We start from the raw sequence: 288,358 nt of genomic DNA on the forward strand, positions 1-288,358 counted from the left end.
AAATCAGAGAATCACTCCCATTCACAATTGCATCAAAAAAAATAAAATACCTTGGAATAAACCTAACTAAGGAAGTAAAGAATCTATACAATGAGAACTTTAAGACACTCAAGCGAGAAATTGCAGAAGACACTAGAAAGTGGAGAAACATCCCTTGTTCCTGGCTTGGAAGAATCAATATCGTGAAAATGGCAATCTTACCTAAAGCAATCTACACATTTAATGCAATCCCTATCAAAATTCCAAAGGCTTTCTTCATGGAAATAGAAAAAACAATCCAAAAATTCATTTGGAATCATAAAAAACCTCAAATATCTAAAATAATACTGAGCAACAAAAAAGAGGCTGGTGGTATCACCATACCTGATTTTAACCTATACTACAGAGCCATAGTTACAAAAACAGCATGGTACTGGCACAAAAACAGACATGTAGATCAGTGGAACAGAATAGAGGACCCAGATGTAAGCCCAAGTAGCTATAGCCACCTGATATTCGATAAAAATGCCAAAAATACTCATTGGAGAAGAGACAGCCTCTTCAGCAAATGGTGTTTTGAAAACTGGATAAATATCTGCAGAAGGATGAAAATAGATTCTTCTCTCTCGCCATGCACAAGAATTAAGTCCAAATGGATTAAAGACCTTAACATCAGACCGGAAACTTTGAAACTGCTAGAGGAAAAAGTAGGGGAAACCCTCCAACATATTGGTCTTGGCAAAGACTTTCTAAATACAACCCCAATTGCTCAGGCAATAAAACCACAGATTAACCACTGGGACCTAATGAAATTACAAAGATTTTGCACCGCAAAGGACACAGTGAAAAAAGCAAAGAGGCAACCTACAGAATGGGAAAAAATCTTCGCCAGCTATATATCTGATAGAGGATTAATATCTAGGATATACAAAAACTCAAAAAGTTAACTAATAAGGAATCAAACAAGCCAATCAAAAAATGGGCTAAGGAGCTAAATAGAGAGTTCTCAAAGGAAGAAATACGAATGGCATATAAGCACCTAAAAAAATGTTCTACGTCACTAGTCATCAGGGAAATGCAGATTAATACTACATTGAGATTCCATCTCACTCCTGTCAGATTGGCCACCATCATGAAAACAAATGATCATAAATGTTGGCAGGGATGTGGAAAAAAAGGAACCCTTCTGCACTGCTGGTGGGAATGCAATCTGGTCCAGCCATTGTGGAAAACAGTGTGGAGGTTCCTAAAGCAGCTAGAGATTGATCTACCATATGACCCAGCTATAGCACTCCTAGGCATATATCCAAAGGACTCATCTCATTTCCTTAGAAGTACATGCTCAACCATGTTTATTGCTGCTCAATTTATAATAGCTGGGAAATGGAACCAGCCTAGATGTCCCTCAACAGATGAGTGGATAATGAAGATGTGGTACATTTATACAATGGAGTTCTACTCAGTGGTAAAGAAAAATGAAGTTATGAAATTTGCAGAAAAATGGATGGACCTGGAAAGTATTATACTAAGTCAGGTAACCCAGGCCCAGAAAGCCAAGTGCCACATGTTCTCCCTCATATGGGGATCCTAGCTACAGATGACTGGGCTTCTGTGTGAGAATGAAAATACTTAGTAGCAGAGGCCAGTAAGTTGAAAAGGAGACATAAAGGGTGGAGAAAGGAAGGGAGGAGGATACTTAATAGGTTGATATTGTATATATGTAATTACAATGATTGTAATGGGGAGGTAATATGATTGAGAATGGAATGTCAAACGGGAAAGTGTGGGGGTGGGGAGGGAGGGAATTACCATGGGATATATTTTATAATCATGGAAAATGTTAATAAAAATTTAAAAAAAAAAAAAAAGATCTTGAACTATGTGGATGTATGAACATCACTGGAATTGATAAAAACTATGGGGACTTTTAAAGTCAGACTGAATGCATTGTATTTTACATCATGTATGGATAGCAGTTTATGGGGGCCAGGAACAGAATGTGGTGGTTTGATTCAGGTGTGCCCCATAAACGTAGGTGTTCTGAATGCTAGGTTCCCAGCTGATGGATATTTGGGAATTAATGCCTCCTGGAGGGAGTGTATTGTTGGGGGTGGGCTTATGGGTTTTATAGCCAGTTTCTCCATGCCAGTGTTTGCACACCCTCCTGTTGCTGTGTCCACCTTATGTTGGCCAGAGGGTGATGTCCACCCTCTGCTCATGCCATCAATTTCCCCTGCCATCGTGGAGCTTCCCCTCAAGCCTGTAAGCCAAAATAAATCTCTTTTTCCCAGAAGCTGCTCTTGGTTGGGGGATTTCTACCAGCAATGCGACCCGGACTGTAACACCATCTTTCCAGTACAAAGAGTTATACCTTTCTATTAGCTAACCAAAGGTATGGTCTATGGCATCATGGATCAAAGGGGATAAACATAGACATTTAGTGAAAGTATCAATCTATAGTCTATAGACTGATTCATGAAATCTTTAGTTTCACAAAACAATTTAATTAGAATTCAATAGATAGTCGTGTGTGTGTGTGTGTGTGTGTGTGTGTGTGTGTGTCTGTGTATTCTTGCTCCTTCAGAAAAAAAAAACTTTTCCAATGTAAGAAAAAATTAAAATATAGGTATCTTTAAGTCTTCCATGCTCTAATGATTCTTAAAATACTGTATGTACAAAATGAACTAAAAATATGTTTTTAAAAATAAGGAGTCATCCTAGTGTCTGGTCACTAGGATGGATGGGGAGGGAGGGAAGGGCATTGAAGGGGTGGGAAACACAAATCTAGTCTCAAACGGCAATGGTACCATAAAATCCTACTTCCTAAAAGGCAGGCCAAAAGGCTTAACCTTCACCAGGCCATTATAGGGAACACCTGAACCACAAGACACTGGAGAGTGTAGGATCAAAGCTAACCTTAATCTTCTACATCTTCCCTCGCTCCCCCCCCCCTTTCTCTTTCTCTTCTCACTAACTCTTGCATATTAGTTATCTTTTTCCTCATTTTCTTAGTGGGCACAGGCCTGTAACTCCCAGTACCAGCATGGGGCTATCATCCACAATGAGCATTTGATCAGAGAGATCTACAAGTTTTCCTAAAAGATAGACAGAGTTCTATTAGAATACTTGATGACCCACCAAAGGCTATTGGTAAGACCCTACTGCTGAAGACACCATATGTATTTGACACATAAAATGGAATGGCATGGCTGGAAGTTGGAAGAGAGTCAGTCCCCAGACAGTCAGCACGTCTAGTGCCAAAAGGTGCTACATGGGTGACTGGGGGAAAATGGCCAATATCTGTCCAAGCAACTCATGGTCTAACCTAATTAGCAGCAAATAACCTGTTGTGCTGCCCACACAAGTGCAATAGTAGCACACAGCACTGGTGGGGAACAAACTGCTCTTGATTTGGCTAACTGATCTCCTCAGTGGTACAGGACCCATAGCTGGAACTGGGAAACAAATCAGAACCATATCCAAACATTAGCCTACTCTCCATTATCATTATCTTGTATCATGGGATACAAGAGGGCCTAGACCTATTAAATGCTCTATAAAAAAAGTAAGGGTTATCTCATTTGTCCTGGTGCTAACTTACTCTCCATTTCAGAATCTGCTTCTCTTTTGCAGATAGATGTAGATCCTAAGGAGAGAGCCACCCCAGAAGGTCCCAGGCTGAAACTAAGAAAAATTGGCAAAACAAGCAAGGGTGCTGTTTTTGTGATGAACTGGATACCAGCACAAGGGGGAAGGAGACCAGCACAGAGAAAAATCAACTCCTACCAAATCAGAGAGCCAGAGCCTCAGAGGCCCCCAACACCTCATCACTGAAGCATACCAAAAATAAAACCAACGTGGCTCAGGGAAATTTTGCAGAAGAGGGGGAGGAAAGAATATCAGAGCCATATGTTGGGTCATGATATGATGAGACATTTATCTTACCCATAACTGTGGGATAACTCCACAATGCACGAACCATATACCTCAACAAGGAGGGGCCAATGGGGAGGGGGTAGGTCATGGATGAGCCTAATAATTGTACCAAACTAACTGTATTTGCTAAATACAATACTAATTAATAAAAAAGTTAAAAAATAAGGAGTCATTATTTTACACACAAAAAAATCCAACCTTGAAAATTCAGTTCATGATGAAAACATTTTCCATTCCAAGTGTATCCCCAGCCACTGCAGTATACACTGTACACACTTGTCATTCCACTCAGCTGTTCTGATCTGGAAGTAAGGGTAACAGAATGCATGCAAGGTGTTTGGACCACCTCAGAAAAGACTTGGTTTATGCCACTGCCTTATAATTTTCTACAAAGTCTTAGATTTCTCAAAGCATATGTAAGTTTTGTTTATTCAAGATATACTCAAAATTTCCATGGAAATGCCCCATTTAACCATTTTTCTTTATAAAGTATTGATATAAGCTCATGGATATTTTGTGGAAGAGGAGGCAGAAAGAATGTCAGAGCCACATGCTGGGTCATGATATGCAGAGACATTTATCATACCAATAACTGTGGGCTAACTCCACAAGGCATGACCCATATGCCTCAACAAGGAGGGGCCAATGGGGAGGGGGTAGGTCATGGATTAGTCTAATAATGGTACCAAACTGCCTGTATTTGCTGAATAGGAAACTAATAAAAAATTAAAAATAAATAAAAAATAAAGTATTGATATAAAGCCAAATAGAAAATAGTACGTACAAAATATGCATTGTGATTCCTTCTGAATAACTGAATAAAATTGAAAATAATTGTTTCTTTTTAAAAACATTTATCATTTTGCAGGCTTAGGAAACTAATGTTTGAAATTATCTTCACTCAGATCAATCAGTGCCTTATGCTGCTCTTCTCTTGATGTCTGGTTTCAGTGGGGAACTGAGCTTACAAGAAAGGATTCTATTCTGATACATTATGGGCTTTATCAGTATATCATAATAATTAAGCTGCTAGGTCTTTGCTAGGCAAGTAAAGGAGCTACACTTTCTGAAAAAAGTTATAGCATCTTTTCAAATTTATTCTTTAAAAAAAAACATTTTTCATTTATTTATTTATTTAAGAGTGTCAGAGTGACAGACAGATAGAAAGAGGCAGAGAGAGAAAGAGACAGAGAGAGAAGAGAATGGGCACGCCAGGGCTTCCAGCCACTGGAACCGAACTCCAGACGCAAGCACCCTCTTGTGCATCTGGCTAACATGAGTCCTGGGGAATCAAGCCTTAAACCAGGGTCCTTAGGCTTCACAGACAAGCACTTAACTGCTAAGCCATCTCTCCAGCCCTCAAATTTATTCTTAAAGCCAGAGGTGGTGGCCCATGTCTGTAATTCTAACACTCAGGAGGCTGAGGCAGTATTATTCTCACGGGTTTTAATTTGGAGCATCGTGGGCTACATAGCAAGTTTGAGGACAGTGAACCATAGAGTGGAATTCTTTCTTCAAAACTTTATTTTTTTAATAAAGTTGAAACTAACTTCAATTGCATTCATTGCAACATTCATTGTCCATTCTGCAACAGTGATTAGGAGTAACAATCATAGTGACAAGACCCCACAGGCTTCTCCCAGACCAGGTTATTTGCTGGCGAGCATGTGGAGAAGCAGGGACACTCATTAACTGTTGGTGGGAATGCAGGATGGTGCAACCACTCTGGAAAGCAATATGGAGACTCCTAAAAAAGCTGACTATAGAAATACCAACAGACCCAGTTATACCATTACTGGGCATATACCCTAAAACCTTCAACCCACAGGCCAGAGAGATTTGCTCAACCATGTTTGTAGCGGCTCAATTCGTAATAGCTAAAAGCTGGAATCAACCCAGATGTCCGTCATTAGAAGAATGGATAACAAAGATGTGGTATATCTACACAATGGAATTCTGTACAGCAGTAAGAAAAAACGACACAAAGAAATTTGAGGAAAAATGGTTGAACCTGGAACAGATCATTCTCAGTGAACTTACCCAATCACAGAAAAAAAAAAAATCGACGCATAGTCTCACTCATCTACAACACCTAACCTGAATCTACCCAAGATACCTTACATACTCAGCAAGCACCTCATGGACTAGACAACAGGATGGAAGGGAGGGCGGGGAGGGCATCGAAGGGTGGAAAACAGTAATCTGGACCCAAACAGCATTGGTACCATAAAATTCTACTTCCTAAAAGTCAGACCAAATGGCTGAACCTTCACTAGACCCTTACAGGAAACACCTGAACCACAAAACACTGGAAAGGGTAGGATCAAGACTAACCTAAATCTTCTACATCTTCCCTCCCTCCCTCTCCCCCTCTCCCCTCTATCTCTCTCCTCTCTAACTCTTGTATATTAGTTATGTTTTTCCTCAATTTATTAGTGGGCACTGACCTGTAACCCCCACTTCCAGCTTGGGGCTACCATCCACAATGAGCCTACAAGGTTTCCCAAAACAATGACAGACTTCTGTCAGAGTACTTGATGACCCACCAAAGGCCAGTGGTAAGACCCTATTGCTGAAGACTCCATATGCAACTGATACGCAAAATCGAATGGCATGGCTGGAAGCCAGGAGTGAGTCAGTAACCAGACAGTCAGCGTGTCTAGTGCCAGAAGGCGCTACATGGGTGACTGGAGGAAACGACCAATATCTGTCCAAGCAACTCATTGTCTAATCTAATTAGCAACAAATAACCTGACGTGAAGCCCACACAAGTGCAATAGTGGCACACAGCCATGGTGAGGAACCAACTACTCTTGATTTGGCTAACTGATCCACTCAGTGGTACTAGACCCATAGCTGGAGCTGGGAAACAAGTCAGAACCATACCCAAACACAAGCCCACTCTACAATATCAAGCTATCATCAATAATGAGGTACAAGAGGGCCTACACCTATCAATCTGTCTATCAAAAAAGTAAGTGTTATTTCAATTTTCTGGGTGCTAACTTACTCTCCATTGGAGAATCTGCTTTTCTTTTCCAGACAGATGCAGATCCTATGGAGAGAGCTGGCCCAACATACCTCAACAGGGGCCCAACTGAAACTAAGGACAATTGGTGAAACAAGCAAGGGTGATGTTTTCCTGTGAACCAGATACCAGCACAAAGGGGAAGGAGAACAACACAGAGAAAATTCAACTCCTACCAAATCAGAGAGCCAGAGCCTCAGAGGCCCCCAACACCTCAGCAGACCAAAAATGAACCCAACATGGCTCAGGGAAATTTTGCGGAAGAGGGGGCAGAAAGAATGTCAGAGTCACATGTTGGGTCATGATTTGCAGAGACATTTAGCATACCAATTACTGGGGACTAACTCCACAATGCACGACCCATTTACATCAACAAGGAGGGTCTAATGGGAGGGGGTAGATCATAGATGAGCCTAAACAATGGTACCAAACTGCCTGTATTTGATGAAAAGAAAACTAATAAATCAAATTTAAAAAAAAAAAAAGAACAAACAAGTGCAGGGCTGGGAGATAGATGTGTGCTCAATTATGAGGACCTGAGTTTGGATATATAAACCAGGCATTGTGGCACACAATTATCATCCCAGTGCTGGGGAGGCAGAGATAGGAAGATCCCTGGGGCTTTCTGGCTTGGTACTCTACCTAAGTAGGTGGAATCTGCATCCAGTGAGAGACCATGTCTCCAAAAGTAAGGTGGAGAGTGACTGAGAAATGAACCTGTGTATTCATTTTTAACTTTTTGTTGACAATTTTCATACATATATAATGTATTTTGATCACAATCCCTTTCCCTTAACTTTTTTTGTTCCCTCTGCCCTGCCCTTCTTCATTTGAACCCCTTCTTCTTTCTAGGTCTTCCCTTATGTACTCTGATTGATGATTTCACCATCCATGACAGAATGTTGATGGGCTGTGTATCATGGAGCTCATGTGTAGGTAATGATAAGTGCTGTCAAGTCATGAATACAATGACCATGTCATGTCCAGATGACATTGTTCCACATCATTCCTCCCTGGGGCCACTACTGGGAAGACTCAAACTCATCAAGGCGCTGAGAGTATGTGACTGTGGAGTGCTTGGTGCTCAAGGGGACACCTCTATATTCTTAAATACTAAAAACACACATGGAAGGTCAGCCTTTCAAGCACTCACATTTAAGCAGTGTCCTCACTAACTCACTAAATTCAGCAATTCAATGTAATATAAATTATAAATATTCAATGGAAGAGATAAGGTTAGTATTTCTTTTGTTAGCATATGTGGTGATTATTACAGTCAACTTGAGAGGATCTAGAATAAATTAGGAGGCAAACCTCTGAGCATGTCTATAAAGGAGTTCCTAGACTAGGTTAATTAAAGTGAAATAACCAACCCTAAATGCAGGCAACAGCCCTCCATGGGCTGGAGTTCCAGACTGAATTGAAAAAGAGAAAGTTGAATACCAGCATTCATTGTTCTCTATTGACTGTGGGTGTAATGTTACCGCTGCATGCAGAAGCTGGTCCTACTGTTGTTCAAAGGTGATAGGTTATATCCCAAGTTGCTATCAGAACTTAGCAGCATTGTCCATGTAGTACTGACTTCGAAGACATGAAGGATATAAGATTGAGAGCATAATGAAATTTCATGTCATGGGTCAAGAGAGCCACATGGCCAAGCAATGTTATGGAGTTGAGTCCATGTAAGGAGGCTACTTCATGAAGTTGTGTTGGTGAAACATGTTTTGCCTAGGGTGTTAGAGATGGAAAACCTTGAGACAACTGTCATGAAAAGCTGTATACATGGGTGAAGCTGGCCCAAGGAAGAGGTTATGTGTGCCTTAGAAAGCAGGGCTGGAGAGATGGAGCCACCCAAAGTCTTTAGAGCCCATATAATACCAACAGTAGCCCAGATGTCAAACATGTAGCTACAGGGTTTGGTATTTGCCCTGCTGAGTTTCAGTCTCATCTTTCCTTATTGTGTACCCATTTCTCCCTTTTGGAATGAGGATGTTTGTTCTGTGCCATTGTATACTGGAAGTATGTAATTTGCCCATTAATGTTCTAGAACCTTACATTTAAGTACTGCATCTCAGAAGTTACAAGTTTTGATCAGTGTTTGCACTACTAAAGACTATAGGGGCTGGAAAGATGGATTAGCAGTGAAGATGCTTGCCTGCAAAGCCTAAGGACCCATGTTTGACTCTCCAAATTCCACATTTATCCAGATGCACAAAGATGAAACAAGCACAAGGTCTCACATGCTCACTAGGTGTGCAAGTGTCTGGAGTTCAATTTTAGTGGCTGAGGCCCTGGCATGCCAATTCTCTCTCTCTCTCTCTCATTCTCTGTCTCTCGCTGTTGTTCTCTCCCTCTCCCTCTCCCTCCCCCCCTCTCTAACAATAAAAAAGACTATAGGGACTTTGGAAGCTAGAATAAGTGCAGTTTGCATTATGATATGTTCATGTACCTATGAGGACAAGGAGTGAACAGTTATGGCTTAGAAGTGATATGATTTAGAATCAAGATAATGATGGGTAAATTTGTAATGATTAAAATTGTAAACTTAAGAGGATCTAAAATCACTTAGGCAAGCCACTGGGATTGTCTGTGAGTGATTGTGTAAATTAGGTTAAGGTAGGAATACTGATCCTAATTGTGAGCAACACTTTTCCATGGGCTAGGGTCTGACTAGTAAAAAGGAGAAATCAAACTGAGCACCAACATTCATCACTCTCTGCTTCCTGACTGTATGCAACTCATACTACTTCCATCACGCATTCCCCTCCATAAGGAGCTAAATTTCCCCAAACTGTAAGCCAAAATTAATCCTTCCTCTGTTAAGTTGCCTTTTGTCAGCTATTTGGTAGCAACACAGTAACTAATGCAACATATATTCATCATACATAGTGTTGGGTTTCATAAAGAAAATGTATTTTAATTGCATCAGGTACATTGACCATTGTTGTAGTTAGTTTCATGATGCTGGAACAAAATACCTGACCAGAAACAGCTAGTGAAAAGAAAGGACTCATTTCAACTTATAGTCTCAAGGGAAGTTCTCATCATGACATGGCAGAACAGAGGCTGGCTCACATCTCATCATTTATATCTGGATGGCATTAGTCTGTGTGAGTTGACCAGCACTGGCAATCTAGGCCAAGAATTCAAATTCCATCCTCAGTGAAACTCCTCTTCCATCAAGACTCCACCTTCCAGGGTGTGACCACTTGGAGACTGCATAAGAAGCTTAATCACAAAACCCTGAGGCTATGGGGGACATTCTACATTCAAGTTACCACAGCCTCATTCAAAATCCTAGTCTCATTTCCCTACCATTAGTCCATCCTTCCCTTTTCCCCTTCCAGCTATTCCTCTTCCTTCCCTGAATTTACCTTCTGCTTTCAAATCACTGGTGTGTTTTGTATAGTGCTAAGAAAAATTCTAATATCTACCTATTGGTATTGCTCCACAATGTATAATCTGAAAAAAATTAAGAAAACATATATAAAAGGAACAGCATAGACATACTATTCCTCTTTTAATCACGGATTGACAGTGAGGCATAAAGTGTAGTGTATAGGATGAGAAACGTAATTGCCAAAGTAAAAAAAAAAAAAAACACAGTCACTTTGAGCGACAATGCAGAATTCACATTCACAAGGGCATATGGTACATATTGTACTGAAGAACCTATATTGAACTGCAAATCAAACTCTACTTTTATTTGAAGGATTAACATCATGCAAACCATTACTTTGATAAAAATGTGATGAAATTTAGACCTCAGTAATAGAAATAAATTTGGGAAACATGGAAGCACAAGTATTAAAATTAAATGACACATTGTTAAATAACCAATGGACAAATAAAAGGAAATTAGATAACATTTGAGATATATATGAAGAGTATAACAGCATCAAAAGTAGAGATGTCCAGTACCCAGCCAGATGCACAAGGTGGCAAATGTATTTGGAGTTCATTTGCAGTGGTTAGAGGCCCTGGTGCTCCCATTATCTGTCTCTTTATCTGCTTCCTCTCTCACTCTCTCTTTCCTCTTAAATAAATAAAATGTATTTTAAAAAAAAGTACAGAGGTGCTGTCAAGACATTACTAGAAGTATATAACAGTTTCAAATAATTATTAGCTATAATATGTGTGAATATGTGTGCATTTATTATTAATTTCTGTGAATAAAACCATATATTGGGAGGACTAAATATACTGTCATATTTACTTATTTCACATACAAAAAACAGAATTCTAGGAGGCACAGATAAATCATGTGACATTTGCCTTTCTATATCTTCTGTGTCTATACATTGTTTCTCTTAATGTGAATTTCCAGTTGTGGCCAATTTTCAGCAAATGACATAATTTCATTCTCAACATTACAGTCATTAAAGAAATTAATATTAAAACCCCATTCAGATCCCATCACACCATCTCACCTGAGTCAGAATGGTTATTTGTAAGAAAACAAAAACAACAAATGTTGGTGAGGATATAAGGAACCCATATACACTGCTGGTAAAAATGCAAATTGGTCCAGTCATAATAGAAATCAGTACAGAAGTTCCTCACATAACAAAAATTAAAACTACTGTTTGACCCAGCTATTCCACTTCTAAATATATACCTAAAGGACTGAGTCAACTAAGACACAGAGATACATATCCATGTTTATTGCCACAACATATATTTGCAATAACCAGGAAAGAGAACTAGCCTAGGTTTATCTATCTATTCATCCACACATAGGTAATAGAGAAAATAGATAAAAGTGCAGCACATAAGCACAATGTAATTTAATTTAGTCATAAAATATAGCTTTAGTTTGGGGGCAAAATTGAATGAAAGATATAAAGGTATTTCAGTACCTGGCCAAGGGAAATGGAGATTCATTTCTAACTTCATACCACCAAAGAGGAGTACAGAAAAAGAGTTTGAACAAAGCAAACTTTCTGTCTTGTAAGGTGGTTATTCCTAAGGTAAAAGTGACACAATAAGAGCTCTCTTTTGTCCCAATGTTCAGTAAAAGTCAAATGTAAAATCTGACCTAAAATTCCAAAGAATGACTCATGATGAACTCATGAGAAAAATTTGCAACATTTTCTCCTTCATAAATATTTTGCCATGCTACTTCAAAAACAATACTGCAGATGAGCTCTCCTATATTTTAGTGGTCCATAATATCACCATGTAGGTTATCTAATAAGTAGGAGTTTTAGTAATGTAGTTTAGGGATTAGTTAAAGAACTTTTTTTCTGTTTTGTGCTTTGCCTTTTTAGAATGCAAAAACCAACTATGATTTACCTAAGGAAGGCACATTTAAAGCACAGAAATATACTTTTACTTCTGGCAGTAATATGGATCTTAACATTGTCACATTTTTCTTGCAGTTCAACATTCTTATCTAAAGCGAAAAGTACTTAGATCACTTGCTCACATTTTTCGGCATTTTGTGTGCTCAAGGTATCTCCACTATCCAGGTCTAAATGATGCAATGCACATTTGTCTAGGGAGCTAGGGAAAATTATACTTTTTCATCACAATCCACATTAACATAATGATAATTATATACCTGTAATGGATTTCTAATGAGCAATGTAGTAGATAATAACTGATAATGGTGTTTATAATTATTATTTGTGAATGAAAACTGAATGTATCCTTGTGGGGGTTCTTTATCCATGCCATTTATACTCAAAGTAATTAATGATTTTGCATGATCTTCCATAGTATGAACATGTGAATACTTTCAAATTATACAGCACGGTTATGTTTTCAAGAACAGCTTCCTTTTATCAAGATAAAATTTATTACTTCTTTGGAGAATACAAGTGTGGTTCTCGAAGCCTGGGAAGGAAAAAGGAGGGTATGTCTATTCATATGCAAGTACATCATATAGGAGGAATAACTTCTAATGTTCTTTAGCACAGTAAAACTGTGATTGACTACAATTAATTGAACTTCAAAATAGCCAGTGGAGAAGATTTTAAATGCTGGCAATAACAAAGGCATCCTGGGGAGATAGTTATGTCAATTACCTGATATGATCACTACACTGTTTACATGTACTAAAATATCCACTGTAGCTTGAGAAGAATTACAATCAATATGCGGTCATTAAAAATAAAAATATAGCCTTCTCGAGCTGGAGAGATGGTTTAGCAATTAAGCGCTTGCCTGTGAAGCCTAAGGACCCCTGTTTGAGACTCCATTCCCCAATACCCCCATTAGCCAGATGTGCAAGGGGGCGCATGTGTCTGGAGTTCGTTTGCAGTAGCTGGAGGGCCCTGGTGTGCCCATTCTCTACCCAACTCTTTCTCTCTCTGTCTGCTGCTCTCAAATAAATAAATAAAAATAAACAAAAATTAAAAATATATAACCTTCCGGCCAAGAGAAGGAAGAAGAAAGCTCCTGCCCCCCCAACCCCAACTGAAGCCAAAGCAAAGGCTCTGAAAGCCAAGAAGGCCACGCTGAAAGGCGTCCACAGCCACAAAAAGAACATCCACATGTCACCTGCTTCCAGTGACCCAAGACACTGCACCCCTGGACGCAGCCTGAATACCCTGCAAAAGGTGCCCCCAAAGAAAAACAAGCTTGACCACGATGCCATCATCAAGCAGCCCCCCACCCAGACCACCAACCACCAACTCAGCCATGAAGAAGACAGAAGACAAAACCACACTAGTGTTCACTGTGGACATCAAGGCTAATAAGCACCAGATCAAACAGGCTGTGAAGAAACTCTATGACACTAATGTGACAAAAATCAATACCCTGATCAGGCCTGATGGAGAGAGGAAGGCATACATTTGGCTGGCTCCCCATCAACAGAACTGAAATACCAGGTGGTTAATTCTAAATACATTTTTTCACTATGAAAACAAAATAAAAATATAAACTCTTAAAGACTAAAAACTTGGGCTGGATAAATAGTTAGCTTTTAAATTGATTGCCTGCAAAAGGACCTAGGTTCACTTCCCCAGGATCCACATGAGCCAGATGTGCTATATGAGTCTCCAGTTCCTTTGCAGTGGCTGAAGGCCCTGGTGCACCAATTCTCTTTCTCTCTCTACCTGTCTCTTTCACTCTCTCTCAAATAAATAAAATTAAATTAAAATAAAGATTCCAGAAGTTTTCCTTTTATTTATATCATTGATGAGAGTTCCCTAATTCTTACTGCAACATGTTGGCACTTCCTTTACCTATTTTGATGTCTATATTTATAAATGCATACAATTTTCTCTTATATAAGACAATTTTAGTAAAGACTAGAATAGGAAAATTTATCATGAAGTTATTTATACATAATTTTGGACACTGTGATATTATCAATTCTATATCACACACAAGTTATTTTAACTTATTGATGCCTTATTAATGCCCCTAACTCAAACCAGACAATTTCACTAAGAAATCTTTGACAAAAGGGTAAAATGTTTTAATCTCTTAGTCTAAATCATGTGACATGTCAAATCATCTGAGATTTAGATCCCAGAATCTGAACTATTATTTAGATATGCATTTCCAGTTTTCAGGATTCATTTTCTGATTGGTGAAGAAGTCTGCAGAGGGATAGCAATTCCAAAGTGAAACACAAGTTGTCTTTTGTATAGCAGGATAGGGAGGGATTCTGCAAACCCACTCTACCCTTGTAGGAGCACTGAATGAGTGACTAAGCAATGCAATTCAATGATGTGTCTCACAATTGTGCGTTTAAAAAAATTCCAAAGTTTTATTTCATTTTTAATGAAGTGACTATGCTGAAATGATGCCTTTTTCCACCCACTGTATTTTCTTTCATAACTAAGAGACAAGACATGATTAAGCAGAACAGTAAGGACCACAGTGTGGACTATTTTCTTAGCTCTTGACTGGGGAGCAGACGACTTCAGTGCGATCTGAGCTTAGCCTTCAATGTGTCAGGAAGTGAGAAGAGTCTGTTCAGCACATGTTGGTTGGAAAGGCATTCTCATAAGTGTGGAAAAGCATGAATTAACTGTATTCATAATTTCATAGGTCATGAAATGTGGTAGCCTGATTGGAATGGTTCAGATGATTGATGTTTTAATTCTCTTTCTTTCAGATGTTTACAGGATAAACCCATGTTATCAGCACATGCAAGCAAGGTACAGAAAAAACATATATTTGCAGTGGATATTTTGCAGCTTTCATACAGAAAAAAATGCATGTATTCATTCAGCATATAACAGATGATAAAGTTAATAGGGGAAACTGTTAAGTGCTTGTTTGTTTTTATCTCAGCTACAGGACAGTTGCTGTTCTGTGGGAAGGGAAATGCATCATAAAACTTTAGATTTAGTTTCCAAACCTATTCTACAGCAAGAAGAAATGTAATTTCTTGGAAATGGGAAAATTATAACTTTGACAATCTCAGAAGCAGAAATTTTCTATTTTATAGAAATTCTTCTTCCTGAGTATAGTTATTCTGGAGGCATCTGGCTAGGGCAGATAGATTCCTTGTCACCCAAAGGATATTATCATGAGTCTATATAAATCATGCCTCCTGTCACACAGACAAAATCCAAGTAGACCTACAGGTAACTTAGAAGAATGTGAAGTTATTCAGGCTCACATTATCTCACTTTAGGAAAGCCTAAGGGAAAGAAAACTTATTTTTGCCTAAGTATAAATTCCACCGGAGGAATTTTATGTTTGCCAGTGGAATCTTGTGGCCCACCCTGAGCCACACTCTAGAGATGATATTGACACCTTCTTCCTGGGACTCCATGGAGCAGAGGAAGACATTCCCCACAGGAAAGAGTAGTGCTAACGGAAGAGTAAAAAGACTCAGTTCACTCACACACACACACACACAAAAAGCAGCACTCAGGAGGCTAAGGCAGGAGGACAGCTGTGAGTTCAAGTCCACCCTGAGACAACATAGGAATTCTAGGTCAGCCTGGGCTAGGGTGAAACCCTACCTCAAAATAAATAAAGAAACAACAAAAAAAAAAGATGGTTAGAGCCACAAGTTGGGTCTTTATGCACAGAGACATTGTCTCTTACCCATAACTGATGGCTAACCCACAACCCATATTCCCCAACAAGGATGGTCCATGCAGAAGGGGAGGACAGGGAGGAGGATAAAGATGGTACCAACATGACTGCATATACACCGTGTACATAACTAATAAAAAAGCAAGATCCTTGGCAAGTGACAAGGTAACTATGATCCACATTGGAAAGAAGCAAATTTAAACACACTCTGACTGGTTTCTTCTTTCAAATTTTAGATATTTCAGAATTTTTCTGGTATTTATGTAAACAGAATCAAGTATGTTAAGTAATTTTTCAGAAAAATAGTGTTCTTCAACATGAGGAATTCAGACTTCCTTATCCTGAAAAGGAAGTTTTGAAGGCCCTCACTGGGCAATTGCTGCAGAGCCCAACCACTAGATCTATTCATCATTAATAGTAACTGTCCCCAAAGATTCTGAGTGGGATGGGCCATAGGGGAATAAAGTGTCGATCTGTTTGCATCGTGTGAAGAGAAGGGACAAGATTCAGGGCTATGCAGGAGATAATCAGACCCAAGGAAACTGCTCTTATGGAGCTTTGCATCCCATCTACAACATATGCCTTATTCAGGTCCCAAGGCAGAAATTTTAAAAACACTTTGTTGTAAGATCTATATTCATATTCTTTCAGGAAAATATTGCTCAGAATTTCAATGGATAAAGTAACTAAGGTGAAGCTCATTGGTTTGTGTGTGGCAGGGAAGACACACTTCCACTCACCCAGCTTTGTTTGGTCATGAGTCTTATTCTGAGACCCAAGGCTTCAGGGAAAAAAAATGAGAAATATGTGTGACAGCAAACAGAAAAACAAGGCATGTAGATGTCACAACTGATGTTCCATCTATGCCTACTTCTAAAACAACAATATGACCAGAGTAATTTAAATGTGGAAAATATTATTTGCCCAAAATTCCTTCCAAAACTAACAATACTATGGATGAAATAAGAAGAAGTCTATACAGTAAAACTCAGAGCAAAGCCAGACATTGTTAGAAAAGAAAATGTCTTTTGCTAATAATGTATATACTGCCATGGATGAGTCAAGACCTAGGCAATGAGTCTAGCCCTCTAAGGGAAGCCAAGGTGCCTATAACAGGTCCACATCACAAGGACATGACTAAGACACCTTCACAGAGGTCCATCAACAGTGTGTGAATGTCATTAAAAAATTAGAGAATAAATTTTTCATTAATAAGTTTGTCTTGTTTTTCTTTTCACAATTTTATTAGCATTTTCCATGATTATAAAAAATGTCCCATGGTAATACCCTCCCTCCCCACCTACTTTCCCCTTTGAAATTCCATTCTCTATCATATCCCCTCCCCATCTCAATCATTGTAGTTACATATATACAATACCAACCTATTAATTTCCCTCCTCCCTTTCCTTTCTCTTCCAATTAAATCTTCTTTTTAACTCACTGGCCTCTGCTACTAAGTATTTTCCTTTAAATACAGAAGACCAATAATCTGTAGCAAGGATCCACATATGAGGGAGAATATGTGGTGCTTGGCTTTCTGGGCCTGGGTTACCTCACTTAGTATAATCCTTACCGGGTCCATCCATTTTTTTGCAAATTTCATAACTTCATTTTTCTTTACCACTGAGTAGAACTCCATTGTATAAATGTGCCACATCTTCATTATCCACTCATCAGTTGGGGGACATCTAGGCTGGTTCCATTTCCCAGCTATTATAAATTGAGCAGCAATAAACATGGTTGAGCATGTACTTCTAAGGAAATGAGATGAGTCCTTAGGACATATGCCTAGGAGTGCAATAGCTGGGTCATATGTTAGATCAATCTTTAGCTGTTTTAGGAACCTCCACACTGATTTCCACAATGGCTGGACCAGATTGCATACCCACCAGCAGTGTAGAGAGGTTCCTCTTTTTCTACATCCCCACCAACATTTATGATCATTTGTTTTCATGATGGTGGCCAATCTGACAGGAGTGAGATGGAATCTCAATGTAGTTTTAATCTGCATTACCCTGATGACTAGTGACATAGAACATCTCTTTAGATGCTTATATGCCATTCATATTTCTTCCTTTGAGAATGCTCTATTTAGCTCCATAGCCCATTTTTTGATTGGCTTCTTTGATTCCTTATTATTTAACGTTTAGAGTTCTTTGTATATCTTAGATATTAACCCTCTATCAGATATATAGGTGGTGAAGATTTTTTTCCATTCTGTAGGTTGCCTATTTGCTTTTTTCACTGTGTCCTTTGCAGTGCAAAATCTTTGTAATTTCATGAGGTCCCAGTCATTAATCTGTGGTTTTATTGCCTGAGCAATTGGGGTTGTATTCAGAAAGTCTTTGCCATGACCAATATGTTGAAGGGTTTCCCCTAATTTTTCTTCTAGCAGATTCAGAGATTCAGGTCTGATGTTAAGGACTTTAATCCATTTGAACTAATACTTGTGCATGGAGAGAAGAATCTATTTTCATCCTTCTACAGATATATATCCAGTTTTCCCAACCCCATTTGCTGAAGAGGCTTTCTTTTCTCCAATGAGTATTTTTGGCATTTTTATCGAATATCAGGTGGATATAGCTACCTGCACTTAAATCTGGGGTGTCTATTCTGTTCCACTGATCTACATGTCTGCTTTTGTGCCAGTACCATACTGTTTTTGTTACTATGGCTCTGTACTATAGGTTAAAGTCAGTATGGCGATACCACCAACCTTATTTTTGTTGCTCAGTATTATTTTAGATATTCGAGTTTTTTGTGATTCCAAATGAATTTTTGGATTTTTTTTTTTTTTTTGTATTTCTATGAAGAATGTCTTTAGGAATTCTGATAGGGATTGCATTAAATGTGTGGATTGCTTTTGGTAAGATTGCCATTTTCACAATATTGATTCTTCCAATCCAGGAACAAGGGATGTTTCTCCACTTTCTAGTGTCTTCTGCAATTACTCGCTTGAGTGTTTTAAAGTTCTCATTGTAGAGATTCTTTACTTCCTTAGTTAGGTTTATTCCAAGGTACATTATTTTTTTTTTTTGATGCAATTGTGAATGGGAGTGATCCTCTGATTTCATCCTCTGTGTGTTTGTTGTTAGCATATATGAAGGCTACTGATTTCTGTGTATTGATTTTGTATCCTGCTACATGGATGTAGGTGTTTATCAGCTCTAACAGTTTGCTAGTGGAGTCTTTAGGTTCCTTTATTTATAGAACCATGTCATCTGCAAATAATGATAACTTGATCTCTTTCTTTCCAATTTGTATCCCTTTTATATGTGTCTCTTGCCTTATTGCTAAGCATAAGACTTCCAAAACTATATTAAATAAAAGTGGGGACAGTGGACATCCTTGTCTTGTTCTTGATTTTAGTAGAAAAGCTTCCAGCTTTTCCCCATTTAGTAATATGTTGACTGTAGGCTTGTCATAAATAGCTTTTATTATATTGAGATAGGTTCCTTCTATTCCCAGTCTCTGTAGGACTTTTTTCATGAAGGATGTTGGATTTTGTCAAATGCTTTCTCTGCATCTAATGAGATGATCTTGTGATTTTTGTCCTTCAACCCATTTATATAATGTATTACATTTATAGATTTCCATATATTGAACCATCCCTGCATCTCTGGGATAAAGCCTACTTGGTCAGGGTGAATGAACTTTTTGATATATTCTTGTATTCTGTTTGCCAAAATTTTGTTCAGAATTTTTGCATCTATGTTCATGAGAGAGATTGGTCTGTAATTTACTTTTTTTTGTTCTATCTTTGCCTTGTTTTGGTAACAGGGTGATGCTGGCTTCATAGAAGGAGTTTGGTAGAATTCCTATTTTCTCTATTTCCTGGAAAAGCTTAAGAAGCAATGGTGTTAGCTCTTCCTTAAAGTTCTGATAAAATTCAGCAGTGAATCCATCTGGGCCTGAACTTTTTTTAGTTGGGAGATTATTGATAACTGTTCATATCTCCATGCTTGTTATAATGATTAATATAAGTGATTAATCTCATCTTGATTAAATTTAGGTAGGTTATATAAATCAAGGAAATCATCCAATTCTTTCAGATTTTCATACTTTGTGGAGGATATGCTTTTATAGTATGTCTCTATGATTTTTTTCAATTTCTCTGGAATCTGTTGTGATGTTACGTTTTTCATCTCTGATTTTATTAATTTGTGTCTCTTCTCTTGTTCTTTTGGTCAGATCTGATAAGGGTTTATCAATCTTGTTTATCTTTTCAAAGAACCAACTCTTTGTTTCATTGATTCTTTGGATTTTTTTTTTGTTTCTATTTCATTAATTTCTGCCATAATCTTTATTATTTCTTACTGCCTACTGATTTTTGATTTGCCTTGTTCTTCTTTTGCCAAGGCTTTAAGGTGAAGCATTAGGTCGTTTACTTGCGATCTTTCTAATTTCATAATATAGGAACTTAATGCTATAAATTTACATCTTACAACTGCCTTAGTGTGTCCCAGAGAATTTGGTATGTTGTGTTCTCATTATCATTTTACTCTGTAAATATTTTTTGATTTCCTTCTTGATTTCTTCATTGACCCATTCATCATTTAGTAGTGTATTGTATAGTTTCCATGATTTTGTGTATGCTCTATAGCCTTTCTTGCTACTGATTTGTAGTTTAACTCCATTGTGGTCAGATAGAATGCAAGGAATTATTTCAATTTTCCTGAATTTGTTAAGATTTGATTTCTGCCCTAATATATGGTCTATTTTAGGAAATGTCCCATGTGCTTCTGAAAAGAATGTATATTCTGCAGCCTTTGGATGAAATGTCCTTTATATATCTGTTAAGTCCATTCCTTCTATGACCTCATTTAGTCCAGGTTCCTCTCTGTATATTTTTTCCTGGGATGACCTGTCAATTGATGAGAATGGGTTGTTAAAGTCACCCAACACCACTATGTTTGGTGTTATCTGTGACCTTAGTTCTAATAGTGTTTGTTTGATGAATTTGGGAGCCCCCAAGTTAGGTGCATATATGTTTAGGATTGTAATGTCCTCCTGTTGGACTGTGCCCTTAATCAATATAAAGTGAACTTCCTTATCTTTCTTAACTAACGTTGGACTGATGTCTACCTTGGCAGATATTAGGATAGCAACCCCTGCTTGTTTTTTAGGTACATTTGCTTGAAACACCATTTTCCAACCTTTCACCCTAAGATAATGTGTATCCTTTGTAGAAAGGTGAATTTCTTGGAGACAACAAATTTTAGGATCCTGCTTTTTAACCCACTCTGCAAACCTATGTCTTTTGGTTGGGGCTTTGAGGCCATTGATATTAAGAGATATTATTGAAAGGTGTGTATTTATGTTTGCCTTGTTTTTGTGTGGTTCCTGTTCTAACTTTGCTCTCTTGTGTTAACTAGTATTTGAGTATTGCTTGTTTTTTCCAGGTTCCTTATATGTGTGCTTTTCCTGTTCTTCAGCATGGAGGTTTCTATAAAGTATTATCTGTAGAGCTGGTTTTGTCTTCAAATACTCCTTTAACACTGCTTTTGTCATGGAATGTCCTTATTTCTCCATCTATTTGAATGGATTGCTTTGCAGGATAAAGTAACCTTGGTTGACAGTTGTTATCTTTCAGACCTTGGAATACATCACTCCACGCCCTTCTGGCTTTTAAAGTTTGTGTTGAATAATCTGCTGTAATCCTGATGGGCTTGCCTTTGTAGGGAGCTTGATATTTCTCTCTAACTACTTTCTGTATATATATATTTTTTTGGTTTGTGTGTTTTTTAGTTTGATTATGATATGGCGAGGAGAGGTTCTTTCCAGGTTTTGTCTGGCTGGCGTTCTAAAGGCTTCCTGTATCTGCATTGGCACCTCTTTCCCAATTTGGGGGAAGTTTTCTTCTATGATTTTGTTTAAGACACCTACTATGCCTTTGGAATGGAATTCTTCTCCTACTATGCCCTGAATTCTTATATTTCATCTTTCATAGTGTCCCAAATATCTTGAAATTCCCCCTCATACTTTTCTATAAGTTTGTCTTTGTCTTTGTTGGACTGTATTATATCTGCCATCTGGTCTTCTAGCTTAGATATTATGTCCTCTCCTTCATCCATTCTACTGGTGAGATTTTCTACAGAGCTTTTATTTCATCAAGTGTTTTCTTTATTGCTAGTAATTCTTACTGGTTTTTCTTTATTATTTCTATTTCCTTATTTATGTCTTGTATTGCCTTCTTTATTTCATTAAATTGGTGTCCTGTCTCTTCTTTGATTTCTTCTTTGATTCCTTTGATTTCCTATTTGATTTCTTCTTTGACTCATTTGATTTGTTCTTTGACTTCTTTGAACATATTTACAATAATTCTTTTGAAATCTTTCTCAGGCATTTCCTCTAACTCATTCTCCCTGGAGGTCATTTCTGATGCATTAGTACTTCTAGGTGGATTTATATTGTCTTGCTTTTTAGTGTTTCTTGTGTTATAATGTATTTAGTTTTGCATCTTGGATTAAGTTAATGTTTGGATTTTCTAGCTAGCTGGGTATTCTTAGCTGTATCAATTGATTTGATGTTATATATCTTCAGGTTTGTAGCTTAAGGTGTTAGGTGTGGCTCTTAAGACTCTCAGAGTATCTACAAATGTGTTCCTAGGGGTTGAGTTTCCCTGCTATGGGTGTATTCAAGTAGGCTGAGTGGAATAAAATACACGTAGATTCTAAAATTTAACTAAACACTGTACACTTTCTATCAAAAACAGCACTGAGTATTTATGCAAGAGTATTTATTATAACAACCAGATCCTCTATCAACAAAGAGATTACAATTTCTGTTCTGTTGAGGGATCCAAGTCAGCTTGTGACCAAGTGAGACACTTCCCTGGTGCAATCCCAGTTACCTTGGATGATTTTGGTTTCAGTCAAGTTGCTGGCTGGGTCGTTGGGGTGCTGTTCTGATTTCTGGAGCCGGCACTGGCTTTTCCTGCAGGGAAAACTGAGCCGGGCAAGTGTGGCCCTGCAGAACAGTATCCCCACTGCTGGAATTGCTACTGCTGCTGCTGAAGCTGCCGTTGCTGTATCTGTCACCACTGCTGCTGAAGCTGCTGCTGCTGGGTCTGTCACCACTACTGCTGAGGCTGTTGTTGCTGGAACCACCGCTGCTGTTGCTGCTGTAGCTGCCACTGCTGGAGCCACCACTGCTGCTGCTGAAGCTGCTGCTGCTGGATCTGCTGCTGCTGCCACTACTGGATCCACCACTACTGGACCCTCTGCTGCTGCAGCCGCTGTTTCGGAGCCAGAGCTGCTGACGTTACTGCCGGACTCTGCTCCTGCTTGGGTCCCACTGTTGGCTCAAGTTGGCATGGCTGGTTCCCAGTACCACTGCTCTGTTCGCTGGAGCTGGGCACAGGCAGTGGGGTCATGGAGGGAGCCTATTCTGCTATAGTTCTCTTGCTGTTCCACATGTTCTTCTACCTTGTGATTTGTTCCTCCATTGTTCACTGCTGCTCTTACTTCACGTTTCTTGAGTTGCGGAGAGCTCCAGTGTGAGTGGAAGCTCCCCTCACCTGGCTGTTCCTGTGTCTCGAGCCAAGCCTGGCAGCTTTCTGGTGCACCGTCGCTGCCACCACAGTCAGCAGACCTGCTGGGGCCACTTTTGCCAGCCTGTGCATGCTCTGGATGCTCTGGATCTCTCCTACTTCTCCACTGCTTTTTCAATTTCCTATATTCCTCACTTTTTAGCAAAAGTGTGTATTTTGCTGAGTTTTGTTTGGTCTTTTTTCCTCCTCGGCTGCTTTGGTGTGGTACCTATGCCACCATCTTAACTGGAAGTCCAAGTTTATATTTTTTAATAAGTGAATTGTAGGATAAGATTTGAAATATCTCTCTTATAATAAAAGAGTTGAATTTAAATTCAAAATTTGGAACATGTATGAGAATATCTTCAAAGGAAATTGATTATATTCTAAAATATGTAATAATTACCTTTCAAACTTTGACACAATTAGAAAATTAAAGCTATAATAAGGAAGCAGCTTTCTTAGCCACATGCATATTCCTATAAGCCTTGCAAAAGGTCTTGATATCAAAAGCAGATGTAAGGCTGGGTGTGGTGGTGCACGCCTTTAATCCCACACTTGAGAGGCAGAGGTAGGAGGATTGTCATGAGTTCTAGGATACTCTGAGGCCACATAGTGTACTCCATGTCAGCCTGGGATGGAGCAAGACCATACCTGGAAAAAACAACAACAAAAGCTGATATAAATTCACAAAGGCAATAATAAATTTATTATTATCAGAAACCAAGGAGCCACTCAAAAAGACATGTCATCGGTTTCATCAATTCCTCTTAAAGCATTATTTAATTTATATCATCCCATGAGGTAGTCATCTGTTCCATTGAAAGTGCTTTCACAGAATCAGGGAATCTATGAGCAAAGACTTGTCATCCATCCACTTAGTATATACATACCAGGTGTTATTGCCTTCTATAATTGGCACTAGGGACACACAGTGAATAAAATATCATCTCCATGAAGAATTTATAGGCCAATTGGTAAAACAGATAGCATAATTTTAGAATGCTCTATGTACTGTGGGAAGCATCAAGTCTTATATCTGGGAACATGAGGTTAGCAAGAACTGATTCTAAAATAAAGTACGTAAGGAAGAGTCTACCATATGAATAGAGGCATGGAAATGGGAAATGCAATTTGCCAGATAAAGAAAGTTTTGAAAGATGTTTTGATGAGAGAACATAGAGTTTGAAGAAATCAAAAATCTCTACAGGGTGTATCATATCAGTGGCTCAGGTACAGCTCTGTGTGACTAAAGTGGGAGAAGTATGAAGACACAGGGATGGTGAGATAAACAGAATCTAGACACAGAGAGGCCATAAATAACATGCTGGGGACTTGGGACATTATGAGACATACAATGAGAAAGAAATAACACTTTAAAAGTGTACTTACTTGAATATGAATATAAGAAAGTTTATTTTTACTGGAATTGGAGAAGGTTTGGAAAATGAGTTATACTGGAAGCACACAGAGAAGTTAAGAAGCAGCAATTTTAGGGTGCAGAGACAGCTTAGTCAGCAGAGGGCTTGCCCTGAAAACATAAGGACCCAAGTTTGATTTTCAATTCTATGAAAAACAGCAAGAATGGGTTATCAATGGGGAGGCAAATATGGGATTTTCATCAGGGCTCACTAGTAAACTAGTCTAGCCTAATTAGTGGGTCTTAGGCCAATGGAAGCCTTTGTCTCATAAAAAGGTGGATGGTCCCTGTGGAATAACACATGAGGTTGGCCTCTGGCCTTTATACCTGTATGCACAAGTTACAAGCACACATATGCACCCACACTCACTTGAACATGCACACACACACACACACACACACACACACACACACATACACACACACGAAAACAAAAGACAAAAAGAAAAGGTGAGGAGGAAGGAAGAAAGGAGATACAAAAGAAGAAGGCAAATGCAAAGAAGCAATTCCTTAGTAAAAGTTCAGAATTCAGTTCATTCAAACCAAGGAAGTGGTATCAAGGACAGAGAAAATATCCTTATCAAATTGCTCTTCCTGAGGCTCAACAGGCAAAGACTTCCTAGCAGAAAGAATACAGAACATAAAAGGAGCAAACCTGGAGCACATTTAGTAGTTTTGGCATTAGAATTGGATGTCCTTTTCTTAGTGAAGAATATGAAAAGAGATGGGCTAGATTTAAGATGATGAATTTAAATTTAAATATGTTGAGTTTGGTGTTCCTGTGACTCACCCAGGAAGAAGTCTTATTCCTGTAGTCATCCAGCTTTGCTGAACATAGCTGCAACATATGAAATGAGACAAGATAAAGAAAAGATTATGAAGACAAGTACTCATGGAGGGCAACTGGGAAGCAAAACACCAATCCAAGAACGGAGAAAAGACAATACTCAGTGGAATGTAATTAAAACATTCATAATGTTTTATTTCCTAAATTTACAAGAGTAAAGAAGTGAGCAACTCAAGAAACATGTGCTTGTTAAGCTTCACTGTGGGCATGAACCCAGATGCATATATAGAAGTCAGCTAAATGGAAAGCTAAGTGAACATCACCCCAGAGACCTATGAGATTAGTTCTCTTCACCTGGAAGGCTGGTTGGTTGTGGCCAGAGCTGAATGACATATGTATATGCTGTGAAGCTCTTAAATACAATTTATGCTGAATAATCTGAATAATCTGAGCCTTCTTTCCTGAAGTTTTTATGCAAAGAAGGGTATAGGTTCTGAAAGGCTGTAGTTATTGTATGCAGAATTTTATTTTGATCTAGTGTCTTATTTTTCTTAACAGTCAACTCATAGATGGAATGGAAGAAACATTACTCTCCAGTGTAAAAAATCTTTCACCTCCATGTAATATGTGGTAGATTATTGTCCAATCCTGACAGTATAAGGTACAAAATAAATATAACAGAAACTACAAAAAGGTAAGTTTCAAAGGAGAAGTAATAGTCTGTAGAATCATTGTATCATACTGCAGATAATTCTTAAATATAATTGGAGAAAAATACAAATCTATAAGAATTTTATATAGGAATTTAGGAACAATATTATATAACTAGATTAGAAAAAAATGGACATTGGCAAACTAAATCTTTATTTTTGTAAGTACTTAAAATTTCTAAACACTGATAATCAAGAAATTACACTGACCACATTATATTTGTCAGTAAGCTTCAAGAAGACTTGGAATGAGAGGATGAGGAAGAAGGGGAAGGCCACTCTTTCTTATAAACCTGGCTTTTTTTTTTTAATCCAAGGTAAATGTTACTTGGAGAAAGTGTAAAGTTTTTTCTTGAAAATACAGAAAGCATTTATGCCATATGTATACAGTCATCTGAAAGATTGCAAATAGCTTTCAGTTCAGTTTGGTATTGTGTGGTTTGACTGTAAAATGACCCCAGTGGTTCATGTGTTTGTTTAAACAAACACTTGGTCCCCTGCTGATGGTGCTCTTCAGGAAGGTTGCAGAACCCTTAGGAGGTGGAGCTTTATGGGGGTGGGGGAGGGTGTCCCTGGAGTGTGCCTTGAGACATTGTAGTCTAGTTCTCAGTTCTGTTTTTGTTTCTTGCTTCCAGGATGATGGTATGATGAGCCTCTTCTTGCCTTGTTTCTCCACCACTAAACTTACCATGGAAGCTATAAACTAAAAATAAACCACGTCCCTTGCCTACATTGATTCTGTTTAGATATCTTACCCAGAAGTGAGAGAGTAATAGATACAAAAATTAAGTACTAAGAAATGGGTATGCCATAATTCTGAACTTTGGTTCAAAGGGGTTTTGTTTGCAGAAAGGACATGGAAGAGTTTGAATGGTATTCTAAAGAAGTCTTACAATATTAGAAGCAGAGATTAACTTGCCATTGTGCTGAGAGTTTAAAAGACCAGAAGGCTGCAAGAAATGTGGACAACTGAGGCTCAGCTTATGAGGTTTCAGAAGGGAAGAAAGACTTTTATCAGCGCCTTAGCTAAAGGCAGTTCACATGATATTTTGGCAAAAAAAAAAAAAAAAAAATCTAAATGCATACTGTCTTGTGTCCTGAGAATTTGAGTGAGGGTGATTTAAAAAGTATTAGACTAATGCATTTGGAGGTGGAAACTACTAGGCAAAAGAACGTTGTGTATGTGACATGTCATCTCGACTGTAAACAATGTGGTTGCAGTTGTTAAAGAGATTAACACCATTAAAAAATAATTTACTGTTCCTGCTGGAATAATAGAAAAGATGCTTTGAGGGGAAGATATAAGATATTGAAAGTTTTAGTAGGTTAAAAATATAAATTCCTATTAAAGGAAAAGGCCATGGTAAGCATGAAGATGGTACTACAGAATTATTCCATGTGTCCCAGCCTTCATCACTAGCTGGTAGCATACTTTGGCAACATGGACCAGGTGGTATTAATTTTGGAAGCTTGAAAAACTCCAGGGGGATGGTGACAGAGGGCCTTGTGCAATAGCTTTGGAGCTAAAGCTAAGCAATGTGAGGCAGGGTTGAAGTCCCTGCAAGGAGACCTGGAGAGACCATTGAGTGGAATGTTGAACATGAACCTTAAATTTCAACAAAAAATACAGGGTGTTGTAAATGCCAAGATAATGATCCATCTGCCAAGGAAATCTGTAACCTCAGGGCAGATATGGCCCAAGAGAGGGAATCCGGGGAGAAAGCTTCTCAAACTTTTTGGAGCCTAAACAATTTCATCACAAATTGCAGATACTGGACATAGCTATAGGATTCACTATTTGCTATGATGGACTTTGGTTTTACTTTGATGCAATCTTTCTTGCTATACCTATGCCCTGCCTTACATGAATGGGAAAGTTCACTCTGTGTAATTATATTTTAAGAGTTTGAACATATGTTTTGATTTACAGGGCTCAAAATTAACAGACTATCTTAAGTCTCAGATGAGACTTTAGACTTTGGGATAGTGTTGAGACTGTTAAAAACTATTGAGACTTTTGAAGTTGAACCAAATGTATTTTGCAATGTAAGATGGCCATTCACCCTATGGGGCGGGGCCAGAGGTAAAGTGTTCTGGTTTGAATGTGAAATGCCCATCATAAACTCATGTGTCTGAACACTTCATACCCTGCTGGTGTGGTATTCAGAAAATTTGTGGAACCTTTAGGAGATGGAATATTAATGGAGGAAGTGTGTCACTGCAGGTAGGCATTGAGGTGGTAAAACCTGGCCGCTGCTTCCTGTCTGCTGTGGTGATCATATGACAAGCCTACTCCTGCTTTTTCATCCCTGCCTGGAAAATTCTCTGGAAAAGTATAAGCTTAAAATAAATCTCTTTCCTTCCCTAAGCTGCTTCTGCACAGGTATTTTGTCTCCACAATAAGAAAGTACCTGACACAGGTAGTTTAAGTCGCAATGACAGTCTATGAGTGAATGATGTGTGGATGCTCTGCTATGTGTGGGAAGCCATGCTGGCTTCGTCAGGCTTTGCCATGTCAGCTTGTTTACTGCTTTTGTATCCTAATTGTCTGCGCATGAGCACATGATGTTATTCTAATGTGGTTGCTCACCCATCCCGATTGGGTGATGCAAAATCATCTGATGAGACTTAAGCCAATCAGACGACGCTATACAATCACATGACCATAAGAATATAAGCTTGGCGCTCCATAGGGTTGGGGTCCTTCTCTCTTTCAGTTTGGAGCTCCCAATAAAGTGTGCTTGAGAAGAATCCTGTTGTTGTCGTTCTTCCTGCTGGCGGGAGGGGCACAACAGCTATGCATCTAGCAAAGGCAAGAAAAGAGCAAATCCTGGACAACAGACATAGCAAAGGATGTTTCCATACCTGCTGAGTGAGGAATGTTGTCCATGCTCCCAATTAATTCTCAACAGCAACATTACATTTGTAAATGTGCCTGCCATTTATGTTCGTCTATAGGAAGAGATGTCTTCTTACAGTAACCCAAGTGTTTTCTTTTACTATGCATTAATCATTAGACACACAGAGTTCTATGTCAGTCTATAAGGCACCTAGTTATTCTGTCATTTCTTCATTCATCCAACTCTATGAGACTAAGAACTATCTTCTCTACCTAAGAAACCAAGGTTCTGAGCAGCTTTTTACATACCATAGACCTCTTGTTGGAAAGCTAGTGCTTCTTCTAGAATTTCTGTGCTTTGCAACACTTGTCTTGCTTCCTTCAACAGTTTGAACAAGGTCTTCTTTATATTTTTCAGATCAGCATATATTCATCTATCATCATTTTTGCATCAATCTCTGAAATCCATATGATTTTTTAATAGTTAATACAGAATCAGTGCTCTAAGAAGCAGAGAACAGTGTTAGATGTCAACTATAAAGCCTTCAAAGATACTCAGAATCTCAGAAAAGGCAGAAGAAGGACACACATACACACAAAGTCCCAGGTGGCATAGCTGAGTTTTAAGGAAGTAGGTCCTCTTGGAAATGGTTTCATCTTAATCAGTGGGATTTTCCTTATAAGGCTGAGCTTAACTTGAGGACACCTCACCTAGACAGATCCTTCTGGTACTAGCCTCTTCCTTGTTATGTGTTTGTGCAATCACTGTTTTCTCTAAACTTTGCAAAACCTAAGTATTTTTATGTGAATTAGATAAGCTGCTATCTCTTTCACCTTGGGTGTTCTCTCTATCACAAGTCACCTGGAGTCAGGTAGCAATGGGATGGCCATGAACCTTTTAGTATCTGGCTACAAGAAAGTTGAGTGAAGATATTCTGCTTAGATGCATTTTTGTTTCACACTGTTTTACATACTTTTAAAGTGTTGCTGACAGCCTAGTCATCACTGAAATGAATGTGTATATCTACAGACCACAGTGTGATTGTAAATATGCACTATGGTTCCCATGCAAAAGAATCATAAGTAATAGAAAAGAAACAAGGCATGAAATGAGTAGCTGGTTCATGAAAAAATATTTTGGCTATCAGACATGTAAATTTATGAGTAGAGGGCCCTGTTTTCATTGATGCCAGTCAGAAATGGAAGCTCTATTTCTTCAGAAATACTTTTAGCAATACAATACATTATCAATACAACATAGTGTTTTACAAAAATCACTCAAAATAGAATTGAAAAGCAGTCTTGCATTTGTAGCACAGAAATCAAAAGTAGTACTACAAACAGTAAGCATATTTTCCTGAAAATCTTATATCAAATACTCTGTTACTAATAAATAACATACTGAATCATTATAATATAAAAATCATTTTTCTCTAACCTAAGTAGAGAGTAGCACAAAATATGAGTGTTCTACTGAGATAACTAAAGTGTATTGCAGAACTTTATGAGACAAATAATTACTGTGGAAAATGATTTTTCTAAATTAAATACTTATAGAATGTATGCTGCTTAAAAATTTAAATTCTACTTTTTCTTAGCCTACATAAAATTTTACATTTAAATCTAACTTTCTATTTTAAGTTTTATATTTTTACTAGATTTTTAAATAATAACTTTATAATCATATCAATTGTTAACCTGTAGGCAAGACAAAACAGGGCTCTCCTGCCACATGTGACATAGAGCATACTGTTTTAAGTAACAATGTGAAAAAGATGCATTACTCTGTGCCTATATTATTAGCTTCATATGACATGTATACCAAGACTACTTGCAGAGGATACCAAATGTACATATTTTCAAGGGAAGATGGTTAACAATTGATATTAACACAACTTTCAACCAATTGAACCTAATTTTCCCTAACTTTTCACTCAATGTTACCTTTAATTGAAATATTTGTTTAAGAAAAGACAAAAACTATTTAAATTTTCCCTAGAATTTTGGGTATTTTCACAAAGTAAAACATATTAGTCATTTGAAGGTTGTTGGTAGTATAACATCTGATGTCTCCTTTGGGGAAAAGCTGTCCTTAATCATTCCCCAAATTCATAAAAAATAAATGGAACCATCAAATTAGAAATGAATAATTAAAGTTGTGCTCCAATTCTGCAACTATGAATATTAGACAAGTACAAAAAAGGGATAGCTTTTAATGTTTATTCTCTATGGAAACTCCAATTATATAATGATCAGAAGTGTAAGATTTTTTTACAACCACATATTATAATACATACTGTTTTTCATATGTCTGAGGAAGAGGCTTCCAAATAAAATATGGTGGAGGAACATGTTGACTCCTGCTAGGAAATAGAGAAAGAAGGAGAGAAGAAAGAAGGGAAACAGATTACTCAATCATTCAGAGAAAATCGAGAAGTTATGGTCAGGAAAGAAGGGGACAATAGAAGGGAGACAGGCAGCATCGCTGACCACCCTTATGTTCTCCATCACATAGTAAGTTTTTATACCCATAAAATCATGTGGCTCGAATAGTACTTGGGTAGTACTATAACTGTTTTCACAAAATGAGAATTTAAATTACACAGAATTAAAATAACTTGTCAAAGGACATCCATCTGTAAGAGATGAAGCCAGGCATGGTGGCACATGCCTTTAATCTCAGCTCTTGGGAGGCAAAGGTAGGAGGATCTATGTGAGTTTGAGGCCACTCTGAGACTACATAGTGAATTCTAGGTCAGCTTGGGCTAGAGCGAGACCCTACCTCAAACCTCCTCCTCCAAAAAGAGAGATGAAACCCAGAGTCACAGCCAGATGTCTGCCTCCAGAGCCTGGCTCTCCTCTCCAGGCCTGGTAGGTCAAGGATGGCCTTTCAGGAAGCAATAATGGCAATAACATTAATAAGGCAACAAACATAAGAGATGTTCACTATGTGTGAGATAAGTTCTTAACCATTTCTAAATACCTTATTGGATGTAAGCATCCTAATATATGTGTATGAAAAGTGTTGTTTTCATTGTCTAAGGAGGACAATGGTGAATGAGTTTATTCTCTGGGTTCCCAGACAATGCGCCATTGGAAGATCTAAGCTAAATAAATGAAGGGCACCAAAGCAATTCTGTATCTCAGTGAAGACTGGGGTAGAAATGAATTTAAGATAATTCCCAATGGGGAAATAAATCTCCAAGGCAGACACCTCCTTTGCACGTTTCCTTTTATGTAGCATTGTAGCAGTGATATGATGTGATATTAGAGTATGAAGTGTGGAGAGAGTAATCTTCCCAAACACCACTGTAACCCACACTGATACAGTAAACAGACAGGCAGGTACATGAGAATCACACACACTGGACTGGGCTCACAAACATCTTTCTTTTTAAATAGGCTTCACAACACATGACACTACTGTATAAATTGTAGTCAGAAGAGTGGACATAACATAATTCATTTAAATAGAATTGTCAATTTTGATAGGCAAATAACAAGTATGCATAAACGTAAACCTTTGTAACTTTTAAAAGTACCCTAACTTCAGAAACAGAGTCCTTCCTGGTCACTGATCTCTCCCTCTTAGAAGAGGCACAGAGTTCAGCCACAACAAGAGATGTCTCCACAGACTTCTCTGTGCATGTACCTCATGAGACTGTCAATCACTTCATTTCCTCAGGAATATATAGTCAATGATGCCAAATCAGACTAAGTCCTCAAAAGGCTATTAAATTGTTTTCTGTTGGGTCTGTACTGCTCCTTCCAGCTTTGAAGTCAGTTGTGTTCTCACCCAAACAAGTTCATGCACATTTTATACATTGTTCTAACCCAAGTTTAAGAAATACAAACCTTAAAGATAGCTGTGCCTATGGAAACTAAATTGAATTCTTTAGAGAAGTTAATCAAGATGAACTACTAAAATATAAGTGTTATGAAATTAGATGCAGAAGAAAACTGAAAACATTCAGGAAAATCCACAGGAATCTACAAGGACTGTGTACTCTGATCAGAGTAAATACCCTTAAAACATGTTAGGTAAAGACATTTAAGTATATAGAGAAATAGACTGCCATGGAAAAGATGGACAGTATAGAAAAGTACTGGAGCTGTGTGAGGCTATCCGTCTTTTCCTAACAGAAATGTTAAAAAGGCACTGGATACTGTGACACACACTGATAACCCACAACCCACCACTGGGAAAGCTAAGGCAGGAGAATCACTGAAAGTTCAAGGGCAGCCTGGGCTAAAGAGTAGAAGCATGTCTAAATAAAATGAAAAATGAGAAAGGAGGAAAAGAAAGAAAGAAGGAAGGGATAGAGGGAGGAAAAGAAGAAGAGAGGCAGAGAAGAAAGGAGAGAGAGTGGGAAGGAGGAAAGAAGGAAAGAAAGAAAAAGAAGAAAGGAAATGCTTGAAATGTAAAAGTTATTTAAGATGAACAGTGAACAAATTTAAAAGGGATAAACATTGTATTACCTAACATGCACCACACCACTTCACTTCTTGGAAAACCTAAGAGTTTTAAGACTACAGCATGCCTATACTGAAGTCAGTTTAAAGGAGAAAGAAATCATTAATATTGAACTTCAAATGCAAGACGGAAAAAAAAAAAAACAATTAGAAATGAAGGTAAGTCAAAGTCCCATGCAAACAGAACACGAGGCTCAGAAAGGCAAACATGATATGGTCTCTCTAATAGGCAAGATTTGTTTTAAAATGTTTATAATGTGTGTGTTTACATGGGACTATGTGTGTACATACCAAGAAAAGGGTTAGAATAAGGGAAAAGAAGATTCAAGGGAGAAGTATGTAGAATAAAAGAAAACATGTGATGATGAGAAAGTGAAAGGGGGATATTGGGAGTCGAGGGTTTTCAGCAGTATAGGGGCAGGAAGATGGGGAAGAATAGAGGATGGGGAAGCAAATCCAAAAGTATTATGAAAATGCCATTAGAAAAGATAGGAGGGGCCTTAGAATGGCTCAGAGGTTACTAGCACTTACTGCACAAGCTCAAGGACCAGAGTTCAATGCTGAGCACCCATGTAAAAATCCAGGTGTGATTACACATACCTGTAACACTCCAGTGCTGAAGAGGCTAGAGGCAGGAAGAGTGCTAGGGATCCCTGATGAACAAGGAGCTCTAGGTTGCGTGAGAGGTTCTGTCTCAGGGAAATAAGATGGAAGAGCAAAAGAGGAACCTGGGATAGAGAGATGACTCAGTGATTAAGGTGCTTGCCTGCAAGGCCTAGAAACCTGGGATCAATTCCCCAGTATCCACGTAAAGCCAGATGTATAAGGTGACACATGCATCTGGAGTTTGTTGGAGATAGGGCTAGGGGGTCCTGGTGCACCCATCCATTATCTTTCTCTCTCTCTCTTGCTCTCCTGAGTGTATATATATATATATATATGCCTCTTTCAGAAACAAAAGAAAATATCTTTAAAATAAAAGTAAAAAAAGAGAAATTTGATAGCTTTTTCTGGTCTCAATATATGGCATATGTGTTCTTGGGGCACATGTGTGTCCTACACACACCACATACTACACATACACACACATAAAAAAGACAGGAAAATATCCCTAAATCAAACACTTTTATAGTAATAATATAATAATATAAATGTTCATGGTTAAAATGTTTTTTGTTTCATTTTTCTTTCTGTATTTGTTTGTTGTGGTGTTGCTGAAGGCTAAATCTTGAACTTTGCACATACTAGGTAACTGTTCTGCCCTGCACTATACTCTTATCATAAAATTTCTCCAAACATGTAAAGAAGTATGGATATACAGCATGGGAAAAGGCAAATTTAGTCTTATTAAAGTTAAATTTTAAAATTCGCTATTTTTGTTAGAATAAACCCATATGCATTCAAGAAAATAACTGTTTTTCTCCATGAAAAAAAAAAATAACATGGGGTTTAATTTTCTGATCAAGATTTTATAAATCTTGAAAAATAAAACCAAACATTTATATTCCTACATTCTGTCTTCTTCCATCAAAACAAAAAAACAATAAATGGAAATTCTGACTTTAAGGAAAATAATATATATATTTTTTTAATTCCAATTAACATATTTTATTTGACTTAAGGCTTATCTAGAATTGAACTATTATTTTCAAACTGAATTATCTATAATTTTAAGCATAATTTTTTTTTTTACTCTTTTTTTTTAAATTTAATTTATTAGTTTTCTTTTCAGTAAATACAGGCAGTTTGGTACCATTATTTAGGCTCATCTGTGATCTACCCCCTCCCATTAGACCCTCCTTATTATTGAAAATGGGTCGTGCATTGTGGAGTTAGCCCCCAGTTATTAGTATGATAAATGTCTCTGAAAATCATGACCCAACATGTAACTCTGACATTCTTTCCGCCCCCTCTTCCGCAAGATTTCCCTGAGCCATGTTGGGTTCATTTTTGGTCTGCTTCAGTGCTGAGGTGTTGGGGGCCTCTGAGGCTCTGGCTCTCTGAATTGGTAGGAGTTGATTTTTCTCTGCATTGATCTCCTTCCCCTTTGTGCTGGTATCCAGTTCACAGGAAAACATCATCCTTGCTTATTTCGCCAGTTGTCCTTAGTTTCAGTTGGGCTCCTTCTGAGGTATGTTGGGGCAGCTCTCTTCTTAGGATCTGCATCTATCTGGAAAAGAGAAGCAGATTCTCCAACGGAGAGTGAGTTAGCACCCAGAAAATTGAGATAACACTTACTTGTGTGATAGACAGTTTGATAGGTGTAGGCCCTCTTATACCCCGTGATTGATGGTAGCTTGATATTGTATAGTGGGCTTGTGTTTGGGTATGGTTCTGACTTGTTTCCCAGCTCCAGCTAAGGGTCTAGTACCACTGAGTGGATCAGTTAGCCAAATCAAGAGCAATTGAGTCCTCACCATGGCTGTGTACCACTATTGCACTTGTATGGGTATCACATCCGGTTAATTGTTGCTACTTAGGTTAGACAATGTGTTGCTTGGACAGATCTTGGTCACCTCCCCCAGTCGCCTATGTAGCGCCTTCTGGCACTAGACACGCTGACTGTCTGGGGACTGACTCTCTCCTGGCTTCCAGCCATGTCATTCCATTTTACGTGTCAGCTGCGTATGAAGTCTTCAGCAATAGGGTCTTACCACTGGCCTTTGGTGGGTCATCAATTACTCTGACAGAAGTCTGTCATTGTTTTGGGAAACCTTGTAGGTTTCTTTGATCAAAAGCTCATTGTGGATTGTAGGCCCAAGCTGGAAGTGGGGGTTACAGGTCAGTGTCCACTAAGAAATTGAGGAAAAAGATAACTAATATACAAGAGTTAGAGAGAAGAGAGATAGAGGGGAGAGGGGGAGAGGGAGGGAGGGAAGATGTAGGAGATTTAGGTCAGTCTTGATCCTACCCTCTCCAGTGTCTTGTGGTTCAGGTGTTTCCTGAAAATAATATATTAATATTAACTTCTATTATTTAATATATTTTAAAGATGTTTGTAAACTTTTAAAGTCAACACTTTATTTGCTTATTAATAAATATAAAATTATAATATTCTATTATTATTTGATGCCAATCTTATCATACATATTGTAATTAATATGCACATGAATTTTCATATTTTAGTGGCTTTGGGATAATTTCCCTACTTGAATATTTATGAAATATAGAAGCATCTCACTAACATAAATATTTATAGAATGTGCCTTTTCTTTATTTTGCTGAATAGAATTTTAATGGAGATGACATATATGTTACTTCTAATAAAATTCAACATTGAAGTCATCACTAAGGTATGCACTCATCCTAAAAAGTGGGATTCTTAAGGAGTGAAAAGTTACACTGAAAAAATCCTTTATAGAAAGCTATCAGGTGAAAGTTGATAAATCTGAGTTTTCTGCTAAGGTATAAACAGATACTCACTAGGTTATGCAAGCTTAATGTTAAAGACCATGAAAATTACTAAAGGTAAAAAAAAGGAAACAGAGTAATATACTCCTTTCTGCACACGAGCATATCTGGTTTTGCTGTTCCGCTGTGCCACTTGCCCTTTCTCTCTTGTATCATTTCAATCCAGAAACTGAAAGAATTCACTAAGCATTCTGGAACTTCCTAGTGCATCAGATACTTTCTCCTTGTTGAGACAAAAAACAGTTTAAAGAAGGAAGAAAGGAAAGAAGGAAGGAAGGGACGGAGGGAGAATGGGAGGGTTTATTTCAGTTTACAATTCCAAATTATAGTCCACCACGGTGGGGAACACATGGTGACAAGAGCTTGAAGCAGCTGATCACATTCAGTCCATAGGGAGGAAGCAGAATGAATGGTGCCGTTCAGCCAACTCTCTTCCTTTCACGTGCCCCAGGTCCATGAATGGTGCCACCCTCAGTTAAACTTGTTCTTCCCACCTCAACTAACCCAAAAAGGTAATGTCATCCCTCACAGGTATGGCAAGAACAGCTATAACCTAGGCAGTCACTCATAGGAGCTTCTAGGTCCTGTCAAGTTGACAAATATATAGCTGTCTGTTATCCAGGAAAGACTGCTTCTAAGGTTCATCATTATCATTGAAACTATAGGATTTAGTAGGTGTGTTTTGGTATCAGCAGTATGAATGAACCATACCTATCATTCTCACAGCATGAAGCACTTGGATGCTCTCTCTAATCCACTTCTCCACAGACACTGAAATTTTTCCTAGTTTTATTAACCAAAGCCTGAAGTCTTCCAGCATCCATGTAAAAGTTGGGCATGGTGGGTGCTCCTGTAATCTCAATGCTGGGTAAGGAGATGCAGGAGAGTCCCTAAGGGTTGCTTGTTAGCTGAGTGAAATCAATTCAGTGAGCTCCAGGCTCAAAAAGTAAGGTGGATAACAACTGTGGGAAATATCTGTTTCAGCCTCCAGCCTCCACACATATGCAATTACATGTACATTCATTTGCAGATGTATGTGTGACCACATGCATACAAATATGCATAGATACACACAGACACACACCACACATTGTACATACAAAAAAATTAAAAATCAAACTTCAGAAGCCTGTAAAGGCTTGAGAATTATGGCTATAAGGAATACAATTAATTACCTCCAAAACAGAAATGCTTTGTAATTTCAAAACACAAGGATTGGGCTGGAGAGATTGCTTAGCAGTTAAGGCGCTTGCCTGTGAAGCCTAAGGACACATTTTCGACTCTCCAGGTCCCACATAAGCCAGACACACAATGACGCAGGTGTGCAAGGTCACTCATGTGTAGAAGACAGTGCAGGCATCTGGAGGTTTTGTTTTTTTTTTTTTTTTTTGCATTTTAAAAAATTATCTTTATTTAGGTTTCTGATTCAGCACATGTGTCAAAGACTAATCAACATAAAGGAAATAAGACAGTAATCAGAAGTCTTACATCTCTCTAAACTCCGAGCACGAATGTCAAGATTGAACTCCAACCTAGTCATGTTGTAGACAAGCTACCATGACAACATACAGTGCGCACAGGTACGCAGCAGCAAAAGGCATGCTAGCATTTGGCTCTCCTCTCTTCCTTGTTGACGGTGTTCCGTTTGACAGGCCACTTTTTCCTTCCAGGCTAAGTTTGAAATAAAGTCCGTGAAGACGACTCAGGGTCCGTCTGGCCAGACATACTTCCTGAGGAACGCAGTCTTAACTCGTGCCTGCAACTTTGCGCATCTGGAGTTTAATTAAAGTGACTGGAGGCCCAGGAATGTCAATTCCCCCCCCCCCCTCTCTCTTACACACACACTCTCTCTCTTACTCTCACATAAAAAAGGGGAGGGACAGGCTGTTGGGTCTGCCTCAAAAAAAAACAAAAACAAAAACAAAAACAAGGATTGTCTTAACATGTTTATCATGTTCTGTTAGTCCCTTATCTCAAACTAGCCAAGCAATCATTTCTATTTCCCAGTGGAATTGTACTGAAAGTCTCCTGAATGGGGACATGAGAATGAACTAAGGAAGAGGTTCTTTGAAGCAAATGAGGAATGGAGCTAAAGAGGACATATGAGGTTTGAGAGCCCCTGAGGCTCCCAGAAGCTTGGATCTATCTCTAGGTGTGAGATTAATGATGTTATCTTAGAGGAACTAACAACAAAAAAGGTCAGTAGATGTTGACATCTGTGGATGTCATGATGAGATGGCCAGTCCTTGATCATCAGGGAATTCCTGATGCAACAAGCCTTGCTCTTACCAGACAGTGTGCAATTAGAATCTCAGTGTTTCACTGTACAGCATAAAACACATCCAGGAATCACCTAACTACTAAGAAATACCTGTAACATGAGCTCTACATATCAAAGCACATAGTCACCAGGGGTAATAGGGAGTGCAAGAATTAAAAGAAAACTAAATATACTGTGATCACACCACAGAACAAACATCTCATCTCAAAGTGAATTAGTTTAGTTTCTAGCCAAATATGAGTGACCATGACCCAGAAACAGAGATTAATGTTATACCAAATTCTATGTTTCAACATGATAACAACTTCAGGAAGTTGTTGTAGAAATAGAACAAAGAAAGCCATACATCACACATGGTTCAAATATATTGGTAGAAGCATCAGGCAGGTGAGTGACTAGACAAACAAGGAAATCTCTGCTGCAGGCCTCAGCTGCTGTCTGAGGACATTCTTAGCCTTTGGAAAACTAATAAATTAAATTAAAAAGAAAAGTTTAAATTTTGTGAGCTCAATGGGAGGCAATATGTTGTTATATATATGGAAGTTCTCAATAAAATCTTTAAAAAATAAAGCCTCATACACACCTTTTGTACATGCAAAAAAAAAAAAAAGGATTATCCCATTTGTCTGGTGCTAACTTAACTCTCTGTTGGAGAATCTGCTTCTCTTTTTCAGATAGATGCAGATCCTAAGGAGAGAAACACCCCATCATACCTTTAAAGGGCTCCAGCTCAAACAAAGAATAATTGGAGAAACAAGCAAGGGTGCTGTTTTCTTGGTGAACCAGGTCCCAGCACAAGAGTAAAGGAGATCGACACAGAAAACAATCAACTTCTACCAAATCAGATATCCAGAGACCCAGAGGCCCTCAACATCTCATCAAGGAAGCAGACCAAAAATGAACCCAACATGACTCAGGGAAATTTTTCAGAAGAGGGGCAGAAAGAATGTCGGAGCCACACGTTTGGTAATGATACACAGAGACATTTCTCCTACCCATAACAATGGGCTAACTCTACTATGCATAACCCATATACCTCAACAAAGGAGGGGCCAGGGGAGGGGGTAGGATATGGGTGAGCCTAACAGTGGTACTGACTTGACTGTATTCACTGAGTACAAAACTAATAAAAATAAAAAAGAAAAGTAATAAATATATAAAAATTAAATTAAAAAACAAAAAGAATAGAGGCAGAAGAAGGACAGAGAACTTTAGTGCACCAAAAGTAATCTGTTCCCAGGGAATAAATAAATAATAATCCAGAGCAAGCATTTTGCAGAATGTAAAAGCTTCTTGGCAAAAGTATGATAAAAACTCAGAAATAGCCAGGCATGGTGGCACATGCCTTTAATCCCAGTGCTTGGGAGGCAAAGGTAGGAGGATCTCTAAGAGTTTGAGGCCACCCTGATACTACATAATGAATTCCAGGTCAGCCTGAGCTAGAGTGAGATCCTACCTTGAAAAAAAAATCTCAGATTTGAATAAATGCTAAGCAAAGACACAGGCAATGACCAGACATCTTACACAAATCACAGTTGTGGCAAATCGTCCCGGAACAGGGTGACATGGAACTGAAATGTAGTGGCACGGGAACAGGATGGGCACAGAAGAAAGCCATGGGAACACAGAAAAGAAACACGAAAATGAAGCAGGAAGAGGCCTCTCCCCACCCACATTTTCTGATTTTCAACAATTTCACTCATTAAAAATAAAACAGTGCAAATGAATAACAGCACCCACCATTGAGATGGTGCACTGAAAAAACTTATTTTATTATTTTATAAAATGTGGATCTTATTTCAACAAAGGCCTGATTTTTAGAGGAGATGAGCAGGAAGTAAGTTTGGCTTTTAACAAGCAATATCACTTCGTAGACAACAAATCATCTTAAGTTAAAATGAAACAAAATTTTCATTTAAATGAGGGTTAGATACCCCTTAGTAGTAAAGTGCTTACCTGGCATGTGTGAGGTTTTAATCAATACCTCAAAAACTCACCCTAAAATGTATTTTTGTTTGATTAAATATATCCAGCATCAGACCCTGAAATTTTGAGTCAATTCAGTTAAAAAATAATTATTGGATAAAATGTATTATAAATTAAAAATACTAGAAAAGACAAATACTGGAAAAGATAAGGTTATTCGTAGAAAATGGCTGTTGGAAGGACTGAATAATGTAACATTTCAGGGCTGCAGTCTGGCAGCATGGTAGAAAAAAATTCACTTGAAATATGCTTTCTCTTTCATGTAGCAATTCAAATTCAAAATTATACGTGCACTAAGTAGAGATGTAACCAAAATTTTTTTTGTGTGACAGATGTTTATAATAGCTTTATTTTCCTGTTCAAAGCAACAGAAATACTATTTGTAGCTCAAACAACATAATAAGTCAAATAATTTATAATGAACTTTTAAATAAGATGCAAAGAATCACAATATAAGCAATCATGTGGATCAATTTATCTTACTGCAAGAAAGCCAGTCAGCCATGAGCCCGGAGCAGTTCTCTACCTCCCTGTCAGTGTGTTAAGTTAGGAAGTGCAGCCTCCTCTGCTGTTTCTGCAGCTGGACACATAAGGCTAACTAGGTCAAGGCCACTATCAGGTGACTATCATGTGAGTGCTCAAGCGAGGCTTGTTTACTGCTTCCCAAGAAAGGTGCTAAGCCTGATTCCAGGTCATTAAATTGCTCATGAGACTTAGGGTCAAGGCAATGAGCACTGCCATGCTGGTATTCCTGCCCTCTGCTGCTCAGTGGGCAATGAGTTGCTTGCTCTGACTCACTGCACAGAATCTCTGCACTCAGCACTCAGCTTCGCCCCTAACCAGCATCTTGCTGCCTCACCTCGCAGGCTTATGTGGCTTCACTTCTTTGAGCTCTTGCTTATTTTCTTTAACGAGGAGTAACAATAATGATTGCCTTTTAAGGGTATTTTGAGGACTGAGATTGCATGAAAGCTCTTAGAACAGTGCCTGACAACACTACTTACTAATATTATCATTTTTGCCAACATCCCTATCATCTTCATTAGAATGATGCAATGCAGTCCCATTTTGGAGATCTAAGAAAATACATTATCTGTTCTAGTAAAAGAGCAAATTATCAAACGATGTACACAAATGTGGAAAAGCAAGCAATAACCAACCCTGAGAAAAGGGTCTTTGTACCAATTTTGTAATTGGATTTAAGTTTTAAATTATATCAACATAAAATTGCCTAAAAGTGAATGTAAATACCAGTTTGAATTGATATGTCTATATATAATTATAGTATATCATTCTGGGTGGGAGCATGAATACAGTATAATGTGCACACCCTTAGACACACACACACAAGAGGAAAAAATGAGGCTATCCCCTTGTGATAATGAATTTTGATTACCAGCTTAATTGGGTAAGAGCCACCTAAGGCATTAGTCAAGCACTGAAGGGGGAAGAACTGCCTTGGGTGTAGATGGCATTATCCCAGGGGCTGGGGTCCTGGGCTGAACAGAAAGAGAAATCACAGAAAGCCCACTGAGCACCTGCATTCTTCTTTCTCTGCCTGCTGACACCTGGTCATGTGAGCTGCAGCCAGTGTTTCAGTCACTGTTTCCTCTCCCTGTTTCCACCTCTTGGCTTTCCACAAGTGTTGACTGTAACCCTTCTACGTGAGACAAACACCACTTCTTCAGTGGCTTCTTGTCACACATTTTCATTGTCACAGTGTGAATGAGCACATTATCATGATTTTGGATTACTTCCTTCCTTACAGTATCTTAACATGTCCACTATTTTAAATAAATAAGAACTATGTGAAAAACAGGAAAGCATAATATTACAAAAGATAATCAAGAATTCAGGGTTGTACATGGTGAGGGCTTCTCTATACTCCCAGCACTGGTGAGGCTAAAGAAAGTGGATTGCAAGTTGGAGACAAGTTTGCACTGCATGGTGAATTCCAGGCCATTCTGGTCTACAAAGCAAATCTCTATCAAAAAGATACAAATAAATAAATTAACAACCCAAAACATCCTCATTTAATGGGGTGTTTTACATTAATAATGGCTTCAAACTATAATTTAGCTCCTATGTCTTCATATCACATGAATACAATTATGATCATTATGAAAGGAAGATGGAAAAGTAAGTATTCAAAAAGTTGTAAGGTTGAGATTGAAATAAAATGCATTGTTGTGTACAGAGCTCGGGGTTCTAATCCTATTTGGATCCAGGCAGCCTTACCTTAGCCTTATCTAACCAAAAAGTTTGACATGAAAATTGGCCATCAGTCCACACTTGGTCAGATAGTTCAGTGAAATTAGTTACAGATCAACTCTAGTTATCAACTGACACTGCTCAGAGGAGATATTCACATAAGTGAAACTTCAGCAGTGTCTGTGAAAAACAAAGGGAGAATAAAGGAACTTTTAGGAATGAGGGGTAAGAACAAAGCCAGAGATGTTGGCAGAGTCTCCACAAGCAAATCTCATCCCCCAAAATTCTTGCCTCCTGCTTTGGTTTTCTGTTCCACAACACAGATCTTACTGGGTTCTCTGGAGTGAGAAAAATAATACCTTTCATGAAAACTTTGCAAAAAGTGTTTGTTTTTTTTCAAATGAGAAGACTAATAAAAATCACTATCATTCTCCCAAATAGCACACAAAGTACAGATATTCACATGTATCTGCAGAAAAATTCATATTCTCCAATAAACAGTGAAATTGCACTTTAGAATATGAACATATTTGAACACTTTTTACTCTTGGAGCATTTTTTTGCCCTCATGTGTTTAGTATAAAATTTGATACATATTTTGTTGTGCCAAGACCCCTGCCCAGGAGCCAAGTCCCCTGTCACCCAGGAGTCACCCAGAGAACCGCCACAGAAGCCGAGACATTAGAATGTAAAAACAACAGGTTTTTTTATTGCAAGCCTAGGCCTGGGCTCCATCCCCACAGTCCGGCACCGTGGTAGTGAGGGAGAGAGCCCCTTTCTTTTGGGGGAAGGGGTTCATATAGCAATTTGAACAAAGAAGTAGGGGATAGATACATGATTGGTTGATTTAAATAGTTCTGATTGGCTTGGGGTTTCAGCGGGCAAAGTTGGGGGCAGGAGCTAGGGGCACTCCAGGCAGATGAAGTCATCTCCATTGTCCTTGAAGTGGAGATTCCTCAGTTTCTTATCTAAGCAGGTGGTCGGAGACCCCCCCCCCCCCCCCCGCAGTGGAGTGTTTCTGCAATGTCCTTGAAGTGGAGATTCCTCAGAAACGTTAGTGGGAAAGGCAGCAATTAAGCAAGCAAAGTTTACAGAAGCAAAAGGTCAGCACATTGGCCAGCTAGTGCTCTATCTAAGTCAGGCCTGGGCCTTTTTTTTAAATGGTTATATTTGGTCCCACAATTTAACAGAATTTCTGAGAGTGAACTTGCTCTTAAAGGTAAAAGTATTCATTACAAAAGTAATACTGATTCACAAGAAAGCCCTTCCTGTGCAGTGATAGATGAGAAGACAAGCATTTTCTTTCATTCTGAATGTCGGAGGAGAATTCATATTGGGGCAGAGTAGAAGGGATCAATCTCTGACACATGTGTGAACACTTTCACTTCAAGTCAGAGAAAGTCAAGAGGGAAGGGCTATAAGGGAGAAGAAAACACAATGGGGTTTTCCCACAACAAACAAGCATCCAGGTAGATGGCTTTCTGTGAGCTATTCCTACAAGTCAGGACAGAGTCACCACCACATTGGCTTCACTGCTCACTCGAAGACATAGATTAATTTCTACTGGTTCAAGCAATTTTCTCTAGGATAATCTCCAAAGACTGGAAGGTCAACATGCTGTCTTGAATTTCTTTTCTGGACTGACCAGGATTTTAGCTGATCTCCATGTCTATACCAGACATTGCACAAGGGGGAGGAATTGCTTAGCTGGCTTAAACTAGCAGCCACTCAACCTAGGAGCTCACAGAATTGAATGAAATGCAGATTCTGATCACAAGTGGAAAGGGAGATGACAGTGTAGACAGCCAACAATGTCTGCCCCTAAGCCTTCCAGAAAGTGTAAGCCAAAAGCCATGTGGTAGTTTGATTAAAATGTTCCCCATCAATTAGTGTTTTGAGTATTTGGTCCCTAGCTGGTGGCAATTTGGGAAAGATGTAGGGCCTTTGGGAGGAGGTGTGTTACCAGTGCTGATATGGGGTAATAGCCTAGCTCCAAGCCCAGAACTCAAATTATTTCCTTCATGCTGCTGAGGGGATATGATGCCTGGCTGGCTATCTGCTCATGCCATGTTTTCCATAACATGATGAAACTCCTTCTGGAAACCCAGTACTTCTGCTGGGGCATCTTGTCCAGCAGCAAGAAGGTAACTGCTACAATCCAGATTCTCTGCCCTCCCATCTGAGTCCTATGACCTTCTAAGCTAAGGTCAGAATAAGCCCAGCACTTAACTTCATCTTGTTTTAAAAGATTCAGCCCCTTTATCCTACATTAACTTTCTCAGCACTTTCTCCCAACCACAGTTATTTTTATATTCCAAAACCTAATTCAAAAGCTTTCTCATCATCCCTTGTCTCTCAAGCTGCCCATGGGTACAAATTTCTCCATGTGATATTGCTGGCTTCCTACTTCAGATGACAGAAGGCCACCCACCACCCTGGAGTTAATATGTTGAAAACAGTGTCACACTCACTGTTGATGTGTGTTCTGGTGTTTTCAGGGTACAGAAACACCTGTGAACCTCATCTAGAATTTTTTTTAAAAATTCTACACACACACACACACACACACACACACACACAGAGAGAGAGAGAGAGAGAGAGAGAGAGAGAGAGAGAGGAAGAGAGAGGGAGATTATCTTGAAACTAATTCCAGAATAAATTTAAGATTAAATTGTTTCTTCAGGTTGTCTATATTTAGAGAAGTACATCTACATTTTTAAAACACCCAGTGGATCCACAATATTCATCTTTGGCATTGAATCTTTGGTATGCTTTTGCTAAGAAGCAAGACTCTTCCCTTTTCTATTTATCAAACTTTATTGTTTTTGTCTGTAATAATTTCTCTGCTTGATGAATCACTCTCAAAATAATAAGTATTAATTACATCAGTAGATAATTTGGAAAAACATTAAGATCTCTAAATTAAAACTTTATTTTAAAAGACCTTTAGAAAGAGGACATTAGAAATAGTTTGATAGTCCCTGTTTCATAGACACTCAAGAGTATAAGCCAAAACAGGTATCAGTAAGCCCTAACAGAGCCAATGAGCATCAAGATTTTATAATAAACTGTATATTTCTAATGATAAACCCAGAGAATAGAGTTTGGGAACTAAAATCCAAAACACTTCACTAATGTTGACTCACCAAGAGGTCAAAAAGTCCTGACTCGGGCTGGAGAGATGGCCTAGCAGTTAAGCGCTTGCCTATGAAGCCTAAGGACCCCGGTTCGAGGCTCAATTCCCCAGGACCCACGTTAGCCAGATGCACAAGGGGGCGCAGCATCTGGAGTTCGTTTGCAGTGGCTGGAAGCCCTGGCGTGCCCATTCTCTCTCTCTCTCTCATTTTCTCTCTGTCTCTCTCTCTCTGCCTCTTTCTCTGTCTGTCACTCTCAAATAAATAAATAAAAATAAACCAAAAAAATTAAAAAAAAAAAAAGTCCTGACTCATGCTAACTTAACAAGAAGTCAGTTGGCGGGTCATTTTCCCATGACTATCAGAAGCCCACACATAAAAAGTAATCAATTCATTGTCTTCTTTATCAATCAGGAGTCTAACACACACACACACACACACACACACACACACACACACACACAGAAAGAGAGAATAACTAATCCCATCTATTAATTTCCATTAATTTATATCTGCATACAAGTTGCTATTGAGTTCCCACTTGGAGCCCCTCCTAGCTCAGTAGTTTTCTACTTGACTTTCCCCTCTAAAATACAGTATTGCTTAACTTTTCCTTCTGTCGTGTCTGTCCTTGTCAGTCATCACTGGTCACAGGACAAGAGATCAAGCAAACCATAGCAGTTTCCAGAAGTATGTTTGTAAATTGATAATCCCATAACTTTTCTAAGTACTATATGCTACAGCCTGAACCGCTGTCAATTTTACTCTAAAACTTGACTCAGCACATCTGTACTTATTATTGTTGGGTCTTGTTTTACATTATTATATTATTAGTAGAGTTTTCTAGCATCTACATATGTTAGCTTGTTTGGTGGCATTCCCAATCATAAAAATGTTTATAAGAGGTAGGTGTCTTTCCCTATAGATGTCTTAAAAAAGCAAAATCCTCAAGATTAAACCCTTTCAGATAGGGCACAGGCATGCATATAGGTCAGCCAGTTGAATGTCCTGGGCTGCAGCTATGGTTTGGAGTAGGTGAGGAAGTGAAGATGTTGAAGTGTGGGGAGTGGTGGAGGATAGCTACTATCCAAAGGCAGGCTCAGGCTGGAGAGATTGCTTAGTGGTTAAGGAGCTTGCTTGAAAAGCCTAAGAACTCATGTTTGAATGTCCAGGTCCAGGTCCAATGTAAACCAGACACATGGTAACACAATCATACAAAGTCTCACATGCACATAAAGGGATTCACACATCTGGAGTTTGCTCACAGTAGCTGAAAGCCCTGGCATGCTTGCACTCTCTCTCTCTCAAAATAATTTTTTTAAAAGGCAGGCTCATAAGATGCCCTGCCCAGTGTGCAAACCTGTCAGCATCAGAGTCATGGCAACACTGGTCCTGGTGGCCTGGTTTCTCTCTAGTCCTGCTTGACTCCCAAGTCTGTTTCTTTGGGTTCTCTCAGAAATTCTCCATTTCCAGTATCCATTCAAATTCTAGACTATGGGGCTCACATAATAGCCAGTATTTTGAAAATGCTACAGATATAAACAATTTCTTTTATTTCATTGGTGCTGAAAACTACAGATGTTTTTGTTTGTTGATTTTTTTTCACTTTAACTAGGATGAAAAAGTTTTATGATGCACCATCTTTCCACCTTTCCACAGTTCCTTACAGGCAGAAATTCCTGCACACATTTCTATATGGACCAAGGAAGGCTAAGATATTTAAGTGCTTGAAAGACCAGCTATTCTGTTGACCAGCTTTGCAAAAAGACTTTGGTGCTACACTTCCTGAATAAAAATAAATTTCAATAATTGGCAAAGTACTTTATTTTGTTCTGAATTGTCTGCATGTCTTTATGTGTGAGGGTTTATGCTTTTGTACCAAATTCCGAGTGTTTAATCTCTACTTTTTGACCTTCTGTTTCAAACATCTCAAAGAACAGCAGATATTTGAGGAAATCAGTCTATTGTAAAATCATTCCAGCTGCTCCTCTTGGGAATGAGAAACTAAAAAAAAAAAAAAAAAAAAAAAACTAAAGCTAACACAACTCAGAACTTCATTTAGAACAATTGTACACAGAAAGACAAAACATTTCATTTTTCTTTTCAGAATTATGTAAGGTACATCACAAGGGTTACTGTAAAATGGCAAGCAAGGTCCATATACAGAAAAAGAGATCCACTGGGGCTACTACTCAAGTCCAGGTGGTCATTTCTGGTTGGCTGTGCTATCTACCCTCCCTTGCTCTGAGCCATCCTTCCTCCATTGCTCATTCTCGTCCAATAGGCTGGAAATGAGTTGCTGGCTTCTCTGGCTCTCTAGCTTCATTCAAGCAGGTGGAGTTCACAGGTAGGAAATACAAGAGTAGAGGGAGAGAACAGATGTGTTGCTTATACCTAGCTTCCCTCTGCTCTTAAAGTCAACTTCTTCAAACAAACCAGTTATTTCCACAACTGCAGTTCCCAGGAGCCAAACCCTTTTCAACAGTTTTCATTGTCTGCTGATAATGCCATTTCTTCTCTTTGTCCCTTTGGCCCAGGGGATAAGGAAGCTGCTTGCTTTTGCTCTGTGAGTCCCTCATTATTCTCTGATCATTCTATTAACCCTACACTTCATCTGGGGAGGTAGTCACCTAATTAAGTCAGTTGCCCTTCCTCTGAAACACCTGCAGTGTGGTTTGCTTTCTACCAAATCCCTCAGTGAGTCCAGGATGGAGCCACCTGATGCATTTCACATGAAACCAAGAGCTTGTTTTCATTCTTTCAGCTCCAGAACATCTCTTGTTAGCATACTTCAGAGGACTCCTGGAAGCAAAGCTCAGGGAGGCGTGATAAAGTCAAAATGATAATTAAACACACCATGAATACTGTTGTCAAGAGGACTGGAAACCTGTCTTCCAGCCAGTTTTCTTGTTCACTGTAGCACTTGTGGAAAAATTTAGAGCAAAAAACATTCAAAAGTGCTTGATAAATTTAGATTAAGACTGAGGGGAGTTAATTATATTATTCACATATTTTATAGCTTCAGGCATTGAGAGCTGGGAGCTTTTCCACTGCTTTTATGACTTGAGAGAGACAAAGGACAAGTCAATTCTCTGAAAAGTACCTCAATCTGAAATGGATTAGGAGCAAGGTAGCTTTTAAAAAAAAAAAAATCATAGGTAGTCAGCTAGCAACAGACCTAAAGAAACAGATGTCACTCTGCCCTTGTAGAACTAGAACTTAAGTCTGATTCAGGTTCATTGAAGACGGAGAAGCAATGACAGCATTAGCTTCCTGGTTGTTCTTCAACTTTTCCCTGGTTTAGCACCAATGGCCAGCCCTTCCTCAGGCAGAGTCCCCACGCCCCCTCCGCCCCCCCCCCCCCGCCCCCACCAGGCACGGGCAGGCACACAGTAACCAAACTCTGTCCTTCCTACACAACTGAACCTGTTAATGAGGCACGTTGTAATTGAATACCCGATTCACATACATAGTCTGGAGTCACTGGTGTGAGACAGATTCCCCAGCTCCCATAATTTCTCTGCATAAGAGAGATTATTCCTGGGCTTGGTGTTTCCCGCTCCTCTCCCAAACTGATAGCTAGAAAGGGAGGAATTCTTCTTGGAGAGCTCTTATGCTTTTTCTTCTCTCTGTTTTTTTTTCTTTATTCTATCCTCAATAAGTTCTCCATAACTTACTGTTTTCTGAGTCTGAGTGTTTAAGTTTCTTGTTAAATGTTGCAGGGGAGGGGTGGGGACTCTAAACCCAAAGCCCAGTTTCTGTCTTGCATCACTCTCAGAACTACACTCTTAACAATTCACATGCCAAAAGTTCTCTCACTGACTCTACTTTTTATGAGTTGACAGGGCAACACATGTCCCCCTATCCCAATTCCCTTTTACATTACAGTAAAAATTAGTGCAATTTTTCCTAAGAATTTTTTTCGTTTTGGGGGGGGGGGGTTCCAGGTAGGGTCTCACTCTGGTCCAAGCTGACCTGGAATTCACTATGTAGTCTCAGGCTGGCCTTGAACTCAAACTCATGGTGATCCTCCTACCTCTGCCTCGCGAGTGCTGGGATTAAAGGCATGTGCCATCATGCCCAGATATTTTCATTTTTGTAATGAAGGCTTACAGGTTAGGAGTTCTTCAGCCTCCATGGTGATTTTCACTCATCCATGCATTCCAAAAATAAAATTTGAAAGTCTTAGATGCATCAGCCTGGAAAAATAAATTCACTCTCTTACCCACAATGTACTGTTTGCTTTTAATAACTTTCAGAAAGCATACTCCTCATTCCATCCTCTTTGGGGACATCATATAGTATCCCTCACCTACTCACAATACAACTGCTTCCTATACAAATGTCAGAGAAAAATCACATTAGTACCAATGAAATGGGAATAAAGAGGTCCTGCCACCTGGCTGTTATCAAAATAGGCAGGCCGTAGAAAATCCTCAAGTGCCCGTTTAAGACCTCAGTGGCTTCTTATTGCTGGTTATGGAGATAGTCTGAGAGCAAAAGACCCTTCCCAGGTAATATTGGGAGTGGGAGCCAGAACTCCAGCAGCAGCTCCACCATACACCATGTGTTTCATGGTGGGAACTTTTTTTTTTAAATTTTTGTTCATTTTTATTTATTTATTTGAGAAAGAGAGAGAAAGAGGTAGATAGAGAGAGAGAGAGAGAGAGATACTATGGGCACGCCAGGCCCTCCAGCCACTGCAAACGAACTCCAGATGCATGCGGCCCCTTGTGCATCTGGCTATCGTGGGTCCTGGGGAATTGAGCCTCGAACTGGGGTCCTTAGGCTTCACAGGCAAGCGCTTAACCACTAAGCCATCTCTCCAGCCCTGGTGGGAACTTTTGAACTTTGGTTAGTTCACTGGCTCTTCTGCTTAGTCCCCATGCTTTTGCCTTATTTGTATGTACCGATTAGAGCCCACTTGTGACTGATTGATTATGTAAGCTCTCACAATCAGCTCCTCTGGGATCAGACCCATCAGACTCTGAAGAGAGACTACAATTGGGAATGTCACCACCCACCCTCCCACCATGGGCTTCTCAGGGTGATGGGGTGATAGAGCATAGGCCCTTGGAATTGCTTGAACAGTTGCTTCTCCATCTGAGCTGCTTGTCAGAGTCCCCAAGAATTGCTTGAGCCTGACGTGAGGATGTGAGGGCTCCTGGAGCCACCCTTGCTCTTACACTGAACTGGTTCCTCCTCTACAGAGCCACAGCTGCTCTCTACACCACCTAGGCCTAATGAGTACCTATGCCCTAAATGCCTGCACCCTCCTGCCTCAGAGGGAGAAAGACCCAACCAGACTTACTGCTTATGCAAGATTTTTGGGTTCAGGCCCCAACATAGGCCTGTGAACCCAACTTTTGTGGTTTTATCCATTTAACAAAAAAAGAGAAAGCAGATTCTGAAAGAGGAAAATTATGAATTAAGTTTATTTTAGGAAGAATTGTTATCCTGGGGAAGGCTAATTTCTGACTCAGGCCAGAAGAGATGAGACAATAGATAGAGAGGGAAGTCTCCAAGAGAGAAACCCATGGAAAGGGCTTATGAGATCCCATGCCTGATGATTCAAAAGAAACAAACATGGGAAATGGAACATGGGAGCACAGGCCCTTCCCTTTTACCTAAGTGTCAGGAAAAACCAAGAAATAGGATGGTGAAGGACTGAGAGCTTAAATAAAGATCACACCTGTAACAGTGCATGAAAGCATCAGAGCAGGAATCAAGAGAGTCTGGTGCCAGGAGAACATAGCCAAGAGAGTTATTCTATACATAGCAGACCCAGATTACAGGAAAGTTGTACACAAGAATGACTCTGAAAACAAAACACATGTTAGAAGCAAGCAGAAAATTCCCTGGCAAGTAATAAGAGTCCTCCCCTCGCCCAGCCAGGTGGGGAAAGAGGAGAAAAAAACACACTTACATACTGGTCTACAGAGATGTCTTAGTAGTAAAGGTGCTTGTTTGAAAAGCCTAAGGACCCAACCCAGATCCCATGTAAGCCAGACACACAAAGGTGAGGCAAGTACAAGTTCACACATGCCCACTAGGTGGCCAAAGCACCTGAAGTTTTATTTCAGTGGCTCACTCACTGTTTCACTGACTCTCTCTCTCACTCTAAGAAATAAAGAAATGAAACTTACACACTAGTTTTCAGGCAAATAAATAAATAAACAGAATAGACAGCCAAAATGGGAGAGAATCATACACATGGCAGGCCCTTTTATGACCCAGGTATCCAATTAGCACAGACCTTGCCACCAGACTCAGAGAGACCAGACTGGTTGGTGGACTCAAGGGGCTCATCAGAGGGGCTAGTCCACTTAGGTATGCTAGACTGGGGAAGTAGTTGAGGACACAGTTGCAGAGGAATTGCTTCTAGCCATCTTGGATGAGACTGAATCAGAATCCAAATTCTAGTTTTGCCAGAACAAGCAATGTGGCATCTCCTCATTTACTTTGGGCCTTGGTCCTTGTCTGACTGCTTATAAAAAGTTAGCTTGCTCATGTTTCTCCTTCACTGCCAAGGCAGCCCCTGGTTCCTGCTTCAGAGGAGACCTGTGCTCTTTCTTACAGCGCCTGATCCTCCCGGCCTATGGGCCTCCCTTGCCTCAGAAGTCCTGGTTCCTCCTCAATGCCTCTGGACTGCTCCCCTGAAGCCTGTCAAGAATTCAGAGCTATAAACACTTCTGTGTCCTTGTGGTCAGCAACCAACTGCCACAAGGAGTCAGAAATGTAACAACTAGGCACTCACAGTTTGCAGACCCACTACCACTAAGCTATAGCCACTTTGAAACCCTCTTGGCTGGGAACCTGCAGCCGCCAGGAGTTTTATTCCTTTCAGGATGGGATTATGCTCCTTTTATGCCCCTGTGTAAATAAACCCATGTTCACCTGCCCTTTGCTATCTGTCCACTCTGTTCCTCAAGTGGACAGACAAGGAAATAAGAATATACCACCGTTTCACCAGGGTAATACAAATGGAAAAAGAAAAAATTACATAACCATTTTTCTAATCCAAATATCCTAAATTTTACTGTAAAAATAACTGTTTGCTCATGATTTGACCAAATGAAAACATTGTGTATTTTTTTTTAAATTATAATCTATTGAATTATGAAACGTGTATGTGGAGGTTTCCATATTCCTCCCCAGCCAGGACTCCTACTGCCCCTCCTGTAGGGTCAGCCTGCAGCCTCTTGACAGCTTTGCCTCATCCTCTGGCTTTCTCTCCCTCCTCTCTAATGGTCTCCACACATGTCAGTCTCAGAGCAACCTCCCCCTCCCAAATAGCCTAAAATGAAGTTTCCCTTCACAGGGCCATGTGAAGGTGCATCCAGCCACCTGTCTTCCCTGCGCTCTGGCCACAGCCCCAGCAGCCCCTTCTCAATGGCCAGTCTGACACTCCCATGGGGCATGGACAAAAATCCATGGCACCGTCTCCCTCAACCCCTCTCTTTTTTGCTGAAGCAGGTGTGTATGTCTTTTTTCTCTGTGCTTCTTTCTCCCTCTGTTTCATTCTTCATTTCTCTATTGTTTTATCTTTTCTTTTATTAGTTATGAAGATACTCAGTATGTAAACATCACATGTTGGTACCATCCTTTCCCTTATTTCTGCCCCCCTCAAAAGGGACCCTCTTCATTAGAGATGGGGATTGTGGGTCGTGCATTGTAGGAGAAACCATCAGTTATGGGAAAAGACAATGTATCTGTGCCTTAAATATATATAATGTCACAACTTGTGGCTCTAACACTCTTTCCACCCCCTGTTTCATGAAATTACCCAAGCCATGTTTGGTTCATTTGAAGTCTACTTTAGTGATGGGCTCTTAGGAGCCTCTGGATCTCTGGTTTGGTAGGTGTTGAGTGTTCTCAGTGCCTATCTCCATCACCTTTGTGCTCATATCACATTCAAAAAGATGTCTCTCTGTTTATTTTTTCCCCAGATGACTTGTCAATTGATGAGAGTGGGGTTTTGAAGTCACTCACTACCACTGTGTTTGGTGATATCTGTGACCTTAGTTCTAATAGCATTTGTTTGATGAATTTGGGAGCCCCCATGTTAGGTGCATATATGTTTAGGATTGTAATGTCCTCCTGTTGGAGGGTGCCTTTAACCAATATAAAGTGGCCTTCCTTATCTTTCTTAACTAATGTTGGACTGAAGTCTACCTTATCAGATATTACAATAGTAACCCCTGCTTGTTTTCTAGGTCTATTTGTTTGAAACACTGTTTTCCAACCCTTCACCCTAAGATAGTGTCCATCCTTTGTAGAAAGGTGAGTTTCTTGGAGGCAAAAAATTGAAGGATCCTGCTTTTTAACCCAGTCTCCAAACCTATGCCTTTTGGTTGGGGCATTGAGGCCATTGATATTAAGAGATAATATTGAAAGGTGTGTACTCATTTTTGCCATTTTTTGGTAATTCTTCTTGTTTTACCTTTTCTCTCTTGTGTTAACTAGTATTTGAGTATTGTTTGTTTTTTCCTCGTTCTTTATATGTGTGCTTTTCTTTTTCTTCAGCATAGAGGATTCTTTCAAGTACTTTCTGTAGAGCTAGTTTTGTCTTCAAATACTCCTTTTGCTTGCCTTTGTCATGGACTATCCTTATTTCTCTGTCTATTTGAATGGATAGCTTTGCAGGATAAAGTAACCTTGGTTGACAGTTGTTATCCTTCAGGACTTGGAATACATCATTCCACGCCCTTCTGGCTTTTAAAGTTTGTGTTGAGCAATCTGCTGTAATCCTGATAGGCTTTCTTTTGTAGGTAACTTGATTTTTCTCTTTAACTGCTTTCAGTATTTTTTCTTTGATTTTTTGTTTGGTAGTTTGATTATAATATGGTAAGGAGAGGTTATTTCCAGGTTTTGTCTGGCTTCCTGTATCTGCATTGGCACCTCTGTCCCAATTTGGGGGAAGTTTTCTTCTATGATTTTGTTGAAGACACCTACTATGAATTTGGAGTGAAATTCTTCCCCTTCTACTATGCCCTGAATTCTTATGTTTGATCTTTTCATAGTGCTCTGAATATCTTGAAATTCCCACTCATACCTTTGTATTAGTTTGCCTTTTTCGTTGTTGGACTGTATTAGATCTGCCACCTGGTCTTCTATCTTAGATATTCTGTCCTCTCCTTCATTCTACTGGGGAGATTTTCTACAGAGTTTTAAATTTCACTAACTGTGTTCTTCATTGCTAGTAATTCTGACTGGTTTTTCTTTATTATTTCTATTTCCTTATTTATGTCTTGTATTGCCTTCTTTATTTCATTAAATTGGTGTCCTGTGTTTCCTTTGATTCCTTTGATTTCCCCTTTTATTCCTTTGATTTGTTCTCTGACTTCTTTGAACATATTTACAATCATTCTTTTGAAATCATTCTCAGGCATTTCCTCTAACTCGTTCTCACTGGAGGTCATTTCTGATGCATTAATACTTTTTGGTGGATTTATATGATTTTGACTTTTGGTGTTTCTTGTGTTATGATGTATATATTTTTTCATCCTGGATTATTTAATGATTGGATTTTCTAGTTAGCTGTGTATTATTAGATGTATCAATCAATCTGATGTTCTATAGCTTCAGGGTAGGAGCTTACGGTGCTAGGTGTGGCTCTCAAGACTCTCAGAGTATCTACAAAAGTGACCCTAGGTGTTTGGTTTGCCTGCTATGAGAGTATTCAAGTAGGCTGAGTGGTACCAAATACAGATAGTATCTAAAATTTAACTAAACAATGTACACGTTCAACGAAAAATAGCTCAGAGTATTTATCCAAGAGTAAGTATTATGACAACCAGATCCTCTGTCTGTCCCTTAGGCTGTATGGTGCCTCACCCACTCCCTTAATCCTGACAATAAGGAGGTTAAGATTTCTGGTCTGTTGAGGGTTCCAAGTCAGCTTGTGACCAGGTAAAACCCTTCCCTAGTGTAATCCCAATTATTTCTGCTCCTGCTTGGGTCCCGCCCGCTGTCAGTTCAAGTAGGTGTGGCCAGGTCCCTGGACCACTGCTCTGTTCGCTGGAGCTGGGCACTGGCGGTGGGGGAGGGGAGGCTGCTGATGCTGTTCTAGTTCTATCACTGTTCCCTGTGTTCTTCTACCTTGTCATGTGCTCCTCCGTTGTTCACTGCCATTCTCCCTTCATGTTTCTTGAGTTTGTGGAGAACTCTGGTGTGAGTGGAAAATCTCCTCACCTGGCTTTTCCTGTGGCTCAAGCCAAGCCTGGCAGCTGGCTGGCGCACCACCACTGCTGTCCCAGGGCATGTTCCAGTGGACTTGCAGGAGACGTTTCTGCCAGCCTGTGTGGCCTCTGGATGCTCTGGATCTCTCCTACTTCTTCTCTGCTGTTTCAATTTCCTATACACCTCAATTTTTAGTAAAAGTATGTATTTTGCTGTTTTTTTTTTTTTTTCTTTTTCCACCCTAGGCTGCTTTGGTGTGGTACCTGTGGTACACTGCCATCTTAACTGGATGTCCCCCATGTTCAAAAAGAAAGCAGCACTCTTGCTCATTTCCCCAGTTCCTCTGTGGTTTCAGCTGGGGCCTTGGTGAAACGTGATGGGTCATTTCACTTCTCAGGTCCCACTTCCATCTGGAAAAGAGAAGCAGAATCTCCAACAGAAAGTAAAGTCAGCACAGGTTAAATGAGATAACAATTATTAGTTTAAAGAGAATTTAATGGGTGTAGGCCCTTTTATAGCTCAATATTAGAGGGATCTTGATATTGGAAATCAAACTTATTATCTGGATATGATTCTGACTTGTTTCCCAGTTACAGATAAGGTTTCCTTTCTCCAGAGCATATCTGTCAGCCAATCCAAGAGTTCTTGGTTACCCACCATGGCTGTGTGCCACTATTGCACTTGTGTGAGCATCACACCAGGTTGTTTGTTTCTGAGTAGCTTAGAACTTGAGTTACTCTGAAAGATGTTGGCCACTTTCCTCCAGTTGCTCATGTAGCACCTTCTAGCACTAGATGGGCTAACTTTCTGAATACTGGCTCTCTTCCAGATTCCAGCCAGGTCTCTCTATGTTTTATACTGACAGCATATAATATCTTCAGTAGTAGAGTCTTACCATTAACTTCTGGTGGGTAATCAAGTGCTCTGACAAAAGTCTGTCTTGTTTTTGGAAACCTAGTAGGACTCTCTGATCAATAGTTCATTGTGGGTGTTAAGCATATCTTGGTACTTGGAGTTATAGCCCAACACCAAGAGAAAAGAAAGCAGAAAAAGAAAGAAAATTTTAAAAAGAAAAGAAACATGAGAAATTTAAGATTAGACTTCATCTCACCCTCTCCAGGGCACTTTGATTCAGGTGCTCCCTCTAAGGTCCTGATGGGGATTCAGCTTACTAGTCTTCCAGGATATAAGATTTTGTGGCAGTTCCAGTTGGGTTCAGTTTTGTGCCCCTCCCCACCAAGCTTACCCCCCCCTCAAGCCCTATCTTCAATAATTTCTAGGCCTCAAGATGCCTTTTAGGTATGCCAGAATCTTGAGCTGATACAAGTTAGGAGCCATAAATGAGTAAGACCATTCAATGTTCATCTTTCTGTGATTGTATGAGTTTATTAACTATGATCTGTTCCAAGTTTGATCATTTTTCTGCATATTTAAGTGTGTCATTTTTCTCTTGCTGCTGCATAGAATTTCATCATGTAGATATACCACATCTTGATTATCCATTTATCCAATGATGGGCACCTGGGTTGATTCCAGTTCTTAGCTATTATGAATTGAGCAGCTATCATATAGTTGAACAAATACTTCTGAACTGAGGAATGGAGCTTTTAAAGTAAATTCCCAGTAAGGAAATAACTAGGTCTGTTGATAACTTTATAGTCAACCTTTCTAAGAGTCTCTATATTGATCTCCATAATGGCTGTACCAGCTTACATTCCCACCAAAAGTGAATTTCTCCAGCTCCTCACCAACATTCGTTTTCATTTCATTTTGTTAATGTTTGTTATCCTGACTGGGGTGAGGTGTAATCTCATAGATATTTTAATTTGCATTTCCCTGATGGTTAAGGATGCTGAGCATTTTCTTACATGTGTGTTTGCCTCTTGTATTTCTTTCTCTGAGAACTCCCTATTCAGTTCTCTGCCTCACTTTGTGAGTGGGTAGTTTAATTTTTTTTTATTAGTAAGGTTTTTGAGTTCTTCATAGATTCTACAAATTAAGCCTCTGTCAGTTGTAGAGTCAGCAAAAATTTTCTCCCATTCTGTGGGTAATCTATTGGCTCTGCTTATGGTATGTTTGTCTGTGAAAAAACTTTTCAGCTTCATGCCATCCCAATGGTTGAGTGACTGTTTAAGTTCCTGAGCTACTGGGGTTTTGTTATGGATGTCTTTCCCCACTCCTTTATTGTGAAAAGTTACTCCTATTTTTTCTGGATATGAAGAAGAGGAGTTTGAGGTCTTATATTGAGATCTTTGATCTATTTGGACTTGATTTTTTTGCATGGAAAGACGTATGGATCTAGTTTTATTTTTTCTGCATATTGTTATCCAGTTTGTCCAGCACCATTTGTTGAAGATGCTATCTCCCTCCATTCTGCGTTACTGGGGCCTTTGTCAAACACCAAGTAGCTGTAGTTACTTGACCTAATTCTGGATCTTCAATTTTTTCCCATTGGTCTATATTCCTGTTTTCATGCCAAAGCCATGCTGTTTTTGTTACTATTGTTTTGTAATATAGCTTTAGGTCAGGTATGGTTATGCCTCCAGAGGTGTTTTTTTGTTTGTTTGTTTGTTTGTTTGATGAGGATGTACTTGGATATTTGAGGCCTGTTATCATTCCATATGAATTTTGAGATCATTTTTTCTATCTCTGTGAAGAATAATGCTGGAATTTCTTTGGTATTGCATTAAATCTATATATTGCTTTTAGTAGGATTGCCATTTTCACAATGTTAATTCTGCTTATCCAGGAGCATGGAAGGTTTTGCATCTTCTCAAATCCTCCTCGGTTTCTTTCTTGAGTGTTTTTATGTTTTCCTTACATATGTCTTACACACATTTGGTTAATGTGATTCCAAGGTATTTTTGTTGTTGTTGTTGCTATTGAAAATGGGACAATATCACTAATTTCTTTCTCTGTATCATTGTCCTTTTCATATAGAAAGGCTACTGATTTTTTGTGTGTTGATTTTATATTCTGCTACTTTGCTGAAGGAATTAATCACCTTTAAGAGTTTTGAGATGGAGGCTCTCAAGTCACTTATGTATAAGATCATCCGTTTGCAAGTAGGGCTAACTTGACTTCTTCCTTCCCAATCTGCATCTCTTTTATTTCTGTCTCCTGTCTTATTGTTTGAGCTAGGACTTCTAGTACTATGTTGAAGATCAGAGATGAGAGTGGGCACCGCTGTCTTGTTTCTGGTCTCAATGGCAATTCCTTGAATCTTTTCCCTTTAAGTATTATTTGGGTTTTAGGTGCTTTATATATAGCCTTTATTATGTTGAGATATAAACCATCCATGCCTATTCTCTCCAACGTTTTGGTCATGAAGTGATGTTGTATTTTGTTGCAGGCTTTTTCTGCATCTATTGAAATGATCATGTGGTTTTTGTGATTAAGTTTATTTATGTGGTGTATTACATTGACACATTTCCATATGTTGAACCAACCCTGTGTTCCTGGATTAAACCCCATTTGATCAAGCTTGATAATGTTTTTGATGTGTTGTTGAATCCAGTTTGCAAAGACTTTGTTCAGGAACTTTGCATCTCAGTTCATCCGGGATATAGACCTAGAGTTTTATTTTCTTGCTGTATCTTTGTCTGGTTTTGGTATTAGGGTGATACTAGCTTCACAAAAGGAGTTGGGGAGCTTTCCCTGTTCTCCAATTATGTGGGACAGTTTAAGAAAAAAATGTTTCAGTTCTTCCATTAAGGTTTGATAGAATTTGGCTGAGAAGCCATCTGGTCCTATACTCTTCTTTGGGGGAGGTTTTTGATTAGCTTTTCAATCTCAGTAGGTGTGATAGGTTTGTTTCAGAGATAAATATGCTCTGAGTTTAGTTTTGGTAGGTGGTATGGGTCCAAGAACTTTTTTGGGGGAGGGAGGGGGTTCGAGGTAGGGTCTCACTCTAGCCCAGGCTGACCTAGAATTCACTATTTATTCTCACAGTGGGCTCAAACTCATGATGATCCTAATTTACCCATTTCTTCCAGATATCCAATTTTGTGGAGTAGAGGTTTTAAAAGTAAGTCCTCATGAATTTCACTTATGTCTGTTGCAATCTCTCATTTTTCATTTATAATTTTGTTAATTTGAAGCATCTCCCTCTTGTTTTTGTGGGGGAGCTTGATCAAATTGTCTAAGGGTTTATCATTCTTGTTTATTTTTTCAAAGAACCAGCTCTTTGTCTCATCAGTTTTCTTAATTGTTTCCTTGGTTTCGAATTCATTAATTTCTTCTCTAATCTTGGCTATTTCTTTCCATCTGGAGCTTTTTCAGTTGGAGTCTTCTTGTTTTCTAATGCCTTTAAATGGATGGTTAGGTTATTGATTTGTGATCTGTCTTTGTTATGAAGGCATTTAGTGCTATGAATTTTCCCCTAAGTACTGCCTTCATTGTGTCCCAAAAATTTTGGTATGATGTGTTCTCATTGTCATTCAATTATAGAAATTTTACAATTTTATTTTTTATTTCATCCACTACCCACTCATTGGTTATTGTGTGTTGCTCAATCTCTAGGAGATGATGGAGTTCCTGGCACATCTCTTATTGTTAATCTCTAGGTTTCCAGCATTGTGATCTGATATCATGCAGGAAATTATGTCAATTTTCCTATATATAAGGAGGCAGGCTTTATGGCCCAATATATTATTGATTTGAAAAATGGCTCTATGGGTTTCTGAGAAGAATGTGTATTCTGTAGATTTTTTTGGTAAAATGTTCTGTAAATGTCTTTTAGGTCTAGTTGATCTTTGGTGTTGTTGAGCTCCCTAACTTCCCTGTTGGTTTTCTGTTTGGATGATCTATCTACTGATGATAGTGCAGTATTGAAGTCCCCAACTATCATGGCATTGGTGTTTATTTTCTATTTATTTTTCAATCTTTCTGTCTTGGCTAGCTTGTACCCTATCCTGCTCCCCCACACTGACCTAGCATACACTGCCTCTGGCACATGCAGTGGATTCCTCCTCCCCCTTCCCTCTCTGAAGTGCACCACCCTGACCTGCAGCAGTTGATCTCTGTCTCCTCACCTTGTGTTTTGCCCCTCTTAGTGTATAGACTCCCTGGTTCTGTCATTCCCTAGCCAGGTGACTATCGGAAAATCACTTAAAAAATTTATTTGCACGTGTGTGTGTGTGTGTTTGTGTACCAGGGTTTCTAGCCCCTACATATATCACCTTGTGTCTGGCCATAAGTGTTCTATGGAATCAAACTCAGGTCAGAAGTCTTCGCAAGCAAGAACATTTAAACAAAACCATCTCCCCAGCTCAGGAAATTACGGGTTTTGTTTTTTTTTTTTTTTTGGGTTTTGTGTGTGTGTGTGTGTGTGTGTGTGTGCGCCAACCTTCTACATTGATTAAGTAAAGGTATCCATAATTCTTCCCTCACAGATTGCTTTAACATTAACTGGGTGACTGCACAGAGTGTTTTCATCATTAGTAAGCTAGATCCTATCTGCTTTGACCAAAGTGTTTCTATTTTTCCCATGGCACCTCAACTCAGGGATCTGCCATAGTATTTATGATTATCACCTCAAGGAAAGGACAGCCTCTAGAAAGAGCAGAGGCCTTTTGACATTCTTGGCAGAGGCATTCATTTGAGAAAACATAAAGATATTGTGGACTTCAAAGATTTCAGGACATAAAATATAAGATGGATATAGATGATTTTGGGAGAAAAGATGAAAAATCACACTGCCTACCCATTCCCATTTATACTAGATAAAGTAACTTATTAGGAGAGAGTCAAAGAGAACATTGAGACCGAACTCCAGGCTTCATCCTACCCAGTGAGGTAAGGTCCATGAAAGGCAAAACACAAGTAGAGTACATCTGGGAAAACTGAGAATAAGGTGTCTGATGTTCTAAGTAAGACCTGAAGCCATTGTGAAACCTTAGGGTTTTCTGAGTCCAGCCAGGGGCAGGGGTAAGGAATTATACAGAGTTTTCTGAGGTCTATGAGAAGGAAGTATACAGGGTTTTTTAGCCCATCCAGGTGTAGGGTCAGGAAGCATATGGCTCAGCACGGAAGATGATGCAGATGACAACCAGCAATGCAAACTACTCTCCAGGCTACAAACTCCCAGCTACCCTTTCCCAGTACAATAATGAGAACAGTATCTACAACATGCATGATGTAGTTCCAACCAAGGATGTTACCCTCAAGCTTCCAGTGTTTTCTTGAAGGGTCAGTTATGTAGATATGATTAAAATTTCAAACCAAAGTGATGTAGCCCAGGATCCTAACTATATATCACAGTATAGACTATTTGGAATGACCCGATGCTCTTTGATAAACAAACAAAACCCTACAAGTGACCAGGATATTCTAGGAGTATAGAAGTTGCCATCAAAGAGCCTGACAAGTGTCAAACTGGTCCATAATTTGCATCACTTAGATAACTGAGTTTTACATGGTACTGAGCAAAATTATAATATCTTCAGTCATGAATAAATGTCAGGCAGGCATAAATGGACCCTTCTCCAAACCTTCAAAAACAAACTAGCAACAGGATCATTATAAATAATAATGAGAGATTGCTTAATGGTTAAGGCACTTGCCTGAAAAATACAAAGACCTGAGTTTGATTGCCTAGTACCCATGTAAAGCCAAATGCACAAATAGCACATGCATCTGGAGTTTGTTTACAGTGGCTAGAGAACCTGGTTTGCCCATTCTCTCTCTCTCTCTCTCTCTCTCTCTCTCTCTCTCTCAGCTTACAATTAAATAAATGGAAACATTTTTAAATCTAATAAGAAATTTCTGGTTGTCTGTGAATATGTGTATATGCCAGAGCAAGGCACAGTGAGGGATAACTCTTACCTACATGGATTGCTGCACAAACTGTGAGAATGATCTAGAAGGAGGAGATCCTAGCCTACCTCTGAGGAATAAAGTATCTCAGATGCCTTTGCAGCTTTCTTCAAGAAGAAACTTACATACATATATAGCCAAGGGGACACTGATAGTCTTCTATTTTAGAAGTTTCTTTCATAAATGAAGCACCTACAGTATTCTAGAAGTTAATCAGGATCACATAACACCTGTTTTGATGTTGTTGTTGTTGTTTTGTTTTTTTGAGGTAGGGTCTTGTTCTAGCCCACGTTGAACTGGAATTTACTATGTAGTCTCCAGGTGGCCTCGAATTCATAGTGATCCTCCTATCTCTGAGTGCTAGGATAAAAAGTGTGCTCCATCACACTGGACCACACCTGGTATTTCAATTCTACAAGTTATCCTCTAAGAGTGGCTGAGCCCAAGAAGAGAACAAGAAGGGTGGATGTCAACAAAGTCAAAGGACTCACATAAGCGTGATGGTCAATGGAAAGAATTACACATATCCACACTCCTCTAGACAAAGGAAGACATAAAAAGAAACAACTTGATTCACTCCAAAGAATGGGTGCTACTTTTATTTTTCGTTCAAATTTCTCTACAAATCTAACAGTGAAATCCAGCAGGCAGAAATGGCTTGGATTTATTGCTAGCAGTGAGAAAAGCTCTTGAAGATATATGCCCTACTTAGCTACAAGTTTTAGAGGGAAATTGCAAGCGATGGCATGGGTAATGGCACTTGTGAACACAAAAGAACAACACAATGTCAAGAGACCAATGGAAAAGAAAAACTTCTTCTGGACCCAAAAATCCAAGAGTGGTATATATTGTTGAGGTGAAGAAGTTCAATTTTGTTTCTTCCTGGATCAATCTTATTCACTAAATTACACCAAGATTGTGTGATCCCGGTCCCCACAGATTAATGTTAATTTGTATCCAGTTTCAATCTGAAAATCATTAACATATAAATGAAACATCTACATCAGGCAATGGCATAGTACAGAGTACAGGTAATATTTGATGGGTTTCAAGAATACTGGAAGGTGATTAATTGCCCTAAGACAAACGAATTCTGTCTGAGAGTGACCTGGAGTCAGAGCAGTGAGGTGAAGCAAGGCTTGCATCTACTACTCTTTGTTCTCTCCTCATCAGACCTGGACCTGCAAGATCATGTCAGCATAGCTATCTACAAGGAGAAGTTCTGTCTGCAGGTTACTACACCAATTTGCAACTAATCTCCCCACTCCACTATCAACTTTTACTCCTTTCTTCATTATTTTGGTGATGACAGTTCCTTACAGCCAAGTATAAGAAAGCAATAGTAAAACTATTTGTTAAAAAGAACCATTTAACTGCTATATGAATGGTATGAAGAAAGAACTTCACACTCCTTCATATTGTTCCTGAATACTTCTATTTTTCCATGGCAAGATATTCTTCAAGTGGTTATTCATCAGTCTCAAAGGGTCATATTGAGCAGGGGCACTGTGAGTAGATCTTGCATCTGCTGTCTGAAAAGAAGCACGGTAGCTAGGGGAGCGAGAACAGATTCTACCTTTTTATCTGGAGATCACAATAAACTGACCACTGTTACAGTAAATGAACCCTCTAATATTCCAAATGCCTAGCATCTCCTTAAGCTATAGTACACCACTAAGTTTATAGGATATATATTCTTGAATAAGTAACTTAACAGCACAAGCCACACCTTGGACTAGAAAAATATTTTTCGTTTTTATAATGAGGTAAGAAAAAAGTACATTGGTAAAATATAAAACTGTGCATTCACTTATCAAGTGTGGACTCTACATTGCAAAGTCTAAATTACTGATATAGAATAAGAAAAAATATTTTTCTATAATATAAAGAAAAATAGCAAAGACAGGGAAAAACAGAGAAGAGATTCAATCTTTGAATAACTGGTATTGTTAAAGAGAGGGTCAGAATAAATAAAGTTAAAAGATGCAATTGAGAAAAAGTACTTCAGATGTAGGTCTGATAGTATAAAAGGCCTATCCGTAATAGTGAATTATTTCTGCACTCACTACATATCCTTCAGAGTATAGCCAGAAAAGCAGTTCACATCTTAACCATAAATGTATGACTATCAGAAAACGTCCAAACATATAATGTTCATAGAATATATTCTAAAACTGAAAAGAAAATAGGCCTGTCAGAAAATGTTCAAACAGGGCTGGAGAGATGGCTTAGCTGTTAAGGCACTTGCCTGGAAAACTTAGGGATCCAGGTTTGATTCTTTAATACCTACATAAGCAAGATGCACAAGGTGGTGCATGTGTCTTGAGTTAGTTTGTAGTGGCTACAGACCAAGGCATGCCTATTCTCTCTCTGCCTCTGTCTCTTTCTCAAATAAATAAACATTTTAAAATTAGAAAAAAAGAAGATGTTCAAACATATAATGTTTGTGAGATATAAAAAAATGATAAAAATTATCAAGGCATTTGACCACCATACTTCATTATAACTCTGAAAAGTTCAGCATATCAAAAGACAAATGCAAAGTAAGCTTTCTTATCATGAAGAAAGAGCTTCCATGCCTCCATCATTCATAAGAGCTCTCTAAGGGACTGGTTTCTCAATGACACAAAGGAAGGATTCCCTGGACATTAGGATGCCTACAAGAATACATGCTGAAAGTAACAATTACCCATCTCAAGACCCCTGGCTCCTGGCACCAGGAAAAATACTTTTATCTCCAAACCCTGATAACATAGTTCCACAGTCCAAGCCTACATGTGTATACTCTCTGGCTTTTGTTTCTTATTTTCTCAGTAAGTTTTAACACAGCAATGGGCGATGTAGAGACAGATTGAGAATGTCTGGCTCCTCAGTTCTGGGCAAAACAGTGAACCAATTCACTTGTCTATATTGCTCTATATTATATCATTTTTCTTAAAGTATGCAAGTATTTGAACTCAGACTTAAGAGCATAGCCCTAGTAAAAAAGAAAAAGAAATGGGGGGAGGGACAAATGTTTGAAAGCTCACTCAGATGGACTGACTGTCTTTCTATAAAGCTCACAATGATCAATAAAACAATGATTTGCATAGACAACTTGTTAAAGAAGTCAGGTAACATGCATAGATATTACCACACCTTTTTTTCAACCTAAAATATTACCATCCCCACGATATGACAGTACCTTAATGTTTTGTAAATATCAGAGCAAAAATAGGGAACCTATATGTAGAAAATGGCCAAAAGTTTGAAAACATAAAGATAGTAATTTTAAGTGGAGAACTATATCAGATTCCCTTAATGAAAAGGCTGATGAGAGTTCTCTTTCCCATCTTACATGATGGTGGGTGAAAAGTCTGAGAAAGCAGACACTGAGAAGAAAACTGCAGTCAAGAAGGCTGATGCTGGAGGCAGGGCTAAAAAGGGTGACCCTAAGGTTACAAAGCCAAAGAAGGGGAAGCCCCACTGCAGCCAAAACCCGGTCCTGGTGAGAGGAATTGGCAGGTACTCCCGATCAGCTGTGTATTCCAGAAAGGCTCTGTACAAGGGGAAGTACTCAACTGCCAAATCCAAGGTTGAAAAGAAAAAAAGGGAAAAGGTTCTTGCTATGGTCACAAAACCCGTCGGTGGTGACAAGAATGGAGGTACCCGTGTGGTTAAACTTCGTAAAATGCCTAGGTATTATCCTACTGAAGACGTGCCCCGGAAGCTGTTGAGCCATGGCAAGAAACCCTCCGGTCAGCATGTGAGACGCTGCGCGCCAGCATCACTCCCGGGACCATCTGATCATCCTCACAGGAGCCGCAGAGGCAAGAGAGCGGTTTTCCTGAAGCAGCTGGAAAGTGGCTTACTACTTGTGACTGGACCTCTCTCTCTCAATCGAGTTCCTCTGCGTAGAACACACCAAAAGTTTGTCATTGCCACCTCCACAAAAATAGATAACAGCAAAGTTAAAATTCCTAAACACCTCACTGATGCTTACTTCCAGAAGAAGAAACCGCGGAAGCCCAGGCATCAGGAAGGCGAGATCTTTGACCCAGAGAAGGAGAAGTACAAGATTACAGAGCAACGCAAAGTGGATCAGAAAGCTGTGGACTCGCAAATTTTGCCAAAGATCAAAGCTGTTCCTCAGCTCCAGGGCTACCTGTGGTCGGTTTTTGCTCTAACGAATGGAGTTTATCCTCACAAATTGGTGTTCTAAGTTTCTTACTAAGAACCTAATTAAACAACTGATATATTTGTAAAAAAGAAAAAAAAAAGAAGAAGAAGAAAAGAAAAGGCTGATGAAAGCACAGATGAAATATTAAATAAACTGAGAAAGCAAAACACATTATAAGTCTAAAAATGGCCCTATAAGTAGAAGGCAAAGGAAAACAATGGACTTAAAATTGCATTAGCATTTTGATACTATATATCCCAAAACTCCAAAAGTGAAATAAAAGGCACACATCTGTCTGGGAAAAACACTTGCAACCTAAATGTAATACTCAGCACGGATAAAGAACACATACAATTCAATATCAAAAACTTTACTCCCTGCAGGACGTGGTGGCTCGTGCCTTTAATCCCAGCACTCGGGAGGCAGAGGTAGGAGGACTGCTGTGAGTTCAAGGCCACCCTGAGACTCCATAGTGAATTCCAGGTCAGCCTGGGCTACAGTGAGACCCTACCTCAAAAAAAAAAAAAAAACTTTACCCCCATAAAATGAATAGATAAACTATCAATAAATTATCTAATATAATGAAAGTAAATGGCAATTATGAAAAATTAATTAAGCATGTTAGCTTTCTGGGGAGAAAGTCGAATCTATCATTTTGGCATTATAATCCTCCCAATGCTCTTCCAACAAGGATGAAATAAATTACAAAATATTGGCTGTATTACCAAAGAAAAAAAAAAAAACATCAATTTCAGCAGTGCCTAAGCACGAGGATTGCTCTTTCAAAATACCTGTATGTCCAGCACATAGTGAGTGTTAGGTTACTCCATTTTCTTTTTGACTCTAAGAGGATTTGGCTACATACCCACATAGCACAGAGAACCAGCTCCGGTGAATAGTGCGCTGTACCTGTTTGTGTTCATGTGTATGTACATCTTTTCCAGTTTGTATACACTAATTTCATGAAGCCTGGCAAAAGTACACTGACGTTCAGGCCTGCTTTCCCTGACAAATTACAGAAATGCATGATGGCTTATGTATATACTTATTGAATAAACATGTGTGGTGACATTTTGTTAAAGAATTACAAATGATCAGAAAAGGGGTACATTGAAAGGAAAGTGGATTGATTTAATGTCTGATATCATCAAGTTTTATGTTCTAGGCATGAAATATCAACAACACACTTTTGTTTGATGATGCCTTTCATCCATTATCTGAGGTTTGTGCCACATACATATATTTTTCTAGGTCCAAGAATTATTCCTATTTCATGATGATTTTCTTCAAATGGTTATTACCTTGTATCTAGTGTTCACACTAATTGCACTGCCTTTGTTTAAATCGCCTCAAATATACCCAGGGCATTCTGGAATAGCTGTTTCTAAAACTTTTATTATGTTCCAAAACTGAACCTCTTGCTTTGAATAATGAACTAATTTATTAATTATAGCTGCTTATTAGGATGGGTAATAAGGGCTGGAGAGATGGCTTAGCAGTTAAGCGCTTGCCTGTGAAGCCTAAGGACCCCGGTTCGAGGCTCGATTCCCCAGGACCCACGTTAGCCAGATGCACAAGGGGGCGTACGCATCTGGAGTTCGTTTACAGTGGCTGGAGGCCCTGGCGCGCCCATTCTCTCTCTCTCCACCTCTTTCTCTGTCTGTCGCTTTCAAATAAATAAATAAAAATAAACCAAAAAAAATTTTTAAAATAATTTTAAAAAGATTGGTAATAATATTATTGTGTTCATTTGGGAAAATAAATGAATCGAGGATCAGAAAGCTAAATAACTCCAGGAGGAAAAAAAAAACCTGAGCCAGGTCATTTCTGAATCTGAAAGTGCATGCATTGTTTATCCTTCACAATGATAATTCCTCCCTTTCCTTTCCATTAGCCTGGTACCAAAGAATGGCTTGCTCTCCTTCCACTCTCCCCGTGTGCCTGGAAAACTGTAACTGAATTGTCATACAGTAATGGCGTTAGGCAAAAATAAAGCAATTTGTAGAATGAGCATTACCTGTAAAGGGGCCTACCATTATACAATGTCAATAATCCATTTTCTTTCCTGAGTTACACCTTGATGTGGAAAGGAGCCTGGGGTTTTACACATCACAATTTTTTTGTGACCTGGATACTATGCTGGGCTGAGTAAATAACTGAGTTAAATCAGATAGACTTTTCACTTATGGAGCTCACAGTCATGTGGGTGTCTATTTTCAGCCTCTCATGAAATACACGTATTTCATATACTTATGCAGCTCTAGTACAGTGGTTAAGGATATCACAATAAACACAAATTTACTTATGACTTTTGGAGGAATAATGAATGCTTTGTTTATCTTTGCTCAAAATCAAACAATGGTTGATACAAGGATGTTTCCAATATATAAGTATTGCAACATTTACATTCTACAATTGAAGTATCTAATGCAATGAAAGGTCTGATCATAACCAAGAGTACACTTGATGGAAACAAGATCTCTTACACTAACTGCTTGGAGAAAAAGATAAGATCACGTGGTTTCTACAAATAAAATTAATATAACTTCAAGCTCCCACCTTGCTAATTGGAAATTTTTTTTTTCTTTAATTCCTGAGGTATGGTACTGAGAATAAAATGTGTCTGTTTGGGCTGGAGAGATGGCCTACTGGTTAAGCACTTGCTTAAGGACCCCAGTTCGAGGCTCGATTCCCCAGAATCCACGTTAGCCAGATGCACAAGGAGGCACATGCATCTGGAGTTCGTTTACAGTGGCTGGAGGCCCTGGCGCTCCCATTCTCTCTCCCTCTCTCTATCTGCCTCTTTCTCTGTCTGTCCTTCTCAAATAAGTAAATAAAAATAACCAATTTTTTAAAATGTGCCTGTTTATGTCCTAACTTGTCCTAATTGTCTTCCAAATGAGCTACCAAAGAGCTCCTTAAGGCTGTAGACTCACTGCAGACTCTTTGAACACAGCTATTGTCACAATTAAGGCATTACAGAGCCAGTGACCAGAACATCCATCAGTACTAATGGCACAAAGATAGTGAAGGAGTCATCAAGTACCACACAGGAGGAAGCTTCTCTACTGCTGTAGCAATTCCTCTGAAAGTAGGTATAGTCACTTTTTTGTGTAAGGCTCAGCAAGAGTCATCCAATGCCACCACCATCCCTAGTCCACTGAAAACAGAAACAGTTGTTCTTTGACATGAGATTCGGCAGCAATCACCCCATGCAACCACCAGCCTCAGACATAGAGACAGTTGTTCTTCCATATGAATCTCAACAATATTCTCCCCATAACACCATCAGACTCAGTACACTGAAAATAGAGATGGTACTTCCTCAGTATGAGGTTTAGCAACAATCACCCCACACCAGCCTCAGTCCTGCAGCATATTGACAGCTATTGATAAAGTTGACCACAACTATTTATCCTCTAAGCCCTCCATATACCAATGCAGAAGAGGCAGTGCTTTTAAATCACTTGAAGTCCTGATGCCTGTAGTCCTGAGCTTTGAGCATATGCCTTTTCCCAGCTCACTAGTCCACTGCCATCCTTAAGAGTGCCTTTCTCCTTCTTAAGCAGCTTCTATTCTGATTGCATTCCATAGGTCCCTGGTGCAGTTCTTGGTACTAGGGCACAAGAACCCTGAAACTTAGTGGGTGCATTATGGACTCCAGTCCCTACCTGTTGTAGCGTTATGTTCTGTAATCTTGAGCCATCTTCCCCAATGTGTGGCATTAATGTGCTTTATGTGGTTTCCTTGCCCTGAGATGCTCAGGAGAAGTCAAAGAATAATACTCCTCAATTGATCGAGTTAAAAACATGGTAAAAGGCAAGATACCAGGCTCCTGTATGGACAAGATTTGAAGAAAAGGTCACCATAAAAATATAAACTTTTAATAAATGGTAAAAAGGAAAACCTTTTTGTTTTAAGAGGATACAAATAAATCATGTGGAATCCTCTGGTTTTGGACAATGGAACACTCAGGAGCCATAGATCATTGTTAGAAAATTTTCAGTGCCAAGGATGGGATACCTCCAGTGAGTTGTTGGCCAGGGAGGTCCCTAATGCCCCAAAAACATTAAAGGAAAACCTTTTTTTTTCTTATTTTTTTGTTTATTTTTATTTATTTGATAGTGACAGAGAGAGAAAGAGGCAGATAGGGAGAGAAGAGAGAGAATGGGCGTGCCAGGGCCTCCAGCCACTGCAAACAAACTCCAGACGCTTGCGCCCTCTTGTGCATCTGGCTAACGTGGGACCTGGGGAATCGAGCCTCGAACCGGGGTCCTTAGGCTTCACAGGCAAGCGCTTAACCACTAAGCCATTTCTCCAGCCCAAGGAAAACCTTTTTAACCATGCAATATCATAGAAAATATTGCTTATACATAAATACATGACAAAATTAGAAATATAATACTCTTTTTAAAATGTCAAAATCTTTTTTTTTTTTTTTTTTTTTTTAGTATTGTGGTAATTTGAATGTATGTTCCCCATAGACTCAGGTGTTTTATTAAAGCTTGTAATTTTTATCTCTAGCTGCCTGGCTGGAGGAGGTGTCATTGGGGCAGACCCTGGGGCCCAGCCGTAAGGTGTGCTTGGAGGCAGATCTGATTACCAGCTCAAAGGTGTACAGACGAGTCTGAGCACTGGCAGAGCCCCTGCTGCTTGGTGCCAGTTTTGTGAGTGTTGCTTTTGGTGTTTGCTGGCTGGTGACGGTTTCTCTCTGCTGGGATACATGGAACGAGCTTCTTCCACCACTGACGGAACTTCCTCTGGATCCGTATGATTGAAATAAACCCCTTCTCCTATAAACTGTGCCTGGTTCACTCAGCAATGGGAGGCTAACTACAGCAAGCATGTTTTAAGTATTATCTTAATTTCCATTACATGAAGGCACAAAATATGTGCACACAGTAAAGTTCATAATCAAGTTTAAAAAGCATTTGTGTGTGTGTGTGTGCGTGCACACACACGCACATGCCACATGTGCATGTGCCATGATGTGTATGTGGAGGGCAGAGAACAATCTCAAGCGATCTGATCTCTTCTTCCACCTTATTTGAGACAGGGTTTTGCTCCTGCAAGCAAACATCACATTGGCTGACCCAAGAGATGCAGATTCTCTTGGCTGGTGATGAAGAGGATTCACCACTGTCAGCAGGCTTTGCAAGCAAGCCATCTCCCTAGCCCTTTAATTTCAATTTTCAAAAATTATACAGAATTCTGTAATAATATGAACTTAAGGGTTGTTTTATCTTTGGTGTTCCTTTTTGCTCCTCCCACTTGAGGACCTCTGGATTGTTTGCAGGGTGTTCTATTGTGAGAAAAATGACTACCAAGCCAGGTGTGGCAGCCCATGCCTTTAATCCCAGCACTTGGGAGGCAGAGGTAGGAGGATTAATCACCATACTTTCAAGGCTACCCTGAGACTACATAGTGAATTCCAGGTCAGCCTGGGCTACAGTGAGACCGTACCTTGAAAAACCAAAAGAAATAAAAGTAAACAGAAAAGTAACAGTCATAATTGACAACATCTCTGATTATTTTAAAGACAGTTTCTTAAAGTGGGATGAAAATGAGTGTTGGAGTTACCTTCTTGTTGCCGTGACAAAGCATTCAACCAAAACCCACAAATGGAAGGAAAGAATTTATTTCAGTTTATAGTCATAAATGAAAGACTCACTTGATGGAGAAAGAATGGCAGAGCAGAGGGTGGGCACCACATCTTGCCACAGCAGCTGACAGGTGGTATCTAGAATAAGCTAACTCTAGCAAGGGAGAACTGGACTATAACACTGCAAAATTCTCAGAAACACTCGCCTCCAGCAAGGCTCCACCTCCCCAGCTTCCACCCATCGGAGACTGAGTAGAAGGCTATGGAGTTATGGGGCCATTTCACTTTCAAATCACCACAAAGTCTAACAGTAGGAACACTTTTAAGTTTTTGATGGATAATGATAAGTTGTCCTCACAAAGGACTAAATTAATTTGCCTTCCTTGCCAACAAATATGAGAAGGTTAAATCTCTCTAATGTAACAACAAGTGTATTCTACATTAAATCTAATGTTGAAGAAAGAGCTGTAATAGTTAGGCAATGGGGTAGGTAAGTTAATGTTGAACCATACAAAGGAACAGACAGGAGGAACATCTTATGAAGACACTGGGACACTTCTTTCAGCCCTTCCAGCCCCTCCAAACTATAGCCACACTTCCTCTGACACTAGGCCCCTATGCAATTGTTACTTCAACATTCCATAAAACCACAGGAAAGGAGACTAATTATAATTGCAATTGAAATAAACTAATTAAAAGTTTTCTTGAAATCCTATGTTATTTATTTTCCCTATTAGAAATTTGTAAAATACTTACAACTATGATTTTTAAATGGTTTTACTTAGCAACTATTGAATTATGACTGGGCTTTACACAAGGCATGTAACTTTCTTAATTCTGTTTCCTTATTTGTGAAATAGGGTTTGCTAAATGGCTGTTAATATCCTCTTCACTAAGGGTCTAGAGTCTGCTTCACTCTTAATAAATATCTAAACTACTAAATAAATAAGTCTGATACAGACATACACAATAAGGAAATAGAGAAATTATAACAATATAAGAGAGATATAGTATTTCTCATACATTACTGTAAACACAAACACACCACACACACACACACACACACACACACACACACACAACACACATACATGCCACAAAGGGAACTAAAATAGCAGTTGTAAAACAGAACTATCATCAGTAAAGGATAAAGCTCTCAGCACACAGCTGCTCAGACAACAGGGACCTTTCAGTTTAGCATTAATGACATTGTAAATCAGTCCTATATGGGGGTGCCCCTCCACAGCAAGGAGCACCCAGGCCCATGGGCTTTGCCTCCTGAAAGGTTGCACTCCCCTCTGCTTCTGCCCAGCTAACAGCTTTTTGGCAACTAAGGACACAGCACATGGGATGCCCATGTTCTGTCTTCAGGGCCTTCTGTGGCAGGCTATAGCTGCACTTAATGGCCAGGGGGAGAGGACCAATCTGTCCAAAGGTAATGCTGCCCTTAGGTGAGGGACCTCACTTATCCTTACCCTCTTTCCCCATTTAGTTGGATCGGCTCTAGAGAACATTTTTATAGAACATCATGTTCAGGGTTTGAGCACTTTTTCAAAAATGCAGAAGAAACATAATCTCTCACAACAAATAAAAAAAACTGAAAAATATGGTAATAAGTTTCCATATGTTACCCAAAATTATTTATTTAAACATGTGTTTATCTCATCCATCACCTCCATGAAAGACATCCAGAAAGTTTGCCTCACCAATGATGGAAATATTTATGGTACATGTTCTTTGTTTTCCATCCAAATACCTATTTTATGCATCAAAGTCCATTTCTAGCCACAAAATGTTCTTGCTTTAAAAATTCAATCCAGGGGGCTAGAGAAATGACTCAGCAGTTAAGATGCTTGCCTGCAAAGCCTAACAAACTGGGTTCAATCCCTCAGTACCCATGTAAACCAGATGCACAGAGTGGTGCATGCAACTGACTTGCCCATTCTCTCTGTCTGTTTCTGTTCTATTTCTCTCTGCTTGCAAATGAATAAATATTTTAAAAATTCAATTTATTATGTTATTTTGCCAGAGAATTATCATATTTCAGCATTTTTATGAGCTCTCAGGTTGGGGATCTGCCCCAACAAGACAATAACTGTCAATTCCTACCCGGAAACTCACTTCACTCTTTTATTTCCACATCCTCAGACTTGATTTAACAGCTGTGGGGTTTACTCAGTAAACTCAACCACACATCTTCCTGAAGCTGATGGGTAACGGAGCCCCCAAAACAAAGAAAACGGAGCAACACACACACAGAGAGAGAGAGAGAGAGAGAGAGAGAGAGAGAGAGAGAGAGGCTCACATTAATCTTATTACAAACCAAACATTTAGGGAAAAAAAAAAAAACATTCCCACTTGATGCCTGCTTTAAAAACTAGCATTTCAAAAAACATTTTTAAAAATGGAAACTAGAATTTTAAGTACTGAAGATGATATTCCTGTTCACTCCATTAATTTACTTAACCTCTTATCAGTATGCATGTCAGAAAGATTTTTAGGCTCTGAAGTATATTGACAGTTTTTCTAAAACTGGATAAAGTATCAATTATATTACAATACCACCAAAGCCATGTTCTAAATCATCATAGAATGATAAAAGTGAACTTGACTTTACGATAAGTGGCAGTAAACTAAGATGTATATTCATATGTATGATAATATAAATTAGGATAACAAATAGACTAAAGATATGTTGCTATAAAAATACTATTTTATAAGTGATTATTTTAAAGTTTCTTTCCATGTACTTATGTATCTAACACAATGGCTTTTAAGAGGCTTGTGACTCAGCTGTCAGTTAAGGTGCATAATTACTTTATAATGATATGGAACACTAATTGCCTTCTGCAGGCCACCTTTCACTTCATATTATAGTTAGGAAAATATGTTCTTTCTCCTTCAGATTTTAGAATATACTGTCTTGAGGAATTGAATGTGTTCTACAGAATTCGGTCATGGGTGGCCTCTGAATTTTCCTAATGAGTAAAATTCAGCTTTTCCTAGTAGGGCTTCTGGCAGTGGCCACATCTGTAGAACTGTATGCTCCCCACTCCTGGACTTTGCAAGACTCAGGCTGACCCTCAGAACACCACAGGATGCCATTCCATCACTGATCCTCCATGATAGTCAAACTATGATATCACCAGGATATTTTACAATGAAATTAAATAAGACCATTATTTTAAAAGACTAACCCTCATTCTAAAACAAATACATCAGAACATTTCAGAGGGAGACAATTGTAGACCAAATATTTATACTTAAAAATTATAAATTGTCTGACATGTAAAGGGGTGAGGATAGTGAGGCCATGGAGACTGCCAAGAGGAGGTTAAAACCTTTTACAACTCTCAAGAAAAAAGCTCAAAGGGCTGGAGAGATTGTTTAGTGGTTAAGGTGCTTGCCTATGAAGCTAAAAAAGACTTGGGTTTGATTCCCCAGGACCCATTTAAGCCAGATGCACAAAGTGGCACATGCATCTGGAATTTGAAGTGGCTGGAAGCTCTGGTATGTCCATTCTCTCTCTCTATCTCTCTCCTTCTCTCTCCCTCTCAAATAAATAAAAAATAAAATATTTTTTTAAAAAACCTCAAGGAGGAGTGCATAAAAGCAAGATTGGGGAATAGGTTGTTTCTAAGAAACTTTTCTCATGAAAATCTAGATTACCCGAGAACGAGAAAAGTCATATATAGCATTTTCTGTTCTGTATAACAAACACCCATACTCAGCAGCATGAAACGTGCTCAACTCATAAACTTAGCTCTATTGGCAAAACCTTGTACCATTTATAACACATCATGGGCCACATGTAATGAGTCATAATGGAAGTGATGCTATGTCACATGCAAAAGTCCTGCTCACTCTGCACAGGATGCTCATATTGGCCATGTGCACTGGAGTTGCAATGATGAGAATCATCTCCAAATTTCCAGAGGCTTATAGCTCTATAAAATTTTCTGTCTCTCTTTCTTTAGCTATAAAATTGATTTATTAATAATTCCTACTAGTAGGACTGTCTGGGCAATTAAACAATTTAACAATAAAAACAGAAACTGGAATATGCATCAGTACATAAATGTGAGCTCTTATTTTCCCCCCAAGTGCTCAGTAGAGTCCAGTACCCTGGATGGCACCAATAGGGCAATAAAGAAACAAGCAGCACCCACATTCACCTTTCGGTGGCTCCCACTTGGAGAAAGGACATGTCTCCTGGTGACAGTGTGATCTGAGAGTAACCCTGCCCTAATATATGGCCAATAGCAAAATTACAATGGATCTCAGATAATGTCAGAGACAGCACACAGGGGAGCTCTGGAGCTAGGGATGCAGCTCATGGGAGAGCACTTGCCTAGCATGTACAAGCCCTGGATTCCATCCCCAGCACTGCCAAAAATTTAAAGGAATAAATATGAAAACACTAAGTTTCAAGTGCTCACAATGTCTGGACAGATGGCCAAGCACCACCATCTATACCGTCAAGGTGGACACTTTCCACTTGTTATTTCACCTGGCCATTACCCAACAATACACTACTGCATTTGGTTGCAAACACCAAGGAAAAATGTTTAAGAGTGTAATAAGCAGAGCAGAGGCTCAAAGAATTCTGTGACAGTTCCTGAAAGACAGAGCTTATAAAGAAGGCAGGAAGCAGTCCTGGTCTCAGCCATTCAACACAGGCTTACCCTATCCCTGTCCCTTTGTGTAAGCCATTTATTTCATATCACACATCTTATCAACACCTTCAACTCATAAACAGAGTGCAATATCTGTCACTAGGCAATTAGTACTTGCATTGATCAACTTGCTATAGTTGCTATATGGCTGCTTCCCAACAAAAGACCTGTGAGAAGCCCAAGTCCAGAAATGTCCACAATCTAAATTATCCCCTTGTTAGAGAATCCCCCCCCCACCGGCCCCTAGGCCAAGAAGAATAAGCATTTTCCTCTTGCTGCTGTCACCACATTGTAGCTACATGTTAACAAGTTCTTACTACATATGGACTATGTATTAATTATGCAAGCTTGGGATCCGACAGGAAATGAATGACACTTTCTGTTCTTTATTCTGTTGGAGGACTGAGAAGGTGAGGAATACAAAATTAAACAACTGGAGAACCAAGATAATTTGATTTTGTATTTTAAAAATCAGGAAGACAGGGAAGCTGTCTCTGGGGAGATGAATTATAAAGAAAGCCTTGAATGGTAACCAGGTTGGTTGATTTTAGAAGCCAAAATAAGTGTCAGTATATCCACAGTAAATGCAGAGTAGAAAAGAAATGTGGTTAAAATGGAGAGAGAAGCCAAAAAAACAAACAAACAAACAAAACCACTGAGCGATATTAAGCAGGTGGAAGAGGTGATCAGACCTGTGCCTCGTGAGCATCCTAGTAATAATTGTAGGCATTTGTGAGTCCCTGGATCCTCAGGGCTGGCTGCGGTTCCCTAAAGGTGTCCAGGCAACTGTGGTGAGTGCAAAGACAAAAGAATCACTTTGGAGAGACAGTATCTGTGAACAGCTCAGTTTATTCAATAGGGAAATGGGTTTATAAGCAGTTGAGGGTGGGAAGAGGAAGGGGATTGGATGTACAAGGTAGCTTGCTGATGCCTAGTCAGCATATGGGGATATACATTCTAGCACAGTAGGCAATGGTAGGAAGAAGGTATAGGATACAAGGGGATGAGTTGTGCAAAGGTTGCTGGCTGATACCATATAAGGGGTTTCCTAGGCAATCGGCCAAAGATCACAGGGCAAAGCCTAAGTTCAGGGGTGCCTGGCTTGGAGATGGAGTGGCCTCCTCTAGCCCAGAGTCCTTAGCCTTGCCTGGCAGCTCAGGCCCTTCTACTGAAGGCTCCAGCCTGTGCCTGGCAGTACCTGACAGACACTGGTGTGGGGGCAAGGTGGAACTGAGAGACTAGCATGATATTACAATGAATGTGGTATTGCTCTGCTAACCTTCTCTTTTCCTTCAGCCTCAAGCTAGAGCAATGCATGCTCCTCATAGAATGTTAAATGAGACTCACATTTACAGACCAACCAGTGATTACCTCACTTTAAGTTATCTCCAAATCTAAATGGGCCATGACAACCAAGGGGACAGAGGAAAAGCTACAGGTCAGATCTTGAGTTATGTTCAAATACATGTTAATCAATTGTCTGCTACTAGCAAAATCAAGCTTAATTTCAAAGCAGTAGATCTGGGAGGTTTGGGAGGCATTATTTCTTTCTCAGAAATAGTTAGGTTTTCTTTACCTCATTATGTCTATAAAAAATGAGAATAAATGGCACACTTGTCCACCCTGACAGCCTGGTTTATTGGTAACATCAGAACATGCTGTGAAATGTCATGAGTTAACACACACGAAAACCTGATAACTTAGCCTGAGAATCCCCAAAGGCCCCACACCACACCTTGTCTAGTCACTACTGTTCCAAAGATGAACATCGTCCTGACATTTTATTTTGTTTTGTTTTGTTTTGTTTTGTTTTGTTTTGTTTTGTTTTTTTAAGGCAAAGTCTCACTCTAGCCAAGGCTTACCTTGAATTCACTAGGTAGTCTCAGGGTGGCCTTGAACTCACAGTGATCCTCCTACTTCTGACTCCCAAGTACTGGGATTAAAGATGTGCACAGCTGTACCCAGCTGTCCTGACTTCTGAGCAAAGATTAGTTATGCCTATCTATGTTCTTTATGTTAATGGCACCACACAATATGCTTTTTTCTATTTTCTTTCTTTCATTAAATATTATGTTTGTAACATCCATATTATTGTGTAGATGTAGTTCAGTCATTCTTTGTTCTGCCTGGTGTGTGAAGATACCTTAATGAATCCATCCTTTCCGTTGTTCATGTGTATTCAGGAAAATTCCACTTAAAACCTATGATGCTATAAAATCTAGCAGGTGTCACTAAATGAAATACAATTATATATATTTATTCATCAAATATATGTTAACTATATATTAATATGTTTACTTATGTCTATCTTAGTCTTCTATTGCTACAAATGAATACCACAAACTAATTTAAATTTAAACTATGTATTCAATATATGTTTTTGAAGTACATGTTATATAGACATATGCATAAATACACTTACACACTGTTCTGCTTTGTGTATACCTACAAATAAAATCACTGAGCAATAGGTTATATGCATTTTATAATTTCCCAAAGAGATAAAGCCAACTGGTTTAAATATATTGTGCTTAGGTACAGTTCCATGCTTTTTCCTGTTTTTCAGCATCCTGTAAAGGTCTCACTTTATCTTTATATCTGGTCCTACCTAAAAAATAACATGTTATGTAACTGCTTGGAAGTGCATGCTGTAGCTAATCCACCCAGTAAGCAGACTTGCTGTAGAAAGTTTTATGCTCATCAGACATACATTTCTGAGGTGGAGAAGGTGTGATCTGCTGCTGGGAAGCTGACCATGCGTCCTTACCACCACCGCCAGTGGGTTGTTTCCTGGGAGAAGTTACTGCCTTATGTGTTATTCTCACAGTGTAAAATCAACACAACAGCTGCCACACACCTGGGCAACTGATGAGTCAGCAGAAAAATCTTTTCCATAATGTCATGTTTTGTTTGTACTTCTTACACTAAATATGTTAATTAAAACAAAATAAAATAATGAATCATGTAAAATAAAATGCTAAAGGTAGTCAACAATCATTGTATCCAGGCATGGTTTTATCTAAAGACCATGTCCACATAGTTCATAGCCAGCATATTTTAAATTGATTAGGAAACATACTGATTATAAAATAAGTGTTTTGGAGAACTTTTCTCTAAAGCTATAAAATGTTCCAATTTTATTCAGCATTTCATGAAATAGTCTCTGGGCACAAGGAAAGACTTGCTAAGGAAATCACACACTTAAGCGGAACGGCTGTCTGTTCTGAGGCGGTGTACCATTGTGCAGAAACAGCCAGCCACAAGGTGAGGGATAACAGCAGCCCTTCTAAAGCTCTGAGTGATACCAACTCCTGATTGTGCATGACAGCGCCTTCTCTTGTTTACACCAACTGATTCAGTGGTTGAAATGACATATTTTTAACCTACTTGCCAAGGAAAGGAAGAACATTTAATGAGACAAAGTTAATTAGTGTTATGTTTATGTATATCTATCAGTCTTCTACTGCTGAAAATAAATACCACAGGCTAATTTATTTTAAATAAAGTTATTTGTTCATAGTTCTAATGACAGAAGTTCAAGGGCCACATCTGGTGAGCTCCTTCTTGCTGGTGGCACTCCAGCAGAGTCCCAAGGCAGTGCAGAGCATCATGTAGAAGAATAGAACTTCCTAGCTCAGGCTCCTTCTCTTATGAAGCCACAGCACTGTCACAAAGGTTTTTCCAGAGGACCTGCCTACAGATACTATGCTGAGAGTGAAGTTGATAGAATCCACCCAGTAAAGATTTTGGTGGCCTGGAGTTGAGTTTTAACTTCCTACTCAGCTCTGACATGCTCTGTGATGCAGAGATTCTAAGGCCTGAACTTAAATTTCTCTCCTTCCAAGGGGAAGGAACTTCTGATGCTGTGTAGAAGTGGAGTACAGGTGATATACTCAGCTATTTCCTGCCTTCCTCAGTGTTTTTTTTTTAATTATTATTCTACTAACATCCAGACTATGACCTTTCCCTGGATTCCCTGGCTTTTGTGAAGGTAGATGTTCAGGGATGCAGGTAGATAAATCACTTGAGGTTCTAGCTTTAATCTTTCTCTGCCTCCCAATTTCTTTCATTGATGTTTCATAGTTTGAATCTACAGAATTCAACCCCCTTAATTCAATTTGTTCATAAATCCTTGGATATTTTTGATGCTCTTATAAATGAGATTGTGTTTTGAAATTTTTTTCTAGTAATGCACTGTAACTGATTTTTATGTGCTCCATTTAAAATCATTTCCAATAGTTTTGACATGGAATTACTAGGATTTTCTATGGAAAAATATTTCTTATCTGCAAACAGGGGCAGTTTAATATCTTCCATTCTAAATTATATGGATTTTCTTGTCTAATTACTCTGTCTAGGACTTCCAGTACCAGGATAAACAGAAGTGTTGAAAGTGAGTGTGCCTGATCTTCAAGGATTCTCACAGAGTAGTGTTTGCTGTGGCCTTGCTGTCTATAGCCTTTGCTATAATGAAGTATATTCCTCATGTAATTCATGAAGCTTCCTATTTAATCACAAGAGGATACGAATTCTCTCCCATACATCTTCTGTTGCTATTGAGATGACCGTAGTTGATTTTCTTGCTAAGACATCAACTGAAGAAAGGATTTCCCTAATTTACAAAGTTTGCAAAAGACCTTACACCATCATTCTCTTTTTTTCCTGTGCTAAGGCCATGGAGCTTATGGATGTTTAAGCTAACAGCTTTTCTACAACCCAGCTGGCTGTAGACCATGAAGGTTTCAAGGCTCTCAGGTCAGTGCCCTTTCAGTCATCACAGGCTGCAAGACTAGAAATAAGAAAGGAAGTCACGGGCTGGAGAGATGGCTTAATGGTTAAGTGCTTGCCTGTGAAGCCTAAGGACCCCGGTTCGAGGCTTGGTTCCCCAGGTCCCACGTTAGCCAGATGCACAAGGGGGCGCACGCGTCTGGAGTTCGTTTGCAGAGGCTGGAAGCCCTGGCGTGCCCATTCTCTCTCTCTCTCTCTCCCTCTATCTGTCTTTCTCTCTGTGTCTGTCGCTCTCAAATAAATAAATACTTAAAAAAAAAAAAGAAAGGAAGTCACTTCTAAAAGCACATGACTTTTTTTTCACCAGTGGCCTGGCAAGAGACAACAACCTTAAGACTCTGTCTTCTGGATAATATATGTACAGTTTATGCTGCTAGAAATATAAACTGAAGGAAGAATTCAGCATGCCCAGTATGTAAGGAGAGTGGAACACAGCAAGCTGTACACACAATAATAGAAAAGGCACGCAGGAGCCTGACATTGAGAGAATTGAAATTCCTACCATTACCCCACCCCCACTGTCTAGATGAGAAAGGAATTAGAACCATGGGAGAGCATGTGGAGCATGGAATGTATTTGCAGCATCCTAATGGGAGCAGTGCGTCCCACACAGCGTAGACTGTGAAGACACAGTAGAAATATAGTAAGAGACTGACATGTTCTATGGAGGTGGATGATGTGCCCAGAAGCCATAGATTATTACTAGAAAAAATTTCAGTGCCAAGGGTGGGATACTTTTTGTTGAGTTGTTGGCCAGGAAGGTCTCTGATGCCTCCAAAATATTATCTGCCATTGCTGAGGCCCTTGGTTGCCTTCCAGAACTAGATAATATGAATCTATTGCTGAAGACTTCACATGCTGGACTGCATGTCACTGAGAAATAGAGCTGAAACTGAGCTGCAAACCTCCCTGTTGACTACCTGACACAATGCAGGAAAGAGCTATGTAGCATGTAGCCTTTTGGGAGAGAGAATTAACCCATGGTTTTTTTTTTTGTTTGTTTGTTTTTTTTGTTTTTTTTTATTTTATTTTATTTTTTTTTAATTAACATTTTCCATGATTATAAAATATATCCCATGGTAATTCCCTCCCTCCCCACCCCCACACTTTCCCGTTTGAAATTCCATTCTCAATCATATTACCTCCCCATTACAAACATTGTAATTACATATATACAATATCAACCTATTAAGTATCCTCCTACCTTCCTTTCTCCACCCTTTATGTCTCCTTTTCAACTTACTGGCCTCTGCTACTAAGTATTTTCATTCTCACGCAGAAGCCCAGTCATCTGTAGCTAGGATCCCCATATGAGAGAGAACATGTGGCGCTTGGCTTTCTGGGCCTGGGTTACCTGACTTAGTATAATACTTTCCAGGTCCATCCATTTTTCTGCAAATTTCATAACTTCATTTTTCTTTACCGCTGAGTAGAACTCCATTGTATAAATGTACCACATCTTCATTATCCACTCATCTGTTGAGGGACATCTAGGCTGGTTCCATTTCCCAGCTATTATAAATTGAGCAGCAATAAACATGGTTGAGCATGTACTTCTAAGGAAATGAGATGAGTCCTTTGGATATATGCCTAGGAGTGCTATAGCTGGGTCATATGGTAGATCAATCTCTAGCTGCTTTAGGAACCTCCACACTGTTTTCCACAATGGCTGGACCAGATTGCATTCCCACCAGCAGTGCAGAAGGGTTCCTTTTTTTCCACATCCCTGCCAACATTTATGATCATTTGTTTTCATGATGGTGGCCAATCTGACAGGAGTGAGATGGAATCTCAATGTAGTATTAATCTGCATTTCCCTGATGACTAGTGACGTAGAACATTTTTTTAGATGCTTATATGCCATTCGTATTTCTTCCTTTGAGAACTCTCTATTTAGCTCCTTAGCCCATTTTTTGATTGGCTTGTTTGATTCCTTATTAGTTAACTTTTTGAGTTTTTGTATATCCTAGATATTAATCCTCTATCAGATATATAGCTGGCGAAGATTTTTTCCCATTCTGTAGATTGCCTCTTTGCTTTTTTCACTGTGTCCTTTGCGGTGCAAAATCTTTGTAATTTCATTAGGTCCCAGTGGTTAATCTGTGGTTTTATTGCCTGAGCAATTGGGGTTGTATTCAGAAAGTCTTTGCCAAGACCAATATGTTGAAGGGTTTCCCCTACTTTTTCCTCTAGCAGTTTCAAAGTTTCCGGTCTGATGTTAAGGTCTTTAATCCATTTGGACTTAATTCTTGTGCATGGCGAGAGAGAAGAATCTATTTTCATCCTTCTGCAGATATTTATCCAGTTTTCAAAACACCATTTGCTGAAGAGGCTGTCTCTTCTCCAATGAGTATTTTTGGCATTTTTATCGAATATCAGGTGGCTATAGCTACTTGGGCTTACATCTGGGTCCTCTATTCTGTTCCACTGATCTACATGTCTGTTTTTGTGCCAGTACCATGCTGTTTTTGTTACTATGGCTCTGTAGTATAGGTTAAAATCAGGTATGGTGATACCACCAGCCTCTTTTTTGTTGCTCAGTATTATTTTAGATATTTGAGGTTTTTTGTGATTCCAAATGAATTTTTGGATTGTTTTTCTATTTCCATGAAGAAAGCCTTTGGAATTTTGATAGGGATTGCATTAAATGTGTAGATTACTTTTGGTAAGATTGCCATTTTCATGATATTGATTCTTCCAAGCCAGGAACAAGGGATGTTTCTCCACTTTCTAGTGTCTTCTGCAATTTCTCGCTTGAGTGTTTTAAAGTTCTCATTGTATAGATTCTTTACTTCCTTGGTTAGGTTTATTCCAAGGTATTTTATTTTTTTTGATGCAATTGTGAATGGGAGTGATTCTCTGATTTCATCCTCTGTGTGTTTGTTGTTAGCATATACGAAGGCTACTGATTTCTGTGTATTTATTTTGTATCCTGCTACATTGCTGTAGGTTTTGATCAGCTCTAACAGCTTGCTAGTAGAGTCTTTAGGGTCCTTTATGTATAGAATCATGTCATCTGCAAATAATGATAACTTGATTTCTTCCTTTCCAATTTGTATCCCTTTATGTGTGTCTCTTGCCTTATTGCTATGGCTAAGACTTCCAAAACTATATTAAATAGAAGTGGAGACAGTGGACACCCTTGTCTTGTTCCTGATTTTAGTGGAAAAGCTTCCAGTTTTTCCCCATTTAGTAATATGTTGGCTGTAGGCTTGTCATAAATAGCCTTTATTATATTGAGATATGTTCCTTCTATTCCCAGTCTCTGTAGGACTTTTATCATGAAGGGATGTTGGATTTTGTCAAATGATTTCTCTGCATCTAATGAGATGATCATGTGATTTTTGTCCTTCAACCCATTTATGTAATGTATTACACTTATAGATTTGCGTATGTTGAACCATCCCTGCATCTCTGGGATAAAGCCTACTTGGTCCGGGTGAATGATCTTTTTGATATACTCTTGTATTCTGTTTGCCAATATTTTGTTGAGAATTTTTGCATCTATGTTCATGAGGGAGATTGGTCTGTAATTTTCTTTTTTTGTTCTATCTTTGCCTGGTTTTGGTATCAGGGTGATGCTGGCCTCATAGAAGGAGTTTGGTAGAATTCCTTCTTTTTCTATTTCCTGGAAAAGCTTGAGAAGCAATGGTGTTAGCTCTTCCTTAAAAGTCTGGTAAAATTCAGCAGTGAATCCATCCGGGCCTGGGCTTTTTTTAGTTGGGAGATTATTGATAACTGCTCGGATCTCCATGTTTGTTATAGGTCTATTTAAGTGATTAATCTCATTTTGATTTAGTTTAGGTAGGTCATATAGATCAAGGAAATCATCCATTTCTTTCAGATTTTCATACTTTGTGGAGTATATGCTTTTATAGTATGTCCCTATAAGTTTTTGAATTTCTCTGGAATCTGTTGTGATGTTACCTTGTTCATCTCTGATTTTATTAATTTGTGTCTCTTCTCTCTTTCTTTTGGTCAGATTTGCTAAGGGTTTATCAATCTTGTTTATCCTTTCAAAGAACCAACTCTTTGTTTCATTAATTCTTTGGATTGTTCTTTTTGTTTCTATTTCATTAATTTCTGCCCTAATCTTTATTATTTCTTCCCGTCTACTACTTTTTGGTTTGCCTTGTTCTTCTTTTTCCAAGGCTTTAAGGCGAAGCATTAGGTCGTTTACTTGCGACCTTTCTAATTTCTTAATATAGGCACTTAAGGCTATAAATTTACCTCTTAGAACTGCCTTCATTGTGTCCCAGAGATTTTGGTATGTTGTGTTCTCATTATCATTTGACTCTATAAATTTTTTGATTTCCATTTTGATTTCTTCATTGACCCACTCATCATTTAGTAGTGTATTGTTTAGTTTCCATGATTTTGTGTATGCTATATAGCCTTTCTTGCTACTGATTTGTAGTTTAATTCCATTGTGGTCAGATAGAATGCAAGGAATTATTGCAATTTTCCTGAATTTGTTAAGATTTGCTTTGTGTCCTAATATATGGTCTATTTTAGAGAATGTTCCATGTGCTGCTGAAAAGAATGTATATTCTGCAGCCTTTGGATGAAATGTCCTGTATATATCTGTTAGGTCCATTCCTTCTATGACCTCATTTAGTCCAGATGCCTCTCTGTTTATTCTTTCCCTGGATGACCTGTCAATTGATGAGAGTGGGGTGTTAAAGTCACCCACCACCACTGTGTTTGGTGTTATCTGTGACCTTAGTTCTAATAGTGTTTGTTTGACGAATTTGGGAGCCCCCATGTTAGGTGCATATATGTTTAGGATTGTAATGTCCTCCTGTTGGAGTGTGCCCTTAATCAATATAAAGTGACCTTCCTTATCTTTCTTGACTAACGTCGGACTAAAGTCTACCCTGTCTGATATTAGGATAGCAACCCCTGCTTGTTTTCTAGGCCCATTTGCTTGAAACACCGTCTTCCAACCTTTCACCCTAAGATAATGTCTATCCTTTGTAGAAAGGTGAGTTTCTTGGAGACAACAAATTGTAGGATCCTGCTTTTTAACCCAGTCTGCAAATCTACGTCTTTTCGTTGGGGCATTGAGACCGTTGATATTAAGAGATATTATTGAAAGGTGTGTATTTATGTTTGCCATTTGTGTGTGTGTGTGTGTGTGTTACTTGTTCTACCTGTGCTCTCTTCTGTTAACTGGTATTTGAGTATAGCTTGTTTTTTCTAGGTTCCTTATATGTGTGCTTTTCCTTTTGTTCAGCATGGAGGATTCTATCAAGTATTTTCTGTAGAGCTGGTTTTGTCTTCAAATACTCCTTTAACCTGCTTTTGTCATGGAATGTCTTTATTTCTCCATCTATTTGAATGGATAACTTTGCAGGATAAAGTAACCTTGGTTGACAGTTGTTATCTTTCAGAACTTGGAATATATCACTCCAAGCCCTTCAGGCTTTAAAAGTTTGTGTTGAATAATCTGCTGTAATCCTGATGGGCTTGCTTTTGTAGGTAACTTGATTTTTCTCTCTAACTGCTTTCAATATTTTTTCTTTGGTTTGTGTGTTTGGAAGTTTGAGTATAATGTGGCGAGGAGAGGTTCTTTCTGGGTTTTGTCTGGCTGGGGTTCTAAAGGCTTCCTGTATCTGTATTGGCACCTCTTTCCCAATTTGGGGGAAATTTTCCTCTATGATTTTGTTGAAGATGCCTACTATGCCTCTGGAGTGGAGTTCTTCTCCTTCTACTATGCCCTGAATTCTTATATTGGATCTTTTCATAGTGTCCCGAATATCTTGAAATTCCCACTCATACTTTTCTATAAGTTTGTCTTTCTCTTTGTTGGACTGCATTAGGTCTGCCACCTGATCTTCTAGCTTAGATATTCTGTCCTCTCCCTCATCCATCCTACTGGTGAGATTTTCTACAGAGTTTTTTATTTCATTAACTGTGTTCTTCATTGCTAGTAATTCTGACTGGTTTTTCTTTATTATTTCTATTTCCTTATTTATGTCTTGTATTGCCTTCTTTATTTCATTAAATTGGTGTCCTGCCTCTTCTTTGATTCCTTTGATTTCCTCTTTGATTTCCTCTTTGATTTCTTCTTTGATTGTTTTCATGTGTTCTTTGACCTCTTTGAACATATTTATAATTATTCTTTTGAACTCTTTCTCAGGCATTTCCTCTAACTCTTTCTCACTGGAGGACATTTCTGATGCATTAATACTTTTAGGTGGATTTATATCGTCTTGCTTTTTAGTGTTTCTTGTGTTATAATGTATATATTTTTGCATCTTGGATTAAGTTAATGCTTGGATTTTCTAGCTAGCTGTGTATTCTTAGCTGTATCAATTGATTTGATGTAATATATTTTCAGGGTAGGACCTTAAGGTATTAGGTGTGGCTCTTAAGACTCTCAGAGTATCTACAAAGATGTTCTTAGGGGTTGAGTTTCCCTGCTATAGGAGTATTCAAGCAGGCTGAGTGGAATAAAATACTGGTAGATTCTAAAATTTAACTAAACACTGTACACATTGAATCAAAAACAGCCCCGAGTATGTGTGCAAGAGTAGTTATTATAATGACCAGATCCTCTATCCACAAAGAGGTTTAGATTTCTGGTCTGTTGAGGTATCCAAGTCAGTTTGTGACCAAGTGAGACCCTTCCCTGGTGCAATCCCAGTTACCTTGGGTGATTGTGGTCTCAGTCAAGTTGCTGTCTGGGTCGTCGGGCTGCTGTTCTGATTTCTGGAGCTGGGCAATTGCTTTTCCTACGGGGCAAACTGAGCCGGAGCCACCACCGCTGCCGTGTCCACCGCCGCTGCTCCCCCCGAAGCCGCTGCTGCGGGATCTCCCGCTCCTGGGTCCGCTGCTGCTGGGGCCGCTGGTACCGGTGCTGGAGCCGCTGAAGTTGCTGCTGAACTCTGCTCCTGCTTGGGTCCTGCTGTCAGCCCAAGTTGGCGTGGCCGGTCCCGGGCCGCTGCTGTGTTCGCTGGAGCTGGGTTCAGGCGGTGGGAGAGGGGAGGGAGCCGCGGCTGCTCTGGTTGTATCGCTGTTCCACGTGTGCTTCTACCTCGCGGTCTGCTCCTCCCTCCGTTGCTCGCTGCTGCTCTCCCCTCACGTTTCCCGAGTTGCGGAGAGCGCGGTGTGAGGGGAAAATCCCGCACCTGGCTTGTCCTGCGGCTCAAGCCGAGAGTCCGGCGGCTTTCTGCCACGCCGCAGCTGCGGCGGTTGGCCGAGCTGCCCCGGAGCCGCTGTTCCCGCCTGTGCAGGCTCTGGATGCTCTATAACTCTTCTACTTCTCCGCTGCCGCCTCAATTTCCTATACACCTCACTTTTTAGTAAAAGTGTGTATTTTGCTGAGTTTTTTTGGTCTTTTTCCCCCCTAAGCTGCTTTGGCGTGGTACCTACGCCGCCATCTTAACCGGAAGTCTAACCCATGGTTTTAACTAGCAGTGGACTCTCCAAGCGTTACGAATGGCCAGGCAGGCCAAATGTGTCAACTGGTGCAATAATGGAATCTATGTGATGGGGACCAACTGCTCTTTGATTGGACTAGAGGCCCCAGTCCATAGGTTCATAAAAATATAGTCAAAAGCCTATGGCTAGAAAGGTCATATGCCCTAAGGAGGAAACTACTGCTGATGTCCAGATAAATGGATATATTATACCCACTAAACTTTCCTATAAACACTTAGATTTATGCCCATATATCCTACTTTCTTTTGTTTAGAAAAGCTTCTCTTTTCAGGTGACAATGACCACTGGGGTGACTCAATCTCATCATAGTGCTGATAAGAAGTGATAGTGGCATGTTCAACACTAAGTGAGACATGTCTCTAACACCCTCCAAGGCTCAGGGACCATTGCAGAAGAGGTGGTAGAAAGAATGTAAGAGACAAAGGAAGAGGAGGCTGCTTACAATGCTGTCAACCAGACACAAAACAGCCTTAATATTCATGGCCTCACAGTGCCTGACACTACCTACATCAGACCTTCAGAACAGAAGGAAAAATATATATGATGGCATCAAAAAGAAGAGAAACTAATTGGAAAGAAGAATGGATTCAATAAAGTGTGGATCTTAGAGGGGAGATGAGTATGGTAGGAAGAAAGTATCATGGCTTATTGTCTATACTATGAAAGTTGTCAATAAAAAGTTTACAAAATAAAGGAAAAAATAATGAACATGACCCAAACTTCTAAGAACTTTGGAATAGTTCAAGAAAACAAACCTAAAAATCCATGGATTTGAGTAGGAGCTGAGATAAAGTCTAAAGGCTCTGAAAATTTAATAAATAAAATCATAGCTGAGAATTGCTCCACCCTGGAAAAATCAATAAACATCTAAAACCAGGAGACACTTGTAACCCCAATTGGACATGACCAGAGGAAAAAACCTCAACTCAACACATAGTCAAGACGTCAAAGAAAGCAAAATTAAAAATTAAATTGAATTAAAATCAGTAAGAGAAAAACAACAATTCACATACAAAAGCAGAAATATCAGAATACCATCAGATCTTTCATCAACCCTAAAAGCCAAGAAAGCTTGGAGTGATATATTGCAAGCACTGAAAGTAAATAACTGACAATCAAGGTTGCTCTACCCAGCCAAGATACTCCCTAAAACTGATGAAGAAATATAAATATTTCAAAACAATACAGATTAAGTTAGTTAACAACAACCAAACCAGCACTGCATATATTTCTTAAGGGAATACCATATACAGAGGAATAAGAAAGGTTCATCCATGAGAGCACAAGTAAGAATGCATTTGAGGAGGGAAACAGAAAAGCAAAGGGGAGCTATGAAGGAAGCATTCATGTACAAACAACAAACCATTAACACTAACATAGAAGAAAGGAAAATCATTTGCCTGTGAAACTTAAAGGACCCAGGTTCAATTCCCCAGTACCCATGTAAGCCAGATGCACAAGGTAGTGCATACATCCGTAGTTTGTTTGCAGTGGCTAAAGGCCCTGACATACCCTTTCTACTTTCTCTCTCTCTCTCATAAACAAATAAATATAAAATATAAAAAAGAAGTGCCAACAATGCAATCAACCCAAACAAATAAGATGACAGGAACAAAGTGCACCCAATAATAAGCTTACATGCAAATGGACTTAAAGATGCATGCTGACTGGATAAAAAAAAAAAAAACAGATCCAACTCTCTGTCATCTCTAAGAAAGCCATGAGGAAGGGAGCAAACTAAACTAGGAAAAACTGCTAAAATTAAACAGAAGCATCAAATTATACAGAAGCTATTAAAAACCCACAGGGGGAAGCCTAAGGATCCCGGTTCAAGGCTCGATGCCCCAGGACCCATGTTAGCCAGATGCACAAGGGGGCGCCCACGTCTGGAGTCCATTTGCAGTGGCTGAAAGCCCTGGCATGCCCGTTCTCTCTCTCTCTCTCTCTATCTGACTCTCTCTCTCTCTCTTAAATAAATAAAAATGAACAACAACAAAAAAAAAAGAATTGCTGATTGGCTGAGAAGTATACACTAGCCTTTGTGAATACAAATTAATCAAAAAAGATTATTTTATGACATATACTCATAATAAATTTGAAGTAATAAAGAAAAAAAAAACCCACAGGGGTAAAAGATAGCCTATTCAACCAATGGTTCCAACAAAACTGAATATCCACTTGCAGAAGAATAAATCCATTCTACAGAAAAATCAATTCAAAATAGATCAAAGACTTTAAAACCCAACAAACTGAGATTGCTAGAGAAAAATGTAGAAAAAAAGTGCTTCAAGGTACAGATACAGACAAGAACATTTTGAGTGACTTTAATTATATAGGAAATAGTCCCAAGAATTGACAGTGAGATCACATTAAATTTAAAAGATTTGGGGGCTGGAGAGATTGCTTAGTGGTTAAGACATTTGCCTGAGAAGCCAAGGGACCTGGGTTTGATTCCTCAGCACCAACATAAGCCAGGTGCACAAGGTGGCACATTTGTCTAGAGTTCACTTTCAGTGTCCAGAGGCCCTGGTACACGCATATTCTCTCTCTCTCAAATAAAGAGTACCTATGAACAAAATAAAAGACAGCTGCAGAATGGGAGAAAATCTTTATCAGCCATACGTTAAACAGTGGGCTAATAGCTATAAATCTAAACAACTGCAAAAACTAAACACCAAAACCCCAAAATATTGAGGCTGGAGGTGGCTTAGCAGTTAGTGCTTGCTGGCAAGACAAAGGACCCAGGTTTGATTCCCTACTACCCATGTAAAACCAGATGCACAAGTGGCATGAATCTGGAGTTATGTGAAATGGCCAGGAGGCCCCAGCATGCCCATTTTTATCTCCCTCTCTAAAGTAAGTAAGTAAGTAAGTAAATAAATAAATAAATAAATAAATAAATAAATAAAATAGGGTATCAATAAGTGCATTGAACAAGTACTTCTCAATATAAGAGGCATAATCATCAATAATTTTAAAGTGTTCAATGTCCTTATCCATTAAAGAAATGCAAATTAATACTACTTTGAGATCCCATTTCACCCCAGTCAGAATGACTATCATAAGAAATTAAATAACAAGTGCTGAAGAGGATTCATGGATAGAGAAGCCCTGATACACCATTGGTGGGAGAGAAAACTTGTGTAGCAATTATGGAAATCAAAATAGAGGATTCTTAAGAAATTAAAAATAAAGCTACCACAAGACTCACTTTATCCCTCCTGGGTGAATACTAAAAGGACTTTGTATCCTCCGACAGAGATATCTGCACATCCATGTTATAGTTTCTCTGTTTGCAATAGCAAGGAAATGGAAATAGCCTAGATATCTATTACCAGATGATGAAAATGCAGATATACAATGGAATTTTATTCAACCCCAAAGTAATAGGAAGTCATGAGATTTTAATGAAAATGGATGGATCTAGAAATGTTTATATTGAGGCATTTCAGACACAGACAAATACCACATGTTCTCTCTTATTATAGCTTCAAATTATATATATATGGTGCATATATGCATGTATATGTATGTATTCATCTATTTATGTTGTGGCAAGTGTGGGTCTAGGTCATGAAACTTGAAGGGGAGTACAAGAAAGGAAAAAGCAGCTTTGAGGGAGGAGAGTGAAGAGGATAATAGTATACCTGTGGTAGTTTGAGTAGATGGCCCCAATATATTCAGGGTTTTATTACTTTGTACTTTGCATCTGCAGCCACCTGGCTAGAAGCAGTGTCACTGGGTGGATCTTAGAAGCCATCTCTAAGGTGTGGTGGTAGGTTTGAAATTCCAATTTAAAGATGTGCAAAGTGCTTAGTTCCACCTGGAGTTCCTGAAGGGTGCTATGTGGCTTTTGGGCTTGTGTTTCTCTCTCTCTGCTTGGACCTGTGAAAGCAGGCCAGCTTCTTCTGCCATTATGGAACTTCCCCTGGATCTGTAAGCTTCAATAAATCCCTTCCTCCATAACTATGCCTGGTCTGGGTATTCATCTCAGCAAATCGGAAGCTGTCTGCTACAATATCTGAAACATGAAGGAGGAATACTGGGTGTGAAAAGTTACATACATAGAGGTAGGGGAGTAGGTAACAAGAGGATCAGCTAAAAATATATGAAAATGCTACATTGAAACTTGTTACTTTGCAAGCTAATAAAAAATAAATTTATGCAATAAGTGAAACTAAAATTCAGAAGAGACTAAAATATGCTCAAACAAAGCTGAGAGAATAGATCTTTGTCAAACCTGTTTCTCAGGAAATGGTAAGGGTATATATATATTGAGCAAGTAATTGTGTCAGAGGGTTATAAAACTCAGTGTGAAGAGAGAGTGAATAGGTAAGTAAGAAAACTCTAATACTGTAAACATGGTATATGAACTATTCATAGCTTAATTTGAAGACTAGAAACAAAATAATTAAAATGGTGATTCTGTTATTGTGCTATAACAGACAATATTGATAAAGATACAACAGAATATCAGAAATTAAAAATGTGAAAAGGAATGGGTGGAGGACAAGTAGAGTTCTTTACTAATAATGCTTTCTTTTATTTTCTGACCTTTACAATCAAAATAGCATGTTGCAATCAAAATAGCTGTTACAGTCAAAAGAGTGTTTTTGAACCTGAAGGTAACCAGAAAATAAAACTAATGACATTAAGCAAGAAAGTAAAACATACTACTAGAGTAAATCAGTTACAACAAAAGGAAAACAAGAGATCGGGCAGGGGATCAATCACAATGACAGTAGAAAACAAGGTACTGGAAGGCTATTTTCAGTTCTTAGCTAATGATCATTATCATAAATAAATGCATTAGGTTGTTTAGCTAGAACACAGAGTACCTGAATGGATAAAAACCAACTGAAGAATAACTAGGTAAATAGAAGCATGTTCCACATACATTGATTACAGGAGTTGATATTTTAGTGAGCATCCATACTATCCACAGAGCTCTATAGATGTGGAAATCCTCCAGTATAGATAGGGAACAAAGTTGCACTGAGCTGTCCTCATATGCCTGCTATGAGAATGGCATAAGGAACTCAAAACTTATAGCAAAATGTAACTCAAACAATGAGCAAAAAGCTAGAATAGACATTTTTAAAATGCTCATATGTAAATAACGACACAGGCTCATGAACAAATATTCAACATCTCAAACCATCAAGGAAATCAAAATAATGAGATACCACCTCATATCTCAGGATAGCTATTATCATGAAGGTAAAAATTAACAAGGATTGGATAAGACATGGACACTACAGGCTGCTGACAAGAGTATAATTGCGCTAACAATTACAAAAGTATTATAGCAGCTCATGCAAAAATTAAAATAGAACTACCATGTGATCCAGAAACCTCTCTACGATTCATTGCAACAGGATAGTTGTTTTAGAAACAACCTAAGTAGACATCAGTGGGTAAATGAACAAAGAAAACATGGACACATTCATGCAGATTGTGTTATTTGACCATCAAACAAAAGAGGCCCTGGCACACCCACCTCTCCCCTTCCCTCTCTCTCTCTCTTTCTCTGTCTCTTTCTCCTTGCAAATAGGTAAATAAAAATAAAACAAAAACATGAAGGAAATTCTGCCATTTATGACATCAATGACCCTGCTGGACATTGTTCAGATTGAAACAGGCCAAAATTTAAAACAAATGTTGCATGATCTCACTTATACATAAAAATCAAAAAAGAATAAAAACTTTTCTGAAACTACAAGGTGGTTACCAGGCATAGGCAGAGTGCAGGAAATCAGGAAGCATTGCTGAAAATGTACAGCTTCACTTATAAAATGAATATTTTGGAGATTAATGTGTAGCATGGTGACTTCAGGTAATTGACCTGGTGATTATAGTTAAAGTATACTTGAAATTAAATAAGAGAATGAGACACTTTGTCCTCATCCACATTTGTGCAGAAAGACAACTGTATGAGATAATGGAAGCGTTAATGGCTTTTGCTTATGGTAAACATTAATGTGTATTGTGTGTGTGTGTGTGCATGTGCGTGTGCATGTGCGTGTGTGTGTGTGTGTGTGTGTGTGTGTGTGTGTGAAATATACACAGTATTGGCCACAGTATTGGCTCAGTAAATGTTGAATGAAAGGAGCAAGTAATATGAGGGAAATAAAAAGAGGACTGAAGCTGAGTGTGGTGGCACATGTCTTTATTTCTCAATATTCCAAAGGCAGAGGTAGGAGGAGCATCATGAGTTCCAGGCCACCCAGAGACTACATAGTGAATTCCCGGTCAGCCTGGGCTACAGTGAGACCGTACTTCAAAATACCAAAAAATTTAAAAATAAATAAATAAAGACTGATAAAATGGCTCATGAAGAAGGAGAAGCAGCACCTGTTTGGTCTGGTGTGCCCTTCCTGGTCGGTCCCCGCCCACCCTCACTGGACCTTCATGGAAGAACTTCCAGGGGAAATCCAGCTGAAAACTCAATGGATTGGGTAATTGTTTCATTTAATTCTGACTGGAATGTTAAGCTATTTTTTCAATGTTTACCTTTAATTTTTAGTTATTTATTTTTTTAATTGAGACAGAGAGAGAGAGAGAAAAAAAGAGAGAGAGAATGGCTGGGCCAGAGCCTCTAGCCACTGAAAACGAACTCCAAACACATGTGCCACCTTGTACATCTGGTTTACATGGGACCTGGAGAATCAGACCTTGGTTCTTAGGCTTCATAAGCAAGCACCTTAACCATTAAGGCATCTCTCCAGCCCTGAAATGTTAAGTTTCAACACTGTTGTACTCCACGGTAGTAGTTGTTGCTCTGAAAGCTGATTTCTAAGAGCTTACTAGGAACACTGCCATGTACCAGCAAATATGATTGCCAGAGGGGAGAGCCTGGGCTGATGCTGGCACTGACTTGCCTCTCCATGTGGTTTCAGAACCACAGGCTATCCTTCCTAGAACTATCTGTACTTTTCAAAGTAAATTCAGGACTTCACCAGTGGCAGAAAGATCTCAGGTCACCTGACCACTGGACCTGTCTCTAGCCTATGCTGGTTCAGTTACTGGGTATGGACTTGACATCCTCAAAACACAGTGACTACACCAGGACCTGAGCCCCTGAAACCTGAGAGTTGTGGTATCACTTTCCCTCACTGATCATTTATGTCCTGCTGAGGTTGATTTGATAGATGCAACATCAGCCACAGAAACAGTTTAGACACTTTAGCAAGGTTTGATCTATCCCTGGCACCATTGATGGATAGCCTAAATGGTAAGGATGCCCCAATGGCTTCCTCCTGACACAGTGACTATGTCTGTCTAACAGCTGGGATATATAATCATGGGAAGTTCACTTTTATTTTAAGCCAGAACTAAGATTAAAAGCATTTTTCTAGGAATAGCAAGTTGATTAGTGGAAGGGCATATTAAATCTTCTAAGGAAACCTCATGTAGAAAGAACACAAAAGTTAGATACAAACTCTCTTGTGTTAGTCTTGATATGCTCCATCTAAATGAAACCTGCCTTGACATTTCACACATGTTTATGTATGTATATGAACATAGTTGAAAAGTTCACTCAGGATGAAGTCCTTTGTGCATTCAACACTTTACAGAAAAGTGTCACTTCCCACTGTGGAAACTTAGGGAGCATGTTTTTACACATAAATACTTCAGAACTAAGTTTTCGGCTCAATTATGAATTTTAAATTAGATTTAATTTGTGTGACTAAGACTAGAAATTCAAAAGCTATACAGGAGGATTATTGAGTGTAGGATTGAAAACCCCTCATTTTTTCAAGGACATCCTGAAGAAGTCACAAAATTAATGCTTCAAAGGACCAAACACTCTTGCACACTTGGACATCAGATGGATGTATTGTTGGGGGTCAGGTATCTATCAGATTCTTGGTCTCTGCCTTTTGGGGTGAAGAATTTTCCTCCAGAGTGACTATGGCCTTCATCCTCTGTAAATTGGAACAGTTCCTCTGCTTTTAAGATGAAAAATCCACTTAGTTCACAAACTTGGGTGCATTCATACATATTCTTTGCAACTCTTTTTTTTTTTGTTTGTTTCAGGCATGCTCAGAAAGCACACATTGTACATGCTTTGTAATCTGTTTTTAAGTTTCCTTTCATCTAACCTTTGAGTTCCAATTACTGGTATCTATAAAATTAACAATGAAATAAAATGGACAGATATAAGTTCCCCAAACTCTTCTCTATAGTGATTTGTCACATTGTGCCATACAACCACTGTGATATTATCTCATACTTAACAATATTTGCCTATCTGTAATTGTCTGTTTTAAAACTTTGCCTATTGGAGACACAAACTCAGCTAGTAGTGCAGAATGGTATTACTCCACTTCATTTGTTAATACAGGAATTCTCCCAGCCATTGGGAATAAAGTTAAGCAAGCACAACTGTAGACCAGACACTATATGGACTTGAGTAGATGACTCAGTTGGCAAAGTGTTTGCCTCACAAACATGAGGACCTGAGTTCAATCCTGAGAACACACATTTAAAAAGCCAGGTACCTTACATCACTTGTAATCCCAGAGTTGGGGAAGTAGAGACAGGTAGATCCCTAGGGCTCACTGACCAGCCAGTCTAGCTTACTTGGCAGATCCAAGCCGGTGAAAGACCTTTTCTCAAAATGAGGTAGATTGTGGATAGCATACATGTACCTATACCTGTACCTGTACCTGTACATGTACATGTACATGTACACGTGCATATACACATACACACATACACACATACACACACACACACACTCATGGAGTTCAAAGCCATATTTTCAACCATTCATTTTCTCCCTGTTTGAGTATCATGCCCATATCAGAACAAATGGCTACAAGGAAGAAGAACTTCCCAGAGCTACAGCTGGGCAGAAGGGGTAGAATTAGCAACAAAGAGAGAAATTGCAACAAGATTTTCTTGTTCAACAAGAACTTACTGAGTGTGTACTGCATCATGAGAGTGTCTGAGAGAATGGGGACGACCTCTGAACAAAGAAGTATACCTTCTTATGAAATTTGCAGAAAAATGGATGGACCAGGAAAGGATTATACTTAGTGAGGTAACCCAGGCCCAGAAAGCCAAGTGCCACATGTTCTTCCTCATATGTGGATCCTAGCTACAGATGATTGAGCTTCTGCGTGAGACAGAAAATACTTAGTAGCAGAGGCCAGTAAGTTAAAAAGGAGACATAAAGGGAAGAGAAAGGAAGAGAGGAGGGTACTTAATAGGCTGATATTGTGTATTTGTAAGTACAATGATTGAGATGGGGAGGTAATATGATGGAGAATGGAATTTCAAAGGGTAAAGTGGGGAGGAAGGGAGGGAATTACCATGGGATATTTTTTTATAATCATGGAAAATGCTAATAAAAATTTTAAAAAAGAAGTGTACCTTCTGTCCCAGGCAAACAAGCATCAAAAACACAGGAGGGGGCTGGAGAGATGGCTTAATGGTGAAGCATTTGCCTGTGAAGCCTAAGGACCCCGGTTTGAGACTCAATTCCCCAGTACCCACATAAGCCAGATGCACAAGGTCGTGCATGCATCTGGAGTTCATTTTCAGTGGCTAGAGGCCCTTGTGCATATATTCTCTCTTTTAATCTCTCTCTCTGTTTGTCTGTCTCTCTCAAATAAATAAATAAAATAAAATAAAAAATTCAAAAGAAACACAGGAGAATGAGACTGAGGATGGTATAAAGCTGTAATGCTGAAGAAAACAAGCCCTTTTCCACACCACACAGACTGTTCCCAGAAACTTCCCTATAATTATTCATTGAATGACACATCACTCTGAGATGTGAACTATTATTTTTGTCCACTTTACTAGAGAGGAAATGGAGGCACTTTTCCCATAGCAAACTTCATCATGATAATATGTCCAGTGCATAAACATACCTGTGTCTTGCTGACACTGCAGTGAGTACCCAGTGCTTCATCTTGCATGTTTGTCCTTGCAGATTCTTCAGGAAAAGGAACTCTTATACTCTGCAGAAGATAATTTGAACAGCACTGAGTGAGGAAAGCCCTGATACCATAGCACCTAACACTTGGAAGAGATGGTGGATAGTTCACAGGTATCCAACCATCTTCTCCTGCGACCTTCTCTAAGAAATGCTTGGGGGAAAATGGTTTTCCCAATTTTATTTATTTATTTATTATTATTATTATTTTTTAATTTAATTTATTAGTTTTCTTTTCAGTAAATACAGGCAGTTTGGTACCATTATTTAGGCTCATCTGTGATCTACCCCCTCCCATTAGACCCTCCTTGTTATTGAAAATGGGTCGTGCATTGTGGAGTTAGCCCCCAGTTATTAGTATGATAAATGTCTCTGAAAATCATGACCCAACATGTAACTCTGACATTCTTTCCGCCCCCTCTTCCGCAAGATTTCCCTGAGCCATGTTGGGTTCATTTTTGGTCTGCTTCAGTGCTGAGGTGTTGGGGGCCTCTGAGGCTCTGGCTCTCTGATTTGGTAGGACTTGATTTTTCTCTGCATTGATCTCCTTCCCCTTTGTGCTGGTATCCAGTTCACAGGAAAACATCACCCTTGCTTATTTCGCCAGTTGTCCTTAGTTTCAGTTGGGCCCCTTTTGAGGTATGTTGGGGCAGCTCTCTTCTTAGGATCTGCATCTATCTGGAAAAGAGAAGCAGATTCTCCAACGGAGAGTAAGTTAGCACCCAGAAAATTGAGATAACACTTACTTTTTTGACAGACAGTTTGATAGGTGTAGGCCCTCTTATACCCCATGATTGATGGTAGCTTGATATTGTAGAGTGGGCTTGTGTTTGGGTATGGTTCTGACTTGTTTCCCAGCTCCAGCTAAGGGTCTAGTACCACTGAGTGGATCAGTTAGCCAAATCAAGAGCAATTGATTCCTCACCATGGCTGTGTACCACTCTTGCACTTGTGTGGGCATCACATCCGGTTATTTGTTGCTACTTAGGTTAAACAATGTGTTGCTTGGACAGATCTTGGTCAGTTCCCCCAGTCGCCTATGTAGCGCCTTCTGGCACTAGACACGCTGACTGTCTGGGGACTGACTCTCTCCTGGCTTCCAGCCATGTCATTCCATTTTACGTGTCAGCTGCGTATGGAGTCTTCAGCAATAGGGTCTTACCACTGGCCTATGGTGGGTCATCAATTACTCTGACAGAAGTCTGTCATTGTTTTGGGAAACCTTGTAGGTTTCTCTGATCAAAAGCTCATTGTGGATTGTAGGCCCAAGCTGGAAGTGGGGGTTACAGGTCAGTGTCCACTAAGAAATTGAGGAAAAAGATAACTAATATACAAGAGTTAGAGAGGAGAGAGATAGAGGGGAGAGGGGGAGAGGGAGGGAAGGAAGATGTAGGAGATTTAGGTCAGTCTTGATCCTACCCTCTCCAGTGTCTTGTGGTTCAGGTGTTTCCTGTAAGGGACTAGTGAAGGTTCAGTCATTTGGTCTGTCTTTTAGGAAGTAGAATTTTATGGTACCATTGCCATTTGGGTCCGGATTACTGTTTTCCACCCTTTGATTCCCTCCCCGCCCTCCCATCCATCTTATTGTCTAGTCCATGAGGTACTTGCTGGGTATGTAAGGCATCTTGGGCAAATTCAGTTTAGGTGTTGCAGATGAGTGAGACTATGTGTCGATTTTTTTTTCTGTGATTGGGTAAGTTCGCTGAGAATGATCTGTTCCAGGTTCAACCATTTTTCCTCAAATTTCTTTATGTCGTTTTTTCTTACTGCTGTATAGAATTCCATTGTGTAGATATACCACATCTTTGTTATCCATTCTTCTAATGATGGACATCTGGGTTGATTCCAGCTTTTAGCTATTACGAATTGAGCTGCTACAAACATGGTTGAGCAAATCTCTCTGGCTTTTGGTTTGAAGGTTTTAGGGTACATGCCTAGTAATGGTATAACTGGGTCTGTTGGTATTTCTATAGTCAGCTTTTTCAGGAGTCTCCATATTGCTTTCTGAAGTGTTTGTACCATCCTGCATTCCCACCAACAGTGAATGAGTGTCCCTGCTTCTCCACACCCTTGCTAGCATTTATTTTCATTTGACCTTTTGATGTTGGCTATCCTTATTGGGGTAAGGTGGAATCTCATAGTTGTTTTAATTTGCATTTCTCTGATGATTAGGGATGATGAACATTTTCTTAGGTGTGTGTTTGCCATTTGTATCTCTTCCTCTGTGAATTGCCTGTTTAACTCTGTGCCCCATTTTGTGAGTGGGGTATTTGTCTTCTTATTGTTTAGACTTTTGAGTTCTTTGTAAATTCTAGAGATAAGGCCTCTATCAGTTGCATAACCTGCAAATATTTTCTCCCACTCTGTGGGTATTCTATTGGCTTTGTTTATTACATGCTCATCTGTAAAGAAACTCTTCAGCTTCATATGATCCCAATGGTTGAGTGACTGTTTAAGAACTTGAGCCACTGGGGTTTTATTCAGGAAGTCTTTTTCCATTCCTATACCATGGAAAGTACTTTATAAATTTTCTTCCAGTAGTTTTCGAGTTTCTGGTCTTATGTTGAGGTCTTTGATCCATTTGGATTTGAGTGTTGTGCATGGTGAAATGTGTGGATCAAGTTTTAGTTTCCTGCATGTGGTTATCCAGTTTGTCCAGCACCATTTGTTGAAGATGCTGTCTTTTTTCCAGTCTATATTGTTTGGGCCTTTGTCGAATATCAAGTAGCTATAGTTGCTTGGCCCAAAATCTGGGTCCTCAAGTCTATTCCATTGGTCTATACTCCTGTTTTTATGCCAGTACCATGCTGTTTTTATTACTATGGCTTTGTAGTATAACTTTATATCAGGTATGGTGATGCCACCAGAGGTATTTCTTTTGCTGAGGATATGTTTGGATATGCGAGGCCTTCTGCCTTTCCATATGAAATTTGAGATCATTTTTTCTATGTCTGTAAAGAACATTGTAGGGATTTTAATTGGAATTGCGTTAAATCTATATATTGCCTTTGGTAGGATTGTCATCTTCACAATGTTAATTCAGCCTATCCAGGAGCATGGGAGGTCTTTCCATCGTTTCAAGTCCTCCTCAATTTCTTTTTTGAGAGTTTTTATATTTTCGTTGTATAGGTCTTTTACTTCCTTGGTTAACGTTATTCCAAGGTATTTTATTTTATTTTTTGCTATTGAAAATGGGACTATGTCCTTTATTTCTTTTTCTGTGTCTTTATCATTTGCATATAGAAATGCTTCCGATTTTTGTGCATTGATTTTGTATCCTGCTACTTTGCTATAGGAGTTAATCACCTTCAGGAGTTTTGGGATGGAGTCTCTCGGGTCTCTTACATATACAATCATGTCATCAGCGAATAGAGCTAACTTAACTTCTTCCTTTCCAAATTGTATCCCTTTTATTTCCTTCTCCTGCCTTATTGCTTGGGCTAGGACTTCAAGAACTATATTGAAAAGCAGAGGTGAGAGAGGACATCCCTGTCTTGTTCCTGATCTCAATGGGAATTCCTCCAGTCTCTCTCCATTAAGAATTATTTGGGCCTTTGGAGCTTTGTATATTGCCTTTATTATATTAAGATGTGAACCGGCCATGCAGATTCTCTCCAATGTTTTGATCATGAAGTGATGTTGTATCTTGTCAAAGGCCTTTTCTGCATCTCTCGAAATGATCATGTGATTTTTATGTTTAAGTTTGTTTATGTGGTGTATTACATTGACAGATTTTCGTATGTTGAACCACCCTTGTGTTCCTGGAATAAACCCCACTTGGTCAAGGTGGATAATGCTTTTGATGTGTTGTTGGATTTGGTTTGCGAGAATTTTGTTGAGGATCTTTGCGTCTATGTTCATTAGGGAAATAGGCCGGTAGTTTTCTTTTCTTGTGGCGTCTCTGCCTGGTTTTGGGATTAGGGTGATACGAGCTTCATAGAAGGAGTTGGGTAGTTTTCCCTGTTCTTCAATTGTGTGGCACAGTTTTAGGAAGATTGGTTTGAGTTCTTCCATGAAGGTTTGATAAAATTCGGCTGGGAATCCATCTGGTCCTGGACTCTTCTTTTTTGGGAGGATTTTATTACTTTTTCAATCTCCATGAGTGTGATGGGTTCATTGAGGTGGTTGATCTGCTCTGAGTTTAGCTTTGGTAGATGATATGCATCCAGGAATTTATCCATCTCCTCCACATTTTCCAGTTTTGTGGAGTAGAGGTTTTTGAAATAAGTCCTGATGATTCTGCCGATTTCACTGATGTCTGTTGTAATCTCTCCTTTTTCATTTTGAATTTTGTTAATTTGGAGTCTCTCCTTTTTTTGCTTGATCAAATTGGCCAGAGGTTTGTCAATCTTGTTTATTTTTTCAAAGAACCAGCTCTTTGTTTTGTCAATTGCCTTAATTGTTTCCTTGGTTTCCAATTCATTAATTTCTGCTCTGATTTTAATTATTTCCTTCCTTCTGGAGCTCTTTGGGTTGGATTTTTCTTGTTTTTCCAATGCCTTTAGGTGGATGGTTAAGCTATTGATTTGGGATTTTTCTGTCTTTTTTATGAAGGCATTGAGTGCTATGAATTTTCCCCTGAGGACTGCCTTCATTGTGTCCCTCAAGTTTTGGTATGATGTGTTCTCATTGTCATTCAATTCCAGGAATTTTGCAATTTCATTTTTTATTTCATCCACTATCCATTTATTGTTTAAGAGTGTGCTATTCAGTTTCCAGTTGCCATTGCGGCTCGTGTTGGTTTTTTTGCTGTTGATTTCTAGGAATATAGCATTATGATCTGATATCATGCAGGGAATTATGTCGATTTTCCTAAATATGTGGAGGCTATCTTTGTGACCCAGTATATGGTCTATTTTAGAGAATGTTCCATGGGCTGCTGAGAAGAATGTGTAGTCTGTGGATTTGGGGTGGAAAGTTCTGTAGATGTCTGTTAGGTCTAAGTGTTCTATGGTTTTGTTGAGCTCTCTTACTTCCCTGTTGAGCTTCTGTTTGGATGATCTGTCTATTACTGATAATGGTGTGTTAAAGTCCCCAGCTATGATGGTGTTGGTGGTTATTTCTGTTTTATTGTCAAGTAGGTTTTGTTTTATGAACTGCGGTGCCCCTGTGTTTGGTGCATACAGATTTATGATTGTAATATCCTCTTGATGGATTGTTCCCTTTACAAGTAGGAAGTAGCCTTCTTTGTCTTTTTTGATTGTTTTTGGTTTGAAGTCAACTTTATCTGATATTAATATAGCTACACCTGCTTGTTTCTTATTCCCATTTGCTTGGAATATTGTTTTCCACCCTTTCACCCTGAGGAGGTTTCTGTCTTTAGTGGTAAGGTGGGTTTCTTGAAGGCAGCAGATTGAGGGGTCTAATTTTTTGATCCACCCTGTTAGCCTGTGTCTCTTGATGGGTGAATTAAGGCCATTAATGTTTATGGTGATGACTGTGAGATTTGATTTGATCCCTGTCATTTTGTGGTGGTAGAGGTGTGTTGGCATTTCCATGGAATATTTTTTTTGTATCTACTCTGGGTTTGATTGCTGTGATCTTCTTCTTATAGGCATTTGTGTTTGGTTATTTGTTTCTTCTCTGTGGAGAATTTCCTGGAGTACTTTTTGTAGGTTTGGTTTTGTGTTCATATAATTGTAAAGCTGAGTTTTATCATGGAAAGTTTTCCTTTCACTATCTATTATAAGGGAGACTTTTGCTGGGTAGAGTAGTTTGGGTTGAAAGCCATAGTTTCTTAGAGTTTGGAGACTTTCCGTCCAGGCCCTTCTAGCTTTCAGGGTTTCCATTGAGAAGTCTGAAGTAATTCTGATGGGGTTTCCTTTGAAAGTGGTGTGCTGTTTTTCCCTAGCTGCTTTTAGGATTTTTTCCTTGGTGTCAATGTTTAGAGTCTTAATGATAATATGCCTTGGGGAGTTTCTCCTTTGGTCTAGTCGGTTAGGAGTTCTGTTTGCTTCCTGAATCTTGATGGGCCTTTCTTTTAAGAGATGGGGGAAGTTTTCTTCAATTATTGTGTTAAATAAGTTCTCCATGCCTTTGGTCTGAAATTCTTCTCCTTCTGGTATTCCAATGATTCTGATATTAGGACGTTTAAGTGTATCCCACAATTCTCTCATGTTCTGTTCACAGGAACTTTTGAACTTACTGAAGTTTTGGACTCTCAAACTGTTTCTTCCATCCTGTCTTCCAGATCAGAATTTCTATCTTCCACTTCGCTGACTCTATTCTTGAGAGCCTCTAGTGAGTTTTGGACTTGTTCAATTAAGTTTGCATTTTCTACTACTTTCCTACGTATCACTTCCATCGCCTTGTCCAGTTCCCTTTTTGTCTCATTTTCTGATTTTCTTGATGATTCTTGGAAATCATCCTTGCATTTCTTTATGTTTTCATTTAGTGTGGCCAGCTGATTTTTAAGGTCCTCTTTTTTTTCATTCTCCCTCAACTCTCTTAGCTCTCTTTGAATTCCTTCCAGTGTCTTATCATATTGCTCTAGCTTAGTGATGGTAGCATCCATACGATTATCTATCCTTTGTAGCTTTCCTGTCAGATCTAGCAGTAGTTTGGTCAGGGTTGCATTGTTCATTGCTTTCACTTGATGTTCTGATCCTAAACACTCTTCTATGTTTTGGTTTGTTGTGATCCTTGTTGGACTGGGTGATCTGTCTGGATTTTCTTACATTTTATTTTTTGTGTTATTTCTTTTGCGCTGTGGTCTACCCATGTCAGTGTATGGGCAGGTAGGTGGGTGGAGCAGCCTGGGATCTAGTTTAATGCAAATCCAAGGCAGCCTGGGGCAGTTGTAAGCAGCCTGGGTTTTTGCTCACTCTTGCCAAAGCCGCCTACCTATAGCCTGACAGGGGCACCAAAGTTGCCTGAATTCTCACCCAGTAATGCACCTAAGCTGCCTGCCTTTGAGCTTGAAAGGGGACTGAGGTAGCAAGCCCTGAAGGTGCCTAGATTCTGGCTGGGTACACTGGGGTCTGTAAACAGTCTGTGCTCTTCCGCCTCAGGGTTGTGGGGGATGGGTGGCGATGTACAGGTAGGGGATGGCACCTGTGCTGGCGCTAGTGACTCAGTGTGGACTTATGTGGCTCTTGCTGTGGGACTGGGCCCGTTGCACGTGCAATTGTAGTGCAGAGGCAGATGATGTGGGTACGGAATCAGGACACAGCAGAAACTGACTGGCGGCAAGTGATGTGAGAACAGCAGGGCGTGAGGGGAGGGGGGGCAGCTAGGAGTGCAGGGCGCTGTGGGATACCGTGGGGTGCTCTGGACTCGCAGCGGGGGAGGGGGCGGATCGCGCGGGGGGGGAGGGGGTCCAGGGGGTCGCGGGTCGCGAGTCGCGCAGGGGGCGTGGAGCACGCTGAGGTAAGATGGAGTGCTGGATGCTGCGGGACGCTGCAGGGCAGTCTGGACGCGCGGCAGGGGTGGGGTGCACGGGGGGGGCTCGAGGAGCGCGGGGGTGGGGCGCGGGGAGTCTCGGGGCACGCGGGTGACGCGGGGCACACCTGGGCGTCTGGGCGCTGGACGCTGCGGGGCGCTTTGAGTGCCCCTGTCGCGTGTGGGTAGGGAGAGTTGGGCGCACTGGAGGGGAGGCGGGGGGCAGGGCGCGCGGGGGGGGCTCGAGGCGCGTGGGGGGTGGGGCGTGGGGGTCTCAGGGCGTGCGGGGGGGGCGCGGGGGTGCGGGGCACGCCTGGGCACCCGGGGCGCGGGGCGCTTGGGGCGCGCGGGAGGGAGGGGCGGGCGTGGGGTGGTCTCGAGGCACGCGGGGGTGGGGCGCAGGGGTCTTGGGCGCGCGGGGGCGCAGGGCAGGCCTGGGCGCCCGGGGCGCGGGAAGCCTTGGTTCGCTCGGGCCGCGTCTGCCGTGTGTGGATAGGGAGCGTGGGGCGCGCTGGGGGGGAGGGGCGCGCTGGGGGGGTGCGGGGGTGCAGCGGGCGTGGTGCACGGGGGTTGTGGGGTGCGCTGGGCCGCCGGGGCGCGTAGGGCTTGGTGTGCACGGGGCGCCGGGCCGCTGGCCGCGGGGCCGCGCCCGTTGCAGTTATTCACCACGGGCGGGGTGGCGGGGCGTGGGTTGTGGGGGTGTGTGCTTCCCTCTTTTATCCCAATCTGTGTCCTCCATCTTCAAAAAGTTCCTAATTTCCCTTGAATACTTGCCTTTTTTTCCTCATTGTTTGTAGTGCAGCTAGGCGGTCGCCATCTTGACCGGAAGCCCCTATTTATTATTTTTATTATTTTGTTTAGTTTTGTTTTTCAAGGCAAGGTCTCACTCTAGTCCAGGCTGACCTGGAATTAACTGTGTAGTCTCAGGGTGGCCTCAAAGTCATGGTGATCCTCCTACCTCTGCCTCCCGAGTGCTGGGATTCAAGGTGTGAGCCACCACACCCGGCTGGTTTTCCCAATTTTATACAGAAGCATGTTTTTTAAAAGTGACCAGTTCTGTTTCTACCACATACAGAGGCTCAGTTTACTCATAGAACCAGGAATTTTATTCTGAATCCCACATGGGCCAACCCATTTATTTAACTAAAAGATGTTCTAGGAGGGGAATTTCACAAACAATTCACTAATGTTTTCAACTTGGGAATTTCATCATCTTCTGAGATGCATTGAAGATTTGGACCTAAAACCATGGAAAAGCCTATGAATATGTACATTAAAATCTAACTGAAGGACTGAAGAGATGGTTTAGCCACTAAAGTGCTTTCCTGTGAAGCCTAAGGACCCAGGTTCAATTTCCAAGGATTCACATAAGCCAGATGCACAAGGAGGCATATGCACCTGGAGTTTGCAGTGGCTGAAGTCCCTGGAATACACATTTTCTCTCTTTTTCTCTCTCTCTCAAATAAATAAATGAATAAGAAATAAAAATTTAAAAAATATAATTGAGGAGGCTGGAGAGATGGCTTAGTAGTTAATACATTTGCCTACAAAGCCAAAAGACCCAGGTTCTACTCCGCAGTACCCACATAAAACCAGATTTAAAAGGTGGTGCACGTATCTGAGCTTTTGCAGTGGCTAGAGGCCCTAGCACACCCATTATATCTCTCTCTATTTCCCTCTTTCTTTCTAACATGCATTAAATAAATAAATAAATAAATATATCCAACTGGGGAAAATTAAATGTGGATTATATGTATAAGGTTTGGGATTGACCAATACCACACAAACCATTCTGAGGCAAAGATGAAGGCTTTTATTCAGTAAAAGCATGAGCTGCCAGGACTGACTGTCAAGAGAGAAGCACAGCCAACCTGAGTTTTCAGGTAGTGGGCTTTATACGGTTTTTTCAGTTGGGGAAAGGTGAGGAAAGAAAAAGGACTGATTTGTTAAGTTGAATAGAAATGTTCCTTTAGGGGAGATTTTCACATTAGCCATTGAAAATAGCTAGGGTGTGAACCCAGAACAGTGGCCACGTGACTTACAAAATAAGGGGGTAGAAAACTATGACCTGGGGCATTGTTAGACAAGGAAGGGATAAGAGCTGGTCAGTTTGTTGAGGAATGTGGATAATCTACTTCTTTATGCCTCTGTCACCATTCTGCTGTCCTCGATGACTCCATCTTGGGAGCCCATCCGAACCTAAAAATACATATTTTATTGGGTTTGAGAAGATAGCTCAGCTGTTAAAGATGCTTGCTTGCAAAGGCTCTGGCCCAGGTTCAATTTCCCAAGACATCTACATAAGCCAGATGCTAAAACGTGGTACAAGCAATAAATGTTTGTTTGTAGTGGCAATAAGCCCTGGCACCCCACACACAGCTGTGAAAATAAATAAATTAGATAGATAGATAGATAGATAGATAGATAGATAGATAGATGATAGATAGATAGATATAGATATAGATATAGATAGATATAGATATAGATATAGATATAGATATAGATATAGATATAGATATAGATATAGATATAGATATAGATATATAGATACACACACTCACACACACATATATATAGTGTCAGTTTGTATAGTAGAAGTAAATGGAAGAGTAAATGGATGAATAGATGAATTGCAGAAGAAATGGTGGGGGATGGAAAGACAGATGGATGGAAGGAAGGAGGAATGGAAGGAGGAGATGAATGGATAGACTGCTGATGAGTGTATGAAGAATACATGTAGAAGTACAGACTGGCTACAGAATGAGTAGGAAATATAGGAAAGCTATGAGTGTACAAATCAATACATCAGAGTTTAAGATATAAAAACATAGGTTCAGGATATTTTTGAAGGATTTCTGGGAAGGAGATATTGCTTAGTGGTTAAGGCTCTTGCCTGAGAAGCCAAAGGACCCATATCCAACTCCCCAGATCCCAAGCAAGCCAGACACATGGTGATGCATGTGCCCATGGTCATACATGAACACAAGGTCATACATGAGCACAGCCTAGAGTTCTATTGCAGTGGCTGGAGGCCCTAGTGTGCCAATTCATTCTTTCTCTCATAAAGAGAAAAGGATTTCTATATGTGTAAGGCCAAATGGATAAATTCTTAAATGTCTAGAATAACCATCAAAGAAAAACATCACTCATACCACAGAACCTAAAACACTAAAGAGCTGATGGATTCAGTAAACAACCACCTAGCAAAGTGGGCTTGAGTTGAATCTTTATATTGATTGTAAAAGTAGAGGGAAGAAACCTGTCTTCAAAACAGAGAAAGCAATGCCAAAAGACAAAATGCAGCATGTTTATAGACCAGAAATACTGCCACCTACCTTATGTGGAGCTAACTCCTTGTGATCAGGGAAGAGACACATTTGAAGAAAGAAGCAAAGACCAGAGTAAGGTGCCCAGCCCACAGGAGATGATATTTAGAATTTATTTCTTACATACTAAAGAGACATTGTAGGTTAGAGTTTTATTTTCTTGGGTTTTGGTTTAGGGAAATTTTTTATCTGATCATTTTTTTAAAAAAATATTTATTTATGTATTTAAGAGAAAACAGAGAGAGAGAGAGAGAGAGAGAGGGAGAGAATGGATGCAACTGGCCCTCCAGCCACTGCAAACAAAAAAAAAAAAAAAAAAAACACAGTTGAATGAGCCACCTTGTGCACCTGGCTAAGCCATCTCTCTAGTTCTGATTGATTTTTAAAGCATAATAGATGTGAATTGCCATCTTAAGAAGATTATTCCATAAAATAAAGGTATGATTTATTAGAGATGAAAAGGCAGCCTATATTTGCTACTAAAGACTGCTACTGACTTCCCACTCAAATGTTCCCTTTTCAGAAAGGTCTTTAAGGACCACACACTCTGAAGGACCTTATCATGTATCCCCCAAAGTCTCAATTTCCTCACCCTGTTTTATCTTTTATTTTTATTTGATTTATTATTATTATTTTATTTTTTATTATTTATTTTATTTTTATTTTTTATTATGGCTACCTGATATAAATGTATATAATTAACATTTTCTTTCCCTCCAGAATATATGTTCCAAGAGGATGGAAGAATATAACTTATTCTATTTTATTTCTACTGCTTGTAATATCCCTGGGCACACAGTAGGCACTCAGTAAGTATATAATTTTGAAAAAATGAGTTTGATCAAAAAAAATTGTTTTAGTAAAAATCCACAAATTTGTGTATTCAGTTACAGTGCATGTCTAAATTTATAAATCATTAAATATTTGCTTAGAAATTATACTGTTAGCTAATTATTTAGTATACTTTTGGCATTTCAATATTTATGAATCATCTCACAAAAGATCTGAGAAGAATCATAAAATGGCCAGCAACATTTTACAACAGATTGTTGGACAAATAGAAAATTTATAGTGGCGGGCTTAGCAGTTAAGCGCTAGCCTGTGAAGCCTAAAGACTCTGGTTCGAGGCCCGATTCCCCAGGACCCACGTTAGCCAGATGCACAAGGGGGTGCACGTGTCTGGAGTTCGTTTGCAGTGGCTGGAAGCCCTGGCGTGCCCTTTTTCTCTTTCACTCTCTGCATGCCTGCCAGCCTGCCCTTCCCTCCCTTCCTCCTTCCCTCTCTCTCTGTCTGTCACTCTCAAATAAATCAATAAAAAAAGACAAAAAAATTTAAAAAGGAAAAGAAAGTTTATAGTGGCTATATCCATAGATATTATATCGTAGAAGAAAATGTCAACTAAAATTTATTATAATAATTAAACAAATTAATGTTTTATCAATAAAGGAGAAAATATTTTTCATGAAAGTACAAAAATTGAAGCATTACTCCCTTTAATTTTGTAATTTTTTAAGACAGACTAACTCAGCATTTCATTCATTTCAAATAACAGAATTAAAACTGACCAAGGAAAGAGAATTTGAATTGTGAGTCTTATTACAATTAAAATTCCTTAATGAGAAAAAAATGTGTCTTAATAAATAATAAGCTGGGTGTAGTATTCTATTGGTGCAGTTCTTGCACTCAGGAGCTTGAAACAAGTTAAGTCCAACCTGGGCCATGCTAGCCAGGACTACATACAAGATCCTGCCTCAATACACCAAGCAGCACAAAAACAAGAAATGATCACTGCATTTATTTTACAATATTGTGCATAATAGCAAAAGAAAAAATATTTGTGATACCAAATTGAATAACGGACAGAAAACAGTTGTTTCAGTAGTATAATACTTTCCAGGATAAAACAAATGTATATGTATGTGTGTGTGTACATATATAAATAAACATATATATATATATATACATACATATATACATATTATACTATATATATTATTATATATATTATATATATATATATATATATATATATATGTAGAGAGAGAGAGAGAGAGAGAAGAAAATATACAAAGCCGTGATTTCTTCCTAGATGTTGGATGTTGTATGATTATATACTTATCCTATGGAATTGCATTATTTGTGATTTTTTTCTGTAAAACACACTATATATTAAGTAATTTATAAATAAGCCAATTAAATTTTTACTAAAGAATCAATTTAAATAGCAGTTATATATGGACAGAAATATCATGTAAAGCTTCTCATGACCTAAACAAATCAGTTGTTGATCATTTTAAACATATTTTCCTTTAAAGAGTAGAGGAAACATCCAAGGAGTCTCTAAACAGCCCTGGCCTTCAGATCCACAGAGCTTTCATCTGATTAGTGGCAGAAGAAAGATACTGTCTGGATAAATCTTCATAAACCTAAAGAGAGTGTGACAGACTGTGCCTTTTCTCCTCATACTAACAAGACTTGAATTATTTTTTTATTAAACTGAAACCTAGTTCCAAGTTTTACCTCATCTTGGTTTATCACATTGAAGACCAATGTTTCTGGCAACTAAAAAGGTAATAAATCAAAAGTCTATTCAACACATTTGTTTAAACCTCACCATTTGGTTCCAGGATTCTGTGAGCGTGTTCCCTGTCCAGCACCCAAGAGGAGGAAGTGCTGGCTGTCCTCACGCATATCCTCCTTTCTCCAGAATTCAGGTGGAGGTACCGGGTCCAAGATGCCAGGTGGGTTGCACAGCTGCCAATATCATTCCCAAGAAAACCACACATGGAAAATGGTGCTGTGCAACACCACCAGTTTCACATTTGGAAGCAAATACTTACAGAAGCAGTTTCTGACTTTTCAGCACTAACATCAACTCTGAAGCTCTCAAGCATATGCCACGCTAAGGACAACAGCCAAAACCTTCAGCTCTCAGGTTTGGTTAAGACCTTGAAGTTCAAGTAGTTCTTTACCAAGGGTTATTTGTTTCAGAGAGTAAGCCTACCACACAGAAAGGAAACTTCACTAAAGGCAAAGATACCTATGTGAAGAGCATTTTCAGGTTCATACAACAGCTGTGCTCACAGCTTTCCTACCCTCTTCAGCAATGAGCTCCTCCAAGGTGAACATGGTAGCAAGGACCACCCGCTGGCTCATGACCAGATCTGCACTCTCTTAGCACAACCGATTCTGGAGATCACTGTTCTCCTGCCTTGAAAATGTCCAAGCAATTGGAAAACTGAATCTCTCTGTAGCAGCAGTTAGATCAAGCCTGGAAATTACCCTCAAGTGCAAACAAACCAAGCATACAACTATTCAGATAGTCTGGAAGGCACATTTGACACTCTGGCAGAACAATCCTGCTGTAGAAAATAGCTTTAAGTACCAGTTTAACTCATAGATATTAAGACACTAGATTAGGTTTCTCAGACTGTATTGACCAGTGTACCAGTGTCAGTCTGGCCATTTGAAATCATACATTATCATTCACACTCTCTTTTTCTCTCTTTTCTTCCTTCCCTCCTTTCCACTATTTTCTCCTACCTCCCCTACCCTACACTGTCCTTTATAAGAGATGACATACTATAACAGAATATTCCTTGTCATGTGGGCACAGATCTGCAGTCCTATGGTAAGCACATTCTGCTGCTCATCCAAACCATTGTTTCAAATGTAAACCTATCTCTGGAACTTTGATTTCCTCCCTGCCCACACAGTTAGCATGCTTTGGATTAATTACTTTTTCCTTTAAAGATGACATTCTAAGTCATCTTAGTTCCTCTGCTCTATGATGTAAACTTGTATGACTTCTCAACATCAGGAGGTATGAGCCAGAAAGCACTTACTGAGGATATATTCCATAAAAGGTGACAAAGAATTAATACATCCAGCATGACAACTCAAAAATGTGAATAGCAGTTTGGCTGACCAAATCACTTATTGTAGCTTCCAAGAACAAATCCAATTTAGCCCTGTCTCTGGTGGCAAGTGGCCATGCAATTGAGTGTAATTTGTTGCTATTGCCTATTGTACCTCAAAGCAGTTCTGAGTTGAGCTAGTATAAATATGTAAAATGCACTGTCCATTTTCTAGCTAATAAGAGAAAAATGTAACAAGGCAACCTGCCCAGACCACAAATAATACTTTTCCATATTTGTTTGCTTATGTTGAATATAACCCTGGCTCACTATTTGCATAAATTTCTGATTACTGCCTGTAGGAAATCATAGGGAGGTTTAACTCTGGTGGTATATTTCTTAAAATCGGTGCTTATACACAATCTCTCATCTGAGGATTTTCTTCCAAAGTGTTTGAAAACTTGATGAACAAAATAAGCAAGGGGAAGCCAAAAATCTATATTTCTTGATCAGAGAATGGAATTGTTGCAGTCACATTGTCCTTGCAGGGACAAAGCACCTGACCAAAAGCAACTTGTAGGAGGAAAGTTTTATTCTGACTTACAGTCTTGGGGGACAGCATGGTATGAGCAGAGGTTGGACGTCACCTCTACAACGTGAGGTGGGAAACAGCAAAAGGAGACTAATCTGAGCTCCAGCAAGGGGAGCTGGCTATAATACCACCAAACCTGCCACCAACAACACACCTCCTCCAGGAAGACTACACCTTCCAAATTGCTGTCAGCTGGGACCAAGCATTCAAAAAACAAGCTATTGTGGAGAACATCTGATTAAAAACACCACATTCTGCCTTGGCCCCCTGAAAACTCATGGCCATTCATCATGTGTTATCCAATGCATTCAGCTTAACTTTAAAAGCACCCTAAGTTTTTATCAATCCCAACACTGTTCAAGCATCCCCATAATCCATGGTCTCAACTGTGAGGCTATAAAACCAAAAATATATAACATCACAAAGTAAACATTCAAGAAATGATTGAAAGAATGCCAGGTCTAAATCAGAGAAAATATCAAATCCTGTGGCTCCAAATCTGGCACCTGTAACGGGAAGTCTCTAGGTTTCCAATTCCACTCCTCCAGCTGGGCTGTTCATAGCCTGGGGAAAACTCAATCCTGAGCCAGCAGCTTTCATGGGAGCTTTCTTATAGTCCTGGTATGTCTAAATTCCCTGACTCTCTACTGCAACCCATAGTTCATCCTCATGGCTCCATTGGGTCTCCATGTAGGGACCCCAGCAACTCTGCCATACTTTCCCAGTGGCCATTTAAAAATAAAAACCCAAAAACAAAAAATCTGCATTGCAAATCTAATGACTCTCTGTTTATTGAATTTGTTATTCTTCTCATAGTCCTGTAGTACCAGGTAGGCTTTCAAATGTGTTAATCCAGGAAGGAATAAAGCCAACTTTGAGAGCAGGATACTTCTTCAGCATTCAGGGCCCCTGCTTTCAAAAGAGTCAGTAGTCTTCCTGCTGTCCCAATGCAAAACATCTGGCCCAATATTAATGGTTGTAATCTCTCAAACAATTAAAGTTGAATGGCACTGTCTCCAGCCAGAGAATTTAATTTATTTCTGTGTCATATCCATCTGTTCACACTACTCCATTTCTTCTAAACTAAGTTCTACAACAGAGGCAGAATGCATCAAGCTCATTCAATCTTCTTCTATCCCACTTGTGGTTTGAACATGATGCAGGTCCTGCACAGCTTGGGAGATTTTTGATTAAGGTTAAGCTTTCTACTTGAATCTCCAGCAGCCCATTGGAGGAGATGTCACTGGGGGCAGATCTTATAGTCTAGTCCTAAAGTGTATTCAGAGCCAGTTTTGAGCTCTGGATATTTATGTTTTGAACTCTGTTGGTGCTTGCTTCTTGCTACAGTAGTTTTTCTCTGTTATGGATTTATGGAAGTGATCCAGCTTATTCTGTCTTGAGGTTTTCCCAGAATTTTGTAACCCTAAGATGATCCCCTTCATTCAATAAGCTATTTCTGGTTGGTTGCCCCAGCAACAAGAAAGTAGCTGCAACACCACTTCAGACAATGTATTTTCTTCCCCTAAGAATCCAAGCCTGCACAGTCTTTTCTGCATTTAGGTCTTTCAAACTCTGACATGATGGTCCTTCCAACTCTTCTTACAGTACTGTAAGTTGTCTCTTGAGAGAAGGATTCAAATTATCCCACATTCCTTCCTAGAGGACAAAAGCCACACAGTGAGGTTTCTAGCAATAATCACCTCACTTCTCTGGTAACAATTTTCTGCTATAGTTACCTTCTTATTGCTAGACAAAAAACCCAAGCAAAAGCAGCTGATGGGATAAAAATGACTTATTTGGTACACAGTTTTGAAGGAGAAGCTTCATGATGGCAGGAAAATTAATGGCATGAGAAGTCTGGTTGTTATCTCTGCCACAACAAGTAGAAAACAGCAGCAAGGGAGAACTCTAGCAAGGCAGAGCTGGCTATAACACCCCAAAGCCCACTCCCAAAAGCACACCTCCTCCAGCAGGATTTTACCTTCCTAATTGTCATCAGCTGGGACTAACTTTCAGGGAGGGAATATACACCTAGTACTGAAAATCTAATCAAAAGCAGGGAATGGGGCCGGAGAGATGGCTTAGCGGTTAAGCGCTTGCCTGTGAACCCAAAGGACCCCGGTTCGAGGCTCGGTTCCCCAGGTCCCACGTTAGCCAGATGCACAAGGGGGCGCACGCATCTGGAGTTCGTTTGCAGAGGCTGGAAGCCCTGGTGCGCCCATGCTCTCTCTCACCCTCTATCTGTCTTCTCTCTGTGTCTGTCACTCTCAAATAAATAAATAAATAAAATTAAAAAAAAAAAAAAGCAGGGAATGTTATGAGCCTTAGTGGTATAAAGCCTGCTCTTGTTTGGCTAAATGCATATATTATTCTCACCAAACTGTCATGAAAGCACTACACTTAATGTTCATATTAATATATTAATACTGTCCTCACTTTTGGTTAGAAAAGCTTCTCTTTTCAGATGGCAGTGACTACTGGGATGACCCAAAAGGCAACATAGTGCTGAGAAGAAGTGACAGAGAAGTGTCCAGCACTGAAATATCTCTATCATAGCATCCAAGACTCAGGGTCTATTGTGGAAGAGGTGGCAAAAAGAATGTAGGAGCCAATGAACTTTACCTGAGTTTCCTCAAATACAATTCCATAGCCTTGTACATCAATCAACCAGTCCTGAGCTCCAGAAACAATCAAAATCCCCCATTTCTGGGCTCTACTGTCTTCTACTTTGAACATCAAAGAAGAAATATCTATTCCCTTAAATTAAATTACCTCTCTCTATCTTCTGTAATGGAAGTATTTTCATCAAAAATGGAAGCCGGACATGGTGGCACATGCCTTTAATCCCAGCACTCAGGAGGCAGAGGTAGGAGATCACTGTGAGTTCAAGGCAACCGTGAGACAATATAGTGAATTCCAGGTCAGCCAGGGCTAGAACAAGACCCTACCTCAAAAAAAAAAAAAAAAAAAAAAAAAAAAAAAAAAAAAAAGGCTCTGTAGCTCTGTAGGGCTGGAGAGATTGCTCAGTAGTTATGGCATTTACATGAAAAGCCTTACAATCACAGTTCAATTACCCCTTAACCACATAAAACCAGATATACAAATTGGAGCATGCATCTAGAGTTCATTTACAGAGGCTGGAGGTATTAGCATGCCCACTATCTCTTTCTCTATTCTGTCGCTCTCTGCTTTCAAATAAATAAATAAAATAGTTTTAAAAAAGAAGTGGCATACTACACATGATCTCCAACTTCAAAGTCATTTCCTGGTCAAAATGGATGCTGGAGTTTCATTCCTTGTGACCAGTTGCCAGGTAGCTGTGAGTGAAAAAGTGATCAAGAAACACAATATGTGGCAAATATCTATTTTTCCTTTAAGGAGTCTTAGAACCATCCAAAAATTTCTCACATGCAATTGGCCACCCTAACTAGCAGAAAAATTGAGAACTGTGAAGATTTAGGTAAGCACATTACTGCTTGAGAAGATGAGAAATCTATCACTGTGTTTAAAGGTGGAAATGGCTACTGAGCATGGAATGAGAAATCTCAAGCAGATGCATAATCATGAAGCATGTACCAAAAAATAGCAGCAGGGTAACATCAAACAAATATTCAATGGATTCTTTTCCTCAACTCTGCGGTTACTCATCATGCTTTATGTTTTATTAGGAATATATCAAAAGCCCAGTTTTTCATGCTTGTTATCAGCAGATCAGTCTGAAAGCATCCACATTTCACATTCCTGCCATTAATTACATCTGATGTGAATGGGAACTCAATAAGAACTCACACAACACAATACAAAATTCCATGTCTTTTATGTAGATTTTGAAATTCACCTTTCCAAAAGAATAAGATTTCTACCAAAAAACCTAAAGTAAGATAAAATGTAAAATGAGTTTTGGATGTGTTAGATACAATTTAGCCCACCATTCTCAACTAATTTAATAGCTTGGTAGTTTACAAATGGAGAAATAAATTTTATAAATGTGAAAGAAAATAACCTTCAATGAATGATTTTAAGATTTTATCCATATTGACATGGATTTAATCAGAACTAAAAATTCTAGATCAGTCCTATCTCCATAATGCCCCATTTATCCATTATGAGAGATGGGGGAGGGAGACAAAGAGAGAATGGGCATGCCAGGGCATCCAACCACTGCAAATGAACTTCAGATGCATGTACCCCCTTGTGCATCTGGCTTAGGAAGGTACTGGAGAATTGAACCTCAGTAGGCAAATGACTTAACCCCTAAGCCATCCCTACAGCCCCATAATGCCCCCTTTGTGGAAGGTTGCTTCAGCTAACACCAGAAGCTCTAGCCATGTTTCCCAGCATAAAGTGAAAGAAAAGTTTCAAAACTAAAAAAGTATCCCTAATTATACAGGTCAGCTTCTAACTGAAATTGGAATTTTTTTTTTTTTTGTACCAAGTTTTAACTTGGTACAATTTGTCTGGGTTTAAAACACAGCCTGCATAACTTTTTACACTCCTATATAATCTTTGAACACCCAATGACCCTATGGAAAGAAAACCCCAGCCCTCACTCGTTTTCACAGTTCTAATGTGCATACATGTGTCTTTGCAGCTGCACTTTTCCAAGTGGGTTCTGCATTCTTCTCTGACAGCAGGATCAACATACTGTGGACATAGTCCACACTCACTAGGTTTTATTTACTTTATTCCTAAAAAACACTGAGCCTAGGGTTTGTAAAGTAAATGTATTTATGCTTACCTGAACCAAAAGTACCAATTTCAACTTAATTCTTCCTTCAGTGTAAAAATCAAAGAAACTGCTGACCATACATAATTAGAAGTTTTTCTTAATGTATATGATGCCTTGTACCAAAACATATGGCACAGCATAAGTTATTAATTAAATAATCATCATTAAGTATCTAAACAAATCAGACTGAGAATGTACAATTATATGTAGTTTTCAAACTCCACACAGTTGATTCAGGGGCTAAAATGTATAAACAACAATTGAATGCCATCTAATAGCTAATTGACTATTTATGTAGGCATGTCATGGTGCTAGAATACAAAGTGAGTCTTCCTGGGCAGGGGAGAGTGAGGAGCCAGGGAAGATTCAAATAGTTATAAAAAAGCAAGTCATGTTTTCAAGGTGAAGCATCAGATGGCTGTTCATAATGAATACATGTGGTGATAATCTGGACAATGACCAGGCACTGCGTTCACACAGCAAAGAGAGGCACAATCAGACTCCACTGCAACTGGCCTGACACAAGTTCATGGACAGTACAAGCAGGGCATAATTAAAAATCTGCAAACTTAACATAAAAACCAGAGAGTGAAGCTTTCAGAGAAGAAGAAAATGCAAAAGACATTTTTTTATTAAGAAGGAAATTGTCTAGCTTTTTGAATCTTTGAAGCATTTTCACAGATAAAAACAGAACCCTTAAGAACGAGAACAGTCTCAGAGCAAATGTTTCAGTTAATTCTCATTGCTGATACAAAACACCAAACATAAGCAGCTGATGGGAGAAAAGGGTTTATTTAGCATACAGTTTCAAGGGAACATTTCATCATGGTTGCAAAAGTATGACAGAGGCCGGCATCACATCTTGTCACAGTAGCTAGCAGGAAGCAGCAGGAGAGTGAGCTAGCTTTGGCAAGGGGGAGCTGAGCTATAACATACCAAAGCTTGCCCCCAGCAACACACCTCCTCCAGGAAGGTCCCTCCTCCAAATTGCCACCAGCTCAGTATTGAGTTTGAGACTTATAAACAAGCACATGAGGCAACATGGGAGCTTTACATTCACACTCCTGAAGCTACAAAGAAGTGCAGTAAGAAACTCCAGCCTAGCCAGGAATGGTGTTGCACACCTTTAATCCCAGCTCTTGGGAGGTAGAGGTAGAAGGATCACCATGAGTTCAAGGCCAACCTGAGACTACATAGTGAATTCCAGGTAAGATTGGGCTAGAGTGAGACCCTACCTAGAAAAAAAGAAGAAAAATTTCAGCCTAGAAGCAGAGGACCTTGAGTTACAATTCATATGGGCCATCTACTAGGTTATAAAAGTGTTCCACTTAACTTCCTTTAGAACAAATTTTCACACCAAGAAAGTATAATAGACCCCATAAAACTAATAGTTGAAAATCCAAGATGGACATTAATTGTCACTTAAAATTTTTTGATATTAATAAAGTAGTACAGAAAGATATGAAATAGCATATTTCATAGAATTTTTATCTCACACATGCTTTATTATCATGTAAAGGCTTCCTACTTAATGCTAAGAAAGACTCAGAAGAAAGACAGATCCTCAGTGTAATTGAGTTTTTGACTGAATCAGGAGCCTGAAGAAGTCTACAGAAGACTTTTGAACAGAATCTAACTAGACATCTTGTATCTTTCTAAAACACTTACTCTAAAACCTTACATATATGAGTAGTCTAAAAACAGGTAAGAATGCTTTTACTTGTTTATTTTATTTTATCTTAAAGGTTATAACCATTTCCCCTCTCCTCTGCCCCCATTCCACAGAAAGCACTCCTCAATGGAGTCATTGATATTCATTGTGGGGTTATAAGGCCTCAGTCAGCCTCTGTGGTGGGAGACAATGTCTCAGGATATTCCTATCCACCCTGTGGCTCTTACATCTTTTTCTTCCTTCTTTTCTGCAATTTTCCCAGGCGTTGGTGGGAACATTAGCAGTCTAATTTAGTGTTGAGCTCTCTGAAGCCTCATGATTTTACCTTTGATAAGATTTGCATGACCACAGTGTCTGTTGACATCTCCCCAGTGCTGGTTGTCAGACTAGTAGCAAGAGCAGTACTCATTAAAATGGCCATTTCTGTTTCAATGAATTTTGGGCCCCTGAAGATATGTAAAGGTGACTCATCTCATGGTAGGCAGTCAGTTTTCCTATTGTGTTGGTGAAACTTGGTTTTTTAGTATTCTGTGCCATCTATCTAAAAAAAGGCAGATTTTTCAAACCAAGAGTGAGAGCAGTTTGGGTTAAAGGGGATAGTTATAATTATAGTTATATAGGAGACTTGATGTATAAAATAACTTTTCTCAGCTATAATGCTAATAAAAACTAGGAGTGTCTCTCTGGTGTCTATGAGTTTCTGATCCATAGGTTTCTGATTTGGTTTCCAGTACCAGGCATGAGTTCTCTCCCACTGAGTGGGTCTCATGGCCAATGCAAGAACAGCTGGTTACTAGAAGAGCTGTGTGTCCCTATTGCCCAGGTGTGCACCTCTTGCCTGGCTGGTTGATTTTGTAGCTTGCAGGATCCTGTGCTTATTCATGCTATTGGTGACCATTATCCCCCAGGAGCTCTCATAGCACTTTCCTGCACTATGAGGGCTAGCCAGCAGGGAGCTGGCTTCCCTCTCAGTTCTAGTATGTCTCTTAATATCCTGTGACCTTAGCCTGTGGTGTCTTCAGAAATGGGGTCTTATCATTTATCTCTGGAAGATAACCACTGCTTTGGCAATGGTCTGTATTGTTCTGAGGACATTTTGGGTCTCCTTGACTAAAAGCTCCCTATGGGGGAGGGGTAACCCAATTCTGTCTCTGAGCTTTACCAGCCACAGCCCATGATTATAGGATTAAATTTTCTGTGTATTCTACAGGAAACTTCTGCAAGGACAATCCCCCTTCCCTCTCACTAAGGGTTATATCTATAGATGTCTATCCAAGAAGAATTTCTCTTACATTTCAGTAAATTTACATTTACATTGAAGTAAAACAGAAATTTGCTCAGAGTATGGTGGCACACACCTATAATCCCAGCACTAAGGAAGTAGAGGCATGGAGAACAAGAGTCCCAGGTCAGCCTCTGGTACAAAAAACTTTGTCTCAAAAGAAAGACAGTGGCAGACAGGAAGACGGGGGAAGAAGGAGATAGGGAGAAAACAAGAATGAATTTTTTTCTGTTATTCTAAATTGCTATTTTGTTTAAAAGCGGAAAAAGTACTTGGAGCTGGTAAGGTAGCTGTTGCAGTCCGGTTCACATTGCTGGTAGAAATCACCCAACCAAGAGCAGCTTCTGGGAAAAAGAGATTTATTTTGGCTTACAGGCTCGAGGGGAAGCTCCACAATGGCAGGGGAAAACGATGGCACGAGCAGAGGGTAGACATCACCCCCTGGCCAACATAAGGTAGACCACAGCAACAGGAGGGTGTGCCAAACACTGGCAAGGGGAAACTGGCTATAAAGCCCATAAGCCCGCCCCCAACAATACACTCCCTCCAGTAGGCATTAATTCCCAAATATCCATCAGCTGGGAACCTAGCATGCAGAACACCTACGTTTATGGGGGACACCTGAATCAAACCACCACAGTGGCTTAGTGAGGATCTTAGTTTGTATTCACCCAGAGGCACCTGGAATCCTTGCCCTCAAGAGGAAGAGACAGAATCCTTGAACAAGCTGGCTCAATAAAACAGTTGAATCTGTAAGCTCTGGGCTCAGGAAAGAAACCCTGCTTCAATAACGTAAAGAAATGTACCACTGAGGAAGACACTTGACATCAGCCTCTAGCCTGCACACATACCCACGCATGTCCATCCACCTACACATATACACACATACATACACAATCAGAAGAAGAGGAATCCCATCTCTTATAATGAACATGTTAAAATATACTTTAGTAATTCTTTCTTATAAAAGTTCCAGCCACATCAGAGTGAAGGACCATCACATCAAACAATGGCACATGGTTCATAGAGCAGTTTTCCATAACAATGAACAATAAGAATAGCCAGTTACATTAGGACAGCCAGTATTTTTTAATGTGAAAATAAAACTTAGTACTCTCAAAATATATTCCTTTCCCTAAAAATTACAAGGGCCCTTTTAAACACTAAGATGAAATGTAACTGAATATTCTAGAATTTTATGGATCAATTAGATCTAAAGGGAATAATCATTAGGGTATGTAAGGGTTTTTTTATTATTGGCATATATTCATTTCATAGAGTGCTGTGTTTCATAAGGACATTATAATATATGTACATAATGTGTTTTGACCATATTCCAAGGGTAGATAGTTTTCAATTTGATCATTATGAATTCTGTAAGTAAATATTTGGTTATTTTCATTGGAATTTTAAACATGAGTGAACATAGAATCACAGTCTTGTTTTGTTTTTCTGACAAAATAGGGCATCATATCTGTCTTAACACATCCTGACAGAATACATCAATAACGTACAAAGCAGTGTTATGGGATGAGATATAAAGAGCTCTTATGCATGGTGGAGGGAGGGGGAAATGGCAGTCCCTCAAGAATAACTAGTGACCAAACCCAGCAGGTGTCACTCAAGACACACTCTCCTTACTCCCTAAGAATGCTGTTCATGTGTATGTACACATGGTTTTCTCCTCTTCCACCAAAGCTAGCACTAATGGGTTCATTCACAATTCATTTTTTAAAACAATCTTTTCACCTATTTATTTGATAGAGAGACAGAAAGAGAGAAAGAGGCAGAGAGAAAGAGAGAGAAAGAATGAATATGGGTGAGCCAGGGCCTCTTTCCATGCAAACAAACTCCAAATGCATGTGGCACTTTGTGAATCTTCCATTATGTTAGTACAGGGGAGTCAAACCTGGGCCATTAGACTTTGCAAGCAAACACCTTTAACCACTGAACCGTCTCTCCAGCCCTTATTCTGAATTCTTAAGACAGAAATAGCTGCCTCTGCTTTCTCTCTTCTCAGATACTAGTATACATTGATATTTCATAAACAATGTTTCATTTAAATACTCAATGTTTCATTGGAAATATGAGAAAACTGAGTAAAACACGACAAAATAAGGAATCCAAACTTGTTCTATCTCAAGAATCTGTACTCTATCAGCGGTGAGTTTCATAAGGACACTTGAGGCCAGATAACCACTTTTAAAAAGGCAGACATGGAAAAGGTTCTTTCGTTTTTAAAACTGTAATTTAATACAATTTTAATAATTAAACTATACCTAATATAAATTGCTAAAATTATTTAAAATTAATTAGCCTATAATTTAATAAAATTTGTCTTATTACCCATATTAGTTGTAGCTGGCCAAATCAAAATAATGTAAATATGCCCAAACTTTCCCAAATCAGGTTTAGAAACAGAAACCTGTGGTGCCCTGAATGATTACACAATCACCAGACACCTTGGAGAAGTGAACAGATTCTGAGCACTTTTCCCAAGGAGAGACAGCACTTCGTCTACCTTAGAGCTATTTAAGTTCTGGCCAGATAAATATACCATAGGTAATATATATTATCAGCTGACAAAACACTTTCCTGGAAATATGCTTTGCAATAATTCTGTGTTTCTTTCCTTATAACAATACCTTGGAGAGCCAGAAGTAGTAGAGCTTAAATAATTTTGAAATGTGGGTAATGGAAGAAAATATGTAATGCATTTCAGGTAAATGTATCTGTCAGGAAATTAATCCAACAAAGTGTAATACCATGTGAGAACAATAAATACTTAGGTTTTGTTTGTATAAGGTGACTTGGAGTCTCAGCATGAATAACCATATCTTATACTTGCTGTATAAACGATACTTCTGAATTCCCTTGGTGCTTGTGACTTTGAAATAATGAAAACCAAAAAAAATCATTTAAAAATCATTTGCAATCACCTGAGACTCAAACAAAGAACAAGGAAGATCTTGGTGACTGCTTGTAGCAAATACAGCTCCAAAGAATGACACCCTTTGGTCTCCTTCCTGGACTCTCAGCCAGTGCACAGCACCTTCCACAATTAATGACAAGCTGAAAAGAAGATAGAAGATGAAGTCAGAGTTTCACTCTCTAGAAGTCACCAGCAAATGATGCAGCCATCGTCTATCCAAAGATTTTTAAGTTGACCTAAATATTTAACAAAACTGAAGCCATGCATATATTCTATGTTAGTATATAGTGCTACATATGTAGTGTAGATAAAGATTTACATTTTAGGAAGTGTTTCAGACAGCCTGTTTCATTTGATTCCTCTAACAATGTACACACAGACTCCCTGAGGACACCACCGGTCTCCTTCCTCCACAATGATATAATGACAATGAAACTTGGAGAAGCATCTTTATTCAGAGTGAACAGTTGAAACCAGTATTCCAGTCCCAGGACAAAAACAAGAGCTCAAGAGCTACTTGAACTACTACTGTTGGTGCCTTAGGAGTAATTCCAAAATACACATGCTCTGACTCAGTAACTTAAATAGTGTGTTGAGTGTTTTTCAAAAATTTTGCTGCCTTAACACATGTCCCCTTGCTAGCTGCTGGTAATGTTGATTAGGTGTGGATACCGCGGTGTTAGGAAAGGTAGCACAATTTTAAAACCAAGCGCATCCTGTGGGTCTGACACTTCCCTCAATTGCGTGTCCCCTTGCAGTGAAAACCTCCTCTGTTAGAAGTTCCTGAATGGTGGTTCTTCCCATAGACTGCACATTACAATCCTCAGGGAAGATTATGAAATCTTTCTGCCCAGGGTCACCTAAAGGCAAACTTCATCAGAATCTCTATGATAGACCCAAATACTAGATTACAAAACAGCCCCAGCTTATTCAACATAAATATAATGTTGAGACACATTGTTTTGTACTCCCAAAAGAAGGAGAAATCTGAAACTTGGGACTAGCAATATCTATGAGAAAGTTCATTATAGAATGATTTATAATAAGAAGTAGAATGTTGGCCTTACAGGATAATATTAGCTAGATACATAGTATTCGTGCTTTTGATGGAATATACTATAATCATTAATTATTCTAGAAGTCACTGGAAATATATAAATGCTAAGTAAGAGCAAGGGGTGTAATTGTAAGTTCAGGTTTATAATGGTGCAAAATGCATATGAAATGACTGGGAGCAAGCACAATAATAAATAAAAACATGGATTTCAATAGGCATCAATCTGTTCTATTACTTGATGTTCTTTATGTCGAGCTTGTAGCATTTAGAACACATGAGTTTATGTGGGACACCTGATTCAAACCACCACAGCAGGGATCCAAAGGTAGTCACTACATTTTATTGGTCTGAGAAGCTATGTGCAGCTGTGAGGAAGTGCTAAAAGCCCATATTTTTCCCCATGGTAAATGCAACAAGGAGCTCAGAAAGTGTGTGTGTAGAAAACCAGACAAGCTTTAAGCTGCTTCCTGCTTGGATTTCTTCAAATCATACATCTAGTAAGGACAAGAGAACACAAATTCTACTCCAAAGATCCCATACTTACAAAGACCAATTACTGCTCTGTCAATCTCTAGTCATATTGGTTTTTGATGTTTTTTTTTTGGGGGGGGGGGACAATACTGAGGATGGATACTAAGGTTCTGTACAGGCCAGGTGAGTGCTGTACCTTTGACTTATAGCCTCAGATGTTGCTTTCTTTTTCTTTTGAAGCAAGATCACACTAAGTTGTTCAGGCCATCCTTCAACACACTCTGGGGTCCAAAAAGGCCTATAAGTCACAGCCTCCCTGAGCTACCAGGTATGACTGATCTTTGATCTATTTGGAAGAGAAAACAAGACCTTCATGTTTTCCTAAAGCTAATTGATCATCATCGGAGATGTTATTTAATCTCAGATTTCAGGTGCCTGGTGAACCAAAAAGTCCACTGTAGAGTTTATGGCATTCTTGCTAGGTTACCTGCATGATATATAGCTGGTACTTGGGGTGAAACTGACTGAAAGACACAGGTTAGATAAGTAGGTTAGGAGGGAGGCTCTCTAGTTAGCAGAGAGATTACAGACAAGATGAAAGTTTTCCATATGTGAGAAAAATAACAAGGGCATCAAATGCTGGCTGAGAATATAACTAAACAAGCCATCCAGGCCCTTGAGGTTTAATTGCTGCGTGAGGGTAAATATAAATCCCCAGAATAATCAATTATTGCTTTCAGTGTCAAAAGGGCCCCAGTCAGATGATCTGGCCAGGGAATTATGAATTATGTTCGTCCTAAATTTCTAAGGAAGGATACTAAGGGTTGCCTTCTAAATACAGCTCATGGGAAGAAAAATAGTAGTGTGGCCTCCAACTATAATGAAAATGTCTCAATATGTTAATGACAGGGTTTTCCTAGCCTCAGATTGCTATAGTGTTACATTTGAGCAATGGAATATCCTTCTTTTAAGAACCTGTGGACTACTTAAACAAATATATTAATAAACAAGAATAGAGTGAAAGGGAAATACTGCAATTTATGTTACTAAAATCATGTCAAGTTTCTAAAAGTTTTATAGCTAATTACCACATTGCTAGTTCAACAAAATAGTCCAGACAAAGTAATGTGTGAACGCACAGGGGACAGTCTGGTTATCACTTCAAGAAAGACTTCAGTCTTTCTTTCCAGAAAGCCTGCCTCTCACTGTTTCTCAGTCCCACCACTTAGAACACTCACTACAGTGAGCAGGTCATGAAATACTCCATCAGACGGCAGGAATATCTGAGACTGACTAACAGCAGCAGAATCAGAGATCAGAGACCCTCAGGGATGGATACAGACAAGAGCCTCTTGCCTTGTCAGTTGTAACAAGTTTCAGGCAGGAATAATAGCAGGTAGCTGGATAGGAAGGTGTTGGAGTCAAAAGGAGAAGCATGCAGGAGAAGCAACTTAAGATGACAAAAGATAGAGAAAATAAAAACAAGTGGGGCCAGGTGTGGTGACACATGCCTTTGATCCCAGAACTCAGTAGGCAGAGGTAGGAGGAATGCTGTGAATTTGAGACCAGCCTAAGACCACATAGTTAATTCAAGGACAGTCTGGACTAGAGTGAGAACCTATCTCCAAAAAAAAAAAAAAAATCACAACAAAAAAGTAGGTTTTGAGGTGGATTAAGGATATGTCACAGTCTAGTTCATAGCAGGTTTCAACACTTCTTGCTGAGAAACATCCATTTCCATGGTGACTGGGGAGAGTTTATTGCCCTTCAATCAAGAGCAAGTGTGTCTGTTCTCGAGGAGAAGGACAGCCCTCTCTTATCTCTGGTTCAGCTACTGGGTGAGGATTGCTCTAAGCATAGCACAACCAGAAGTGGCCTAGGCTATTTACATGGATGTAGGAATATAGAAAAGAAGGCCAAAAATTTGAGGCATCATTGAAAGGGAATATAAAATGTTACATACATGGAGTACAGGAAAAAAAATGAGTCCATAAAGTCACAACCCTGACCAAACTCAGTTTTGAACCCCTAGGATGCTTGAAACCAACAAGACACAGCAGGAAGAACCAATTCTTTGAGTGCTCTATGGAGATCACACAATGGCCAAATTATGAACCTTGCAAATTGGTGGGAATTAGCCAAAAATGTTCAAGTTAATTATTTAGAAATCGTTATTTAGTAATAAAAGGCTATCACAAAAACTTGCTCAAGTGGTCTTAAGGTCCTAACATGTAAGACCAAATAGGAGGTACAAAACATAACATATGGCTGAGTGGGTGCTGTGGGGAGAGGTCTACAGGTGTGCAAGCCACCTGCCCTAAGTACTTTGGATCACTCAATACTTGGTATGAATATTATTATCATCATTACTGTCCTTGGCACTTGGTAATAAAATAAAATATTCTGATACCTTTCTTCAGCACATGGTGCTGGAAAAACTGGATACGTATCTGCAGAAGGATGAAATTAGATCCTTATCTCTCTCCATGCACAAGAATTAATTCCAAATGGATCAAAGACCTTATATCAGACCTGAAACCCTGAAATTGCAAGGGGAAAAAGTAAGAGAAACCCTTCAACATCTTGGTCTTGGCAAAGACTTTCTGAATATAACCCCAATTACTCAGGAAATAAAATCACAGATAAACCTCTGGGACCTCATGAAATTACCAAGCTTTTGTAAGGCAAAGAACACTGTGAATAGAGCAAAGAAGCAACTTACAGAATGGGAGAAAATCTTTGCCAGCTATACATCTGATAGAGGATTAATATCTAGGATATACATAGAACTCAAAAAGTTAAATAATAAATAAAACAAGCCAATTAAAACATTGGCTGTGGAACTAAATAGAGAGTTCTCAAAAGAAGAAATACAAATGGTATATAAACATATAAAAACATGTTCTACATACTTAGTCATCAGAGAAATATGGATTAAAATTACGTTGGGATCCCATCTCACTCCTGTCGGATGGGCTGCCATCATGAAAACTAATGACCATAAGTGTTGGCGAGGATGTGGAAAAAGAAGAACCCTGTTGGTGGGAATGCAATCTGGTCCAGCTATTGTGGAAATCACTGTGGAAGTACCTTAGACAGCTAAAACTAGTTCTACCATATGACACAGCTATAGTACTCCCAGGCCTATATCCTAAGGACTTGTCTCACTACCTTAGAGATACTTGCTCAACCATGTTTATTGCCACTCTACTCACAATAGCTAGGAAATAGAACTAACCTAGATGTCCCCAACTGATGAGTGGATAATGAAGATGTGGCACATTTACACAATGGAATTCTACTCAGTAGTAAAGAAAACTGAAGTTATGAAATTTTCAGGAAAATCAATGGATCTGGAAAGTATTTACTTAGTGATGTAACCCAGGCCCAGAAAGCCAATTATCACATGTTGTCTTTAATATGTGGATCCTAGCTATAAATGATTAGACTTCTATGTGAGTAGGAATAAAACTCAGTAGCAGAAGCCAGTAAGCTAGAAAGGAGATATAAATGGAATAGAAAGGGAGGGAAGGGAGGACTTAATAGGATGGTATTGTAAATATGTAAGTAGAAAAACAGATTAATGGCAATGAAAAGGCCTAAGTGAGGTCTGGGGAAGAGATTGAGTAAAGTAAAGGTGGAGGGAGGGCTAATCAAAATCTAAGAAGATATAAATAAGTCATACGGAAACCTACTTTTTTGGACAATAGAACACTCAGGAGACATAGAATGTTACTAGAAAATTTTCAGTGCCAGGGATGGGATACCTTCCAGTGAGTTGCTGGCCATGGAGGTCCCTGATGCCCCAAAACATCACAGCCATTGCCTAGGCTCTTGGTTTCCCTCCAGTAATAGATGGTAAGACCCTATTGCTGAAGACTCTACATACTTGGGCTGCAAGGTCACTGACAAATCTTGCTGGAACTGAGATGAAAACCTCCTCCATGTGTACCAGGTGACAGAAAACTGGAAATAGCCATGCTGCATGTGGTTTAATGGGAGAGAGAAAAATCACCAGTGAAGATACTCAACAGTGGACACTGCAAGTCTTACATTTAGCCAGCCAGACCAAATAGCCAATGGGTACAATAGTGGTCCATCTGTTATGTGGGAAACCAACTGCCCTCTAATTTGACTGGAGGCCTGCTCCACGGGAGGGAATACATCCCTGATAATGAAAACCTACAACAGGGGGTCATGAGCCCTAGGGATGTAATGTCTGCTGCTGTCTGGCTAAATGTAATACTATGCTCATCAAACTGGCCAGTAAGCACTTCTCTTAATGTTCATACCCATATATTAATGCTACTCTCACTTTTTATTGGAGAAGTTTCTCTTTTCAGATGGCTGAACTTGGGATGATTCAGATGGCACTATGGTGCTGAGAAGAAGTGACAGAGGAGTGCTCAGCACTGCAATATCTCTATCACACTTTCCAAGGCTCAGAGACCATTGCAGAAGAGGTGGTGGAAATAATTAAGAGCCAAAGGAAGGGTAGGACTCCTTACAATGTGCTCTTCCAAACACAAAATGGCCTGTATACCCATGACCTCACAGTGCCTGATACTACCTACACAAGACCATAATAATAGGAGGAAAAGATCATGACATCAAAATAAAAGACATGCAAGCTGAGTTTGGTGGCGCACACCTTTAATCCCAGCACTCGGGAGACAGAGGTAGGAGGATTGCCATGAGTTTGAGGCCACTCTGTGACTACAGACTGATTTCCAGGTCAGCCTGAGCTAGAGTGAGACCCTAACTCGAAAAAGCTAAATAAATAAGTAAATAAATAAATAAAAGAGATACTGATTGACAGGGAGAAGGGATATGATAGAGAGTGGAGTTTCAAAGGGTTAAATCGGGGGAAGCAGGGAATTACCATGGGATATTGTTTATAATTATAGAAGTTTGCAATAAAAACATTTAAGAATTATTCTGATATCTTCTAAAGGAGTCTCTAAAGGAAATCCTGCTTCTGATCTTATAGCCTCCCTACAGCCTTGGAGAGACAGAGATAAAATTTGATCCTTGAATAACATGCACATGGTAAAAGCAGCGTGTGTTTCTTGCTTTTAACCAAGCCTCAGATCAAAGAGAACATTTGATTGAATTTCACAAGTAGGTAGGACCTAATTTGTACCGGAGTTCAGGGCTGCCATCTAACCCCAGCATGGCTCTCTTTGAACAGAATTGCTTATAAATACAAAGTGCAAAAGTAAATAAATAATAGAATCAGATGACTTCATAAAATAAATGTAAGAAATAGATTTTTAAAAATGACTACATTTACCTACTTGTTTTTATTTCAAGGGGCAAAGTGTTTTGAAACATTTATTTTCTTATGTGCACAGGACCTTGGTCATAGATTCCTTGAGCTTCCAAGTAGAACCAAATCAGTTCCTGGAACAATTTGAAGGCAAATTGTTTACTGGAATTAAACCTGAGACTCCCATTTCCTGCTTCATGTTCTCTTAAGTGACAGCTGAAAGTATTCTATATATGGGGGGGGGTAATAAATAATGCATTGGACAATAATGCTGTGCTAGAAAAGGCAGTGGCTGCTGAAACAGTGACAGCTTTTCTTGTCACAGCTACCACAGTTTACTGAGGGTCACAGTCTCCTTTGCTCTTGCTAAGGTTTCCTTAGGACGTAAGACAATAATATTGGGCAAGAAGCACAGATGGTTTTGTTTGTTCAAAGCAGGTGGGATAGATTGGGTTTGCCTAATGCATGGGCTCCACACAGATTTTGTCATGACACTTTGCAGAACACACAGAAGAATTCTCTGCAGCTGATGAGCTAAGCCCGAGTTGGTGCTTTGGTTTACCTGCAGTGGTGCCAACCTCAAAAAGATGGAGAAGTAATGTGCTGAAGAACTTTTCTTGAAAACCAAAAAGAGGGTTGGAGAAATGGCTTAGTGGTTAAGTACTTGCCTGTGAAGCCTAAGGACACAGATTCAATTCCCCCATACCCAAGTAAGCCAGATTCAAAAGGTGGTATATATATCTGGAGTTTGTTTGCAGTGGCTGGAGGCCTTGACATACCAAGTAGTAAAAAATTAAAAGTGTGCCGGTTGTGGTGGCACACGCCGGTAGGATGTTGCTGAAGAGGCAGAGGCAGGAGGATCAGGAGTTCGAGGCCAGCCTGGGCTACACATTTTGGGACGGGAGAGATGGTTTAGTGGTTAAGGCTCTTGCCTGTGAAACCTAAGGACTCAGGTTTGATTCCCTAGTACCCGCACAAGCTGGTGCATATGCCTGGAGGCCTTGGCACACCCATTCTCTTTCTCATAAATAAATAATTTTAGCCAGGCGTGGTGGCACACGTCTTTAATCCCAGCACTCGGGAGGCAGAGGTAGGAGGATTGCCATGAGTTCAAGGCCACCCTGACATGACAGAGTTAATTCCAGGTCAGCCTGGAGGAGAGTGAGACCCTACCTCAAAAAACCAAAAAAAAAAAAAAAAAAAAAAAAAGTGAAGTCAATTAACAACAAGGTGATTGTGAGTCAGTAATGTTCACAAGCCTTGTATCATACCTGGCACTTAATATTTCACAGGCTGTTAAAAATTCTAATATTGAAATGTTGAAAATCAAGACTTGACAGACATACTAATCAGAATTGTAACTAAATAATATATATTTAAAGAATAGAGATTTAAGGGCATGAACTCAAGCAAACAGATTACCCTATTTCTTGGGTCTGGGATCCAGTGCTGGTTGCCAGAGAACATGTCCCCAGGATAGTTTACATAGAAAAGGACAGAATAGTGACACCTTTAAGACAGCCTTCTTCCCAACACTTTTACTGCTCTCAGACTTAAGAATGAGTATAATGAAAACTACTATCTGAAAAAGAATCACAAATTTCAAAAACAAAAAGAAGCAACTTTAAAACAGTATTAATTAGAAAATATCCATCAACTACCTGGGTTTGCTGAGGTTCATTTGATGTGAACTCTTGAAATATCCAACTTTAGGCAATGGAGAAAAATAAAATAGCAATAGATTTTGAGTGAGAATATTCTGATTTCAATCTTATCTTTTTGAATATTGTGCCTAAATTTCATCATGGTTAAAATGTCAGTATTAACACCTATATCAAGTAATTTTAAGAATGAAGTGCTAATTAAGAATATTGAATAATTACTGACATTTTGTGGCTATTAATGGCTTCATTTTAAAAAATATTTTATCTATTTATTAGAGCGAGTGAGTGAGTATGTCTGTCAAGTCTTGATTTTCAACATTTCATAGTTAGAATTTTTCACAGCCTGTGAAATACTAAGTGCCAGGTATGATTACAGGGCTTGTGAACATTACTGACCCACCATCATGTTGTTGTTAATTGACTTTGTTTTTAATTTTTTACTACTGTAGGTACAATGATAAGAAGTATTTTCATATTGTAAGGTTTGGGACTGACAAAGACCATGCAAACCATTCTGAGGCAAAGGTTAAAGATTTTGTTTGGGAAAAGCATGAGCTGCCAGGGCTGACTCACAAGAGAGGAGTGCAGCCAACCTGAGTTTTCAGGTAGTGGGCTTTATAGGGCTTTTTCAGTAGGGGGAAGGTGGGGAATGAAAAAAAAAAAAAAAACTTGTTTTTTAAGTTGAATAGAAAAGTTTCTTTAAGCGAGATCATTACATTAACCATTTAAAATAGCTAGGGTGTGACACCAGAACAGTGACCATGTGAGTTATGAGATAAGGGGACAGGAAACCATGACCTGGGGCATTGTTAGGCAAGGAAGGGATAGTAACCAGGTAGATTCTTGAAGTATGTAGATAATCCACTTCTTTATTCCTCTGTCACCATTCTGCTGTCCATGGTGACTCCATCTTGAGAACCCATCCCAATCTAACAATGTAAATCTTATTTACATCTCAATCTCCTTAAAATAGCTCTGAAAAATCAATACTGAAAATAATAATTTAAGGACTGTGTTGTTTAAATGACTCAACATGAATTTATAAATTGCTTTCTGAAAAGTTGTACCATGTTATATTTGTAAGTTATTTTTTTCACACTCATGAAATTTTAAGCCTTTTAACATTAAACTTTCCAAGAGATAAAATGGACTTGGGAACACATCTCTGTTTACATATAGGACAACTATCCTTTTGACTAGCAGCCTCAGACACATCTGCAGTCACTTAACTGAAAGGCAGTTTGTGTCTCTCTGTAGTATTTTCCAGCACAGACCCGAACATGGTCTAGGTAGTTGATATACATTAGTGAAATGCAGTGAATGAATGAATGATGACCTAGTTCTGTGGAACACAAATTGGGATGTGTCCAGCCACTGTGGTTCACAAAGAACGTTGACCTATGAATCTGTCTCACCTGATTATTAACAACCCACTAGGAGATGTTTACAATTGCAGTTTATAGATGAGAAAGCAAGACTTTAATTGGAGTTACAGGATTGGCTTAGTGCCAAAAGCCTGAAGTGTGAATCCCTGCATGTTTCCAAGAGTTTTACCCTATGTCACAGCAAATGGTAATAAGTAATGCTGCATATTCTCAGAGCTCCATAAACACACATCATCCCACACCAATACAACAGAAGTGTTGTTACCTGACATGCTGTGTCTTCTCACAAAGACCTCTCTGTGATAGCTCCAGTGTTCCACACAACATAATGCTTTCTTTCAAAAAAGTGTTGCTCATTAAATTGGCTTAGATTTAAATGGTTAAGTAGTAGAAAGGAGTATTAAATGTAAAGATGGTCCTTTTTTCTTCATGGAAATCACAATGTTTATTTCACATTAGTAAAATAAAATTATCTGGTGAAGACTTTTGTTATGTCAAGTAATAAATCAATGTAATTTAAGCCTAACAACTACCTCTACGCTTAGTGCTACTCAGTCCTACATAGAGAGATAGATTACCAACCCAGTATAATGTATCAGTTCCCAAATTCTAAGTTTTACCAATATCAGTGGCAGAGAGGGCTTGCTAGAAGTAGACTTCTTTGTTCTGCCTGAGATTTTCTAATTTAGGAAGCCTGAAATTAATCCTGGTAATGTTCTTTAATGGAAAAGCCCCCACTTTGAGACTCACTGTCCATGTTTCAATCAGTTAGTGACAGCAGGAGAAAAAAACCCAGACTTATCTGACTTTGACTGGCATGCTGTTTGTATGATTACAGGTGGATTCTAACATAAGACCTTGGAATAAAAATGATGTAAATCTAAATCTTAGAGTGAATTTGGTCCTTGAGGTTTGTATGTAAATTAATAAGAGTAAGACTGAAAATTTCATTTGGAATTTTCAATAAACATGGACTAAAACTGAATTCTATGTGAATGAGTATTAAGTCATTATCTGCTCACTACCTCTCTTAATTTTACAAAACAATACTTTCAAGGCTAGACATCCTTAGATCTCATTTTGTTGAACTCTATCATTATGTAGATGGCCAAGATGGTATCCAGCAAGTTTAACTTCTTAAGATGCTTACCCCACCGGCCAAAGACATCCCAAGAAAGCTCAACCATCTTTCCTCCAGCACACTCACCTCTGAATGGGTCACTTTCTGCTCATGTGATCATTTCTACTTCATGAAAAGTGAAGCATATTGTGACTAACAATTCTACAGTCTTGTCTTCTCTTCTGACTTATAACCACCTGAAGAAAAGTCTCCTTACTCTTGGATCCTTCATAACCATGTAGAACATGCATGTTCATTTCATCTCCTTTCTTCTCCCAGTATCACTGCACCTGCTCTCCATTATGCTTGTCTTATTCTTAAAATATAGCCATCATGAAATACTTTCCCCCTTTTAGTACATGATATTTAAAAGAGAGTATTTTTAGGATAATTATTATGAATAAAATATAAAACCCCAAAGATACTTTATATATGCAAATAATATGTGTATCTATAGATATATACATATATCTTATTAAAATCCAATAAATGAAAATTCACTCTAGTTTGCTACAGAAAAATGTAAATTACTTTGAGAAAGAGTAATGGCAGTGTACTATAAACAGAACCTGAACTTCTCATATTAATGATCTTTTATACTTCTTTAGCCTAGCTGGGCTGCCCGCAGTCCAGATAAAGCCCCATCCCAAGCCAACAGCTTTCCTTGGTAGGAATTCTGTAGTCCTGGCATCTCAGAAATCCTGTGATCTCCACTGCAACCCATGCTTCAGCCTTATGATTCCATGGAGTATCCACACAGGAACTCCAACAACCCTGCCTCACATTTCCCAGTGATTATTTCCAAAAAACAAATAGTACTCTTTTTTGAAAATCAATGTCAAATATGTGAAATATGAACAAAAATAATGCATGCATATATCTATCCATTTCCTAGCTTAAGTAAAAGGAGAGATCCTCACAATTTATTGAGGACTTACTCTTCTCAACCCCCAGTCCATCTAGTCCATCCCAGCTCCTCAGACATAAGCACAACCTTCTGAAGCACTATTTCCTTGCTTTCATTAAAGTTTTACCACTCTTGTGTACCAAGAACAATAACATTCATTTTATATGGTTCTGTATACTAGATAGAATCATCTACATGTTTTCATGTAATTACATCTCCTCATGTATGTTTACCTGAGTCACCAATTTTGTTATGTAGTAGCTATAATCCTTCTTTTCTCATAATTCTCTATTTCATTGTATAAAAGAGTCAATATTTATATATCTGTTGTCCTTATGTTGGACTTCAGAAGTGCCTTGTGTTGGCCTTGTGTTGTGAAGCATGTGCAAATCAGTGGTTCTCTTCTACACTCTCTTCCATGGAGTGTACCATTATGCCTCACTATCCACATCATTTCAATGCTTAATCACAAGCCACCTGTGACAGAGTGTCTCTTTTTGGCCCAATATACATAATAACTAAGGAGATTGATCACATTTTCATATGTTCATTTGCCATTCAAGTTTCTTATTTTGTGATGTTTGATGTGTATCTTTTACCCATTTTTCTACTAAACTGTCTTATTATTGAATGTTTTCAATTGAATTGGAATCCTTTTTATTTTGTGCATGTAAATATATTCCTCCCTTATGTGGATTGCATTTCTCTCTGTATAAAGCAGTCTGATGATGAATAGAAGTTCTTAACTTAACTTAGTGAAATTCATCTGCCATTCTCTTTCGGATTTGTGCTCTTTGTACACAGTCTAATAAACTTTTCAGTATCCTTAGGGTACAAATATATCCATGTTGTCTCAAAAGTTTTACAGTTTTGATTTTCACATAAGTATTTAAGCTTTCATATGGTTTCCAATGAAGTCAATTCCATTTTTAAGTCTTTCTTATCTATTTAGCTGCTGTGTTAGTTTGACCAATTCAAGCATCCATATATGTGACTTGAAACTGTACTGCAACCCCCCCCCCCAAAAGAAAGAAAGACAAATGTCACTTTTATGTGGAATGTAAACAATTGAACTTGAAACATCACATATTACAGGTGGAGTGGAAGAGGCTTGGAGAAATACTGGGCAATGGCTATAAAACTAGAGGAAGAAATTGAAATGATTCACAATATTATGACTACAGTCAATAACAATGTATTGTCTTTGTAAAAACTGGCTTAGAGAGTAAATATTAGGTGTATTAGCAATAAAAATTAAGTATGTGAGATAATGCTCAGTGTCTCAGATAAAGTTAGTCATTCTACAATATGTTCTTATTTCAAAACAACATCTAGATGATCCATATATAAAATTTGTATTTTTCATTTCTAAATAAATGAAAATAGGGACTGGAGAGATGGATTATCAGTTAAGGTGCTTGCTTGCAAGCCTAATGACCCAAGTTCAATTCTCTAGCACCCATGTAAAGCCATATGCACAAAGTGACGTATGTATCTGGATTTTGTTTGCTGTGGCTGGAGGCCCTGGTTCACTCATTCTCTCTGTTTGTCTCTCTTCTATCTCTTTCTGTTTGCAAATAAACATTTAAAACTATTTTTAAAAAATTAGTGAAAAAGGTGTAGGATATTCTACATCTATGTAAACTTTCTCATAACTATAAAACTTTTTATGTAACTTATCTATTTAGATTTGTTTATATTTAATAATGATGCGATAAGAGTGGTGATGGTTTACATGTTTGTATTTTCTTGATCTTGAAAAAATGTTTTCAACAGTTTACCAATAGTATTACATTTGCCACAACTTTTCTATGGGTTTATTTCTCTGAGTTGAGGAAGTCTATTTTATTGCTAGTGTTCTAAGATACTTTTATGATAAACATATGTTGAATTTTAGTTAATTATTTTCCTGCCTCAATGGGATCATGAGAGGATTTTTCACTTTTACTCTGCTACTGTGGTGGATTAAATAATATAGTGTCAAGCCAGCTCTGCAATACCAGGATACTCCCTGATGGCACACAGCACATCATCTTGTTATGCACTGTCAGAACCCATTTGCTGAAATTTATTTTAGTAATTTTTGCATCTATATTCTTAAATAAAATTGGCTGGAGACATCTACTCTATATAATTCTAGACTGGTTTCACATCAAAATACTGTTGGCCTCTTAAAAAGAGTGGAGCACATTGCTCCTTGTCTACATAAGGCAATAGTTTGTAACATTAGACTTATTTGTTTCCTCAATTCTGGTAGAATTAACAGGTAAACATTCCAGCCCTGGCATTTTAATCACAGGCAAGTTTTAACTGTTGTTTTAATGTTTTATTATGACGATGACAGAGCTTCTGGATTTTCCTGACTCGTTTTTGTTGGGTATGATTTCTTCATCTAAAAATGTGTCCTTTTCTCATCAAAATGTTCTTGTTAATTGTCATGAAGTTACCTGTCATTCTAATACTTTTGCAATTCTCTGAAGCTGTTATAATTGTATTATTTGTTGAGATTTACATTGTTTAGTTGTGTCACACTCTTTGTATGACTGTCCTTAACACAGGCACTTTGAATCTAAAATTTTTGCTGTATGTAGTTGACATTTTCTATTATGACTCTTTAGCTGGTGAATTATTTAGAAATGGATTTTTAAATTCATATAAATATAGAACTAAACTGTTATGTTTGTAGAAATTCAGAGCATCCTTTAGTAAGTAGACTGGATCTTCTACCAGCCATGAGTCTTGAACTAGCCCTAAGTCCTTGTTTCCAAAGATATTTCTTTACCCTCATTACTGTGGAAATGAAGCTTTTATTTGAACACAACATACTTTAATTGGTCATATCCCCATAGGATTATGCTCTTATGTCGTCTCCCCCTCCTTTATTCCACTAAGGGCCCTCTTTAGTGGGGCTAACAGTTATCACTGTGGAGTCATGAATGTACCAGTCAGTCTCTCTGGCAGCAGGACAATGCCTCAGAATTCACCTTCCCATCCTGTGGTTCTTTCATTCTTTATGTCTCCCTTTTCATAATATTCCCTTAACCTTGGATAATGTTATATGTCTCCTTTAGTCTTGACCTCTCAGTAGCCTGTCATTTTATGCTTTGATAACTTTTGAGTTTCCTCCTTGTCTATTGCTATGAGGAGATTCTTGAGTTAGTGGTGAGAATAGCATTCATATTTAACCCACAATATTTTCTGTAATGTTTTCTGGGTCCTCGTAGATGTGATAGAGATGAGTTGCCTTTTACTAGGTAGTCAGTGTTGCAGTCAGGTTTACATTGCTGGTGGAAATCACCCAACCAAGAGCAGCTTGTAAGAAAAGAGGTTTATCTTGGCTTACAGGCTCTAGGGGAAGTTCCATGATGGTAGGGGAAAACGATACTGTTAGCACAGGGTGAACATCACTGTCTGGCCAACATCAGGTGGACAATAGCATCAGGAGAGTGTGCTAAACCCTAACAAGGGAACAGTGGTGATAATACCCATAAGCCTGTCCCCAACAATACACTGCCTCTAAGAGGTGTTAATTCCCAAATTCTCCATTTGAACTAGCATTCAGAGGACCTAAGTTTATGGGAGACACCTGAATTAAACCCCCATATTCCACCTCTGGCCCCCATAAACTGATAACCATCCATGATGTAAACTGCAATGCATTCAGTCAAATTTTAAACATCCTCATAGTTTTTATTAAGCCCAGTGATCTTCAAATATTCCCATAGTCCAAGGTCTTTTAACTGAGCCATAATACCAAAAAATCTCCCCTGCAAAAACCCATAATATCCCAGAATAAACATTCACATTGCAAAAGATGGCATTTGGGCATAGCAAAGAAATACTCAAGCAATACATGATTTATACTGGGCAGACACCAAACTCTGTAGCTCTAAGTCCAAGAACTCTAGCCATGTGTATGTTGTAACTGTAGCCTCAACACAAGATCTATTAATAAACATTCAGCTATCTTTTAACTACTCTAATGTAAGTAAAGAGAAACAATAAATGTGAAGTTTTGCTACTTGCCCCTGGCCTGTTACCCAGGATTATGAAAGTACAATCAGGTTGAGAAGGTACTTATGAGGGCACTCAAACATGATAATGTTCTCTTTCTGTATTTTCCATACTGATGGAAGAATTAAAAAGATGAACAGCTCCTCCCTGGGAGATATGTGAGGTCATCTGAGAAACCATATTAAGAGGGCAGAAATTGCCTGTATTTCAGGAGTTCTCAGTGAAGAAATCTATAAAGCTTAGGTCTTTATATTATGACCATTAATTCAGGTGAAAAAAATCTAAGCACCTGCTAAATTATCAGGTGGTAGGAATAAAAATACTTTCATAATTTCATTAAATTTACATGCCAATTTTATGTGGTAATTTTATAATAAGTGTCTCTCTCTATTTTAAAACATAAGACATAAAATTAAAGATTTGTTCAGGGTCAGAGCAGACAAGTGAAGAACCCAGATTCTTCTACCTCTGAATCCATGCTGTCTCCAAAAAGTGCAAAAAAGATTCCATGGGGTTGTGGTGAGCTTCCTTCTGGTGTTCTTCATATATGTCTTGCAAAACAATGGGGAGAGCTTGTTCAGGAAGGCAGATAACTCTCCAGACAAGTGCAGTGAGAGCTGATTTATGGCCCAAAATATGACCAATCTTAGTACATATTCAACATTGCTGCCTATTTGCTCTTTCCTTTGCCAACATAAGTGGATAAGAACAATGACTATCACTACCATATACCCACAATACAAATACATTCATCACAATAAATATTTGCTGAATGAATGGTTAGATATAAATATCATTCTAACATAAATGGTTCTCCTTGGTTTAGCAACTTTCTGAACATATTTCTAGGAATGAAAGCTTTTGAAAGGCCTGATTTTGGGGGTTGCATATTGCAATTTGGGGGGGATTACATCTAGAATAATTAGGTAGTTACCCTTTTTAATCATGCCTATAAATGCTCCAGGAGTTCTTAATTCATTGACCATTATAAAATGTCTTAGCATCTTTGAATTTTGAGGTTACAAAGTGCCAAGCTATGTAGTTACTTAAAATAGCTTTAATTCCATGTGGATTTAAGATTAATGTTGGTGCACAAAAAAAAAAAAATGCAGGTATTTAGGGACTTCCCATGTGAAAATAATTAACCATTGTGTTTGGGTTGACAAGTTTCTTCTTTGATAAATTCCAAGAAAGTGAAAATATTTCAGATGGCTATTTTCTCCTACCTGTTTCCTAAGGAAATTGAAAATGTTTGTATCAATTAAGATAACTTTACAATCTTTACAATCTGGTACTGGTACCTTAAATGCCCATCAACTGATGAGTGCATAATGGAGAAGTGGTTCATATACTCAATGGTAAGGAAAGGAAGCTATGAAATTTGCAGGATAATGGATGGACCTAGAAAAAAATTATACTGTGAGGCAATCCAGACTCAGAAAGACAAACACTAAATGCTCTTTCACAAACGCACATCCTAACTTGGAAGACTTAATTGGTTAATAGGTTGTAGTAAGCATCAGTAGTACTGGTCAGGAAGGTAGAATGAGGCTTGGAGTGAAGATAAGTGGGGTGTGCCTAGAGGATAGGATAATAGACAGGAAAGTGGAGGGACAGGGGAAAGGGAGGGACACACATAACTAAAATCAGTATGACTATAACTAAGAACTTAAAAATGGAGAGAGACCTTGAGTGCCAGCACCCTGCTGGGGTGGAGAAAACTGTACCATAATACTATATGTTATTGCTGGAAAATCACAGTTCTGGAGATATGTCACCCCCTCATCAGTGAGCTATTGGCCAAGGAGGCTATTATGAGCACCCCTGTGCTAAAAAATTGCCAGTGTGTTTGGTTATAACCAGAACTAGATAGTAAGACCCTATTGCTGAAGACACTACAGGCTGTAGTGACAAGACTGAGAAATCAAGCTGGAACTCAGATGGAGGCCAGCCCCCTGTTTGCTAGCTGTCATAGTGCTGGAAAAGACTACACAAGCTGTTGGCGAGGGAGGGGAGCAGTCATCCACAGTATGAACAAGCAGTGGATCCTGCAAGCTACAAAATCAACCAGCCATGCAAATATACTCACTAGTGCAAGAGTGTCACATTTGTTATGTAGGTAATCAACTGCTCTCTGATTGGCACAGTTATGGGCTCCAGGCCACTAGAGGCTAAAGTAGGCCTGAGCTGTCAGGCACAGCTAAAAGCCCCAGGCCTCAGGAGGATGCAGCAGGCCTAGACCTCCATAATCTCGCCTTGTAACGAGCAGGAGTGGGGCTGCTCCCTCCTTCTGCCTGAGGCACCTGGACATCCTGATAAGACAGGTTTCAGTTTCACTGGGAAGGCCCCTATATGTTAATGAAATATCAGACAGCTGCCTGCACACAGCCAATCCCCCTGTGGCCTGTACCTCTTACCTTTTTCCACCTCTACATGAACTCCTATAAGTCTACTCCTCCAACAAATAAATGAGCTGTCCTCTGACACAGTGCGCCAGGTGTCTCTTCCCATTGCATTCAGGGCCACTCAAGACCCTGCTCCACAGTTGCCTGGATGCCCCTGGGAAACCATGTGCAGGGGGCCCAGGGTGGCCAGGACAAACAGTATTCCACCTTAATTTTATCCACTTTGTTAAAGGTTTAGTGGGAGCTCTTTGGAGCTTATTTTGTATTTTTGCTGCTTAGGTAATGGAGCTGGGCATGTTTTCCTTTGTTACTTTATATATCCCCTTCTGTGAAGTTTCCTACTCAAGTGAATTTACAGCTAAGAGGGCATTCACATGAGATAAAAAATGCTCTCATTCTGATTCTCAGAGGTTTAATTCCTTGTTTTAAATTGTGTTCTTTCTAAGTCCCTGACCATCTTACAGAACTATCTGCCACACACTGTAAATGTGGATTGGTCCATGTCTCTTAAGTCTCTCTTATTCCAGAAAATGGAAGCAAAGTCTGACTTTTACATGCTAAGCACATTTCTTTCCTCAAATACCCAAAGATGACTCACTAGGAAACAGTACAGACTGTAAATGTTAATACTATAACTATAGTACACACTGGGCTGAGCTTCCTCCGTCAGCCTGACAATGCAGCATGGCTGTAAGCCGACCGAAGCAGGCACAGTCTAAGTGTGTCAATGTACAGTATCTCTTCTTTATGCTTTGAAGACTCACTCAGACATAAGCCAAAATTTTTCACTGAATTTCATAAGAAAGTACAGAATTGGATGGTTCTACCTTATGGGCATCTTTTTGTTGTATATGCATCCAATGATCAATTGTAAAGCTTATTGTCTTTTCCAGAGCCCAGTAGCAAAGGGGATTCAAAAGAAAAAGAATTATTGCTCTAAAATGACTGCTATGATTTTCTTCTTGATTCTTGGCCTTATACAAAATTGTGATTTTTCTAGACAATTCAAACATCATTGAGCTATAAGAACCGACAAGCCAATATCCAAAGATCTGACAAGATACCCTCACAACTGCAGCCACAGTTGTCTCTAGGGCACACATTTGGCTAGTATTTCTGCCATCATCCCATGCAACCAAATTGGATTCTTCAGGGCCTCTGCTATTTCATATTTCTAGCTTTAACCTGAAATTCTGAGGAACTGATTAGCAGGGCAAAAGGAGAGACTGAAAAAGCAAGTACCTACCTTGTGTTTTTAGACATGCATAGTAAAGGGATTTAAACTCTGGACAGTCAAATTAATACAAAAAGTGTACTGTTTGAAGTGACATAGATGCGTGACAGTCTAAACTGAGCACATCCTACTTTTCTCCTCCATATCATTTTAAAGTGTAAGCCAAAGCTTAAACAGCTGGTCCTGTGGCATAGCTATAATGACTATGAGTTTAACCTCAAATGTCTATATGTCATTCCCAACTCTTCAGACACTAGAACTTCTGTTTGACTGCAGTGATATTAAATATTAGTGCTGCAAAGGAGTATCATATCTAGATTCACAAACTTTTTCCATTACCTCAGACATCAAACCTATATTCTTCAGATAAGAATTCCTAAAGGTATGTCCAGGATGAAGATTTAGTCAGTGAAATTTCTGTGAAAATTGTATTTCCACTTCAGATATCTGACAATAAAGGCATGGAAAAATCATGATCAGCTGGGTGAGTTCTAGCTATGAAAACAGCTCAGTGAGAAATGCAGCATATTTCTTCATTTTTTTTTTGAGAGATTCCAAGAACCATCAAAATCATTTATTAATCTGTCACAGCAGCTTAGGAAGTCCAAACTACTACAATTATTCAATTACAATTTATAAAAATAATCAATACAATGCTAAAATGTACACACACACACACACACACACACACACACACACACACACACACACACAAAGCTACATTTACAGTACTGGCTGACATTGAAAGACTTGCTAACTCACTATCTCAACACCCAACTGAGTAACAGCAATGCTGCATTTTTATCAACTAGTGACAACCTTTGTCTAGAAAGCAGGTTGGAGAGAGACACAAAGAGACAGGTAAGTCATCTGATTCAGGAATAGGTAGCCTGACATTTGGCTTCCTCTGTAACTGAACTCTGAGAGAAAACTGGGCAAGTAGCCAGCTTTCACTCTGCTACCCCAGAGGCAGGGCACATGCTGAACTCACAAGTCCCTCTCAGGAAGGAGGTGCATTCTGTGCCTTTGTGGATGCCCTCCAATGCAACATAGCTAGAAGCTGCTGTCTCCCTGCACTGCCTGTCCTACCCAGAAAACCAGTGACCAGAGAGTTTCAGGAAAGCATTTTCTATTCACTTTTCACATCCTGTCATTGGCCATGACCTCAGGGAGCAAGTATGTGGCATTTGTCAAAGCAGCAAAAACAACCTGTCTGGGGAACTTTTATTTGGGTTGCTTTTTAATCTGAGATGGCAGTGATCTGTAGGATGAGCTCTGTGGATAAGGAAAGAGGAACAAGAGAGGCAGCTCTTCCTGCACAGCTGTCATGTTGATGATGCTGGAAATGTGAAGAGAATGAATGCCTGGAAGTCAAACTGTACCTGTCTAATTGCATTGCCAACTGAGAAGTGCACCAGCTTTATATCAAGGCAGAAGACCAGACCAAGCAACCCTGCACATACCTTCTCTTTTCCATGTATCTGTTTAGCCATCAAAGACATTATTTATTTTACAGTAACACTGACAGTTAAATCAGTAAAGAAAATAGTTTTATCACTCAGCCATTCTGCCAACACTATAGTAATTTTTAGTATCCTGCAGTCTTTTGTTCTGTGCATAGAGAATAAATATGCTACAAATCATAGTAATTGTTGGTATGAGTAACATTTTTTGTTTTTCCTTATTTCAAAAGAGCATTACTTAATATATATCATCTCACGGTGGTACCTGTACTTAACAGCAATCATTTTGCTTTATATTATTCTACAGAATTGATGAATAGCATTTCAAAATTTATTTATTGTTTAATATTCACAGTACTCTAGTGATATTAAAAGTAATATCACAAATAATATGTTTGAGCAGGGGAATTTAGGGAAGAAAATATTGTTTTTCTAATTATAAAATCAACACACATTCACAATATAAAAATTGGGAAACAAACTAAAACACTAATTAAAAGACACTAAAAAATTCAATATAAAGCTTAGATTCTCACCTCCCAAATGATTCTATTTTCACTTTGGTAATGTCCTTCTAGATTTTGTCTCTACACATATAAAGTGTTTAGCATGTTAATATAATACGTTGTACTTTCAAGCATTTCCCTAAGCAATAATTTATGTTTATTTCCCTGTACAATTAAAATTTCATAAAGTCTGATAGGCTTAAGCCATACAGACAGTCACACTTGGGTCAGAATCTGACTTTAATCATAGGCTAGACATGTGCCCTCCTGGTCCTGTGTAATATGTATCTCCAAGGCAATAGGCCATTGTAAAGATTAAAATTAAACATATATCTAAGAGTAGTAAGTATAAATATACAATGCATATAGCCATAACTATGACTTTTTGTATAATTTGATAACTATATCTATTTTTATCATACAGAAAACATAATTAACTTATCCCCACTTGTTTATTACTTATTGTTTCTACTTTTTAGTATATAATGAAAAGCTGGAAACAAGCACAGATGAATGTCAATGCATCCATTCCTTTATTTCCTAAACATAGTTCCATAGGAGTATAATGACTGTGTCTAAGAGATAACTGTTTTCTGTTGTTTTGTGTCAAAAAGATGGGAAGTTTGCATCCATTAATACATGCACACACAACCCACTTCCCTTCCAATTTGTTTGCAAAACCAGCCAATATTACCAGCCAAGTTTTCACAAACATCTACAAAGTTGGACTTGTACATTTCAAAAGTAGCAAACAGATTCTAATAAATCTGTCCAAGAAGTCAGTAGTTCAATTTTTGTAAAGTATCTTATGTATTGCACTATTTAAAATAGATGTCAAGAATTGTGAAGGGTGAAATTCTACTCAGCAGTAAGAAAAAAATGACACATTGAGATTTGTAGAAAAATGGTCAAACATGGAACAGATCATTTTAAGTTACCTCACACAATCACAGAAACACAATTGTCGCATGATCTCACTCATTTGCAGTTCCTAACCTGGATCAGCCCAAGTTGCTGACATAACTGAACAGCATCTTGAGGCCTGGACAACAGGCAGGGTAGGGTTTGGGGGAAGGGAAAGTGGGGGACACAAAATCTGAACCCAATTTGAACTGGTACCATAGAATCCTATATCCTGGAAATTAGACTAAAAGTTAGAACCCTCAAGCTAACCTTGGAGGGAACACCTGAATCAAAGGATCCTGGAGAGAGTGAGACAAAACCTAGCCTCAAATTTCTCCTGGTTTTTTCTTCTCTGAATTTTGCTGGTTTCTTTTCCCTTGGTGCTTCCCTGTACCAGGATGTGGTCTACATCCACAATGAGCTATTCATTGGAGAGACCTATCAGCTCTCCCAAAACAAACAAGACAGACTTCTGTCAAAGCACTTGATTACTCACCAGAGGTTAATGGTAAGACCCTACTGAAGAAGACACCAATTGCTATCAGCATGGACCATGGAGAGACATGACTGAAATCCAAAGGAGAGCCAGTCCCCAGACAATTAGCCCATCTAGTGCTGGAAGTCACTGCATGAAATACCAGGGGAAAATGGCCAACATCTGTCCAAGCAACTCAAAGTCTAAGTGACTCAGAATTAAACAACCCAACGTGATGCTTATACAAGTGCAATAGTAGCACACAGCCGTGGTGGGTAACCAACTGCTCTTGGATTGGCTAACAGATTAGCTCAGTGGAAAGGAAACCATATCTAGAACTGGGAAACAAGTCAGAATCATATCCAGATAATGATTCTGCTTTCCATTGTCAAGCTCCCACTAACCTTACACTATAAAAGTGTCTAACCCCTTATAATTCTCTTTAAACCAATAATGGTTATCCCTTTTTTTTTTTTTTTTTTTTTTTTTTTGGTTTTTCAAGGCAAGGTCTCACCCTAGTACAGGCTGACCTGGAATTAACTATGTAGTCTCAGGGTGGCCTCGAACTCATGGTGATCCTCCTACCTCTGCCTCCTGAGTGCTGGGATTAAAGGCATGCACCACCACGCCCTGCTTGGTTATCCCATTTTATTGGCACTGACTTTACCCTCTGTTGGAAAATCTGCTTCTCTTTTTCGGATGGGAACTGGACTTGAGGAGATAAACGACCCAGCAAACTCCACCCTGGCCCCAGCTGAAACCACAGAGGAATTTGGGAAATGATCAAGAATGCTGCTCTCTCAGTTAAGCTGATATCAGCACAAGGGTGACGGAGAAAGATACTGATGACACTCAACACCTACCAAACCAGTCATCTAGACATTCCCAAGTGCCCATCACTAAAGTAGAATTAAAATGCTCCCAGCATGGCTCAGGGAATTTTGTGGAAGAGGGGGTGGAAAGATTGTTAGAGCCACCAGTTGGGACAGTTTACACAGAGACATTGCCTCTCCCCCATAACTGACTTCTGCTCCCATTATGCATGACCCACAATCCCCATGAAGTTGACCTTCATCCCCAATGAGGAAGGCCTCTTCAGAAAAGGGACAGGGAGGAAAGAAAGGATGGTACTAACATGTGATGTTTACATACAAAATATGTCCATATCTAATAATAATAATAATAAATATAAAGGCCTGCACTGAACCCCATATACATCATAGACAGCCTGATTCATTTAACTTACCACATACTTGGCTTCAAGGGAATTCTCATGTTCATTTATCACAAGAAGAAGCCACTTTATCCACACATTATGAGTGTATACTTACTATTCTCTCTTCCTCCTGTGACTAAGATATTTTTTTTAATTTTTATTAAAAAATAAAAAGAATCTTTGAGATGATAAAAAGAAAAGAATTGAGAAAAGTGAAAATTGAAATTTGTAAGCTAACAGTTTAGTCTGTTTCAGTTTCTTTGCTGGAAACAGAAGGTAGGAAGTACCTGGATGGGAGACAAAGGTCTTCTCGCTCTTATCAGGCAGCATGGTTTCTGTGCCTGCATCGGATCTCCTAAGCCTTAAATTCCATGGGGATAAAGTAGAGTTTACTGATTATAAAATAGGCTTCTATCAACAACTTAAGAAACTCAAAATTGAGGCAACTCTGAACTGAAAAAAAAATATTTATAAGCAAACCTCCTATACTATTCAATATCTCATTGCTGGGATAAAATTCCAGACCAAGAAAAAACAAACAGTTTAAGAGGGGAAGAATTGATTTCAGCTTATAGTTCCAGATTTCAGTCCTTCCTAGTGGGGGATACAGCTGGCCACATCGCATCCGCAGTGAGGAAGCCCAGAGTGATGAATGCTGACCTTCAACCAGCTCTCTCCTCTTTTACCCTGCACAGGGCCTGTTGCAGTCAGGTTCATTTTGCTGGCAGAAATCACCCAACAAGAAGAGCTTGTGGGAAAAAAAAGGGTTGATTTTTGCTTACAGGCTCGAGGGGAAGCTCCATGATGGCAGGAGAAAATGATGGAATGAGAAGAGGGTGGACATCACCTCCTTGCCAACATCAGGTGGACAAAAGCAATAGGAGAGTATGCTAAACACTGGCAAGGGGAAACAGGCTATAATACCCATAAGCCCACCCCAACAATACACTGCCTCCAGGAGGCATTAATTCCCAAATCTCCATCAGCTAGAAACCTAGCATTCAGAACACCTAAGTTTATGGGAGACACTTGAATCAAACCACCATAAGTCCCAGTCCATGAGATGTTGTCACCCACAGTTAAGATGAGTCTTCCCACCTCAATTGATCTAATCAAGACAATACCACACAGGCATTCTCAGAGGGAACCTAATTTTCATAATATATAATATAGGTGATTCTAGACCCTACCAAATTGACAATCAGTATGAACCATCAGACTTACCTAACCTTTGCTATACATGGAGTAGTTACTTATATTATCCTAGAAAAAAGCCAATCTGCCTTCTTCCCCACAGGGACAGCCTAGGGATATTTGTTCACTATGCAAACATCTTTGGCAAGTTACCTCAAAATGAAAACTGCACTTCTACCCAAGTGACATACAAAAACCTATCTCCATATAAACATATCTCCAATAGTCAGCACACATATTTTTAACAAGAGTAAATACACAAATTCTTATAACTTGGTGAGACATTAAACTTGGAAATGTCAATGTTCATAAGTAACTAGGTTTTGTTTTGATGTTATTTAGCTTAACTCTGATAAATAAATCAGCCCAAGATTTAGCAGTTGAAATAATCATTCATTATTCCTGGAATTTCCAGCTTTGCAGACTGTAACCTGAGTCTTCATAGGGTTGCATTCATGTGAAGGCCTGACTCTGCTGGAAGGTGGAAGGCAGCTTCACTCATGTGGTGCAGTAGGTGCTATTTGTCAGGGGGAAGACCTCAAAATTCCTTCTCATGCCACTCTCCCTATTAGAAGCAAGATGGACTTCCTTCTATGATGGTCCAAGAGCAGTGCTCTCTGGGGGAGCAAGGCCTTGGATAATTACCTTCACCACATTCTATTAACTACAAAAAGTCACCAAGTTAGGCCACATGTAAGAATCAGGAACTAGATTGTCTTTTTGATAAGGAAGCTACAATGAATTGATCACCATACTTTCAGTTTAGCACTGTAAGGAAAGTGTAAGAGAAAAGCAAAAGAGAACAGCAGACTTGATCTCTACCGACAGACTGGTTATTGAGAGGTACAGTGAGGGGCAGCAGCCTTCCTGTGGGACAGAAGCTGAAGCACTGAGTCAAGCTGGGATTCAAACTTACAGGGAGGATCCTAAGACAAACAGACTGCATCAGCTGCAGATCCAAGGGAAGTAGATAAGGAATCAAAGTCATTTGTGTCCTTGTTCCAAACAGGCTTTGTAGCAGAATTGTCTAGAGAGGACTGGGTGTCTCAATTATTTATGCCCTTCTAATCTTAAGATTATTAACTCTTTTGTTCCCTCTAGTTTTCAGGGAAGGCTATGAGCCCATAAAGCACAACATGATCCTCAGATATCTGGGACTCTCTGATTAGGGGTAACCATGAATCAATAACATCCAGCAAATAGTCAAGAACTGTAAAAAACAAAATCTGTGATGAGCTAAGAAGGCATAGTTAAGACTATAATAGCGACAGATAGATAGATAGATAGATAGATAGATAGATAGATAGATAGATAGATAGATACATAGATTGCTACAAAATATTGACAAAGACTAAAAGCTCCCATAAAGAAATGTTTGAGCCATTCTGTTGACACAAAAATCAAGCTATGCCTACTGCAGAAATTCTCAATCTTAATTGAGGACTGTACCCTTTTGGTGGTAAAAATTATCACTGAAATAATGTTCTCTAGAAAACTCTTGGGAAAGGCTGTCATGGTGAAGAATGAAAAGTTTAAAACACTAACAGAAGTGAGTTGTTTAATTTCATTTTTAAGTTTGCATATGAAGTAATGACTTCATCGTGGTATTTTCATACTTAACATATCATTATACCCCTGCCCTACTGCCCTCTCCCATCCCCAAAGCCTCTCCTCTTTGTTACCTTCTTTGCCCCAAATAGTTCCACACTTATACATTCATACAACATGCATTCTATTCCTTTCTAAACACATACAAACATATATTAAGCATATCCAGAATTTGCATATGAAAGAAGATGCACAGAATTTAGCTTTTTGAGTTAAACTCATTTTGGTTAACATAATTTAGTTTTCTTCAAAAAATTCCAATTCTCTTCAAATGCCATGATTTCATTCTTTATCAGGTCTGAATAAAATTTCATTGGAGATATATATATATATATATATATATATATACATTATGTTTATAGATTCATCTATGAAGGATATCTAGGCTGGTTCCATTTTTTATTTTTTGTGACTGGTCCAGCAATAAGCATGGATGTACAGTATCTCTATAGTATGTTGACGTAGAGTCCTTTCAAGATATATCCAAGAGAAATATAGCTGTGTCATAGAGTTTTTGAGGACCCTCCACACTGAAATTCCACATCAGGTGCTCCAGTTTATATTCTCATCAGGGTATAAGCATTTGTTGCCATTTATTTCTTTGATAATAGCTATTATGACATAGGTGGGATGGAATTTCAAGAATTTTAATTTTAATTTCTCTGATGACTAAATATGTTGAACACTTTTTCAAATGTTTATTGGTCATTTATGTTTCTTGGGTTGAAAGTTCAAAATTCAGTCCATTAGCCCAATTATTGATTGAATGACTTGTTTTGGAGTAGTTAATTTTTGTAGTTGATTATATACCCTAGATATCAATGTTCTGTCTGATTTATACTTAACAATGATTTTTCTCCCGTTCCGTAGACTGTCTGTTCATTTTGGTGATTGTTTGCTTTGTTGTGAAGAACCTTTGAACTTTCATGTGACCTCATTCATCAACTCTTGGAATTATTTCCTGTGCTGTTGCAGCTTTTTTCCAAAGTCCTTGACTATGCTTTGAAGGGGCTTACCTATACTTTCTTTTGACAGTTTCAAAGTGTCAAGGCTTACATTCAAGTCTTCAAAGCATTTTAAATTGATATTTGTGTAAGGTAAGAGATATGGATTGAGTTTCAGTGCTCTACAAGTTAATATCCAGTTTTCCCAGCACCATTTGTTGAAAAGGCTTGTGTCCAATGCATACTTTTAACACTTCTACTGAAAGTTGTGTGGCTATGGCTCTATTGATTTATTTCTGGGCCCTGTACTACATTCCATGCTATTTGTGTTACTATGGAATTTTAGGATAGTTTTCAGGTATTACAGTGTTCTTTTACTTTTACTATTGTTCTTCCTGCTTGTGGTTGCTTGACTGGAATCTTTGTACTTTCACATAGACTTTGTTTTTTCATAGCATTGCCACCAGTTAAATTTTGACTTGAAACCAATTGCTTTTCTCTGAACTTTAAGTTACAAAAGCAAGCATTCAGAGTGCACTATGAGGACTAAATATGATGATGTTTATAAAAATGATTTGCAGAGACATTTATCATACTAATAACTGGGGGCTAACTCCACAATGCACGACCCATTTTCATTAACAAGGAGGGTCTAATGGGAGGGGGTAGATCACAGATGAGCCAAAATAATGGAACCAAACTGCCTGTATTCACTGAAATGAAAACTAATAAATTAAATTTAAAAAAAAATGTATATAACATTCAACATGTTTTGTTATTTATTTTATTTGCAAGCAGAGAGACAAAGAGAAGAGAGAAACAGAAAATGAGAGCAGCAGGGCCACTAGCCACTGCAAATGTACTCCAAATGCATGTGCCACTATGTACATCTGGCTTTACATGAGTACTGGGAAATTGAATCCATGTTGTTAGGCTTTGCAGACAAGTACCTTGACCACTAAGCCATCTCTCCACCCTACCATTCAATATATTTTTGATATTACTGAAAGATACTATTTTATCTTCCTTACCTTAAGTTTGGTTCATGTTTTTCATTCATTCTGCTATCCCTGCCATCTCTAAATACACAGAAATTTACTAATTCTTTCTGTGGTAAGAGGTATATATGAAGGGGCTAAACTAGGAGTATTAGTAAAGTATTATATGTCTGTGTGCATGATACATGTCATTTCCCATATAATGAATCTACCATTCTTCTAAAGACATGTCAGTAATATTCCTGGGGGTGGGGGGAGAACAGTAAAAGGTGATGCTTGTCACGTGCTAGCATACCATGGCCCTGGAAATTGAGCAACAACAACTTGGAGGGCAGTAAAAAGAGAACTATCTGAATAGAATAGGCTGATTCTGGGCAAAAGATCTAGAAGAAGGTGAGAATATCTAGGGATAAACAGAAAACAAGAAAATAAAGAAGTGCTTTTAGAGAAATCAACTCTCTTCCACAGCATTCTGGCAGTGTAGACAGACACCCTGATACAATTGAAAGGCAGGAAGCAGCCACTAAGGACCTTTGTGGAGGGCAGGAAGTGATGATTACAGTAACCCCAGTGTGAGCTCACAAAAGACTCAGAAGGGACTGCCACTCCTCCTGAACACGTGGAAATGGGCTTTCTGTCAAGAGAAAGATTCAAAGACCACTGTTTAAAAGGACTCACTCTAAAGATTACATTTACTCTGAACCTTGATTAAGCTGTCTTCACCACTCCCCTGGGGAGAATTGAAGTCAGCACACTGAATAATACTGCACTGTTGGAAAATAGTAAGATCTGATATAAAAGGCAGTTCATCACACTTCCATGTGAGGGAGGAGAGTAGGCTTTCAAAGACAGAAGTTCCCCAAGGACTCAGTGTCTTTTTATTGAAGATTTAATGAATGTAACATGATATTAACACAGGTAAAATACATATTTACCATGAGAATATCTATGTGATCCATGCTGGAAATTACCATTCCTTCAATTCACATCCATTTGGGCCACAGTACTATGAGACTTTTGGGGTTTAGTAATGGATATTCAAGAGTACTATGGCACAAACCCTTAATCAGCACCTGGGAATCAGAGGTAGGCGGATCGCTATGAGTCAAGGCCAGCCTGGGAATACAGAGTGAGTTCCAAGTCAGCCTGGGACTACAGAGTGACACCAGGCTTTAAAAAAAGAAAGAAAAGGGCTGGAGAGATGGCTTAGTGGTTAAGCACTTGCCTGTCAAGCCTAAGGACCCCAGTTCGAGGCTCGATTCCCCAGGACCCACTTTAGCCAATGCACAAGGGGCGCAAGCATCTGGAGGTCCTTTGCAGTGTTTAGAGGCCCTGGCATGCCCATTCTTTTTCTATCTATCTGCCTCTTTCTCTCTCTGTCTGTCGCTCTCAAATAAATAAATAAGTAAAAGAAAGAAAGAAAGAAGGAAGGAAGGAAGGAAGGAAGGGAGGGAGGGAGGGAGGGAGGGAGGGAGGGAGGGAGGGAGGGAGGGAGGGAGGGAGAGAGAGAAAGAAAGAATGTAGAAACCCTTAATATTCAATGACGGAGTTCACACTGGGTATCATTTAAAGGATAGTTATGAATTAAGAGAGGGGGAAAAGGTAGGGAAGACAAAGAACTAAGCCACCTTATTTCATCCATCATTTTTCTGACAATAATTCCAAATTTGTATCTCAAATTCATATGTTTGCTGCTCTCAGTCCTCAGATAGTTTCATGCAAATACATAATCCAAAAACTTTTCAGTTAGAGCTAACAGAAAATTGCTTCTCTGTTTTCTGTTTATAGCAAAAGACATGACAAAAAGGCTGGTGCTACACTTCTAATCCATCAAGCATATTGGAAAGCTTGAATCTATGAAAAATACATAATTTGTAAAACACCCCTTAGATGTTAGGATTGTTTTGTAGAACAATTGAGGAAGCAAGACATACTTCATAGGCTAGGGATTCTGTGTTTAATGCAGTTTTACAGCTTTCAGAGGGAGGAAGCTGGACTTGCTATTCATACATGGGGCAGAAAAAGGACACATGAGGTATTCTGCCTTTGCAATTGCTAGGCGAGTTGACAGGCCCTTGTCCCATAACTGCATAACTACTGACCTCATTTTTCAATGTTCATTTAGTCCAATGCCATCTGTTCCTGTTTTATGCATTATGGCTAATTACACCAACATACATTCCTAAAAGTTCATTTGTTCTCTGAAACAATTTCCACTACAGGGGCCAGATGAAGTCAATGCACCATATCTCCAGAGCATTTCTGCAAACTGTTTAACAGTCACTCAGTCACTGCAAAGTTCACATGTGCAGAGAACTTACAGAGAATATATTGGTTTTACATGAAGACATTTGGGGTTTCACAACAAATACCAGGTATAATTTGGATACTGGAAACAATGAAGTGTGTAGTTGCCCTATGACAATGATTAAACAGCTCGGCTCCATCTGTCAATGGTAGGAAGCCTCCTAATTACTCCCTTCAGGCTCCTAGTGTACATACCTGGCAGAAAGCCAGTAATGTACCAGTTAAGCATTTCCTTAACGAAGAACAATGGCTTCAGAAAAGTCCTTCAGTCTTTGCCTATTTTCTAATAGAAATCACCTTTATTCTGTACATTGCTTAGAATGGTTATTTTTAAACACACATTCAAGTGTACTGTGTGCACTTAGTCAAATCAAATGAATGCCACAAATAAACTACACAACCTACACTTGTATTGAGGTGCCTGGAATTCTGATTTTTTTCTCTGAAATAGTGAGGGGAATATTAATGGAGAACCAAAACCTAATTGATGCCAGTATGCCCCTGGCTTAGGTCTGTTGTCACATTGCATTGTATTCTGCACCTTCCTGGGAAAGCCACCTTGTCAAATGTGTTCTGAAAATGCCAGATGTATGACATGACATTCTATGACTGAATAACAGAACATAACTCACAGTATGTCTCCTGCTCGTTTTCAAATCAGGTTCTGTAGATTGAAGAAGGTAATGTGAATTTTGTTTTAGCTACTAATTTTTCCTTAAAACCATCATTGGAGCTGCTCTCAGATCAAACAATGACAAGCGTCTCAGCCCCAATGTCTAGTACCCTGAACAGCAGACTGGACTAGGTCCAAGATTATGCTCAGTGTGAATGTCAGCAAGTAAAAACACATTGTTTTAACACATGTCCACTCCACAAACCATTAGGTCTGCTCTAAACATTTTTCTTTTCCTCTCTATTTCACTTGATTTAAAAGCAAAATTGACATACAGTTATTCACCACTGGAGATTAACTTCTAATAGACTCATTAGAGCACATACATGCATATAAATCACTTGTCTTTGTTTCAGAAAATGGAGAAGTGAAGATTAAAAGGAAAATTGGCACAGATCTTCCAAATGTTTAGAATAGGCCTGAAAATTACATTCCTGAAAGCATTTTCCAATATAAGTAAAAATAATGAAACAAGCATTTACAAAAAGAAAGCAGAACCATTAGCAAAAGCAATAAGATATTTGAGGGAATAAATCAGACCAACTTGATAGCTGTATTGGTAAAGCTCACACTGATGAATAAAGAACAAAGATACCTTACAAGTTGTGAATAGATGTATGAAAATAACCATCATTTCTTATTTGTGTTTTAATCACACAAGCAATGGAATAATAATGATCTACTTATAAGCAGGTTTGTCCCAAGAACAGTTAGTCTCTCAAATGTAATACACCACATTCCCAGATCAAAGGAGAAAAGCTGTAAGATGATATCAGTATATTTTAGAAGGGGCCAATAGCACTGCAAAGACTGGGGAAACAGCCAACAACTTATTTAGAGCAAATAATATTTCTGAAAACAAGTTGCTTCTAAAAAATTATTTTCTTTGATGTAAGCTCTTTCCTGTAATGAGTGACAGAAAGAGACAGTTGTAATCAAACTTACCATTATTCCTTGCTCCGCTCCTCAGGCATTATGACTTTCTACTGCTTCCAAGCCCTTACATACATAATGCTCCCCCCAACATCATGTTCAAGATTTCTAGAGGTGGACAGGATAAAAGAACTCCTGGTCACCATATTAACCTCCAAGGCTATGTTGCCTGCCTTCCTACTAACCCCCACCCCAATCTCCCACCCTAGATTAGCTGTGCATATAAGGACTAAAAGTTCCTTATAGTATATTTTTTTGGCGGGGGTCTTTTTTATTAGTTTTGTGTTCAGCAAATACAGGCAGTTTGGTACCATTGTTAGGCTCATCCATGACCTACCCCCTCCCCATTGGCCCCTCCTTGTTGAGGTATATGGGTTGTGCATTGTGGGGTTAGCCCACAGTTATTAGTACAATAAGTGTCTGCATATCATGACACAACATGTGGCTCTGACAATCTTTCTGCCCCTTCTTCTGCAAAATTTCCCTGAGCCATGTTGGGTTCATTTTTGCCGTACATCAGTGATGAGCTGTTGGGGGCCTCTGAGGCTCTGGCTTTCTGAGTTGGTAGGAGTTGCTTTTTCTCTGTGCTGGTTTCCTTCCCCCTGGTATCCAGTTCATCAGGAAAACAGCACGCTTGCTTGTTTCACCAGTTTTCCTTAGTTTCAGCCAGGGCCCTTTTGAGGTATGATGGGGTGGCTCTTTTGTTAGGATCTGCATCTATCTGAAAAACAGAAGCAGATTCTCCAACGGAGGGTAAGTTAGCACCAGAACAAATGAGATAACACTTACTTTTTTTATAGAGAGTTTAATAGGTGTAGGCCTTCTTGAAGCCCATGACTGATGGTAGCTTGATATTGGAGAGTGGCCTTTGTTTGGATATGGTTCTGACTTGTTTCCCAGCTCCAGCTATGGGTCCCATACCACTGAGGGGATCAGTTAGTCAAATCAAGAGCAATTGGTTTCTCCCCATAGCTGTGTGCCACTATTGCACTTGTGTGGGCATCACAACAGGTTATTTGCTGCTAAGTAGGTTGGACCATGAATGCTTGGACAGATATTGGTCATTTCACCCAATCACCCATGTAGCACCTTCTGGAACTATACACGCTGACAGTCTGGGGACTGACTCCTGGCTTCCAGCCATGCCATTCCATTTTACGTGTCAGCTGCATATGGTGTCTTCATCAATACCATCTTACCATTAACCTTTGGTGGGTCATCAAGTACTCTGACAGAAATCTGTCATTCTTTTAGGAAACCTTGTAGGTTTCTCTGATCAAAAGCTCATTGTGGATGATAGCCCCATGCTGGTACTGGGAGTTAAAGGTCAGTGCCCACTAAGAAAATGAGGAAAAAGATAAGTAATATACAAGAGTTAAAGAGACGAGAGAGAGGGGCAGAGGGAGGGAGGAAGATGTAGAAGATTTAGGTTAGACTTGATCCTACCCTCTCCAGTGTCTTGTGGTTCAGGTGTTACCTGTAAGGGCCTGGTGAAAGTTCAGCCATTTGGTCTGTCTTTTAGGAAGTATAATTTTATGGTACCATTGCCGTTTGGGTCTCAATTAGTGTTTCCCACCCATTTGATGCCCTCCCTGCCCTCCCCATCCATCCTAGTATCTAGTCCATGAGATGCTTGCTGGGTATGTAAGGTATCTTGGATATATTCAGGTTAGGTGCTGTACATGAGTGAGACTATGTGGCAACTTTTTTTCTGTGATTGTGTAAGTCCACTGAGAATGATCTGTTCCAGGTTCAACCATTTTTCCTCAAATTTCTTTGTGTCATTTTTTTCTTAATGTTGTATAGAATTCCATTGTGTAGATATACCACATCTTAGTTATCCATTATTCTAGTGATGGACATCTGGGTTGATTCCAGCTCTTAGCTATTACAAATTGAGCCACTACAAACATGGTTAAGCAAATTTCTCTGGCTTATGGTTTGAATGTTTTAGGGTAGATGCCCATTAAGGGAATAACTGGGTCTGATGGTATCTCTATAGTCAGCTTTTTCATGAGGCTCCATATTGCTTTCCAAAGTGGTTGTACCATCCGACATGCCCACCAACAGTGGATGAGTGTTCCTGCTTCTCCACATCCTTGCAAGCATTTATTTTCGTTTGATTTTTTTTGATGTTTGCTATCCTTATTGGGGTAAGGTGGGATCTCATAGTTCTTTTAATTTGCATTTCTCTGATGATTAGGGATGATTAACATTTTCTTAAGTGTGTGTTTGCCATTTGTATTTCTTCCCCTGTGAACTGCCTGTTCATCTCTTTGCCCCATTTTGTGAGTGGGGTGTTTGACTTCTTACTGCTTAGATTTTTGAGTTCTTTGTAGATTCTAGAGATTAGGCCTCTATCAGTTGGATAATCCACAAATATTTTCTCCCATTCTGTGGGTCATCTATTGGCTTTGCTTATTGTATGCTTGTCTGTAAAGAAACTCTTCAGCTACATATGATCCCATTGGTTGAGTGACTGTTTAAGATCATGAGCTACTGGGGTTTTGTTCAGGAAGTCTTTTCCATTCTTATATCGTGGAAAGTACTTCCTAAATTTTCTTACAGTAGTATTCAAGTTTCAGGTCTTATATTGAGGTCTTTGATCCATTTGGATTTGAGTGTAGTGCATGGTGAAATGTGTGGATCAAGTTTCAGTTTCCTGCATGTGGTTATCCAGTTTGTCCAGCACCATTTGTTGAAGATGCTGGTTTTTTTCCACCCTATATTTTTCAGGCCTTTGTCAAATATCAAGTAGCTATAGTTGCATCCCATAAATTTTGGTATGATGTGTTCTCATGGTCATTCAATTCCAGGAATTTTTCAATTCCATTTTTTATTTCATCCACTATCCATTTATTGTGTAAGAGTGAGCTGTTCAGTTTCCAGGTGCCATTGGGATTTTTGGTGGGTCTTTTATTGTTGATTTCTAGCAGCATAGCATTGTGATCTGATATCATGAATGGAATTTTGTCAATTTTCCTAAGTATGTGGAGGCAGTCTTTGTGACCCAGTATATGGTCTATTTTAGAGAATGTTCCATGGGCTGCTGAGAAGAATGTGTAGTCTGTGGATTTGGGGTGGAAAGTTCTGTAGATGTCCATTAGGTCTAAGTGATCTATGGTTTTGTTGAGCTCTCTGACTTCCCTGTTGAGTTTCTGTTTGGATGATCTGTCTATTACTGATAATGGTGTGTTGAAGTCACCAGCTATGATGGTGTTGGTGGTTATTTCTCTTTTATTGTCAAGTAGGTTTTGTTTTATGAACTGTGGTGCCCTGTGTTTGGTGCATACAGATTTATGATTGTAATATCCTCTTGATGGATCGTTCCCTTGATAAGTAGGAGTGGCCTCTTTTGTCTTTTTTGATTATTTTTGGTTTGAAGTCTGTTTTATCTGATATTTATATAGCTACAACTGCTTGTTCCTTATTCCCATATGATTGGAATATTGTTTTCTACCCTTTCACCCTGAAGAGGTGTCTGTCTTTAGTGGTGTGGTGGGTTTCTTGAAGGCAACAGATTGAGGGGTCTAAATTATTTAATCCATCCTGTTAGCTTGTGTCTCTTGACGGGTGAATTAAGGCCATTAATATTTAGGGTAATGACAGTAAGATTAGAATTGATCCCTGCCATATTGTGATGGTAGATGTGTGTTCTTGTTTACATGGGCTTTGAAATTTTTTGTGCCTACTTTGAGTTTGGTTATTGTGATCTGCTTCTTGTAGGCATTTGAGTTTGGTTATTTATTTCTTCTCTGTGGACAATTTCCAGACATACTCTCTGTAGGTTTGGGTTTGTGTTCATATAATTGTAAAGCTGAGTTTTGTCATGGAAAGTTTTTCTTTCACCATCTATTATGAGGGATACTTTGGCTGGGTAGAGTAGTTTGGGTTGGAAGCCATAGGTTCTTAGATTTTGGAATGTTTCATTCCAGGACCTTCTAGCTTTCAGGGTTTCCATTGAGAAGTCTGGAGTAATTCTGATAGGGTTACCTTTGAAAGTGGTGTGCTGTTTTTCCATAGCTGCTTTTAGGATGCTGTCTTTGGTATCAGGGTTTAGAGTCTTAATGGTAATATGTCTTGGGGAGTTCTCCTTTGGACCAGTCTGTTTGTTGCTCTGTTGGCTTCTTGCATCTTGATGGGCCTTTCTTTTAAGAGACTGGGGAAGTTTTCTTCAATTATTTTGTTAAATAACTTCTCCATGCCTTTGGTCTGAAATTCTTCTCCTTCTGGTATTCCAATAATTCTGATATTTGGATGTTTAAGTATATCCTACAATTCTATCATGTTCTGTTCACAAGAAATTTTGAACTTACTGAAGTCTTTGAATTTTCTGTTTCTTCCATAATGTCTTCCAGATCAGAGTTTCCATCCTCTACTTCACTGACTCTATTCCTGAGAGCCTCTAGAGAGTTTTGGACTTGTTCAATTAAGTTTGCATTTTCTACTACTTTTCTATGTATCATGTCCATTGCTCTGTCAATCTCCCTTTTCACATCATTTTCTGATTTTCTTGATGATTCTTGGAATTCATCCTTGTATTTCTTTATGCCTTCATTTAGTATGGCCAGCTGATGTTTAAGGTCCTCTTTTTTTCATGCTCCATTGGTCTATACTCCTGTTTTTATGCCAGTACCATGCTGTTTTTATTACTATGGCTTTGAAATATAGCTTTAGATCAGGTAGGGTGATGCCTCCAGGTATTTCTTCTGCTGAGGATATGTTTGGCTATGTGAGGCCTTCTGCCTTTCCATATGAAATTGGAGATCATTTTTTTCTATCTCTGTAAAGAACACTGTAGGGATTTTAATTGGAATTGCATTAAATCTGTATATTGCCCAAGGTAGGATTGTCATCTTCACAATGCTAATTCTGCCTAACATGCCTAACAGCATGGGAGGTCTTTCCACTTTCTCAAGTCCTCCTCAATTCCTTTTTTGAGTGTTTTTATGTTTTCATTGTATAGATATTTCACTTCCTTGGTTAACGTCATTCCAAGGTATTTTTGTTGTTGTTGTTGCTATTGAAAATGGGACTATGTCCCTTATTTCTTTCTCTGTATCTTTGTCATTTGCATATAGAAATGCTACTGAATTTTGTGCATTGATTTTTTATCCTGCTACTTTGCTATAGGAGTTAATCACTTTCAGGAGTTTTGGGATGGAGTCTCTTGGGTCTGTTACATATGCAATCATGTCATCAGTGAATAGAGCTAACTTAATTTCTTCCTTTCCAAATTGTATCCCTTTTATTTCCTTCTCCTGTCCTATTGCTTGAGCTAGGACTTCCAGTACTATATTGAAAAGGTGAGAGAGGACAACCCTATCTTGTTTCTTATCTTAATGGGAATTCTACCAGTCTCTCACCATTAAGTATTATTTGGGCCTTCAAAGCTTTGTATATTGCCTTCATTATGTTAAGATATGAACCAGCCATGCCAATTCTCGGCAATGTTTTGATCATGAAGTGATGATGTATCTTCTCAAAGGCCTTTTCTGCAACTATCAAGATGATCATGTGGTTTTAATGTTTAACCTTGTTTATGTGGTGTGTTACATTGACAGATTTCTGTATGTTGAACCACCTGTGTGTTCTGGGATGAATACCATTTGGTCAAGATGGATAATGCTTTTGCTGTGTTGTTGAATTTGGTTTGCAAGGATTTTGTTCAGGATCTTTACATCTAAGTTCATTATGGAAATAGGCCCATAGTTTTCTTTTCTTGTGGCATCTCTGTCTGGTTTTGGAATTAGGGTGATACTAGCTTCATAAAAGGAGTTGGGTAGCTTTACTTGTTCTCCAATTGTGTGGCACAGTTTTAGGAAGATTGGTTTGAGTTCTTCCATGAAGGTTTGATAGAATTCAGCTGAGAAGCCATCTGGTCCTGGACTCTTCTTTTTGGGGAGGTTTTTATTACTTTTTCAATCTCCATGAGTGTGATGGGTTCATTGAGGTGATTAATCTGCTCTGAGTTTAGCTTTGAGAGATGGTATGCGTACAGGAATTTATCCAATTCCTCCACATTATCCAGTTTTGTGGAGTAGAGGTTTTTGAAATAAGTCTTGATGATTCTCCCAATTTTTATTTTTATTTGTTTCTACTCTGGAGAATTTACTGAAATACTCTCTGTAGGTTTAGTTTTGTGCTCATATAATTGTAAAGCTGAGTTTTGTCATGGAAAGTTTTTCTTTCACCATCTATTATGAGGGATACTTTTGCTGGGTAGTGGCATTTGGGTTGGAAGCCATAGGTTCTTAGACTTTGGAGTGTTTCCTTCCAGGCCCTTGTAGCTTTCAGGGTTTTCATTCAGAAGTCTGAAGTAATTCTGATGGGGTTACCTTTGAAAGTAGTGTGCTGTTTTTCCCTAGCAGCTTTTAGGATTTTCTCTTTGGTGTCAATGTTTAGAGTCTTAATGATAATAGATCTCAGAGAGTTTCTCCTTTGGTCCAGTCTGTTTGGAGTTCTGTTGGCTTCTTGTATCTTGATGGGCCTTTCTTTTAACAGACTGGGGACATTTTCTTCAATTATTTTGTTAAATAAGTTCTCCATGCCTTTGGTCTGAAATTCTTCTCCTGGTATTCCAATGATTCTGATATTAGGACATTTAAGTTTATCCCACAATCCCCTCGTGTTCTGTTCACAGGAACTTTTGAACTTACTGAAATCTTTGAATTCTCGAACTGTTTTCTTCTATCGTGTCTTCCAGATCACAGTTTCTATCCTCTACTTTGCTGACTCTATTCTTGAGAACCTCTAGAGAGTTTTGGACTTGTTCAATTAAGTTTGCATGTTATACTACTCTTCTATGTATCTTTTCCATCCCTCTGTCAAGCTTCCTTTTCACATCATTTTCTGATTTTCATGATGATTCTTGAAATTCATCCTTGCATTTTTTTATGTCTTCATTTAGTATGGCCAGCTGATTTTTAAGGTCTTCTTTTTTTTTCACTCTCCCTCAAACTCTTAACTCTCTTTGAACTCCATACAGTTTCTTATCCATTTATTCTAGCCTAGTGATAGTAGCATCCACATCCTTTGTTCTTTTCCACGCAAGTTGTACCAGAAGGTTGGTCATGGTTGCATTGCTCATAGCTTCAATTTGATGTTCTGATCCTAATAACTCTTCTATGTTTTGGTTAGATATATTCATTGTAGGACTGGGTGATCTAACTGGATTTTCTTGCATTTTATTTTTCATGTTATTTCTTTTGTGCTGTGGTATGCCCTTGACAGTGCATAGTCACACAGGTGGATGGATCAGCCTGGGCTCTAGCACAATAGGAATCTGAGGCAGCCTGGGGCAGTTGCCATGCAGCCTGTGCTTTGGCTCCCACTTGCCAAAGCCACCTATCTACTGCCTGACAGGGGCGCCAAAGTTGCCTGGATTCTCAAGTGGTTATGCACAAAAGCTGCCTGCATTAGAGCTTGGAGGGGGACTGAGGTACCAAGCACTGAAGCAGCCCAAACTTTGGCTGGAAACATTGTGTCCTAGAAACAGTCTGTGCTCCCCTGCCAGAATACAGTGGTGGATGGCGGGCATGACAGACAGGTAGGGAATGGCATCTGAGCTGGTGGAAGTGAGAGACAGAGTCTGGGCTTGTGTGGCAGTTTCTGTGTCCCTGTGCTCGCTGAACATGCAGCAGCAATGTGGGCAAATGTGCAGAGCAGTTTAAGCTTCCGCACGCAGGGATCTATAGGAACGCGATTGGCACATGATTGGCGTGTGATCAGAGTACAGAGTCAGCGGAGGCGGGGGCGGCAGGGGCGGCAGCAGCTGCGTCTGGTGCAGTGGCTATTTGGTGGAAGGTGTGGGCTACCCACCCGCGAGGGTATCTGTGATTCCCTGTTTCCCCTCCTTCTGGGCCCTCCCATTGACAAGAAGACCCAGAAAACCCTTAATGTCTTGCCTTTCTTTCCCTGGGATTTGCAGCGCAGCTAGGCTTTTGCCATCTTGGCCAGAAGTGCCCTATAGTATATTTCACCTGGCCTTGGGAAGGAAAAATAAATTCTTAAAGTGACAAAGAAGAGAGTAAACTATCCTACTGCAGTGTCTTCTTAGATGCCTAATAACAAAATAATAGTTCTTGCCAGCACATGTACAATGCACCACAACAGATGGTTAAATTCACATTAATCATTAAGTTTCATCTTTACAGTGTTTCTAAACACAGTAGCAATTATTATCCTCACTTGTATGTAGATAAATTGAAGTTCATTGAAGTTAAGCATCTCAGCAAAGATTATTCGGTCAAATAATGGCAAGACCATCATTATCCATACTTTTTCCAAGTCAGATTCATCTGTTGAGACTGAAAATGGACATTCTCACACCAACCTACAAAACTAAACTACAAGTTTATGCCATTACCAAGTCAGGGAGATAAGAAGGTATTAGGCAAGTGATTACAAAACAGGAGGTGGGACTGGATAGATTGCTCAATAGTTAAAGGCACATTCTGTGCAAGCATGAGGGACTAAGGAGGCCTGAGAGATGGCTCATTTGATATCCAGGATTCACATAAATAGCTGGGCATGGCCATGCACACCTGTAACCCCATTCCCATGGGAAGCAGAAACAGAAGAATCACTTAAGCTCATGGAAATAGAAAAGCAAACTATAGGACCAATAAGAGACTCCAGCTCAAATAAGAACTGGCAGAAGAGCAATGGAGCAGGTAAAAGGAATTTGCCAACAAAGGTGAGCACACCCTAATGTAAGTAAACACCCAGGGTGTGACATGGGCACACCCATTTGCATATACTGCACATACACACACCACTTTATACATACACACAAAAGTAACAATAAAAGGAAATGAAGGGATATAATGAATACAGAGAAATAGGAGTGTGATTAGTTGTGTTTATGAAAATATGTGCAAAATGAACTCAACAAGGAGAGTTAATAAATTCTTTTCCAAGATATTTATTTAGGACTAGAGCAATGGCTTAGCAATTAAGGTGCCTGCCTAAAAGTCCAAAGGACCAAGGTTTGACTCCCCAGGAACCACATAAGTACAAGGTGGTGCACACATCTGGAAATCATTTGCAGTGGTGAGAGGCCCTGGCACTCCCATTTCTCTCTCTCTCTCTCTCTCTCTCTCTCTCTCTCTCTCTCAAATAAATAAATGCAAATAAAATATTTATTTATTTGAGAGAAGGAGAAAGGGCAGGCCAGGGTCTCCTGCCACTGTGAACTGCATATGCATATACCACTTTGTGCATCCGGCTTTTCACTGGAACTGGGAATGAACCTAGGCCAGCAAGCTTTGAAAACTTTTAACTGCTGAATGATCCCTTCAGCCCCAAATGCTTAATATAAAACTATAAAAGAATAAGTTTTAAAAGGAAAAAGAAAGGTAACTAACTTAAAATGTATAGACAATCTTACCTAGAAATATTTTTTTCTTTTTTTGGTTAATATATTTTTATTCACAAGTTCCATGATTGTAAACAATATCCCATGGTAATTACCTCCCTCCCCTCACTTTCCCCTTTGAAACTCCACTATCCATCATAACCTCGCCCCCTCTCAATCAGTCCCTCTTTTATTTTGATGTCATGATCTTTTCCTCCTATTATGATGGTCTTGTGTACAGGTAGTATCGTATCAAACACTGTGAGATCATGGATATCCAGGCCATTTTGTGTCTGGAGGAGCATGTTGTAAGGAGTCCTACCCTTCCTTTGGCTCTTAATTCTTTCTGCCACCTCTTTCACAATGGACTCTGAGCCTTGGAAGGTGTGATAGAGATATTGCAGTGCTGAGCACTTCTCTGTCACTTCTCAGCACCATGGTGCCTTCTGAGTCATCCCAAGGGCACTGCCATCTGAAAAGAGAAGATTCTCTAACCAAAAGTGAGAGTAGCATTAATATATGGGTATGAGCATTAAGAGAAGTGCTTACTGGGCAGTTTGGTGAGCATAGTATATACATTTAGCAAGAAACCAGCAGACATTATACCCCTAGGGTCATAACTACCCCTGTTGTAGGTCTTAAGTATCAGGGATGTATTCCCTCCCATAGAGCAGACTTCCAGTCAGATAAGAGGGCAGTTGGTTTCCCCTATAACATACGTTCCACTGTTGCACACGTTGGTTCATTTGGCCTGGATGGCCAAATATAAGGCTTGCAGTGTCCACTGTTGAGTATCTTCACTGGTGATTTCTCTCTCTCATTGAGCTGCATGCAGCGTGGCTTGTTCCAGATTTCTGTCAGCTGGTCTACGTGGAGGAGGTTTTCAGCTCAGCTCCAGCAGAATTTCTCAGTGATCATGAAGCCCAAGTATGTGGAGTCTTTAGCAATAGTGTCTTACCATCTATTCCTGGTGAAAAACCAAAGGCCTCTGCAATGGCCTGTAATGTTTCAGCGGCATCAGGGACCTCCCTGGCCAACAACTCACTGGAAGGTATCTCATGCCTGGCACTGAAATTTTTCTAGTAACAATCTATGGCTCCTGAGTGTTCCATTGTCCAAAAAAAAAATAGGTTTCCATATGACTTATTTATATCCTCTTAGATTTTGATTAGCCCTCCCTCCATCTTTTCTTTAAACAGTATTTTTTTTATTATTTATTTATTTGAGAGTGACAGACACAGAGAGAAAGACAGATAGAGGGAGAGAGAGAATGGGCTTGCCAGGGCTTCCAACCATTGCAAATGAACTCCAGACGCGTGCACCCCCTTGTGCATCTGGCTAACGTGGGACCTGGGGAACTGAGCCTCGAACCAGGGTCCTTAGGCTTCACAGGCAAGCACTTAACCTCTAAGCCATCTCTCCAGCCCTCCATCTTTTCTTTACTCAATCTCTTCCCCTCACCTCATGTGGGCCTTTTCACCCCTATTAATCTGCTCTTATACTTACATATATACAATACCATCCTTTTAAGTTCCCCTAGTACTAGGCATATGTTCCCTCTGATACAGTGGCCTCCAGTCCAATTAGAGAGCAGCTGGTTTCCCCCAGAGCAGACATGTCACTATTGCACCAGTTCAGTCATTTGGCCTGGCTGGCCAAACTTGAGTCTTTCAGTGTCCACTGTTTTTACCACTGATGACTTCTGTCTCGCATAGGGCTGCCTACAGCACAATTTTTTCCAGCTTTAAGTTGGCTGGTCTACAGGGAGGAGGTTTTCAGCTCAGCCCCAGCTTGATTTCTCAGTGACCTTGCTTGCTCAGGCATGGAAAGTCTTCAGCAATAGGGTTTTACCATCTGTTACTTATGGGAAACCAAGGGCCTTGGCAATAGCCTGTAATGTTTCAGAGGTGACAGGGACCTCCCTGGCCAACAACTCACTGGAAGGGATCTTATCCCTGAAATCTATGGCTTCTCGATTGGCCATTATCCAAAAAAGTATGCTTTCATATGTCTTGTTCAGGATATTCTGGATTTTGATTGACCTTTCCCCCACCCTTCTCTTACTCTCTTCTCCTGGTCTCACTTAGGCAGTTCCAGTCCCTGCTATATGTTCTTACACACACACACACACACACACACATTTAAAGAAAATGTGGTGTATATACATTACAGAATGTTATTCAAAAAAGAATGTTCTGTAACTTTGATACCTTTGCTGGTCCTTTATATTAAGTGAAATTAGCCCAGGCACAGAAGACAAAGCAACATAATTCCATTAATGCATTAATGAATCTTAATAGTTGCATTTATATAAGTGTTGAGAGCAAATGCTTATCATAGGCTGGAAGTGGATGAAGGAGGGGTGGTGAGAGGAAACTGGTTAATACAAACATAGTCTATTGAAGACAAATGTTCTGGTATACTATTACACAGACAGTGGTGGTACCAATCAATTTATATAGTCAACTTAATTGGATCAGAAATAAAGAAAGAAACTTGTCTCTTGAGCAGGTCTATGAGGGTATTTCCAGGAAGGGTTAACTTTAGGAGAAAGACTTTCCCCCAAATTGGGCAGCCCTTCCAATGGCAACCTACATAGAACAAGGAAAAAGAACCCTTTTGCCTGGATGCCCATGCAACTTGCTGGTCAGTTCATCTACCCTATTGTTGTCATCCTTCTTGAACATCAGACTTCCAACATGGCCCAAATACCAGGGGCTCTCCAGGAATCTTCCAGGCCTTCAATGCCAGATTGGGCCTACTGAGGCATTCAGTTTCATGGATAGAGAGGTTCTCAGCCTCTTCAGCCTGAAGACAGCTGTCATTGTTGGACTGTCCAGTCCATATCCTGTAATCCTCTTTGTGATTTTTAATTACAATTCTATTGGTAATGTTGCTCAGGTGGTTTAGTTCTGAGTAGCTCAGATTTTGAGTTGCTTGGACAGATGTTGGCCACTTTACCCCTGTAGCTCATGAAGTGCATTCTAACATCCAATGGGCTAACTTTTGGGGGACTGGCTCTCTTCTAGATTCCAAACAGATCTCTCCATGGTCTATGACAACAGTGTATGGTATATTCAGCATTAGGGTCTTACCATTAACCTCTGGTGGGTAATCAAGTGCTCTGACAGTTGTTTTCATTTGATTTTTTTTAATGTTTGCTATGCTTACTGGGGTAAGGTGGAATAGTTGTTTTAACTTGTATTGCCTTAATGGTTAGGGATGTTGAACATTTTCCTAAGCATGTGTTAGCCATTTGTAATTCTTCCTCGGAGAACTCCCTATTGAATTCCTTGCTACACTTTTGGAGTGGGTTGTTTAATTTTTTTATTGTTTAGTTTTTTGAGTTCTTTGTAGATTCTAGATATTCAGCTTCTGTCAGTAGAATAGCTGGCAAAGATTTTTTCCCATTCAGTGGGCAATATATTGGTTGTGCTTATGGTATGTTTGTGCATAAGCTTTTTAACTTCATGAAATCCCATTGTTTGAGTGTTCGTTTAATTTCCTGAGCTATGGGGTTTTGTTCAGGAAGTCTTTTCCCAGTCCTGTATCGTGGAGAGTGCCTCCTATTTTTTTTTATTCCAATAGTTGAAGAGTTTCAAGTCTTATATTGAGGTTTGTAATCCATTTGGATTTGATTTTTGTGTGTGGAGAAATGAGTGGGTCTAATTTCATTTTTCTACATATGGTCATTCAATTTTCCCAACACCATTTGTTGAAGATGCTATCTTTTCTCCATTCTACATTATTAGGGGCTTTTTGATGAAGAGAAATACAACTTAAAAGAATGTGACACTCATTTGTACCATGAATATCACAATAAAGAAGCTGCTGAGGAGTTTCAAAAGCAAATTCTTTCATAGTGGTAGTGGGAGTTACATAGCCATTTGTAGAAAAGGTTAACAATATGTAAATAATAGAAAACACATCTATCCATAACTAATATAAAGAAAATATCAGAAGATACACCCAAATGGACATGTGCCAGGACAGTAAATAAATGTCTCATGGTGAGAAAATAATAATTAGAGATAAAGCAAATGTTCATGAAGAGGTTGAATCTCATATTAAAATGTGGTATAGCCATACTGTGATATACTACTCTAAAAATAAAGGCAATTAAATATATCTGTATGAGTTATAGCATGAGAAAAAATATGTTCATTTATTGAGTTACAAACAAGCATCCAGTGACAGGAAGATATGGATGAGTAGGTTGAACAGCCATAGATTAAGAGACCTACCAAATATACTGTTATGGATATGTTTAGATTTACATAATAGGGTAAAATGCTAAATTACAAATATAAAACACATTTGCCCATGAGTGTAGAGACTGTTGGAGGATTCCAGATGATATAAAAAGACTACCTCAGTGTGACAGTTGTCAAGGTGTGAGGGTGGGTTGTCACATTGGGAAGGTCATGGAGTTGAGAACAGGAAGACCAGAAGGAGAATAAGGCTTTTAGTCTGTCTATGGAAGGGTAAGAACACAGAGAGAGAGTCGTTGGAAAGTTCAATATATGAACAGGCTTAGGAGACCAGGACAGACCAAGCAATCTTCAACTACTATACAGACAGTGAAAAATCCTTAAAATGTCTTTGGTAGCCACTAACACAATATAGGCCCTTCCAGGAACCAGTCATATGATCAGGAGATATATAGAGATAAATTGAAACAAATTTGGATTAAATCTCTTCTTCAAAAAAGAAAAAAGTTTTAAAAAACTAATTATATCAAAATCAATAATAGGATAAAATGGATTAAAAAGTAATAAAAGTGTTTGGCATCATAGCCTAACTACTCGGGTTCAGTTTCCCAGTAACCACATAAAGCCAGATGCACAAAGTGGCATATGCATCTGGAGTTTATTTTCAGTAGCTAGAGGCCCTGGTGCACCTATTATCTCTCTCTCTCTCTCTCTCACTCCCTCTCTCTCTCCCTGAAAATTAATTGATTAATTAATTGAAATTAAAAGAAGAGCTGTAGAGATTTCTCAGTGGTTAAGGTACTTGCCTGCAAACCCTAACTACTCAGGTTCAATTCCCCAGTACCTTCATAACACTGGATGCACAAGGTGGCACATGTATCTGGAGTTCACTTGCAGTGACTAGTGGCCCTGGCATACCCATTCTCTCCCTCTCTCTCTCTCTCTCTCTCTCTCGCTCTCGCTCTCGCTCTCGCTCTCGCTCTCGCTCTCACTCTCTCGCTCTCGCTCTCTTTTCTCTCTCTGCATGTGAAAATAAATAAAATAAATGAATAGAATATAATAAATAGTTAAACAAAGAAGAGAAAAAAACCATGAATAGAATTTTCATGCTACAATTAAGAGAATATAATGCAATGTAATTTCTGTCAAGTGACCAGACTGCCGTCATCCCAACAGCCCCCAAAAATTAGAAGCTGAAGTAATTCGAGAGAACTATTTCATTTTGGGTACTTCCAGAAAGTGATCCTGAGACTTTGTATTTGGATATTGACACCAGGAGAGACAGGCAAAATTAGAGAACTGCAGTACAATGGCCTTGAAAATGTGTTAAGGTACATTTTTCTATATTCTTTCAGTTCCTTATTTGGGAAGTCTAAGTTGGCTCTGAAAATATTCATTTCTAAGATGTTTCCATGCAGAAGAATGAGGCTAGGGAAAAGGTTCAGGAAAGGTTCTGTCAAACATGTGGACCTGAGTTCAATCCCCAGTATCCATGTAAAATGCTGGGTATCAAGGTATGTGCCTGTAAGTCTAGTGTTGGGATGATGGAGACAAAATATCAGTTTTAGACTAATTGGTGATACCACTGTCTCAAAGAAAATTTATAAGGGATTTAAGAGATGGTTCAGCAGTTAGAAGTGCTTGCTTGCAAAGCCTGATGGCCTGAGTTCAATTTCCTAAACACCACATAAAGCCAGACAAGCATTTGTTGGCAAGAGATCTTGGCTCACCCACATACAAACACATGTGAAAACAAATAACTTTATTGAAAGAAAACAAAAAATAAGGTGGAACTGGACAGATGGCTTAGCAGTTAATGCTCTTGCCTGCAAAGACAACAGAACCAGGTACAATTCTCCAGGCCTCACAGAAGCCAGATGCACAAGGCAGCAACATGCGTCTGGAGTTCATTTGCAGTGGCTAGAGGCCCTGGTGCACATATTCTCACTCCTCTTTCTCTCTCTTTCATCATATTAAATAAAAATAAATAAACAAAACTTAAAAATAAAATAAAATAAAGGTGGATGGCTTTTCTGATCGTGACACCATGGTTGTTCTCTGGCTTCCCCACACATGGGTACCCATGTGCATGAGCACATACATGAACACACATGCATTCCAGGTGATAATGGTGGTACAAGCCATTTAAGAACCAGTGCTTTAAAGATATTTCAAGCATCAATACCAGTGGTAGCATTCTTTGTATTTTTCCCTGTATTTTACTGTACTAAGACCTGGTATTTCTTTCTATTGTAATACACTTAACATTCTGATATATTAGTTCATTTTCTGTTGGTATAATAACAAACCTCAGATGGGCACTTTACAAAGAAAAAATGTTTATTTAGACCCATTTTTGGAAGCTGAAATTCCAAGATCAGGCAGCACATCTCTCTGCCTCTGATTAGGGCCTCATAGTGGATGGCATCAAACTGGTTGAGTACATGTGGAAGAGACCATATGGCAAGACAAGAACCCAGTGAGATTTCCAGGCGCAGCCTCACTCTTAGTGAGAGCATGTTCACAAGGGAATTCATCAGAATCCCATGAAAACTCCAGAAATCTTCACAAGAAAAGCATCTGACCATCTTCCACTAGTCCTATCATGAAGATTTTTTCTACCTGTACAGTGTTACAGTGGGAGCCAGCTTCCAGCACAAGAACCTTGAAGGGATAATTCAACCCCCATCTGTAGCACAGCACTGTCTTATGTCTTCATTGGTCTTTCTCTGGCTCAACTTAGACTCTTTAAATATATATATATTAGTTATTTATTTATTCATGAGAAAGAGAAAATGGGCATGTCAGAGCCTCTAGCCACTGCAAATGAACACCAGATGCATGTACCACCTTTTGCATCTGGCTTACATGTGTTCTGGGGTATTGAACCTGGGTCATTAGGCTTTCCAAGCAAGTACCTTAACCACTAAGTCATTTTTTCATCTCTCAACTGAGACTCGTGAGAACAAAGACCCCAACTTTCTTTTCTATTATTCAGTGACTGGCATACAGCAGATACTCCACTATTTCTAAATAAGAAAGGAGAAGTTCGTAGAGAAGAGAGAGAAAATGAGTAAACAATGGGAAGGGAAGCAGAATAAAAATAAAAATCTCAAGGCTCTAAATCCTTTGTCTTCTTAGCATCTTGGATCTCCAGGAAGCAGAAGTTGAGTGATGAGTACCAGTAGACTTGGGACCAACACTTGTAGGTATGCTGCACATGGGAATACGGGAAGGTGAGAAATAAAAAGCAAGGAAGTGGACGTTGACATAGACAAGTTGAAAGCTCTGAGGAGCACAGTGAAAGCATGTCTTTTAGCCAGAGTGGAGGGGAGAGAAGAACACTGGCCTCCATACCCATCAGTCATTGGTTAGGGCTGCCTCCAGGAATATCTAATTCCTCTCCCTGTACAACAGACCTATATACTAGAAGTCAGGATAGAACAGGTGAAAACAGTACAGAGCCTAGCAGATGTGGAGGAAACATGAAGAGCATTTACTATACTCTGTTGACCAAACAGAAATTTCCTTTATGTCAAAGAAATGAAAAAGCTGGGCGGAAGTATGAAAATTTGGGATGTCCCTGTTGTATCAATTATCATATCTTAGGCATTTATATTAGAATATTCTACAATGGTAGGAATCAATCTAAAGGAAATTTAAGGAGAGGCATGATTGTGAAAGAGTTATATCGAAGCCTCAGCAATATCAAGCTTCCTTAGAGAGTCAATTGCCTGATTCAATCACCTTGAAATGAACTTATAAAACAGACCAAAGAGAAAGTTCAGTTTTATGACCCAGGGAGAGGTTAGGAGAGGCAGGGAATTTTTCTGATTCTCTGTGGCCCTTCACAAGGAGCTGATCATTATTATAAAAGTAGCCTCCTATAGCATGTAAAGAATGGTTAATCAAGGGGAATATAAAGTATCCAGTGAAAGGATTCTCCTGGAACCCACTAAATGAAAGTACATCTATATAAATTCTTTACATGACACATGAGTATTTCATTGGCAAACTATATTTCCTGCTAATATAAAAGCACTGTTTTAAACAACACATAATACAACACATAAATACAAAAATAAATATATTACATAGGCACTTTTTTTCATGTAGACTTTCCTGGGCCAGTTAAAATATTAACTTCAGCATACTTCAATTGACACTTCATTAGCATTCAGCAAACACTCTTATGAGCAAGGTACAGAGTTGAGTATCATGTGTGAAGCAGGAAGAAAACAGTCATTGAATCACTGATCTCCAGAAATGTATGACTTTATAAGAGATGTCATGGATGCACAGAAAAAGTAAGATTGATATGTGTCATTTCAGAAAAAGGCTATAGAAAGTGAGAAAGGGGAAAACTTATTTCATGGAGGGGAGATATAATCTTATGGATTCAAGTGGCATTTGAACACAGTCCCTAATTCACTTGCATGGTTTCAAAATTGAAAGATGAGAATAGCATCCATACTCCTGCCTAAATACAGCAGATGCAAACACTGTCGCAAAACCACTTAGACGAACACAGAGCCAATGCGATTGGTGCATGGAGTACACTCAGGGCAAAGGAAAACAGTAAGAGCCAGGTTTGTAAGAGGCAGGAAAAGCTGTGTCTACTTGTCTAATGTGCTAGCTTTCAGCTGCATGTTATCACTTGGAATGGAGAAAAAAGCATTTCAGTGGATGCGAAGAAAAAAGTAAAGGACCTTAATAATTATTATATTGATGATAATGACAATATGTTTAGTATAGTATTAAAATATATTATTTTTATTTTTAAATGGATATGACATTTAAATTTTTAATTGTCTATTTTAATTGACAAAATTACATATTTTGGGGTATTTTGTGATTTTTATATACTTACTCATTATCAAATGATTAGACCAAATTATTAACATGAGTATCAACTCAATACTCTTATTGGTAAGAATATTGAAAAATTATTCTTTTAGGAGTTTTCAAGTACTTAGTAAATTATTACTGTTCATAGTCACCATGCTGCATGACACAACCACAGAACTAATTTTTCCTGCTCAATGTAAACTTTGCACTCTGTGGCCAACATCTGCTCATTTTGCTATCCACCTCAGCACCTGGTACTAACCCTGAACTATGCTTCTATAGGTTATTGCTTTTAGGTCTCATAGATAGATGAGACAGTGAACTCCTTGTTTCTTTGTGCCTGGATTATTTCCCTAAGCATAATGTTCCCCAGGCTGTGACTTGTACTTATTCTACTGAACGCCATTGCTATAGAACCAATAGCTGGTCCGCAGTGCTGGGACAACCACAAGCTGAACAGTTTGCCATGTTGCCAGAGCAGGAGAAACAAGGACATTGAAGATTTGAAGAATCGCTCTGTTCTTGTAAGTCTGCCCTCTGTGCTAGAGGAATAAAAATCACAAACATTCTTCAAACAAAGAGGCAGCAGAGAGTGTCACAGTTACAAAATTGAATGGTTATAAACAGCAACTGTAATCATATCTGACAGAGTATGTGAGTACTGCACAATATCAAGCCCATGCCTTCTCATTTCTGTGGACTGAGGGCAAAACCACAGTTTTCCCAGATATGTATCAGTGGTTCTGACCACAGACCAGGTAAAATCCCCGACAAAAAAGAAGACAAGACTAAAAACATCCCAAGTATGGTAGTATCTTGCAGCTGATTAAATATGCAAACCCCTTAACTCACTTCTATAATCAACACAGACAAGTAGCTGTGTGTCCAAGATGCTGCACTGTCAGGATTCTGATGTGTTCAAGGAGACAGTCATGTCATGGAAAGAGAGCCGTTGAGCTTCTAATTAACCTAAAAGCAGGAAATATGATTGAACATTCATTCTAGCAATGGAAGACTAGATGACTACACTGTGACAGATCAGACAAAGGGGTTCTTTCTCAGAGCAAAAATATGACTGCAATTTCCATTTTAATTTGAGCTGAAGTATTATTTAGTAAAACCATAAGCCCTTAAAGAATATTCATTTAAATCTTTTTAGCTTTCAGTGACATACACTGCCACTTTATTTTTCTCATTCTTCACTGCTTCAGAAGTCCTGAGACTGAAAGTAGAAAAACACCCTCTTCCATGACCTGTATAATGACAATAAAAACTAAGTCTGTGTCTTATCCTTAATTCACACTTAAATGATGGCATGGTCAGCATCTCTTTCTGGTTGTGACATTTGTCTAACTTCAAGCACTGCACCATTAAAAAGACATCTCATTACAATAATACAGACGTTAATATAAAAAGGAATAAAAATGTCTATATCTCATGGTCTCTAAATACCAGCTACAGGAAATTCATATCAAATCATTTAATATAAAAAACAAATATTCTTCATAGGGAGAGAGAGATAACCTTTAGAGAAGATTTGATAAGTTCTAAGCAAGCACTGGGTGAAGTGGTGTATATAGACTATGTCATTTACTTCTTATTTTGCCTTATGAGACCTTAAAACAGGAATACCAACCATCACCAGACATGTGGAGTCTGGAGAAAACTCTAACCCTACCTATTTGCCATACTCCCACTCACAACTATGCCCTTATAGGTGGCTTCTTCTGACCCTTGAGTAATGTGCACAGACTTCTGTGACCCTAAAATCTTGGCAAACAGAAAATATGACCTAAGGTATACTAGTAAATGTTTAGCTTGGAGACTCACAAAGAGAAGAAAGCATAGTCAAAAAGTTTTCTCTTGTATTTATTATACTAAACACAAATATTTTGGGCATTATTTCTTTGTCAGACCTAATTTCTCCTATTTATAAAAATGTAGGGCTGGACAGATGGCTTAGTGGTTAAACCCTTGCCTGTGAAGCCTAAAGACCCCGGTTCAAGGCTTGATTCCCCAGGACCCACATTAGCCAGATACACAAGGAGGCACGCACATCTGGAGTTTGTTTGTTTGCACTGGCTGGAAGCCCTGGAGCTTCCCTTCTCTCTCTGTCTCTCTCTCTCCTTCTTTCTCTGTCTGTTGCTCTCAAATAAATAAATAAAAATAAACACAAAACATTAAAAAAATGTAAAAACCTGGGCTGGAGAGATGGCTTAGTAATTAAGCGCTTGCCTGTGAAGCCTAAGGACCCTGGTTTGAGCTCGATTCCTCAGGACCCATGTTAGCCAGATGCAAAAGGGGGTGGATGCATCTGGAGTTCATTTGCAGTGGCTGGAGGCCCTGGCATGCCCTCTCTCTCTCTCTCTCTCTCTCTCTCTCTCTCTCTCTCCCTTTTCCTCTCTCTGTCTGAAGCTCTCAAATAAATAAATAAAAATAAACAAGATCATTCTCAGCGAACTTACCCAATCACAGAAAAAAAATCAGCACATAGTCTCACTCCTCTACAACACCTAACCTGAATCTACCCAAGATACCTTACATACCCAGCAAGAACCTCATGGACTAGACAATAGGATGGATGAAGGGTGGAAAACAGTAATCTGGACGCAAACGGCAATGGTACCATAAAATTCTACTTCCTAAAAGACAGACCAAATGGCTGAACCTTCACTAGACCCTTACAGAAACACCTGAACCACAAGACACTGGAGAGGGTAGGATCAAGACTAACCTAAATCTTCTACATCTTCCCTCCCTCCCTCTCCCCCTCTCCCCTCTATCTCTCTCCTCTCTAACTCTTGTATATTAGTTATGTTTTTCCTCAATTTCTTAGTGAGCACTGACCTGTAGCCCCCACTTCCTGCTTGGGCCTACCATCCACAATGAGCTTTTGATCAGAGAAACCTACAAGGTTTCCCAAAACAATGACAGACTTCTGTCAGAGTACTTGATGACCCACCAAAGGCCAGTGGTAAGACCCTATTGCTGAAGACTCCATACGCAGCTGACACATAAAATGGAATGGCATGGCTGGAAGCCAGGAGAGAGTCAGTCCCCAGACAGTCAGCGTGTCTAGTGCCAGAAGGTGCTACATGGGTGACTGGGGGAAATGACCAATATCTGTCCAAGCAACTCATTGTCTAACCTAATTAGCAACAAATAACCTGATGTGATGCCCACACAAGAGCAATAGTGGCACACAGCCATGGTGAGGAACCAACTGCTCTTGATTTGGTTAACTGATCCCCTCAGTGGTACTAGACCCATAGCTGGAACTGGGAAACAAGTCAGAACCATACCCAAACACAAGCCCACTCTCCAATGTCAAGCTACCATCAATCATGGGGTACAAGAGGGCCTACACCTATCAAACTCTCTACCAAAAAAGTAAGTGTTATCTCAATTTTCCGGGTGCTAACTTACTCTCCGTTGGAGAATCTGCTTCTCTTTTCCAGATAGATGCAGATCCTAAGGAGAGAGCTGCCCCAACATACCTCAAAAGGGGCCCAACTGAAAGTAAGGACAATTGGCGAAACAAGCAAGGGTGATGTTTTCCTGTGAACCAGATACCAGCACAAAGGGGAAAGAGACCAACGCAGAGAAAAATCAACTCCTACCAAGTCAGAGAGCCAGAGCCTCAGAGGCCTCCAACACCTCAGCACTGAAGCAGACCAAAAATGAACCCAACATGGCTCAGGGAAATTTTGCGGATAGAACAGACTGAACTTGGAAAGGTCAGAATCAGTTCTAGGTTTTGCCTGACATAAGAAACTCTATCACTGACAGCCAAAGTATATAAAAATAGCATCTGTGTCACTAAGCAGTAGGGAAATAAAAATTTTATCACAACGATATCCACTTCACACCCACCGGGGTGCATAGTGCCAAAAAGTAAAAAAAAAAAAAACAAAAAAAAAGAGAAAGGAAGACAGTAGAAGTGTTATTTTGAAACCGTTGTGGAAATGATGAGTGAAATAGCCACTGTGGAAAGGAGTTCATTAGTCCCTCAAAGAGTCTAACATCAAGCTACCATGTGGCCTAGGAATTCCTCCTCTAATAATATACCTTAGATACTGGATAATGGGGACTTGCACTGGTATTTGCACATCAGCATTCATAGTACCATTACTTACAATAGCCAAAAAGTGAAAGCAGATGTCCATCAATGGGCCAAGGGCTAAACAACATGTTGTGTGTGTGTATGTGTATACAATGAAACATTATGCTTTCCTAAAACACAATGGAATTCTGATACAGGCTACAACAATGAAAAACTTTTAAAGCATTATGCTGACTGCAGCAAGACAGACGCAAAAGGACACATACTGTGTGACCCCACTTGTATGTGATACTTGCAGTACTTAATTTCAGAGAGAGAAAATAGATGTCTACTGTGGGAGGAAAGACTGAGAAGGTATTAATAGTGAGAAGACAATTTCAGTTTGGGAAAATTTAGAAGCTTGCCAGCTTTATTGTGAGATTTCTTCACCCAGTATAGCTGTGCTTACTGCTACTGCACTACATACCTGGAAGTGGTTACCGTGGTGAGTTTTGTGTTATGTCCCAAAGAAAGGGCCCAAGAACAGGAAAAAAAAAAAAAAGCCATAGGATCTTGTCATTAAATGGCCATAAGCTGCTAAAAGAGCTATTCAGTAGAGACGAAAGCCAGACTGCAAAGGCTTAGCAACCCCCAAGGCACAAAGTGAAGGAAGGCAGCAGATAGGGCTATTCATTAAGGATCTCTTCACACATGTCTCTTGTGAAGGATTTTGGACTCAGGATCAATCATGTGCCTTAAGCTGTGATGCCACCTTCATGCATCTTTATACACGTACAAAAAGAGAAGTCTTCAGAGCAATATATTGGAAAGACTTGACCTAGTTGGCCTAGGTAGAATCCTAGACAACTACTTACCCAGTCACAAAACCCTGTTCATCAGAAAAGTTACAATAGTAATACTTCTTCTGTTCCCAAAGTGAACATGAAGATTGAAGAAAATGACATATATGACTATGTCTTATAAACTAAAAGGTGTTTTAATATATGAAATAGGACTTCCGGTTAAGATGGCGGCGTAGGTACAACGCCAAAGCAGCCTAGGGGGGAAAAGACCAAAAAAACTCAGCAAAATACACACTTTTACTAAAAAGTGAGGTGTATAGGAAATTGAAGTGGCAGCGGAGAAGTAGAAGAGTTCCAGAGCATCCAGAGCCTGCACAGGTGGGAAAAGCGGCTCCGGCAGCACGGCAAATCCACGGCCGCGGCGCACCAGAAAGCTGCCAGGCTCGGCTCCAGCCACAGGAAAAGCCAGGTGCCGGAGCTTTCCCTCACACCGTGCTCTCCGCAACTCAGGAAACGTGAGGGGAGAGCGGCAGTGAGCAGCGGAGGAGCAGACCGCGAGGTAGAAGAACACGTGGAGCAGCGAGAGAACCAGAGCAGCTGTGGCTCCCTCCTCTCCCCCACTGCCTGAGCCCAGCTCCGGTGAATAGAGCAGAGGCCCAGGACTAGGCCACGCCAACTTGGGCTGAGAGCGAACCCAAGCAGGAGCAGAGATCGGCAGCAACATCAGCGGCTCCAGCACCGGTAACAGCAGCCACAGCAACAGCAGACCCAGGAGTGGCAGCAGCGGCAGACTCGGCAGCAGGAGCTTCAGGGGGAGCAGCGGCAGTGGACACAGCAGCAGCAGCTGCAGCAGCAGTGGTGGCTCCAGCAGTGGCAGCTACAGCAGCAGCAGAGGCAGCAGCAGCGGTGGGCCCAGCAGCAACACCTTCAGCAGCAGTGACTACAGTCCCAGCAGGGGCAGCTTGAGCAGCAGCAGTTCCAGCAACAGGGGTGCTGATCTGCAGGGCCACACTTGCCGGGCTCGGTTTGCCCCGCAGGAAAAGCAAGTGCCCAGCTCCAGAAATCAGAACAGCAGCCCGACGACCCAGGCAGCAACTTGACTGAGACCAAAATCATCCAAGGTAACTGGGATTGCACCAGGGAAAGGTCTCACTTGGTCACAAGCTGACTTGGATCCCTCAACAGACCAGAAATCTTAACCTCTTTGTTGATAGAAGATCTGGTCATTATAATAACTACTCTTGCATACATACTCGGGGCTGTTTTTGATTGAATGTGTACAGTGTTTAGTTAAATTTTAGAATCTACCTGTATTTGATTCCACTCAGCCTGCTTGAATACTCCTATAGCAGGGAAACTCAACCCCTAAGAACATCTTTGTAGATACTCTGAGAGTCTTAAGAGCCACACCTAACACATTAAGGTCCTACATTGAAAATATATTACATCAAATCAATTGATACAGCTAAGAATACACAGCTAGCTAGAAAATCCAAGCATTAACTTAATCCAAGATGCAAAAATATATACATTATAACACAAGAAACACTAAAAAGCAAGACGATATAAATCCACCTAAAAGTATTAATGCATCAGAAATGTCCTCCAGTGAGAAAGAATTAGAGGAAATGCCTGAGAAAGAGTTCAAAAGAATGATTATAAATATGTTCAAAGAGGTCAAAGAACACATCAAAACAATCAAAGAGGAAATCAAAGGAATCAAAGAAGATGCAGGACACCAATTTCATGAAATAAAGAAGGCAATACAAGACATAAATAAGGAAATAGAAATAATAAAGAAAAACCAGTCAGAATTACTAGCAATGTAGAACACAGCTAATGAAATAAAAAACTCTGTAGAAAATCTCACCAGTAGGATGGATGAGGGAGAGGACAGAATATCTAAGCTAGAAGACCAGGTGGCAGACCTAATGCAGTCCAACAAAGAGAAAGACAAACTTATAGAAAAGTATGAGTGGGAATTTCAAGATATTCGGGACACTATGAAAAGATCCAATATAAGAATTCAGGGTATAGTAGAAGGAGAAGAACTCCACTCCAGAGGCATAGTAGGCGTCTTCAACAAAATCATAGAAGAAAATTTCCCCCGAATTGGGAAAGAGGTGCCAATGCAGATACAGGAAGCCTTTAGAACCCCAGCCAGACAAAACCCAGAAAGAACCTCGCCTCGCCATATTTTAATCAAACTTCCAAACACACACACCAAAGAAAAAATATTGAAAGCAGTTAGAGAGAAAAATGAATTTACTTACAAAAGCAAACCCATCAGGATTATAGCAGATTATTCACCACAAACTTTTAAAGCCAGAAGGGCTTGGAGTGATATATTCCAAGTTCTGAAAGAAAACAACTGTCAACCAAGGTTACTTTATCCTGCAAAGTTATCCATTCAAATAGATGGAGAAATAAAGACATTCCATGACAAAAGCAGGTTAAAGGAGTATTTGAAGACAAAACCAGCTCTACAGAAAATACTTGATAGAATCCTCCATGCTGAAGAAAAGGAAAAGCACACATATAAGGAACCCAGAAAAAACAAGCAATACGCAAATACTAGTTCACAGAAGAGAGCATAGATAGAACCAGAAACACACACACACACACAAAAATGGCAAAAACAAATACACAGCTTTCAATAATATCTCTTAATATCAACGGCCTCAATGCCCCAACGAAAAGACATAGATTTGCAGACTGGGTTAAAAAGCAGTATCCTACAATTTGTTGTCTCTAAGAAACTCACCTTTCTACAAAGGATAGACATTATCTTAGGGTGAAAGGTTGGAAGATGGTGTTTCAAGCAAATGGGCCTAGAAAACAAGCAGGAGTTGCTATCCTAATGTCAGACAGGGTAGACTTTAGTCCGACGTTAGTCAAGAAAGATAAGGAAGGTCACTTTATATTGATTAAGGGCACACTCCAACAGGAGGACATTACAATTCTAAACACATATGCACCTAACATGGGGGCTCCCAAATTCGTCAAACAAAGACTATTAGATCTAAGGTCACAGATAACACCAAACACAGTGGTGGTGGGTGACTTTAACACCCCACTCTCATCAATTGACAGGTCATCCCGGGAAAGAATAAACAGAGAGGCATCTGGACTAAATGAGGTCATAGAAGGAATGGACCTAACAGATATATACAGGACATTTCATCCAAAGGCTGCAGAATATACATTCTTTTCAGCAGCACATGGAACATTCTCTAAAATAGACCATATATTAGGACAAATCTTAACAAATTCAGGAAAATTGCAATAATTCCTTGCATTCTATCTGACCACAATGGAATTAAACTACAAATCAGTAGCAAGAAAGACTATAGAGCATACACAAAATCATGGAAACTAAACAATACACTACTAAATGATGAATGGGTCAATGAAGAAATCAAAAAGGAAATCAAAAAATTTATAGAGTCAAATGATAATGAGAACACAACATACCAAAATCTCTGGGACACAATGAAGGCAGTTCTAAGACGTAAATTTATAGCCTTGAGTGCCTATATTAAGAAATTAGAAATGTCGCAAGTAAATGACCTAATGCTCCGCCTTAAAGCCTTGGAAAAAGAAGAACAAGGCAAACCAAAAATCAGTAGATGGGAAGAAATAATAAAGATTAGGGCAGAAATTAATGAAATAGAAACAAAAAGAACAATCCAAAGAATTAATGAAACAAAGAGTTGGTTCTTTGAAAGGATAAATAAGATTGATACACCCTTAGCAAATCTGACCAAAAGAAAGAGAGAAGAGACACAAATTAATAAAATCAGAGATGAACAAGGCAACATCACAACAGATTCCAGAGAAATTCAAAAAATCATAGGGACATACTATAAAAGCATATACTCCACAAAGTATGAAAATCTGAAAGAAATGAATGATTTCCTTGATCTATATGACCTACCTAAATTAAATCAAAATGAGATTAATCACTTAAATAGACCTATAACAAACATGGAGATCTGAACAGTTATCAATAATCTCCCAACTAAAAAAAGCCGAGGCCCGGACGGATTCACTGCTGAATTTTACCTGACTTTTAAGGAAGAGCTAACACCATTGCTTCTTAAGCTTTTGCAGGAAATAGAAAAAGAAGGAACCCTACCAAACTCCTTCTATGAGGCCAGCATCACCCTGATACCAAAACCAGGCAAAGATAGAACAAAAAAAGAAAATTGCACACCAATCTCCCTCATGAACATAGATGCAAAAATTCTCAACAAAATATTGGCAAACAGAATACAAGAGTATATCAAAAAGATCATTCACCCTGACCAAGTAGGCTTTATCCCAGAGATGCAGGGATGGTTCAACTTACACAAATCTATAAATGTAATACATTACATAAACGGGTTGAAGGACAAAAATCACATGATCATCCCATTAGACGCAGAGAAAGCATTTGACAAAATCCAACATCCCTTCATGATAAAAGTCCAACAGAGACTGGGAATAGAAGGAACATATCTCAATATAATAAAGGCTATTTATGACAAGCCTACAGCCAACATATTACTAAATGGGGAAAAACTGGAAGCTTTTCAACTAAAATCAGGAACAAGACAAGGGTGTCCACTGTCCCCACTTTTATTTAATATAGTTTTGGAAGTCTTAGCCACAGCAATAAGGCAAGAGACACACATAAAAGTGATACAAATTGGAAAGGAAGAAATCAAGTTATCATTATTTGCAGATGACATGATTCTATACATAAAGGACCCTAAAGACTCTACTAGCAAGCTGTTAGAGCTGATCAAAACCTACAGCAATGTAGCAGGATACAAAATAAATACACAGAAATCAGTAGGCTTCATATATGCTAACAACAAACACACAGAGGATGAAATCAGAGAATCACTCCCATTCACAATTGCATCAAAAAAAATAAAGTACCTTGGAATAAACCTAACCAAGGAAGTAAAGAATCTATACAATGAGAACTTTAAAACACTCAAGCGAGAAATTGCAGAAGACACTAGAAAGTGGAGAAACATCCCTTGTTCCTGGATTGGAAGAATCAGTATTGTGAAAATGGCAATCTTACCTAAAGCAATCTATATATTTAATGCAATCCCTATCAAAATTCCAAAGGCTTTCTTCATGGAAATAGAAAACACAATCCAAAAATTTATTTGGAATCACAAAAAACCTCGAATATCTAAAATAATACTGAGCAACAATAAAGAGGCTGGTGGTATCACCATACCTGATTTTAACCTATACTACAGAGCCATAGTAACAAAAACAGCGTGGTCCTGGCACAAAAACAGACATGTAGATCAGTGGAACAGAATAGAGGACCCAGATGTAAGCCCAAGTAGCTTTAGCCACCTGATATTCGATAAAAATGCCAAAAATACTCATTGGAGAAGAGACAGCCTCTTCAGCAAATGGTGGTTTGAAAACTGGATATATATCTGCAGAAGGATGAAAATAGACTCTTCTCTCTCGCCATGCACAAGAATTAAGTCCAAATGGATAAAAGACCTTAACATCAGACCGGAAACTCTGAAACTGCTAGAGGAAAAAGTAAGGGAAACCCTTCAACATATTGGTCTTGGCAAAGACTTTCTGAATACAACCCCAATTGCTCAGGCAATAAAACCACAGATTAACCACTGGGACCTAATGAAATTACAAAGATTTTGTACCGCAAAGGACACTGTGAAAAAAGCAAAGAGGCAACCTACAGAATGGGAAAAAATCTTCGCCAGCTATATATCTGATAAAGGATTAATATCTAGGATATACAAAGAACTCAAAAAGTTAAATAATAAGGAATCAAACAAGCCAATCAAAAAATGGGCTATGGAGCTAAATAGAGAGTTCTCAAAGGAAGAAATATGAATGGCATATAAGCATTTAAAAAAATGTTCTACGTCACTAGTCATCAGGGAAATGCAGATTAAAACTACACTGAGATTCCATCTCACTCCTGTCAGATTGGCCACCATCATGAATACAAATGATCATAAATGTTGGCGAGGATGTGGAAAAAGAGGAACCCTTCTGCACTGCTAGTGGGAATGCAATCTGGTCCAGCCATTGTGGAAAACAGTGTGGAGGTTCCTAAAACAGCTAGAGTTTGACTTTCCATATGACCCAGCTATACCACCCCTAGGCATACATCTGAAGGAATCATCTCATTTCCTTAGAAGTACGTGCTCAATCATGTTTATTGCTGCTCAATTTATAATAGCTGGGAAATGGAACCAGCCTAGATGTCCCTCAACAGATGAGTGGATAATGAAGATGTGGCACATTTATACAATGGAGTTCTAGTCAGCTGTAAACTAAAATGAAGTTATGAAATTTGCAGAAAAATAGATGGACCTGGAAAGTATTACACTAAGTGAGGTAACCCAGACCCAGAAAGCCAAGCGCCACATGTTCTCTCTCATATGTGGATCCTAGCTACAGATGACTCGGCTTCTGCGTGAGAATGAAAATACTTAGTAGCAGAGGCCAGTAAATTAAAAAGGAGACATAAAGGGTGGAGAAAGGAAGGGAGCAGGATACTTAATAGGTTGATATTGTATATATGTAATTATAATGATTGTAATGGGGAGGTAATATGATGGAGAATGGAATTTCAAATGGGAAAGTGTGGGGGTGGGGAGGGAGGGAATTACCATGGGATATATTTTATAATCATGGAAAATGTTAATAAAAATTTTAAAAAAGGAAAAACCTTAAATATATATATATATATATATATATATATATATATATGAAATATTTTAGGTGTAAGGACAAATAGAAATTTAAAACAAGGGGCTTAGTTCTTCCTAATAAAGACAAAAGAGTAGATTTTCTTCCTCCCTTTTCTCTTACAGGATTTACCTTAACATGGGGAGCTGATTTAGTGGATAAAGTTCAATCTTGAAAGCTCAATCTTCAAAGCCCACATAAAAAGCTGGAGATTATGTAAAAGAAGGGGAGGGAGAAGGGTCAATTAAAATTCAAGATATTCTGACTAAGACATATGAAAACCCACTTTTTAAAATAATGGCACATCCAGAAGGAATAGATTGCTACCAAAAAGTTTTCAGTGCCAGGGATGGGATAGCTTCCAGTGTGTTGCCTCCAAATCATTAAAAGCTATTGCCAAGACCCTTGGTTTCCCTTAAGAAACAGATGGTAAGACCCTATTGCTGAAGACCTCACATGCCTGAGGAGCAAAGTCACTGAGAAATCAAGCTGGTGATGAGCAGAAAACCTTCTCCCTCTAGACCAGCCAACTGAAAGCTGGAAAAGCTACACTGTGCAGCCCTATGGGAGACAGAAGTCATTAACAGTGCAAACAGTGGATACTGGAGGCCTCAAGTTTGGCTAGACAGGACAAGTGACTGAATGGGTTCAACAGTGGCATGTCTGCTCTGGGGGAACCAACTCCTATCTAATTGGACTGAAGGCTTGCTCTATGGGAGGGAATATGTGCCTGGTACTAAAAACCTAATCAAAAGCCTATGGCACAGGAGATCATGAGTCTTAGGGGTATAAAGCATGTTCTTGTCTGGATTAATGCATATATTATTCTCACCAAACTGCCCTGAAAGCACTATACTTAAAGTTCATATTCATATATTAATGCTATTCTCACTTCTGGTTAGAGAAGCTTCTCTTTGTAGATGGCAATGACCATTGGAATAACCCAAAAGACAGCATAGTGCTGAGAAGAAGGAACAGAGGAGTGTCCAGCACTGAAACATCTCTATCACTTCACACCCTCCAAGGCTCAGGGTCCATTGCAGAAGGAATGTAAGAGCCAAAGGAAGGGCACCACTCCTTACATACAACTGTCCAGACAGAATTTGGCCTCAATATCTAAGACCTCATAGTGCCTAGCAATACCTACACAAGACCCTCATAATAGGAGAAAAATAGGATGACATCAAATTAAAAGAGGGGCTAATGGAGAGATGAAGGGGATATGATGGAGAACAGAGTTATGAAGGGCAAAGTGGGGAGGGGAGAGAAATATCATGGTTTATTGTCTGTAAGTATAGAAGTTGTCAATTAAAAAACAAAGCTGGGAACCATGGTAGGGTTACATAATCCCAGCATGCTAATGGCATGATAGCAAGTAGAGTGAGGAGAATTCCCTGGAAGTTGGTAGTGGGGAAGAACCACAGTAAAACAAGATCCAGGGAGAGAAAAATTATTGCACATTAAATGAAGACCATCTGGGAAAAATATCCTCTGACTTCCTGTTGTGTGGTGCATGAGGAAGCATAAAATAACACCATTCTGGAGTAGAGCCTGCTTTAGCCTGGTAGCCAACTTTGAAACAGAACAGTCCAGTGATAGGCCTACAGCTATGGTGGAAGAATTACTGACACTCCCTAGTAGATTCAGAAGAAAAGGGTCACAAGACTCTCACATGGTGATCTTGGGAAAAGCTACATTTTACAAGATGTAAAAGGTTAACTATAAGTGGGACTCCATGATGTAGCTTCTATGAGGTCACCATCCAAGATGGGGTGGGACTTTGGTGATGCAGCTGCCTTTGAGTCACAAACTCTCCTGTAAGTATCCCTCACTCATACTCTTTAAGAACCCCCAATGAACTCATTGGTTTGCCAAATTGAAGTCTTGTGCAATCGTGCCTTGGTCTGTCATCTGGTCACCTGAGCCTTCTCTTGGTGAAAAGATGTGTGTTCACATCTCCCTGGGGGGGGGGAATCACTTGACACCTCCATAGGTACACTATGGCATGGGGAAATGCCTTCCTTCCCCCTCTCTCTCTTTCTCACTCTCCCTCTCTCTCACTCACTCATTCTTGCTCTCTCTCTCTCACTCTCTCTCACATACACAACCTAAAAACACACAGAGAAAGATGTACTTTGGAAAATTTTACTTGAAGTGTTCTCTCCTTTGAAATGTACTTAAATGCTTCTGAGAATAAGTTGGTATTTGTCATTTTATGACCCACTAAGGTGCCTGTCAAGAATCTGGTAACCATATCCTTGGTATGCAGACACATACAGAGACGGGGGGGGGGGGGGAGAAAACACCTGTACCCTCATTTTCTGTGAGGAAGTATGACTCTTAACTTTGAGGAGTACTTTGCTCAAATTCCAAAATTACCTCTTGCCATAAAATTCTGAGACACTTAATTTCCCCTTGGATAAAGCCAATCTACTAACACAGATCATCACCCTAATTACCATGTGAATTTAACTATGTTAAAAGATGGTGTTGTGAGGTCCTAATTTGAGGAATATTTACCATTTATCTTGAGAATATATGTGGAAAGGGTACATCTGTTTGGTTACATAAACCAATGATTTGTTTTTCTTTCCAATATCTTAGCAGATTGTCAGGAATGAACATCACATTTTTGTTTACTACTTATTCAGTAATAAATGTACTTTATTATATTTTTGAGAGATTTTCTTGATTTCAGAACTTTCATTTTTAATTCTATTGTATTACATTATTTTAAAAAACGGGTGGGAGGAATGGCTTAGTGGTTAAGGTGTTTGCCTTCAAAGCCTGAGAACTCAAGTTTGAATCTCCATTCTCGCATAAGCCAGACACACAGTGACTCAGCACTCAATATCGCACATGTGCACGAGGAGATACACATGTCTGGAGCTCATTTGCAGGGGCTGAAGGCCCTGGTGTGTCCATTCTATCTTTATTTCTGCCTCTCTCTGTCGCTATCTACCTTTCTTTCTCTCTCACTCTTGCTCTCACTCTGTCTCAAATAAATATTTTTAAAAAACCAATAGTAGTAACTAAACATAGTACAAGGCTTCAAATGCAGTCTCCATTGTGGGTTGATCCTGGCGTGCTTTCTGCAGCCTTGTTTGCAGTACTTCTTCCCCAATAGGTAGTGTTATTTTGGGAGCCCTTAGGAACTAGGGCCCAGCTAGAAGATGACTGATAGAGATAGGCCTTAGGAGCTTATAGTTCTGTCTCTCTGCTCCTGGCTTGCCGTGTTATCAGGAGCCTCATTACATTCTTGTACCACCATTCCTTCCACCATAATGGACAACGTCCTCTGAAGCCATGAGCCAGGGCAAACCTTTGTTCCCTTGATTTGTTTTATGTGAGAATATTGTGGTCACAGTGGCACACAAGTACCTAACACAGTCTCCCATGCAAGAATTTTAATGGGGCATCTAGGTGTGCAGGATGGAATGCAGTCCTTTCACCATCTTGACTATATCTTCCCACAGGGAGGAATACCAGACCCAAGAATTTTTTTTAATTTAATTTATTAGTTTTCTTTTCAGTAAATACAGGCAGTTTGGTACCATTATTTAGGCTCATCTGTGATATACCCCCTCCCATGAGACCCTCCTTGTTAATGAAAATGGGTCGTGCATTGTGGAGTTAGCCCCCAGTTATTGGTATGATAAATGTCTCTACAAATCATGACCCAACATGCAACTCTGACATTCTTCCCACCCCCTCTTCCGCAAGATTTCCCTGAGCCATGTTGGGTTCATTTTTGGTCTGCTTCAGTGCTGAGGTGTTGGGGGCCTCTGAGGCTCTGGCTCTCTGATTTGGTAGGAGTTGATTTTTCTCTGCGTCGATCTCCTTCCCCTTTGTGCTGGTATCCGGTTCACAGGAAAACATCACCCTTGCTTATTTCGCCAGTTGTCCTTAGTTTCAGTTGGGCCCCTTTTGAGGTATGTTGGGGCAGCTCTCTTCTTAGGATCTGCATCTATCTTTTTTTCCCCTTGTTGTTTGTAGTGCAGCTAGGCGGTCGCCATCTTGACTGGAAGTCCAGACCCAAGAATTTAAACCCAGTTAGGAAACAGAGAGAAACATTTCTCAAAGAAAGGAGGCAGTTCATAACCCTTCAAAGTGTACACCACAAAAGACAGGTTTTAGAACAAGGGGAGAAAACTGGAATTTTCACAGTTCCACTTCATCTTGTTACACTAATTGAGTGCAGGCCCATCAATTATACCTCAGTGGCACTGAACTGCTGAAATTATTTCAATAATCTCCATGAACCTTCATGACCCTGGGTTCTTGTAGTGATACCCTTAAAAGCTGTTTTATCATCTTTATAAATGTAGATGTTTAATTAATAGAAATTATTTGAAGTTACAAAGATGGAGGAATTTCTCTAACCTCTTCACTTTCACTTCTCACAGACCTGTTCTCTTACTGATTTTAAATAGTAAGATGAAATATACTCCAAAAAGCACAGGTATTCTCTCTTCCTTTCTTTCAGCCAAACATGTAATATTTTACCTGTATAAACAGCTGACTAAATGACAATAGATAACAAACTGAAGACTATGCTGGAAAATTAAGGGGCAGAAATAAGTAGATAAGTAAGAGGTGAAGGGTCTGCTCTTTCATTAGCCACATGAACACTTCTGTCAAGGTCTCATAATTGATGTTTGTGTTGAGCAAATAGTAGCTACAGATAATAGTAACAGCTTGTATACACATTGTATTCCAGGATATTCCATAGTCCCTTTCTGACTCAAAAGAATACATCATCCAATGAGGGCAATCAGGGATCATTTAGCCACATCTATTTTATAGTTTCTAAGGTTGAAGCCTATAGGGAAAATTGTTGATTTGGCAGAGAGTAAGCAAAGCTACAAAGCAACCTCTTTCATTTGATTGTAAAAACAAGAAGAAAAATTGAAGAGAAGAAGAAAGACTTAGGTATTTATATTTTGGCAATCATTTATATAATATGATATTTAACCTATTCTATATTTAGAAATTTCTTTTTGAACCTAATAGGGCTCTTACTTTAACTGAATGTTTCTGGAAAAGTAAAGTTAAAAGAAATAAAATATAACAACTTTTTTTATATCACTGCATTAACAAATTATACAAAATAGTGGCTTTTTTTTAAGTGAAACATTAAATGGTACTGAAACAGAGGAAATTTCTTTCCATACACAAAAGTTGTCAAAATTAAAATAACTACACTAAAATTAAAGTTAAAACATTTTAGATATTGTATAATAACTTTGTAAAATAGCAAACCAAAAAATTGTGCATTAAAGCTCCACCTGTAGTTTCTCAATCAATGGCCTGCCATGTAATTCTTAACATCATTAATCCTATAAGATGCACACCATTAGAGGAATGAACCACTCAAACCTTTAGGGTTCTGGCACTGTCTTCTTGCTATAGCCACACTGTCTGCATTTTGAAGTGGAGATGACAGCCGCGATGATGATGATGGTGGTGCTGATGATGATCATGAACCTACCTCCTACAATTCTGTGAAAATGAAGTGAACATATGCAAATGTTTATAGGAGTGCTTGAAACATAGAAAGTGATATAAAAGTGCTATGGTTTTCAAAAGCTACAGTTTCTGAAATATGCAGGGGAAAGAGAACAAATTGATGTGTGTAAAACGTCCCCTAATGCTCATCATGTAGTCTCCACCTTTTCTGGGAAACAGACCACCTCCAGGGGTGACCAAGTGGAGAAAAAGCTGTGTGTCAATATTATAGGTCAAGACACTAGAGGCAGCCTTTTGGTATTGCCCCTCGACTTTCACTTTCTCACCTACTGTAAAATTTTGCAATCAAAATACAAATAGAAGCCTTTCAAGATTATTGAAAGTGGAAGTGGGGTTAGGATGTAGTAATAAAACAAAAACTACCAGAGCAAGTTCATAAGCATGGTAGAGAGAAATGAGAAGTAGTATACTAAGGATGGAACACTGCAGGAAGAGTATCAGGACAAGAGAGGGAGGAAAGTAGAAAGCTGAAGGGACTTGAAGATGTTTGAGACAATACAACACAGGCCAGCTTCCAATTACACAGTGCACAGCCCACAAGTTAGCAACATTAAACCCCTGAATATTTCACTTAGGAAGTATCTCTGGGACACTGTGTATGAAGAATTCTGCTGGGTTCTATGGGTAGAGATGAATGGCAGACACAGCATGGTCCTTGGTCCTTAAGAAGTTTATAGTCAACAAAGAAAGGGAAGCAGTGAAGAAATAAACAGCAACTGAAACTCACAGGGTTTTTAAAGAAAGGATACCAAAGGGATCTATTTTAGATTATTGCATAGAGGACTTCTCCAAAGTGATCTTTCAGAGTCCTGCAGAAATGTAATTGGAAACAGCTCAACCTGCACCTAGACCAGAGGCAGGATTGAGATAAGATGGAATATATGCTAAGGACAGACTCACCCAGTGTCCTACAGAAATTTGGGTTTATATTAATTGAACTGGATTAAAAAAAAGAGAGAGAGAGAGAGAGTGAGTGAGATTAAGATGTATGTATATGCCCAGCTCTCTGGTCTGGGTTCCCTGCACTGGTCTGTGTACAAGAAAGCTTGGCAGCATGGAGCAGGCCAGACACCTGTTTCCTGCGTGCCCCAGCTCCCTGGTCTGGTTCCCTGTGCAAGTCAGTGGTGTTGTGTGAGTAGGCCAGACCTCTGTTTCCTGGTTGCTACCAGCTCCCTGGTCTGGGCTTCCTGCATGGACAGTGTGCAGGTGGACATGGAAGTATGGAGTATTCCAGATACCCTGGACCTGGTAGGTTCCATTCTACCTTGCTTGGGGAGGCCTGGTCCCTATCTGAGCTGTGGAATCAGGTCTTTTGCTTTGGTTTCATGACTGGCCAGTGGGTACCAACATCTCTGTTCACCTGAGTCAGAGGATGCAATTTATGCCAAAGCACAAAAACTTGCTTTCTCCTCAAGAACATAAAGTTACCTCAAAATGGGTAGACAATAATGCAAAACAGCCAAAGAAAGTCAGAAAATTGAGATTTTGCCACCAATGATGCCTAGTTTTAAAATGGAAGCCTCCAGTGAAATCATAGAAAAATCAACAGAAATTCATTCCCAAAATGAAAACACAAAAACCAAGAGACCCTGATCAAAAACTGAACTGAACCATCAAAGAACCAAAAACTGTATCACTGAAATTGAACACAATTATCTCCTATAGTATTCAACTTTTGACAGTAGGCTTAACTTCACTGAAGAAAAACATTAGAGCCCTCCAAAGAGGTATAAAAAAGTTAAAAGTGAGTCAAGAAATGAAAGATCTCAACAATCGGTTGATTAAACATAATGAGAACTTGATCAAATGCAAGAATGAATTCCAGGAAGCACCAAGAAAGTCAGACCTTTAATTGAAATAATACCTCAAAAAAGAGATGGAAATGGTATAAAATAACACAGCAGAAAACAAAAATCAAATAGAAATTATAAACACCTCTCTAGATCCCCTTACCAACAGAGTTACTCATGTGGAAGACAGAGTCTCTGACCTGTAAGACAAGACAGAAGAAATTGAATGGGAGGCCAAAAACTTAGCTAAGTTCAAAATATCACATGAACAGAATATGAGGGAACTGAGGGATATCCTAAAACAATCAACAGATCATGGGTATAGGAGAGTAAATCCAGGTCAAAGGCATAGAGAACATATTCAACAAAATTATTGAAGAAATTTTTCTGAAGCTCTCAAAAGAGAGGCCCATCAAGATACAAGAAACGTAGAGAACACCAAACAGACAGGACCAAAGAAGAAACTCTCCAAGATACAAGATAGTTAAAACTCTTAAAGAAAACAAGAGAGAGTGTTAAAAGCAGCAAGAAAGAAACAACTCACCACATACAAAGGCAATCCCATCATTATTACATCAGATTTCTCAATGGAAATCCTGAAAGCCAGAAGGGCCTAGAATGGAACACTTCAATGCCTATAAAACTATGGCTTGCAACCCAAGCTACTCTACTCAGCAAAAGCATCCCTTATATATGTGCAAAAAAATCAACAACAACAAAAAAAAAAAACAAAAAACAAAGAAAAACCTTTCCACTAAAAAAATCAACTCTATGATTATATGAGCACACAGCAAAACCTACAGAGAATACTTGAGGAAATATTCCACAAAGAACATTCAAACAACCAATCTCAAGAGTCAACAAGACAAAGATCACAATAACCAAAATAGATCAACCTCAAAATAGTACAAAACGCAAGAAAGTAGCAATCCCATGGACACCTCATCATTGCAGGGACTAATTCAAATCTTACAGTAATAACCTTAAAAATTGGGCTGGAGAGATGGCTTAGCAGTTAAGCACTTGCCTGTGAAGCCTAAGGACCCTGATTCAAGGCTCAATTCCCCAGGACCCATGTTAGCCAGATGCACAAGGGGGGTGCATGCATCTGGAGTTCATTTGCAGTGGCTGGAGGCCCTGGCACACACATTCTCTCTCTGTCTCTCTCTGCCTCTTTCTCTCTCTCTGTCACTCTCAAATAAATAAATAAAAATAAACAAAATTATAAAAAAAGAATTGCTAAAAAAATGTTAATGGCTTTAACTCACCCATCAAAAGACACGGGTTATCAGAATGGATCAAAGAACTAGACCCTTCATCTTCTGTCTTCAAGAAACCTACCTCACCACTAAAGATAGACAACTCCTCAGGGTAAAAGGTTGGAAAATGATATTCCAAGCAAATGGAAAAAAAAGCAAGTAGGTCTTGCTATATTAATATCTGATAAAATAAACTTCAAAAGTAGTAATCAAAAAGGACAAAGAAGGCCACTTCTTACACCTCAAGGGAATGATGCAACATGAGCACATCACAATCATAAGTATATATATGTGCCAAACACAGGGGCACCACAGTTTATAAAAGAAAATCTACATGACAGTAAAATGGAACACCATCATAGAGACTTCAATACTCCACTATCATCAATAGACAGATAATCCAAGCAGAAAATCAACAGGGAAATAATAGAGCTCAACAACATTATACATCAAAGAAACTTAATGGATATCTACAGCACTGTCCACCTCAACTCTACAGAATATACATTCTTCTCAGCAGACATGAAACCTTTTCCAAAATTGACCATATATTAGGCCATAAAGCATGCCTCCATAAAGTCAGGAAAATTGAAGTAACTTCCTATATCATATCAGAACATAATGGGTTTAAGCTAAAAATTAACAATAAGATACTTCAAGAGCTCCACCAGCTCCTGGAGACTAAACAACACACTTAAATAATGAATGAGTCATGGAAGAAATATTTTTTTTAATTCCTATAATTGAATAATAATGAAAACACAACTGACCAAAATTTATGGGACTCAATGTCGGAAGTCATAAGGAGAAAATTCATAGCCCTGATGCCTTCATTACAAAGACAGAGAAATCCCAAATCAATAATCTGACTGTTCACATAAAGTTGCTGGAAAAACAAGAAAAATCCAAACTTAAGAGCTCCAGACAGAAAGAAATAACTAAGACTAGAGCAGAAATTAATGAATTAGAAACTAAGAAAACAGTCTTTTTAAAAATATCGATGAAATGAAGAGCTGGTTCTTTGAAAAAATAACAAAATTGACAAACTCGTGGCCAATTAGATCAAGGAAAAAGAGAAAAAGAGAATTCTCAAATTAACAAAATCAGAAATAAAAGGAGAAACCACAGCAAACAGTAATGAAATTAGAAGAATCATCAGGGCATAATTCCAAAATCTCTGCTCCACAAAATAGAATAATCTGGAAGAAATGGATGGATCCCTAGCCATATACCACCTACTACAACTAAGCTCAAAGCAATTAATCTCCTAAGCAAACCTATCTCCACGGAGATTGAAAAGATAATCAAAAACCTCCCCAAAAAGAAAAGTCCAGAACTGGATGGCTTCTCAGCTGAATTCTATCAAACTTTCATTGAAGAACTGAAACCAATTTTTTTCAAACTATTTCACATAATCGAAGACCAGGGAATCCTCCCCAATTTATTTTATGAAGCTAGCATCACCCTAATTCCAAAACCAGGCAGAGATGCAATAAGGAAACAACAGCAACAACAAAAACCTCTAGGCCTATATCCCTGAGGAATTTAGATGCAAAGGTCCTGAAAAAAAAATCCTCTCAAACCAAATTTAACAACACATCAAAAGCATTATCCAAGTGGATCAAGTAGGGTTTATCCCAGGAATGCAGGAATAATGGTTTAACATACAGAAATCAGTCAACATAATAAACCACATAAATAAGCTTATCCAAAAGAACCACGTGATGCAGAGAAGGCTTTTGACAAACTACAACAACACTTCATGATCAAAACACAGGAAAGAATAGGCATGGAGTGTTTATATCTCAACACAACAAAGGCTATATATAAAGCCCAAATAATACTTAATCAGGAAAAACTCAAAGAGTTCCCACTGAGATCAGGAACAAGACAGGGTTGCCCACTCTCACCACTGATCTTAAACATAGAAATAGAAGTACCAGTCTAAGAAATAAGATAGGAGAAAGAAATGAAAGAGAGTCAAAGTTAGCCCTATTTGCAGATGACATGATACTATATATAAGTGACCTGAAAGTCTCCATTTCAATACTTCTACAGGTGATAAATTCCTTCAGCAAAGTAGCATTATACAAACTCAATGCACAAAAATTGCACAGGCAAGTGAAGCATAAGCAGAGACAATAGATTACCCACTGAATGGGAGAAAATGTTTGCCACCTATACTCTTGACAGAAGCCTCATATCTAGAATCTACAAAGAACTCAAAAAACTAAACAATGAAAAAATCAAACAACCCACTCCAAAAGTGGGGCAGAGAACTGAATAGGGAGTTCTCAGAAGAATTACAAGTGGCTAACATACACTTAAGAAAATGTTCAACATCCTTAGCCATTAGGGAAATCAAATTAAAACAACTATGAAATTCCAACTTATCCCAGTAAGGATAACAAACACTAAAATACTCAAATTAAAACAAATGTTGGCAAGGATGTGGAGAAATAGGAACACTCATTCACTGTTGGTGGGAATGTAAGCTGGTACAACCACTATGAAAATCAATATGGAGACTCCTGAAAAAGATGGATATAGTGTTACCAATAGACCCTGCTATTCCTTTACTGGGCATTTACCCTAAAAGTTCCACATCTCATTTCAGAGATATTTGCTCAAACATGTTTATATCTGCTCAATTCACAATAGTTAAGACCTGGAATCAACCCAGGTGCCCAACATTGGATGAATGGATAACCAAGGTATGGTATATCTATATGTAAGAAAAAATGACAGAATGAAATTTGTAGAAAAATGGTTGAACTTGGAACAGGTCATTCTAAATGAACTCACAAATCACAGAAAGACAATTTTGGTGGTTTGATTCAGGTGTCCCCATAAACTTAGGTGTTCTGAGTGCTAGGTTCTCAGCTATTGGAGATTTGGGAATTAACACCTCATTCAGGGAGTGTATTGTTGGGGGCAGGCTTATGGGTGTTATAGCCAGTTTCCCCATCCCAGTGTTTGGCACACTCTCCTGTTCCTCTTGTATACCTTATATTGGTCAGAGGGTGATGTCCACCCTCTTCTCATGCCATCATTTTCCCTGCCATGGTGGAGCTTCTCCCTCAATCCTGTAAGCCAAAATAAATCTCTTTTTTCCCACAAGCTGCTCTTGCTTGGGTGATTTCTACCAGCAATGTGAACCTGACTGCAACAACAATCATTATATGGTCTCACTCACCTGCAGTTCTAACCTGGATCAGCCTGAGTTGCTGACATACCTGAATGGCATCTTGAAGCTTAGGCAATAGAGAGGGTGAAGCTGGACGAAGGGGAGGAAAAAAAATGCAACCAACATGGCACAGGGAATTTTGAGGAACAAGGGGCAGAAAGTTTGTTAGAGCAACATGTTAGGACATTTTGCATACAGACATTACCTCTCACCCATACTGACTGCTGCCCCCATAATGCAGGACCCACAATCCCCATGGGGTTGCCTGCATCTCCAATGAGGAAGGCCTCTTCAAAAAGGGGCATGGAGGAGAGAAAAGATGGTACCAACATGTGTTGTTTACATATTAAATATGTCCATATCTAATAAAAATAAAGACATCTGTATGTTAATAGAATCACTCTGGCTACAACTTGGAGAAAAATTGGTGAGGAAGCAAGAAAATGGGCATGAATCCATTAGGGAAGTTATAGAAGTGGTCAAGTAAGTAATTATAATGGCTTTGTGGGAAATAAGAAATGTGAGTAGATACTAAGTACAAAATTTAAATAATAATAGATTGGCTACAGAGGAAAAGAAAGAGGTGAGCTGCAAGAATAATGTATGGTCAAGAGTAGCCATGATGTTTCCTCAGGCTGCCATGTTTCTAAGCAAGCACATGAAAGGAAGAAACATTTCAGCTCAAAACAATCACTGTTGTGGACCTGTTCATAGAAGTGTGAGACACACCATAGTGGTGATATTCACATTTCCAACTCAGCATACACATAGATCAGGTGTGAGCGTGGGGCCGTAGGCACAGCTGCAGAGTGCCCTCTGAGCCAGTGGGAACATGGGATGCCCAGACACACAGATGCAGACCATGGATAAAAGTAACTTTGGATATGCTCATCAGCATGACGCATCTCCTTCTCTCAGAAAGAACACTCTGAAATCCCCTAAAATGGAGTGAATATGATCTCTTGTGAAAATAATATATATATATATTTTACTTGCTAATGATACAGTTTCTTGATCTGCATTCCAATAGATTGAAGACCAAATTTTTTAAAGTAAATAAGGTTTTAGCGCTGTCTCCTTGTATTTCATATTTCAATAAAAACATTTATGAGGATATAGCAATAATTGTTTTTTCATATGTTTTCTATGATGTGTGAAGATCAAAAACAAATCAAAAGTTTATACTTTTAAATTTTAGTGTAAACAATGTACATTCCCAAATGATTATAATCCTATCCACTGCAAGAAACATAAGAACAAATGGATAATTTAAATGTAACCCCACTATAAGTTTAACTTCCCAAGCAAGAGACATTTTCTTACTATATCTATTTTAACTTGATATATCAGCCTCCAACCCCAACATTCAGACCTAATAGGGTTTTCTGGGTCGGAATCTTTCTTGGAGTAATACTAGACTGAAGTGTGCTTCCTCACTCCTTAAATACCGAGAACCTTAGTTTCCTTATCTGTTCAATGGAACAAATAAAGTTTTGCCTTCCTATTTTATGGTATGAGTCCAACATGACTATGTTCATTGGAATATGACTCATCATTGCTGAAGGGTAGTAAAGTATAGGGTTACAGATATGGGAGGACAGACCTTTTAGTAAATTGACAATGATAAACTTATTTGGTTTCTCAGGATCTCAGTCAGTACAGAATTTTCCTGAGTGTCATGTTTATCTCCATTGGCCCCTCTGCACTCTACCACATAAGGGCAGTGTTCATGTCCTAGAGCTGAGTTAAAATGAAATTATATACCTTCTGGTTCAAAGTTATTAAAAAATTTCAAGACAATAACAACATAGCATTAAATCTAGTGTAGTTCTCTTCTAAACCCAAGGAATTATGTAAATCCACAGATCACAAGCCTATCAAGATGCAGCATGCTGTCTTTTCTGAAGGGTATGGCAATGAGGCCCATCTCGGAAGTGAAGGCCGCCCATTCCCTGACCTCCTTGCTGGTACCCTTTCTTCCCACAGTGGACCTTTTTTTCACTCTCATGTCACATGTGTCCATTCACCCTCCATGTGTTCCTCTTTTTTTCTTTTCTAATAGTTCCCTTTCAAATTTCATGACCTACACCCCTCACACAGACATATGGACACATGAATAAAAATTAAAATCTAGGATCCACATATGAGAGAGAACATGCACACATAGTGGATTCCAGGTCAGCCTGGGCTAGAGTGAGACCCTACCTCAAAACACAAACAAACAAACAAAAAGCAAAAAGATGTAAGAAGTGGAAGGATCAAAGCAGGTGGTCACAAACCTTCCTTCCCTTTATTTCAAAAGAGGATCTCAATGTCACCTGAAGTCACCTTGAATCCAATCCACCAGCTAATTGTTGTTGGTGCTACCTTCAAGCTATATCCAAACTTTACCTTGTCAGGCCACTTCTAATTCCATAACTCTGGTCAACATCACCATCTTTTTCTTTTCTGTTGTCTTCCATCCCTTCCCCTCAGAATCTGCACTCAGCACCATAGCCACAGAGACCTGTTAGAAGCTAAGCCTCCTCTTGTCACTTCTGTACTCAAGATTTCCTGATGCCTCCCAAGTACTGTACAAGAAGAACTTTATAAAGCTCACCCAGGACCTCCAACACTCCTGTACTCCTCACTCTGCTCCAGCCGTATGGCTTTGTTGCACTTCCTCAACCACATCAAGCACACACATGGTCTAAGGTCTTTGTTCCAGTAAGGTCTACAATCTGAACCACTCTCTACTCATCTATGTGGATGTCATACATTCCTTTCTTCATTTCAAATGATCATGTGCCAGAGATGCCTTCTTTGTTTCTTCTACATGAGCAGCATGACTTTCCATCTCCCAGTGCTCTCTTTCTCATAGCATCCACCATCTGGTATAGATCAGACAAATCTGTCTGCTGTCTGGTTCCCTCAATACAATTCAATATTTGTAACAACTTTGCCTCATCATATTCACTGTATTACGATATCAAAATAGTCCCCCCTTACATGCTAAGTGCTTAGGAGGACTTCATAATTGATTGGCAAATGACAAAAGTACTGGTTTGGATTACTCTAAGGTTCTTAATTTGTACAAATGAGCAGAAGATGGTGTGATTTCAGTGAGACTGGAAATCTGAGAAGAGAATAAAGTCAGAAGAGCATTTGTTCTCTACTGCTCCAAAGTAAATCAATCCAAATGTCAACAGGTTAGAATAATAAGCACTTATTATCCACAAACTGAAGGTAAGAAATATCAGATTTTTTTATAATGTATTTTTTAAATTTTTGTTCATTTTTTATTTATTTATTTGAGAGTGACAGACACAGAGAGAAAGACAGATAGAGGGAGAGAGAGAGAATGGGCGCGCCAGGGCCTCCAGCCTCTGCAAACGAACTCCAGACACGTGCGCCCCCTTGTGCATGTGGCTAACATGGGACCTGGGGAACCGATCCTTGAACCGGGGTCCTTAGGCTTCACAGGCAAGCACTTAACCACTAAGCCATCTCTCCAGCCCCAGATTTTTTTTTAAATTAGGTGTATTTAGCAAAGAGCTCCTAATAAGAGTATATCCAAGCTAACAGCCAGGAATATAATTATCTTAAAATCCTATTTTCAAGTTCTATGGCATGATTGTTGACAGGTTTCTGTTCTTCATTAGTTATTGAATGCATAGTGTAGTTCAGTACAGCATAAACCTCTCCTTAGGAGTGCCCACAGCACTAATTTGTTTCCCACTATGAAAAATATTCAAAGGAGGCAGAAAGCATTAGAGACAGAAGCTGCAGGGTTTTTAAACCAAATACAAGAAATGGCATACAATCACTTCTGTCCTATGATACTAACCACATAGAGCAATGATGGCACAAAGTTGGAGGGGGCTAACACATGGCATGAGTAAGCATCAAGAAGTAGGGTTCTCTAGAAGCCACGCTGCAGGGGCAGCTTGTAAGGGCAGCATATCACAGGCTAATTTCTAGGAGTTTGAGATACTTAAAAAGTAATGTCAAGGAAGAGGTAGTAGAAGCAGCTTGTACCAGGGAACACAGCCAAGGCAAACAGAAAGAACATTCTAACTTAAGTGCGCCTTAATGAACTAACTCATGGTTTAAATATGTTCATTAACTAGAAGTGTCAGAAGCAATTTGTTCCATCTTCATTTCATTGTATACCCCTCATCTTGTTTCTGACTTTAAAACAAAAGTAAAGAAAAGAACAAAGACGTTCACGTCTTACGAATCAAGGGAATGATATGGTTGGATATCTGAGGCCTGCTGCCATTCCATATAAATTTTGAGACCAGTTTTTTTTTCTTTCTGTGAATAATTATGGTGGGATTTTATTGGTATTGCGTTAAATCTGATATTAATCAGTAAAATCTCAAAGAGTTCCCACTGAGATCAGGAACAAGAGAGGGATGCAAATTGGAAAGGAATAAGTCAAGTTAGTTCTATTTGCAGATGACATGATCCTATACATCAATGACCCAAAACTCTCCATCTCAAAACCGCTAAAGATGATTGATTAATTCCCTCAGTAAAGTGTTAGGATACAAAATCAATACACAAACATCAATCTTTCTATATGCAAAGGACAAATATACAGGGAAAGAAATCAGTGAGGCTGTCCCATTTTCAATAGCAGAAAAAAAAATTAAATACCTTGGGATAACACTAACCAAGGATGTGAAAAACATGTATAATGAAAACATTTAAAAAATGCAAAAAGAAATCAGGAGGACTTGAGAAGATGGAAAGGCCTCCCACGCTCCTAGAGAGGAAGAATTAATATTGTGAAAATGGCAATTCTACCAAAAGCAATACATAGATTTAATACAATACCAATAAAATTCCACCAAAATTCTTCACAGAAAGAGACAAAAAAATGATCTCAAAATTTATTTGGAATGGCACCAGACCTCAGATATCCAAACATTTCCCAAGCAAAAGAAGCACTTCTAGAGGCATAGCACACCCGATCTAAAGCTATATTATAATGCCGTGATGACAAAAGCAGCATGGTACTAGCATAAAAGCAGAAATATGGACCAATGGAACAGAATTTAAGACTCAGACCTTAGCTGCTTAATCTTTGACAAGTGTGCCAATAAAATAGATTGAAGAAAAGGCAGTATCTTCAGCAAATGGTGATCAACAAATTGGATAACCACATATAGAAAAATAAAACTAGACCCACTCATCTCACAGTATTGAAAACTCAAGTCCAGATGGATTAAAGACTTCAATATAAGACCTGAAACTCTTCTCCTACTGGAAAAACTAGGAGGAACTCTCCATGATATGGGAATGGGGAAAGATTTCCTGAACAAAACCTCTGTAGCCCAGGAAATTAAATAATCCCAATGGGATCTTATTAAGCTAAAAAGGTTTTGCACAGACAAACGTACCATAAGCAGAGCCAGTAGATTACCCACTGAATAGGAGAAAATCTTCACTAACTATACCACTTACATAAGCCTAATATCTATAATCAACAAAGAACTCAAAAGCTAAACAATAAAAAATCAGACAACCCCCCTTCAAAAATGGGGCAAAGAAATTAATGGGTAGTTCTCAGAGGAAGAAATACAAATGGCTAACACAGACTTAAGCAAATATTAAGTATCCCTAACTGTTAGGGAAATGCAAACTAAAACAACTATGAGATTTTACCTTACTCCAGTAAGGATAGCAATCATTAAAAAAAAAAAAATAACTAACAACAAATGTTGGTGAGGAAACAGGAACTCTCATCCAATGCTGGTGGGCTTATAAACTTGAACAACCACTATGGAAATCAATATGGAGATTGTTGAAAAGTATGACCATAGAGCTACCAACAGACCTAGTTATTCCCTTACTGGGCATTTATCCTAAAAACTCCAAACTTCACTATAGAGATATTTTCTAAACCATGTTTATAATTGCTCAATTCCTGATAGCTAAGAACAGGAATCAACTCATGTGCCCGTAATTGGGTGAATGGATAACAAAGTTGTGGCACACTTACACAGTGGAATTTGACTCGGCAGTGGGAAAAAAAAATACAAAAATTGTAGAAAAATGGACAGACTTGTGAAGTCACACAATCACAGAAAGACAAGTACTGCATGGTCTCACTTATCTCCAGTTCCTAACCTGGAGCAGACCAAGTTGCTGCAACTCAATGCTCAGATAATAGAGATAGAAAGGTTTGTGGGGAAGGGGGAGGTGGAGAGAAAAACAAACCAAAAACTAAATCCAAAATCAACTGGTACCATAGAAATCTTTATCCTTGGAGATAGATTAAAAGATATAACCCTCAATAGGAGTAAGGGGGGAGCACCTGAAAAGAAGGGTCCTGGAGAGGGTGGAATGAAGCCTAAGCTTAAAAACCATTTTTTTTTTATGCCAGGCATATTGGCACACACTTTACTCCCAGCACTTGAGAGGCAGAGGCAGGAGGATCGCCATGCGTTCAAGACCACCCAGAGACTACATAGTGAATTCCAGGTTAGTCTGGGCTGGAGTGAGACCCTATCTCAAAAAAAAAAAAAAAAAAAAAGCTTTTGTCTCTGTCCTGTTACTCCCAGTACCAGAAATCTGTTGCTATCCACAATGAGCTGTTGACCAGAGAGACCTATAAGGTCCACAAAACAAGAGAGGTTTCTGTCAAAGCACTTGATTAACTTCCTGAGGCATAAGGTAAGACCCTATTGCTGAATACACCATTGGCTTCTGACACAGAGCATGGAGAGTCCTGGCTGGTATCCAAAAGAGAGCTAATCCCCAGACAGTTAGCCCATTTGGCGCTGGAAAGTGCAACATGAGCTACTGGGGCAAAGTGGCCAACAATTGTCTGAGCAACTAGAGGTCTCAACTATTCAGAAGCAAGTGCCCTGACATCAATTGATATCAGAATCCTGTGGAGACAAAGATTATGCTCTCTAGTGTCAAGCTCTGACTAATCTTTGGTTAAAAAAGAGGTTACATAAATCAAATTCTTCCTAAATTAATAATGCTTATACCATTTAAACTATACTGACTTCACTCTCCATTGGTGAATCTGTTCTTTTTCAGAAGTTAGCAAGACTGGAGGAGATAAAGTACCCCTCACACTTCAGCCAAGCCAGAGCTGCAACCACAGAAGAAATGGGGACAGGAGCAAGAGTGCTGCTTCCATGCTGAATCTGATAACAGAGCCAGAGTGTAGGAGACAGACCCTGAGGATACTCAACCCCTACCAAAGCAGTGATCCAGAGGCTCCTAAGAGCTCATCACTGAATTAGACTTAAAATTCACCCACATGGCTCAGGGAATTTCGTAGAAGAGGGGGCAGAAAGATTGTAAGAGCCACAGGTTGAGACATTATGCCCGGAGGGATTCCTTCCCCCCAAAATAATTTATTGCTGCTCCCACAATGCATAACCCACAACCCCATAAGGAATACCTGCAACCCCATTGAGGAGGGTCCCCAGTGGAATGAGGGCAGGGATGAGGAAAAAGAGGGTACCAACACATGATGTATCCAGACAAAATTTGTTGTTAATATTAATAATAATCATAATGAAAGAAAAAAATTGGGAAAAACCCACTTCATAATTCATCACTAATAATCAACTGCGTAGTTAAAGAAACAATTTCATCAACTGCATAATGAAGTAAACAATTCTATGAATTGCACTTTTACTTCACAGTATTGTCCTTTGGGAAATTGAAAGGCTCTTGTGACCCAACCAACTCCCCAGGAATCCTCCCCTAGGGCTTACTGCTGACCACCTCACACTTGAAGTAGAGAGTTGAATGGCAACACAGGCCATGAGCAGAAGACTTGAAACCTCTTGGCCACTCCTTTTACATTAGTAAATGCAAATGATTTGATAGTTAATTTCATTAAAAAACCTTCCTGGAAAACTTTAGTAAAAAGAAGAGAGACTCAGAGAAACTCCATAGTAGACACAGCTGAGGACCAAGGAGAATTTTGTTCTTCTATCAAAATGAAAATCCTTAATGGACATCTGAACCTTTCTACCTACAAGAATGAAAGCTTTTTTTCTAAAATGTATGGACTTAATATCTGCAATTAAAAAGGAATTTCATGCTCAAATAATGTTATTTAAGATGAAGAAACCTTCAATATTAAAATATTGGTAAGGTATTATTAGGTAGTTGCTAGTTGCATAATTATGGAAAAGAAAATCACAGTATTCAGACCATTAAAATGGGGCAATCAGCCTCGCACAAAATTGACATAAATGAAAAAATACCCTAGAATTAGAGGAATTGCAATATAGGACTTCAGGTTTTGAGATCAGTTTCCTGAGTTGGTGGAAATGAAAGTAGATTATTGTTCCATTTTTTAGGAAATGTTTTTAGTAGAGATTTGTTTGTCTTCAGTGAAGAATTGATAGACCTTTGCATTCTTCTGAAGTGAGAGCGAAGCTTATCACAATAGCCCTTAGGAGGACATGATGATCTCATCTTTATAAACACTACAAAATGTCAAAGGACAAGAACAAACACAACAGAACCTAAAGAGTAACAAACTGCAATTGTCATATTATGTTAAGAAAGAATACTTTGGTTATTTATGATTTTAACATTCTATGTGTGTGTGTGTGTGTGTGTGTGTGTGTGTGCGAGTGCATGTTCATGCTCACGTGCCAGGCCCTCCTGCCACTACACACAAATGGACATCTAGCATTGCATGTATGGCTGGAGAACTAAACCTGAGCCCAAAGGCTGTGCAAACAAGTACCTTTAACTGCTGAGCCATCTCTCTCCTGTCCAATTTTATTATTTCTGAAACCATTAACATGGTCTTGCCATGTACAGAAAACTGAACTTTTTTAAAAAATATTTTTTCCCAAAGCAAGGTCTAGCCCAGGCTGACCTGTAACTCATCCTGTAGGCCCACACTGGCCTCAAAACACAACAGCCATTCAGTCTCAGAAATGCTGGGACTAAAGGCATGTTGCCAACACACTTGGCTTTTTTTTTTTTCAACATAGAAATATTTAAAATAAATCTTATCTTATGGTTTGAATATGAAATTTCCCCTATAGGCCCATGAGTTTGAACACTTGATTCCCAGCTATGGCACTGTTTGGGAAGGTTGTGGAATGTTTAGGAGGTAGAGCATGCTGGAGGAAGTAAGTCACTACTGGAGGTGGTCCTTGATGATTTATAACCCAGCTCCACTTCCTGTTTGCAATCTGCTATCTAACTGAGGATATAATGTGACCACTTGACTCCTGCTGCTGTTTTCTTCCCCACCATGATGGACTGTACCCCTGGAACAATAAACAAACATAACCTGCTTCCTGCCAGGCACTCCTCCTTGTCAGGTATTTAGTTCGAGTAAAGTGACTTTAGTGGTTTGAATGTCAATGTCCCCCATAGCCTCAAGTGCTGAATCTTCACTCTTAGTCCCCAGCAGACAGAGCTCTGCTGGGGGAGGTGTGTCACAGAGGATGGACCTTGAGTCAAGTCTATGAGGAAAATTTGTGAGGCAAGTTTGGAAGAAAGAAATTGCTAGGAGGCTGGGCATAGTGGCGCATGCCTTTAATCCCAGCCCTTGGGAGGCAGAGGTAGGAGGATCACCATGAGTTCAAAGCCACCCTGAGACTACATAGTGAATTCCAACTCAGCCTGGGCTAGAGTGAGACCTACCTCGAAAAACAAAAAAAAAAAAGAAAAAGAAAAGAAGTTGCTAGGAATCTCAACTGCAAAGAGCAAGCTTTATTCTGAGTACACTGTCTGAGAAGTTGACACCTCAGTCCAAAGGCACTATGACCCTGGAAACAAGAGTGTGCGTTGGGTGGCATGTGACTGAGAGGTTTTATTAGCCCTAGGTTGGGGTGTTCTGGATGCAAAATGAGGAAGGGGAAGTAAGGATATGGGAGCTGCAAGCTGTCTGGACAGTTATTTTAGTTTTCCCAGTAGCAAGTTTTTTCTTGTGGCCTAAGATACAGAGAGGGGCAGCTGGTTATACCTAGTCAGTCTGTGGCTCAAGCTTGCCTGTAAGTCTGCAGTCTCCAGGCAAATTCCCAGGCTGTGGTGGTTTGATTCTGGTATCCCCTAAACTTAGATGTTCTGAATGCCATATCCCCAGCTGATGACAATGTGGGAATTAAAGCCTACTGGAGGCCAAGTACTGTTGGGGCCACGCATATGGGCATTATAATCAGCTTCCTCTTGCCAGTGTTTGCTATTGTCCACTTGATGTTGGCCAAGAGGTGATGTCCACTCTCTGCTCATGCCTTCATTTTCTCCTGCCATCATGGAGCTTTCCCTCAAATCTGTTAGCCAAAAAAACCATTTTGTGGGCTGGAGAGATGGCTTAGCGGTTAAGCGCTTGCCTGTGAAGCCTAAGGACCCCAGTTCGAGGCTCAGTTCCCCAGGTCCCACGTTAGCCAGATGCACAAGGGGGCGCATGCGTCTGGAGTTCATTTACAGAGGCTGGAAGCCCTGGCGCGCCCATTCTCTCTCTCTCCCTCTATCTGTCTTTCTCTCTGTGTCTGTCACTCTCAAATAAATTAAAAAAAAAAAAAAAAAAAAACATTTTGTCCCACAAGATGCTCTTGGTCGGGTGTTTTCTGCCAGCAATGCAAACCTGACTGCAACATTGGTATTTGTCTAGGTTCTGTTTTCTGACTCCTTTATGGCCTACTGTGTGTTCAGAGACAGCTCAGCCTTGCTGTTCTGTCTCTTCTGTGGATGTATGATGAAGTGAGCCAGCTTTTTCCACCATGCTGACTCATCCCATCAAAACTGTTAGCTTGGAATAAACCCTTTCCTCCCATAAAATGCTTGTGGTTAAGGTAACTGTCACAGTAACCAATACATCTTTTTCAACACAGTGAAATTAATGAAAACTGTTTCATAGCAAGAGAAAAAAAGCCATATACAGTTTTTTTTATTTTAGTGAAAATGCTTTTTTCTTATCCTTATAGCCATTTTAATCATGTCAGAAGTTAATCTTAAATACAACAAGAATTTAAAACAAAAAGAGTCGAGGTCGATAGGTTTTCACATTTTAACATTGTTTTCACTGTGTTCATCATCAGGGGTCCTTGGAAAACCTGCAGTTGTCTTTGTCTGTTATTGGTTTGGTATGACATCTCCAAGGAAGTTGTTATAAACACTGTGCAGAAGTCAGCTGTCATCCCAAGATCACTCCTGAGTGAATCCCATGCTTGAGAATATTTGCTGTTGGTATTATTTCTGATGAATCTCTCTCCAAAAGCAATCAAAAAGCCAGGCACTTTGTACATCATCAAAAGGCTTCACATGGGTTAAACAGGGAGCACAGCATAACTGCAAGGCCACCTGGTACATACCTCACCCATATGCTGAGGTGGTCAAATGTCAGACCTTGACTTAGAGCCCTACACTGTGATGTTCCCTGCGAGCACCTGCAACACTCCAACCTGTGCTTGTTTCACTCTGCATGGTCATGGCAGCTGCCTCCTCATTCTCCCTCATCTTCATCACTCTCCCTGCTTCCTGATGTTTGGCCTGATATCTTCTTAGTTTTACATCCTGTTGGCAAGTCCCACTTGGCAATAATTCAGAAAACCTTATACTAAGCTAGCTCAGGCTAGAGGTCCAGGTCATTGCCCTACTATGAGCGTAAACAGTGTCCCCATCTGGAACCTTCAGGCTGCAGCATGCCATCTGGCCAGCTCAGTACTCCTTCACCCCAGTAAGAAGCCCTTACTGTGATGGAGAATGAAACTTGACAGTATCTACTGGGCAAGATTGCTTTTTCAAAAATGAAGAAAATCTCTCCTTTTTGAGCAATTCTTTTGTCAGTTTTACAAAACTGTGTGTGCCTTTATGAATTTTTTTAAAGATACAGTTTATGGCAATTCACTTCTCAGCAGTTTATGGAAGGAAAGTGTTTATTTCAGCTTACAGTCTCTAGGAAATGTTTCATCATGGTGGGGAAATTAGGAAAAGAAGACAGCAGGGCATCACATGTCATATCAGCTAGAAAAAGCAGCAAGAGTGAGCAAGCTAGCACTGGCAAGGGGGCTGAACTATAAAATCCAAAGACCCACCCCCAGTGACACTCCTCTTCCAGCAGGGCTCCACCAGCTGGGAGTCAAGTGTGAAGTTTAATCACAAATACACAGGCTAATGGGGGACATTTTACATTCAACCACCACATAGTTTTATAAATATTTAAGATTCTGATATTTTGACTTGGAATTGTGAATGCCAACTATTTTGTTTGGAGGGATTTTTGTTTTATTATAGTTTATTAAAAAGTAAAAATATGTATGTTTTAAAGATATTTTATGGGCTGGGGATATTGCTCAGTGGTAAGAGCACTTGCCATTTATACAAGAGGACCTAGGAGTACAGAGATCTATGGAGTTCAACTTCCCAAAACCCATATAAAAATATGGGTGCATTACACACCTCTATAATCTCAGCCTTCAAGGAAGCAGAGACCAGAAGATCACTGGGGATCTCAAACTGAGAATAGAAGGTCCAGAGAGGGAGAGACACCATCTCAGGGAAGTGTGCATTTGATAGAGCAGTTCTCCTCTGCCTGCTGCTTGCACACAGTGCATGATCAGCATACACATCATGCATACTTTATACACACACACACACACACAGAGAGAGAGAGAGAACATCTTTATGAGTAAATTTAATGTGCTGAAAGCAAAATAAAATTAAAACAGTAAAAGCAAAAATTATACAAAACCAAATTTCATCACATTTTATTACAAAATTTAAGATTATTAGGCCAGGACAACCCAACATTCTTCTACCTAAATCAAGTCTTCCTTATTGTCTTCCATTTCACAGAAATAAATCCAAAAAATCAAATAAAATCCAGAATGGAATGTGAAAGGTCCCCTCTTCCCCTTCTCACTGGCCTTTTCCTGAGTTTATAAGCTTGTTCACATGGCTTTCTTCTTAAGCAATAACCTTTCTTTCTCTTCTAATCAGTTTCATTATCCACCTATCTGTTTCCTTTCTTTCTCTGGCAAACTTCCCAAATGAAATACAACTGCAACTTCCTGTGTTTTCCCATCCATTTTCTGACATACATCTTATACTTCCATCTGCAACCCTAAACTCTCTCCTAAAGCCAACAGGAATCAACTAGCAGTCAGATCTCTCCGCTCCCTTGTACTCATCTTCATCTTCCTCAGCATCACTCAATGTGTCAATAGCTTCTTACATCAAAATGTCATCTCCTGGGGCTGGAAAATGACCAGTTGGCTGTGTGCTCACTTCTCAATAATATTTTTTCTCCTCAACATTTTCTTCCAAGACTATCTTCCTTCATTCTATCAATACACTTTCAGGATCCTTCACAATAGTTACCCTCTCTAGGAGAGACTCTCTACTGTCATATTTCCACACCCCCACTCAGCCAGAAATTCAAGATCTGACATCATCTCCCCTTGTTCTCTAACAGCAGGTATAACATCTTCTCATGAGAGGGAAGGAATGAGATGGAGTCCAGTTAGGGTGACTGGAGCCCTGGCATTTAAAAATAAAGACAGAGAAGTCTACACTTGCTATAAATCAAAGATGATCTGAGTTCTTATCTCTTGCCTAGTTCCCTATATCTATTTTTCCACAAACAACAAGGACCCTCCTGGGAAGGATCTTTTTCATAGAATTTAAACATTTATAGTTAATCAAGCTCAGGCCCTGGAACTCAGTATCAGAGCTAGCCTCTTCTTGAGACAGTCAATAGCCCTAACTAACCAGCTGTCCCTCTGGTTCACCTGAGCTGAAAGACAACCCCCACTATAAGGTCATAAATACTTTTGGAAGGGAAGGCACACTCTCTGACCACTTGGCAACTCCCGGCTATGAGTGAGTTTTTCCCTCAGTTTGTCTTGGACCCCAGCCCAGGCTCAGCCGAGTTGTTGAGCCAAGGGGAGACCCCCCACCCCCAGCCTTTACTCTCCACATGGGCTCTTTACCCCCTTCAGCTCTTCACATGGCAGGAGCTCATCGCACTTTCTTTTCTTTCAACAGTTTTCCCAGACCCTCCGTGTTGGATCTCTAGCCATGTGGGTGCCTTTCCTTGACTCTGTACTTCCCTCAGTAAATATAATAATTTAGTAATTAGCCTTCTAATCTTTTTATTCAATTATTTTGTTAAAATTAGAAACAAATCTAGGGTTTGGGGTTTAAGGATTTTCCTGAACATTTTCCATTACAGATCTTGAAAATAATTATGATTATTCTATTGTGAGAGAAAATGGAAAACATGTTTTCCAGCTGTGAACTGACTTGGGCTATTTCTACTGCTTCTCTCCACTTGCAGGAAAACTTGCTTGCTTACACTTCTTGTTGGAGTTAAGGGTTCAGGTCCACTATATAACTAAACTGAGGGGAATGAATGGTGCATGGCTTTGGCAGTGGCCACAGCCCCCAATTTCCAGGGCACACATATATCTCAGAATGCCTGGCCACCTTTCACCCTGCTGGGATTGTGAGTCCTACTAAAATGCTCTCTAAGCAGGGCGTGGTGGTGCATGCCTTTAATCCTCGGGAGGCAGAAGTAGAGAGGTAGGGGGACTGCCATGAGTTCGAGGCCACCCTGAGACTACAGAGTGAATTCCAGGTTAGCCTGAGCTAGCGTGAAAACCTACCTCGGGGGAATAAAAAAGAGTTAAAATGCACTCTATCTCCTGAGGCCAAACTAGGATGGCACCAGGTGAGACTCTTCTATAAAGGTGACAACTTTTAAAGAAAGTTACACTTGGTTGAGTTTCTCTGACCCCCAGTCATGCTGAACATGGATAAATTCTAGAATTTGAGAGCTTCTTCTGCTAAACTGATGGGGAGGAGTCTTGTGGCCACATGGAGCCTTGAGAACCAAAGACAATTAGCCAAAATGGCTAATTTTTTTTTCTCCTTTTTTCCTTTTTCCATTACAAGCCACTGTGTCACAAGACACATGGTTATCCATGGGGGTGGGAGGTAGAAGGATGGAGCTCTAACTCCTGCTCTGGCTTCTGCCCAATCCAATTAGAAAATTGAGGCTGCACCTCTGGAGTACAGTGAGCCACCAGCCTAAATGAGGGAGAGACAAAAACTGTCCAGCCAAGCCCCAGGCCTAAGTGCTTGGCTGGAAAGGTTTCTTCAACAGGTCTGGTCCCCAGTCACATGCCTCCTCCCCTGTATGGAGCTGAGGCCTGCAGCTATGTCAGCTGGGTGAGGGAGGTATACATGTTGTCCCTCAAAAAATACAGAAACACAATTTTAAAAAAAGACATGCCTGATGGTGCTTGCTGACTGCCATGATTTTCTGCCAAAGTGATCTATGAAAAGTATACCTTTACATAATTAAATCATTTATCCATACTGGTATTGTAAAAAGTAAAATGAGCTAGACCTGATGGCACAGGTCTATTATCCTAACTACTCTGGAAGCTGAGACAGGAGGATCACCAATTCAAGGCTCCAATGTGGTAGGTAGCCTGACCCCACATTTAAAAAACCATATAACTTTTAAATTGCTTAGTAAAAATAAGTACATAATTTAATTAATGCTTTCTAAATTACTTAATAATTAAAAATTAACACATTAGCAACTGTATCTGACATTTTCTCTTTTGTTTAGGCTTTGAACAAAGAAGATGTTGTTTTTTTATTATGTGCTATAAATTATAGCATAGGTTTCCTAATCCCAAAAGTCCAACAGATCTCTCCTAAAATTTTGTTGACATTTGATTTTTTGTTTTGTTTTTGTCTTTAAAAGTCAAATTTAACTAAAGCTTACAGTGAGCTAAAATGTTATGTAAACAGGCCATAATTTCTTACATGATATCATAAATATAATTACTGAGTTTATATTGTAGGTCAACTTCAACCAACATAAAAAATTATTAAAAACAACAAAATTGTCCCTGAGGTGGTGAATCATAATTTGCCAAGTATCTTAAGAGATTATAGTGGTCCTGTCACTTAAAAAAAAATAAACAACTGGCCTGATAAAAATTATCCCAAAAACAATTTTCATGGGCTTATAACTTTTAAAAATGTATTTTTTTGGAGTTTAGTAACAAAAGATGTCTCAATGGGCTGGAGGGATGCTTTAGAGGTTAAAGCATTTGCCTACAAAGTCAAAAGATCCAGGTTCGATTTCCCAGGACGCACATTAGCCAGAAGCACAAAGGGCTAGAGGCTCTGATGTGCCCATTCTTTCTTTCTCTCTCTCCCTCTTTCTCTGTCAAATAAATAAATAAGTTGTTTTTTTTTTTAAAAAAAGATGTCTCAAATCAATGAGTTATATAAAATTTATAAGTACATATACTGATATTATAACACAAGTCTGGCTACCATTTTTGTCAAACTCATTTAAAATATAAAAGTTTTTGGTAATATAACAAAAAAGTGATCCTAAGTTTCTATTAAGGCAGTTTTTCTACAAATTTCCAATAATATGGTTAATTAACTCTTTAAAACTGGACTAGTTGCTTCTTTGCCAATGGGTAAAAGGTTAATCAATTTGGTGTGGTCATCCTTAATACTATTATAAAAAAGATGTCTAATTTTGGATTGAGATGATATGATTAAAGATACTAAAAAAATCTTTCAATGTTGGATATAAAATGCTTGTTAAAATGCTTTTTATGAGTAAAGCTTAGATCAACATGCTAAAATATATGGATAAGTGCACATAGCCAGGTATGGTGGCACACACCTTTAATCCCAGCACTTGGGAAGCAAAGGTAGGAGGATCAAAGTGAGTTTGAGGCCACACTGAGACTACATAGTTAGTTTGAGGTTAGCCTGGACTTAAATGAGACCCTACCTCAAAAAAAAAAAAAAAATGTACACATATGTAAAAAAAAAAAATCTAAAAGGGCCATACTTTACCTAAAATTAATTTCCTTTTATAAAAAAAAAAAATAGCTGGGCTGGAGAGATGGCTTAGTGGTTAAGGCACTTGCCTGCCAAGCCACAGGACCTTGGTTTCACTCCCCAGGATCCATGTAAGCCAGAATGCACAAGGTGGTGCATACACCTGGAGTTCATTGGCAGAGTGGCGGGAAGCCCTGGCACGCCCATTCATTCTCTCTCTCTCTCTCTCTCTCTCTCTCTCTCTCTCTCTCTCTCTCTCTCTCTCCTTCTTTCTCTCTCTCAAATAAACAAATAAAAATTAAAAAAATTAAAAAAATTAAAAAAACAAATAGCTAATTTTCAGGCTAAACATATATAAGCATCATGTCTAAACTTAAGTATTTTTTTAACTGTTTACAGACTCTAAAGAAATGCTCTAAAAATTTTATATAGAGACACAAACATAATCTAAATTAAATTTAAATTAATCACAGATGATGTCCTGTCCTGAGTGGCTCACAAAATCATAAACACAGATGTAATTCATATTCTTTACAGTTCTAACCATGTTAGACAGACATAAGTAAGACCTTATCATCTTATGTATTACAAATGGATAAAATAAATTTCCATGGTTAAAAACAAACAATTTCAAAATAAGACACAAAAAAATGTCAGGATGCTTTGTTTTCTGCTCTGTCATTTCTTTTTGTTCTTGCTTACTGTTATATACTATTTAAAGTTATGGCAAACTAAATTCTAAAAAAAAAAAAAATGGCACCCCCTTTATCTCAAAACCCACACAAGTTTAAGCCACATGTCCCTCAGATCTTGTCCAGAGAAAAAATGGCCAATTGTCTCTAACAAAAGGAGAAAGTAACAAACAGCATATAACTTTGGTTCTCTTTATAGTTCTTCACTTTTAAACATCTGAAGTCACTTCTGTCTGATAAAACTTCTCAGTAGGCAAAAAAGGCAAATAAATAAACTGAGTCAAGATATTTGATCAGGTTACAAACTCCTTATGTAACATAAATCTCAGACTTACCCAAATGTATGTCAGGGTAAAACCAAATATGATGAATTGTTGGGGACCACCCTTAAAGAAATCCTTCATCTTTTCCTTACCCCCTCCTCCACCCCTGCTGCATTCTGGCTAAAGAATAAACATTCTGCTCTGCGCCTGCAGTATCAAGGCCCCTGAGTTTTGACTTCTCAGAACAACCACAATGTCTCTGGCCTGAGGCCAAGAAGAGTTTGTAACCTTCCACCACCTAGGTCGCCCTGACCCCCTCCCATATGATCCATGCCTTGTGCAAGAAGATTCTGTACTGTCTCACCCTCTACTCCCCTTACCCCTCCCCTACCTAAAACTGACTGTAAAAGATGAGCCTTCTGGCTGAATAAACGACTCTTGACAAGCATTGGTTTGCCTGAGTCCATTCCCCTCTCTCGCCCATTTTCTTCGCAGGCTAAGGTCCTCCTGGTGCCCTCACGAATAAGTAGGTCCCACTGGTCGGGGCAATGAATCAAGTAAATAATCTCTCTCATTTATCTCTCTCTCTCTCTTTCTCTCTCAAATATCAATAAAGGGTAGGATCCCTATATTTAAGATAATAAAACCAGAGATTACCTTAAAATTATACCCTTTAGTCCCTAGCCCATTTGAAAACACTCACAGACCTGGGGGGACCCATATCCCATAAAAAGGTAGTCCCCAAAACTTCTCCCCCATAAGACATCTAAGTTGCCAAGATGAGAATAAGGACAAAAATCTTCACACCTAGGCTTAATATGCCAGTGACGATCCTTATATGCCATGATATAAGACTCACACAAGGGATTGGAAAAAAAAGTGTAAAAACACTCAAACTTGGGAAATGGCCTTGTAGGATGAACACAAATATTCTATCTTGGGCCTTTCTTTCTCTATAAGGCACAAAGACCATACTATGTGCTCCCTATTGATTGGAGAAAAAAAAAACCCTAATTTCTCCTTCCAAATCCAACTAGAGGGATGCTGCCCTCCCCCCAGCAAAGATATTTGAGTCAGAATAGGGCATAACCTAACTCTAGATTCTTCTTTCACTTTCCTCTACTTTGTTTTACATGGGACAGTTGGTTTCCATACCTTAAAAGTCTCTACTAACCTGTCTCCCTAAAAACTGGATTCATCACCTGAATTTCTGGGCCCAGGAGAGGGTAAGATGAAGCCTAACCTTAAATTTCTCCTGCTTCTCCTTTTTACTATCTTTTTCTTTTTTCTTTTCTGTTGATGCTGGCCTGTAATTCCCTGTACCAGTGTGCGGTTAACATCTGCAACAAGCTGTTGATCAAATAGACCTACTAAATCTCCAAAAAAAACAAGACAGACTTCTCTCAGAGCATTTGATTACCCACCAGAGGTTAATGGTAAAATCCTAATGCTGAAGACAACATATGCTGTTGGTACAGGCCATGGAAAGACCTGGTTGGAATCCAGAAGAAAGCCAGTCCTCAGACAATTAGCCCATCCAATGCTGGAAGGTACTACTACATGAGCTACTGGGGAAAAGTGGCCAAAATCTGTCTGAACAACTCAAGCTCTAACTACTCAGAATCAACCAACCTGACATGATGCTCACACAAGTGCAATAGTGGCACACAGCCATTGTGGGTAACCAACTGCTCTTGTATTGGCTAACAGATCTGCTCAGTGGAAAGAAAACCATATCTAGAACTGGGGAACAAGTCAGAATGATATCCAGATAACGATTTTGCTTTCCATTGTCAAGTTCCCTCTAACCTTAGACTATAAAAGTATCTAAACCTTTCTAATTCTCTCTCTCTAAATTAGCAAAGATTATCCCACTTAACCTGTGCTGATGTTGCATGCCATTGGATATTCTGCTTCTCTCTTTCAGATGGGGGCTGGACCCGAGGAGATAAATGACCCAGTTCACTTCACCACAGCCCCAGCTGAAATCACAAAGGAAGTGGGAAAATGAGCAAGAGTACTGCTTTCTTAGTGAATCTGATATCAGCACTAGGGTGAAGGAGATAGATGCTGAAGACACTCAACACCTACCAAACAAAAGATCCAGAGGCTCCTAAGAGCCCATCACTGAAGTAGACTTAAAATGCACTCACATGGCTGAGGGAATTTGGTGGAAGAGGGAGTGGAAAGATTATTAGAGCCACAAGTAGATTATAAGGAGAGAGTCACCCCATCATACCTCAAAAGTGCCCTGGCTGGAACAGAACAATTGGTGAAACAAGCAAAGGTCCTGTTTTCTTGGTGAACCAGTTACCAGCACAAGGGTGAAGGAGATAAACACAGAGAAAAATCAACTCCTACCAAATCAGAGATCCAGAGACCCAGAGGCCCCCAATACCTCATCACTGAAGCAGACCAAAAATGAACCCAACATGGCTCAGGGAAATTTTGTGGAAGAAGGGGAGGAAAGAATATCAGAGCCACATGTTGGGTCATGATATGCAGACATTTATCCTACCCATAACTGTGGGCTAACTCCAGAATGCATGATCCATATATCTCAACAAGGAGGGGCCAAGGGGAGGGTGTAGATAATGGATGAGCTAAACAATGGTACCAAATTGACTGTATTGGCTGAGTACAAAACTAATTAATAAAAATAAATAAACATTTATTATAATATAACTTATTATAATATAATTTAAAAAAGGAAGATTGTTAGAGCCACAAATTGGGAACTCTTGCACAGAGACATTGCCTCTTCCCCATAACTGACTGCTGCCCCCATAATGCATGACCCACAATCCCCAGAGGATTGATCTGCATCCCCCAAAGAGGAGGGTCTCTTCAGAAAAATGGAAAGGATGATAGCAACATGTGTTGTTACATACTATGTCCATATCTAATAAAAATAAATTTTAAAAAATACATAAAAACTGGACTTTTTTAGGTGATACAAGGTACACAAAAATAGCCCATTACTTTTCTCCAGAAACTTAAGAAAATTTTAAAAACATACTAATGTAAGCCCAGATACCATAAAAATTCTTCTTAAAGATAAATTTTAAACTTAGTCAAAACCTGATATTCATCAAAAATTTAAAAAATTGGTAACTAAACCAAATAAAATCTTTAAACAGTTGCTTCAGGTAGTAACTTCTATTTACCATAAGCAAAAAGCTCAAAAAATGAGTAAATAAATAATAAATATCACCAAAAATAATAATGAGAATAAAGGTTACTCAAAAAGGGCCCCTCCATTAAAACATTTAATTGTATAAAATCTAAAATATTTTTACTTGATGCCAAGGTTTTAACCAATGAAAAACTAAAACTAAAACAGTTCACAACATCAATTTCTTAATGATTTAAGGGATTTGTGCTTGCCTTCAGGGCTTAGTGAACTGGGTTTAATTCCAGATGCCCATGTAGAGCCAGATGCATGTGTCTCAAGATCATTTACAGTGGCTAGAGGCCCTGTTGGTGTCCCCATTCTCTATTCTCACTCATTCTCTCCCTCTCTCTCTCTCTCTCTCTCTCTCTCTCTCTCTCTCTCTCTCTCTCTCTCTCTCTCTTCCTCTCCCTCCTTGTATCATTCAGCCTACTGATATGCCCCCAAAATACTTATCACTGGCCCTAATTCTTTCTGTTCTTCTTTCTTTCTTTCTTTCTTCTTTCTTTCTTTCTTTCTTTCTTTCTTTCTTTCTTTGTAAGGTATTGTCTCTCTCTATCCCAAGATAAGTAGCCTCAGACTGGCCTTGAACTCACACCAATCCTCCTACCTCTGCCTCTCAATTGCTGGGATTAAAGGCTTGTGCCACCATGCCCAGTCCCAATTCTGCACAATGTGATTTTTGTTCACTTTCTAGCCTTTATAAAGCACTTGACTTTTATTATGTTGACACTATCATATTCTTTGATGGACAATGGTGGAGATTCTGTTGGACTGTGCAAAAGTGACACCCAGTCTGGACTCTGAAGACCCACTGTGCTGTGGAGACCAATTTTCCACTTCTAGGCTAAGTGACAGATGGCAGATGTCCTCTCCAACCTTCAGCTTTCTTAGCAGAGAAAATAAGTCTTTCCAGAGATAGTTTGGACACTAGTTAAAAGCAGGACAAAACAGACAGCAAATTTTTCATGAAACCATAATACAACATGGAAGACACGTTTTCTATGAGGCCTCAGAAATTCTCCCCTTAGCAATATAAATTCCTCAGATAGCATTTATATCTCTGCTTCCTATTTGGAGTAAAGTTCACACCTCAGAGAAATTATTTTTCAGGTCAAAAACTTCTAGTTCCATGCGTCTCTGTCTGAAACTGAAAAGCAAGTTCACTTTGACTGACTAATGGCTGTATTACTTTGATGAAAGTGGAGCTAAAATGGGACTTAGGTAATTCTGAGGTGAAACGGAACAATATTAAAGAAGGAAGTGCTTTAAGGTTTCAGCTAAAGGAGACAAAAATATGAAATAGAAACATATACTTCTCACAAAATTCTCACAGCAATTACATTTATCAAGGTCAGCAAACACATTCTAAAATCTATGGATCACTTAAGGCCAGCTATAATCTTCCAAGAAAGGAAGGAGAAAATTTTAATTTCTTTCTCTCCAAGTCACCTCTTCTCTCAGATGTTAATAATGTTCTCCAACTTTTGCAGCTTCCAAGAATAGACAGCCAAAGACACACATCTTATTTTCTAAGAATTAACATATTTCCCCTATTTTTTCTCCTGTCAAACCTCAGCCACCTATTTTATTACTATTTTTATTAGTTATGTACACAGTGTGCATACAGCCATGTTGATAGCATCCTTAAATTCCTCCCTGTCCTCTCCCCTCCCAAGGGACCCTCCTCATTGGGGAATGTGGGTCATGCATTTTGGGGGTAGCCATCAGTTATGGGGGGGAAGAGGCAATGTCTCTGTGCTTAATGTCCAAATTTGTAGCTCTAACAATCTTTCTGCCCCTCTTCTGTGAATTTCCCTGGGCCATGTTGGGATCATTTTAGGTCTACTTCAGTGATGAGGTCTTGGGAGCCTCTGTATCTCTAGATATCTGGTTTGGTAGGAGCTGATTGTTCTCTGTGTCGATCTTCTTCACCCTTGTGCTGGTACCAGGCTGTCCAAGAAAGCAGCACTCTTGCTCATTATCCAATTGCTCTCTGGTTTCAGCTGGGGCCCTGGTGAAGTGCCATGGGCTGATTCTTTCCTGAAGTTCTGTATTCATCTGAAAAAGAGATGAAAATTCTCCAACAGAGAGTGAAATCAGCACCAGATAAATGGGATAACCATTATTGTTTTAGAGAGAACTTAATAGGTGTATTATAGCCCATAATTAGTGAGAGCTTGATATTGGAGAGTGGTTTCATTTTTTGTATATGGTTCTGACTTGTTTCCCAGTTCCAACTATAGGTTATGTTCCACTGAGTGGATCTGTTCAACAAATCAAGAGCAGTTGGTTACCCACCATGGCTGTGTGCCACTATTGCATTTGTGTAAGCATCATGCCATGTTGTTTGCTGCTCAATAGCTTAGACCATGAGTTTCTTGGACAGATATTGGTCCTTTTTCCCCCACTTGCTCATGTAGCATCTTCTGACACTAGACAAGCTAACTATCTGGGGACTGACTCTCTTCCAGATTTCAGAGAGTTCACTCCATGTTCTGTACCAACAGCATGTGGTGTGTGGGTCAAGTACTCTGAAAAAAAAATCTGTCTTCTTTTGGGAAACCTTGTAATTCTGTCTGATCAAAAGTTCATTGTGGATATTAACTGCATGCTGGTATTGTGAGTTGCAGGCCAGCACCAAGAGAAAAGAAGGAGGAAAAAGATAGGTGATATAAAAAAAGAAAGAGATAAGAGGGGGGAAGAGAGAGAAACAGGAGAAGATTAATGGTAACCTTCATCATACCCTCTCCAGGGCCCTGGGATTCAGGTGCTACCTCTGAGGACTTGATGAAGGTTCACCTTTTAGTCTGTCTTTCAGGATATAAGATTTTATGGTACCATTTCCATTTGGGTACAGTTTTGTGTCCCCTACTACCCTTACCCTACCCTCTCACCCCCACCCTCCCTATTGTCTGGTCCTCAAGATACTTATTAGGTATGTCAGCATCCCAGGCAGATTCCAGTTAGGAGCCACAGATGCATGAGACCATGCAACGATTATCTTCTTGTGATTGGGTGAGTTCACTGAGAAAGATCTGTTCCAAGTTTGACCATTTTATTTCAAATTTCATTGTGTCATTATTCCTTACTGCTGTGTAGAATTCCATCGTGTAGATATACCACACTTTGGTTTCCATTCATCAATGATGGACATCTGGGTTGATTCCAGCTCTTAGCTATTATTAATTGAGCAGCTATAAACATGGTTGAGCAAATCTCTCTGAACTGAGGCATGGAGCTTTTAGGGTAAATTCCCAGTAAGGGAATAACTGGAACTGTTGGTAACACTATAGTCAAGCTGTTGCAGTCAGGTTTGCTTTGCTGGTAGAAATCACCTGACCAAGAGCAGCTTGCCAAAAAAATAAAAAATAAAAAAAAGAGGTTACTTTGGTTTACAGGCTTGAGTGAGAAGCTCCATGATGGCATGGAAAACAATGGTTTGAGCAGAGGGTAGACATCACCCCCTGTTGTAGTCCGGTTTGCATTACTGGTAGAAATCACGCAACCAAGAGCAGCTTTTGGGAAAAAGAGGTTTATTTTGGCTTACAGTCTCAAGGGAAAGCTGCATGGTGGCAGGGGAAAATGATGGCATGAGCAGAGGGTGGACATCACCCCCTGGCCAACATAAGGTGGACCATAGCAAAAAGAGTGTGTGCCAAGCACTGGCAAGGGGAAACTGGCTATATAACACCCATAAGCCCACCCCCAATAATACACTCCCTCCAGGAGGCATTAATTCCCATCAGCTGGGAACCTAGCATTCAGAACACCTAAGTTCATGGGGGACACCTGAATCAAACCACCACATTCTGTCACTGGCCCCCATAAACTTGATATCCATACATGATGTAAAATACAATGCATTCAGTCTGATTTTAAAAGTACCCATAGTTTTTATCAATTCCAATGATGTTCATACATCCCCATAGTTCAAGATCTTTTAACTGAGCCATAATACCAAAAACTAACCTCAAAAAGCCCATAATGGCACAGAGTAAATATTCACACTGCAAAAGATGGCATTGGGCATAGCAAAGAAACATTCAACCAATACAAGATTTATACCACCGAGACAAACTTAAAACTCTGTAGCTTCAAGTCCAACAACTATAGCCAATGACAAATCTTCAAGTCCGATAATTCTAACCAGCAACAAGTCTCTGGCATTCCAATTCTGCCCTTCCAGCTAGGCTACTCACAGTCCTGGAAAACTTCATTGGGGCCGGCAGCTCCTTGGCAGCCATCTCATGGTCCCTGCATCTCCACTGGGTCTCCACTGCAAGCCACGGTTCATCCTCATGGCCCCATGGGGTCTCTATGCAGGCAACCAGCAAACCTGCTTCACACTGCCCATGGCCATTTCCAAAACACAAGACCATGTTGCAACCTCAGTGACCCTCTTTCCAGAATTTCTTATATTCCACAATACCAGGTAGGGTGCCAATTTGTTAATCCAGGGGGGATTAAAGCAGACTTTGAAGAACAGGACACTCCTTGAGCACTCAGTCCCCTTCAAAAGAGTCATTCTCAGCGAACTTACCCAATCACAGAAAAAAAAATCGACACATAGTCTCACTCATCTGCAACACCTAACCTGAATCTGCCCAAGATGCCTTACATACCCAGCAAGCACCTCATGGACTAGACAATAAGATGGATGGGAGGGCAGGGAGGGCATCAAAGGGTTGAAAACAGTAAGCTGGACCCAAACAGCAATGGTACCATAAAATTCTACTTCCTAAAAGACAGACCAAATGGCTGAACCTTCACTAGACCCTTACAGGAAACACCTGAACCACAAGACACTAGGGAAGGGTAGGATTAAAACTGACCTAAATCTCCTACATCTTCCCTCCCTCCCTCTCCCCCTCTCCCCTCTATCTCTCTCCTCTCTAACTCTTGTATATTAGTTAGGTTTTTCCTCAATTTCTTAGTGGACACTGACCTGTAACCCCCACTTCCAGCTTGGGTCTACCATCCACAATGAGCTTTTGATCAGAGAAACCTACAATGTTTCCCAAAACAATGACAGACTTCTGTCAAAGTACTTGATGACCCACCAAAGGCCAGTGGTAAGACCCTATTGCTGAAGACTCCATATGCAGCTGACGCATAAAATGGAATGACATGGCTGGAAGCCAGGAGTGAGTCAGTCCCCAGACAGTCAGCGTGTCTAGTGCCAGAAGGCGCTACATAGGCGACTGGGGGAAATGACCAAGATCTGTCCAAGCAACACATTGTTTAACCTAATTAGCAACAAATAACCTGATGTGATGCCCACACAAGTGCAATAGTGGTACACAGCCATGGTGAGGAATCAATTGCTCTTGATTTGGCTAACTGATCCCCTCAGTGGTACTAGACCCATAGCTGGAGCTGGGAAACAAGTCAGAACCATACCCAAACACAAGCCCACTCTACAATATCAAGCTACCATCAATCACAGGGTATAAGAGGGCCAAAACCTACCATACTGTCTATCAAAAAAGTAAGTGTTATCTCAATTTTCTGGGTGCTAACTTACTCTCTGTTGGAGAATCTGCTTCTCTTTTCCAGATAGATGCAGATCCTAAGAAGAGAGCTGCCCCAACATACCTCAAAAGGGGCCCAACTGAAACTAAGGACAACTGGCAAAATAAGCAAGGGTGATGTTTTCCTATGAACTGGATACCAGCACAATGGGGAAGGAGATCAATGCAGAGAAAAATCAACTCCTACCAAATCAGAGAGCCAGAGCCTCAGAGGCCCCCAACACCTCAGCACTGAAGCAAACCAAAAATGAACCCAACATGGCTCAGGGAAATTTTGCAGAAGAGGGGGCGGAAAGAATGTCAGAGTCACATGTTGGGTCATGATTTGCAGAGACATTTATCATACCAATAACTGGGGGATAACTCCACAATGCATGACCCATTTTCATTAACAAAGAGGGTCTAATGAGAGGGGGTAGATCACAGATGAGCCTAAATAATGGTACCAAACTGCCTGTATTTACTGAAAAGAAAACTAATAAATTAAATTAAAAAAAAATTTCCCCCTTCACATTAAAAAAAAAAAAAAAGAGTCTACATTCTTCTTGTTGCCCCAGTGCAGGTCAGCTAGCCCAGTCTCAAAGGTTGTATTATCTCAGTTTCAGCCAAACAGGCAACAGCTCACACAAAGATTTTTCTTTCTGTGCCATATCCCTCTGCACACACCAGTTCATTTCTACACAAAGCAACCCTGCACAACTTCTCAGGACATGGCATAAGAGCAAGCTTCTCACACAAACTACTAGCCCAGTGCCGGCTCAGCTTTTTCTCACTCTCATAAGCCAAACCTCACAGTCCATAGTTTTTATTGCATTCAGGTCTTGCGGCTCAGACCAGAACAGTCCATCAAGCTGTACTTACAGCACTGTAAGGTATCTCTTAGGCCAAGGTTTCCAATCCTCACACATTCCTCTTGAAAATCAGCTACAAAAGGCCAAAGGCACACAGTCAGGTGTCTAGCAGCAACCCCATATGTTTGACTTCATATTGTTTAGGTTTTTGAGTTCTTTGTAGATTCTAGAAATTAGGCCTCTGTCAGTTGTATAGCTGGAAAACCTTTTTCCCATTCTGTGGGTAATCTATTGGCTCTGTTTATTGTATGTTTGTCTGTGAAAAACTTTTCAGCTTCATAAGGTTGAGTGATTGTTTAAGATCCTGAGCAATTTGGGTTTTATTCAGGAAGTCTTTTCCCACTCCTATATCAAGGAATGTTCCTTCCATTTTTTTTTCTTCCAGTAGTCTAACAGTTTATGGTCTTATATTGAGGTTTTTGATCCATTTGGACTTTATTTTTATGAATGGCAAGATGTGTGGATCAAGTTTCTTTTTCCTGCATATGGTTATCCAATTTGTCCAGCACCATTTGCTAAAGATGCTGTCTTTATTCCAGCCTACATAGTTATGGCCTTTGTCAACTATCAAGTAGCTTCAGTTACTTGACCCAAAGTCCAGGTCTTCAATTCTATTCCATTGGTCTATAATCCTGTTTTTATTCCTGTACCATGCTGTTTTTATTACTATTACTATGGCTTTCTAATATAGCTTTAGATCAGCTGTGGTGATGGCTCCAGAGGTTTTTCTTTTGCTGAGGATACGCTTGAATCTCTGAGGCCTTCTGCCATTCCATAGGGATTTTGAGATCTTTGTTCTATGTCTGTAAAAAACAATGTTCAGACTTTTATTGGTATTGCATTAAATCTGTATATTGTTTGGTAAGATTGCCATTTCCACAATGTTAATTCTGCCTATCAAGGATCTTGTGTGGTCATTCCATTTTCTCAAGTCCTCCTCAATTTCTTTCTTGAGTGTTTTATGTTTTCATTGTATAGGTCTTTCACATCCTTGGTTAATGTTATTCTAAGGTATTTTATTTTTTGGTGCTATTGAAAATGGGACAATGTTACTTATTTCTTTCTCTTTATCTATGTCTTTTGCATATAGAAAAGCTACTGATTTTTGTGCATTGATTTTGTATCCTGCTCCCTTGCTGAAGGTGTTAATCACCTTTAAGAGTTTTGAGATGCATAAAATCATGTTGTCTTCAATAAGGAAAACTTAACTTCTTCCCTTCCAACTCTTATTACTTTCTCCTATCTTACTGCTTGAGCTGTTCCTTAGGGAAAAAAAATATAGCCCCAAATTCCTTCATAACAAGACAGTAGTATGTTAAAGGGCAGAGGTGAGAGTGGACACCCCTGTGTTCTTCCTGATCCCCATGGAGAATTTCTTCAGTCTCTCCCCATTAAGTATTATTTGGGATTTAGGAGGCTTATATATAGCCTTTATTATGTTGAGATATAAGCCATCCATCCCAGTTCTCTCCAATGTTTTGATCATGAAGTGATGTATTTTGTCAAAGGCTTTTACTGTATCTGTCAAAATGTTGTGTGGTTTTTATGTTTAATCTTATTTTTTAAATTTTTGTTTATTTTTATTTATTTGAGAGTGACAGAGAGAGAGAGAAAGGCAGACAGAGAGACAGAGAGAGAGTGAGTGAGTAAGTTGATGAAACAGGGCCCCCAGCCACTGCAAATGAATTCCAGATGCATGTACCACCTGTGCATTGGGCTGATGTGGGTACTGGGGAATCAAGCCTTGAACCATGGTCCTTAAGCTTCACAAGCAAACGTTTAACTGCTAAGCCATCTCTTCAACCCATATTTAAGCTTATTTATGTGGAGTATTACATTGACAGATATTTGTATGTTGAACCACCCCGTGTTCCTGGGATGAAGCCTACTTGATCAAGGTGGATAATGCTTTTGCTGTTTTGCTGAATTTGGTTTGCAAGGGTTTTGTTCAGATCTTTTCCTCTAAGTTCATCAGGGAAATAGGCCTATAGTCTTTTTTTATTTCCTTGTGGCATCTCTGCCTGGTTTTGGTATTAGCATAACACTAGCTTCATAGAGTTTTCCCTATTCTCTGATTGTGTGGCACAGTTTGAGGAAAAAATGGCTTCAGCTCTTCCATGAAGGTTTGATAGAATTCAGCTGAGAGCCATCTTGTTCTGGAGTCTCCTTTTGGGGGAGGTTTTAGATTACCTTTTCAATCTCGATGGATGTGATATGTTTGTTTAGGAGATTAATCTGCTCTGAGTTTAGCATTGGTAGGTGGTATGTGTCCAGGAACTCATCCATTTCCTCCATATCCAGTTTTGTGGATTAGAGGTTTTTGAAATAAGTCCATCCTGATGATTCTCCCAATTTCACTTATGTCTGTTGTGCTCTCTCCTTTTTCATTCCTAATTTTGTTAATTTGAAGCATCTTTTTTTGTTTGTTTGTTTTTTGCTTCATCAAATTGACCAGGGATTTATCAATCTTGTTTATTTTTTCAAAGAACCAGTTCTTTGTTTTATCAATTTTCTTAATTGTTTTCTTAGTTTCCAATTCATTAATTTCTGCTCTGATCTTAATTATTTCTTTCATCTGGTGTTTTTTTGGGTTGGATTCTTTTAGTCTTTCCATTGCCTTTAGGTGGATGGTTAGGTTATTTTTTTGGGATTTCTCTGTCTTGTTATGAAGGCATTTAGGGTTATAATTTTTCCCCTAAGGACCACCTTCATTGTGTTCCATAAGTTTTGGTATGTTATGATCTTAATATCATTCATTTATAGAATTTTTGCAATTTCCTTTTTTATTTCATTCACTACCCATTTATTGTTTAAAGTTGTGTTGTTCAGTTTCCAGGAGCTGGTAGAATTTTGGTGCATGTTTGGTTGTTAATTTCTAGAAATACAGCATTGTGATCTGATATCATGCAAGAAATTATGACTTTATGACCCAACATGTGACCTATTTTAGAGAAGGTTCCTTGGGCTGCTGAGAAGAATGTGTAATCTGTGGATCTGGGGTAGAATGTTCTGCAGATGTCCACTAGGTCTAATTGATCTATTGTTTTGTTGAGTTCTCTTACTTCCCTATTAATTTTCTGTTTGGATGATCTATCTATTTCTGATAGTAGAGAATTGAAGACCCAAGCTATGATGGTGTTGTTGGTTATTTCTTTTTTGTTGTCAAGTAGGTTTTGGTTTATGAATTGTGGTGTACCTCTGTTTGATGCATAAAGATTGAGGATTGTGATATCCCCTTGTTGGATCATTCCCTTGATAAGTAAGAAGTAGCCTTCTTTGTCTTTCTTTATTGTTTTTGGTTTGAGGTATATTTTATCTGATATTAATATAGCTATGCCTATTTGTTTCTTATTTCCATTTGCTTGAAGTATCATTTTCTACCCTTTCACCCAGAGGAAGTATCTCTCTTTAGTGGTGAGGTGGGTTTCTTGAAAACAGCAGGTTAAGGGGTCTAATTTTATAACCCACCCTGTTAGTTTATGTCTCTTTAAGGCAAAATTAAGCCCATTAATATTTAGGGTAATAACTGTGAGGTTTGATTTAATCCCTGCATTATTGTGATGTTTTATGTGGTTGGGTGTTTTCTTGCACTTTGTAGTTTTTTGTGCCTCCTCTGAGTTTGGTTATTATGATCTACTTCTTGTAGGCACTTAAGGTTGGTTATGTGACTCTTCTATATGAAGAATTCCCTGAAGTACTCTCTGTAGGTTTGGCTTTATGTTGATATAGTTGTAAAGCTGAGTTTTATCATGGGAAGTTTTTCTTTCGCCATCTATTATAAGGGATGCTTTTGCTGGGTAAAGTAGTTAGGGTTGGAAGCTAGAAGTTCTGAGACTACAGTGTTACATTCTAGGCCCTTCTGGCTTTCAGGGTTTTTGCTGAGAAGTCTGAAGTAATTCTGATGGGGTTACTTTCATATGTAATGTGCTGTTTCTCCCTAGCTGCTTTTTGGACTTTCTCTTTGTTATGGAGGTTTAGAGATTTTTTGTTTGTTTGTTTGTTTTTCAATTTTTTTGTTTACTTTTATTTATTTATTTGAGAGCAACAGACACACACACACAGAGAATGGGCATGCCAGGGCTTCCAGCCACTACAAACAAACTCCAGTTGTGTGTGCCCCTTTGTGCATCTGGCTAACACGTGGAATTGAGCCTCAAACCAGGGTCCTTAGGCTTCACGGGCTAGCACTTAACTGCTAAGCCATCTCTCCATCCTGGAGGTTTAGAGTTTTAATGATAATAAGACTTGGAGGATTTCTCCTTTGGTCCAGTCTGTTTGGAGTTCTGTTAGCTTCTTGTAACTTGGTTGGATTTTCTTTTGAAAAGGTAAGAAAGTTTTCTTCAATAATTTTGTTGAGTAAGTTCTCCATGCATTTGGTCTGAATTTCTTCCCCTTCTGGTACTCACATGATTTAAATGTTGGGATGTTTAAGGGTATCCCACAGTTCCCTCATGTTAAGTTCACAAAAAATTTTGAACTTATTGAAACTTTTGGACTCATGAACTATTTCTTCTGTTTTGTCTTCCAGTTCTGAATTTCTATTCTCCACATGGCTGACTCTACTCTTGCGAGTTTTGGGCTTGTTCAATTTGGTTCATATTTTCTACTGCTCTTTTAATGTATAGTTTCCATCCCTCTTTTAAGTACCCTTTTCACTTCATTTCTGATTTTCTTAATGCTTTGTGAATTCATCCTAGCATTTATTTATGTCTTCATTGACCTTAGCCAGCTGTTATTGAGGTCCTCTTTTTTTTTTCTCACTCTCTTTCTGATCATTTAACTGTATTTGGAACCCTTCATGGTTCTTTTCTATTAGGACTAATCTAGTGAGGGCAGTATTCATACAATGACTGGCCCTGTGTTGATTTTCTGCAAGTTCTGCTATTAGCTTGGCCAAGGTTTCATAGATTATGTCTTCATTTTGGGGTTCTGATACTATTATCTCTTTTGTTTTGATTAGAGACATCCATTGTGGGACTGGGCAATCTTGTTGGATTTACTTGCACTTGATTTTTCATGTTATTCCTTTTGTGCTGTGGTCTGCCCATCACGGTGTAGGAATCTTATTTAATTTAGGAGGGAGCTATAGTCTATCCTTAAAGTGTCTTCAGTTATTATGCCCTTTTATGTTTGCTCAGACTAGACTTCTGATGGTAATGGGGCCTGCCTACTCAGAGGGAAGGAGGCCCTGAGGCTCTAGTGGGGACCCAAGGACCTGAAGAACAGGCTTGTTGTTCAGTGGTTCAGGGTATGGGACTGCATGGTCAGATGGCCTAAGGGGATAGGGAATAGGGGGGAAATGGGACAATGCAGACTGGTGTTGTGGCTGGGCTGTAGAGGGAGGGGAGAATGGAAATGTATGGTGGTTCTGCCATGCTGAGGGTATGGTACACCCTGTAGATTGAAATAATGTAACAGAGGGTGGAAGGGGCTTCTGGGACCTGTGACAAGGCTGGGCAGGGATATGAGACTGCTTTGAGTCAGGAGAAGCATGGGCAGTGTGTATGGGGGGGAAGATTGGTGGTGGCACCAGTGGGGTGGTGGGAAAGGGGAGGAAAAGGAGGGGAAACACTATCCTGCTGGCCTGGATCCAGGCACAGAGGTGTGGTAGCTCATGGAGCTCCCAGGTGGTGGGAACACCCAGGACAGGGGGAATGCTAGCCTGCAGGCCTGGATCCACTTAGCCTGTGGTTAGTGCAGGAGGAACCTGTGGCTGGGACTGCAGGTAGGACAGCTACTTGAGGGAATTGGGGGACTGGTGGCTACCCGAGTAGGGAATTACCAGATTCCCTACATTACTATTCCATACTCTCCCACTGAAGGTCCACTAGGATCTTCAGACCCCTAAAAACACCAGTGACCCATAAATATCTTGCCTTTCCTTCCCTGTAAGGTGAGGCATGGTTAGGCAGATGCCATCTTGACCAGAAGTCCAAACCTCAGCCACTTATTGTGATGATGGCTAAGTTCTCAGGCTTGATATAATTTGTTTATATTTCTATATAAATCTCAAGTGGTAACATGTCTAATGAACTGAAATAGTCATCTATCTAGTCATTGATTACAGCATTATATAAAAGGTGATGGGTTGTCAATAATGGCCCAAATTATTATACTTGAAAGAAAAAGCTTCTTTTATGATTATAAATACAGGTGACTTTATAATTAAGGCTACCTTTAAGAAAAACATAATTAACTTCCAGTTAAGATGGCAGCATAGGAACCACTCCAAAGCAGCCTAGGGGAGAAAAAGCCAAATAAAACCCAGAAAAATACACACTTTTAATAAAAAGTGAGGTGTATGAGAAACTAAAATGGCATCAGAGAAGTAGGAGAGTCCCAGAGCATCCAGAGCCCACACAGGCAGGCCAAAGCAGCTCCGGCAGCTGCGCCCTGGCTCTGGAAGCAGAAGCAGGGGTGGAAGCCATGGCTCTGGCTCTAGCAGCAACAGCAGCAGCTCTGGCACCAGCAACAGCGGCTCCAGCAGCAGCAGCTCCAGCAGTGGCGGCTTCAGCGGTGGCAGCAGCAGCCTCAGCAGCAGCAGTGATGGGTCCAGCAGCAGCAGCAGCAGGTCTAACAGTGGCAGCTTCAGCAGCAGCAGAGGCAGTTCCAGCAGCAGGGATGCCCATCTGCAGGGCCACAGTTGCAAGGCTCAGTTTTCCCCACAGGAAAAGCCAGTACCCAGCTCCAGAAAACAGAACAGCTGTCCAGCGACCCAGCCAGCCTTCTTGACTGAGACCAAAATCATCCAAAAAGGTAACTGGGATTGCACCAGGGAAGGGTCTCACTCGGTCACAAGCTGACTTGCAACCCTCAACAGACCAGAAATCTTAACCTCTTTCTTGGTAGAGGATCTGGCTGTTATAACACCTACTCTGGCATAAATACTCAGTGCTGTTGTTGATTGAATGTGTACAGTGTTTAGTTAAATTTAAGAATCTACCTGTATTTTGTTCCACTGAGCCTATTTGAATACTCCCATAGCAGGCAAACTCAACCACTAGAACACTTTTCTAGATGCTCTGAGAGTGTTAAGAGCCACACATAGCATCTTAATCTCCTACACTGAAGATATATAACATCAGATCAATTGACACAGCTAAGAATATGCAGCAAACTGGAAAATCCAAGCATTAACTTAATCCATGATGCAAAAATATATACATTATAACACAAGAAACACCAAAAATCAAGACAATATAAATCCACCAAAAAGTGTTAATGCATCAGAGATGACCTCCAGTAAGAACAAGTGGGAGGAAATACCTGAGAAAGATTCAAAAGAATGATTGTAAATATGTTCAAAGAAGTCAAAGAACAAATCAAAGGAATCAGAGAGGAAATCAAAGGAATCAAAGAAGATGCATGACACCAATTTAATGAAATAAAGAAGGCAATACAAGACATAAATAAGGAAATAGAAATAATAAAGAAAAAGCAGTCAGAATTACTAGCAATGAAGAACACAGTTAAAGAAATAAAAAAACTCTGTAGAAAATCTCACCAGTAAAATGGATGAAGGAGAGGACAGAATATCTAAGCTAGAAGACCAGGTTGCAGATCTAATACAGTCCAACAAAGAGAAAGACAAACTAATAGGAAAGTATAAATGGAAATTCAAGATATTCAGGACACTATGAAAAGATCAAACATAAGAATTCAGGGCATAGTAGAAGGAGAAGAATCTCACTCCAAAAGCACAGTAGGCATCTTCAACAAAATCATAGAAGAAAACTTCCCCCAAATTGGGAAAGAGGTGCCAATCCAGATACAGGAAGCCTTTAGATCACCAGCCAGACAAAACCTGGAAAGAACCTCTCCTCGCCATATTATAATCAAACTACCAAATACAAAATCCAAAGAAAAAATATTGAAAGCAGTCAGAGAGAAAAATCAAGCCACATATAAAGGCAAGCCCATCAGGATCACAGCAGATTCCAGAAAAATTCAAAAAATCATAGGGACATACTATAAAAGCATATACTCCACAAAGTATGAAAATCTGAAAGAAATGAATGAGTTCCTTGATTTATATGACCTACCTAAATTAAATCAAGATGAGATTAATCACCTAAATAGATCTTTAGCAAGCATGAAGATCCGAATATTTATCAAAAATCTCCCAACTAAAAAAAGCCCAGGACCAGATGGATTCACTGCAGAATTTTACCAGACCTTTAAGAAAGAGCTAACACCATTGCTTCTTAAGCTTTTCCATGAAATAGAAAAAGAAGGAATTCTACCAAATTCCTTTTATGAAGCCAGCATCACCTAGATAAAAAACCAGACAAAGATAGAAAAAAGAAAAGAAAATTACAGACCAATCTCCCTCATGAACATAGATACAAAAATTCTCAAAAAAATATTGGCAAACAGAATACAAAAATATATCAGAAAGATCATTCACCCTGAAAAAGTAGGCCTTATCCCAGAGATGAAGGGATGGTTCAATATATGCAAATCTATAAATGTAATACAACATATAAATGGACTGAAGAACAAAAATCACATTATCATTTCATTAGACACAGAGAAAGCATTTGACAAAATCCATATTCCCTTCATGATTAAAGTCCTAGCAGAGATTGGGAATAGAAGGAACATATCTCAATACAATAAAGGCTATTGATGACAAGCCTACAGCCAATATATGACTAAATGGGGAAAAACTGGAAGCTTTTCAACTAAAATCAGGAACAAGACAAGGGTGTCCACTGTCCCCACTTTTATTTAATATAGTTCTGGAAGTCTTAGCCATAGCAATAAGACAAGAGACACACATAAAAGGGATACAGATTGGAAAGGAAGAGATCAAGTTATCATTATTTGCAGATGACATGATTCTACATATAAAGGACCCTAAAAACTCTACTAGTAAACTGTTAGAGTGGATAAAAACCTACAGCCACGTAGCAGGATACAAAACAAATACACAGAAATTAGTAGCCTTCCTGTATGCTAACAACAAACACACAGAAGATGAAATCAGAGAATCACTCCCATTCACAACTGCATCAATAAATAAATAAATAAATAAATAAAGTACCCTGGAATAAACCTAACCAAGGAAATAAAGAATCTCTACAATGAGAACTTTAAAACACTCAAGCGAGAAATTGCCGAAGACACTAGAAAGTTGAGAAACCTCCCCTGTTCCTGGATTGGAAGAATCAATATTGTGAAAATGGCAATCTTACCAAAAGCAATCTGCACATTTAATGCAATCCCCATCAAAGTTTCAAAGGCATTTTTCATGGAAATAGAAAAAACAATCCAAAAATTCATTTGGAATCACAGAAAACCTTGAATATCTAAAATAATACTGAGCAACAAAAATAAGGCTGGTGGTATCACCATACCTGATTTTAACCTATACTACAGAGCCATAGTACAAAAACAGTGTGGTACTGGCACAAAAGCCGACATGTAGAACAATGGAACTGAATAAAGGACCCAGATGTAAGTCCAGGTAGCCATAGCCACATTAAAAATGCCAAAAATACTCATTGGAGAAAAGACAGCCTCTTCAGCAAATGGTGTTGGGAAAACTGGATATGTATCTGTGGAAGGACGAAGATAGATCCTTGTATTTCTCCATACACAAGAATTAAGTCCAAATGGATTAAAGACCTTAACATCAGACCTGAAACTCTGAAACTGCTAGAGGAAAAAGTAAGGGAAACCCTTCAACATATTGGTCTTGGCAAAGACTTTCTGAATACAACCCCAATTGCTCAGGCAATAAAACCACAGATTAATGACTGAGATCTCATGAAATTACAAAGATTTTGCACGGCAAAGGACACTATGAATAAAGCAAAGAGGCAATCTACAGAATGGGAAAAAATCTTCGCCAGTTATATATCTGATAGAGGATTAATATCTAGGATATACAAAGAACTCAAAAAGTTAAATAATAAGGAATCAAACCAGCCAATCAAAAAATGGGCTATGGAGACTATAGAGAGTTCTAAAAGGAAGAAATACGAATGGCATATAAGCATCTAAAAAATGTTTGATGTCACTAGTCATCAGGGAAATGCAGATTAAAACTATATTGAGATTCCATCTCACTCCTGTCAGATTGGCCACCATCATGAAAACAAATGATCATAAATGTTGGTGTGGGTGTGGAGAAAGAGGAACCCATCCACACTGCTGGTGGGAATGCAATCTGGTCCAGCCATTGTGGAAATCAGTGTGGAGGTTCCTACAACAGCTAAAGATTGAACTACCATATGACCCAGCTATAGCACTCCTAGGCATATATCCGAAGAATCATCTCATTTCCTTAGAAGTACATGCTCAACCATGTTTATTGCTGCTCAATTCATAATAGCTGGGTAATGGAAGCAGCCTAGATGTCCCTCAACTGATGAGTGGAAAATGAAGATATGGCACATTTATACAATGGAGTTACACTTAGCGGTAAAGAAAAATGATAAAGAAAAATTATGAAATTTGCAGAAAAATGGATGGGTCTGGAAAGGATTATACTAAGAGAGGTAACCCAGGTCCAGAAAGCCAAGCACCCCTGTTCTCCCTCATATTTGGATCCTAGCTACAGATGATTGGGCTTCTGTGTGAGATGGAAAAAACTCAGTAGCAGAGGCCAGTAAGTTAAAAAGAAGATATGAAGGGAAGAGAAAGGAAGGGAGGAGGGTACTTAATAGATTGGTATTGTATATATGTCAGTAGAATGATTGAGATGGGGAGGTGATATGATATAGAATGGAATTTCAAAGGGGAAAGCAGGGGGTGGAGGGGGTGTATTACCATGGTATATTTTTTATAATCATGGAAAATATTAATAAAAATTGAAAAAAAAAGAAAAACATATTTAAAATTTACATGGCCTTTCCCATGTTTTCATACTTCCTTGACTTTCTTCCACCACGGTGCTTTCATCTTACTCCCTATTTACCCAAACACACACACACCTATCCCTAAATGTTGTAATTTTAATCTCATATCATTTACCACCAATTAACTTTCCTGTGATTATTGCAGTATAGGAGAGGTACATACATTAAAAATTTGAATATTTATATATAAATGTTTAAATAACATTTATTTATTTATTTATTATTTTAGAGAGATAGAAAGAGGCAGATAAAGAGAATGGGTGTGCCAGGGACTCTAGCTACTGCAAACTTCAGATGCATGTGTAACCTTGTGCATCTGGCTTACATGGATACTGGACAATTGAACCTGGGTCCTTAGACTTTGCACACAAGTGCCTTAACCACTAAGCTTTATTTCCTGCCCGAAGTCTTTAGACCTAATCTTCCAACTAGTAGTAGCTTTTAAAGATTTATTAGTCTTAATGCAAAATACAGGTTATAATAAAAACACCGATAAATTGGTGGTGGGCAGATGGACAGGTAGACACAGATACATAATGCTCAGGTCGCCAGAAATTAAATGCAATGGTGTCCATGCAGTTCACATGCCTCTGTACATTCATAATCAAGGCAAGTAAAACATGACTTTAGCAAGTCTCTTAATCTGCTATGTGTAGGGTCAGCAATGAGATACAACAATTTTCTCCTTGAGCAAAGTAAAATATCAGACAAGGCCTTTGCAAAATGATTCATGCACTGCAAACTTAATGTCTTTTTAACATTTAAGGTAAAATGATTTCTAAAATTGGTTTTGTACTTTCAAATTGTTCGTGGTTGTAACAACCTGTATTCTGAAGTCTCTTTCTGATGTGTATAATGCTATGACAGGTTCTCAGAAAAAGACTTTTTTATTCCACATTCTCATAAAAGCTAGTTACTTCAAGAAAGTCTCCTTGGGGTACCTTTCAAAAGCCATTTGATTCACAGCAACTATATTTGTGAGACCTACCTATAGAGAATTACTGTATTTAAGTTTATATAATATTTATGTTTTATGAAATTCATGCAATCAAGAAAATGATTATAGACACAGTTTTGTGATGATGGAAGGAAAGTATATGAGCTGGCTAAACTGGAAGAACCACACAGAGTGCACAACTAACAGATCAGTTGTATGTGAGTTGGAAGCAGAGAACCTTGGAAATGACAGGTCCTAGCTCCACTCCCGTCTACAGCTGCTCAAAAAGCACCCACTCTGGATTTTCACTTTCCTCTCAGAAACATTAATAATTCCCCAACTGTCTCAGAGGGCCATGTGATGATTACCAAATGAAATTGCATATTTTAAGACAGTTTACCACTGATTTTTAGGCAACTTGGAATTTTTATATATTTTTCCCAGAGAATTAGAAGCTGCTAGCTGTCATTAAATTCCATAAGTAACTTTTTTAAGTAACTTAATATTTTAAGCTACCAATAGAAACACAAAGCTGCCTATGTAGGACCTAAGGGCTTTGCTGATGAAGGAACTGGTTAAGCAACTGTTTAAGATCATGAAGACACAGGGGGGATTGTAAGATGCTGGAACACAAAGCAAACCTCAGAGTAAAAGAGGGAAATAGGGCTCATGGAATGCAGCATCCTAGCTAGAAGACTTACTCCCTTTGTGACTTTGAGACTTAGGCATAACTTTCTGGCCTTAAAATGTCTAAGTAGTTCACCAGTCTCCTGATAAAAGGAAAAAAATTAATAAAGATTATCTTCACATAACTCATTCCCCATTCCTTAGCACTATGTATTTTATAAGCTCAGAATAGAAAAGTTCTCAGTGGGTAGTGTTGACTGCTCAAGAGTTCAGATCCCCAGCACCCATGGAAAGTGTCATGCATGGTGGCACATGCCTGTATTCTTGCGCTGAGAAGGTGGAGACAGAGAATCCCTGAGGCTCACTGGCTAGTTAATCTAGCCAAGTCAGTGAGCTCTACATTCAGCCAGAGACACTGACTTGAAGAACAAGGCAGACACCCACTGAGGAAAATATCCATCATTGACTTCTGGCCTCCACATACCTATATCCACACACATTTGAACTTGCTCACACGCATGCACCCACACATGCACATGCAAAAACAGAAAAGAACAGAAAGAAAAGTTAAGACAATTATTACAGGCTTAGATTTTCCTCCCCTCAATATTACTTTCCCCTTGCCATGCTGCATCCAGACTCCTCTCACTAAAAACGTACTCAAGCAGGTAGCTTAAGTTGCCTCTGCGGGTGATCATGGTACAGGCTCTACTTTCCAGTCCCACCTTTTCTATTGATCATTATCCCAACAGCTACCACACTGGTAAATATTTCTATTTACTCCCTCTTCAGCCCCACATGTGGTACATTTCCTCTCCCTAGTTGAATTCTACCCATCTTTAAACTACACTGTAAAGATTTGCTTATTAAAGACTTCTCCAGCTATTCAAAACCAGTATCATTTATAAAAACTTGAAATACTGTTTGCAACCCTCATTTTTTACTTTTTCTACTTTTTTCTTATTTTTGACAACTTCATATATGTATACACTGTATTTTGATCATATTCACCTATTAGTAACCTCTCTTATCCCCCTCCCACTCCTGCTGAACCAACTTCCTTTATTATATTTAACTTCTTTATTTGAGAGAAAGAATAAAAGAGGGAGAGATACAGAGAGAAAGAATGAGCATGCCAGGGCCTCTAGCATGTGCATCTGGCTTTAAGTGGGAACTGGGGGAATTGAACCAGGGTTCTCTGTCTTTGCAGACAAGGGCCTTAACTGCTAAGCCATGTCTCCAGCCCTGGATCAACTTCTGCTATGTCATGGTATTATACATTTCCCCATAATTTGTTGTGCTTTTAGTTCTTACCCACTGTCAGGTGAGGGGCTAAGTAGAAGATCTGTGGCAATAAGTGCTCTAAAGTATTGGTAAGGAAGCTAAACCTCGAGGTGTTTGGGAATACTAAGAAGTTATAGAAAGAGCTGTGGTTTACTTCATCTTGAGGCCATATTAGAAAAAAAAATACTTGGATAAAAATGGAAAACCATACGGAGGAACATTCCTGGGCCAAAGTAGCCTATTTGTCACAATTTTCAAAATTGTGAAAGCTGGCTAGACTTTGCTTGACATGATGATTACCACCCCACAACCCTGCCCAAGAAAGTCACCTCAAGATACTCAACTGAGACTGTGCTTACCACCTACAGTGGTACAAATGCATTTGAGACAAGCATATGTGGGAGCTTTCCTTCTTCTTGCTCCCTCCTCACCTGAGCCTGAACTGTCTACCACCCTCAGGATCTTATGGTCACACTTTGTGATGTTAGAGGGTCAACTCATAGATTTTCTCTCCATCTGGGCTTCATGTCTGCTTCAGTAACATCCTACATGCAGGAAGCACCCTGTGTTCAGCCTTAAAGGAGGCCGCCTCTTCTACCACCCTTGTGTTATGCCATTACTCATGAAAATGAATATTATGAAAGAATGCTCTAACTAGCACACCTAGGAAAGGAAGGTATCCTCACATTATGCAACACCTGAGCACAAGATTTGAAAGATTTTGAATTCTTACTAATGACAAAAATGACAAAAATAATCAAATTCAAGACAGTTCCTTAAGTTCTTAAGGAAAATATTCTTGATTCTACCCAGCCCTCTCTCCTACTCATGTGTTCCCTCCAAGAAATGCACCCAATGTGTTTTACTTGGCCTTATGAGTATAACTCATATAACTTCCTATATAAGTCCAATTTCATCTTAAAATACACTTTGCAAAGAGCAATTTGGCTCTGTTTCCATTTTCACCCAGGATTGTGTGTGTGTGTGTGTGTGTGTGTGTGTGTGTGTGTGTGTGTGTGTGTGTGTGTTTCCATAATGTGGGAGTTGAATGCAACTTGGTCCATGGACTCTGCACCTGATCAGCAGCAAAACATATAGAGAAAATGTAAATGAGTATTGCCCTAAATTCTTCTCAGAGCTCTGCTTTTTATTTATAAAATACTCAAGAACTTTATCAAGAATTACTGAACTTAATTGTAAAGCTATTAGTTGATAACTGGAGTAATAGATGCACACACTATTCAATAGGAGAAGAGCTAGAGCAAATATATTAATATATATCAAATGAATTTTAGACTTGGTTTCAAGTGAGATTTGTGACCTAATTTGTATACAGCAAAGTGATAAGATGAAGGTTACATATACCTAAAAGAAGTTGTCCAAATTAAACACCTAAAATTAACATCTGACATTTTTTTCCTGACTACTTTTGGAGCTAGATGTTATTTGATTTGATTAGTTGGGGAATTTGAGATTTCTGAAATTTCTTGACTGGTTATTTTTATCTTCTGAGAATTTATAAGGCTAATAAATGAGACAAAAATTAGACCACATAAGTCAGTGATGAGGATGAAATTGGGTCTTAAATTATTGATGAACATCGAAACTGTAGCAATCACCACAAAGTGGGTTTGAGTGCATCAGCTGTGTTTGGTTTGTGCCCTCTTCAGCCTAAAGAAGAAACTAGATGACACAAGCTCTCAAATGTCTGGCTTGAAGGTCCCTTTAAACTCTGAAAAACTTAAGGACCAAAACCAAAGTTTTGCTTGTGTAAACTCAATTTGTTGACATTTGTTGTATTAGAATGTACAGCTAAAAAGTTTAAATTTAATCTTACTATATATCATGAAATTTCTATGTACTATATATTACATAAAATAAATTATTACTAAAAGTTTATTTAAAATAACAGTAAATAAATAAATTGCTATATTTTCCAAACTAGAAATCAATGTCACAAGAGCATTCTAATTTTTTTTCAAACTTCTTGAACAGTGGGTTCAGCAAAAGCATATTGGCTCCAGAATTCACTCAGGTCGGATACAGTGTTGAAATCAATGAAGAAAACCCAGACTTTAAAAAATTTGTTAAATATAGTTGTAGTTACTTTTGCATTGCGGGGACAAAATGCCTGACCAAAAACAGCTGATAGGAAGAAAGAATTTCTTTTAGCTTGCAATCTTGAGGGGAAGTTCCATGATTGCAGGGGAAAGATGAAAGAGCAGAGACTGGACATCACCTCTGCAGTAGCAGGTTGAAAACAGCAGCAAGAGAGTAAGACCAACTCTCCCCGGGGGGAGCTGGCTATAACACAGCAAAGCCTACCCCCAAATTCACACCTCATTCAGCCAGGCTCCACACCCCACCCCATCCAATTGCCTGCCACTAGCTAGGGACCAAACATTCAGAATATATGAGTTTATGGAAGATGTCTTATTTAAACCACCACAAATAGAGAAGGAAACATTGTGAGAAGCACTCCTCTAGACATTCCCTGGCCTTTGGATTAAGCCTTTGCACCAGTCTATTCAACAAAATCCAAACATTCCATAACCAGTTAAGAGTAGGCCTGCATCTGCCAGAACTGAACCATACAATTGAGATCTAATTTACAGTGGAGAGTTTCCTTATACTTCTTTTTTTAATTTTTATTAGCATTTTCCATGATTATAAAAATATATCCCATGTTAATATCCCCCCCCACTTTCTCCTTTGAAATTCCATTCTCCATCATTTACCTCCCCATCACAATCATTGTACTTACATATATACAATACCAACCTATTAAGTGCCCTCCTCCCTTCCTTTCTCTTCCCTTTATGTCTCCTTTTTAACTTACTGGCCTCTGCAACTAAGTATTTTCATTCTCACGCAGAAGCCCAATCATCTGTAGCTAGGATCCACATATGAGAGAGAACATGTGGTGCTTGGCTTTCTGGGCCTAGGTTACCTCACTTAGTATAATCCTTTCCAGGTCCATCCATTTTTCTGAAAATTTCATAATTTTATTTTTCTTTACTGCTAAGTGGAACTCCATTGTATAAATGTGCCATATCTTCATTTTCCACTCATCAATTGTGGGACATCTAGGCTGGTTCCATTTCACAGCTATTATAAATTGAGCAGCAATAAACATGATTGAGCATGTACTTCTAAGGAAATGAGATGAGTCCTTAGGAAATATGCCTAGGAGTGCTATAGCTGGGTCATATGGTAGATCAATCTTTAGCTGTTTGGGGAACCTCCACACTGATTTCCACAATGGCTGGACCAGATTGAGTTCCCACCAGCAGTGTAGATGGGTTCCTCTTTCTCCACATCCACACCAACATTTATGATCATTTGTTTTCATGATGGTGGCCAATCTGACAGGAGTGAGATGGAATCTCAATGTAGTTTTAATCTGCATTTCCCTGATGACTAGTGACATAGAACATATTTTTAAATGCTTATATGCCATTCACATTTCTTCCTTTGAGAATGCTCTATTTAGCTCCATAGCCCATTTTTTGAAGGCTGGTTTGATTCCTTATTATTTAACTTTTTGAGTTCTTTGTATATCCTAGATATTAATCCTCTATCAGATATATAGCTGGCGAAGATTTTTTCCCATTCTGTAGGTTGACTCTTTGCTTTTTTCACTGTGTCCTTTGCAGTGCAAAATCTTTGTAATTTCATGAGGTCCTAGTCATTAATCTGTGGTTTTATTGCCTGGGCAATTAGGGTTGTATTCAGAAAGTCTTTGCCAAGACCAATATGTTGAAGGGTTTCCCCTACTTTTTCCTCTAGCAGTTTCAGAGTTTCAGGTCTGATGTTAAGGTCTTTAATCCATTTGAACTTAATTCTTGTGCATGGCAAGAGAGAAGAATCTATTTTCATACTTCTGTAGATATATATCCAGTTTTCCCAACACCATTTGCTGAAGAGGCTATCTTTTCTCCAATGAGTATTTTTTGGCATTTTTATTGAATATCAGGTGGCTATAGCTACTTGGGCTTACATCTGGGTCCTCTATTCTGTTCCACTGATCTACATGTCTGTTTTTGTTCCAGTACCATGCTGTTTTTGTTACTATGGCTCTGTAGTATAGGTTAAAATCAGGTATGGTGATACCGCCAGCCTTATTTTTGTTGCTCAGTATTATTTTAGATATTCAAGGTTTTCTGTGATTCCAAATGAATTTTTGGATTGTTTTTTTCTATTTCCATGAAAAATGCCTTTGAAACTTTGATGGGGATTGCATTAAATGTGCAGATTGCTTTTGGTAAGATTGCCATTTTCACAATATTGATTCTTCCAATCCAGGAACAGGGGAGGTTTCTCAACTTTCTAGTGTCTTCGGCAACTTCTCGCTTGAGTGTTTTAAAGTTCTCATTGTAGAGATTCTTTATTTCCTTGGTTAGGTTTATTCTAAGGTACTTTATTTATTTTTTTTTTTTTTTGATGCAATTGTGAATGGGAGCGATTCTCTGATTTCATCTTCTGTGTGTTGTTGTTAGCATATATGAAAGCTACTGATTTGTGTGTATTTATTTTGTATCCTGCTATGTGGCTGTAGGATTTGAACAGCTCTAATAGTTTGCTAGTAGAGTCTTTAGGGTCCTTTATGTATAGAATCATGTCATCTGCAAATAATGATAACTTGATTTCTTCATTTCCAATTTGTATCATTTTTATGTGTGTCTCTTGCCTTATTGCTATGACTAAGACTTCCAAAACTATATTAAATAAAAGTAGTGACACTGTACACCCTTGTCTTGTTCCTGATTTTAGTGGAAAAGCTTCCAGTTTTTCCCCATTTAATAATATGTTGGCTGTAGGCTTGTCAAAAATAGCCTTTATTGTATTGATATATGTTCCTTCTATTCCCAGTCTCTGCTAGGACTTTAATCATGAAGGGATATTGGATTTTGTCAAATGCTTTCTCTGAGTCTAATGAGATGATCATGTGATTTTTGTCCTTAAACCCGTTTATACAATGTATTACATTTATAGATATGCGTATATTGAACCATACCTGCATCTCTAGGATAAGGCCTACTTGGTCAGGGTGAGTGATCTTTCTGATATATTTTTGTATTCTGTTTGCCAATATTTTGTTGAGAATTTTTGAATCTAAGTTCATGAGGGAGATTGGTCTGTAATTTTCTTTTTCTGTTCATCTTTGCCTGGTTTTGGTATCAGGTTGATGCTGGCCTCATAGAAGGAGTTTGGTAGAATTCCTTTTTTTCTATTTCCTGGAAAAGCTTAAGAAGCAATGGTGTTAGCTCTTTCTTAAAGGTCTGGTAAAATTCAGCAGTGAATCCATCTGGGCCTAGGCTTCTTTTAGTTGGGAGATTTTTGATAACTATTCGGATCTCCATGCCTCCTATGGGTCTATTTAGTGATTAATCTCATCTTGATTTAATTTAGGTAGGTTATATAAATCAAGGAACTCATTCATTTCTTTCAGATTTTCATACTTTGTGGAGTATATGCTTTTATAGTATGTCAGATTTGCTAAGCGTTTATCAATCTTGTTTATCTTTTCAAAGAACCAACTCTTTGTTTCATTAATTCTTTGGATTGTTCTTTTTGTTTCTATTTCATTAATTTCTGCCCTAATCTTTATTATTTCTTCCTGCCTACTGGTTTTTGGTTTGCCTTGTTCTTCTTTTTCCAAGGCTTTAAGGTGAAGCATTAGGTCATTTACTTGCGACCTTTCTAATTTCTTAATATAGGCACTTAAGGCTATAAATTTATCTCTTAGAACTGCCTTCATTGTGTCCCAGAGATTTTGATATGTTGTGTTCTCATTATCATTTGACTCTATAAATTTTTTGATTTCCTTCTTGATTTCTTCATTGACTCATTCATCATTTAGTAGTGTATTGTTTAGTTTCCATGATTCTTGTATGCTCTATAGCCTTTCTTTCTACTGATTTGTAGTTTAATTCCACTGTGGTCAGATAGAATGCAAGGAATTATTTCAATTTTCCTGAATTTGTTAAGATTTGCTTTGTGTCCTAATATATGGTCTACTTTAGAGAATGTTCCTTGTGCTGCTGAAAAGAATGTATATTCTGCAGCCTTTGGATGAAATGTCCTGTATGTATCTGTTAGGTCCATTCCTTCTATGACCTCATTTAGCCCAGATTCCTCTCTGTTTATTTTTTGCTGGGATGACCTGTCAATTGATGAGAGTGGGGTGTTAAAGTCACCCACCACCACTGTGTTTGTTGTTATCTGTGACCTTAGTTTGTTTGATGAATTTGGGAGCCCCCATGTTAGGTGCATATATGTTTAGGATTGTAATGTTCTCCTGTTGGAGTGTGCCCTTAATCAATATAAAGTGTCCTTCTTTATCTTTCTTGACTAATGTTGGACTAATGTCTACCTTGTCAGATATTAGGAGAGCAACCCATGCTTGTTTTCTAGGCCCACTTGCTTGCAAAAACATCTTCCAACTTTTCACCCTAAGATAATGTCTATCCTTTGTAGAAAGGTGAGTTTCTTGGAGATAACAAAGTGTAGGATCCTGCTTTTTAACCCAGTTTGAAAACCTATGTCTTTTTGTTGGGGCATTGAGGCCATTGATATTAAGAGATATTATTGAAAGGTGTGTATTTTTGTCTGCCTTTTTTTTTTTTTTTTTTGTGCTTCCAGTTCTACCTGTGCTGTCTTCTGTGAACTAGTATTTGAGTATTGCTTGTTTTTTCTAGGTTCCTTATATGTGTGCATTTCCTTTTCTTCAGCATGGAGTATTCTATCAAGTATTTTCTGTAGAGCTGGTTTTGTCTTCAAATACTCCTTTAACCTGCTTTTGTCATGTAATGTCCTTATTTCTCCGTCTATTTGAATGGATAACTTTGCAGGATAAAGTAACCTTAGTTGACAGTTGTTATCTTTCAGAACATGGAATATATCACTCTAAGCACTTCTGGCTTTAAAAGTTTGTGTTGAATAATCTGCTGTTATTCTGATGGGCTTGCCTTTGTAGGTAACTTGATTTTTCTCTGTAACTGCTTTCAATATTTTTCCTTTGGTGTGTGGGGGGAAGTTTGATTATAATGAAGAGAGGTTCTTTCCAGGTTTTGTCTGGCTGGGGTTCTAAAGGCTTCCTGTATCTGCATTGGCACCTCTTTCCCAATTTGGAGGAAATTTTCTTCTATTATTTTTTTGAAGATGCCTACTATGCCTTTGGAGTGGAATTCTTCTCCTTCTACTATGCCCTGAATTCTTATATTTGATCTTTTCATAGTGTCCCTAATATCTTGAAATTCCCACTCATACTTTTCTTTAAGTTCTTTTTTTTTCTCTTTGTTGGACTATATTAGATCTGCCACCTGGTCTTCTGGCTTAGATATTCTGTCCTCTCCTTCATCCATTCTACTGGTGAGATTTTCTACACAGTTTTTTATTTCATTAATTGTGTTCTTCATTGCTAGTAATTCTGACTGGTTTTTCTTTATTATTTCTATTTCCTTATTTATGTCTTGTATTGCCTTCTTTATTTCATGAAATTGGTGTACTGCATTTTCTTTGATTCCTTTGATTTCCTCTTTAAGTTCCTCTTTGACTCCTTTAATTTGTTTTCTGACTTTTTGAACATATTTACAATCATTCTTTTGAAATCTTTTTCAGGCATTTCCTCTAACTTGTTCTCACTGGAGATCATTTCTGATGCATTAATACTTTTAGGTGGATTTATATCATCTTGCTTTTAGTGTTTCTTGTGTTATAATGTATATCTTTTTGCATCTGGATTAAGTTAATGCTTGGATATTCTAGCTAGCTGGGTATTCTTAGCTGTATCAATTGATTTGATGCTATATATTTTCAGGGTAGGAGCTTAAGGTGTTGGGTGTGGTTCTTAAGACTCTCAGAGTATCTACAAAGGTGCTCCTAGGGGTTGATTTTCCCTGTTATGGGAGTATTCAAGTAGGCTGAGTGGAATAAAATACAGGTAGATTCTAAAATTTAACTAAACACTGTACCCATTCAATCAAAAACAGCCCCAAGTATGTATGCCAGAGTAGTTATTATAACAACCAGATTCTCTATCAACATAGAGGTTAAGATTTCTCACCTATTGAGGGATCCAAGTCAGCTTGTGACCAAGTGAGACCCTTCCTTGGTGCAATCCCAGTTACCTTGGATGATTTTGGTCTCAGTCAAGTTGCTGCCTCGTCATTGGGCTGCTGTTCTGATTTCTGGAGCTGGGCACTGGCTTTTCCTGTGGGGCAAACCGAGCCTGGCAACTGTGGCCCTGCAGATCAGCACCCCACTGCTGGAACTGCTATTGCTAAAGCTGCTTCTGCTGGGTCTGTCAGCAGCTGAAGCTGCTGCTGCTGCTGGACCCACCGCTGCTGCTGCCTCTGCTGCTGCTGCTGCTGTAGCTCCTGCTGCCACTGAAGCTGCTGCTGCTGGGTCTGCCACTGCTGCCGCTACTGGGTCTGCTGCTGTTGGGGTCGCTGTTACCAGTGCCGGAGCCACTGATGTTGCTAGCAGACTCTGCTCCTGCTTGGGTCCTGCTCTTGGCCCAAGTTGGCATGGCTGGGTCCCAGGACCGCTGCTCTGTTTGCTGGAGCTGGGCTCAGGCAGTGGGGGAGGGGAAGGAGCCGCAGCTGCTCTGGTTCTCTCACTGTTCCACGTGTTCTTCTGCCTCGTGGTCTGCTCCTCCATTGCTCACTGCCACTCTCCCTTCATGTTTCCTGAGTTGCGGAGAGTGCCCATGTGAGTGGAAGCTCCCAGTACCTGGCTTTTCCTGTGGCTGGAGCCGAGTCTGGCACCTTTCTCTCCTTTTATTTCTTATTAAATGTTTTTAGTAACAGATGTCAATTATTATAATATGTTTCATTATGGCATATCCCCTTTTTTGCAGTCAGCTCCACATTGGTAGGACAACCAACCAACCCGACTCAACTAATGAAAGAAAATGATAAATTTCAGGCTTACAAAATCTAACGAGCACCATTAATGGCAGAAGGAGCTGGTTCCTTTTCATAAATCCAAGAAGAGAGATACTTTCAATACCCAGAATCACCAACAAACTGCTCTGAACACACCAAATAGAGATGAGCTCCAAGATCTTTCCCCAGTGATACTCCCCCTACAGCAGGGATCTGCCTACTAGGGGCTTACATTTACAAGCTCAATTTTAATAAGACATCCTGGTCTATGGAGCCTTAAATCCAAACTACCACACCATCCTTTCCCTCTTCTCCCCCTCTCACTTCCATTGATCCCTCCTTCTTTCCAACTAGTTCACCTTCTACATTCATGAGTGTGTTGTTTTTTTCTGAATCTTCTGAAACAGTGTCTAAGTGTCTATGGGATGATACTCTAAGACTATTGATAGCATACAAACACTTGAGTATAACCATGGTGAGGTGTATTGAAGTGTATCTAACATTCAAAGGATGGAGGAGAGTAAGAGGAAGGAGTAGAGTTCTATCATTCATTCATGCCCCAAGTTATTGAATCCCTCTCCACATTTGTGAATATACATAAACTTTTCTTTCCAAAGATAACTATTGGAAGGCCCCATCCTCCTTTGCTGCTGAAATTGGACAAAGTCACTTAAATCCTCCATCAGATGCAGTTAAGCAAGTGTCCAATTCTGACAGAACTACATGAAGATATGAGACAGAAGTTGCAGCTAGCTGGATTTCATTCTGAAGCCCCCATATGGCAGCAGCTCCTAAAGCAGAAACTTAATCACCAGAACATGCTTATGGAGCTTGTAGCCATGTAGACCCATTTGTACTCAGGAGTTTCCTGGTCTTTTCAGTGAACAGCGCTGTCTGTTTGAGAAGCTTAACATGGGATTAGTCAGGTTCTGACTAGGGAACTCTCAGAAATGTTTAACTGAGGAAAAACTGGAAGAACTGTTGCAAAACTGTGGATAATTTTAAGGAAAACAAAAAATGGATGGTTAAGCAGTTAGGGATTTCCCACTGTTAGGTTCTAAAGGAACAAGAAAAGAAATGGTGGTTCTGGTCCCCTGGAAAAATTAATGCCAGGTATACTGGAACTTTGATCAATTCAGTCACTGCCTGATCCACAACATAGCAAAGAAAGATGGAGAAGAAAAAACACCTAGATTCTTTCTCTTGCTGAAGCCTCCTAGTCTTGACCTCAGTGAGCCCAACTGATGGGCCCACCTTGGAGTCAAGGTGTGGCAAGCCCAAGGAAGTCTACGGAATTTTGGGAGTGGGACACAGGGATAATGGAGATAATCAACATACAGTGGATAGTCGGTTTATCCAGGTTTGGTTCTGTTTTGTTTTGTTTTTCGAGGTAGGGTCTCACTCTGGTCCAGGCTGACCTGGAATTAACTCTGCCATCTCAGGGTGGCCTTGAACTCATGGTGATCCTCCTACCTCTGCCTCCTGAGTGCTGGGATTAAAGGCATGCACCACCACGCCCAGATCAGGGTTTTCTATTACTCTTAGAAATATGACTAAAATAACTGAAGTGCATTCTTTTGCCTGCAACTGAAAAAAAAAAAAAAAAGTCCTGCATGTTGTTTGAAAGCAAAAGTTCTGTGGGAAATGAGATAGATTGTCTGACCTACTTGAACTTTAAGTCAATAAATTATGGCTTTGGATAATCTTTGGCATGGGATATAGTGCTAAATATGTGTGTGTGTATGTGTGTGTGTGTGTGTGTGTGTGTGTGTTGGTGTGCATGTGTGGTAACCTGGAATAAAAGATTAAGTAATAAGTTGAAAAATACACTAAATTGTCAGTTCAGTGAAAAAAATAGATGGACATCCAGAAAAATAAATTTCGTACAGTATTTAATGTAAACTGCTTCAATTTCAGCTACTTTCTCAGAGGTGATTGATACTGTCACAAAAACAAACTTATACAGCCCCTGGAGAAAAGTATATAATGGTCTAGCATATCCTTTCTTTCTGCAAAAATACAAATTACCAGAGTCAGTTAGTGTTTATTTGGCATGACTATATAACTTCTCAGTATCTATGCCATAATTTATTCTCAGCCCTTCAGTCCTCTCAGCATCTAGAGAACATCAATGCCCAGTTCCAACATGTAGACTGCATACTCCAGGATAGATCTGGTAACAAGGAAAGAAAAGATACTATAGCTGTCCAGGGAAGATCTGTTTACAGAAAGTGAGACAATTCCACAAAAATCTAAGAAAATTCAAGTCCACTGACAATTATAGTTAACTTCATGTTACTGGAACAAAACACCTAACCAAAATCAGTTGATGGGTGGAAATGGTTTAGTTTGGCTTACCATCTTGAGAGGAAGCTTCATGATGGCAGGGGAAAACATAGCATGAGCAGATATTGAACATCACTCCTGCCACAGCTTGAGTATGATAGCAGCAAGAGAGTGAGCTGAGCTCTGACAAGGGGGAGCTGGCTATAATACACCCAGGAACACACCTCCTGCAGCCAGTCTTCTCCCAAAGTAACATCAGTTGGGGGACCTAGCATTCAAGACACATGAGTTTATGGGGAACACCGATTCAAAGAACCACATTGACATTTGTGGAGACCTGGTCCTGTGAAGTATATCAACACATCCTTCCAAAATGAAATAAAAAATTCTAAACCTATACCTTTCACCACAAGGGTAGCATACTTGGTAAGTTGCTTTAGATCTTAAAGGGAGCATATAGCATTAAATAAGCCATAGATTTCTCAGACTCTAAGAGAAAATATGATTTTCTGTCTGGATTAGTGTTGCAGTTGCTTTCTTGTTGCTGGGAAAAAATCACCTGACCAAAAGCAGCTGATGGAAGGAAAGGTTTTGTTTAGGTTTGCATTCTTGAGGGGAAGCTTCATGATGGCAGAGGAAAGCCTGTCATGAACAGAGGCAGGACATCATCTCTGCCACAGCAGATGGAAACAGCAGCAGGAGAGTGAGCATAACTAACACTGGCAAGGTAGGGGCTAATAAACCTCATGGACTAATGCCAGGGACACACCAGGTTGCCATCAGCTGGAGACCAAGCATCCAAAAATACATAATTTGTGGGGACCATCTGATCAAACAAAAATTGTTCTGTAGGCTGAAGAGATAGATGGTTAAAGATGCTTGATTACAAAGCTGGCAAGTCCAGATTTGATTACCTAGTATCCACATAAAGTCCAATGCACAAAGTGATGCATGTATCTGAATTTTGTTTGCCATGACAAGAGGTCCTGGTGTGCCTGTAGTCTCTGGTCTCTGTTTCTGTCCCTCACTCTTCTGTCTCTAATAAAAAAATAAAAAGGGAACAATGAAAAGGTGATGAGAAAACATCTTAGGAAAAAAATGACCTAATTTTAGTGGTCAGAAAATCTTGTGATCTTATCTTTTCATAGCATGTGTTATTAAGAAGCAGCTGTCCATTCAAAAGTGTGACAATGGCCAGAAAAATCTAAGTCCAATACCAAGCTCTGTTACTTGGACCTACAGCAAATTACACAATCATCTTAGCAGCTAAAAAAGGCATGTACCATCAGGGGCAAAATCCTATGTTAATTCATCTTCAAAATGTCCTTTCCTGGACTGGAGGGATGGCTTGGTGTGTAAGGCACTTGTCTGTGAAGGCTAAGGACCCAGGTTTGATTTCCCAGGTCCCACATAAACCAGATGTACAAGGTGGCATATGTAGTTGGAGTTCATTAGCAGTGGCTAGAGGCCCTGGTGTGCCTATTCTCCCTCTCTCTCTCTCTCTCTCTCTCTCCATCTGCCTCTTCCTCTCTTTCTCTCTCAAAATAAATAAAAAATATTCTTTCCTTTATTTTCAGCAGAAGCTTTACAGTGCAAGTCAAGCATATCCAGAGGCATTTCTAATATTTTCCATATGTGCTCAATGTCTTTGAGTTAAGCATGCACAAAAATACATATGCTATCTTTTATACACATAAATTATGACCTCAACTGGTTGAGCTTAGCAATTGGCTCAGCCCTAAAAGAATAGGCATAGGCCTCCTAAATAAAACCTGCATGCTTCCCTTGTTTCCCTGAGTTGTAATTTGGAGATGTTTCCTAACTTTCCTTGTCTGCTGCAGGCAATACATCTTTCTCTGCTCATTTATGTCTTAACTGTGTTGATTTAGGCTGTATTCTTACCAAGGTGCATTTGGTTACAACAAGAGCCACTTTTAGTCCTCATTCAAAAAATACAATTAGCAGTATCTACCTCCCAGAACAGTCAGGAGAACCCAATGGAAGTGTGTGCTTAAAGGAGCTTCGTCACCCCGCCTGCAGGATTTCCAGGGCTGAATTGCAGCAAGGGCCATGTGGGTCTGCCATTACTAGCTATAACTCTGCCTTACACCTCTTCGCTTCTCCAAACATTCATCCTTGCTTTGTTCATCTGTGATTTCACAACAATCGTTAATGGAGCTGTTCAGAAATGCTTTTGTCTGCCACAGTGCTTATACTCTATCAAGTGTTAATACGATTAGTAAATTGACATGTGTTTAAACTTGCTGAGAGAGCTGGATCTGAGAATGGGATACACCATCTTATCTCAGACCCAGCCAAGCATGTTTGTCAACATAGTCCTCTAAGACCCCTTCCTTGTCCTGATACAAGCTGACACCTTGCACGGTGCCCTGGAAAACGGCTGGAAGACAAATCATGTCTGGAATCTTCCTAGAACTTAAGACCCAACTATTCTTTATCCCATAATATATAAAAGTGCCTGTGGTGAGAAGAGCTAACTGGAAGTCTCACCTGATGAAAGAATGTTCTGTTTATAAACCATGGATTCCAACTGACTGTTTCCTTAGGGATGTATGCAGTCATTGCTGTGAGACTGTGCCCAAGGTGATGTTCTGCTAGTTACTGCTTGCATTTTGGTCTCTGACTTTTGCTATAGACTTAACTAACTCACTCATTCAAAACCAAAAGCATGGCTATAATGGATCATTCCATAAGGGAGCATAAGTACATTGTGTTAGTGCCCTTTCTTACATCAGTGGCTTTGAAAAGCATCTCAGTTCATCACCTGAGAAACTCTACATTTCTGCCTTGCACAGAGACCTGACCTCCACTGACTACCTTTAATCCAGCACAGAGGCATGAAGCACATCATGACTACCTTTGACCTTGTAAGCTACCCCTCCTGAATTTAAATCTGTGATATATTAGGAAAAACGGCCCACCTCACCTTAAAATTCTTCTCTGGTGTGAAGTTCTAGACCAGGATGTTACATTATAATCCATACATAGCTATACTGTTTAAGTTAATGACAAACAGAATGAAAATCCATAGGCCAAAGAATGATGATATAAAAAAAAAATACCTTGAAAGGATTTAATGATACACTTCTAGGTTCTTTCTGTTTTTCCTCCTTATGATTTAAATAAGCTTCTGTTTACAAGATTTACAGACAACAGAATACCAAAATTCAAATTAAAAATACCTGGAAACTTTGTTTTCTTGAATCACTATTATCTCTACTTTCAACAATTCTCTTGCTTCAAAGGAAACTAACTTATCCTGGCTTATTACTGCCTCTCTATATCAATGATCCCCTCTCAAGCACTCCCCTGCACCAAGACACCTGTACCAAGTTACAGAAACTGCTCTTTCCCAGGGGATACTAACCCGAATTCCATACTAAAGTTTAAACTATGCTCTGGTTGCTTAATGTTCTATATTTCTAATACTCCTCTTCCTTCTTTAAAGCTGCAGGTTCTTTGCAATGTCATGAAAACAGCAGTGACACAGGAAACATTAGCACTCAGATCTCTTGCCAGCTAGATTCATTTCTGATTTCCTCTGTGTCTTGTATGCATCCCTCAGACAACCTGGGCAACATGCTTTATTCTGCTTAAAAGACTCTCCAAAGAGTTCTGCTATTAATCACCAATTCATTCTTTAAAATAACTTGTCATAGCTAAAATTACCCAAGTAAGGATGCTCTGACATATGGTGAAGTTCTCCAATAGCGATTGTGGGATTGCAATTTAACAGCCAGGAATCGTGGGTATGTCAATTTTATGTAGTTCAGGACTTCTGAGGGAGAACAAATGCCAAGCACTGCTGATGACACCCACTGCCAAATCCCCCTTCCGAAAAGTGTATAATACAGGACTGTGAATCATTATTTCTGATGCTCTGCCTCCACGCAGAGTACAGACTGAAGGTTGTTTTTTTTTTTAATATATCTGACAGCAATTCAAATCCATATTTCTACCATCCCAACTAAACCAACCTACAAAGAAATCTAATCAATTCCAGGGTTTTAAAGAAACTGCATTTTTAAGATTCTCCACATAGTATATTTAAGTACATTTAATCAACTTATAAAATGTAAAATAAATTAATTCTATAATCTAACTTTACTGTTAAGAAGAATGAGATGAGAGGAATATTCAACTATAATAAAAGGCTCAATTATTTCAATTTCATCTCATTTCAAAATGAACTATTTTACATCAGATATCTGCAATTTAATACTAATTTGATCCCCAAAATAGTATCAATTATAATTCAAAAATTAATGACATTATAAATGGAAGAATTATAAACATATCTCATTTCTACACTATGTTTTATTGTTAATCTAATTAGTACTAAGGACATCATAGAGATAGAGAATTAGAGAATAGTGTGTATAGTATATATCAACTCCTCCCTTTTCAAAATTAAAAATAGCTACATAAAAAGCTCATCTAAAACACTGCCTCTGCCTTTTGAGTTTCCATGATTGCCCATTTATATTTCAAGATTCAAAATAATGTGTTGACCTTTTCTTTTTTTTTTTTTTTTTTTTTTTTGATTTTCGAGTTAAGGTCTCATTCTAGCCCAGGCTAACGTGGAATTCACTATGGAGTCTCAGGGTGGCCTCGAACTCATGGTGATCCTCCTACCTCTGCCTCCCGAGGGCTGGGATTAAAGGCATGCGCCACAACGCCCGGCAATCTTTTCTTTATCATGCCTGTGCCCAAACTATTTGCATACACTTCAATATTCCAAAATGAGAAATTGTATTAATTCCTTCCATGGACCTTATATTTGGAGATGAAGGTCCACATTACTTCTCAAATTAACACACATACAACCTAAGAAATCTCTGTCACACCTATCAGGTGACAATTTTATGCTCAAAGATGAGAGCAGGCTCAGCAGAGTGGCCATCAGGAAAGCTGCAATGAGATGAGCAGAACAGAATGTGTGCAGTGTGCAGAGTGTAGAAGCCAAGCTACAAGACTGTACATATTTAGGAATCAGCCACGATGCAGGTGATTATATAATGAACAAGGCAAATATTATTAATCTAGTCTTTTCATTGTGAAAGTTAAGACAGATGGCTTACCAGCAGACAATTGACCACCCATCATATACTATATCTACAAGAACGTGAGCCTTGTAGTCTAGGAACCAGGAAAGTAATTGCTTCAGATAGGTGGCATCGCATTATAGCTGACAATTTTTAGCCTAGGGTGTCTTTGGCTACTCACTTGGCCATACCTGAAGTACTTTATTAGCTGTTGGCCATGCACATTCATGACTGATGCTTTAAGCTCTATTAGCTAGTAAAAAATAGAATACATCTTTAAGATGCATCTTTACAAAAGCCCAAAGATCAATTTTGAATTTTTCATTATCTTAATTATTTTTCTTATTTGTTTATTTCTTAAAACAAAATTGCCTCTATTAAAATGAAAATAAGGGCTTGGTGTTGTGCCACACGTGTGTAATCCCAGCATGCAAGCTTTCAGGAAACAGAGGCAGGACAGTCAAAGTTATCCTCAGGTAACAAGTTCAAGGCCAGCCTGGGATACATGAGATCCTGTCACAAAAAAATAAATTGAGTTATGGATTTTGCAAGTAAGTGACTTTAAGTACTGAACCATCTCCACAGCTTAGAGGTAATGGATTTAATGCAAACACTGCACACATAGTTGTTGCAAAACTACCATTTATATATATGTTATACATGTTGGTTAGTTCTTCTCCTCCTCCTCCTTCCTTGTAGCACTAAGGATAAAACACAGGACCTTGGCCATGCTGATGAGGACACTGAGCTCTAGTTCCAGCCCAACTGCATAATTATATACAAATTCCTTCATCATATGTTGTACCAGAGTCCAACATTTCCCCACCACTGACAGCAACCCCACTCTTTTTGATGAAATTTCAATTGGAGCAATGATTCTGCATACTAACTAAATTCCTTTTAAATTGTATCTACAGACCCCAAGCAATTTGAAAGTCCCAACACCACATTTTTCTATGGGTTTCTGTATGTGAGAATGGGTCTTTGGTGAATAATGTGGACTTAATGAAGAATGATTAATCCTACAGTTCACATAGAAAGCTTGTTTCTATTTTTTATCAGCCAAAGAAAAATCAACACATTTACAGTGAAAAATTATCTTGGAAACAATGCCAAGACAGAGCTGAGAATGCAACAATATCAATTGACAGTGAAATATTATTTACCTGCTGAAACTGACAAATCTAATAATGTTTGGTATGTTGAGAAATGCCTTATAAATATTAGAGAAGGGAAAGTTTAATCCTTAGGGGGTTCTGTTAAAAGTGAAATCATATAATAATCACACAGTGAGGAGAGGGGTACCCTGGGTTTTCAGGGACAAAATTAATGTGAGGTGGACTTACTGCTGCTTATTCACAAAGTATTTATTAGCACTGCCCTTAAATGCTGAGTTCTCTTGAATCAGAACATCTTAACCCTACCCACTTAGTTTTTAGTAATTCCAGAAGAAGAATCTGATTAGAGGTTTTGAAGGATGGAGGAAAGAATTCAGAGTACTATCAGCAAGTGTTTCCCTTCAGAGTTGTTAAAAACTATCAAAATTTGATTCAAGTTCATTTTCATTTTCAGTTTAATTAGTTATCTTACCTAGGCAAGAAAAATTGTATTAAAAACTCAATTACTTTGTTCAATTGGGATTATCTCTCTAGATGTAATGGTACATTATCATAAAACTATGTACTCTAATCAGAGGTGTCTCAGAAGGTTATTTTGAGAAAATATATTTATTTCATTAATAAGGAGGTATATTTGAAACCATGTGATGTCCACTTAGATTACTTCTATATTTCTCCTGATGCCAATATAAATTTCTAATCTTCATTGATTTCTCTTAAGAAATGACACATGCAGAAAAACTTTATAATTTAAACTAGCTGATTTCTAACTTCCCTTGCAGGGCTAAATTTCAATGACCCTGTGATTATATTCCCCCTATTTTCATATTTTCTCTGAATTAGCCACAAAATTTTCCTGAATACCCAAATGCCCTATGCTATTTATTTTTCTCCTAACATTTTCTTCATCTTTTAGCAACATTCTATTTTGCATTTTGCTGCTATTTTTGCTTTAATTATGTATCTTAGATTATTATTGGATTAAAAATACATCCAAAAATATGTCTTATTATTGATGTCCTTTGCTCATAAAAGGAAAACTCAAAGATCTCCCTAGTAGGACTAATTTGGGAGAGGAAGGGGTCAGTGAAAATAGAAAGGGGGAACAAGAGAAGGTGAATATAATTAAAACATAATATATCTATTGTACACTCCTTTTTAAAAAGATTGTCAATGAATCTTGTGTTAATGACTCCTCATCTTAGATACTTGTTTTCCTAAACAGTAGCCTGATCTGTTCAGCCAATGCACCCCAGCATCTGTAAAACTAAGGATTGTTGTCATGACAACAGAGGTGACCAACAGGGAGAAGCAAAGCTTTTTGTCACATCAAGTAAAAGCAGCATGCAATTCCTTATATGATAACTGTTCCAAGAAAATGTCTGTCCAGGATAAAAAAAGTTCAAATCAAATTTAGTTTATATAAGTTTAATCGGCCTATATAGTATAACCTGAATATCAATCAAAAGTAGTGTTAGCCGGGCATGGTGATACACACTTGGGAGGCAGAGGTAGGAATATCATAGTGAGCTCAATGCCATCCTAAAACTACATAGTGAATTCTAAGACAGCTGAGCTAAAGTGAGACCCTACCAAAGAAAAATAAAGTAGTGTTAACATCAGGTGTGTTTATTAAGAAACAGACCAGCCTAACCCTGCTCCAGGGCCTAGTGTCACTTACTGGTCCACATTTATATGGTAGTAAGAACGATGGAATGTGTATGCTGCTGTCTATTAGAAGCCAGCATGGGTACCAGCATGTGCTTAGGCAAAACTGAAATGGCTGATGTGGAGAGTTCGATGAGCTTATAGGTGGGGGTTCCCCACTGGAAAGATGGAAATCTTTATCCTATAGTTGGCTTTTGCTCATACTGCCTGTCGTACCCCAGAGAATCCAGAAGCTTTTGATCAGCTTTGACAGGCCAGAATCTAGATAAAAATGTCAGCTTTCTGTGGGAATGTGGACTGACAAAACTGAATAAATGCAAAATAACAGGGGTGTGTCACCATGTCATGGTAGAGCAGCATAAGTGATCAATAAGTGAGAAAGCAAGTAGAGTAAAAAATGGTGCAGATTTTGAGTTCTGAGGAAAAGCAGAAATGTTTGGCAGACTTGAAATCAGGTCTGTAAAGAAAAACAGAACAGCATATATCAACTGAGTAGGCAATTTGAGAAAGATACAGTAGGTAAAGAAAATTGCATATGTTACACACCCCAGGGCATTACCAGAATATAGGTAATTTTTGCCCACATACTAAAACTTCCCAAATCTCGAAGCCAAAGTTTCAGAAGTGAGTTTGATGGTTTGCATGTGCTTACCATGCACAAAAACCAAAAGGAATGACACAGTCAAATACTGGCTCTCTTTTCCCCTAAGAATCATAGAAATAAGTCAGATTACACTTAGGACCTACTGATTATTCCTGAAGAGCTGTGCGATCTGTTTTATGATCACAAATCATAAGCAGAAATTACAGCCATTTCTCATAACTTCTATGACACATGTATAATCTCTCACACTGGCAACATCCTCCCCAGAGGGACATATTTGTCACAACGTATGAACCTACAAGGATGCATCATTCTCACCTGAAGTGATTAGCTTCCATTAAGGTTTCTCCTTAGTGTGTTTCCTTCTATGATCTTGGACAAAGGTGTAATGAATATATCTGCCAGGTTAGTATACAGAGAAGTTTCACTGCCCTAAAAATTCTGTGTTCTTCTTATCCCTTGAGCCTCTCCAGCTCCTGGTACCATTGACTATTTTGAAGTGCTAGGGATTGAACCCAGGGAATCAGACATATTTGACACCACCACTGAGCTACATCCCAAGCCCTGTTGATGTGTTTTACTGACTCCAGAGTACTATCTTTTCTAGAATATCATACAATTGGAACCGTACAGTATTATGCCTTATTCAATTGTCTTCTTTCACTTAGTAAAATGCATCTAAGATTCATTTGTGCCTTCTCATAGCTTATTAAGTCAATTCTACAAGCACCTTGTTCTTGGTCTTCCTACTTTTATTAAAAAATAAAGTTCTGTTACTTATAAATCACCAAGTCAACTGCGATAGCAACCCAAATGGACTAAAGGCTGAACACAGAGGAATGTTCTCTAGGAATGGAACAAAATGACATGTAACCAAGTAGAGGTGGAGTGAACAAACATGAGAGGATTCTTTATTAAAGAAAATGGGAAGAGTTTTAGGCAGAGGATAAAAAGGGCAGAGGTCATAAATTCACTGCGTTTACAAGGTAGTCTGGGTAATTCCCCTATGAGAACGTGAAAGGAAGATAAGGCTAACTTTTCCCTGCTTCCGCTTTGGTTTGGCACAAAACTGTAGCAGGAAATTGTGGAATATCATGGGAAGCATTGTCATTGATCTGCACAAGCAAAGGGCCATCAGTGGAGGTTATATGAGCTATAAGCCCAATTGTTTTCTCTCATCTTTTTCCCTGGTTTGTCTCTAGCCTAACTACAAATCCTGCTTCCAGAGAATGGAAAACCACCTAGGACTTGGGTGAGGCAACCTAAAGTTATGGACAGCTCTAGAGTCCCTGCCAGGAACCAAATTAAGACCAGAAGAGGGACTAAGGAAACCTATAATGAAAGTAGAACATACCACTTTGCATGAGGACAAGGCAGTTAAGCACAGGAAAAGAAGAACCAGTCACCTCCATTTTATTTTTCTGTTGAGACTTTTAGTGAAATGTCCATGTATTGGGCTGAAGATGGTGTGAGTAGTTTCACATTTTCAGAATAACCAAGCGAGAAATAATTAACTGCCTTCCATTTCTGACACTTAACATGGTAGTCACTTCAAAGCTGTTCTGTATGTTTGAAAAAGGAGATAGTTGAAATTATTATTGCATTTAGCTTTTACCTTCTGCTAACTTAGATCCTGGAAGGAAAGGGAAATTTCCTTTTATTTTAAATATTTTTAAATATTTTATTTATTAGAAAGAGAGAGTACACACCAGGGCCACCTGCTGCTGCAAATGAATTCCATGCACCTCTATGAATCAGGCTTTATGTGGATACTGGGTAATTCAAGCTTTGCAAGCAAGTTCCTTTAACCACTAAGCCATTACTCCATCCCTTTTAAAAAATATATTTATTTATAAGAGAGGTTTGTTTTAATCCCAAAAGGAATACTGAATTGCATTTATTGTCACCAGTTTTACCCCTGACCTCTGTGGGTAGTCTAGGGTCCCAGGTTGCTCTTTCCATTTATTTCTAAGCAGTAACAAGCAGTTTGGAGATTGCTTGTTGGAAAGTTAGCATTTGGGAGTCAGTTTTATTTCTCTCTCTCTCTCTCTCTCTCTCTCTCACCATATGTGTGTGTGTGTGTGTGTGTGTGTGATATATATATACCCAAAAATTGTATCAACCCTAATCCTTTCATCAAGTTCTTTTTAATGATTTTTTTGTATACATGTGTAAAATGCTACAGTGCACACATATTGTATCCTAATATGTTATGGTCCTTGAACACAAAGGTTCCAAGTAAAAAATATATGGCATTATAATTGGCGTTATAATGGAACTGAGTTTGCTCTATTTCACAAATGCAATTCTTCACTGACAAAAAAAAAAAAAAAACTTTTGTAGTTCTGTTATAAGTAACTATGTAAAAACTTTCTAGCCACATTGGGCTAAAATGAAAAGTGTGTGTAAAGTTGTAATTACACAACATATTTTGACTTTAGAAATTTGTTTGAATAGTAAGTACACATATTTATGTTACTTATCATTAAATTCTATACAAAACTTTATTTTATAACTGTAACTCAGTAAAAAGCAAGTTTAAATGTCTGCTTGGAAGTATTGCTTGTATTCTTATTGTGAATTTACACAAGAAGACCTCAATCCTATGATTATGACATTTATTCATGACATTGAGACTCTATTTTAGCAATTAAAGGAAGAATAGAACTGAAAAGAAAGGATACTACAATCTACAGTTATTTTGATTTGTTTTAAACTTCAGTGTTCATCTATTATACAAGACCCATTTATGTCATAGGATACTTGTGCCTCTAGTCAAAGGCATAAGGAAAATATCTGCACTTAAACTATTCATAGAGTATAATTAGGCCTTCTCAATATTTTTAAGTTATCTCAGTAAGTACTTACTGTAGTTTTATTCTACTTTACTTAACATTAACTAAAGTCCATCAGTTTTAGACAGTTCTACACAAATTATACATGAGACAAGAAAATTCCAGGGAAGTGGTAAGTAAACAAAAGCAGTTTAAAAGGCTGTCACTGTTTTGTTCTTTCACTTTGTAAGTGCAGCAAGGAATTAATTAATATTATTTTTCCATATATATAAATCAAGTTTCCAAATACTGAAGATTAGCTCATTCATGGTCACAACCTATGCTAAAGAAGTTCATTGTGGTGCACGCCTTTAATCCCAGCATTTAGGAAGCAAAGGTAGGAGTATTGCTGTGAGTTTGAGGCCACCCTGAGACCCCATAGTGAATCCCATCCAGGTCAACCTGGCTAGAGTGAGGTCCTACCTCAAAAAAAAAAAAAAAGTTCATTCGTGCCCTTTTTGATCTGCAATTCTGAATAGTGCATACAAATGACTAAGGTACCAGATGCTAAGGTTTGAATAAAGATGTGTGAGTCTCAGTAGAAGCTAACTCCTTCAAAGGCAATTTTCTTTTTGGCTCTCTCCTGGGCATTGGCCTCCTTGCTTCATTCATGAAGATGAAACACTGTGCATTATCTTTAGAGTCAAGCCAATGGAAGAAAATTTCTTCGATGAGAGCTTTCTTACTTTTCATAGCTAACTTAACACTTCTTCATTCACCAAATGTAACAAGAACACAGAGCTCAATTATACTGAACACTCACACTAGGCCTCCATGATTATTTCTCCTGATCAGCTTCATACACTTCCAGCATGATAAGATAGAAGCCTCCTTCAAAATAAAAGTGCATCTATCACGTTACTCAGCTCAGTTGAAAATAGACATGAACAAATAACTAGTGAATTATGTGAAGAAGACTAACACATGCTTTTAAAATATTTTATTTATTTATTTATTTATTTGAGATAGAGAATGGGCATGAGTTCACCATAGCCTCCAGCAACTGCAAATAAATAATTTTATGATCACAAACTATGTCCAGTAAATAGTGCCTACAACCACATTTAATTTTCATAACACACCTAAGTTAACTCCAGATTATCCCTTCTTCTTAGTGCTCAGGAGCATTAACCATTGTGCACACATAGCACAGCTTGCTGAGTCCCTCAATTCTTTCGTTCTTTCTTTTTGGTTTTATGAGGTAGAGTCTCACTTTAGCTCAGGCTGACCTGGAATTCTCTATTCAGTCTCAGGGTGGCCTCGAACTCACAGTGATCCTCCTACCTCTGCCTCCCGAGTGCTAGGATTAAAGGCATGCGCCACCACGCCCGGCTTAGTCCCTCAATTCTTGATGGCATGTGTACACACAACACAGCTTGCAGATTCTCCTTACTTCTTGATGACAGTTCAGTTGTGCACAGTTGATAGCTATCACAAATAATGTTACTATAAATATTTGTATGGATACACATCTTAAGATATTGTGTAAACAATGTAATACCCAGCAGAGGAAATTACTAATAATATGATCATATGTTCTTAATAAACTGACAAACTGCTTGCAAAATAGTCATACCACTTTACTTTCCTACCAGTAGGATTTTGAATTGCCTTTACATCTTTATACTAAATAATTATCTGTATATATGTGACTCTATTTTTGCACTATTATTTCCATTGCTTTATTCATGATTGATCCACATAGACTTGTGTAGCTTCATAATAAGGCTTGATATCAGGTGGCAATAGCTCTCCAACTTTCTACCTTAAATAAATACATTTTTACATAATTGTTGCTACATAACATTAACTTGTTTCCAATATTCAGAATATGTTTAAGTACATTCCATAAGTAGGCATATGTAGGAAAACAGTCTAATCAAAGCCACCAAAACTCTCTGTACTTTTGAGAGGCAGTTCTGTTCTTCAAAGTCTGAGAATGACCATTTTTAAGTAGCTTCAAAAGCACCCTAAGCCAGAAAAGAAACTGTCACCATAGTACTTATACTTCACAAGTAACTTGCTCATTAAGAATAGTTGATGTTACTTTTATAATTGCATAGAAATAAAATGAAACCCTAACCAAGGAATGTCTCAGTGTGCAATGCACACCTTAGTTCACAGTGTCTGTTAGTAGAACCTTGGAGATGGAGCATGTGTTGGGGGGGTCTTCTTAAGATTATAAATATTTTAAAACTTTAAATATCATTTGAAACAAACTAATTAGAAGATTATAATTTTCTGAAAGTATGACATCTGTTCATTGACCTCATTGTACTCACAAATTATTCAATTTAGCAAACTAAAAATATAAGAGCCCACTGTGTCAGCCCCTGTTTTAAGCAACAAAACCCAGTGGTAACCAAGGAAGGTGTGCTACTCCACACTAACTAGCATTACATTCTAGAAGCAAGGTATACATAACAACCATTAAACAAATTATTAAACACAATTACTTGAGATGATGACCAGAGTTATAAAATAAATAAACCAAATATTATAATATCAGGGGGACAGAGGGACTTTAGATATTGACAATAAGAACATATTCCTTTCAGCAAAGGTGATAATTAAATTGAGAATAAATGCCTTTGTGACAAATAACAGCCATTTATTATTCTGGTGGAAATACTTTTAAATACATAATATCTGAGGCAGGATATGAGTTCTTCTTGTTTGACAAACTAAAAGAAGCCAGTGTGTCTGGAAAACTCAGCAAATGGTACAGCAGTGCACAATGAACTGGAAACACCAGTGAGACCAGGTAATGCCTGCAGCCCATGGTAAGGAAATGAAACCAGGGGTTTGTTTCTAATGGATATCGTCAGTGACTATAGACAAACCATACCCCTCCACAAATAAACTTTGTGTTATTCTATGGGATAAAAGACCCTTGTTCATAGATATTTTATGACTTACCTAACTGTGGCACTTTAAATGTCTGCCTTGATCAAGATTAATATCAGAAGGGGCTAGAGAGATGGCTTAGCAGTTAAGGCATTTGCCTGCAAAGCCAAAGGATCCTGGTTCGACTCTCTAGGACCCACATAAGCCAGATGCACAAGGGGCCCATGCATCTGGAGTTTGTTTACAGTGGCTGTAGGTACTGGCGTACCCATTTTCTCTCTCTCCCTCTCTCTCTCTCTCTCTTCCTCCCTCCCTCCCTCTCCTTCTCCCTGTTTCTTTCTCCCTTTCAAATAAAAAAAATAGATAAAAATATGTTTTTAAAAAAGATTAGGGCTAACTCCACAATGCACGACCCATTTACATCAACAAGGAGGGTCCAATGGGAGGGGGTAGATCATAGATGAGCCTAAACAATGGTACCAAACTGCCTGTATTTGCTGAAAAGAAAATTAATAAATTAAATTTTTTTAAAAAAGATTAATTTCAGAAGCTCACCTGCAAAATGCATCCAATATGTTAGGTTTAACTCCAAAATCACTGTGGAGTTGGTTGGTTTGCTTGTTTGCATGTTTGTGTGTTTTTATAGAACTGGGGAGCCTAGGGTCTGGTGCATGCTAGACCCTACCAGAGAATTATATCCCTAGCCACTATTTTTTATTTATTTTTCTGTAAATTTTGAAACAGTGTATTGCTAAATTTCTCAAGCTTACCTGAACTTACTCTGTAGCCCAGCCCTGCCTCAGCTGTGAGGGTATCTAGGATTATAGGCTTTTGTTACCAAGTAAGGCTTCTAAAATCACTCTTGAAGTACCCAGTGTGTAGCATGGAAACCCCCATGGGAAAACTTCCCTGGACACATTTCTTGTCATAGGCCTGTTAAGATGGTTTATCTCATTTGGGTTTAATTTTGAAAGGAGATTATATATATATATATATATATATACATACATACATTTCAATTTAATGGAGTATATGTTTTTAAGATGCAGGCTTACGATTTCTTTGAATTGCACTGGTATCTGTTTTAATGGTGCCCTTCCACCTCAAATTTTATTAATTTGGGTCTGTATTACCTTTCTTTTATTTAGTCTCAGCAAACATTAATTGATATTGTTTATCCTCTTGAAGAACCAACTCTTTGTTTCATTAACTCTTGATTTTGGCTTCTATTTCATTAATTTCTGCCTTGATCTTCATCTTTTTTTCCATCTACTGATATTTTATTTGACTTGTTTTCCTTTCTCCAAGGCCTCAAGGTATAGCATTATTTGTGACCTATCTCATTTCTTATTTATTTTTCTGAGGTAGAGAGAATGGGTGCACCAGGACCTTCTTCCATTGCTGCAAATGAACTCCAGATGCAAGTGCCAATTTGTACATTTGGCTTTATGTGGGTACTGAGGAATTGAACTTGGGTCATCAGACATTGAAAGCAAGCACCTTTAATCCCTGGACCATTTCTCCAGCTCACTTATGTTTTCTTGGCTTTTTTGTTGTTGTTGTTGTTTGTTTTGTTTTGTTTTGTTTTTGTAAGCACAGAGAGATAAAGGAGAAGACAGACAAACAGAGAATGGGCACAAGCCAGGTCCTCCAGCAGCTGCAAATGAACTCCAGATGCCTGCTCCACTTTATGTATCTGGCTTTACGTTGGTACTGGGGAATCAAACCCAGGTCATTAGGCTTTTCAGGAAAGCACCTTTACTGCCGAGCCATCCCTCTAGCCCCTCTTATCATTTATTAACATAAACACTTGTAAATTTCCCTCTGAGAACTGACTTCATTTTATCACATGGATTTGGTCTGTTGTACTTTCATTATCATTTGATGCTAAATTTTATTTCTTCTTCATTCCTTCAAAGACTCTTTCATCATTCAATATTGTATTATTTAATTCCCATGAGTCTATATCTTATAGACTTTCTGGCTATTGATTTGTAGTTTTACTCCATTGTCATCTGGCAGAGTTCAAGGAGTTATTTCAATTTTCCTGCATTTGTTAAGACATGTTTTGTATCATAACATATGACCCATTTTAGAGAAAGTTCCATGTGCTGCCAAGAAGAATGTGTATTCTGCAGCATTTGAATGGAACATTATGAAGATGTCTGCTAGGTAGATTTGTTCTATCATGTAATTTTCTGATTTTCTCCTTATTCTTTGCTGGGTGACCTTAAGTTGGTGAGAGTGGGTTTTTCAAACTGCCCATTTCCATTGTGTTTGGGACAATCTTTGAATTTATATCTGGTAGTATTTGTTTAATGAAATTGGATGCACTCATGTTTGATGCATATGTCTAGAATTATAATGCCCTCTTGTTTGACTGTTCCCTTAATCAGTATAAAATGACCTCTTTCTCTCTTTTAACTAATGTTGGCTTGGAGTATATCTTGTCTGAAAATGGGATAGCAACTCCTGTTTGTTTCCTAGACCGATTTGCTTCAAATACCATTTTCCAACCTTTCATCCTCAGGTAGTATCTGCTTTCTATAAAGATGTGAGTTTCTTGGAGTTAACAAACAGAAGGATTCTTTCTTCAAATCCATTCTTCAAGCCTGTGTCTTTTGGTTGTGACATTGACACTTCAATACCCAGAGTCATTAATGAAAGGTGTGTTTTAATTCCCATCATTCTTGTGGATTTTGTAGTGTTTGCTATTTTTCTATTTCTCTCATACATTAAGTTTCATTCATGTATGATGTATTCTTTCCCAGGTCCTCAAACATGTGCTTTTCCTTCTCTTCAGTATGACAGATTCCTTCAAGGAGTTGCTCTTGAGCTGTCTTAGGAGTCATGTATTCCTTTCACATCTTTTTATCATGGGAAGTTCTTTTACCTTCAATTATGACAGGTAGATTTGCTGGATATGGTAGTTATTGGAAGTTGATGTCTTTCAGAACTTAGAATATAACATTCCAAGCTCTCCTGAGCTTTGAAAGTTTATGTTGAAAAATCTGTTATTATTCTGATGGGTTACCCTTAAAGTGACTAGGTGCTTCTCTCCTACTGCTTTCAATATATTTTCATCAGTCTATGTATTTAACAGTTTAATGATAACATGACAAGGAGAAATTCTTTTTCTGGTCTTGTTGGTTTGGTGTTTTAAATGTCTCTTTTATCTGTATTGGCATTTGTTTACTTAATTTTGGGAATATTTTTTCCATGATGTTGTCGAAAACACTATGTCTTACATTGGCATATTTCTCCTTTTTCTATGCTCAGAATTCTCACATTTGGTCTCTTCATAGCATCCCAGATGTCTTGAAATTCTTACTCATGCATTCTTATTAATTTATCTTTCTTTCCACCCCCTCTTCCTCATATTATCCTGAGCCATGTTGGGTTCATTTTAGGTCTGCTTCAGTGATGAAGTCTTGGGAGCCTCTGTGTCTCTGGATATCTGATTTGGTAGGAATTGATTGTTCTCTGTGTCAATTTCCTCCACCCTTGTGCTAGTACCAGGTTCAAAAGAAAACAGAACACTTGCTTATTTTGCCAATTATTCTTAGTTTCAGCTGGGACCCTTTTGAGGTATGATGGGGCAGTTCTTTCCTTAGGTTCTGCATTTATCTGAAAAAGAGAAGCAGATTCTCCAATGGAGAGTAAAGTTAGCACCAGGCAAACTGAATACCCATTATTTTTTTAGAGAGATTTTAATAGGTATAGGTCCTCTTATAGCCCACAATTTGTGGTAGCTAGATAACGGAGAGAGGGCTCATTTTTGGATATGGTTCTGATATGTTTCCCAGCTCCAGCTATGGGTTCTGTTCCACTGAGCGGATCAGTTAGCCAAATCAAGAGCAGTTGGTTTCCCAACATGGTTGTGCACCACTATTGCACTTGTGTGGGCATCACAACAGGTTATTTGCTGCTAAGTAGGTTTGACCACGAGTTGCTTGGACAGATATTGGTCATTTTTTCCCCAGTCACCCATGTAGCACCTTCTGACACTAGATGTGCTGACTGTCTGGGGAGTGAGTCACTTCCAGCTTCTAGCCATGTTATGTTATGTGTCAACCACATATGGTGTCTTCAGCAGTAGGGTCTTACACTAACCTTTGGTGGGTCATTAAGTACTCTTACAGAAATCTGTCATTCTTTTAGGAAACCTTGCCAGTCTCTCTGATCAAAAGTTCATTGTGGGCTTATGTTTGATTATAGTTCTGACTTGTTTCCCAGCTCCAGCTATGGGTCCCATACCGTACCACTGAGGGGATCAGTTAGCTGAATCAAGAGCAGTTGGTTTCCCACCATGGCTGTGTGCCACTATTGCTCTTGTGTGAGAATTACGACAGGTTATTTGCTGCTAAGTAGGTTAGACCATCAGTTGCTTGGACATGAATTGGTCATTTTCCCCCAGTCACCCATGTAGCACCTTCTGGCACTAGACATGCTGACTGTCAAAAAAAAAAAAAAGTTTATTGTGGATGACAGCCACCTGCTAGTACTGGGAGTTACATGCCAATGCCTACAAAGAGAAGGAAGAAAAAGATAAGTAATATAAAAAAGTTAGAGAAAAAAGGGAGAGAGAGTGAGAAGCAGTAAAAGATTAAGGTCAGTCTTCATTGTATCCTCACTAGGGCCTTGTGACTCAAGTGTTACCTATAAGGGCCTGGTGAATGTTGAACCGTTTCATCTGTCTATTAGGATGTATAATTTTATGGTACCATTGCCAATTTTGTTCCAGATTGGTGTCCCCCTGCCCCCTCCCTTGCCCTCACCTCCCTCTACACCCACCCTATTGTCCAGTCCTTGAGGTGCTTGCTGGGTGTGTCAGCATCTTAGGTAGTTTCAGGTGAGGTGCTATAGATGAGTGAGACTATGAAGCGATTATCTTTCTGTGATTGGGTGAGTTCACTGAGAATGATCTGTTCCAGGTTCAACCATTTTTCTTCAAATTTCACTGTGTCATTTTTTCTTACTGCTGTGTAGAATTCCATTGTGTAGATATATCACATCTTAGTTATCCATTCTTCTAGTAATGGACATCTGGGTTGATTCTAGCTCTTAGCTATTACGAATTGAGCAGCTATAAACATATTTGAGCAAATCTCTCTGAACTGAGGCTTGGATGTATTAGGTTACATTCCCAGTAAGGGAATAACTGGGTCTGTTAGTAACTCTATACTCAGCTTTTTCAGGAGTCTCCATGTTGCTTTCCAAAGTGATTGTACCATCTTACATTCCCACCAACCATGGATGAAGGTTTCTATTTCTCCAAATTCTCATCAGCATTTCTTTTCATTTGATTTTTTTATGTTTGCTATTCTTACTGGGGTAAGGTGGAATCTCATAGTTCCTTTAATTTGCATTCCTCTGATGCTTAGGAATGATGAACATTTTCTTAAGTGTGTATTTGCCATTTGCATTTCTTGCTCTGTGAACTGCCTTTCCAGTTCTTTGCCCCATTTTGTGAGTGGGTTGTTTGACTTTTTATTGTTTAGCTTTTTGAGTCCTTTGTAGATTCTAGAGATTAGGCCTCTGTCAGTTGAATATTCAGCAAATATTTTTCCCATTCTGTGGGTGATCTATTGGCTTTGCTTATTGTATATTTGTCTGTGAAGAAATGCTTCAGATTCATGTGATCCCATTGGTTGAGTGATTGTTTAAGATCCTGTGCAACTGGGGTTTTGTTCAGGAAGTCTTTTTCCATTCCTATATCATGGAAATTTTATCCTATATTTTTTTCAGTAGTAGCATAGTTTCCAGTCTTATATTGGGGTCTTTGATCCATTTGGACTTTAGTGTTGTGCATGGCAAGATGTGTGGATCAAGTTTCAATTTCCAACATATGGCTATCCATTTGTTGAAGATGCTATCTTTTTTTCCAGCCTATATTGTTAGTGCCTTTGTCAAATATCTACTTGCTGTTGTTGCTTGATCCAAAGTCCTGGTCCTCAATTCTATTCCATTGGTCTATACTCCAGGTTTTTGTTGTTGTTATTGTTGTTTATTTTTATTTATTTATTTATTTATTTATTTATTTATTTATTTATTTATTTGAGACTGACAGAGAGAGAAAGAGGCAAACAGAGACAGAGAGATAATGGGCATGCCAGGACCTCCAGCCACTGAAAATGAACTCCAGATGTGTGTGCCCCCTTGTGCATCTGGCTTACGTGGGTCCTGAGGATTCAGGCCTTGAACTGGAATCCTTAAGGTTCACAGGCAAGCCCTTAATGGGTAAGCCATCTCTCCAGCTTTATACTCCTGTTTTTATACCAGTATCATGCTGTTTTTATTACTATGGCTTTGTAATATAGCTTTAGATCAGGTATAGTGATGCCTCTCTGCAAGTATTTCTTTTGCTGAGGATATGCTTGGATATACCAGGCTACTTCCTTTCCATATGAATTTTGAGATAATATTTTCTATCGCTGTGAAGAAAAATGCTGAGATGTTAACTGGAATTGCATTTAATTTGTATATTGCCGTTGGTAGGATTGCCATTTTCACAATGTTAATTCTCGCTATCCAGGAGCAGGGAGGTCTTTCCATTTTCTCAAGTCCTCCTCCATTTCTTTTTTTTTTTTAATGGTTTTATATTTTTGTTGTATATATCTTTCATTTCCTTGGTTAATATTATTACAAGGTATTTTTGTTGTTGTTGCTATTGAAAATGGAGCAATGTCCCTTATTTCTTTCTCTGTACCTTTTTCATTTGCATATAGAAAGGCTACTGATTTTTGCACGTTGATTTTGTGTCCTGCTACTTTGCTAAAGGAGTTAATCACCTTCAAGAGTTTGTGGATGGATTCTCTCGGGTCTCTTATGCATAGAATCTTGTCATCTACAAATAGACTAACTTAACTTCTTCCTTTCCAAATTGTATCCCTTTTCCTTCTTTCTCCTATCTTATTGCTTGAGCTAGGACTTCCAGTACTATATTGAAGAGCAGAGGTGAGAGTGGACACCCCTGTATTGTTCCTGATCTCAATGGGAATTCCTCTAGTCTCTCTCCATTAAGTATTATTTGGGCTTTAGAAGCTTTGCATATAGCCTTTATTATGTTAAGATATAAACCGACCATGCCAGTTCTCTTCCATGTTTTGATCATAAATTGATGTATTTTGTCAAAGGCCTTTTCTGCATATACCAAAATGATCATGTAGTTTTTGTGTTTAACCTTGTTTATATGGTGCATTACACTGACAGATTTCAGTATATTGAACCACATCTGCATTCCTGGGATGAATTGCTCTTGATCCAGGTGGATAATGTTTTTGATGTGTTGTTGGATTTGGTTTGCGAGGATTTTGTTCAGGATTTTTGTGTTTAAGTTCATCTGGAAAATAGGCTGGTAGTTTTCTCTTTTTTGTCACATTTTGCCTGCTTTTGGAATTAGGGTGATACTAGCTTCATAGAAGGAGTTGGGGAACTTTCCCTCTTCTCCCATTGTGTGGTACAGTTTGAGAAAGATTGGTTTGAGTTCTTCCAAGAAGGTTTGATAGAATTCAGATGAGAAGCCATCTGGTCCTGGAGTCTTCTTTAGGGGGAGATTTTTTATTACCTTTTCAATCTTGATGAGTGTAATACATTTGTTTAGGAGATTAATCTGCTCTGAGTTTTTCTTTGGTAGATGGTATGTGTCCAGGAATTTATCCATTTCCTCCATATTATCCAGTTTTGTAGAGTAGAGATTTTTAAAATAAGTCCTGATGATTCTCCCAATTTCTCTTATGTCTGTTGTGATCTCTCCCTTTTCATTTCTAATTTTAATTTGAAGCATCTCTCTCTCTCTTTTGTTGCTTGATCAAATTGGCCAGCAGTTTGTCAATCTTGTTTATTTTTACAAAAAACCATCTCTCTATCTCTCTGTCAATTTTCTTAATTGTTTTCTTAGTTTCCAATTCATTAATTTCTGCTCTGATCTTATTATTTCTTTCCATAGGTAGCTTTTTGGGTTGGATTTTTTTTATTTATTTATTTTTTTATTTATATATATATTTTTTTTGCTTTTCCAGTGCCTTTAGGTGGATGGTTAGGTTATTGATTTGGGATCTCTCTATCTTTGTTATGAAGCCATTTAGTGCTATGAATTTTCCCCTGATGATCACTTCCATTGTGTCCCATAAGTTTTTGCACTATGTGTTCTCATTGTCATTCATTTCTAGAAATTTCACAATTTCATTTTTCATTTTGTCCACTACCCATTTATTATTTAAACATGTGCTATTCAGTTTCCAGGAGACAATGGGATTTTTGGTGGGTCTTTTGTTGTTCATTTCTAGCTATATAGCATTGTGATATATCATGGAGGGAATTATGTCAATATCCCTAAATATATGGAGGCAAGCTTTGTGACCTAGTATATGATCTGTTTTAGAGAATGTTCCATGGGCTGCTGAGAAGAATGTGTAGTCTGTGGATTTGGGATGGAGTGTTCTGTGGATGTCCACTAGGTCTAAGTGATCTATGGATCTGTTGAGCTCTCTTACTTTCCTGTTGATTTGCTGTTTGGATGATCTATCTATTACTGATAATGGTGTATTGAAGTCTGCAACTATTATGGTGTTGGTGGTTATTCCTGTTTTATTGTCAAGTAGGTTTTGTTTTATGAACTGTTGTGCCCCTGTGTTTAGTGCATAAAGATTTATAATTGTGATATCCTCTTGATGAATTGTTCCCTTGATAAGTAGGAAGTGACCTTCTTTGTCTGTTTTGACTATTTTTGGTTTGAAATCTATTTTATCTGATATTAGTATAGTTACACCTGCTTATTTCTTATTCCCATTTGCTTGGCATATCATTTTCTACCCTTTCACCCTGAGGAGGTATCTGTCTTTAGTGGTGAGGTAGATTTCTTAAAGACAACAGATTGAGGAGTCTAATGTTCTGATCCATCCTGTTAGCTTGTGTCTCTTGAAGAGCCAATTAAATCCATTAATATTTAGGGTAATAACTTTGAGGTTCGATTTAATCCCTGCAATATTGTAGTGGTTTATGTGGTTTCATGTTTTCTTGCACTTTGCAGTTTTTTTGTGCCTTCTCTAAGTTTGCTTATTGTGATCTGCTTCTTGTAGGCACTGGAGGTTGGTTATTTGACTCCTCTGTGTGAAGAATTCCCTGACGTACTTTCTGTAGGTTTGGCTTTATGTTGATATAGTTGTAGAGCTGAGTTTTATTGTGGGAAGTTTTTCTTTCACCATCTATTATTGGGGATACTTTTGCTGGGTAGAGTAGTTTGGATTGGAAGCTACTTCTTAGACTTTGCAATGTTCAAGATGGAGTCTGCCTAACCATGCCACACCTCCTCAGGAAGAAAAGGGAAGGTATTAAGGGTTCACTGGGTCTTTCAGGGGAGAGCAATTTCTAATAGGTCACCAGTAGGAGGGCACAAAGGAATAAAAAGGGGGGGGGATTGGATGATTCTCTTGCTCTCAGGTAGCCCACCAGTCCCCTAATTCCCCCAAGCAGCCTCCCTAGCCATAGTCCCAGCCTCAGGACACTCCCACACTTACTGCAGGAAAGGGGACGCAGGCCAGCACAGTTCCACTTGCCTCACTGCTCAGAGTTGATCACCCAGCTACCCCAGCCCATGCACAAGCTCTGGACCACTCTGTCCAAGCCAATTTTGGTCTAATCCCCCATCTGCCCACCATGTGCATGCATGCAGCTCAGGGTGAAGTGGAAGCTACCCTTGTAGTCCAACGCTGGCATGGGCTACAATGAGTTCCAGGTCAGCCTTGGACTAGAATGAGATCTTGCCTCAACAAAAGGCACTAATTTTTTTAAATAAAAAGTGACAAAATTTAACCCTAACATGGCAATAGTTTTAAAAAGCCAATGTATACTAAATGTGCATCAGATCCACCAACTCAGCATTTATGCCTTAGTGGATGGGTTGGGAATTCTTTCCCTCCCTAGAATGTTTTTAGCTACCTGTCCTGATATGGAAAGTGCACAAGCATTTTCAGTTGAAAACTATATACCCAGCTTTAAGGTATCTACCACCCCAGTGTAAACCAGTTCACTTACCCTTTGGGATGACTTTCTATCTCACCTACATCGAATGTGAAACAGGTTCCCTCTCTGATGCACTCTGGGCTTATATCAGCTGGTGAGGTCAATCAGCCCTTTGGATTAGCTGAGATGGCTGCTATGTGCTAGAGAAGAGGCTGGGATCTCTTGGCGTCCTGGGATCTCCAGTAGTGTTCCCTGTAGTGGTGGATAAGGGAAGCGGAGGCTGTGGAAGGCTGCCTACAGGTGTTCTGGAGTTGCTAAGCTGGTCCCCATTGTCTTTTCCTTCAGGTTCTTTGACTGTGCAAGGCTGGTGTGAGTGGGAGCAATCCCTACGCAGAGGTTCCCAGGCAGGAAAGGAGAAGCACTTCCCAACAGACATGGGCTGATTCCTTCATCAACAATTCTTGACCCCAGCCATTAATATTTCCCTTTACTATCCTCATTGTCTACAGGACTTCTGTAATTTGAATATCCTTTGGTCCAATGATTTCAGGTTGTCATTTTTTTTTTAATTTAAAGCACTGGGATTCTAGAAATAAAACACCTATAATATCAGCACTGGGGACATTGAGGCAAGAGGAGTTCAATTCAAGACTTGTGTTGGGAGACAAACAGGAAGTAGAGATGATCTATTGGTTTATTTCAAACACACAAAAGAAAACAGCTTTCCAAAATTCCATAGGTAGTAAACATAAAGTTCCTTTGTTTTTGTTCTGGGCAGACTTTTTGTTTGTTTGTTTGTTTTAATGAATGTGCCCTATATGCCATGTTATACACCTTTCCTATCTAATTTCATTTAAACTTGACATCTTTTATGAGAAAGTAAAGAGGTAGGTTTAAAAAAAGAGAGGAAAAACAAAAGAAGATTGTCATTGGTGGAGTCGTGAACTGCATATATTTTATGCATGTTTTTCAATGAATTTTTCTGACAACTTTTAGTGGTGGTACTAAATTTGAAGTGAGGCAAGTAGAACTGTGCTGGCCTGCGTCCCCTTTCCTGCAGTAAGTGTGGGAGTATCCTGATGCTTGGACTGTGGCTAAGGAGGCTGCTTGGGGGAGTTAGGGGACTGGTGGGCTACCTGAGAATGTTTCCCATGAACCCGTACAAGATGAGAAAGCTGAAGTTAAATTGGATTAAATAGCTGCTCCGAATTATCTAAATAGAAAATGTCAGTAACAGAACTTGACTCTAATATTCCTTAACTCGTGGCTTTAGACTAAATTTCATGTTTACATAAACCAAGTATTAAGCTCTAATTCATTTTCTGACTACCAGTGACCATGGAAAAATAAGTTACCAGGTCTCAGCTCACTCCACAGAAAGGAATTGTTAAAACAAGCATAATACTTACTGAGATGTGCCCCATTGAGGAGCTGTGCTGACGGGTTCATGGGAAACTTTCCACTTTTCCTTCAAAACAAATCTACAGGATATTTCTTAATAGGAAAGGAAAATGAAACAGAAAGTGATAGAATTCAAATCTCTGTTTCCTACCCATCATTCTGCACTGCCTCCAGGAATGGGAAAGACCTGTCATAAACACTGTGTCTAGAGTCACATGTGCTAAGTGAAAGGACATACCTGAAACTGTGTGAACATGGATGTCAGTTTTGCATACAGAATTTCAAGTAATGCCAAGTAGTGTAGACAAGGAGTGCCACACTCTCAAAACTGGCGGCCTGGCTGAAGTTATAGGATTAGATGTTACAGGGTGTTACTGTCAAGCTTGACAAAGTCAAATGTCCAAGTTCTGAAGGGAGAAGGTATGGTTAGCATCTGGCACATAAAATGCTTTTAAGAAATTTCAAACTTCAAGGTGAGATAATACTCTAATGTAATTATCTTCAAAAGACAGCCAAAGAAATCTTGGGCTATATTGATATAAATTTAGTGTCTGAACTAGATAGATAATAGTGGGATTGACTTTGTACCACATAGAAGATGTCCAGAGTCCTAGGATGCACTTAGGAAGTTATGTCTTTAGAGAAATGCTGAGAAGTGAGCACAATACTAGATGGAACTTAGAAACCAGCCACACTGAAGCCTATGTACCAGAAAACTCATGCAAATGATTGTGAAATACTTGACAGATTCCATTCTGGACTAAAGCAAAATAAAAATCATTATTGGAAGACACAATAAAAATGATTCAGCTCTCTGTAAGGAAATATTCACATAATTAGAGCTATAAAATGCTATGTGGGTTTTCTTAGGAATGCAAGTGCTCCATGCCACTTCACCTGTCAAGCAAAAGGCAGACATATTACACACAAGATCCAGGCAAGAGATAAAGGGTTTGTGATCTATTCTGACTATGTAATTTGATATGTGGAGAGTATTTTAAGTCTGTCAGAAGGTACAGCTTATACCTGTTTAAGTGAATTCAGATATCACGTTAGCAGCACATTGTCATAGTTGCAAAGTGGTTAATAAATAACCTCCAAAAAGAAAAGATTTCTGGCATGTCAAATAATTTGTGATAATAAATTTAAATTATAATTTAAATCCATCCTACAAAATTAAAGACTTTTGGAGGTCTTATGGATGCTAAATTAATTTGCCATCTCACCCAGAATCAAATCCTCCCCATTTTCTCTAGTGCCATTACTCTAGAAACCTTGGACCCATGAAAGTTTCCTTTTCTTCTGTGCCATACATGCTAGACTGACTGCTATCAAAAGCTGTTCTTGAAATAAAGAGATGGCTTAGCAGCTCAGGTGCTTGCCTGCAAAGCAAAAGGACCCAGGTTTGATTCCCCAGGACCCAAATAAGCCGGATGCACAAGGTGGCAAATGCATCTGGAGTTCATTTGAGGCAGCTGAAGGCCCTGGTGTGCCCATTCTCTCTCTCTCTCTCTCTCTCTCTCTCTTTCTCTCTCTCTCTCTCTCTCTCTCATTCTCTCTATCTCTCTCTCCCTCTCTCTATCTCTCAAATAAATAATTTTTTTTAAAAAAATCTGCTCTATCAGGGCTGGAGAGATGGCTTAGTGGTTAAGACACTTGTTTTTAAAGCCTAAGGACCCAGGTTGGATTCCCCAGTACCCACATAAGCCAGATATACTAAGTGGCATATGCATCCGGAGTTTGTTTGCAGTGGCTAGAGACCCTGGTTCATCCATTCTCACTTGCTTTAAATGCCTTTTTCCCTCTCTCTCTCTCAAATAAATAAAATATTGTTTGAAAAAAAGCTGTTCTCCCCATGTTCTTATGTTTACATGGCTTCTGCTCCCATTGCAGGCTATTCTTACCTCATTTTACCTGTGCACTTCTGAAAACCCCAGAAACCATCCACCTTGTATTTCTAATCTGTTTGTTCTCAATATAATTTTTTATACATTTCAACTTTCATTTTTTGCCTCTTAATTATTGCTATATAATATTGAATACTATCTGTGCTAGAAGATATTTTGATGGATTTTATTATATGAATATGGAGAAATAGGCTTTCATATATGGAAAAAACTTCTGTTTTTATTTTGATTACTACTTATTAAATTTATATATTTTTAAACACAGCTTTATTTAACATCATGTCATTTGAAAGATCTTATTTCTTAACTTTTGCCTAAATATAGAAATCTTACTTTTACTTACTTTTTGAATAATGTAGAATAATTCCTAAATTTAAAAGATTAAATCCTATTAATACATCTAATACCACTTACATACATAATTAATCAAACTCCTTTAGACATTCAAATTATGATTACTCAATGTTCTTGACTTTTTCAAATATGTTAAACACAAAAGACAGACTTACAAATTGAGTAAGTCATTTTTTCCTTGGAACTTTTCTTTTGTAAGCATGTCAGACTTGTATTTTAATAAATCAAATTGTATCACACATCTCAAAAATCTTTAAAAGGAGAGGGGGCCAAGATGGTGGCCCAGAAGCAAGTAGCACTTTTCAGATTCTCCATAGCAGAAGGAAAGTCTTGTACAAATAGCAAAGTATGAGATGCAGAGGGCAAGACTGACCTAAAAGCAGATGGAAAATACAAAAACATTCTGAACTTACCTGGCTTGGAAACAGAGCAACCTGTAGCTTGAGAATTGGCCCATGCTTTTCAATTTAAAAGGGTAGTGCAGTACTGAGAAGATGGTGCAAACCTGCTAATTTGGGAAATATCAGTCTACTTACTTTCCTTTCTCCTGGAACTCACAGCAAATATCTCCATGCTTGTCTTGGCAAATACTGTCTTCCTTGGGCCCAGTGTGGTGCTGGTAGAATGTTACTGAAACAAGACCATTGAAAAATGTATGGCATAAGATCAAGATTAAGGCACAGAAGGGAGTGGACACTGATCACCATGCATACCATGTGCAGACACAAAAGGGAATGGCCACTGAGCACCAGGAACTCTACTGTGTGCAGGCACAGAAGTGAGTAGACACTGAGCATCATGCATGCTTGGGTGCAGAGATGAAGTGCAGACTCGACTGAGCCCCTTCCTCTCAAGAAAAATTTTCCTGGTCCTCCATTTTGACTTCACAGGCAAATGGGACCCTGACATGCAAACATGCTTGGCACAAGCCCATCTGTTGTGCTCATCTTTCCAGGGTAAAGGCAAGGATGGTTAAACATATGCAAATCAATAAATGCAATACACCCCATAAATTAACTCCAAGATGGAAAGAACAGGATTTTCTCACACACTCCGAAAGGATTTTGAAAAAAGAAGTATAAGGTTTCATTATGATAAAATCCCTGAAGAAGAAAGGAACAAATGTCAAGATACTAAAGGTTAAACATGACAAACCTACCTCCAACATTATACTAAATGGGAACAAAACTGGAAGCATTTCCACTAAAATCAAAAACAAGACAAAAGTACCTACTTTTTCTACTCTTAATCTAGTGCTTGAGGTCTTAGTTATATCAGTAAAACAAGAGAATCAAATAAAGAGGACACAAATAGGAGAGGGAGGATTAAAAGTATCCTCTTTCTTCTTCTTTTTTTTTTTTAATTTATTTGAGAGCGACAGACACAGAGAGAAAGACAGATAGAGGGAAAGAGAGAGAGAATGGGCGCGCCAGGGCTTCCAGCCTCTGCAAACGAACTCCAGACGCGTGCGCCCCCTTGTGCATCTGGCTAACGTGGTACCTGGGGAACCGAGCCTCGAACTGGAGTCCTTAGGCTTCACAGGCAAGCGCTTAACCGCTAAGCCATCTCTCCAGCCCTCAAAGTATCCTCATATTTGTAGATGACCGGATTCTATACATAAGAAACCCTAAAGATTCCACAAGAAAACTCTTCGTGCTGATAATTGCTTTCAGCAAAGTAGAAAGATATAAAATTAGCACAGAAACATCAGTATTATTCCTACATACCAATAGCAAACATGCTGAAAAGAAATAATGACAACAATCCTATTCACAAGCTAGGGATGGAGAGATGGCTCAATGGGTAGGTAAGGTTCTCCCCACTCAAACCTAAGTAACCGAGATTGATTCTTAAACTTCACGTAAAAAGCCAGAAGCTGGGCTGATTAGATTGCTTAGTGGTTAAGCTCTTGCCTGTGAAGCCTATGGACCCTGGTTCAAGGCTCAATTCCCCAGACTCATGTAAGCCAGATGCACAAAGTGGTGCATGTATCTGGAGTTTGTTTGCAGTGGCTGGAGTCCCTGATGTGCCCATTCCCCCCTTGCCTCTTTCTCTCTCTGCCTGTCTGTTGCTCTCAAATAAATAAATAAAAATAAACAAAATAATTAAAAATCCAAAAGCTATGGTGGGCTTTTTAAATCCTAGCACATTTATACTAACACTGACAGGGACATGGGAGGTGGAGACAGGAGAATTTCCCAGCTGCTTGTGGTAAGTGCCACAAAGAAGAGCAGAGTGAGAATCCAGATAAAAGATTCCCTGTCTTAAACAAGGTGGATAGGCAAGGACAAACCCCAAAGTGGTTTTCTGACTGCTACATACACACCATGGCATGCACAAGCACACACTACACAAACATGAACATGCATATACCACATACATGAAACATGGACACACATATATGACACAAAATTTTTTCAAAAACTTGGAATAAACCTAAACAAGGAAGTGAACGATTCCTGCAACAAAAATATTAAAACACTGAAGAAAGAAATTAAAGTTAACATTATAAGGTGAAAGACTTCCCATGCTCATGAGTTGGCAGATTTAGTATTGACAAAATGACTGTCTTACCAAAAGTAATCTACAGATTCAATGCAACTCCTCCATCCAAATTCCTATGGCATTCTTCACAAAGCTACAGGGAAAAAAAAAAACTTAAAATTTGTATGGAAGCATAAAAGACATTTAATCAAGTAATTGAGAAAAAATAATAATGCAAGGTCTCACAATACTTGACTTTCAAGTTATGCAATACAGCTATACTATAAAGCTATGTTAACAAACATGGCAATGTACAAACACAAAAGCATACACATAGTCGTTGGATATAATAAAGGACCCAAATATCAACACAGGAAGCTACAGCCACCTGATTTTTGACAGAGATGTAAAAAACTTACAGTGAAGATAAGACAGTTTTGTCAACAAGTGGTTTTAAGAAAACTAGATATTCATATGTAGAAGAATAAAGTTAGAACTCTATTTCTCACCCTGTGCAAGCATCAATTCCAAATAGACCTTAGCATAAGACTTTAAACTATGTGAAAAATAGGAAAATGAAGTGATGATATGTAGGCATAGGCAAAGACTTCCTTAAAAAGATCAAATCCCTCAAATAACATTTCCAAGAGTTGATACATGGCATTACAAGAAATTACAAAGCTTCTTCATATTATAGAAAACAATTAACTGAGTGGTGAGATGAAACTATGGGATGAAAGAAAAGCTCTGCTGTGTACACATTTGACAAAAGATTAATATCTAGAATATACAAATAACTGACAAAACCTACCAAGAAATCAGACATCACAGTCAGTAAATGGGCTGACAAGCCCGACAAATATCTCTCCAAGAATAAAGTGTAGGGCTGCACAGACAGCTCAGCAGTTAAGGTGCTTGCCTTCAAATCCTAAGGACCTTTGTTTGATTCCCCAGTACCCAGGTAAAGACAGATGCCCAAAGTGCATCTGGAATTTGATTGCAGTGGCTAGAAGCCCGGGCATGCCCATTCTCTCTCTTTCTTTCTCTTTCTCTCTCTCTCTCTCTCTCTCTCTCTCTCTCTCTCTCTCTCTCTCTCTCTCTCATAAATAAATAAATAATAAAATATTTTTAAAATGAAGTGCAGGGTTGGAGAGATTGCTTAGTGGCTAGGGCACTTGCCTGCAAAGCCTAAGGACCCATGTTCAACTCTCCAGATCCCACATAAACCAGATGCACAAGGAGATACAAGTGCAGAAGGCCACAAATTCACACACGATGGTGCACATATCTAGAGTTCAATTGCAGTGGCTGGAGGCCCAGGCAAACCAATCTCTCTCTCTCTCTCTCTCTCTCTCTCTCCTCTGTCTCTTTATCAAATAAATAAATAAATAAATATAAAGTTTTTAAAAGGTCTAGCCATCAGAAAAATGGAAATTAAAACTACATGATGATTTTATCCAATACATCTCAGAATGGAAATTATTAAGAAAACAAACCAAAACAATGGCAAAGATGTGGTAACAAAAACAAAAATAGGACCCTTACATACTGCTGATATGAATACAAATTATTCCAGCCACCATGGGAATTAGTATGATGGTTCCTCAAAAACTAAAATTAGAGCTACCATGTAATCCCACTGTGGTTGGAATGTATAATATCCACATAGCCTCATGTGTTTGAACACTTGGTGTTCAACTGTCATCGTTTGGGAAGGTTGTGGAACCTTTAGGGGGCAAAGGGTGCCTTGCTGGAGGAAATGGATCACTGTGTGTGGGCCTTGAGGTTTATAGCCTGGTTCCACTTCTATTCAATCTCTGCTCCCACACTGCAACTCCACTGTGACCAGCTCTGTTTTCTGCTCCTGCTGCCATGTCTTCCCCATGAGACTTCCCCTTAAAACTGTAAGCTAAAATGATCCTTGTTCTTCTTTAAAATATTTATGGTCACATAACAAGAAACTAACTAATACACCCCTCTGCACCACTCCTGGCTATCTTCCCAAAGGACTCTAGGTAAAACCATCACAAGATACTTGTTGGTGTTTATTGTAGCACAATTCACAAGAGATAAACTGAGGACCCAACCTAGGTGTCTATCAACAAGAACAGATGAAGAAAGTGTTAACATATATACACAATGCAAGTTGAATCAGTCATGAAGAACAAAAGTGTGTTGTTTGTAGAAAAATGGATGCAAATGGATTGCCATATTAAGTAAGTAAAATCAGACTCAGAAAGCTAAATAACATTTTTTATCTCACTTATGGATCCTGAATTTTATATAAATACATAATATTATGTGTATATATATGACAAGAAAGTAGCGAGAGTATATGTGAAACTGGAAGGAGAAAAAATGAAAAAAGAAGGCAAGGGATTTTAGGAAGAATATGATCAAAGTACACTATATATATGAAATATATATGCTAAAACATCCCCCTGAATCCCAGTGCTATGTTCAATGAATGTAAGCCAATAAAAAGATAGTAAGCAATGTAGTAGGATACAAAATAAATACGTAGAAATCAGTAGCTTTCCTATATACTAACAACAAATGTACAGAGAATGAAATCAAGGAATCTCTCCCATTCACAATTGCCTCAAAAAAAAAAAAAAAAAAAGTCCCTTGGAATAAACTTAACTAAGGAAGTAAAGGAGCTCTACAATGAGAACTTTAAAACACTCAAGCAAGAAGTTGCAGCAGACACAGGAAATGGAAAGATATCCCATGTTCTTGGATTGGAAAAATCAATATTGTGAAAATGTCAATCTTACCAAAAGCAATCTACACATTTAATGCAATCCCCACTAAAGTTCCAATGGCATTCTTCACAGAAATAGAAAAAAATATATCCAAAATTTCATTTGGAAGCACAAAAAACCTTGAATAGCCAAAACAATTATGTGCAACAACAATAAGGCTGGTGGTATCACCATACCCAATTTTAAGCTATATTACAAAGCCATAGTAACAAAAATACCATAGTATTGGCACAAAGACAGACATGTAGATCAATGGAATAGAATAGAGGACCCAGATGTTAATCCAGGCAGCTACAGCCATCTGATTTTTGACAAAAATGCCAAAAATATTCATTGGAGAGAAGACAGCCTTTTCAAAAAGGGTGCTGGGAAAACTGGATATCTATAGGTAGAAAGATGAAAATTGATCCTTGTCTTTCCCCATATACAAGAATCAAGTCCAAGTGGATCAGGGACCTTAAAATCAGACCTGAAACTCTGAAATTGCTAGAGGAACAGGTAGAGGAAACCCTTCCAACATATTGGCATAGGTAATGACTTTCTGAATATAACCACAATTGCTCAGAAAATAAAGCCACTAATCAACTACGGGGACCTCATGAAATTACAAAACTTTTGTACAGCAAAGGACACTGCGAATAAAGCAAAGAGACAACCTACAGAATGGGAGAAAATCTTTGCCAGTTACACACTTGACAGAGGATTAATATCCAGAATATACAAATAACTCAAAAAAAGAACAATAATAAATCAAATAACCCAATCAAAAAATGGGCTTTGGAACTACGTAGAGTTTTCTCACCAGAAGAAATACAGATGGCATATAAACATCTAAAAGAGTTTTCTCCATCCTTAGCCATCAGGGAAATGCAAATTAAAACTACCTTGAGGGCTGGAGAGATGGCTTAGTGGTTAAGCGCTTGCCTGTGAAGCCTAAGGACCCCGGTTCGAGGCTCGGTTCCCCAGGTCCTACATTAGCCAGATGCACAAGGGGGCGCACGCGTCTGGAGTTCGTTTGCAGAGGCTGGAAGCCCTGTCGCTCCCATTCTCTCTCTCTCCCTCTATCTGTCTTTCTCTCTGTGTCTGTCGCTCCCAAATAAAAAAAAATTAAAAAAATAAAATTTTTTTTAAAAAATTTAAAAAAAAAACTACCTTGAGATTCCATCTCTCTCCCATAAGAATGGATACCATCCAGAAAACAAATGACAATAAATGTTGGCAAGGTTATGGTAAAAGGGGAGCCCTTCTGCGCTGTTGGTGGGAATGTAATCTGGTACAGCCATTGTGAAACTCAGTATGGAGGGTCTTGAGACAGATAAAAATAGATTTGCCATATGATCCAGCTATAGGACTCCTAGGCATATATCCTAATGACTCTTCTCACTACCTTGGAAATACTTGCACAACTATGTTTATAGCTAGGAGATGGAACTAGCCTAGATGTTCATCCACAGATGAATGCATAATAAAGATGTGGTGCATCTACACAATGGAGTTCTATTCAGTGGTTAAAAAAAAAAGAAATTTGCAGGGAAATAGATGGATCTGGGAAGAATTATACTAAGTGAGGGAACCCAGTCCCAGAAAGCCACACATCGCATGTTCTTTCTCATATGTGGATCCTAGCTACAAATGTATAGACTTGTGTGTAATCTGGAACCAATAATTAGTAGCAGAGGCCCATAAGCTAGAAAAGTGCTATAAGGGAAGGAGGAGAGGGAAGGTCTTAAGAAGATGGTATTTTATATACATAAGAAGAATAGATTTCAGGGAGGGGAAAGGCCTAAGAGAGGCCAGGGGAAGAGATCATATAAAAGAAAGATGGGGGAAGGGTCAATCAAAATTCAAGATATTCTGAATAATACATTTGAAAATCTACTTTTTAAAATAATGACACATCCTGAAGCCATAGACTGTTACTTGAAAATTTTCAGTGCCTGGGATGGGATACCTCCCAGTGAGCCATTGGCCAGGGAGGTCTATGTTGCCTCCAAAACATTAAAGGCTATTGTCAAGGCCCTTGGTTCCCCATGAGCAAAAGATGGTAAGACCCTATTGCTGAAGACGTTAACATGCCTAAGCAGCAAAGTCACAGAGAAATCAAGGTGGTGCTGAGCAGAAAACATTCTCCTTGTAGCCCAGCCAACCGAAAGCTGGAAAAAGCAGCATGGGATGCAGTCTTATGGGAGACAGAAGTCATCAGCAGTGAAAACAGTGGACACTGGAAACCTCAAGTTTGGCCAGACAGGCCAAATGTCTGAACGAGTGCAATAGTGGCATGTCTACTCTGAGAGAAACCAATGGCTCTCTAATTTGACTGAAGGCCCACTCTATGGGAGGAAATCAAAAGCCTATGGCAGGAGAGGTCATGAGACTTATGGGTATAAAGCCTGCCCTTTTCTGGATAAATGCATATATTACTTTCACCAAATTGCCCTGAAATCACTACACTTAATGTTCATACTCATATATTAATGTTACTCTCACTTCTAT

At 39.0% G+C, this 288,358-nt stretch overlaps 1 protein-coding gene and 1 pseudogene across 1 annotated transcript; both read left to right on the forward strand.

Moving 5' to 3' along the window:
• Positions 1-7,917: 7,917 nt before the first annotated feature.
• LOC123463949 lies at positions 7,918-13,771 on the forward strand (annotated as a pseudogene).
• Positions 13,772-67,073: 53,302 nt separating this feature from the next.
• Positions 67,074-67,966, forward strand: LOC101601918 (60S ribosomal protein L6-like). Its single transcript, XM_045160918.1, has one exon. The coding sequence runs from the start codon at positions 67,074-67,076 to the stop codon at positions 67,932-67,934; it is 861 nt and encodes a 286-aa protein (XP_045016853.1). The 3' UTR covers positions 67,935-67,966.
• Positions 67,967-288,358: the final 220,392 nt, after the last annotated feature.

The sequence above is a fragment of the Jaculus jaculus genome, chromosome 10 (assembly GCF_020740685.1).
Source record: "Jaculus jaculus isolate mJacJac1 chromosome 10, mJacJac1.mat.Y.cur, whole genome shotgun sequence".
Classification (NCBI taxonomy): Eukaryota; Metazoa; Chordata; class Mammalia; order Rodentia; family Dipodidae; genus Jaculus; species Jaculus jaculus.

What these genes read in the sequence shown, in the direction of transcription:
- LOC101601918 (XM_045160918.1), top strand. Translation starts at nt 67,074, where the DNA reads ATGGTGGGTGAAAAGTCTGAGAAAGCAGACACTGAGAAGAAAACTGCA.